The sequence below is a fragment of the Pristis pectinata genome, chromosome 23, assembly GCF_009764475.1.
Source record: "Pristis pectinata isolate sPriPec2 chromosome 23, sPriPec2.1.pri, whole genome shotgun sequence".
NCBI lineage: Eukaryota > Metazoa > Chordata > Chondrichthyes > Rhinopristiformes > Pristidae > Pristis > Pristis pectinata.
This window is the reverse complement of record NC_067427.1, coordinates 12,862,686-13,144,549: the sequence shown is the minus strand read 5'-3', so window position 1 is coordinate 13,144,549 and position 281,864 is coordinate 12,862,686. Positions and strand designations below refer to the sequence as shown.

General features: G+C 43.4%; 2 protein-coding genes across 7 annotated transcripts; both read left to right on the top strand.

Moving 5' to 3' along the window:
* Positions 1-672: 672 nt before the first annotated feature.
* On the top strand, positions 673-102,746 carry LOC127582049 (adenylate kinase isoenzyme 1-like). 5 transcript variants are annotated; one of them, XM_052037005.1, is made up of 14 exons: positions 673-1,168; positions 17,226-17,412; positions 22,432-22,593; positions 28,037-28,209; positions 29,352-29,465; positions 32,326-32,517; positions 40,414-40,498; positions 55,750-55,826; positions 77,887-77,926; positions 83,280-83,315; positions 86,230-86,393; positions 87,502-87,618; positions 98,715-98,906; positions 100,161-102,746. In XM_052037005.1, exons 1-14 carry the CDS (start codon positions 1,025-1,027, stop codon positions 100,227-100,229), a joined length of 1,752 nt encoding a protein of 583 aa, XP_051892965.1. In that variant the 5' UTR covers positions 673-1,024; the 3' UTR covers positions 100,230-102,746. The 5 variants fall into 5 exon arrangements, with proteins under 5 accessions (XP_051892965.1, XP_051892967.1, XP_051892969.1 ...); XM_052037007.1 differs by lacking the exons at positions 673-1,168; positions 17,226-17,412; positions 22,432-22,593; ... (3 more) ...; positions 40,414-40,498; positions 55,750-55,826 and adding an exon at positions 68,335-68,415; XM_052037009.1 differs by lacking the exons at positions 673-1,168; positions 17,226-17,412; positions 22,432-22,593; ... (3 more) ...; positions 40,414-40,498; positions 55,750-55,826 and adding an exon at positions 77,566-77,637.
* Positions 102,747-130,086: 27,340 nt separating this feature from the next.
* Positions 130,087-236,430, top strand: ass1 (argininosuccinate synthase 1). Of its 2 annotated transcripts, none has more exons than XM_052036901.1 (15): positions 130,087-130,224; positions 134,758-134,870; positions 143,947-144,015; positions 145,561-145,749; positions 150,292-150,348; positions 152,084-152,158; positions 167,988-168,058; positions 168,364-168,394; positions 183,471-183,561; positions 188,069-188,153; positions 193,334-193,398; positions 218,730-218,861; positions 227,603-227,759; positions 234,591-234,635; positions 236,231-236,430. In XM_052036901.1, exons 2-15 carry the CDS (start codon positions 134,763-134,765, stop codon positions 236,298-236,300), a joined length of 1,245 nt encoding a protein of 414 aa, XP_051892861.1. In that variant the 5' UTR covers positions 130,087-130,224; positions 134,758-134,762; the 3' UTR covers positions 236,301-236,430. The 2 variants fall into 2 exon arrangements, with proteins under 2 accessions (XP_051892861.1, XP_051892860.1); XM_052036900.1 differs by having other exon boundaries at positions 234,591-234,655; positions 236,252-236,430.
* Positions 236,431-281,864: the final 45,434 nt, after the last annotated feature.

Genomic DNA, 281,864 nt, shown 5'->3' with positions numbered 1-281,864 from the left:
ACTGGTGGTGGTGGGTGAATGAAATAATAAAACGCCACCCGTTCTCCCCCAGTATTTGAGCTCCCGTGGACTGGGGCTGTGTACCTGTACTCCCGTGGAATGGGGCTGTGTATCTGTGCTCCTGTAGACTGGGGCTGTGTATCTGTACAGCAGAACACAAACTGTAGGAGCAAGAGAAGGACCTGGGTAAAAGCATTTCTTATAAACACCCTCTCCAGGTGAGTGGGTGCATTTTACTCCCCGCCCAGCTGCGGGCATTTCATTTTGCTCTGCCCCCACAGATTAGTGGAGCCATGTTTTTTTTTGCCTCAGCCCCGGGGGGAATGAAGTGCCTGATCAACTGAGGCATTTTATTTACCCCACCCTAGATGGTCAGGCATTCCGTTCCCCACCCCGAGCTCAGGAGGAATTTTGTTTCACTATCAGGATAAGGAATGCATTTTATTCTCACTCTCTTGCTCCCAGCCAATATTTTATTCACTCCATCTCCAGGCATTTTACATCCGCAGTCACCCCATGAATGAATGTAATTTCAGACTCCACCCCTCCGGTCTGGTGAAGGCCATTGTCAATATTGATTTCAGGTTGGACGGAAACGCGGCGGGCGTTTGGACCCCGCGCGGCGAGAGGGAGGCACGCACGGCACAAGGCGCCTCACTCACTGAGCTCACCGACTACTGGGACCATAACAACAAACATGCGGGCGGTTGTACGTGCCTTTAACTCTTAATGACGGATGCAGAGGAAAAGGAGGAGGGAGAAGGAAGGGAGGGAGGGACAAAACACCCAGGTAAAGTCGCAGCTTCTCCAGTTGCAGAACGCTGGGAGAAACCTGCAGAAACTAGTCGGAGTCCTTGGGATTTACGAAGATGTTTGATTCGACAGCCGTGTTTTCCTGATCCGAGTTTTTTTGTTATTGTGTTCGAGATAAAGCTCCGAGTCGATTTCATTCAAGGATCCTCGCCAACAACAAAATAAACATTTGAGACTTTGATGCTGCATTGCATATACTTGGACAGACTGCATGCAAGACGGGAGTGCGAGCGGCAGCCACGCTGACCCGTGTCACTTTCACTGGGCAGTTTCAGGGCTCAGTCACCTGGCCGAGATGAACTCCGGGGATGCCAAAGATTACCTCTACAAGCGGGAGATACCTCTGCTGTTCGAGGTAAGATTATGGCTGGAAGGTCAGGAGAGGGGGCGCGGAGGCTGGAGTCTTTATTTACTTTAATGTGGAGAAGTCTCTGATTTAAACGATACAATTTCTTTTTTTTAATGCACAATTATCGGGACTATTTTTAACTGTCTCAAAAGGCCCATGAGGGCCAACGTGCTTTGGAGAGATTGCGCTCCAGAATGTGGAGCAAGTGACTATCGGGGGCTTTGATAGTTTGTGCGCCAAGGGATGTTGTTGTTCTGTTTGGGATTTTTTAACCCTTTGCAGTATTGCGTTATCTTTTGCACTGTAAACTATGGTCTCCTCTCATCGTCGTAGTTTTGGGACTGTTCTTAATTAGGCTGCTGATTTGAATGGCCGGACAGTGCTGAACCTTCCCCCATTTTGGAACTCTTCCTGTACAAGAGAAATTGGTTCTTTTCTAAGTGTAATAATCCAGTTTGGGATTTGTTCTGTCAAAATATGTCCTGACACGTTTAGCCAATCTACACCAGAATCTTGGATAGTTCTATGGTTTTGAACTGAATACCTTTGTCTTTATCAGCACAGAATGACACAGCAGAGAGAGAGAGAGAGGCCATTTGAGCCATCTGTCCTGTGCTAACTCTTTGAAAGGGCTTTCCAGTTCATCCCACAAACCCGGTATATCTGCGGGATCTTTTTTGCCTTTCAGATTGAATGTTTCCATCAACCCTTTCAGACCACAGCGACCCACCGAATGAAAGAAAGTTCCCCCTCCCAGAGACCAGTTATCTTAACCTGGTGTTGACTGATCACTGAAGCTCCTGGCAGTGGTTTCAGTCGCTCCTCCAAACCACTCGTGATTGTGATCATTTCTATTAATTTTACCATCGACTAAGGAGAAAAATCTCACTCGACTGAATCACCTTTTGTGCTGATATGAATTTATTTATAAAATTGTGAATGCATTTATTTGGAAAAAATCCCAATATGCAAAGCTGATACTCCCTCGTCTTATAAATCTAATACGCGGGGAGGCTGGAAGTTTAGCATGTAATTAAATACCTTGCGACATTTTGCTTCTTTAAATGGAAAGTGTTGTTAGCTTTCCCAGAGCAATTCAAACAAGGCAATGCAATGGGTAGGGACCCACTAATTGATGTGAGATGGTTTATATCTGGTCACCCCCGTGGCATAAAAGATGTGGTGTATGAAGTCATGGCGATCATTTCCAGGTTGCTCTGTGAAACTTTCGAGGGCATCACCTCAAAAGCAATGAGAAGTAAAACGTGCGTTTCTTTTAAGTGTCCTGAGAGTTGCACAGTGACAGGAAGTTGAGGCTGATTCGTGGAGTGACACTATGGATAAGACAATTGGAGCTGGAAGTTTTGAGGATCTAGTGGCTCCAGGGTAGATAACCAATGGTGAAACTCCATTTAGAATATCTTGTCCCTTTTGTCAGGGAGGTCAGATTGTGTACTTTAGAACAGGAACAAGTGGTTCCTCCTCACTGGAAGTTCTGGAGTTCCCATTAATTATTATCTGGCTGATTGCACTGAGTACGTGTAATTACGTATGTCCTTCAACAGTTACAATGGAAAAGCGGGTGTGTTACAAGGCAGTCAGAAAGTGCAGCTTTCAATCCGATGTTCTTCAATTGCAAGGATAGTCCTTCAGTTTTAGTTGTTAAATCAATCATTGTGATTTGTGTATTAAAATGAAGAAAAGCCTTGAGTTGAAATTAAGAATTGGAGTGTAAAATTTTAATTTCCTAGTTGCAGTAATGGAGCCTGGTTGAGATTGCATAAAACTTAAATCCTTACACAAAAACATGCAGATAAAAGGCACAAAATCTTTTGAGGAAATGCAACAAATTTCACTAGCTTCAGATAAAGGGGCCTTAGAAGGCATAGAGAGAGTTGGAGTGCTTATGTGAGAGTGAGGGAGTGCAGAGTGTGGGAGAACGTGTGTGAAAGTGAGGAAGTGTAAGGGAGAGAGAGTATGTGTGAGAGGGAGAAAAAGTCAAGGTGTACGTGTGTGGGTGCATGTGTGAGATAGGGTGTGCTTGTGTGTGAACGGGAGAGAGGGTGAGTATTTGTTGGACAGAGTCCATGCAGTGGAAGTGTGTGCATGCATCAGGGTGTGTGAGAGAGGGCATGAGAGAATGTACATGAGAGGGAGAGTGCTTACAAGAGAGGGAGAAAGTGTGTGCATATGTATGTGAGAGGGAGAATGTAAAAAATGTGTAAAAGAGGCTGCGATTGTAAGGGAGAGAGAAGGTGAGCATGCGTGTGTGAAGAAGAGTGCATGAGAGAGCAAGAAAGTTTGCATATGTGTGTCTGTGATAGGTGTGTGTGTGATAGGGAGAGGATGAACGTGTGTGAGAGTGTGTGTGCATGTCTGAGAGTACACGTGTGAGTATGTATGTGCCAGTATGTATGTGAGAGAGTGCATATGTGTGAGTGCATGCATGTGATAAGAGTTCATCTGTGACAGGGAGGGGGTGTGCATGTATGTGTGTGAGAGACAGAATGTATGTTGTTGGGGTACAGAGAGAAAGCGAGCAGATGTATTGGGTGAGAGCTCTGTGGTGACATTGTCCATCCTGTGAAGGAGTTCACCCAATATCTGGCCACATAGGAAATAGCCAAGCAAGATACCAGGTCAGAACTGCATGTGCCCATTGAATTCTTTCAGCAGATATAATATTTTTCTAAATTATATGAAGAGGAACTTAAAAACAAAAAGGGAAATTAAAAAAAAGAGGTGGAAATATCAGTTAACAGATTCAGGAAATGCTAATAAAGTGCGTATGATGTTGTAATGTATTGTTTTAATAACACCATGTATAATTGCAACAGCATTTTGGGGTGAATAGCTGTGTTTTTTGCAGCTTCACACTAGTAGCCAGTCTGGTGTGTCATGAATGTTTCCATCCGCAGCAGTTCATAATGAATCATATTGTCCTTCCTGTGGATTGGTGATTTGTAGTTTAAGGCTCAAGGAAGTCTACCTATTCTCTGAGGCAAATGCAAATGGAACAAGATCCTTAGAGCCCCTTCCAGCACTGAGCTCTGCTGAGCTAAACAGGTGTGAATTCAGAGTGTGAATTTTCCTGTTCCTTAGGCAGACATTCAGGATGAAATACTTGAATTTAAGTAGTGCCTTCCACGTGTGTCCTGATCGTGCAAGCACCTGGGGAGTGCAGCAGCTGTAATTACACGAGCAAGTGCAGCAGTCATCTGCACAGGCCACTGCTCCACAAGCACAATGCCTGTCGAAGGGGGAGGCATCAGCCAGGACTCTGGGGGAACCTTCCTCTGCTCTTCCATTTAAAGCTGGATGATGCTTAGAGTTACCCAGAGCCACGAAATATCACTTCAAGGACAGTAACACTTGCTATCACAAACTCTCCAACATTCTGTAACTTTACAGAATGTTAGAAAATGCTTTACCTCAACTCAAGTGAATATTTCTGAACGCTGTATTTTGTTGAAGAATATTCGTTGTGGCTATCCCTCGGGGTCGAGGATGATGGTCTTCATTTCATTGATCTATTTATGGGCTCTCAAGTGGCTTATGAGTCCAAAAGTATTCACCGCTTTCATGCCGGTTCTTGACTAGGAGCTCCCAGCCATGACATTGCCTGCTCCCGTCGCCCTCCCCCGATCGCCAAAAGACTTGAGGAGTAGCCCACAGAGCGAAGATGCCCGTGCGTGTATTTGTTTAACGTGTACTTGATGTTGCATTACAAAAAGCACACGATACTTCACAAATCAACCAACTGATTCCAATGGCATGGAAACCACGACGATTGGAGCTGATGGATTTGTTGCAGCCTTCATCCGCCTTCACAGCCGTTGAGTTCAAAATAACTTCATCCGCCTGTTCCACCGTTGAGGTCTTGGTTGGATTGTTCTTTGTCAGGGACCTCACCACCATGGGCTCCAGATGGCATCGCTGTCGGGATCTCAGGACCACACAAGCTTCTCCACCATGACACGGTGACAATCCACGGAGAAGTGAAGAATATTCATTATTTTAATCATAGGCCTTATTTAAGAACTTTCTCTATTGCACTCCATCCTTGTTACAGGCTTTCTTGTAATCCTTAAAATTCTTCTACAAGGTGCTTTGTATGTTAAGAACCCTCTAAAATAATAACAATGACCATCCTGTATAACAGGATGCTGAGAAATCAGAGAAATTAAATTTTAAAACTCCTGTCTGTCTTAAGCAGCTTTCATTGAGGTTTTAATTAAGCTGAGTAAGTACTGTTGAAGCATGGTCTCTGTTATCCAGTTGGTTAGGGCAGAGCATTATAGGTGGCACAGAGGCACAGCTGCTCCACACTCCATCGATATGAGTTCAATCCTGACTTCTGGTGCTGTCTATGTGAATTTTACACACTCTGAGTGCATGAATTTTCCCCAGATGCTCTGGTTTCCTCCCACATCCCAATTGACCACTAACATGTCACGGGGGAGTGGGTGGGAATGTGAGGAGAGTAAAATGAGTTCATGTGGGATAAGTGTAAATGGATGCTTGATGGTTGGTGTGAACTGAAAGGCGAATTTCCTTGCTGCATGACTCAGACTCCCCGAGGAAGGCCCCACTAATCTGATTACCTGATTAATTGTGCTGGTTGAGGATAAATATTAATCAAGAGATCTACTCCCTTTTGGAAAAAGTACCCTGGGATATTTTACTAACACCCAAGAGAGCAAACGGTTTATCCTGGCATTCAAAAACCAGCTTCTTAGACAGTGCAGCACACCTGTGGTGTTGCGCATTTGTTGGACTGAGCTCACAATGGGAATGCTGCTCACCGAGCTATGGTTAGCACCAGGCAATTCACATGTGCATTGACCTAGTTATGGAAATTGTGATCACAGTGAGTACCCACTAGTCAGGTATGTAAAGCCTCACACCTTGAGAGACAGGATTATTGCTGCTCGGTATTGACAGGGTTAAAAATAGAAGCAATTTTTATGATTTGTCATCACCAAGGCAGCTTGCAAAGAAAATGGTGGTGCTTTTACTAACCTGGTTCTAATAGGCATGGGGTTAAGTCCTACTGCACAGTGGACCTGCATGTGGATTTATGGCTATTAGAATCCTAGAAAATTTATAACAGAGGCCGTTCAGCCCATCGTACAGTTAAAAAAGCTATCCAGCCTACTTCTACTTTCTAGCGCTACATGGCTATTACCAAGACTGGAGGGCTTGAGTTATAAGGAGAAACTGTATAGGCTGTGGCTCTTTTCCCTGGAGTGTAGGAGGCTGAGGGGTGACCTTACAGAGGTGCATAAAATTATGAGAGGCATCGATAAGGTGAATGGTCACAGTCTTTTTCCCGGGGTAGGGGAGTCTAAAACTAGAAGGTGTGTATTTAAGGTGAGAGGGGAAAGATTTAAAGGGGACCTGAGGGGCAACTTTTTCACACAGGGTGGTGGGTATCTGGAACAAGCTGCCAGAAACATTGGTAGACGTGGGTACAATTACAACATCTAAAAGACACTTGGACAGGTACAGTGACAGGAAGGGTTTAGGGAAATTATAGGCCAAACACAGGCAAATGGGACTAGCTCAGGTAGAAAACTTGGTTGGCATGGGATGAGTTGGGCTGAAGGGCCTGTTTCCATGACTTTCCAGGTGCTTGCAAGCCACAGCTCTTCAAGTCCACACCCAAGTACTTTTTAAATGAGGGTTTGTCCTTCTATCACTGTCTCAGACGGGGTGTTTCCAGACCCCACCGCCTTCTGGGTGAAAAGTTTTTCCTCATCTCTCCTTTAATCCGTTCCTCTTCTAATGGAGAAGGGATATTCCTACTTACTTTATCTAGGCCTCTCAAAATATTACGCATCGCAACTAAATCCTCCCTCTGCCCTTTTCGTTCTGAAGAAAACAACACCAGCCCATCCAATCTTTCCTCATAGCTAAAATGTTGCAATCCTGGCAACATCCTCATAAATCTCCTCTGCACCCTTTCCAATGCAATCTGTCATAATGTGATGGCCAGAACTGTTTACGTGTCTATCTAGCGTTACATAGAGTTCCAGCATAATTTTTCTGCTCTTACACTCTTTGCCTTGGCTAATGAAGGAAAACATTCCATTTGTCTGCTGAACCACTTAATTAACCTGTCCTGATACCCTGAAGGATCCTTCCACACCTCTCGGTATCGTTCCATTTATTGTGTATTCCCTTGTCTAGTTACACCTCCCTCAATGCGGGGGCTCGCTCCTATAATGGTACAAACCATGATCCTGAAAGAAAACACTCCAAACGTTTTTAATGTACAAAGTTCCAGTGATGACAGAGCTGGTTGATGCACCATGGTGCAGTAGGGGATGGACATTAAATGCCAGCAGTTTCTGCATCCCAGTGTAGATCAAACTAACTAGGTAGTAGGCAGGGCTTGGGTTAACCTTCAGCCAAAGTTCAGCAGGGTAGGGATTCACCAACCACTTTTATGCTCTAAACACATTTCTGAGATAAACAAGCATCTGTAAGCTCGGAACACCTTTAGCATGTACAATAGGGGACATTTCTAACCCTGCATTCCCATGGTGTTGCTCTCGATTTTTTTTTCTCTTTCGTTTTGTCATCGTGATTTTCATTTCTCTGCTCTGCATTCCGCCTGACACTCCCAGCAACCTCCCAATCCCTGCAGCAACCTCCCAATCCCTGCAGCAACCTAAACGTCCCCACACTTCTGTTGCTGACCCTTTCTGATCCCTCATGGGTAAGCCTCCAGCTTCCCTCTGTTCTAGTGCAAGTGTTCTCACAAGGGCCCTTTGAGGTAACTGAACCCTCAGAGAAACAGCAGGGGTGGGTCTTGCAGCCCCTCGTCTGCTCTGCTGTCCATTCAGGTCCTGATTCAGCCAATACCTCTTCTAAATTTCTGCCTGATCCCTATCTTGTTTGATTTACTTAATGTTCAAAAATTTAGCAGTCTCAGCTTTGAATAAACTCAGTGACTGACCATCCACTGGAGATAACCCACTGAGTGAAACAATTTCCTCTCGTCTCATTTCTAATGGCTAAACCCTTCTCCCGTGGCTGGGCCTCCTAGATCTGGATTCTCCACCTCAAGAAAACAGGATCTATTCTGTCAAAGTCTCTCTGAATCAGTTGAATCTTCACCACCTCTCATTCTTCCAAACTCCATTGAGTAAAGAGCTCTCTCAATCTCCCATCAAACTAGGAATTAATACAGTGAGCCTGTGTCACGCTGCCTCCTTGGGTCTGGACTCCCAGTGCAAACTCGCCAAACCCATGTACAAGTGCACCAATGCCTCCATAATCTTGCACTCCTGCTGCCCTGTTATAAAGACCAGCCTACTTACTTAGTGTACTAATTTCTTGCTGTAGCTGCATGGTAACTTCCTGCAGCTCATGAACAAGCACGCCAAGGCACTTATCCTTCTGTTCAATCTGCTCCACTAAGGTCTATTTGTAGGCCAGGATGTTTCCTTGGCAGAAATCTCTGCCCCTGTTTTGAGTAAGAAGTGGTGACTGAATCATCTCAGAAAGTAATGGAATATTTTTGGAGAGCATTTGGACAGATGGTGTATTCTCTTCAGTGCTGAGGAGACAGAAGCAGTAATTGAGGAGATTGACGATAATATTCCTTGCCCAGCAGGACTCGATAAGCTAATACTTTATTTTGTTTCTTTGTGAGTTATACCCATTTATGTTCCTCCACTGTTGAATGTTGACTGTGTTATTTGTCACAGACAAATCAAATGAGTGACTGGTGAGCTCTGTGAGTCAAGAAGAGGCCCTTTACTGCAAAGGTTGGTGGGCTATCAAAGCAGAGCTGATCCCCGTCCTCGATCAATATCCATTCATGTGGTGGGGGGTTACTGCTACCCCACTGACTCAATGCTGCTGGTTCGTACAGTCCAGTCATACTCTGTAACCAATAAGGAGAGCCCACATCTGAAGCACCGTGACTGTAGCTGTTTATTTAGTGTCCATCCAATGCAGACCCCGCAAACAACGCCTTCTAGCACCCTCCACAACCTTATAACATTCCAAAGTGCTTTATGGCCAATGGAATATGCACTCTGAAGCAAAATTACATCTGTTATTAAGGAACTATAGCAATTGAGACCAAATAGGCTAATGGTAAAGCTGTTGTTTCAGGGAAAAATATTGATCAGGACACCAGAGCAAACCCTTGTGCTGGCATTCAAAATACTTTCACAGGGTTTTTCTCGTCCTCCTGAAAGGACAGTTGGAGCCTCACAGCTAGCATTGTCTCCCTCACCTGATTCGCCACGGCCGGTCTAAGCTGTGGGATCCTTTGTAGCAGGGGCCACTATCTGTGTCCATCCATGGAGGCAGGGCAGGCCACGAGTGGCAACCAGGTCCCAGGTGATGGAGCCTGAGGCTCTGCCCCTAGCAATGCCCTGACGACCTTTGGCAGCACAGGTTATCAAAAGATGGGTTAAACGATTTAAGTAATTACAAAATAAAAAATTATTTTAGAAGTAATTGCAAGTAAAATAATAAATTTGGTTAAAATACAATAAGCTTTTGCAAATTAATCAAAAGCATAAATTCAAAGTGAATAAAGTAAACAAAGTATTTAACTTGACAAAAAACAAATTTCTGGAGGAAACTCAGCGGGTCAAGCAACATATGTGGGGGGTGGGGGTAGGGATTGGACGCAGGGTCTTGACCAGAAATATTGACAATTCCTTCCCCCGTAGATGCTGCTTGACCAGCTGAATTATCCCAGCAGTTTGTCTTTTGCTTCAGATTCCAGCACCTGCAGTCTCTTGTGTCTCCATTTAACCTAACTGTGTCTTTCTAATGAGAGTCGATGACCCATTTCAAATGAACAGGGTAGCCACTTCAGATATGAGATGGATGCAAAGTGCATCGACTGCCTCAGCTCAGCAGATTTTGGAACTACCAGTGAACTTCGTGGCACGTCCACTGGCAATGCCAGTGGGGAACAAGGCGGTCAGAGGTATTGGCACCTGACCTCCAGCAAGTCGAAGGTGCACTGAGCATTTAAATGCTGGGTGTGGAGTGTTTCCCCATCTCCAACACAGCTTGAACTGCCCCATTGTCTCATGACAGCACTTTTGATGTTGCAGTTCTCCCACAATACTGCACTAGGAATATTACTCCAAACTGGTACTGGATTGGACCTTTATGCTTCTGACTTTGAACATAGGGACCTAGGAGTACAAGTACATAGTTCCCTGAAAGTGGCGTCACAGGTGGACAGGGTGTTGAAGAAGGCGTTTGGCACGCTGGCCTTCATCAGTCAGGGCATTGAGTGTAGAAGCTGGGATGTTATGTTGCAGTTGTACGAGTTGCTGGTGAGCTGCACTTGGAGTAAGGTGTAGAGTTCTGTTTACCCTGTAATAGCAAAGATGTAATTAAGCTGGAAAGAATGCAGAAAAGATTTATGGGAATACTGCCAGGACTCGAGGGTTATAGGGAGAGGTTGGACAGGCTCGGGCTTTATTCCTTGGAGCACAGGAGACTGGGGGGTGATCATGTCGAGGTGTATAAAATTATGCGGGGCATTAGATAGGGTGAATACATACTGTATTTTTTCCAAGGGAAAGGGAATCAAAAACTAGAGGGCATAGGTTTGTGAGAGGGGAAAGATTTAAAAGGGACAACTTCACCTAGAGGGTATTGGTATTGGTTTATTATTGTCACTTGTACTGAGGTACAGTGGAAAAACTTGTCTCGCATACCGATCGTACAGGTCAATTCATTACACAGTGCAGTTACGTTGAGTTAGTACAGAGTGCACGACATTGAGTTAGTACAGGGTGCTGTGTATGTGAAATAAGCTGTCAGAGGAAGTCGTTGAGGCAGCTATGATAACAAAACTTTTAAGAGACGTGGATAGGAAAGGTTTAAAGGCAAATGGGACTAGCTTAGATGGGAATCTTGGTCAGCTTGGATGAGTTGGGCCAAAGCAGGTATTTTCGTGTTGTATGAGAGCCACAGTTTGCACTGGGATGAAAGCCACAAGACAACCAGCTCGTCTGGTTTCCCGTGGATGCCCGTCACCCTTCAGCAACAAACAAAACCACGCATCAACCCCATACCCTCTGTGTTTGGGTTTAAACAAAACCTTTTCAAGGAATGGTTTATATTTGCATTTAATTTGCATTGAATGATGAGACAGCAAGTTCAAGGAGCTGCGGGAGCGATATCCACTGGATTTTCAGAAGGTGTTTGAGGATGTCCCGTCCAAAAGGCTGGTTGGCAAAGATAGAATGGAATTTTTCTCCTCCTTAGGGAGGCCCGTGGGATTGGGAATAACATACGAGGGGTTTGGATGAGGTAGACTGCAGAAATCTTTTCCCTCGTCAGAGGTGAATGAAACTAGAGGGTGTAGATCTTAGGGTAAGAGGTTTAAGAGGGGATTTGAGGGGACTCTTTTTCACCCAGAGGATGGCGAGTAAGCGGAATGCATTGCAGGAGAGTGGTGGAAGCAGAATCATCAACAGCTTTTAAGAGGTATCTAGACGAGCACTTGGATCGCCTATGCATTGAAGGCTACTGGCCAAGTGCTAGATGATGGGGGTAATATGGGTGGGTGCTTACTGGTTGGCATAGTCATGGTGGGCCAAATGGCCTGCTTCCATGCTCTATGACTCTATGAATTGCTTCCACGTCATTCTTACAAGTTTTGAAGTGACTGATTGTAGAGCAAAGGGACCTAGGAGTACAAGTACCTGGTCCCCTGAAAGTAGTGTTGCAAGTTGATGGGATGGCGAAGGAGGGTTTGGCACCCTGGCCTTTGTCAGTCAGGGCATTGGGTGTAGAAGTTGGGATGTTTTGTTGCAGTTGTACAAGTTGTTGGTGAGGCCACACTTAGAGTATTGTGTTTGGAAAGATACCATGTGGCCCATCCTTCCACATACGACTGGGTTGACAATGACTTGGAAATCAATCTTCCATTACGAAGCACTTTCTGCATACTGCAGCTCGACCACTAAGGTTTGAGTGAGGTTGGTTCTGGAGTGCAGGCTTTGTTGGAGGAACAGATTGCCATGGTCCTCTCCAGCAGGAACTAAAGGGTCACCAGCACTGTGGAGAGGCAAGGCAGAAAACAGGGAATAGTGATGGAGTTGTTTTATAGACTGGAGGACAGGACAGGCTTTGGCTGCACATTGCATTAAAGTTGGCCTCTTTTTTTTATATATATTCATTCAAGGGTTGTGAGCTTTGCAGGCTGAGCCAGCATTTAATTGCCTGTCCTTAGTTGCCCTTGAGAAGGTGGTGGTGAGCTGCTTTCTTGAACCCCTGCAGTTCTTGAGGTGTGGGTATCCCCACTATGCTGTTAGGGAGGGATTTCCAGGACTTTGACCCAGTGACAGTGAAGGAACGGCGATATATTTCCAAGTCGGAATGCTGTGTGGCTATGTAAGGATGATGCGCAAACTTGTGAATATTTTAAGGGCAGCACAGTGGTGAGGCTGGTAGTTACTTCCTCGCAGCACAAGAGAACCAGGTTCAATCCTGACCTTGGGTGCTGGCTGTGTGGAGTTGGCATTTTCTCCCTGTGACCATGTGGTGTTCCTCCAGGCGCTCTGGTTTCTTCCCACGTCTCAAAAACGTGCAGGTTGGTGGGTTAATTGGCCACTGTAAATTATGTTGCACCTTTAGGTGAGTGGTAGACTCTGGGGGCAGTTGATGGAAATGTGAGGAGAATGAACAATGGGATTAGTGTAAATGGGTGGTTGATGGTCAGTGTGGACCCAATGACCTGCTACTGTGCTCTGTGGCACTGATTTAATAAGTGGCAGATTTAATCCAGAGAACGGTAGTGTAGCGGTTAACGTAACACTATCACAGCACCAGCGACCTGGGTTCAATTCCGGCCGCTGTCTATAAGGAGTTTGTACGTTCTCCCTGTGACTGCTTGCGTTTCCTCCGGGTGCTCCGGTTTCCTCCCACATTCCAAAGACATACGGGTTAGGAAGTTGTAGGCATGCTATGTTGGCACCAGAAGCATGGTGACACTTGCAGGCTGCCCCCAGAATACTCTACGCAAAGATGCAGCCCACTGTGTATTTCGATGTACATGTGACTATTAAATCTTAAGAAGCATGAAAAGATACACTTTTGGCATAAAGAATATGAACAATGTCCAGAGGCACAGTTGTGAAGTGTATGCAAGGAAAAGAGGACCTGGGTGTATACGTGCATAAGTCTTTGAAAGTGGCAGAGTGAGTTGAGTCAGCGATTAGTAAACCTGGAGTTCATGAATAGAAGCAGACAGTACAAAAAAAAGGAAGCTCTGTTGAACCTGTATAAAGCACTGGTTAGACCACAATGGGAATATTGTGTCCAACTCTGGATGTGAAGCTCCAAGGGCGGATAACAATAGAGTAACTGGAACTGATTCAGGGACGTAAGGTTTTAATTATAAATTAACATTCAAGGAGCTGGTTCTGTTTTTCCATGGAGTAAAGGAACAAATTTGAAGAGCAGAATTGACAACGGTGCACAAGAACATTACATGATAGGACAGGGAAGCTGTTCCTGTCAACAGGTGGTTTAAAGACCACGGGACACAGATTTAATATTTTGGGGCAGAGAATCCAAGGGAATGTGAGGGAAAACATTTCTAAGCAAAGAGTAGTTACGATCTGAAATTCACTGCCTATAAGAGTAGTGAGTCAATCAAGACTTTCAAAAGATGGACACGAGGAAAACCTAATGTAGCCATGTAGGGAAAGAGCAGAAAAATAGGACTGAGAGAATTAGTCTTCCAGAAGATAGCATGGACTTAGTGGGGTGAATGGGCTGTTTCTGTACAACAACAATTGTCTGATTTCTGTTCCTAGCTTCAACAGGTGTGATTCATTCAGGCCTGGGACTGAATTGCTTGAGCAGTCTGGATGGGGTAGGCCAACCCTTCAACACTTGTTTCAGACTAACACTCAGGACTTTGGTGCTGCACTGGCAGATCTTCTGGATGCTTTTGTATTAATAACCCAACACACTATTAATTCACATTTTCCTAGATAATATACAGTAATAAATATTACAGTGAATCTGGTGTGTATAAAGGGAACATAGGAAACATTATCTGGTGAGCCAGCTGCTGAACCATTGGGTTTGCTGAATATTGGATGGTGGATTATTGGAGTTTTACTTGGGATTTTTAGTGCAAAAAAAAAGTCAAAATATCAACATAGTGAGAGCAGAGCCTTTTGGCAGATCATTCATGAGCCTGCTCTTGTGGTCTCTGCGTAGATAATGTGAGTTTACCAGGTAGGTAATTGAGGTTTGACTATGAAGTATTCAACTGTGAATCAAGTCACTAAGAGTTTTCAGTGAACACCTCATTTTGCTCTCCCAATGCATTTGCAAAACTTCAGGTGATTCCAAAAGTTCAAATTTGTATCACTGCTGCCCTGGACCAAAGAAAAACATTTGTATAATCTTCACCACCTGCCCCTTGCCCATCGAACAGCCAGTGTTGGAAACTCTCGCTCTTCTGCTCCTGATGTGCTTTCCTCTGTTGAATGAGTCCTAACACTTCAAGGTTTACTTCCCACTTAACACTGCAGGATTCGGCTGGCTGCTAACTCCTTGTAGACTAATTCAGCTTTCAATTAACTAGTTTACTAATTACAACATTGTTACAGCATCTGTTGGTTTTATAAAACCAGGCTCTCCGTCCTTGTATAAGAGCATCATTGCAGTGTTTAGATCACCGAGATAATAAAAGAAGCCAACACTTACCTAACAGAAATTTACACACTGCACAACCCTTGCTGTATGCACACGTTGACATACATACCCCACTACATATGTGGACCCTAATACACAGACCTGGAGAGTGCACACATACTCTGATAGATATACACTGTGATACTCACACACGGACTTACACCAAAGCACAAGGTATGTATACCCAAGATGCATGCATACGTACGTGCAGGTACACGCTGTGAAATGGGCAGCCATGTGTTCAGTGCCATGCATTGGGGTTTGAGGCCATGATGTGTCTGTACTATGGGAGCTGGTTTCTTCTTGGTACAATGAATATTAAAACCATTCATTATGAATGAATCTACTGGAACTCGGAGACAGAGTAAAGCTCCTCTCTAGCCATCATGTTGTGTCCCTAAAGGACCAGTAGGAATGGTGTGGGGTGGTGTTGAGCAGATCGGGCTCCATCAGAGACAGTTTCCTGTGCTCATTCTATGGGTCAAGAGTAGAAAAGTCCTGGAAATGTAGGGAACAGGTCTCCATTCAGAAACCTTGGTGAAAATTTACCTTACTCGCGGGGCAGAAGAGAGAGTACAAGGAAGCAGGCTGTTCAACCCAGCTAGTCTCTGATGGTGCTTGTGGAGAAATCATGTGAGAAAGCAGGTTATCCTGTGCCAGTGTGGTTCAGGAGGTGATGCTTCTTGCTACAAGGCACAGCTAACTGACAAAGGCTTTCTTCCAGAGAAACATCTGCACTCTGTCCGTAACCGCGATCTGCATCTCCCCATTGCCAGTCACTTCAACTCCCCCTCCCACACTATCACAGATATGACAGTCCTTGGCCTCCTCCACTGCCAGGAGAATTCCAAGTGCAAACTGGAGGAACAGCACCTCATTTCCGTCTTGAAACCTTGCAGCCTAACGGCATGAACATTGAATTCTCCCACTTTAAGTAATCCCCACCTCCACACCCCCCCCCCCCCCCCCCCACCACCACCCTGGTGCTTCTCTTCTTCCCTTTCCTAGCCTATCTCTTTTTTTTCTCTACCCCTTTCCCCCGGTGGATCTGCTCTCCCCTCCTCCCCCGCACCTGCCTATCACTATCTCTTACCTGCATCTACCTATCACCGCCTTGTGCCCACCCCGCCTCCCCTCTTTTGTCCACCTATCACTGCTCTGCTTTTCCCTCCTATATATTGGGCTTCCCCTTTCCCTATCTTCCGTCCTGAAGGAGGGTCCTGACCCGAGACGATGACCACCTGCTTTTTCCACAGATGCTGCCTGGCCTGCTGAGTTCCTCCAGCGTCATTGTGTTTTTCATCAAAGCCTTTCTTCTAGCCTATTTGTAGGGTAGCTTGCTGTTTGCAGGCCATGAATCTGTCACTTAACTCCTTTGTTAATCAGTATCCTCCGCACCCTCTAACCCAATATCTAATAAATCTGTCAGCAGTACTTTTGGGCCATGTAACAGGTCACAATGCAATCAGATCTCAGCAAAGTGCTTAATTCACATCAGCGGTACATCTGTAAGAGGTCCTTCCCCATTCCCTGAATGTTAGCCCAGAACCATAAGCAACAACCGAAATACTGCAGATGTTGGATATCTGAAATAAAATCAGAGAATGCTGGAAATATTCGACCGGTCTGGCAACATCTGTAGAGAGAGAAACAGTTGACGATTCAGATCATAAGATCATGAACCTGAAACATTACCTCTGTTTCTTTCTCCACAGATGCTGCCTGACCTGCAGAGTTCTTCCAGCATCCACTGTTTTTGTTAGATTAGGGCAGGGTGTAGCACTGTGAGCTGGTGGGGTTTTTAGTTCCCTCCTGTTATCATTTGTGACATGAGAGTTAAATGTGGTCAGCAGTTTACAGATGAAATCTGGGACTTCCCTGGTCTCCAGGAAGTTACAGTTACCCACGGTGTTCAGAGGGGAGCTCGGAATAGCCCTTCACAAACTGACCAAAGAATTAGAGATGCAAGGAAGGGAGAATATGTTGATGTAGTGTTGATACGTTCATCAGTGCATTACCTGAGAAGGTGCTGGAAGTAGATCCACTAATAACCAACCAAACAAAAGGAGCTGGGAAGTGTGGGTTAATTAGAAAGCTCCAAGTATAAATGTGATGGGCCAAACAACCTCCTTCTGTAAAAGATTGCAACATCGGGAAGCAGCAGCCTCTTTGGTCTTGGAGGTTAAAGTCTTCCCTCTATCAATGTGCAAAAGTTGCTGGGCTCTAAAGAGAGCAGTGCCGGAAGGATTCAAAGTGGATGAAGAATTAAACTGTATTAGTTCTAATCCATTTATATGTGTCTCAGTTTTCAGTTGAACAATGCAGGATGTTTACTTTTGCTTTCTGCCCATAGAGCATGTTGACAGGACTGATGTACTATCGGCCTGAAGACCCAATAGAATATCTGGAGGGATGTTTGCAGAGAGTTCGGGAGCTCGGAGGCCCAGAGAAAGTGAAATGGGACACCTTCATCTCACAAGAACGTCGACCATTACCCCCCATCAATGGCGGGCAAGGAAAGAAGCCAATATTTCGTACAGGTGAATGAGCAAAATGGTTACCCTTCAGCTGTAACTAAGGGGATGGAGCTGAGTCTGCTTTGGAAGGGCTGGTGTTGATAGTTTGAATAGAAAGGAGAGTGACAGGGCAGGGGTGGGGGCAACATGTGGATGAACCGGACCCAATCCAACCTACCCAAACCGTTTAGAACTGGTTAAAGACCCAGCCCTTCTGAAAGTGCCTTTTATTTCTTGGTTGGAAAAGGAGGGTGTCATCAAGTCACACAGAGTGGAAATGGGCCCTTCAGCCCATCGAGTCCTTGCCAACTATCACAGGCCCACTTAGACTAATCCTAAACGAATCCCTTTACCCACATTCCTATCAACTCTCTCCAGAATTCACCACTTACTTTCACATTAGGGGCAATTTGCAGTGGCCAATAGAGCTAACAACCTACACATCTTTGGGATGTGGGAGGAAACCAAAAGACCTGGGGTGTAAAAAAAACCCACACGGATGCATGGAAACCATCCACACGGGCAGCACCAAAGGTCAGCATTGAACCTGGGTGACTGGAGCCTGGAGGCAGCAACTCTGCTGCTGGGTGGGAGGGGAGGAACAGTGAGACTTGTGTCAGTCATGCCAACTTCACAAGAGTGACGCCGCATCTGCTGCGGACTTGGCTCACTCCCCTTGGTTACATTGTGCTTGGCTTCATGAACAAAGGAGCTAATCAAATTGGAGACGCCGCACTTTCTTGAAGTCAGCAGGCAAAAGCCTTGCCATTTCAAAAGCTCACATTACTGTGGATGGAAGGCTGACTGGTGGACAGGAAACGGAGCGCAGCCATTAGTGGGTAGTTGCTGCTTGGCAAAATGTAATGAGTCGAGTGCCACAGGATGGGCGCTGGTGTCTCAACTTCTTTCAGTTTGGATGCACACACAGAAGGTACTATTTCCTACTAAGGTAGGAAAGTAGGTATGTATGAGGCTTCAAAGGGGTAAAGGATGGTTCCCTTTCGAAAGGATAAGACTCCTGTCTCCTCACTCCCCTTCTCCTCTTACTGGCCACCTCACCTATCCACTCCGTCCTGATGCAGGGTTTGGACCCGAAATGTCGACAGTTCCTTCTTCACCACACCCCCCCCCCCCCACCCCCCCCCCCCCCCCCCCACCCCCCCCCCCCCCCCCCCCCCCCCCCCCCCCCCCCCCCCCCCCCCCCCCCCCCCCCCCCCCCCCCCCCCACAAAACAGATGCTGCTTGACCCGCTGAGTTCCTCCAGTGGATTGTTTGTTGCATAAAGGAAGGTTCAGTGAATGGACTAAGATCTGGCAAATGGACTATAATGTGCGCAATTGCCCATTTTGGCTGGAAAAATAAAGGAAGCATTTTATTTAAATGATGAGAGACTGCAGAGGTCTGACACGCAGAGGGGTCTGGGTGTCCTGGTGCCTGACTGGCGAAAAGGCTAGTGTGCAGGTAAAAGAAATAATTGGGGAAACCAATAGGATGTTGTGTTTATTGCTAGGGAATTGACTGCGATAGTAGGGAAGTTGTTCTTCAGTTGTGTAGGGCATTGGTGAGACCACATCTGGAGTTCTCTGCACAGTATTGATCTCCTTACTTAAGGAAGGAATAAACTGCGTTGGAAGTAGTTCAGAGAAATTAAATGGAACTAATACCTGGAATGGGTGGGTTGTCTTTCAGGGAAGGTTGGGGGGGTTGGTCTTGTATCCATTGGAGTTTAAAACTGTTCAAGGGGATTCTACTGAAACATATAATATCCTGATGGGTCTCCCCAGATGTAACATTTCCCCAGGGTGCTGTTGCTTCCTCTGATCCTGCCACCCCAGATATTTCCCTGTCTGTATTTACCCAGGTGTTGTCTACCGTTGGTGCATTCCCTATCTATAGACACGGTCTCGATGAATTGGCTGTGAAACAGGACCAGTGGTAAGAAACAGGAAGCTATCCGTGAAAGGAGAAGTCGAACTAAACTGCAATTTGTGATGTCGTTGGCTTTGATCTAAAGACAGAACCTGTTACTGGTAACAGTTTGTTTTTGGCAACGTTTTGTGACTAATCTTGCCATTGGTGAGTTGCCGGAACTCGAGGGTGGTTGATGTCCAACCACAAATGAGTTCAGCTGGTGAGTGATTCCATATAAAAGCTGACGTTTTGAACGGCCTGATGTTAAAATGGTCTTGGGGTCCTTACTCAGGGTCTGATGGGTGCACTGCATCTGTGGTAGGGTAAGGAGGAAATGGGATCTCAGTCACTGCTGTGCTTCTGACGTTTGATTCCATTGTTTCCCCACTGTGGCTACAATGTGTGCCTCCTACAACATGTCTGCAATTGCTCTCCTAGGCTGTTATGACAGCACCTCCCAACCCTTCCACCTCAACCACCAAGAAGGACAAGGGCTTTGGATGCAGGGGAACACCACCACTTCTGGTTCCCCTCCATGTCGCGTAGCACCCTGACGTGGAGATGTATAACATCTGGTCCATTTCCCTCCATAGATGCTGCCTGACCTGCTGAGTTCCTCCAGCACTTCTTGTGTTGCTCCAGATTCCAGCATCTGCAGTCTCTTGTGTCTCCATATCACTATTCCTTCATCATTACTGGGTCTAAAGTCTGGAACTTCCTGCCCGGAAGGACTGCAAGAAGGCAGCTCACCACCACGTTCTTGAGAACGATTGGTGGTGAGCTATAAAGGCCGCACAGAATGAATGAAATAAATTGTATGTCCTCTTCAGCATTGTACTTAGGACTGTGCAGAGGGAGTCTTACTGGTAACAGATTTTTTTTTGGCAACGTTTTATGATTAATCTTGCCACTAGTGAATGCTGGAACCTGCAGTGCATCTGAGTAGACGGTTAAAAATAATGATCTGATGGAAATACATGGTCAGTCAACCCCTGAAAACACTGAGAAGCGCATTTAACAATTGGCTGGGGCTTTTTTTGTGTCTGAAGTGTTCTATTTTTGTTTCCCATCTTCCTGACCACAGGCTTCTTGTCTTTCCCTGCACTTGGTCTCACATGTTTGAGGCAGAGTCCAGAGGGGAGCAGATGTCCCATGCCACTGTGCTGCTAACCTTCACAATGAAACCAAAGTGTCAACAAGCCCTTCCTCCCAGAAACCTCCCCTCTTGAATCTGAAGTTTGCAGGTGCCGCTCAAAAGCATTGAATTCATCGACTGCTCTGTGCAGTGCTGATCACGCGTGATTAATCCTATCACTGAATTCCTTTTAAAAGGTGTCTGGGGCTGGAGATTATAATTGCAGACACACAGATTATTTCTGAATGTTGCTGATCAGAGTTGAATATTTGTAATATCAGACACCCTCTGGATGGAGGCAGATTATTTTTTTGGGTGCCTACCTCTTTTATAAAGTTTTAGATAAAAGAGAAATTGAAACAAATCCATTTAAATGTCTAATTTTGGAGTTCAATGGTTCATTTATTTATACAGACAGTTGCCTGGACAAATGTTCTGTTCAGCCAGGGTTGTTGCAAATCTATCAGGCTGATTTAAACAATTAACTTCCTTTTAAATTACCCATGTCACTCTGTTGTTTACAGAGGGGAATTGTGACGATCTCAAGCTGATCGTTGTAAGCTGATAATATTGAGTTCTTTCCAGACTGTCTACCTTTTACTATTAGCAATCAGAAATTTACAGTGCAAGATAAAGATTTAAATCTGGAACTGTTTCAGCTTCTAGTTAGGCCTATCTTTGTTAAAAGTCCACAGTCCCACCAAGGATGTCTCTTCAACAAGTACAGTAGTGTATTGGTTAGCGCGACGCTATTACAGCGCCAGCGATCAGGGTTCAATTCCCATTGCTGCCTGTAAGGAGTTTGTACGTTCCCCCCGTGTCTGCGTGGGTTTCCTCCAGGTGCTCCAGTTTCCTCCCATGTTCTATAAGATGTACAGGTAGGTTAACGTGGGTTTAAATGGGTGGCGTGGACTTGTTAGGCCGGAGGGGCCTGTTACCGTGCTGTATAAATAAAGTATTAAAAACATTTTAAAAAAAATTTAAAAAAAGCTTTGACCTGCAGGTTACGGTAAACTTTAACTGAGAGTTTTTCCAAAGGTTTAGTGGCAAATCTACTCTCCTAAATAAATTTTGGTTTGTTTGATTTGTTCGATCCTCGGATTGTTCAATTGGCGTAACAGTTAGGTGGCTGCAGTTAATCTTGTGCCTTAGCCCTGTGGAGGAAAATTATCTCCCTGCTGATATTTCTAGGCTGATATATTGGTAATAGTCATGTGACTGGAATATTGGTGGGATGCCAGTAATGGCAGAACATTTTGTGTGAGAGCAAGTGATTCCTCCAGGAAAGGGCAAGGACGAAAGACATGTTTATGGTGGGTTTGTTACGTGAGCAGGGAGTAAGCGGACTGGGCTTATGCTCTTTGGAGTTTAGAAGAAGGATGGTGATCTCACTGAAATGTACAAACTCTCATGGACTTAAAAGGGTAGATGCAGGGTTGATGTTTCCCTTGGCTGGAGTGTCTAGTTCTAGAGGTCATAGCCTCAAAATAATGGGTCAGCATTCAGGACAAAGATGAGAAGAAATTTCTTCACCAGACAGTAAGGAATCTTTGGAATCCTCTACCAAAGAGGGATGTGGAGGCTGAGTTGTCGTGTATGTTCAAAATGGAGATCAATAGATCTTTAGATATTAACGGAAGCAAGGGATGTAGGGTCAGTGCAGGAAAGTGACACTGAGGTAGAAGATTGGCCGTGATCTTATTGAACAGCAGAACAGGCGTGAAGGGCCGAGTGGCCAATTGCTGCTTCTATTTCTTGTGTTCTGATTCCTGAATCTGATTGAGGTACCACTATTTCAATCCAATCGACCTCAACTGGTCACAGGATCCCAGGGAAATGTGAAACAAACACTGAAAATGTTGGGTTCACCCAACACATCAGGCAGTATCTGCAGAGACAGAGTTAATAATGGTAGCCAGCGAAATGAATGGGATTTAATGTTTGAAGCACTTTAGACTTGGACTGCACTTTACTAATTAGCCTTTGCTTCTGTTAAGAGCTGGGAGTGGCTCCCCATCGCCGCTATGATCGTCTGCCTCCAATCCAAGCCCAATTTTCAATCGAGAGTGACTCGGATATGACAGAATCATCAGGGCTGATTCAAGAATATGAGGTCTTCGACCCAAGCAAACCAAGGCCCTGCATTATTTTTGTTATTGGTAAGTCTCTGCTTTCCTCCAACGTTGGCTTATTACTGGTTAGAACAAACACTATTTACATTCCACCTTTAACATGAAGCGCCTGGGGTCATTCGTGCTGTTTTAAAAAAAAATGGAGGTTGAGGTATTAGGACAGATGGACAAAGGTCCAGTGAAGGTGTTTGATTCAACGCTAAATAATGCTACTATTTTTCCACTGACTGTAAAATTGCCCAACACTAATATAGTATGGTCAATGCATTGTGTTGGTTATATATTGCAGGTTCCTGTTAACTACCTTATCATAGAGTGTGCTCTCTAAATGTTGTAATAGTTGTGGCTCAGTAGTAACCCTCTTGCTTGAGCCAGTTCTGAGTCAAGGTTGATGAAGAGAGTGCTCTGCTATCTGTGGCCCTGTGTTTAAAGTAAAAGGTGAAGTCAGTGCCCTGTCTGCCTACTCGAGTGGATGTAACAGATCTTGTGAAACTGTTCTGAAGTAAACCAGGAGACTTCACTTTGTGTTCCAATCTTTCTCTGCTCCTTGCCCACTGCCCCAAATGGGTGAGAGCACAGGATCATGTTACTGGGAGGGGATGAGTTTTTCATGGAAGAGTGAGAGGGAATGGAGCCCACTACCTTGGGGAGCAGTTGAAGAGAATAGTAGGGATGCATTCAGATCTGGCTGCAATGAAGTTGATTTGGTTGCTGGCTCAGGCTGGGAACCAAGGAAAGCCATTCAGCCCTCTGTGCCTGATCAGAGGGATCACACCCGCACCCATAATCCATCCACCCAGTGAGGTTACATGTCTAAGTACCCATGGCTAACAATAATTTATCAACCTTTGATTTAGAGTTATTCATTGGGTGAGCATTGCTGCCCTTCATGGGAGAGAGTTGGTTGGAAATTGGTTCTTAATGAAGTTTCATCATGTGGCGTACTACAGAGACGGCAAGGGAAGGGTCCCAGACCTGAAACATTAACTGTTTCTTGTTCCATAGATGCCGCCCGACCTGCTGAGTGTTTCCAGCATGTTTTGTTTTGACTACAGAGTTGGCAAGTCTACTCTACAATCCCATGTGAAGAAAGGTTTCCTCACTTGGCCCCTGATGGGCTTGGCTCTGATTAGAAATTAGTGGTGACAAAGGAGGCCATTCAATCCATTGCCTTGTCCTGGACTTTTCCAGCAATGGGGAAACATTCCTGCTTATCATCCGACCAATACCTTTCAAAATCCAGAGAAAACCTCGCTCAAGTCACCCTTTACCTTTTGATGTTCCACAAGAAGCAAACTTGCTTTCTGTAATCTGGCGCCGTCATCTAACGTGGAGTCCAAATGCCCCTCCCTCCTTCCAAGGCCCCGTGAAAGGTGAAGTGACCAGTGGAGTTGGGTCAAGACCCAAAGCAGGGCTTGGGCTGGAGGGCAAGGTGAGCAGCAACTGCATATAGAAGGGTGGGAGACGAGCTTTGGGGAATGCTGAGACAGAGTGGAACCGCTGCAAGATGTGACAATGTTGACCACTTGGATGGAGCAACAGACGGGCAAAATGTTTTGATACGAGTGGGTGTCCATTACTTTGTTGTTTTGAGAGTAGCAGGAAGGGCTTTCGACAGACACGCTTACAGTAAAGAGGAGTCTAGGCTTATTTTCCTGGGATCACTCAAGCTGCAAACAAATCAGTATTGAGTGGTCTGAATTCGCTTGTCATGCATTCTGTTTTAATTATTTTACTTAAAGGGTGTCTCAATACTGGACTTGGCACACAAGCCTTGAGAATAAAGAGCCCATGAAATTATTCCAGGAGAAGAAAGCTGATTTGTTTACTAATATTAAAATATTGTCAATTAAGGGGATTTACTAATATTAGCATCACACGCTCCAGACACTATGATTACACAGGATGTAATGAGTTGCAGGATCTCAGCACTACAGTAGATGGGAACAGGTGGCACTAATAAGCAAATTGCCTGCCAAATGTAGATTATTTAAATAGCCTCTTTCCAGTGTGAATTGACTGGTGTGGCAGCTCCCTAAACTTTGTCTCAACAAACATGTCGTGCGCTGCGGAGGTGGTGACTGCATCCCGAGGTGGCCATCTGTCAACGTGGATCAAGTCCCAGTGGGTAGTTGGAGGCCGGCATGGACATGATGGGCTGAAGGGCCTCTTCCTGTGTTGTATGCCTCGATGAGTAAATGTGCTGTCTGAACACTGTTTCTCCACTGCAGTGTTGCTGATCCACCATCATCTGCCAAGACCCTGAAATCTGGATTTCCCTCCCTTTGCCTGTCTCTCTCTTTTAAGATGCTCCTTATAGAGAACATCTTTGACCAAGTTTTTACCCATCAGCCCCAAAGTTGTCTTACATGGCTCAGTCATCTTTTTTGTTTGATAATTGAGCTGTGAAGTGCCTGGAGGCATTCTTACAATGTTAAACGTGCTTATAAATAAAATTTGTTGTTGATAAATTTTCACTTGGGATGGATAACCGCATCTTCCTTTTACAATTTTTCTCACCTTATTTCGTTTTAGTTAAAATGTTTACTTCAAAGGTTAAAGTCCAAGACCCTTCCAAAAATGGGAAGGCAATGAGAGGGAAAATGGGCAGGTCAAGGTGTGGTTTGAGATCTGAAACCTGGGGTTCCATTTTCCCTCTAGTCCAGGGTCTAAGTGAGGGATGGTCATGTGATCAGCTTGGAGACAGATGGGCTGTCAATGGTGCCACACTTCAGTTAAGCTGAGGTGTAATTCTGCCCCAGTTGATTGAAGTAGTATCAGAAATCAACAGCGAGACTTGGTACCCCACTATTCTCTCAGAAGTTCCTGATACAGTGAAACTCCTGGAAAACTAAGCCACAATTTTAACGACGCTCCCTCCACCCCAACCCAGTTGCATTTCTGCACCCCTTCCCCACAGGAAATGGTCAGGGCTCAACACACATGCCTTGCTTAAAGCTCATGGTTTTCTGGAGTTGGGATGTCATGGGCCCAGAAACCCTGCTCCTGCCTTGTTTGAGAGGATAGACCAGGGGTGATGGGGTTTGCCTTTAGTTTAAGGTCGACCTTTACCACAAGCTTCACACCGCGGCTCCTTGTGTTTCATCATCAGGTATTACCATCCTCTCCTGCTGTCTGTAACTCCTTGCACCACAGGTGCTAGTTGCGACTAGCAACCATCCCCCTGCCCCCACTTCCCAGTGCCTTGTTCACATGGGGTGATCATACGTTGGGATGGAAGGAGAAATTGGCTGTGATATCTCAAGAGACATGGTGGATCTGAACAGTCAACTTAAGATTTAAAGTATAATTTAAAAAATGGAGCTCAATTTCCTCTTTCTCCTATAATCTATAGATGTTTACAAACCCAAGATTGACGTCAGCTTAACCACCTCTTCCCGATTTTATTTATCTTCTGCCCTGTGACCTTGGTACAGACTCCCCACCTAGCTTCTCCATTTGTGTGGTCAGTTTTTGGGCTGTTAGACTTAGAACAGGGCATGGAGCAGGCTCCTGGGGAATGGAAGAGCATGGGGAAGGGGGGAGCATGGTGGAGAGGATGAAGAAGGAGGGGGGAGCAGGGCATAGGGAGAGGTAGGTGAGGGATGGGTTTTAGTTGGTCTTGGATGTTGACTGAAAGAAAGATTTGCTTCCTTTAATATATATCCAGACTGAGGAATAGATTGTTCAAAATGACTGTAGTTTTTTCATCTCAAATATCTGCTCAGCATTTTAAAAAGAAACTCACATTGATATAGCACCCTTCACATCCTCAGTGGTTTACAGCTGTTTTTTTTCACTGTTGCCATGCAGGAAGTGGCTGCATGTCCAAGGGCAGTGGGTGCATGGCAACCCCACCAGCTCAGAGTCCTGTCTGAAACAGACAGAATCCCTTCGTCCTGGTGCTACCCACCCTCGCAGATTGTCCCTGACGGACCTGCAGACAGCCGAGAGCAGCCCAGGCGTTAAAGCTCTGTGTTGGTGTCTGCGAGGCCACAGGCACCCGCGCTGCAGCTTCCAGCAGCCTGGAGGAAGCTGCACTGGACTGCAGCGGGTTCGAGGGGGTTGGACTGTCCTGTCCGATGTGAGTGCAGGTGCAGCAGTACCATTGCACCAGAGTGGAGGTGATCCTCCCCTTCTAACACTGGGGCACGAGGTGTGGGTGGGACAGATGCTCCATTGGAAGCTCACAGGAGAGCAGGCAGTGTGAACATGGGGGAGAGATGGCCCCTTCCCCCAAGGGAGACCTAAAATTGTGGCATCAAGCCAGTGCCTAATTCTCACTGGCTGGGGGCTCGGCTCAGCCTGGGTGTTGGTTACAAGTGGATCGTTAATGCGATGCACTGCAGATCTGACAGCCGTACTCTTCCATCATCACTGGGTTTGACTCCCTACCCAACCCTGCTGTGGGCAATCTAATGCACTAAAGATTAAGAAGAAGCCTGCCACCACAGTGGTGCAGCAAGTAGAGCCACTGCCTCACACCTCCAGCGACCTGGGTTCGATCCTGACCTCTGCTGCAGTTTGATGTTCTCCCTGTGACTGCATGGGTTTCCCCCCGGGGGCTCCAGTTTGCTCCCAAATCCCAAAGACGTGCGGGGTTGGTAGGTCAGTTGGCTGCTGTAAGTTGCCTCTAAGTGTGCAGGTAAGTGGTAGAATCTGGGGGGAATTGAGGGGAGTGTGGGGTGAGACTACTATGAATGGATGCTTGACTGTTAGTCAAAGTCGAGTTTATTGTCACGTGCACAAGTACATGTGTGCACAGGTGCAATGAAAAACTTACTTGCAGCAGCATCACAGGCACATAGCTTCAGATACAACATTCACAAGAAAAACATAAATTATACAATAAAGAACAAAAAAAAGTCCGTTGTAATACAAAGTGATCAAAGATGGTTAGCATATGAAGGACCTGTTTCTGTGCTGTGTGATTCTAAACTCTATGAACTTTCTCAAAATGTCATCCCACCAACACCTGTATCCCCAGAACTGATGGTGTTAAAGGTGGAAGCTGTGGTCCTCTTCTCCTCGACCTTGCCCTACACAGAGCATATCTCTGCAGGGTTTGGTGTTGGTGGACAGGCACGGTAAGCGTAGCGGTTAGTATAACTATTTACAGCACCAGCGACCTGGGTTCGATTCCGGCAGCTGTCTGTAAGGAGTTTGTACGTTCTCCCCATGTCTGTGTGGGTTTCCTCCAGGTGCTTCGGTTTCCTCCCACATTCCAAAGACATACGGCTTATGCTATGTTGGCACCAGAAGTGTGGCGACACTTACACTTGCCCAGAACACTGTATGCAAAAGATGCATTTCACTGTGTGTTTTGATGTATATGTGACTAATAAAGATATATCATCTGACCTGATGATCCGTGGCCAGTATTCATTGTTTGCCACTTTGTTCCTCACTCGTTTCAATCTCTCCTTCCACCCCCCACCACCACCCCCCCCCCCCCCACTTCCTTCTGCAGGTGGCCCTGGGAGCGGAAAGGGCACGCAGAGTGCCAAGATGGCCCAGCGTTATGGATTTGAGTCTGTTTCGGTGGGAGAGATCTTGCGTCGACAGATGCTGCACCGCGCCACCAGCGATTGCAAGTGGGAGCTCATCGCGCAGATCATCGCCAATGGGGAGCTGGCACCTCCGGTAAGGAGCCCGTTAGGCAGCCATGTACATACAGGGCTGTGATACTTCATGGCCATCCAAACAGGCCAGGGGGGGGACCTCTTGGTTAGGGTCTCTGCGCAGAAGCAGTGGACAGTAGAACACTCCCTCAGAGCTGCACTTGAGTGTGAGGCTTGCCCCAAGGGATGAGGATCTGCTCGTTGATTCACTGCCCCTGCCCCGGAGGGTGAAGGTCAAGCCCACTGTCACTGCTTCTGTGCCTGGCTGTGGATCTGTTTGCTGTCACTGCCCCTGTCCTAGATGGTGAAGATGATGCATACTGTCACTGTCTCCGGATGAGGGTCTGCCCACTCCCAGAAGAGGGTTTTCCCCACAGAATTATTGGCCCCCCCCCCCCCCCCAATGTGAGGGTACTGCCCACAGAATCACTGCCCCGTCACAGATGGTGTAGATCATGTCCACGGTCACTGCCCCTGGGTGAGAGTTTGCCCACTGACCTCTTCCAGGGTGAGGGTACTGCCACTGCCCTTGGGTGTGAGGGTACCACCCTCAGAGTTATTGCCAACATCATGACCTTAGCCAAGTCGAATTTGTTCCCCATCTGCGTGATATTTTCACTTTGTCTACCAGCACTGAACTTCCTCTATAACTGCAACACTACATTCTGCATTTTATTTTCTTTTTACTACTTCACTGTAATTGTGTATGACGTGATCTGTCTGTCTGGCACGCAAAACAAAAGATCTTCACTAGCAGCAAACAATCTGTTGGAAGGACTCGGCGGGTCGAACAGCAACTGTGGAAGGAAAGGAATCATCGACGTCTTGGGTTGAAACCCTGCATCAGGATTTGCAGTTCCCTTTCCCCCCAACCTTCCCACCCCCACAGATGCTGCTCGACCTGCTGAGTTCCTCCAGCAGATTTATTTATTGCTCCAGATTCCAGCATCTACAGTCTCTTGTGTCTCCAAAAGCTTTTCACTGTATCTCAGTGCGTGTGACAATAATGTCACGATACCGGTATTTCACCCCTCCTTCCCACGCAACACACTGTTCTGAGCTTGACCTATGAACCTGATGGGTCAGTTCTGCTTATAACCTTGCTGCTTATAATCTTAAGAAATGTATCAAGCTCTCTAAAATGTGCCCCTTTGGGTCTCTCAGGAAACGGCTATTGAGGAGCTGAAGCACCAGTTCATGAAGCACCCGGATGCAAAAGGTTTTATCGTGGATGGTTTTCCCAAGGAGATCAGCCAGGCCTTCACATTTGAAGAACAGGTGGGGCTCTCAGTGCATTTCTCTGCCGCTTCCCTCGCACCCAATCCCCATTGCAGGGAGATGTACCACCAGGGAGCTCGGGATGAGATGTCACTCTGCTCAACCTGGCCTGAGCAGTGCTGCTGGAGCATCTCCCTGATGACCTGTACTGAACCAATGTCACACAGGCCATGGTGACGTTATCAAAAGGAGGGAGACAGTGATAATTGAGGTCCTTGTTCCCAGAGGTTCAGGATTCAGGAGGCCAGAATAGATGTGATATGTGTTTAAAACAAAACTTCAGCTCAGTACAGCACAGGAACAGCCCTTCGGCCCACAATGTTTTGCTAAATCGACGGACAAAGTAGGAACGGATAATGGAGCAATAACAGTTCTGTGTGGGAGTGAAGGCCCCTGGGAACCTTAGCTCCATATTTGATAAAGGGGCAGCAGAAAACTGGGAGGAATGGGCACATGTATCTTGGGGGAGCGGTGAGGGGGTGTTCTGTGGGGCCTTCTGATGATGTGGTAGGAACATGGGAGAGCCACTCGCCCATTGCTGCCCGTTGAGCTCCAGTGCTCAGTGAGCAGAGGCAGGTATTTGGGATGATGAACTGATTTGATGGAGTAAAGGGAGGGAAAATCTGTTACCTGTGGTTGGAGCAAAGGGTTGCAGTTTAAAACGAGAGGAAAGCTCTTCAGGAAACAATTCTTCAAGCTGCTGAAATCTGGAACACCCACTGCTGATGCTGGGTTTTCATCAAAAATCTCAGGACAGACATTGAGAGACATGAGGTGGACTTAATATACAGATCAGCCAGCAATTTATTTTAAATTTATAACTTTCTATGACTTTATCAAACCGATAGCTGTGGTGAAACTAAACAAGAGAAACATTGCCCCCTGATTCTCCCACTTGGTTTGGACCTTGATCTCGGGTAGACCACTGCAAATTTCCTCTTGAGTGAAACGCTTCCCCATCAGGGCTGGGAAAAGTTGTCTCATCCTGTTGTTGTGTATCCCTGAGGTCTGTCACTCTATCAGTGGCTTCCCGAGTTCTGGAATTCTCTCCCTACATTCTTCCCTCCTTTTAAGAAGCTCCTTAAAAACTTCTTCCTCTTTGAACAAGTCTTTGGTCATCTGCCCTAAAACTTTCTGATGTGGCTCCATGTCAAGTTTGGTGTGATGATCATTCCTATGGGTGCCTTGGGATTTTTTTTATTGCATTATACAAAGTGTTGCTATAGATTTTCTATCCTTGAATGGATTGGGAGGAAACCCCCAAGTAATGATTTTCCAGATATCACCCCCAGTGACCACGGCACACTCTCCCCTGATCCATTCTTTGCCTTTCGTGTTCATCAGACTGAGGGTGTCAGTGCTGGAGAACAGAATCTGTTCTTGCCTTTGGTACTTGGTACCTGCACTGAGCTCCTCTCCTTCCTCACGTGTAGAGCAGGCAACACAATGCAGCACTCTGCTCCAAACTGAACTTTGCCAGGAATGCCGCTGCTCCCAAAACTCAGCTGTGCCGAGTCCTGTTCCTCTCTCTCCTGTCCCAGCTGACACTGGTTATCACTTTAAAATTTAAAATAACCATCCTTGTCCTCCAACCCCTTGGCCCACCCTGCTTCACAGCCTCCTCCAACCTTGCAGTCTACCTCTGGTTGTCTGTCTCCTGTACCTGGTGCTGATGATGGCTATAGAGGCACCTTGAAGCCTTTTGCTGAGCCTTTCCCTTTCCCCACTGTAGTAACCTTTTCTTCCCTTCTTCCCTGCTCTCCATCACAGGAAATTCGATGGCACTCGCTATGTTTAAGTACCTGAGGGATGGCTGGGCCCAGTTTGGGGAAGTGCTGTTGCTTTGGCCAATTATTACCCACTCAGCTGACGGTCAGTGCAGTTGTACTATGTGGAATATCAGGCAGAGGTTTGTGGGACAATGATGTGATTTCTGCTGTTTAACATTCCTACCCATCGATTTCATACCCGAGTTACTTCTCCCAGTCTGCTTTAAATGGAGCATGAGAAGAGCACCCTCCTCCCCACCCCGCACCTCCATCCCTCCTCCCCACAACACTGCACTGGGGGGCGGTGGGGGGGGGATCCTCCCCTATTTCCCGTCAGTAATCCAGAGGCCCCTCACCATCAAAGCTGAGTTTGTTGTCATACGCACAAGTATCTGTGCGCACAGATGCAATGGAAAAACTCACTTGCAGCAGCATCACAAGCACATAGCATCAGATAAGCAGCATTCACAAGAAAAACATAAATTATGCACAATTTTTACAAGAAAGAACCCAGTTAGAACACAAAAATACCAAGTCCATTTTAGTGCAAAGTGATCCAAGTCGTCGTCATGTTGCTAGACTGTAGTGATTGGGGTTGTGCCGGCTGGTCCAAGAACCGAAGGTGATGCGTGTTGTGGATTCGAGCTCGTACAAATCCATTGGGTTACAGTGAGATGTTCAGCCTGTCAGTGGGGGCTGGATTTGAAGCTAGCAGGGTTGGTCCCATTCATCTGCTGACATCAATACATGGGAACCGAAGAACAAGCTTGGTCTTGTATGCCATTAAGTGTGAAAACTAACTCTCTTTCCTTATACACGTCTTAACTCTTGCTGCCTTGTGATTATTTCTACGACCTTGCTGTTCTTCCTCAAGAACATCAAGGTCGTAGAAATAATCACAAGGCAGCAAGAGTTAAGACGGGCATAAGGAACGAGAGTTAGTGCGATGAAAAACTTGCTTGCAGCAGTATCACAGGCATAGAGCATCATATAAGCAGCATTCACAAGAAAAACATAAATTATGCACAATTTTTACAAGAAAACACAAGAAGTCGAAAGTTGTTCCCTTTCTGTTCACGGCTTGATTACAGATTGGCTCTCCGGACTTGGTGCTTCTCCTGGCTGCTCCAATCACCCGGTTGCGGCAGCGGCTGGAGAGACGAGCTGTGCAGCAAGGTCGGCTAGACGACAACAATCATGCCATCGGCGCCAGGGTCGAGACCTTCAAACAGAACATCAACCTGATTGTGAAGTACTACCAGGAAAAGGAGCTCATTGTTCGGGTAAGGTCGCCATGGGTAACTGCACACAACGTGTTGAGGTCTTTGCATTTCTTTATTGAGTGTTTGCCTGTTGTTTTTCCATTCCATGTTAAATATTTATTCATAACCAGCACTCCCTATAAGGATCAACTCATTTAAGGTCAGTAACTGTTGGGAAATATTTCTGTGTTTTGACATTTTAGTGATACTCTTGTTTCTGAGGGTGTTTAAAATCTCACTCCAGGGTGTTGGGTATAGAGTCAAAACTAACACTTGGATGCATTGCCGAGGGAGCTGTCATCTTTCATTGAATCGGGGCCGAATTTGGCTTAAACAAAAGCGCAAAATGCTGGAGCAAAAACTGGTGATGCTGGAAATACTCAGCCGGTCAGGCAGCATCCATGGAGAGAGAAGCAGTGTGAAGGGTTCAGTTCTGATGCAGTGTCATTGACCTGAAATGTTAACTCTGCTTCTCTCTCTGCTGAGGCTGCCTGACCTGGGTATTCCCAGCATCGCCTGCCTTTGTTCCACCATCTGCAGTGTTTGCTTTCCCTCTGCCCTCTCGGTTGGATGGAAGTAATGCAGTGAAGGTCTGACGGGTCAGTCTTGGTGACCTGGCCAACTTTCACGCTTCAGCAAACAGATTATCTGGGTCATTATTACACTGCTCTCTGATCCTTAGGGAATGCAAATTGACTGTAAACTGGTGTCCTGCACATTACAAAGGTGACAAGATTTTATTGGTTGTAAAGATAAAGGAGTGCCCTTAATTCAAGAAAGAAACTGTAAGAGATTTGTAAGAAACTGTAAGAGATCTGCTGGAGATTCGCAGTGGGTCGAGCAGCACCTGTGGTAGGAAAGGAATTGTCAACATTTCCGGTTGAAAGCCCTGCATCAGGACCCGCTGTTATGGAGAATAAGTGGGGGTAGAATGGGACTGATTAGATTGCTCTGAAAGCTGGCATAGACTTGCCGTCTCAAATTGCCTCCTTCTATGTCATAAGGAAATATGGCTAAAATGAGGGTGTTCCTGGAACCTCCCTGTGTGTTTGCCCACAAACCCTGCCCTGAGATTGATGGCCTTGTAAGGGAGAGAGTTTGTTTATTAGGTATTTTGGAAGATTCCACAAAAGGCGTGGATCTCAACACCTGCTCTTTACAGGAGGTATGATAGACTCCAGCAGGACCCCTGTGCAAGTTTTGGGGGTATGCAGTTTAAGGTCAAGCGTAAGTCTACGTTGTGCCTTGAGGAGATGGTGCTTAAGTCGGCTTCTTAGCACAAAGCAGCAGTTCAGTGGTATTGTGCTCTCTGCAGAAAATGCCAGGCTCTTCAGCCTTTAATGGGCCACATCAAGTTGTGATGTAAAAATATCGTGAAACGGGACTTGTCATTTCTTCACACTGCAGGCGATGCATGGAAGTGTTCCCTTCAGCAGCAGCATCACAGTCACTGCTCTTTCTTCTGAAGTTCTTTCTAGTTGTCTAATCCCACTTTCCCTATAACTACCCTTCCTGTTTCTCCGTTCCTGATTCCTGATGGCTCTGTGCTTTTTGTATGAACTTCCCTCCCTTGTTCGGGCTGGGCTTCCTTCATGCTGTACACACTCCCTACATCCTTGCTCTGTTGGTGAAGGCCGGACTTTAAAGCACGGAGCTCCACCCTTGCACCGTCTTCCGTTGCCCCTACAATCTTCAGTCTTATAAGAAGAAGATCAGAAGATGCCAGAAGCAGCCCGTGGACAGGAAAGATAAACATATTAGATGTGGAGGCAAGATAAAAATCCAGGCACGAGGTTCCCCAACCGCAAGAAAGAACACAATTAGAACAAACAAAAACAAAGTCCATTGTAGTGCAAAGTGGCCATAGTGTTGCTATACTGGGGTAGTGATTAGGGTTGTGCAGGTTGGTTCAGGAACCGAATGGTTGAAGGGAAGTAGCTGTTCTTGAACCTGGTGGTGTGGGACTTCAGGCTTCTGTACCTCCTGCCCGATGGTAGTTGCGAGAAGATGGCATGGCCCAGATGGTGGGGATCTTTGACAGATGTTGCCTTCTTGAGGCAGCACCTGATATAGATACTACCGATGGTGAGGAGGGAGGTGCCCGTGATGTATTGGGCTGAATCCAATGGTCTTTGGAACTTCTTGCGTTCGTGCACATTCGAATTGCCGTACCAGACGATGGTGAAAGCAGTCAGGATGCTTTGAACAGCACATCTGCAGAAGCTCGTTGGAGTGTTCAGTGACATGCTGAAGCTCCTTAACTTTCTAAGAAAGTGCATTCCTTGTGATTTGCATTTATGTCCTGGGCCCGGGACAGATCATCTGATATGTTAACGTGCAGGAATTTAAAGCTGCTGACCCTCTCCACCGCCAACCCACCAATGTAGAATTTCAGCTGCACTGTTACTTGAATCCTATTTTTCGAAGTCATGCTACAACCATTGCAGACCTCTCTGCTAAGAAAAATGCTATCAGAAGGATTCATTACAAAGCAGCTAAATTTTCTGGATTAGTGTCCAGAAGGGGGATTTAAATTCCAGTAATGAAATAAAACAGGATATCTCAGTACGGTGACCCTGGTTATTATTAGTGAGCATAGCAGGAACAATTAGAAGTGGGCAATAAATTCTGTGCTGGCCAGGGATGCACACATCACGTGAAGAAATGAAAAGAGAATTCAGTTCCAAGCCAAGTCCACCCCACGGGCAGGCGGGGGGCCTACATTATTGCAGTTTGCAAGCTTAGCAAAATACCAGAAGCGGCTGTGATCTGTGTATTAAATCAACAGGGTGTGACACTGGATATGGGGAGGCATGGGGTGAACAATGGTTTTGATTCGCCCATCATAAAAACTTGAGGAGGATGTTTAGATCCATTGTGCTGATCCTAGCTCCCTCTGTACAGTTAAAACTTCAGGCTGATTATTATTCATCGGGTTTAGCACAAGGAAATTTCTAAAATCTCCAGTGCAGCTTTCTTCAAGGATTTTTCTTTGAACTTGCCTGTATCTTCTAAGCTTCAATTCTGCCTCTGCTCTCTCCATTCTCCCTCCTAGAAAATACCTCAAATGAAACGAGCAGTCCTCTTTTACCCATGGAATGAATGCATTCAAATACAGGAATCTGCATGATTCCGGGCTACGATTTCCAGGAGAAACCATGACATTTCTAAGAGAACACTGCTGATATCTGCCAGAGGCACAGATGTAGAATTTGTATACCAGGGACAACGGGGACTATGTTAACTCCTCTAGAACTACAGACCAGCAAGGCACAGCACCTTCAGAGAAAGGCAAGTATTAGCAAGAAATTGAAGGCTCAAAATTGACAAGAATTGGAACAACTGGAGAAATGGCTTCAGGCTTTTATTATCTGCAAAATGGTGGAGGTGAACAGATCGAACAAAGGCAAACTCTACAACACAAGCCCTCCTCTCATGGACATTTTATTTCCAATCTTCAGTCAGATGTCTAAATGAATCATCCAATTAACATATCATACAGCAACAGCCCAGCTAGAAACCTTTTTGTCTCACCTACTCTCCTTTAGCCTCGAGAGGAATCACTCACTCTTAATGATTGGACGTAGGTTGCCAGGGGAGAAGAGGTTTGGAGAATTTTTTTTTTCTTGCAAGCCAGGAATTAGTTAGCTGTTTTAACTGAGAAATTGGAATCAAATTGTAGTCACAGAAAAGCAAACAGGGTCTTATGGACTGTCTCCATGTGTGCTAGTTGACTGGCTCACCAGTCACATTCTGCAGAGGGACAGGTCTTTAGAAGGCTATGGAGCACTACTGTGAAGACTAAGACACTTAAATCCTCTTCAATGAGTAGTGCCATGGGATCTTTTTATTTATTCATTCACTGGATGTGGACTTCATTGGCATTGTCAACATTTATTGTCCATCCCTAATTGTTCTTAGACTGAGGAGATGGTTCAGAATCAACCACATTGGTTGGTCTGGGATCACATGTAGGCCAGAATGAGTAAGGACGACGTATCTCCTCCTCATAAGGAGAAACAGATGGGTTTTTACATGGTTTCTGTGACCAAGGCATGCTTCCCATTAAATTGCAGGTTTTTATGTTTATTTATTTTCTTGAATATAAATGTCCCAGTCACCATCGTTGGATCGACAGTCTGGACTTTTGGTTGTTGGTCTGGTACATTAATCACAACAGCACCGTACCCTGTTTACGCCCATCTGAGGGGGCTGATAAGGCTGGGGTTTGGTATCTCGTCCAACAAAACAGCATCTCTGATAGGGCAGCACTCACTGGAGCGGGACTTGAACCACCACCTGACCTGACCAGAGGCAAGGACATCATTCATTCAGGCAAGGTTGACTGCTGTGGAAGAGGACGAGTTCTGGTTCCACTTCTTCAGCCAGAGCCAGGTCATAACCTTGGCACCACTTACCGCAGTAACACCGGGGAAACTTGGCACAGGGTGTCCGGAGTGTGAGCAGCGTTTGGAACATGCATGTACATGGTGGAAATTCATCCCTCTACACGTGATGGGCAGCCCCTGGACTTTCAAGTAAATAATTCAGGCCTGAAATCCCTTAATGTTTCAGGCTTCTCTGGAGGAGGTGCAGTTGTCGACAGATTACTCCCAATTTGATCCCAATTTGATGTTATAAGACAGAAACAGATCCTGTATCCAGGAGTTGGAGTGGAATTTCACGGATTATTTTATCTCTCCGCGGAGTTGCTGATTACAACTGAAGTGTTCAAGTGCCCACTTTCACCATGTCGGTTGGGATAGGCTCAATGGCACTAGTTCTGTTAACCGTTTTAATTAGATATAATTAGACAATCTTCACAAGACACCTTCAGGATTGGTTGGCGTGAAGAAACAAAGTTTTGTATGTTAGAAATGAGTGTCCAATTCAGAAGAAATGTAATGTACTGGATGCATTAAGTTTCTTTCATAAATTCCCATCCTGAAGCCTCCTCTCTATACCCCCAGTTGTTGCAAACCATTCAAACTTTAATATCACCGTTTAAACAGTGAGTCACTCCATAAAATCCCTGCCCCGTGTAATTCTGTTTACATGGTTCCCCCATGCTGTTGACATTTGGTGACTGTCACACCAAACTATGCTGTAACAGCTGGTTTTATGATATCATTTGCAGTGGAGTTTTGAGAAATCTGATGTTGTTTGTGTATATGAGTCTCGGATTTCATTTGGTTTTACCAATAAAAGGATTAAGGAGATTTATCCATTTAAGAATAGCTCCTTTCATTTAAGCAGGTGGACCTGATGATACTGGGGACACTTGGATGGTGTGAGAGGGACTATCGGATCAGTAACCCATTTTACATCCTTCCTGATCATCAGTTTTAAAGTGTAAATTGGATTGATAGAGCCCCTTTTACACTATTAACCAAAGCTGAAATCACCCTGATTGTCATTAAAATAAAGGTTTCTGCTGTTAATCGTGCATTGGAGGGCTCTAGGTGTCTGAACAAAAGTCTCGAGTGTGTGGAATGTGCTGCTAGACCGATCACACCAGAAATAAAGTGAAGTCCAAGTGGTGAAACGAGGTCATGTTAACATCAGCAGTCTGTTGCTGCTCTGATGTGAATGATATGAAGGAGCATGGTGTAGATCAACACTCACTTGGCCACTATATGTCTTAGTCATTCAGTGTTGGGGGAATTGAGATTTCTCCAGGGCAGGTTTGCCATCCACCGGCATTCTTTCTCCCCGTCTCACCGCCCAGAGTTCATGGGGTCAGTCGGAGATCATCCAATTAAAATAATGTAATGAAGCAAGCTGAATGGACATTAAGTCTGCTACTTCAGGGGATTATCTGGCACCTGCTTCCCTCCAGTGTCCCCACCGTTGGGACCACTCCTCCACCTTGGCAGAAGTGGCGCCTGGTTCTGTTCTTCCAAAGGAAGAGCCTATACAACAGCAGAGATAACCGGATTTAACAGATTTTCCTTTAAGGGCTATTGAGTTCTCATTTAAATTTGTGCAGGGTTTGTTCCTCCCACTTAGTGTCACAGAGACGAGAATTGGACGAAGTGCCACAGTGCCAGTGGGAGAGACAAGAGTCTGCCTACTGAGTCCTCTTGCAAACAAAAGAGGGCTGATTGTAATGTGATTTTTGTCTGCGGTGGACAGATTGTTTTCTGCAGTGTGTAATCTAATGAGGCTGAATTCACACACGGCATGGAGCTCACACTGCTTCCTTCAGAAATGCACAAACCTTACACAGCAACCCCACTGGGGAGCGCGTGGCAACCCCACTGGGGGAGATTGGCAAAGTTCAAGCTTGGCATCAGTGGCCAGGCTACTGAAGTGTGCCAGTAACATCACTTTACTGTGGTTGAGAGAAGACGGTCAGGGCAATCGCTAGCTCAACTGGAGCGAAAAAACGAACTGCTGGAGGAACTCAGTGGGTCAAGCAGTATCTGTTGGGGGTAGGGTGGGAGTTGGGGGCGGGGGGGGGAGGAAGTGTCAACGTTTTCTGTGGAGACCCTGCATCAGATTGAGAATGAAAATGGAAGTATACAGGGGGAGGGGTGAGATTGGCCAGTAGGTGATAGGTAGACCGAGGAGGGGTGAAGGATGACAGGCAGATGCAGGAGAGGGGTGGAGTTAGGTAACAGAGGTAGGTGGGTAATGGGTGGAAGCAGACAAGGGGGAGAAAAGGGCCCCAGATTCCAGCATCTGTAGTCACTTGTGTCTCCAACTAGCTGGACTGTGTGATTTTTTTTGAAGGACATGAAATTCCAGGTCAATTTTCCCTACAAGTCCGTCGACCCTGTTTCTCTCCACAGACTCTGCCTCACCTGCTGTGCACTCTCTGCCTAGCTTGCTTTGTGCACCCGTTTGTTTGTTGGTTTCTCCTGCGGGCAGGTTGTTGTTGTCGTCTGCCTGCATTATCTGTGGAACGCATGGTCTCCACCTCCCTGCATGGAGCAGCACATTTGTGGTCAACTCTGCTTTGACACTTTACCATCTCCTCCAAGCAGCTGCAAACATGGGATGAAATCGTACAGTGGGGGAGAGGTGCAGATGCTGGGGCGGGGAGGTGCATGAGGAAGAGAGAGAGCCGAGATCACCTCTCATCACTTGTTGAGAAGTTCCGACAAAATTATTTTAAACTGGATGACTATTGCCTTGTGTGGAGCGATGAGGTGATGAGACCCAGGCATCCTGACTCTGCAACTGTCTCTCACTATCCCATCCATGCCCCACACACCACCTCCCAGGACTTGGCAAAGCTCAAGAGACAAGCCCTTCTGACGGGGCAGAGCCAGTTTCTTGCAATTAATGAGTCCTGAGGCCGATTCTCACACCTGCTGCCGGCTTCCAACTTCTCCCTTGAGCTCATTAACTGGGAATCAAAAATGTATGCCCTTGTTGTATTCTGGCCTGAGAGGGTTGGAAGGCCCTTCAAGTTGGCAGGCTTGTTTCAACCATCACTAAGACTTGCATATTTTCAAGTTTCCAGTAGAGGACAGTAGAGAGCAGTGGGAAGCACAAACCCCAGCTTGCTCTCATCCCCTGATCTGGCACTTGTTCTGCTCAAGTCAATCACTTGGCCAAGTGGCTGGATTCGGGGTTCAGGCCAGGAACGTTGGTTGATTTGATTTGGTACAGCACCATATCCAACTTTGCCTTCCTCCAAAGATTCGCAGGCTTTCCCATTGCATGTTCCCTCAGCCCAATCCTTTCCTCTGTTTAAGAAGCTGCTAAAATGCATGCATTAACTGTCTCAAACCTTTTGCCAATTGTCCTAATATCTTGTTGGATGTCAATTGTACATCTTATTGCACTCCTGTGAAAAGCGCTGTATGAATAGTAGTTATTATTTTGAGACACCCAGTTAGGGTGGGCAGTGACTTCGTGCAGTGTGGAAGATTTATTTTTCCTTTCTTATTTCCCATTGTATTCCAGTTGGATGCTGATCGTGAAGAGGATGAAATATTCAATGATATCAATGCTGTGGTTGTGGAGAGACTGTTCTCGACAGGAAGATACGGTAAGATGTGTTTTGGGAAAGTACTGTGACCTCCCTCTGATCTGCAACACAGGAAGTTCTAAGGATGTAACACACCAAACAGGAAGGGATTCTTGGAAGCAATTCCCTCATCAGCAGATACTCCTTTTACAAGGACGGATTGGTTGTTTTCCCTGAGACAACTTGTTGACTTTCTTACAATTGTTCTAGTTTCACTCCCTGATCCGTGATTAAAATTCAGCTAAGATGCACGGTCTTTTGGGATGAGAGGAGACTTATAAATACCAGCACAGGCTAGTCAGAGTAATGGCCTGGTTCCAACAGGCAATGCTGGAAACTCTCAGCAGGTCGGGCAGCATCTGTAGAGGGAGAAACAGACTTAGTGTATCGTACCAGACTCATTTTCTGTGTTTTCAGATTTCCAGCATCTGAATTTTTTGATTTTCTTGCCCTGTTTGATATGTTTAGGACAGAGAGCTAGGGAGGGTGCTAACCGAGGTTTATGAGGCTGGGATCTCACTGTAGCAGCAAGCATGTCACAGACCATGACCATCATTGTGAATAGGTTGGGTAAGAGGTGGGAGAAATGGAGGATGAAGATCAAGGGAACCTCAAGCCCTATGCAGGGAATTATTGCCGTCACCTACCGGTTGGGCCAAGTGACTTTTGCACATGTCACTACATAATTCTGCTTTCCTAACTCTTCCCCATGAGGAACGAGCTTCATAAAGTGGCAGTCTCAGAGCCCCACTTCACTGCTTATGCACTTCATTATATTTGCAATGATAAGATCATCAAGCTACAGAAATGGAAATTTAGACCAGCACTGGGATTTGTCATTTAAATATTCTGAAATGAGAGGACTATGCAAGGTAGCAGACAGTGTGAGGGGAATTATCCCAGTCCCCGTGCTGAATATATTATCATACAAGAGCCTGTTGAATAATACATTCATTTCACACGCTTATCTTCTATAAGTGGTACAAGATTTGAATACTGTTAGATCTGGTATGCTAGTAACTCCCATTTACTGTGACCCATCTGTGAGTGAGAGTGAGATGTATTTATATCAGATTTATGCTCCATTTTGTTCCTTAGTAATTGGATAATTGATAATGTTCCCTCAGCAGCGTTAGTTGACAGTGGATGCGTCTCCTGCAGGACTAAGCAGTCTGTCTCGCCCCTCTAAATGACCAGGCAGGTGTCCCGCCTGATGGAGTTTAACATGGAATCTACTGGAGAGTGAGATCCGTTGAATTGTTAAGCGAGCATTCTCTGTGAACCCATCAGCAGGGACTGTTTAAAGTGGAACCGGTTCCAGCTGTTTGTCAGACTGGGACTTCCACAGACAGGCGAACAGCTCTCCTGCCTCTACTCCGACTCTTACCTGAGGCCGAGCCTTCTACTGCCAGCTGATTGGCAAGACCCAGGCCAGTCCATTTCCAATGGTAACTGTAGGCCCCACCCCAGAATTTAAGGCCTGGCCCAGGCTGTCAAAGGGATTGAGTATTTGTAACTGTTGCTAACATCCCGAAGCGCTCAAAATCCATTAAAACTATTATTTTAGAAAAGAAATTAAGTAATGTATTACTAGAAAACATTTTTTTGAAAGTTAATGTATTGTAAATCAGCCTAATTATATCAAAGGGGGAAGGAAATTATCCTCACGTTGACCCATCTCTCTGCTGTGCTGCTTCCCACTGAAGTGAGCGGGTCTCCGGGTTAACCCAGCACGGGATCAGCAGCAGGTCTCTCGGCCAGTGTGCCAGGAAACCTACAGCGGTTTCTGCTGCCTTGCTGACTTGGAGAGCACGGGGCAGCTCACAGAGTCATACAGGCCCTTCAGCCTACTGAGTCCATGCAGGCCATTCACTGCCCATTTACATGGATCCCATTTAAAGAAAATATATAACACCCCCTCCCCCCACCCCCAACATTCCCCTTAACTCCACCCAGATTTATTGTGACCAATTAGCTGACCAACCTGTGTGTCTTTGGGATGTGGGAGGAAGTCGGAGCACCCGGGGAAATCTCACGTTATGCATCTCTGCACCATCAGCACTGGAGGTCAAGTCTGAACCCTGGGGACCTTGCTGGAGCTGTGAGGCAGCAGTTCGACTTACCGAGCCCGTGCCACTCCAGAGATGTTCCGAGGATTTTGATCAGCCAGGACCAGGATTTCAGGCAGGGAGAGTCCTGAATCCCTGCCCAGTTAAGTAGGGAAAAGCCAGCAATTCCAGGTGGTAGGTGGTTTTTCAGGCTAGAGATTTGATTTTAAAAGAAAAACCTCCATGAACATTCCTTAGCACCAGGCTGCAGGGTGGGGATACTCTGGTCAATAGCTCCCCAAAATGGGTGTGAGCATTAAGAGTCGAGCTTAACCCATCGATCGCACTGCTGACTTTGTGCTGCCTTCATCCTGACTGCTGTTGATTGGCTGAGTACATCCAGTGTCGCGAGGGACCACTGGTTAAATGGGATGGGGGCTGTGGCTGGAGCAGAGAGCAAATCTGACCTGGGCAATGGCAAAGAATGAGACAGGTTGGCAGAGAACAAGCTCCAAGGTTTTGGGACACTGTTCTGGAGGCTTTGAGTGGAGGTGGTAAAAAGGAAGAGTTGTTTTGTGTACACTAAGGCCCAGGAGGCCCTCTGAGCACCTGGTCAGCAGGCAGTGGGAGCAGACGGCCATGTACATCAATGCTGGGACAACCGGGTTATTGTGCAACAAGAAGCTCGATGACCTGACAAGTGTGGCCAAAGTCAGTGAAGGCAGAGATAGCCAGTTACATCTGGTCATCCATCTCGGGCACAGCTTATGTCCTCACCATCACTCACAAGTTGCACACAAAGCGCTGGAGGAACTCAGCGGGTCAGGCAGCATCCGAGGAGGGAAATGGACAGTCGACGTTCTGGATCTGGAAGAGACTCTACCCGAAACGTTGGCCGTCCTTTTCCTCCACAGATGCTGCCTGACCTGCTGCGTTGATCCAGATTCCAGCATTTGCAGTCTCTTGTGTCTCCAAAACAAGTTGTATCAGTCAAGACTCAGACCTAATGTAGACGTGCTTCAGCCTGCTCTCCCACATATGGCACTGCTTTTAACCTCCTCTCACTGCCTGCAGATGATGCCAGCAATTCAACCATGGCAGCATGTTAGTCCATCAGAGACACTAGAACGTTAGCATTGTTCACTCCTGTCGATATAGTACAATTTGTCACATGCAGTGATTATCCAATTACATATCTGCAAGGAGTGGTTCGAGCTTACTGGGGAATGCACAAATAGGCACATTTTATTCTTGGCAACCGCTCTTTGGAAAGACAAGCCCCAGGGATTTTGAAAGACGAGCTTTACTGAAAAGACTAAATATAAGAATATAAAGAATAATAAAATGACTAGTGCACTCTGGGACAAAAGCAAAATGCCGCACTTGCTGAAAATCTGAAATAAAAGGGGCTGGAAGTATTTGGAAGGTCAGGCAGCAACTGTGGAGAAAGAAATAGTTAATGTTTCAGGTTGACGACCTTTCATTGGCCTATAGGACTTTGAACTTTCATAAACAGTACAGGGGCCATGATGAATCTATTCAAATTGTTGCTATTGGAATACTTCGTCATTTTGGGACCCCCTTTTAAGTCAAAAACGTCCTTTAAGAGTACGTAGAGTCGGCTCACCAGGATTGGCGGCAAGCACTTGGTAATTGGATTCAGGTTGCCTAATTAGGAAATTCTGGGATCCCTGCTTCTGCTGGATATCCGGGGACTTTAGAGTGCCTGTATGTGTAGAGATCGAGTGGGGAACACGGGAGATTTGCGTTCACTAACCTGGCCTTTAGATTCACCTTGCCCACTTCCCGAATCTCTCTTCCCCCCCCCCCACCTTCCCGCCGCATTGTTGAATGCATGAAACAGACCATGGTCCAAAATCCCTTCCACTTTAAATGTTTTCTGGCCTTTTCTTTGACCACTCTCTCCATGGCCTTCGGTACTCCTGGCCCTGTGCTTCTCCTTCCTGTCACGACCTTCAGATGCTTCTCACCTGATCCCGGCTAGTCACGTCCCAAGGCTCCCTCCTTCACTCTGACCAGTTACACCTTTCCTAGCAACAGGAAGGTCAGGTCTGTGATTGGTTGGGTGGTATTGGACACACGTTGAACTGGGACGTAGGTCTGGTGAATCAAGTGATTGGTTGGGATGGGATGTTAGAGACTCTAACAATGGGAAAGTTGTGGGGGGCATGTGTGGAATGAATCTGGTCCTAATTTTAATATGTTCAAAAATATTTGAGACACTTTTTAAATTCCCACTTGCTCTAGATGATTGACAGGGAATCCTCATTGACTTTTCTGCCTTATGTCCTTCTTGAGGCCATTCCCAGCCTAGGAAAGGACACTGCTAAGAAAACTTTGAGGTTTTCTTCGTCAATCTCCCGTGAAAAGAAGGAAGGGATGTCACTGGTGTGCACAAGGGCTGGTCACGTGGTCTCCCTGCGAAATGGGGTTGGCCAGGAGCTCAGCAGGCCTGTCACTGGACAGCGAGCAGCGCACGTCATGGACACAAACTAGCGGGAACTCCTGGGCAGATGACCAGTTGGACATCCCAGCTCATTAAATGCCTTCACAAAGCTCACAAAGTGTTTTGCAATAGAAAGAATTTCTAGCACGGATTATTTGCCAATGAGAATTGAGCAAAGAACAGAAATTGTAGTTTGAATTATTGGGGGACAGGAGCAATTGATTTAAAATTATTGATATAAAAATCATGACTGAAACTCCTCATCCATTGAAATCCACATCAGTCAAATGTAAAGAAATTCAGAGCATAATTTCAGAGTTGAGCACTATTTATCTTGTATAGATAGATCTTGTATATCTTAGCCACTCCATTGCAAAGCTGCTGGTTATTTTTGCCTGGAGACTCTTCCTGGAAGCTTTTAATTAGATAGTTAATTCTGCTGTTTTTTTTAAAAAAAGTCCTCTTCTTTCTGCACTTAATAAATCAAGGAATCCGCTTACCTGCAAGTTAACAATAAACAAAGAAATGCTCTCAGCAGATTGAAAAGCGACAATTCCTTATGAGTTAACTGGAAATTTTTGGAGATTGCCAGAAAGGAAGAATTGGCCATAAGCTCCAGTTTTACTATACAAAGTATCACGCACATCAACAGTACAATGATATCTGCCTAGGGACTTGAAGATTGTCCAAATGTAGGTCCTGGCACCAAGCCCAGAGATCTGAGGCAGTCTGTCTTATTTGAGTTTGGAATCCTCTTTGGCTGTTTGGCATTCTGAGGCTCATTCAGCACGCAAGAAGGCCACTTGGCCTGTTGTTCCCATGCTGGCTCTTAGTAAGAACTTTCTAATTAATCCTGCTCACCTTTTCTTTCCTCCAGCCCTGCAAATGTCTCGCCGTGAAGTACCCAACCAATTCCCTTTTGAATGTGACTACTGACCCCGCTTCCAACACCCAGTCGGAAATAAATCCAAAATCACAACCCGAGGCAATGCAAAGTTTCTCATTTCCCATTTAATTCCTTGGCTCAGTCACCTCTGATCGTTGACAGTAGAATAAAAACAGAAGAATGCCGGAAATATTCAGCAGGGCAGGCGACGTCAGTGGAGAGAGAAAAACAGTGAACGTTTCAGGTCAGAGACCTTTGTCCAGACCTGAGATTATGGGTGACGGGCCATGAAGAGGGGTGTGTGCCTGTGTACTCTGATGGGACATTCAGCGAAGTACCCAGCCTAATCTGCCAGCTGATTTTTGTTCAGTTACTGTTGGATGGTGTCATTAGGAAAGTAGAATGTGAGCCTCAGTGAGTTGGGCAGCCTTTATCTAACTGGTGCTGCATTTCAGAGGAGGGATTATCTTTTTGCATTGCTCCTGGTTTCATGTGTTGGATTCTATATTAAGGGATGTTCACGTCTTTGATGCCCGGAACCCCTGCCATGGTTACTGGGAGCACTTGGGTATATTGACATTATGTTTGGTCTCTCATTCACTCCTGCCTGAGTCCGAGTCCCCTGCCCCTGGTGAACACAGTGAAGCTATTCCATTCCATTTCATGGCCCACGGGGAAAGAATTATCCCTGATATTGGAAGCCTGATCAAGGAAGAAATATGTTCCGGTTCTGATCTCACTGTCCCAGGTAGCACCTTACAGCAGTGAAGTATTTTTCTAAGTGCAGTCACTGTTACATTGTAAGAAGTGTAGCAGTCAATTTGTGCACAGGAAGATGCCACAAATAGCAGCGTGTCAAAGGCATGTTAATCACTTTCAGAAACGTTGATTAATATTTGGTCCTGGGGAATATAGTCCTGCTCTTCACTGAGTAATGTTATCAGGTTGTTTGTATCTCTCTGAGAGAGTAGATTATTGGGAATCTACTTCTGGGTAGGACAGGAGACATTTGGCTTTGTTTCAGAAATTGTGATGGACTAAAATGTGCTGAGTGACTGACTTGCCCACAATTAGTGTGCAGTTGGAGCATGGACCCCTGTGTGTCCTGGTATCGTGTGCATGATTCATTGACTGGTTGCCCCAATAGAGCCGTGGGACATTGATAGAGTTCTTTGAAGAAACACTATGTGCTGCGGATATTGGGGAAACCAGTGAATGTACTGTATTGAAATTTCCAGAAGGCATTTGATAAGATGCTGCATCGAAGGTTATTGGGGAAAAGAAACATTGATGGTTTTGGAGGCAACATCTTAATCTGGATAGAATGTTGGCTGGTGAACAGGAACCAGAGTGTACGCATAAATGGTTCTTTTATTTTTGGTTGGCAAGAAGTGATGGGTGCTTTATCCCAGGGATCAGTGCTGAAGTCTCAGCTTTTTACAATTTACATAAAAGACTTTGGGTGAAAGTGCCAAATATGGTTGCTAAATTTGCCAATGACACAAAGATAGATACGGATGTAAATTGTGAAGAGATTATAAGAGATATTGATAGGGTAAGTGAGTGGGCAAAGACCTGCAGATAGAATATAAGGTGGGAAGGTATGAAATTGTCCATTTTGGCAGGAAAAATTAAGAAAGGAGTATTTTATCTAAATGATGAGAGACTGCAGAGCTGTGAGGTGCAGAGGGATCCAGCTGCTCTAGTGAATGATTCCCCAATGGCTAGTATGCAGGTACTGCAAGTAATTAGCAAAACTGACAAAATGTCCTTGTTTATTGCCGAGGGAATTGAATACAAAAGTAGAGAGGTTATGCTTTAATTATGGAGGGCACTGGTGAGACTGCTTTCTAAGCTATTGTGGTCTCCTCATTTAAGGAGGGATGTTAATGTATAGGAAGCAGAAGGTTTACTAGACCAGTACCTGGGAAAAGTGGGTTGCCTTGTGAAGAAACATTGGAGAGGCTGGGCTATTGTACGCTGGAGTTTAGAAGAATGGGATGGGACTTGATTGATACAAATAAGATTCTGCATGGTCTTGACCGGGAGGATACGAGAAGGATGTTTCCTCTTGAGGGAAAATTAGAATTTTTTTTTCTCTCAGGGTTGTGAATGTTTGAAAATTTCTTCTTTGAGAGGTTGTGGAAGCAGAGTCTTTAAATATTTTTAAGACAGAAGGAGATGGATATTTGATTAGCAAGGGAGTGAAAGGTCACCACATAGGAATGCTGAATTGAGATTACATCTGGATCAGCTACGATCTAATTCAATGGTGGCAGAGGCTTAAAATGCTGAATGACCTAATCCTGCTCCCAATCAATATGTTTACATGGGACCTAATTCATCCAAGCACTTAAATGTTGATGATGGGGGGGAAGCATCAGTTGGCAAACGGACAAGTTCACGTGAAGCTCTGATTATCTGTACTAGCTTCTGTCATCATCAGTGGTTACACTCTGCTCCTGAGTAAGATGGTTGTGGGTCAAAGCTACAAGTCAGAGACTTGAGTGCCTCAGTGCAGTGCTGAGCTCCCAGAGGAGCTGTATTTTGAACTGAACATCAGACTGTCATCCTGCCTTGACTAAAGTTTGGATCCCCTCTCAGGGCTCTAAGTTGCCCGTTGGTGAGATCAATACTACTCCTAGAGCCCCTTCTGAATTGCATAACTTCCCCTGGCCCTGCCATCCTCCAACGCTGGCCCCTTGCTCATCCCTGTATCCACTAGGCCACCATTAGTGGCTGTGCCTTTAGCTCCAAGGCCCAAGCTCTGGAATTCCCTCCCAAAGCCTCTCCTCTTTTCCAATGCCTCTTTTAAAACTTACGTTTTAGACCGGGTTTCTGGCCCCTGCCCTATGAACCCTGCATGCTGCTCAGTGTCATTCCATTTCCCAGCGCTTCGTGGAGCAGCTTGGGACATGTTGCTGTATCAGTGCAAGTTATAGAGTTACTCAGCACAGAAACAGGCCCTTCGGCCTAACTGGTCTGTGCTGACCAAGATTCCCATCTAAGCTAGTCCCATTGGTCCATATCCCTCTAAACCTTTCCTACCCATGTATCTGCCCAAGTGCCTTTTAAATGTTATTAATGTACCTGCCTTAATCATTTCCCTGACTGCACACGTCGCTCTATACAAAGACCAAGGAAGTTAAAATCGCCAGGGCTACTGATTTTGACTTTTACTGACCCCCATCTTTCTCCTTGGTTACTTACAAGTAAGAAGTGTGGGTAAAGTTGTGTATTTCATCCACTGGTCACAACTGAGCAGAGGCATAGAATGGAACTGGAGGTAGGGGAACAATGTGACTCTTATTTTCTGTGTGGATTCTGTATATAAAGTGCATGGGAGGGGCACTCTAATCAATTTGTTGGCTCTAAGTGCAGCAAGTGCGTGGTTACCATAGCAGGAACTGACATCAGCCCCTCGGTGGAAGGGTTCTTTACAGCCAAGACAATGACCCCGAGCCACATTTATGTTTTTTTTATTGCAGCTCTCCACAACCTTGCCTGAAAGCAGGAGGGAGCAGGGATCTGGGAGAACAGTGTTCAGTAGCATCAAATGTAGGGCAATGGACCTGATTCATTGATTTTTTGAAATTTCCATCACCGTTGAACCCTCTTAACCTGTCACTGACCTTGAAGACCTTGAGGTAAATGCCCAAATCGAAGAGAGGGTGAGAGGTTGGCAGGGGCAGGGACCATGGGGCTCCAGCCCTTGGTCTCGTGTCCGGTTCAGAAGTAGCCAGCTCTCTCTGGTCCAAAGGTTTTATCATCGTGCAGAAAGAGTTGTTGAGGATCATTTGAATTTTGCGGGATATCAGACCAGTTGTCCCTCACAGATCCCTCCCAATATGTCCATACTTCTTGCTCGCTATATTGGTTCCATCCTTGTGCCAGCTCTGCGCAAGGCCATTGTAGAGAGCCCCCCATTGCCAGCCCCATGGAAAGTAGAACTGGAGTCCCACCCCTTCGTTGGCCCCACTTAAAACTGTAACCCAGCCAGCTGAGGTCTGGCATCTACTGAAAGATGCTGCTGTTAATTTTTATTGGAACCACCCGATCCCGAAATGATTGAACTTTACCAAATTCAGACGCACACTCAATTAATTCGAAACCACCTTGAACGATGTTGGTCCTGATGCAGGGTTTTGACCCGAAACGTTGACTATTCCTTTCCTGCTACAGGTGCTGCTCGACCCACTGAATTCCTCCAGAAGATTTTTGTTGTTCCAGATTCCAGCATCCGCACTTTTATTTCACTAAGGTGTATGGGTATTTTCCACTGGGGGGGCGACCTTGGCCCAATTCAAAGTTGGGTGTGTTCCCATAGTTAGAGTTTGTCACAGCACCATTTTTACACTAGGCCTGCTCTGCATCCACTGATTGTCCTGTCAATGATGGAGGCGGAATTGACATCAGTGGGCCTGCTATGTAACATTTCACATCGGAGTTGACTGAGGGAAAGGGTCTTCCTCAGTGGGAGTCTTTTCGGGCGGGATGGTGGAGGGGGACGGGGAGATTTTTTTTACCTTTTTGGAAATTCTGGATGTGAAAATGTGTGCACAGTCCACAGCTGCTGCCTCTTTCTGTTTAATATGTTTTCCTGCCAGAGGTTTTGTATATCTGAGGAGATGTGTTTTGTTGCACTGCTCAGGATTCCTGGGCATCCCAAAGTGTTTTACAGCCAGCCACGTACTTTTGGAGCTTGGGGGTGTTTTACAGTCAGCCTTTGGAACTTGACACTGTTGCAGGGCTGGAAATGCAGCAGCGGTTTGCACACAGCGAGCTCCCATAACCTGTGGGTGGAGAGCAAAGTTATTGTCCTGCCCCATCTTCACATAGTGGAGGGATCTTTTATGGGGACTTAGTTTAGGTCTCATCTGAAGGTCAGCACTGTGGTACAGTGCTACTGCCTTGGTACTGTCCTGGGGTAACTGCAGTGACTGGGCTTACCACTAACTACCATGTTCTATGACTTTGCTGGACACTGGCTTCAGTTTGGACACTGGCTTCCAACCCAGACTGTTGGGTCAGAAGTCTCATCCTTCTGCTGATTGTTGGGTCCCAGTGAAAGCTGGTCCTGAGGCCGATCTTGGTGAACTCCACTCTGCTCCCACCAGGCCCGGCATAACTGTGACAAAAGGTGTTTCACTCACCAGGTAGTTGTTTTTTTTTATTCATTCATTTCTTGGATCTGGGTGTCACTGGCAAAGCTGACATTTATTGCCCATCCCAAACTACCCTTGAGGTGGTGGTGCTGAGCAGCCTTCCTGTACCTCTGAAGGTCCTCCCACAGTGCTGTTGGGGAGGGAGTGCCAGGATTTAGACCCAGCCATGATGTCAGAACAGAAATGTATTTCCGGCTCTCAAACTGTACAACTTGGAAGGGAAGCTGCAGGTGGTGGTGTTCCCCTGTGGTTGCTGCTTTCTCCATCGTGGTCAGGTCTGGAGTCAACTGACTCTCACCAACTGTGCAGCCAGCATAATCGAAGACCCCACCTGCCCGGGTCATTCTCTCTTCTATCCTCTTCCATCGGGTAGAAGATACAGGAGCCTGAGGGCACATACCACCGGACTTAAGGACAGCTTCTACCCCACTGTGATAAGACTATTGAACGGTTCCCTTATACAATGAGATGGACTATGACCTCATGATCTACCTTGTTGTGACCTTGCTCCTTATTGCACTGCACTTTCTCTGTAGCTGTGACACTTTACTCTGTACTGTTATTGTTTTTACCTGTACTACATCAATGGACTCTGTATTACTCAATGTAACTGCACTGTGTAATGAATTGACCTGTACGATCAGTATGCAAGACAAGTTTTCCACTGTACCTCGGTACAAGTGACAATAATAAACCAATACCAAATGGCCCTGGCAAAACACAAATTGAGCATCATTGAGCAGGTTATTGGTAAGTAAGTGCCACTTGATACCGCTGTTGATGACAGCTTCCATCACTTTGCAGATGATTGGCGGTAGACTAATTGGGGGGTGTTTAGCTGGATAGGACAGTTTCCCGCACAGGTAGATGTCAGTGTTGTAACTGTACTAAAACAGCTTAGCTAGAATTCTGGAGTGTGAGTCTTCTGTGCTACAGCTGAGATGATGTCTGTATCCAGTACTCTGAGACATTTCCTGATATTACGTGGCTTGTATGATGGTGGGAATCTCAGAAAGATGAGAGATGGATCATCCATTGGGCACTTGCTGAACATGACCGAGGAAGCTTCAACCTTGTCTTCAGCACAAAGCCGCCTTTGCGGGATTTGAACTCACGTCTCTAAACTTTTCATCTAGGTCTCTGGTCCAAGAACTAAACTACCACTCAACCCACTCGGTAGTAATCCTCCCAGTAAAATGTCAGCACTATTTGCAAAAGTGTGATACCACAGAGCAAAGCTTCAATATCTCATTCCTAAATGTAACACTTTATTCTCCATTCTGTTATTGTTTTCCCTTGTGGTCCCTCAATGTAATGAAGTGATCTGTATGGATGGCATGCAAAACAAAGTTTTTCACTGTACCTCAGTACATGTGACAATAAAAGTACTGACTGTTTCAGAATTCAGCTCCTTTAAAAGAAATCTAGTAAAGCTTATGGTTTTTACCTATATTTTGTTAGTAGTTCTAATTTTTGGAAGCTGTAAAAAAGAGAAGAGAAAGAAAATGTGAAGAGGAGATTCACAGAGACAGTTACAGAAGATTCCAGCAAGATAATTTTTGAAATTCATTGCCACAGACGGCTGTGGAGGCCAAGTCATTGGGTATACTTAAAGCGGAGGTTGATAGATTCTTGATTAGTGAGGCTGTCAAAGGTTACGGGGAGAAGGCAGGAGAATGGGGTCGAGAGGGAAAAATAAATCAGCCATGATCGAATCTGCTCTGCCATTCGATGGGCTGAATGGCCTAATTCTGCTCCTATGTCTCATGGTCTTAAACCAATTTATCCCAACTGGATGAGGTGGGGGGAAGCAGCAGCTGTGTATCAGCAGAGGGAGCTCTCGTGCATCTGTTCCCAATGGGACTTCAGCCTCATTCTCCCCACACATGGAATAAGCAGGATGCAAGGGGCAGGGGAGTACATAAATAACACGGCAAATTAATCTCCCAAGATAGCATCAAGAACTAGACATGTCCAAATGTGCTCTAACGTGTACTGGACAAAGACTTCAGAGACGAGGCTATCGGTTGCAAGTTTATAGTTAATGCATTGCTGACAATCTTTTAAAATCAGCCTCTTCATCCAGGCACGGTTGAAAGCTGGTGGAGTAATTGCATCTTGTAGTGCAGGAAGTTAGTGCACGGCAAGCTCCCAATACAGCAATGCGATGATGAACGGTGTATTTGATTTAGTCATGTTATTAGAGTCATGGAGTCATTGAGCCATACAGCACAGAAAACAGGCCCTTCAGCCCAACTTGTCCATGCTGATCAAGTTGCCTAACTGAGCTAGTCCCATTTGCCTGCACTTGGCCCACTTCCCTTTACACCTTTCCTATCCATGTACCTGTCCAAATGTCATCTAAATGTTGTAAATGTACCCACCTCTGCCACTTCCTCTGGCAGCTCGTTCCACATACCCACCACCCTCTGGGAAAACTTGCCCCTCGGGTCCCTTTTAAATCTTTCCCCTCTCACTCTAAACCTATGCCCTCTAGTTAGACTCCCCCTACGCTGGGGAACTGTGACCATCCACTTTATCTACTCTGCTCATGATTTTATTAACTTCTATAAGGTCACCCCTCAGCCTCCTACACTCCAGGGAAAACAGTCCTTGTAACTCAAACCCTCTAGTCCCAGCAACATCCTTGTGAATCTATTTTGTACCCTTTCTAGTTTTTTTTTATATAGATATTTTTACTTCTGATGTAGAAGGAGACTATTCAGCCCATCAAGTCTGTGCGGATTCTGAACAATCCCATTCCCCATTTATTTTCCCATAATCCACTCTCTCATGTCCTTTAAGAACCCTCTGATTCTGTCACCAGCCACCCACACCAGAGGTAAGTTACGGTGGCTAACAGCACATCTTTTGCTCATCATTGGATAAATAATATCTAGGACATTGGTGGAGAGGGGAGCAAGGGAGAATACAAGATAATTCTCTGGAACCTTTTATGGTCACCTGAGATGACAGAAGGAGTCTTGGTTAAATGTGGAGCGGAGTGGGAGAGACGTTTAAAGTTACAAATAGCACAGAGCAGGTGAGAGCACAGAAGGCTTTGGATCAGGATTGGAATCCAAGTACAAACTGTGATTAAATAAGGTTGTTGGAAGGCAAGTGCAGTTAGCCACATGGGGAGATGGTGTAGTGCTGGTAACTGAGCCCTGGTCTAAACAGGGGCATGTACAATATTTAATATTCCTGGGTATGAAGTATTCGGTAAAGATAGGGAAGGATGAAAATGGAGGAGAGATTCCAGCCTTAATTATCGAAAATACCAGAGAGGGAGTGAATCGGTACAACATTGGGATTACTGGCATACATCCTTTGGTGCTACTAACGTTCCACAGTGTGACAGGCGTGTGTGTGTGAATCGATTGTGTTAGTGAAAGCCTTGTCAGGGGCACAGTGATCACCTGCTGGGAGGGTGCAGGGCAGGGAGATCCCAGTGTCAGACCTGCCTGCCCATTGGAGCTCAGTTCTCCAGCCCACATCCTCACTTAGCCATCGATCCCTGAGAGTTCAGCAGCAGGAAGGAACCCACCCCATCCCCCATTCGAGCAGCAATACTTTCAGGAGGGCTCCTCCAGTATCTACAGATGAGTTGCTGGTTGACTTCTGATGTAAGTTGCTTCAATTCACAGGTGTTTGGTGTACAACTCCATGAGGGATTGGGTTATCTGCTCACATTGGGAGGATTCTACCTAAAGTGGGTGGATTCAGAGCTTTTCTCCTTGCAATGCAACACGTCTGGGCAAGGATGCAGCACACACACAAGGACTGGATTGTTATCAGGATGTTACCGAATGTGGAGATGGGCTTGTGAGATTGTTCAGTGTCCTTTAATTCAACATCATTCATGGATTAACTTGGAAACCCATTTTGTTTTTCTTTCTGTAGTCTTTTACCTGGATTAAATTTCATCTTTTTTTTTAAATTAACTTCAGCGTTTTCCTCTTTGACCACCTGTAAATCTTCTTTGAGCTTATATGTTCTAATCAATCCTTGCAGTTGGAAGAGTTAAGGTCCCAACACTCGTTGCTGGGGCCCTTCACTTCCCCTCACTCCCAGACTTCATGCTGAGATTGGATCTGTGAGGACGTGCCAATGGATGCAGCCCAGGCGCACACACTGCTCTTCTCACTTGGGATCAACTGTTGGTCTTTAACGTTCAGTGCAAGGCTGGGACCAATTGTTGGGGGTGCCTGTTCCTGCATCTCCCACCTGCTCCCCACCCACCACTCACCACGTGGTTCCTGTTCTATTTTAGGATGAGAAAGATTTAAAAGAGACCCGAGGGGCGGCAGCTTCACATAGAGGGTGGTGTGCATATGGAACGAGCTGCTGGAGAATGTAGTTGAGGCGGGTGCAATAACAACATTTAAAGGGCATTTGGATAAGTACATGGATAGGAGGGGGTTAGAGGGTAATGGGCCAAAAAAGGGGGGGCAAATGGGACGAGTTTACTTGAGCACCTTGGTCAGCATGGACAAGTTGGGCTGAAGGGCCTGTTTCTTTGCTGTGTTGCTCTGGGTCTCTGTGACTAGTTTCTTGGGACCTCCTGTCATCAGGTGTACCTCTGCCCCAGCCTAACTCCAAGCATTCACCACAACTCCTTTGCAGGAATGGGCTGGACTTTCAATGTTCACCTTATTCTAATATTCAGCAGTGGTTTCAGTTCATTTTCTTTTTGTTCCCTTCAGAGGCAGCTGCTGAGGAGACGCTACAGCTTACCGACAAGGCCACGAGACTACAGGATAGGCCGGAGCCACTTGTTCAGGTGAACGACAGCTTGTATTCCTGGGCTGCCTTGCATAACCAATCCCCTTGCTTGTTGAGAGTCACATGCTCACCCCTTGGCTAACCCTTCCTTCCATTTCGACCCTGCTGAGTGACAGGACAAGAGCTTGGGTGGCATGAATGTTACAGTATGAACCCTGTAGGCTGCTTATTAAAATAAACCTTCCACAGAAAGAGCAAGAAAGACATTCCCAGGAATCCATGTTGTTTGCCCACTAGTGAAATATTTTGAAAGTGTAGTCAGTCTTGTGATGTAGGACTGGTAGAAGGTAACCTGCACACAGCAATCTCCCTCATGCCCACAGAATGGAAAGACTGCATTTAGGTAGTGCTGTTTACTGCATTGCAAAGTGCTGTGCAGCCAATGAAGTGCTTTCAATGTGGAGTCACTGTAAGTAGGCAGCCATCTGCACACAGTGAGCTCCCACCAGTAACATTGTGATAGTGACTCGGTACAGTCAAACTCCGTTAATCCGCCACGCTCAGGACTTTGGTGCCGAACTGGCAGGTTTTCCAGACTATTGGATTTATTCCAGCTAATACTTCAACATACTTTTAATACACTGTTTTTAGATGTTACGTGGGTGTACAATAAATGATCTGGCAAACCTGGTAATCGCAAAGGGAGCGCGGTGAGCAGAACCCAGTGATTTCCAACCGAGCAAGGAGACGAGCTCTTGGTGTGTGGAATGTGGGAATTCCAAATCCCGGAGTGCTGGTGGGGGGAAGGGGGGGTGGGTCGGTTGGGGCGAGGGTAGGGTAGGGTCCTGGAGTGTTGGTGGGGGGATGGCAGGGGTGGGACCCTGGGTCCCTGAGTGCCGGGGGTAGGGTGGGTCACCGGGTGCTATATGGGGGGAGGAGGGTGGGATCCCGGGTTCCAGAGTGCCAGGGGGATGTTGGGACCCAGGGTCCCTGGGGGGAGGGTGGGAACCCGGGTGCCAGAGGGAGGGTGGGACCCTGGGTGCCAGGGGAAGCACGGACGTCAGTACTTACCCAGTGGCCAAACTGATAGGAATTCCAAACAATCAGATGGTGGATTATTGAAGTCTGACTGTATTTTGTCAGGTAATTGAGAGTGGCCGTTGGCCAGGAATGGCTTCCCTGAGAGAGTGCCTTGGCAACTTTTACCTCCCTCTTACAGAATAGGCAGCGGCTCCGTTTAGTACACAAACCAGCACCTCCATCAGAGCCTACTCAGTAATTCACTGCAGTGTCAGTGTCTCTCGAGTGGGTCTTGAACCCACAAGCTTCAGACTGGATAGAAAGAGTGCAGCCAGCTGAAGTATCCCGGGGAGGTGGGTCACGTTGTACCACGGGTTGAAGTGAGTCCGTGTGCAGGCAGTGATCAGGCCATCGGCTGGCAGGTATGAGCCGTGGGTGGGTGCTGGTGGCTGTGCAGCTGGCCTCTTTCAGCTGCCCTGGTGTTGTCCTTGAGAACAGGTACAGGTCGAGAGCGATTCCCGATGGAAAATCTATCTTTGAACCAACCAAAAACGCGGTGCCTTGACCTGGCCAAAGCCCAAGACCGGGAAGGAGCAGGGTTAAGACACATGCCTGTAGACTGCAGACACACACGGCTGTTTCGTCCAATGCCAGACCAGCGTAAGTGGCAGAAAATTCAAACCATATCAAACTGTGGGGACGGTCCCCACAGCTGCGTGCTGGCAGGTGAGCACTCTGAGGCCGGTGTAGTTTGCTTGTAGGGCCAAGGAGTAGGTCATTTATGGTCACAGCACTTTATTCTGCTTCAGAGCACATAGTATCTACACAGAGAGTAGAATGAAGTCTTCACATAGTTACAGATTTAGCACCAATTGTGAGCTTTGGAGACTCCAGCTGCATTCCTTCAGTGGACTCTAGATCCACGGTCAGATAGACGTTATGGTCGGCATGGGCAAGTTGGGCCGAAGGGCCTGTTTCCATGCTGCATGACTCTGGATTTGGCCACTCTGCTTCCTTTTTATTAACAGAGCAGTTGACAGAGACTTGGTCCAAGAAATACTCAGCCGATCGAGCAGCATCTGTGGAGCAGGAAACAGAGTTAATGTTTCAGTTCGATGACTTTCCACCAGTTCTGATGAAGGGCCATTGTGCTGAAAGGTTCCCTCTCCATGATGCTGCCCGACTGGCTGAGTGTTTCCACTGTTCTTTGGTTCTGGATTTCCAGCATCTGCAGTTTTTTGGATTTGACAGATACAGACCTCCCTGTTTACTCTTTCCAGTGACATGGTCACACAGCACTAGTTGCTGGACCCAACACATTGTACCCAGTTACCATTTTATACAGAGTTTCCTCTTTGTCTCCCTCATTAACTCATGCAGGCTCACATGTTCAAAGACCCAATGGGGAACTGAAGAGGGAGATAACTGATCTTAATTCCCCAAGGCCACCCTTTCTTTAAATTCTTTGAACCAACTTTGTGCCCATTTACTGCTGGGCTTTGTCACCTGTTCCATATTGTGTGTCTTCTCTCTGGAGATTGCAGAAACATTTGACTTGCATTTATTCTTTCACTTTTTCGTGTGTTCAGTGACAGCTATCAGTCTCCAGACAACCAGGTGGCTGGGAATAAAACATCCTTTTATTTGAGTGGACTCCGTGATTCGCTTTCAATTTCCCAGACTCAAGTGTGTATTTCCCTGGGAGCAGCAAGCTCCGAGCCCGTCACTGCATCGAGCACTCCATCACCAGAGTGATCTGTGGGAAATGATCTGGGGCAATGGCCATCCACTTTGTAATGCGCACAATGTCAGGTTGCTGACTATCCATCTGAGGAGGTTTTCGTGAGTAAGATAACACAGTAGTGCAGCTAATAGAGACATTGCCTCACAGCCCCAGTGACCTGGGTTTGATGCTGACTTCGGGTACTGTCTGTGTGGAGTTTGCATGTTCACCCTGTAAATGGTGAGGGTTTGCTTCGGAAGCTCTAGTTTTTCCCCAAGTCCCAAAGATGTGCGGGTTGGTAGGTTATTGCTTCTGGTATAAGCACAGGTTGTGCTGTAAATTGCCTCTAGTGTGTAGGTGGAATTGGTTTATTATTGTTACTTGTACCGAGGTACAGTGAAAAGCTTGCCTTGCATACTGGTCATACAGTTCAATTCATTGCACAGTTCTTTGAGATAGTACAAGGTAAAACAATACAGAATGCAGAATAAAGTGTCACGGTTACAGAGAAAGTTCAGTGCAGGCAGACAATAACGTGCAAGGTCATAACGAGGTAGATTGTGAGGTCAAGAGTCCATTTTATCGTACTAGGGAACCGTTCAATAGTCTTATAACAGCGGGATAGAAGCTGTCCTTCAGCCTGTTGGTACGTGCTTTCAGGCTTTTGTATCTTCTACCTGATGGGAGAGGGGAGCAGGGAGAATGTCCTGGATGGGTGGGGTCTTTGATTATGCTGGCTGCTTTACCGAGGCAGTGAGAAGTGTAGTCAGAGTCTATGGAGGGGCAGCTGATTTCCGTGATGTGCTGAGCTGTGTCCACAACTCTCTACAGTTTCTTGTGGTCGCGGGCAGACCAGTTGCTGTACAAGTCGTGATGCATCCGGATAGGATGCTTTCTATGGTGCATCGATAAAAGTTGGTGAGTGTTAAGGGGGACATGCCAAATTTCTTTAGCCTCCTGAGGAAGTAGAGGCGCTGATGAGTCTTCTTGACTGTGGCATCTACATGGTTGGACCAGGACAGGCTATTGGTGATGTTCACTACGAGGAACTTGAAGGTCTAAACCTTCTCGACCTCAGCACCATTGATGTAGACAGGTGGATGTGCACCGCCCCCTTTCCTGAAGTCGATGACCAGCTGTTTTGTTTTGCTAACATTGAGGGAAAGGTTGTTGTCATGATGCCATGTCACTAAGCTCTCTATCTCCTTCCTGTACCCCAACTCATCTTTATTTGAGATGCAGCCCACTATGGTGGTATCATCTGCAAACTCGTAGATGGCGTTAGAGCAGAATATGGCCACGCAGTTATGCGTGTAGAGGGAGCAGAGTAGTTGGTTGATAGAATCCAGGGAGGAGTTGATGGGAATGTGAGGAGAATAAAAATGGGATTAGTTTAAGTGGGTAGTTGATGGTCAGTACAGACTTGGTGGACTGAATGGCCTGCTTCCTCACTGTATGACTCTATGACAGCATCCTACACCCTCAGCCTGGGGTGGTGATAGGTCCAATAGTAGTGCCCTACAACCCCAGCCATTCAAACCTTCTCCCAATCTATGAATAATAAACAGAAGGATGCCTCAGATTGGATGACGAGTGCCTGGCCTCCAATATTCTGGTGATATTTTTCCCTCTTCTCCCAATCTATGAATAATAAACAGAAGGATGCCTCAGATTGGATGATGAGTGCCTGGCCACCAATATTCTGGTGATATTTTTCCCTCAGTCAATATTATTAAATAAGTTTACCTGGTCACGATCATCCTGCTGTTGTTGGAGCCTGCCATGAACAAATTGGTTGCTCCTTTTCCATTGTTGCCAGCACTGCAACTTGCTTCGGGTGCCCTAAGGTGGTGACTGGTCCAGTAGAGGTGCAAGCCTTTCTTTCTGAAGGTCTTTGGTGCCTCTTGGTGATATCTGAAGTTGGGGGCGGCGGGGATTGAACTGGCATCACATGCTGCTGTGTGAACTGGTGGTCAGCTGGCCTTCAGCTCTCTGGTTGTGCTTTGAGATATTAGTTGCGACTCATCGAACCTGTGGTAAATTAGCTGGGCCACCTGCTGCCTTCATTAGTTAATGATTTATGAAGTAATGTGATAGGATTGCACCAGCCCTGAGCCTAAAGGAATGCATGCACTTTATTCAGGATCTAAAACTCATGGTCTCCAACCTTACTCCAGAAATAGAAGACTATAAATGTCAGATGGATGCATTCACCAAGGTGGAGAAAATCACATTTTAATAACCTTCCCTGGTTATATTTTGCACTTGTCAACTTGGCCTCCCATTATCGATGGAGCAACTTTCATTGACACTGAGCTGGTCAATGGTCAGTTGCTTGTGTTAGATTCCCCGAGGGCTCAACAGGTTGAACCATTGAGTGTCTGAGCTATGTGGCCCGAGATAGTTCCAAGGCTGAGTGTTTATTTGCTCCTTTGTGCTGGGTAGCTGATGGTTACCCAGGCTGTGATACCTACAGTTCATAGAACTGGATTAATTAGTGGGGCATTGGATATAGCTCCTGCTCCAAATGTGCCTGGTGGTTAGAGAAGGCATTGGGTTTGACTTTGATGCTCCCAAGCGTGGTGATGCCAATGTTTGAAGGTCACCCAGTTGAGGACGGGTACTGAACAGGCACAGAGATTGTTCCATCCCAGAGTGACGCCAAGGCAAAGGATCAGGTTTTATCAGGACCTGGATGATTTGTACCTTGGCTTTCTTATTCAAGAGCTTCAGCACTTTGTTTTATATTGTTAAATGATCTCACTCGGCCATTACTTGTGAAGGGTGCAACTAGTGTTACCCAACTGCTATTCAGATTGCTTTGTGATTGAGAGAGAAATAGGGTAAACCTCTGGCGTCCTTGGGATGTGGTGCAGATTTTCTGGACAATTGGATGTTATTCCTATGAATACCCAAATACACTTTTATCTCACTTTATTAAACTACTGTATAACATATTTTAAAACTTTCCAGAGAAATTTCCAGTGAACCTGGTGAGGTTAAAGGGAGTAGAAAATATTCTTCACTGCGGATCCCGGCTCTGACCACAAACCCACCCATGTTCCCGACCCCAACTCTGGCCCCAGCTGTTTCCAGACCCCAGCTCGAGCTGCACATCTGCGTGTATTCTAGACCACACTGGCTCGCACTCCAGACCAATGTGCGAGCTGGATGCTGAACCATCAGCATTTACGAACAATCAGTTTGCTGGATGTTGGAGTTGTAATGGAGGTTCTGTGTGTAATGGGCTGGGTTTATGGCATCTTTTACATTGGTGAGAGATTGTTGTGGTAACTTGGATACTAAACCACCAAAATTAAATTGTGTGAGCTCAACCTCTGAGTTTCACAACACAGCAACTTGCATTTAATCTGGCACTGTTCAGATTAGATTAGTTTATTGTCATATACACCAGGATGCAATGAAATTCCTTACTTGCATGAGCTCACAGAGTAAAGAGTATACATGGTAATAATAAATACAACAATAACTACAATGATGAGTGCAAAACAGCAGAATGGTGCAAAGATTGTGGTGCAATCTGAAGCAGTGCAAAATAAGATACTAATGTGACAACAGCAGAATACTGAGAGAGGTAGAGGTAAGAGTCTGAGAATGTGGCAGCATCAGTGAGAAGGGAGTGTGAAAGAATGATTGGTTCAGAAGGTTGTTAGAAGTGGGGAAGAAGCTGTTCTCGAGTCTGGATGTCTGGGCTTTCAAGGTGCTGTATCTTCTCCCAGAAGGTAGAAAAGGGAGTGGCCCAGGTGTCAGGGTGTTCAGGGAGGTGGAGAAAAGCATCTGCATTTTCATAGCACGGTGCAGAAAAGGCTCAAGTTGCCTCAGATACGGCATTCCAAAGGCAAATACAGCAGATGAAGGAAATTTGAAATAAAACAGAAAATGCTAGAATTAGCCAGCAGGTCAGGCAGCACATGTGGAGTGAGAAACAACAGAGTTAATGCTTCATGTCTTTCATCAGAACCATGGGACAGCTTTAATGAAGCAGCTGTCCATATTGTGCAGGTTTACAATGGATACTCCGATGGCCAAATATTCTTGCATGAACTTATTCTTGCAAGCAGACCCCCTGCCCCGTGAGTTAGCTGCCAACGTCCACTGTTGAGGTTCCGGTGTGACCAGTCAGATAAAGTCTGTGGGACCAACCCCTGCAGGAGTCCGAGCCTTTAGAAAAAGAGAGCAAACTGCCAGAAGTGGAAAGATCTGAACTGCCAAGTGCTCCTGTTAGTTTCTCGTCCATCTCTGTACTCGGGACACCCACTGATTAAGCCTACCGCCCTGTGGCATTGGATGCTAGAGTCAGCACACCTCCCTGGGCTTTGTACCAACTTAACTGCCGTCATGTGGATAGGTGTGGCAGCTGGAAGACGAGTGTACAAGTCTTCATTTGTAAATATCCATACAGTGCACTAGAACACCAAGAAGTTCCCCCTCTTTTGAAGCCTGGGGAAAGTTCCCTTGTGGGCCTGGTTGCAAAAAGCAACACTGCTCCAACACTGCCGATTCCACCACGCCACCCCCCTCCTTCCCCCTCCACCCCCCCCCCCAAGTTCGCTCCTGAAGAGCAGCTATCTCGGATGAAGCGATGGAGGGCAGTCTAGGCCTGGAGAATGAAACCCCAGCGTCGATTACCTCCGCACAGTGAACGGAGGTCGGTGGATCAGGTTGGAGAATGTTTTGGGGCGGAGTTCGGAGTGTAACAACATCAGCACTGGTAGAACGGAGGGGAGGGAGGAGTGTAGATGCAGCACACTGGAGTCAATGTAACTGGGTGCAATCCAAGGCTGGAGGTCGAGCAGAACAGCCAGGCAGAAGAAAACAAACCTGTCGGTCTTTGCACTGGGTGAAGGTGAATGACAGACAACAGGCCAGGAATCGACATGGGATATGTAGCAAGTCACAGAGCTTTGATGTTTGCATACTTCGGGAGGCTGGTGTGTCGAAGGTCGAGCCCTTGGGTGTTGAAACCGCCGATCACTGGGAGTTAACTAGGAGTGGGGAAGTGGGAGCCTCTCCATTGGACTCCCTCGGCGCTTTGTAGAATTTAATTTTGAAACTGCTGGGAACACTCAGCAGGTCGGGCAGCATTTGTAGAAGGAGAAACAGTCAGCATTTCAGCTCGGACACCCTTCATCAGGGTTCAAAAAAGAGCAAAAAAAATAGTTTTGTTTTGATGTTGTGGAGAAGATGGTGAGAGGGATGGACAGGCATATTTGGGATAGGGTGACGACGGTGTTAGTTTGAAGCATTTTGGTAAGAGGAGAAGGCTGTCTGTTGTTGACATCCAAAATGCAATTTCCTTTATTCAGAAAAAGCCGTGTGGAACCAGCCTTATAAGTCATGGCCACCAACACTGTGATTCATCCTTAAGCATGTAGCGATGCACACCAAGCCGCGGAACTTTCTGTTCATATCATGCATTAAACCTTAATTTGGTGATTATATAAAGGTATGGAGTATAATAATACTTGCCTTTGAGGTTTGGTTGCTATGCAGCTGAATGCTAATTAGTCCTTTGTGTCTTTAGCATATTCCTATTTCAAATGCATCACTCACCACCTCTCCTGAAATAAGTCCTGCTCACTTATTATCCTTCCTCTTATTTAATTTTCTCTGGCTTCTAAGCTCCCAGTTTAGCAGATCCTTGCATGGATTCCTCGGATAATTTCCCACTCTGTTTCTGCCAGTATCCTCTGCTGCCCAGGTTCAGATTCCAGCCTCAGTCCCCTGCTTCCCAGTCCCATGACCTACTTTGAACCTTCCAATGCCCCAACACCACTGTCTAACACCCCCCGCCCCCCCCACCCCCCCCCCCCCAGCCCTGGCGCATTACCCTGAATGTTCTGCACCACAGCCCCGTGCCTGTCTAACTGTCCGTTCAAAGGATGGGGACTTTGCCAGCATTTAATTACCCATCCCCAGTTGCCCTTGAGAAGGTGGTGGTGAGCTGCTGCCTTGAACCGCTGCAGTCCTTGAGATGTGGGTATCCCTGCTATGCTGATAGGGAGAGAGTTCCTGGATTTTGACCCGGTGACGGTGAAGGAACGGTGATATATTTCCAAGTCAGGATGGTGTGTGGCCGGGAGGGCAACTTCCAGGTGTTCCCGTGCTTTTGCTACCCTCGTCCTTGCAGGTAGTGGTCATGGGTTCGGAGGGTGCTCTCTAAGGAGTTGCTGCCATTTTCCCCCTACCCCAGTTACAAGTCACACGCGTAATGTCACTTATTTTGGTGTAAAAAGACACAAAGCTGACCAATTTAGCACTTAGCTGGTTTGCACCTAATTTGCATAGATATTGATCTTGCTAAATTTGTTTGGCCTGGTGTTTAGCCAGACCACCACTGCCCCACTCCAGATAATGCCGGACATCCTTTTTTAGTGGCCCTCAAGTCACAGGAAATGCAGATTATTTTGGTGAAGCCTGGGGCCTACTTAAGCTGCCACGGCCCTCATGGGACAGGTCTGTGGTAGTGGTCCCACCTTGTTAGTGCAGAACTGGTGCAGCGGATGGTCGGCCCAGGACATGCAATGCTCCATGGGTCTGCAGCAGGGATTCTCCAACTTGGCAGTGGCAGTGGAGCAAGACAGGGATGACGTGAAAGGGGAATCAGCTCGGAGTGCAGCTCCTCCTCACTCCATCCGTAACCGTGAGACATTTTGTGTCCCATTGGCCAGGACCGCTCCCGTGCAGTTGCCAGTGGAACAGACGTCACCGGGGCCATCACTGACTCCCAAGGCCCAGAGGACACTGGCAATCAGAGCAAGGATCTGAGCAGCCTCTCCCTCTGAACCACGGGCAAAGGGACAAAAGGAGAAGAGCAAAGATTCATTGCCTGGCTGTATTTCATGGTGAGCAACTCACCTGGGCAAGATGAACATTCTTCCTTTCTGCTTGCCCTTCTTCAAGTTGCTGGGTAGCATGTGACCTTTTCTCTTGTGATCATTAGCAAGGTGTGACTTGACTGGGTAATGGGGGCAAAGGAAGGGAGGTGAGGAGAAGCTGGGAAGGATGCTGAGGTAAAGAAGCTGAAGACACTGTGACTTTGGCAGTTGCTGATAGAGCCTGGTACCTGGTCCCACCTGATTCCAGTAGGCTGCCAAGATTTGGCAAACCCTGAGACTGACACCAAAATGTCAAAATTACCAGAAGCTTGAAATTAGAAGGTGTAAGTGCTGGGAGTCTGCATGGGTCAACAAGCCTGCGAAATATAAAGTTAAAGTCCACCACCTGTACTTTCCCCACGCCTGAAATTGTTGGTCTGGATGCAGAGATCCTTCATGTTTCCTGGGCTGAAATATCCAGGATTCCACTGCCAAGGCCTGATTAGTGGCATTTAATATCTTTTAAATAATGAAGCAAATAAGTTAAACACATTTACATTTATAATCCTTCTTATTTAAAAAAAACAAACAAAAATTAGCCAAAAGCACCCCAAAAGGCTTGCATGTAATTGAGCATCACCACCTTATGGGAGACTCTAAACCTGCTGAGGTCCTGGTTGAGGAAGCACCAGCTGTCTCCACACCCAGTGTGCCAGGCATAGCCTCCATCTATCCGCAGGCGCCCTTTCTCCTGTAACACTGAGGTAATGACAGTGAGTCCTTGCCTCACAGCTCCAGTTACCACAGGCTCAATCCCGACCTCTGGTGCTGTGTGTATGGAGTCTGCACGTTCTCCCTGTGACTGTGTGGGTTTCCCTTGGGTGCTCTGGTTCCCTCCCACGTCCCAAAGATGTGCAGGTTTGTAAGTTAATTGGCCACTGGAAATTATCCCGTGTGTGTAGGTGAGTGGTAGAATCTGGGGGGAATTGATGAGAAAGTTGTGAGAATAAAATGGGGTTGGTGTAGAACTAGTGTAAAATGGTCAGCTCAGACTTGATGGGCAGAAGGGCCTGTTCCTGTGTTCAGTGACTGAGTCTACAACTCCTGCTGGTGTTTCTCACCACCACCTGTGTCAAGTCGAGTTTATGGTCATGTGCACTAGTACGGTGAGGTACAGGTACAATGAAAAGCCTACTTGCAGCAGCATCACAGGCACGTAGGTACAGACAACATACAGGATATAAATTATACATAAATTATACAAAAAAAGACTGCAAAAACAAGACCTTGGTGCAAAAATAGACATAATCAGAGACAAGTCCATGGTAGTGCAAGAGGTGGTCTGTAGTGCTCTGTTGCTGAGGTAGGGTTAGGGTTGTGCAGGTCAGTTCAAGAACCTGATGGTTGTAGGAAAGTAACTATTCCTGAACCTGGTGGTGTGGTGCTTCAGGCCTCTGTACCTCCTGCCTGACAGTGGCAGCAAGAAGAAGGTATGGCCCGATGGTGGTTATCCTCAATAATAGATGCTGCCTTCTTGAGGCAGCGCCTCCTATAGATGCTGTTATTGATGGGGATGACTGTGCCTGTGTTGGACCAGGACATGTCCATAACTCTCTGCAGCCTCTTGCATTCCTGTGCATTGGAATTGCCATACCAGACCGTGATGTAACCAGTCAGGATACTTTCAACAGTGCATCTGCAGAAGCTTGTTAGAGTGTTTGGTGACATGACAAATCTCCTTAAGCTTCTTAGAGGCACTGTCGAGCCTTCTTCATGTTTGCATCCATGTGCTGGGCATGGGGTGTTCCTACTGGTGCTGGTTGCCTTTAGTCTGCATCACAACAGCACAGGGGAAGTGTCCCCCTGAGTTCAGGTGTCCAAACCCCCAGAGTCACCCAAGTCACCCTGACCCTCAACAAAACCTTTCACGCAGCGGGTGGGAAAGTGGCTGTGAGCTCCCTGCACTGGCTGGCACACTTCCTGGTCAGGCCTTTCTCTGCCTTGATTGCCGTTGAGGTGTCGGCCTGCTTTCACCAGCCGGTCCTGGGAGACTCATGGACATGACTGTTAAAGTGCAAACTGTTTTTACTTTAATCTTAAAATTTACAAGTATAGAGTGCAATACATTCATATGTCACTGTTCACTGTGCAGGGCAGATCCACGTGAGTTACAGTCTATCAGCTAGACATCAATTTTCCTTCCACACACATTCCACGGTAGTGTAGCGGTTAACATAACGCTATTACAGTACCAGCAACCCGGGTTCAATTCCGGCCGCTGTCTGTAAGGAGTTTGTACGTCCTCCCCATGTCTGTGTGGGTTTCCTGTGGGTGCTCCAGTTTCCTCCCACATTCCAGAGACGTATGGTTTAGGAAGTTGTGGGCATGCTATGTTGGCGCCGGAAGCGTGGCGACACTTGCGGGCTGCCCCCAGAACACTCAACGCAAAGATGCATTTCACTGTGTTTCGATGTACGTGTGACTAACAAAGATATCTTATCCACGAGCAGTGTTTTTACACGGGTCACAGCCCCTCATTGCAATGGCGGGACAGCCCTAAACTGTGGCCTTTACCCGTGAGGACTTTGGGTGGCCGCACCAGTGTGCTCCTCTGCACATAGTCCTGGGCCATGGAATGTGCCTGTCTGCAACATTTGGTCACACACAGCTCCTCACACTGGAAGACCATCAAAAATCGGGCTTTTAAACTGCAAGCTGCTGCTGAGGCTGTAGTTAGCAGCAGAACATTGCCGCTGAATGCCTGCTCTGCTACACAGTGCCACACCCTGAAATGTGGGAAGCAGTGGTTTAGAGCAGCTTTCCTGTTTTGCTATTTTCCCTGGGTTTTACTGCCTGTCAGGCAAATCTACTTGTAAACCCACATGCTCCTCCTGCACATTAAAATTCTGGCCTAGCTTACAATTAGCCTGTTCTGGCATGCCCAGCCCCACCACAGGAGGATATATATAGACCAGGGCGATATTGCAGAAGCCACTTGTATCTGAAGCCCTGTGTGCTGCGTGACTCTCGGCAGAAGACACGTTCACATTTAAAAACCATTCTAGGTAAGTATTACTCTCCTTTTTTTCCTGCTGAATGCAAGGGGCGGTCAAATAATCGTGCCCGGTCCTTTAGAGTTGAGGTGTTTAAAAGTAAGCCTCCCAAACAGGAGGAGGACTGCAAACTTTAAGCCTTATTCATTCGTCATGTTTCATCAGCTGCAATTGACACCCAAGGGATAATCAAGCCTGACTTGAGAAACAAATTTGTCTCTCATACTGCCTGGAGTGCATGGTAGACAAGCTTTCAGTGTATTAGTTATTCGTCTTTAAAAGCATTAGAGTGGTCTTTAGTATCAGACTCGATTCCTGCAGTGCCTTGTCTCCGGTTACACACTGTAATGTGCCCCATCTGATGTGAAGTGTATGATCTCGGAGGTGAGCAGGGCTCGGACTTGTGCAGAGAGGTGCGAGGGATGTGAGCAACAGGCTTCAGACAGGAGAGCAGAACATTGTCACTGGCAGGTCCTAGCTTCCACAGAGCACAGCTTTCCTTGGAGTTCTTCTCCCCGTTTGGTTGTTTTGGAGGGAAATGTCTTTTACTCCTGCTAACGAGTGTCAGGCGATGTGTCGGGAATCCTGGGAGAGATGAGTTAGTCCCTTCAAGTCCCTCAGACTGTGCCCTTGCAGGAGGTGACTTGACGTGTTTAATGATTTGCTTTCCCTGCACCAGCCATATCATCTTATCACAGCACAAGGGCGCTTTTGAAATCCATTCAGTGTCTTTATCTTAATCATACGTGCCAGAGGGTTAACCCAATGCGTTAGCTCCATCTGGACGGGAGATAATTCAGCTCCTTTATACTGCCACCCTCAAACTTTTCTCAGCTCGAGTCCCCTCATCGCAGTCCAACCCACTCGCCAGAAGTTGTCCTGATTCAACCCTCCACTGCCCCTCCCCCAACAATCCTCCACTGCCCCTCCCTCCCCAATAACCGTCCACTGCCCCTCCCTCCACTGCCCCTTCCCCCAACAACCCTCCATTAATCCCCTCCCCATAATCTTCCACCACCATTGCTCCCGTCAACCATCTACCACAATCTTGTCCCAGTAACCCTCCATTGCCCTCTCCCCAGTCACCTTCCACTGTCCTCTGCCCCTCAATCCTTCACTTCTCCTTCCTTAACCAACCTCCCCTACTTACCTCCAGTAACCGCTCCCCAATATACTCCCAATCCGTCACCCTCAGCCCAGACCTCCCAAAGCCTGCACCACCCATTTGCCTCCACCAATCCTATCCCCACAGCCTTCCCCAACACATTTGCACCCTCTCCCATACTCCCTCTCCTGTGCTCCTTCCTACACCCCTCCCCATACCACCTTCCTGCCATTTCCCCAAGCATCCAAGCACCCACAACAATGCCTCCTGACCCCTCACCCAACAACCTTCCCGTCCCTCCCTTACATCGGCCCACCTCCCGTATGTGACTCCCAGCAGATAGGTGTAACTATCAAAGCAGCCAGAGCAGAGATGAGATCATGTTTTTAGACTAGAGATGTTCTGATCTGGTGTGTACAAGAACCAGCTTGACTTTGTTTGTTGCCCAAGTTTGAGGTTGTGAATTCAAGTCCTTTCCTGTGATTGTAACACACAATAATGGAGACAGTCCCCTAGGCCTATACTGGCTCCTCAAGAGATGAGTGTCCTGCTACCCTGCTCTTTCTGCGAAGCATTACACACTTACCCCCAGCCTTTTGAATTTATTAGTTAATTCTCCTCCCGCAGTTCATTCAACAAACACATTCTGGTCATTGGTAATTGGTTTATTATTGTCACATGTACTGAGGTACAGTGAAAAATTTGGTTTTGCATGCCATCATACAGATCATTTCACCACATCAATACATTGAGGTAGTACAAGGGAAAGGCAGTAACAGAATGCGGAATATTGTGTTACAGTTACAGAGAAAGTGCAGTGCAGGCAGACAATAAGGTGCAAGGTCATACTGAGGTAGATTGTGAGGTGAAGAATCCATCTCATCAGCCTGGGGGGCCGTTCAATAGTCTTATAACAATGGGATAGAAGCTGTCCTTGAGCCTGGTGGTACGTGCTTTCAGGCTTTTGTATCTTCTGTCTGATGGGAGGGCGGAGAAGAGAGAGTGTGTCCAGGGTTGGTGGGGTCTCTGATTAAGTTGGCTGCTTTACCGAGGCAGCAAGAAGTATAGACAGAGTCCATGGAGGGGAGGCTGGTTTCTGTGATGTGCTGAGCTGTGTCCACAACTCTCTGCAGTTTCTTGCCGTCTCGGGCAGAGTAGTTGCCATACCAAGGTGTGATGCACCCAGATAGGACGCTTTCTATGGTGCATCTATAAAAATTGGTGAGGGTCAATGAGGAAGTAGAGGCGCTGGTGAGCTTTCTTGGCCATGGTGTCTATGTGGTTGGATGAGGACAGGCTATTGGGAATGTTTATACCTAGGAACATTCTGGTGACAACAATTTAAGAAACAACATTTGGCGTCCTCTGCACATTTTGTCACTTATCATAAAATGTTTCCCTGGACGCTTCAGTTGAAAGCTCAGGCAGTGTCACATTGTTAGATTAGATATATTAACCACAGCTGTCTGTTCAAGTGATTATGAGGCAGGAAGTCAGATACTGAGAATGTGTCAGAGTGGGCCTGACTAAAAGTTGATTTCCTAGAGGGTTTTAAAGTCATGAGGGCTGAGAAATGGGATGTCACACCTCCTCAAATTATGCAAGCTGCCATTTCCTTGCGTTGTTAAATGTGTGACAAAGATACAAAAGAAGAAGTGAGGAAAATTTCTTCACACAAAGTTTAAGTTGAATGAAGCATTCTTCAAGGGAAAATTGAATAGATAGTTGAAACAGAGTAAGATAGAGGGCTGAAGGGAGTGGTGGAATTAGACTTGGATTGCTTCAGTAAAGAGCAGGGTGAAGCTAATGGACTGCTGGGCTGTGCATTTGTATCAGTTACTAGGAGGATGTTCTACATCTGATGGTATGTTGAATAGTAGCTTAGTGGTTAGGTTACTGGTCTAGAAATCGAGAGGCCTGGCCTAAAGATCAGCTGACATGTGTTCGATTCTAACATTGGCAGATGTTGACTTTAAATAGTTTTTTTCCCTTCCAGGTTTGTTTACAGTAGGGGTGAGTGCAAAGCCATCTGGTTCACCAATCTGTCGGCCTTTTTGGCTCCATGTGCCACACCCCTGAAAGCCTATCGGCATCCATCAAAGGCCTCGTTAACCATTCTTAAATGTCTCTAATTATCAGAGATTTTTGAAGACTTCAAATAGATTTAAATTTTTTAGTTCATTTTAAAATGCTTTAAATTACCAAGACTTTATTAAAACATAAACTATAGAATAATAAATAAACCACTTACTGGTACTAACCTTGTTAAACAAGCTCAACCACATGATTCAAATGAATGGGGTTGTGCCATTTACATCAGCCAGGCCTGGGTTAATGCACAGGGATCAGGTACGAAGTGCATCCATTCCCTCGGCATGGGACTTTTTGGCGATTCAGCCTGGACTTGCTGTCAAGTCCAGCACCAAGCAGCAGGTCAGACAAACCAGCTTCTTCTGTTTTATCTCTGACTTCCATGTTATGCTGCACAAGCAGGAGACGCGGGAGCGAGCTGACCCATACACTGCTGGTAGCTGGCTGTGTAACTGCACTCCAGGCCATTGTGCCAAGATCTGCTCTATGCAGGTGTATACACACACACACACACACACACACCCTAGTAACACATCGCCAACTCCACCCCCCCTCCCCCCCCCACCGCAGTTCCTGACAGACACAAGCACACAGTGGCCAAGTTGGGAGAGGTGTCTGACTGAATACAGACCAGCTCCGGTTCCAATTTCAGTCTCTGGTGCTGGGTAGCAACCGCAGCTTCTCCACAGAGAGGGGGAGGGGGAGTGGGAATGCCCGGGGTGGGGGCTATTCTCATCAGTTCCCGGGGCCTACAGCAGGTGAGCAACAGCATTACAAAACCAACACAAGCAAGAAGAGGCCATTCAGCCTTTCAGACCTGCTCCCCCATTCAGTAAGATTACAAACGGTGCTCTGCACCCTCAGTCTATGCACAGCTATTGTTCTCACCTGGATCCAAGTCTCCATAGCTCTGAGTAAAGATGCCTCTCCTGTCCCCAATCCTTATTCTGATGCAGGGTTCCAACCCGAAACGTCGACAATTCCTTTCCCCCCAACAGACGCTGCTTGACCTGTGACGTCCTCCAGCGGGTGGTTTGTTGCTTATTCTGATGCTGTTCCCCTGGATATGAAACTCTCTGGTCTGGGATAACAGCCCCTGTCAAGATCTCAAAGAGTTTATTAGGAGTTTCTCCTGTCCCCTCACCAACCTGCCCAATGAATCTCGATCAGAGTGCGGGAGGGGACAGGAAAGCTCCCTCACGGTGCAGACATTGGGAGAACAGGGGTCAATGCTGGCAGATCGGACACTTGCGTCCTTGAGTGGTAGCTGCTGACGCCACTGTGATGGAGCCAGAGCAGCCCGGGATCGTCCACACGGAAATGTCAGGATTTAACCCCCCCCCTCCCCCCCTGTAACTGACCCAAGAGTTGTTTTTGAGGGATTTCCCAATCACACACCACTGTTGGAATCCTCACAGACTTCAGCAAGGAAATATGAAACTCTGCAGATTTCCCAACAAATCTGGCGCAAAACCGACCACTGACTCTGCACTAGGCCAGACCTGTGGTGATTCCCAGCCTACGTGTTGGCTGGGAGTCACCCAACTGCACTGGGAGAGCGTTTTCACCCCATCGCTCCAGCAGTTCAAGAAGGCAGCTCACCACCAACTTTACAGAGGTTGTTGATAAATGCAGGCCTTGCCAAAGGAGCCCATTTGCCTGAATGAATGAAAAACAAGGCAGGAGGGGGCGATAACTCGAAGGTAAAGATGTCAGATAATCAGCAGCATAGGTGGGGGGAAAGGAGAGAATTTCCTTGCAGGCGGCTTGTTGAATGATCTGAAATATGCCGAAGAAAGGGGGCAGTGGAAGCAGGTTCAGCTGTGCCTTTCAAAGGGAGTTGGATGTAGAAAAGGAAAATTCTACAGGACTAAGGGGAAAAAGCAGAGATGTAGCAGCAAAGGACTGACATGGTCCTGGTGGGCTGAATGGCCTCCTGCTGTGAACAGGTAGAGGATGTGTGTGTGCATTACAAATCAGAGAGCGGCCCGTTTTTCTGTTCAGCCAGATTTTTGTCCCTGAATATGAAGAACGTGGATAATGATTCCCTTCCCTAGGTGGCAGGTTCCCACATGGACAGATCGGGGTTCCCCAGGGGATGTCGGGAAGTTGCCACTACTGTTACATAGCTTCTGATGCCTGGTTGGACTTTACCAATTCAACTAAAGCTCCATTTGGGCTCTTGACCTTTGAGCAAACAGCTGGGCCTAGGAAGGACTAAAGATAGCTTGAATCCCCTCTGTCAGGGAGGGGGCAGGGTCTGTGGGTGATGAAACAGTATCAAATGCAACATGCTAGTTGTCAGGTGTTTCTGAAGCAGTCCGTCCCCTTGCTTTGAAGAAGCTGCAAAAAAGAAAATCAAGTGAGAGCTATGTGTGGATCAGCAGACATAGTGTATCTGTGCAGAAGCAGAGCAGGGGAACCTGAGGACAGGGCTGCTGGAGGTGTGAGAGAGAGCAGAATATCTGCAACCCTGTTCATCTGAAAGGTGACCCGCCACCCTGCATCAAGTCTGATCACACCAGTTGGCTGACTCTGTCACTCCGGAGTCGTTTTAAGACACAGACACACAGATAGCTTTCAGTAACTGGAGGGTGACCCCTGCAGCTGGTCACTTTATGCCAGTTTAAGCTTCAGGATGAAGGACTGGAATCCTAATCCATACCTCTTGCTCTCCCTTTATTGCTCTGAAGTGAAACGGCTCAGGGCAAGTTTCCTTTGAGTGGAATATCTCCTGTGACAACTGATCAGCAAACCCCTGGCATTCAGGATAAGAAAATACGAGCGAATTGAGAGAGTTGTGTTCACATTTGCTGTCCCTGGATCTTTGTTGGACACCAGCCAAACCAGGGCAGGGGTTAGCAAATGCTGAAGGTGGCCAACAACTGAGCAATTCCATGGGTGGCAGCAAAGGGGAGAAGTAATTCACATGGGACACTCCCAAACATCCATGCACGATCTTTGCTGTTGTTTCTAGTGGCTGCTGACCCCACTCCACAGTGACTTTCACAAGAGACCCAGAGTAATTTCCTGGTGGTTGGGAGTCGGTGAATAAAGCAAATGAGGCAATTGGGTTGCTAAAAGAGGAAGGAAGAAGAACAGCTTCTGGCTCCATCCACACTAATTTAGATGCTTCAGTTTCCCCCTCTCCCTCTTCCCCATCCCTCCCTCTCCCTCCCTCCCTCTCCCTCTTCCCCATCCCTCCCTCCCTCTTCCCCATCCCTCCCTCCCTCTTCCTCATCCCTCCCTCCCTCTCCCTCATCCCTCCCTCTCCCTCTTCCCCACCCCCTCTTCCTCTCCCTCCCTCCCTCTCCCTCTTCCCCATCCCTCTCTTCCTCTCCCTCCCTCCCTCTCCCTCTACCTATTTGCTTCCCTGGCTGTCTCCTGATCTTTCCTAATTCACTTTCCTTTTCATTCTTTCCATCTTTATCTTTCTCAATCACACATTCTCTTTATCTTTATCACTTCCTCTTTTTCTTCCTCACTCTTCCCAAGTATCTGCCGTCAGCTTCCACCTCAAAACACTGCTCCTGGAGTTCATCCTTTCTCCCTCACAGAGCTGGTCCAGCTGGGAATCTCACGTCCTGGCTGCTACACAGCCACCCCCCTCCTCTCCAATTGTTCCTCAGAGTTTCCTCCTTTCCCAGACTGCTAGATCCTGCTCCCGCCCCCATCCCAGCTCCAAACTCCTACCCTACACCACCCTGTACCTTCCCTTCTCCCCCCACCTCAGCTCGTCCCCAACCATTGCTGCATAAGAGAAGACCCCACAATTGTCATCTCCCCTGGTCTCTGTGGGATCATGTATTGATACAGCATGGAAACAGGCCTTTTGTCACACTGAGTCTGTACCAACCATTAAACACCCATTTACACTAATCCCAGTTTTTTACATATGAATTCACACATCTTTGAGATATGGAAGGAAACCAGTGCTCCTTGAAGAAACCTACACTGTCACAGAGGGAGCATGCAGACTCCACACAGATAACACCAGAGGTCAGAATTGAATCCAGGTTGCTGGAACTGTGAGGCAACTAGCTGTGCTGTGGTCGTGATGAAGCAAAGTGCCCTCAAATCACTTAAATTTACTTTGAACCCATGACCCATTATGATCGCCGGCTCTGGACAGACATATTTGATCACATGACCTCCCATCCACACCTACTAGAAGGACAATATCCTCTCAAACCTGATTGAATGGTTCCTGACGGTCTCTTTCCAATATTTTTGAAACTAAAAAATTAAAGCAATTGAGAAAAAAAACACCAATTTTTATCTAATGCCTCTATAGTATTTTTCCTGTATTGCTCAGAATGTGGCCCAGGAGTTTAATCTTCAATGACTCGTGCACATTCCTTGTCATACCATTCTCTGCATTTTCTTTTCCCTTAACATTATCAGGGAACCACAGGGGGTACATCAGAGGGAAGCCACTCAATGCATCACTCTTGTGGTCGCTTCTCTGCTCTCTATAACTAAAACCTGAGCTCAGGCTAAGTTTCACTTGAAAGAAGGATTGTGTGTATAAAGCACCTGCCTTCTCTCCTGCTGAACATCCCAGAGCACTTTACAACCAGTGAAGTAGTTTTTGAAGTGACGTCTCTGTGGTGGTATGGGATCAAGGCAAGCTCCCACAAGCAGCAAGGTGTTATTGACCAGCTCGCTCTGTGGAAATTCAATCTCAGTTTTAATTCAGTGTCATACAATAAAAAAAATCTCATTTTCCTTCTGGAATGAAAACACTATAATGACAGTTTCTGGGTGGTTTGTGCTTTTGGAAAATTCCTTCAGGTGCTTCCTGTCCTCATATCTGGCTCGATTATTGTTGGAGGTAATGGATACATTTTTGAAAGACCAGGGGAATTGAGGGCTATGGGTCAATGGTATAGAAGAGGAGATGAGAACTGGGGCAGATCTGCTGTGATCATATTGAATGATGGGACGGGTGTAAGGGGCCGAATGGCCTTCTCTTGTTCCGTCCCCCTTGTGATTTGGGTGTGGGGAATGACATTATTTCCTGCGCAATGCTCCTTTTGGAGTGCTTCAGGGATTTTGGACTACATTGAGCTGGGTATGCCTGCCATTGAACCAACAACCATGATGAGTATTTCCACCCCGCTTTGGTGCCATTCCCGTGCACCGTGATGGAGTTTCTAACCAATAAAGGGACAGCATTTGTTGTTCCCTTAAATAACCTGCTCAGTGCACAACGGCGCAGAACTGCTGCCTCACAGCTCCAACCACCCGGGGTCAGCCCTGACCTCCAAAGTTGACTGTGTGTTTGCACGTTCTCCCTGTGACCCCATGGGATTCCTCTGGGTGCTCCGGTTTCCTGCCACCTCCGAAAGGTGTGTCAGTTGGTTAGTTGGCCGGCTGTAAATTGTCCCTGAAGAGCAGGTGAACGGTAGAATCTGGGGATGGGGTGGATGAGAATGTGGGGAGAACAAAATGGGATTAGTGTCGGATTAGTTCAATGGGGGCGTGACGGTTGGCAGTGATTCAATGGGCTGAAGGGCGTTTCCATTCTGTATGGCTCCGATGTGTTTTTATGATGTTGATGGGAGATAGTTTGGCCGAGGAGAGACTCAGACACCTCACCCTCCTGCAAAGTGTTGCCGTGGGATCCTTGAGCGGGTAGATAAGGCCAGGGTTTAACCCTTCACCTGAAGGCGCGTCAGAAGCCCCTCTTGGTGCCACACTCAAGTGTCGCCCTAGGGTTTTGCACACAGGTCTCTGCTGTGGGGACTTGAACCAATAACCTCCTGGTTAGGAGGAGGAGAGTGCTCCCTGAGTTGTGGCATGGGGAAGATTGAAAGAGAATATCTAGGATGGGTGACCTCCCTCATAAAGATATGAGGAATGATGGAAGGAAGGAGGCGGTGGGGTTCCAGCGGGAAGCTGGACAAGAGGAATGCTTCACTTGAGAGGGAGATGGCTCCCAAGATGCACTGCTGGGATGCTGCACATGCTCAGTGAGCGCCCAGCTCTGCAGCAGTGAGGCCCGTCAACACACCGGGAGCTGGAGTTGAGCTCTGGCAAGTGGCCGAGGAGGGTTGTCGGGGACAACACTTGCGAGTTGCCGATTCCGTCTTTTCAGTGCTGTAGAGTAGTGCTTTGAACATCTAGGCATGCTGTTGCTTGCATGTGTTAGCACAGGCTGCTTCACGCCTCCCCCCCCCCCCCCCCCCCCCCCCCCACACAATTCAGATTTCATGAAAAGAAAAGCTCCTGATTTCTAGAAGAGGGAAAGACAATTAACCCCATTTTGTTTTCTTCTGTTCTAGTCTGAGGGACCTTTGGCCACAGAAGATTTCACAATGTCAGGTAATGACTCCGTCTCTTTAATGCGGGAGTGAAAGATTAACTGGCAGAAACTTATTGTCTTGAGTGGGTTACAGCTGTTGCCTCTGATCCAGGCTCCTTCTGCAGAATGATTTGGATTGCTGCTGAAGGATTGTCCCCTGCTGCTGAGACACAGCCAGCGACTGCAGCTCAATGGAGCTGCAGCCAGTTGGCTGTTGTTCGGGTGTGTGGGTTGTGTGTGTGTGTGTGTGTGTGTGTGTGTGTGTGTGTGTGTGCGCACGCGCACAGAGGTCATCGACTGTGGAGTGGGGAGGGGGAGGGGTAAACATTACTCCCAATTCCTGTCCCACATGATCCCGCTTCCACACACTTACACTTCTCGTCTGGTCTGGCTCCATCGGGAGATGGAGCCCTGGCCGATGATTAACCCTTTATGGCCCAAGTCTGCTTTAGGAAAGATGCCATTAAGCTGGAAAGAATGCAGAGGAGATTTACAAGGATGTTGCCAGGACTTGAGGGACTGAGTTATGGAGAGAGGTTGGGGAGGTTTATTCATTGGAGTGTGGGAGAATGAGGGGCAATATTATAGAGGCGTATAAAATCATAAGGAGCATAGGTAGGAGGAATGTGCAAAGTCTTTTTCCCAAGCTTGAGGAATCAAGAACTAGAGGACACGTGGTTAGGGTGAGGGGAAGGATTTAATAGGAACTTGAGGGGCAACTTTTTCACCCCAGAGAGTGGTCCGTATATGGAATGAGCTGCCAGAGGAAGTGGTTGAGGCAGGTACATTAACAATATTTAAAAGACACATGGACAGGAAAGGTTTAGAGGGAAATGGGCCAAATGCAGGCAAATGGGATTAGCTTAGATAAGGACCCTGGTTGGCTGGGACCAGTTGGGCTGAAGGGCCTGTTTCCGTGCTGTCTGACTCTTAAGTCATAGTCTGAGGTCAGCCAAGTGGATTGCATGTTCACTTTGCGAAAGGTTCTGTAAAGACTGGATACCCATCCTCTCCACCTCAATGGACTTGTCCCAGTGTGTGAATGGGTGTGAAACTTTGTTTGACAATGCTTCGGTTTAATCATTCTAAAAGAACTGTGTAAACGTGATTGGTCAATATTGGTGTCTCCAGTGGATTCAGAAAGAAGTAAGTTTCCAGGGGCACAACACCTGATGGAACTAAAAAGTGGAGCCTCAGGGGGCGGTTTGGTTCTCCCACTCCCCCAGGATTACCCCGAGTACGTAGGATCCTTGTTGGAGACACTCACACTCCTCCTGCTGTGTTGTGGCAGTTCGGGGAACTTTCCTACTGAGAGCACAGAACCTGCCCCCCCATCCCAGAGAGAAGGCAGAGCAGTGGGTCAGGAGGGGAGAGGCAGAGCTGTGCCTAATCACCCCTCACTTCTGGATCTGCCCAAACAGATTAAGGGAAACATCTGCCCTGTGGTGTAGGAGGTCGCAGATGCAGACCAGATGCTGAGAATTGGCTCTGAAGTGACTGCAGTCTGAGTCTGCAGGGTGGTATATGTGTTTGTGTCTATGTGTGTTTGTGTGCACATGCGCGCGTGCATGTGTGTGTGTGTTTGTGTGTGGGGGGGGGGGGAATGATTTGGGATCCCTTTTAAATGAAACGTTGGAAGTGTATGATTGGAGGGGGCTGCAGGAGATGGGGGTGGGGTGGGGTGGGAGGTGGGGAGTTATCATGCAGCCTCCGGGAACTCACCCAGCTAGAGGCAAGCCCAATGTGTGCTGGCTCATGTATGTGATGTAACAGCCTTTAAATTCAAGCAATCCATGCCTGATTGGTTAAGCCCAAGCCCTATGCAGTATTGGGCCTGATTGTCATCCAACCAGCAAGCTCATGTCCCCAGAAAGCCCACGGGAGAGGTCCTGCAAATCACCAGGTATGGTCATTCTGAGATTAAACTTTAAATAAACTGACCTGATGGAGTGGTTGTTGTCAGTGACATAATGACATCCTTGTGTGATCCCTGCAGGCGCTCTGCGCCCTGTAGCCAGTACGTCATAAAGTTGCACACATCCTCAGCGCTATCAGTGCAGTTGCTTTGTATAACCTGACTATGAAGTATCTGTCAAAGATATGAAACCACAGATCACCTGCACCTCAAACATTAACTGTGGGAGAGTCCCAGGCTTTCATTCACTGTCAAAGTTTTCTCCAAAGTTACTGTACAGTAATCGATTGCAGTCAATCACATCTGGGTACACCATAAACTACACACACAGCAGCATTCACAGGGGTGTCAGACTGTGGTATTCCCCACCACACCCCATCCCCACCCAAGGGTGTGCCTCTGGCTCTCGTGCGGTTACACAGGCACTGACACTCCTGCTGTACTTGGGCTGAAAGCCCATCATTGTGGGTGTTGGGTGGTGGTGGTGGGGTTGGTGCAGCCCCAGTATGGGAGTGGTACTGAGGTTAAAGGTCAGTGTTGGGTTCGAGGGCCCCGCAGGACCTGCAGCCCACCAAGTCCTTGCTGACCATCAATCACCCGTCTGCACTCATTCTCCACCAATCCCATTGTATTCTCCCCACATTCCCATTAACTCCCCCCCCACCCCTGCCCGGGATTCCACCACTGCCACTGCATGCTCCGAGCCGGTAGGTGTCCCAGTCCAGGTCAGGCTGTCCCAGAGGTGCCCAGTTACTGGCCCAGGACAACACGGTCTCTCTCCCTGCAATGGCCCACACAGTGCGGTATGGAACTCCTCCTGCCACCATCTCCCCCCACTGGTTTTCCCCAGCCTCCTCTCCACTGCTCTCCCCCCCACTCCCATCAACCATCCTGCCTCTACTGTCCTACCCCTGCTGTCCTCACCCTTACCCTCACTGGGCATCCAATCCCCCCCCTGCCCCCCCCATCCACACCTACCATCCTGCCCTCCGCCTCACCCCTCTAACTATCCACCTCTCCAACTATCCATTCCCCACCATCCTGTCCCCCTTTCTCACCCACTATCCAACACCCCCACTATCTATTGTCTGCCGTCCTGGTCCCTCTGTTCCCTCTTGCCCCACCATCCCATCAACATAGCCGTCCTCCACACCACCTAACTGCGCCACGCCGCTGTGACCTCCTCTCTTTCCTCCACCCTCGACCCACTCCCAAATTCGATCCCTGCACAATCTTCGCCTTCAGTATTGAGGGGTGATCGAAGAGGAAAGTCCATAAGACATAGGAGCAGAATTAGGCCTTTCAGCCCATTGAGTCTGCTCCACTATTCGATCATGGCTGATTTATTTTTCCCTCTCAACCTCATTCTCCTGCCTTCTCCCCATGACCTTTGATGCCCTCACTAATCAAGAACCTATCAACCTCCACTTTAAATATCCCCAATGACTTGGCCTCCACAGCCGTCTGTGGAAATGAGTTCCACAGATTCACCACCCTCTGGCTAAAGAAATTCCTCCTCATCTCTATTGTAAAGGGACATCCTTCTATTCTGAGGCTGTGCCCTCTGGTCCTAGACTCTCCCACTACTGGGAACATCCTCTCCACGCCCAGTCTATCCAGGTCTTTCAATACTTGGTAGATTTTAATGAGATCCCCGCTCCAGCGAGTACAGGCCCAGAGCCATCAAACGCTCCTCACATTAACCCTTTCATCCCTGGGATCATTCCTCTCGTGCCCTGTGGGAGCCTGTTCATGGAGTGGAGTCACAGCCTGGGGCTCTGCACAAAGCGCCAGCCTTGCATCGGACTCGTTGCAAATGATTGAATTGTACAGCATGGACACAGCCCTTCCCCGCATTGAATCCACACTAACCATCACGCACCTTTTTACACTGATCCCATTGTATTCTGCCCACATTCCCATCGATTTGGCCCAGATTCTACCACTCAGTACACACTAGGAACAATTCACTGTGATCAATTAACCTACTGACCTGCACGCCTGTAGGACGTGGGAGGAAATCGGAGCACCCGGAGCAAACCCACACATTCCCAGGGAGGTCATACAAACTCCACCAGATGGCACAGGAGGTCAGCAGCAGACCCAAGCTGCTGGAGCTGGGAGGCAGAGGCTGTACTCACTTTGCCATTTATGCTGCCTGCCCATATCTGGAAATGACACTTAAAGTCCCCCAGCACCTCTATAGGTGAGTCAGTGAGCCTTCCACCCAGCTTCCCTCCCTCAACTAACACCCCACCAACCAGATGGCAACTGTGGGATGTTGCTGTGCACACAATGCGCGTTGTGTTCCCCCTACTCCAAAGGAGGCAGCTGGTGTCCGAACGTGCAGAATTCAAAGAATGTCTGAGGTTCTCGCCAGAGTTCTGACAAAGCAGAACTTAAAGGCAAGCTGCTTCTTCAAAACATGTCGCCGCACTCACTGGAGGTTAATGGCTTTCCAGCCCTTGTTAATGTGTTACCAGGTGAGCCAGTGCTGTTAAAGTTATTGATCTGAGGAAACAATGGGTCTGAATGTCAGGAGATTTTAATGGTTAACCAAGCCCAACTTCCTGTAGACTTTGTGGCTGGCTCCTTTCCTGCAAGACTGAATCTCTCTTATTTTCCCTTTTCCATTTTATTGCCCCCTTCTCAGTGTGTCTTGTAATGAACCAATTGTCATTCCCCTCCCAGCTGCCACCCCCCCCCCCACCCCACCACCAAGACTTTTTCTGCCTGTTAGTTAGGGTGGCGTTGAAGGGAGCAGCCAGAACAGGGAATGGAATTCCAATACTTAGTGGTTCAGCCTCAACTTCCGGCCAAATACTGAGACTAGCAACTGTAGCCATGGAAACGCATGATTCAACAGTGGCTGCTTACAGGCAAAACAGTTTCACTGATTAAAGGGGAAGGATATGTGCATGCCAGCTGTCCCCCAGTAGGTCCATCAAAAAGAAGCGTAAAAGATGGGTGTCAACTGCTCCTCGAGCTCCTCGACAAAAGTGCAGAGCATTGCCTCAACCGGTAAGGAGGAGAGGGTGAGACAGCTCAGAAGGATGAACCCACCCTGACCTAAGTTAGGGAGGGTTGCCACGATAGCCATCTCCGGTTTATCTCAGCCACAGGGACTGCGGGAGGGCAGGCTTTATAACCTCCTTACCAAGGGAGGATACGCTGCCTTAAAAGCTGCATGGGAGAAGGTTAATTGGAACATTACTCCCAGTTAAACTGTGACTGTAAGACAAGACGTTATCTTAGGCAGGATGTCAGGAGATTCCTTCCTGCATAGTGTGATGAAGGGTTTCTGGGACTTCCAGGAACAAAAGGCAACCAGGAATTTTCAGGAAGCTGTGGTTTCTTTTGGGGGTCTGAATCAGAATGAACTGGGATCTGAGATTTGTACTTTAACACTACAAGGAGTTCCGAAGAGTGAGTTTGACTGTCTCTGTTTAACCCCGCAGACAAGCTGAAGGGATGCAAGATTATCTTTGTTGTCGGTGAGTGCACAGCTTATTTATTGTTGGCAAATCGGTGTCATTACTGGTGACTGGATTGTTGTGAACACCCACTTAGTTCTTCCCCAGCATATGTGACTCCAGCCCTACCAATGTGGTGGATCTCAGCTCCCTCCTGAAGTGGCTTGACTCAACCCAGGGGCAGCCAGGAGTGGGCAGTAAATGCCGGCCTGGCCAGTGTTGTTGATGTTCTGTGGAAAAAGGAGTTAACTCACACCTGTGGTAAAGTGAGCCAACGGGTGTGATGTGGAGCCACAATTGCTCATGCGAGCTGCACACCGCCTGTGTCTCTGAACAGGACAAGGAGGAGATGCTACGTGGTTTTCAGGGTTGGGGATGCAGTGTTGTTCCTACACAGGGGGAGCACTGTACTGTTGGCCGCTGTCCACCCCCGCTAAAGCACTGTGTGTTGCTCCCCCCCCGTCACTGTAAGCATGTCACAACACAGCCCCTCTGTGTACATACTCCCGCCCTCTCTCACTTCATTGACCCTCCCATTTGCAGCTTGTTAGGGTATGAGTCCCATAAGAAGACGAGAGTTAGAAGCAGGAGTCCATTCCGACCTCCGTGCTGCCTCCAACGTTCAGTGGGATCACAGCCGATCTTTTACCTCAGCACCACTTTCCTGTGTTAGCCCCCCGTATCCCTTAATCACTGTCAGAATGTAGCTCTGCTCGCTCTGCATCATACCATGTGGCCACTGCTACTGTACACCCCTCAATGTGTTTGTGGCCCCTCCTCAACTAGGATAAAATGTGGGAGGAGCCCCTCCCAAAGTGAGTATGACATTGCGAATCCACCCCCAGTGAATGTGACTCCGTAAACCTTCCCCCAGTGAGTGTGTACGGCACAGCACCTCCCTCACTGAGCATAATGCAGTCGAGCCTGCAGCTTTCCCCGCCTCTCTTTGCCAAGTGGAGCACCTCTGACAGTGCATCTCCCACTGCTCCTTGCACCTTGCAGTACTCCGCCAGTAACACACTTGTAACTGCACAGGGCTCCCTCAGTACCATCACTCAGACAGAGCAGTGATCCTTCGCTCTGGCCCCTCAGACAGTGCAATGCACCCCGGTACAGCTGCTCAGAGAATGCAGTGCTCCCTTGGACAGTGCAGCACTCTCTTATTACCGCCCTTCATACAGAGCACCAAGGACTCACTATCACCCCTTGGGCTGTACACTGCTCCCTTAGTATGTTGGACAGTGTATTGTTCACGCACGCAGAACTGTGCCTTGGAGTGTGCAATGCTCCTGTGGCACGGCCCCTCAGACATTGCAGTACTCCCTCAGTGCTGTCCCTCGGACAGTGCAGCACTCCCTCAGTGCTGCCCCTCGGACATTGCAGCACTCCCTCAGTGCTCCACCTCAGACAGTGCAGCACTCCCTCAGTGCTGCCCCTCGGACAGTGCAGCACTCCCTCAGTGCTGCCCCTCGGACAGTGCAGCACTCCCTCAGTGCTGCCCCTCGGACAGTGCAGCACTCCCTCAGTGTTGCCCCTCGGACAGTGCAGCACTCCCTCAGTGCTCACCTTCGGACAGTGCAGCACTCCCTCAGTGCTCCCCCTTGGACAGTGCAGATTTCGAAACATATTACTGGTCCTTCCTCACCATTGGGTCTAAATCCTGGAACTCCCTCCACAACAGCACTGTTGGAGAATCTTCACTGGAAGGACTGTCTCTCACCACCAGCATCGCAAGGACAATGAGGGATGGGCAATAACTGCTGGCCTTGCAGAGACATCCATTTCTCAGAAGCCAAAGAAAGACAATCACAGATTCCCATCTCCCTGTCTCCTGAACTCCAGTTTTTCTGGTCTCAACCCCATCTTTTCTGTTGTGAATTTTCCCACTTGCTCTCCTTTCCATCACCATGAATCCCCAACATCCAGGGAGACTTTCGGCACTCAGAGGCTGTGGCTATAGCTGCCTCTTTGAGCTCATTTTGTTGCTCTGTTAGGTTCAGCTGCCTGACCTTTTAAAGCATCGGTACATCTTTCGGATGCTTGAATTTTGTCTCGCATTACACCCCTCCCTTCCCTCTCCTCCTCCCTCCAGAAGGTATCTAATTCCCTGCTGTATCCAGTTTCACGAGGAACCCCTGCTCCAGCTCCCATTCTCGGGATCCAGGTGTTGCAAGGACAGAATTTACTGCCCATTCCTTGGTGCCCATTGAGGTGGTCGGAGTGTTGTAGGCAAAGCTTCCTTGCAGTCCTTTGGGTGAATGTACTCCTGAGTTGCCAGGAATTCCGGGATTTGGAATCAGCAGGGACAAAGAAACAGCAGCGTTATTCCAAGTCAGGATGGTGTGGGGGAGATGTACTCATGCAATTCCTGCCCTTGACCTTATCAGAATCAGGTTTATTATCATTGACTTAGATGACGTGAAGTTTGTTTTGTGGCAGCGGTACAATGCAAAGACATCAAGTTACTATAAATTACAAAACTAAATAAGTAGTGCAAAAAAAAAAGGAATAACAAGGTAACGTTCACCGGTTCACGGACAGTTTAGATATCTGATGGCGGAGGGGAAGAAGCTGTTTCTGAATCATTGAGTGTGGGGCTTCAGATTCCTGTACCTCCTCATGTGAGCCCTAATAGTGATAGTGGCCAGTAGACTGGCCATCACAGTCATGACTGGTCCTGTCTACATGTGGAGTGCCACTGTTTGTACATATCTATGTTCTGTGCATGCCAGGGGAACTCATAACCACTACCTGAGGAAGGGCAAATAGGCTGTGGGTAAGCAGCAGTATATAAAATACAGGGTTCTAAAGGATGTGTTTGTTATCATCTCCAAACGTATCCGTAACTACAACATAGGCTCAGGTTTGTGGTGTTCCTGGGGCTGTCCTGGTGTTGTCTTGGTAATTATGGTGTCTGGTTTCACCCTGTCACTAGGAGGGCCTGGCTCTGGTAAAGGCACTCAGTGTGAGAAGGTCGTGCAGAAATACGGTTACACTCACCTGTCCACTGGAGACCTGCTGAGGGCAGAGGTCAGCTCTGGCTCAGAAAGGGGGAAGACTCTCCATGCCATCATGGAGAAGGGGGAGCTGGTCCCTCTGGTAAGTTCACCCACACTGAGAATCTCTTGTTAAAACATGTCGTCTCCCCTGGTATAAAGCCCCACCCTGTAACAGCACAGAGAATAATATTCCTTTGTGGTTGGAACAGTTTTCTGGAAAATATATGTGAGTGGTTCGAGCCATTGCTGGGGACAGGTTAATATCCTTCATTTTCATTTATGACCTCCTATCTATTTTCTACCCCTAAGCCTAGGATTCAGAGACTCAGTCATCTGTTTCCCAAAGGCCAGTAGTGTCTGGCGCTGAGAGCAGCTTGTCTTTGCTCTGTGTCTATTTTTGTGTGATTCTGGCCTTTCGAATCTCACAGCACAGAAGGAGAGCATTTAGGTAGCTCTTTGAAGAATCTATGCAATTGGTCCACTTATCTTTCTCCCCATCTTCCCACAAATTACTTTTCTCCAAGTATATAACCACCTACTTTCTGAAGGTTCCTATTGAACCTGTTCCCACTCACTGCATAAGCAAAATTCTCATTTCTCTGGATATTTTTGGTAATTATATCTCTGTCCACTGATCCTCTGCCAGAACCACAGAATTATAACAGGTCTGTCATTGTTGCCATGTTAAGTTCTCTGCAAAACTGCACCTGGCAATCCCTTAATGGCAAGGTCTCTGTCATGCTCTGTCTACCTCAGTATAGATTATCAGTTTCTTTATCCCAAAAGAGATACAAAACCAGTGACTGCTGCAACAAAGTCCACACTTCCTTCAGATCTCTTCAGGATCACAAAGGCCCCAATGTATAAATTCAAAAGACAAACTTTGGGATTGAAATTTGTCCTCAATTCAAACTAAAGAAAGTCCTAAACATTCATTGTCCTCCATGTCATTGACTTCAATGGAACTAAGTTTCAGAAACTACAGCACACCATTATATTGCACCGTCAGTGCTCAGGATATCCTTCACTGCACTGCTGCTCAGTCACACATCCATCTATGCATTACACTGCCCCTAAACTGGCTCCTGCATAGTGGTAACACTCCCTCCATCGAGCCCTGCATTTGCAAGCTTGCTGGTCTGGCTTTTGTTACATTTCTTGTTGATGCTTCGCACTGACTACCCTCTCCACCTGGTCCCTTTCCACAGGAAACTGTGCTGGAAATGCTGAAAGATGCTATGATTGCCAAAGCAGATGTCTCGAAGGGCTTCTTGATCGACGGCTACCCTCGGGAGGTGAAGCAGGGAGAAGAATTCGAGAAGAAGGTACAGGGTCTGTGTTGGAGGGGAAATGGGAGGGTGGGATGAGGTGAAATGATTGGCACATCGGTTTCTTCTTTGAATCTGAACAGTCCTATGCCTCTGTTTCCAAGGGGAACAGAGGAGGTATCCCAGTGTCCTGGACAATGTTATCCCTTAACCAACGTGTCCACCTTCTCTGCTCCTGAAGACTAACCTTTCTTCCCCAGTTCTGATGAAGGGTCTTGGACACGAAACCTTTACTGTTCCTTTCTCCACAGTTACTGCCTGACCTGCTGAGTGTCTCAGGCAATTTTTGAAATAACTGGAGCAGTTTGTCTGGTTATTATCGCATTGGTGCTAGTGGGAACTTGCGGTGTTCGAATTGGTTGTCACATTTCTTACTCTGACTACACTTCAAAATTGCCTCATTGGATGTAAAGCATTTTGCAATGTTGTGAGGTTGTGTGGAAGGTGCCATAGAAATGCAGTTCTTTCTGTCTGTTTTTGCATGGCCGGAGGTTGAATTACCCAGGTGTAATTAGTGATGAGAGGTCAGGGATCACTTCACTGTGACCCCTGCCAGATATTTTTGTTCCTTCCATTCTCCTGGACATTTTCCGTGGCTGGGATCAGGATTGATTGTGACAGCTGCAATCAGTGCTTAGGCTCAGCCATTAAGACTGCCACTGTTAAACCTGAGTGGGGTACATGGCAAGGGGAGAGTTTAAAAAATTGGTGCTATCAGAGATAATAAGGTGTCTGATTATTCTGAGAATCATAGAATTGTTATGGCACAGAAGGAGGTCATCTTGCCAATCAGCACCATACTGGCTCCATTTGAGTAATCCCATCAGTTCCATTCCCCCACTCTTTCCCCACAGCTCTGCCAATAACCCTCTCCCTTCTGACAGCATTGATCCACTCCACCCCCACAAGCAGAGTCTTTACAGCGCCAGCGACCTGGGTTCAATTCTGGCCACTGTCTGTAAGGAGTTTGTACGTTCTCCCCGCGTCTGCATGGGTTTCCTCTGGGTGCTCCGGTTTCCTCCTACATTCCAAAGAAATCCAGGTTAGGAAGTTGTGGGCATGATATGTTGGCGTCGGAAGCGTGGCGACACTTGCGGGCTGCCCCCAGAACACTCTACGTAAAGATGCATTTCACTGTGTGTTTCGATGTATATGTGACTAATAAAGATATCTATATCTCATCCGTAATCTGTTTGAGAGTTTCCTCTTGTCTCCTTCGCCCTAAACTTTAAATCTGTCCCCTGCTCCTTGAACTATCCACTAATGGGAGTAGCCTTGCCCTATTTACTGTATTTACACCACCGCAATGTTGCAAACCTGTAACAAATCTCTCAACTTTTCTTGTTGGATAACCCCTGCTTCCTCAATCTAACCTTGCACTCAAAATCCTTCATAGCACATAGAACATCACAACGCAGAAACAGGCCCTTCAGCCCACGATTTCTGTGCCGATCATGATGCCAAATTAAACTAAACCTGTCTGCCTGCACATGACCCATATCCCTCTGCTCCCTGGATATTCAGGTGCCTGTCTAAGTACCTCTCAAATGCCACTATCATGTCTGCTTCCACCCCTTCCTACCCAAAAAACAAATCTCTGGTAAAGATATCTTTACACAGCTATGCTAATATTTCAGCTAGAGTCATCTTGTCGGAGTTTTTTTGCACTTAATAACCAAAGTCACAAGGAATTATTAACTCTGTTATTAATCAGTCTATCTGTGTATACTTATCAGTAAAATTGCCTTGTTGATGGGTGGGGGCTTGAGGAGGTGATTTAATGTGTCTGGTAATGTTTCTTCAGCATTAATTTTGCACAGTCCTCAGGGATGTTAGTTTCTGCGGTGAACGTTAAGCATGCTACGTGGCCAGTTCATTTTGGCTTGTTCAGACGTTGGGTGAGATTATTCAAGCATCAACTAAAAAAAGTTCAGCCGCCTCATTGTGCACCTCTGCTGATTTTCATTTCCATTGAGGCCACACAAAAAATAAAGAGGGATGTGCAACACTGACAGGATTGGTATCGTTCAGGATTGAAATCCTTTCACTGCAACCCTCCACCAACCTGTCCAAACCTCGATCTCACTCTGTAGCCACAGTGCACACATCAGGACACCAAACAGCAAGTGAAGTCCAACATTTTCCAATACACACTCCCAGTAAATCATTTAAACAACTGTAACCAAAGGACAAGAGCCTCTGGAACTTCCCATTAATTTACCTCATCCAATACAATGGGAACCAAAAATCACAAGACAGGATTTAGGTAAAAAGGGGTAGGAGGCTGTTTTGGGTTGAGCTTAGCCTAAATGTAAAATGTTAACCCTCCTTTACACTGTTCCTTAACACTGACAGACCTGGTGTATGGAATCACAGGAAGGAGCCCAGTCTGGCTGTGCCAGCTTTTTAAAAAGCAGTGATGCTTGGTGACACACTCACCCTGTACTTGGCCATTATCTCTAAGCTCTTCACTCCTCAAGACCTTGTCCATTTGCCAGGTTCCATTTTAAAATTCGGGCTCCTGTGACGACGTCCTGGATTTTAAGTTCAGCAGCAAGGTGACAGGACTTGCCACATACTTGAACAAAGCCACCTGCAAAGATTGCACTATTGTGTGCAGTTCTGGTCACCAAGTTACAGGAAAGATGTGGAGGCTTTGGAGAGGGTGCAGAAGAGGTTCACCAGGACGTTGCCTGGATTAGAAAGTAATAGTTATAAGGAGAGGTTGCACAAACTTGGATTGTTCTCTCTGGAGCGTTGGAGGCTGAGAGGCGACCTGATAGAAGTTTATGAAATTATGAGAGAGATAGATAGGATAGATGGTCAGAGGCTTTTTCCCAAGGTAGAAAGGTCAAATATTTAAGGTGAGAGGGGGAAACACAGAGAGTGGTGGGTGCCTGGAAGGTGCTGCTGGGGGAAGTGGTGGAAGCGAATACAATAACAACATTTATGAGGCATTTAGACAGGTACATAAACAGGCAGATGATGGAGGGACATGGACCACGTGCAGGCAGATTAGTTTAAATTGACATCATGGTCAGCACAGACGTCATGGGCCGAAGGGCCTGTTCCTGTGCTGTGCTGTTCTGTGTTCTACGTTTAATGCTTTCCCAGCATAGGCTGTGATCAGGCATCGGTTCAGGGGATCCTGGCATCCATTAAATGTGATATCTAGCTGGCTATCAGCCAATCACACTAAAGAATTCTCACAGACTGAAAATATAAGGAAGCAAGATTCACAACTTTTAACATAGGACAGAGTATTGAATAAAGATTGAGATTCTGCAAAGGAGTGTGTAATGAAGCAAATGGATTCTGCAATGAAGCAAAATTGTGGCTTTATTATTCAGCTCCAAATCTGCCGGAGGACAGATTCAGAACAGAATCCATTCACGCCCTGTTCACTTACGCTCAAGTAAGTAATCAAGGAGTGGTCTTCCACTGATTTTCTCAGACCACTGCTGTTTGTTTGATATTGCCACCAACAGTGGGTGTGAGAGGTTTTGAGCACCTGTGTTGTTTGGGTGCAGTTCAGAATGAGGACTTTCACCCAGACTCTTGCCAGGGCTGATGTAGGAGCTGATTGTGTGGCTATGGTTGAGTGAGTGGCACTCTTGCCTATGAGAGAGAAGGTTGTGTGTTTAAGTCCCTCTCCACAGACTTGATTATAAATTCCACGTTGGTGCTCATGTGCAGTATGGAGGGACTACTGCACTCTCATAGGTAATGTCTTAACTGAGATGTTAAACTACTGACTACTCAGGTGGAATCCAAAGGTCCTTTGTTACTACCTCAAGATCTTTCCTGTGTCCGGGTCAATATTCCTCTCTGTGAAAATATCACTGAAGTAAACAGATCACATTGTGATTATTGGGAGCTTGCTGTGCACAAATTACCTGCTGTGTTCCTCCAATACAACAGTGACCACACTTCAGATATACATCATTGGGTGTAAAGCAATTTGAGGTGTGGTGAGTACATTAGCGGCACCATAGAAATCCAACATCTATTACTCCCAGAAACACTTATTTCTTTAAAGGAGAAAGTAGAGGAAGGTTCAGGTCTGCAGCGAGAAAGTGGAGTAATAGGAATCATTTTGGATTGTTCTGTCAATGAGTTGGCACATTGACTGAGCCTCCACTGCCCTCCAGGTGAGAGGATTGGAAAGGTTGTTGTTGGGGGTGGGTCTGTTGCTGGGGGTGGAGCTGTTGTTATGGGTGGAACTGTTGCTGGGGGTGGGTCTGATTTTAGAGTTTGAGCTGTTGTTATGGGTGGAGCTGTTGCCAGGGGTGGGTCTGATTTTAGGGGTGGAGCTGTTGTTATGGCTGGAGCTGTTGCCGGGGGTGGGTCTGATTTTAGGGGTGAAGCTGTTGTTATGGGTGGGGCTGTTGCTGGGGGTGGGTCTGATTTCAGGGGTGGAGCTGTTGTTATGGGTGGGGCTGTTGCTGGGGGTGGGTCTGATTTTAGGGGTGGAGCTGTTGTTATGGGTGGGGTCATTGCTGGGGGTGGGTCTGATTCTAGGGGTGGAGCTGTTGCTGGGGGTGGGTCTGATTTTAGGGGTGGAGCTGTTATGGGTGGGGTCATTGCTGGGGGTGGGTCTGATTCTAGGGGTGGAGCTGTTGCTGGGGGTGGGTCTGATTTTAGGGGTGGAGCTGTTGTTATGGGTGGGGTTGTTATGGGTGGGGCTGTTGCTGGGGGTGGGTCTGATTTTAGGGGTGGAGCTGTTGTTATGGGTGGGGCTGTTGCTGGGGGTGGGTCTGATTCTGGGGTGGAGCTGTTTTTGGTAGTGTGGTTAATGTTGGGGGTGGGGCTGTTGTTGGGAGTGTGGTTAATGTTGAGGGTGGAGCTGTTGTTGGGGGTGGGGTTAGTGTTGGGAGTAGGGCTGTTGTTGGAAGTATGGTTGATGTTGGGGGTGGGACTGTTGTTGGAAGCGTGGTTGATGTTTGGGGTGGGGTTGCTGGGGGTGGGGTTCTTTGGAGTGTGGCTGTTGTTGGGGATGGGGCTGTTGTTGGGAGTGTGGATAATATTGGGGGTGGGGCTGTTGTTAGGAGTATGGTTGATGTTGGGAGTGGGGCTGTTAGGGATGGGGTAGTTGTTGGGGTGGGATTAATGCAGATGGGGTTGTCATTGAAAGAGTTGTTGGGGTGAGGTTGTTGGGAGAAGAGTTGTTGGGGAGGGGTTGTTGGAATGGGATTGTTGTGGCTGGGAGAGGAGTTGTTGGGAGTGAGGTTGTTGTTGAGGGTGGAGTTGTTGTGGCTGGGGTTGTTGGGGGTTGTTAGGAGTGAGATTGTTGGGAGTGGGGTTGTTATGGTTGGGGGTTGTTGGGGGTGAGATTGTTGGGAGTGGGGTTGTTATGGTTGGGGGTTGTTGGGGGTGACATTGTTGGGAGTGGGGTTGTTATGGCTGGGGTTATTGTTGGGGGCTGTTGTTGGGAGAGGGGTTGTTGGGAGTGGGATTGTTGGGGGTGAGGCTGTTGTTGGGAGAGGGGTTGTGAGTAGGATTGATGGGGGTGAGGTTGTCATTGGGAGTGGAGTTATTGTTGGGAATGGGGTTGTTGGGAGTGGGGCTGTTGTTGGGAGTGGGATTGATGGGGGTGAGGTTGTTGGGGTAGGCAAGTTTTATTCAGGTGGGTTTGACAATAGAGAAGAGGCAGGGCAGGGCAAGTCCATTCATTAGGAGGGGAACTGAGTTTGTTTACACTACCGGAGATGTCCTCAGTGCGAGGGAGACGGTGGGACCTCACCTCTGTTCTCAGGAGGAGATGGGGGAAGGCCGGGTTGGCAGAATTCCTGCCAGTGCTAGAGGGATGGTTAGAGCCTGGAGTTTTGTTCCATTCGTTGGACGGAAGGTGTGAGGTGCGTAGTCATTCTTTGGAATAAGCAGCAACCTTTAATACTCCAGCACAGGATGAAGCAGATTAGGGTCTCCAGACATTCATGAACCAGGACCTCAGTGTAGTAAGCTCATCTGGGGAACTACATGCAGTTGAATCATGGATCCATGGATCTGACCACTCCGTCAACTACACCGACCAGAAAGTTCCCAGCATTAACCATAATGTCTGCAGCTGGAGCCTGCAGTTATCCCTGTTCTGGTGGGAGGAAGTTAACTAATCCAGATTTCTCTTGGAAGCAGGAATGGGCTGGATTTGGACATAACTCTGTGCCCTCGGGGTCCATACTTATCTCAGCTCTAGTGGCTCTATCAATGCCGCTGATGAAGCCAGTGAGCCAGACTTCCCTTCTTGGGCACTGTCCACAGTAGGAGGGTCTACACCTGTGGGAAGTAGGAAAGAATGTGATGCTTCACTGCCTTGTATATTTATGTATAATTTATATTCTGTGTGTTGTCTGTACATATATGCCTGGGATGCTGCTGCAAGCAAGTTTTGTCATTGTACCTGTACGTCGTGATACTTGTGCACGTGACAATAAACTTGACTTGACTTGGATTCTACAGGATTTCTCCAGCAGCAGATCAGTAGACAACTCCCCTCTCGAGCTGTTTATGTTCCCTCCCTCAGTGATTCCCTTCATCTCTGGGCTAAAGTTAAGGGAGGAGATAGGGGGAACCCTCACTGTTTCTGCTGTCAATGAATATCAGAAACATCGCAGATACTGGAAATCTGTGGGAAGTGAAACAAGAGTTCACATTTCACGTCTTCAAGCTGAGCATCTCCAGTACTTTCTGTTTCATTCTGTCTTTTACCGCCAAGACTCTAAGTTGGGTTGGGTAGTGGAGGGAGACCCTGAGCCTTGAGAAGGGATGATAGAAAGATTTATGGGGAGTGTCCTCTCTCGGAGCAGGGATTGTTGTTAAGTGTATTCCTGAAGGGTTTTATTAGTTTCAATGCTACAGGGATGCCTCTGGTATTAACTGCCCCACAACATCTATCAGAGGTGGTTGCTGTAAGCATTCACTGGGTCCCCCCTATTTTGTTACTTAACTTTAGCCCAGAGATGAAGGGAATCCCCAAGGGATGCAACATATACAGCTTGAGAGGGGAGTTGCCTATCAATCCACCTCTGGAGAAATCCTGTGGAATCCAAGTCAAGTTTATTGTCATGTGCACAAGTATAGTGAGGTACAGGTAGATTAAAAACTTGCTCGCAGGAGCATCACAGGCATGTAGGTACAGACAATACACAGAATATAAATTATACAAGGCAGTGAAGAGAGAGAGAGAAAAGACTTTGTAAAAACAAGACAGTGCAAAGAGAAAAGGACACAATCAGAGATATGTCCACGGTAGTGCAAGAGGTGGTCCGTAGTGTTCCGTTGCTGAGGTAGGGTTAGGGTTGTGCAGGTCGGTTCAAGGATGGGATGGTTGAAGGGAAGTAGCTGTTCCTGAACCTGGCAGTTTGGGAATTCAGGCTTCTGTACCTCCTGCCCGACGGTGGCAGCAAAAAGAGCGCATGACCCGGATGGTGGGGATCCTTGATGATGGATGCCACCTCCTTGAGGCAGCACCTACTGTAGATGCTGTCCTTGGTGGGGAGGGCTGTGCCCGTGATGGACCGGTCTACGTCAACTACTCTCTGCAACCTCTTGTGTTCCTGTTCATTGGAATTACCATCCCAGGCCATGATGCAACCGGTCAGGATACTTCCAACAATGCATCTGCAGTTTATTGGAGTGTTGACCTTGCACTGAATGTACAGCAGAGCCAGTGCCATCTCCAATTCCCTGCAAGCCTCTTCCAACTCTGAACCTTTGGCATATTCTCCATAATAAAATCAGAAAATGCTGGAGATATTCAGCAGGTCAGGCTGTATCTGAGGGAAGAGATTTCCAACATCTGCAGTTTTTTTTTAAGACATTAGCATATCGTCTAACTCTCACTCCCACTGGTGGGTCGAATGTTTCCCCTTGTGCCTCCGCTGCTTCTTGCGATTGTGATTTTCACTGTTTTGCCAGAATCAGAGTGAAGACATTTCTCCTGAATTCCCAGGATTTATTTTTTTAGCAAATGGTATCTACCTGCTAACTTTGGATCCTCCACTGCTATTTCATTTCAGCAGTCTCTTGCAGCAAGGAGGATTGAGAGGAGACTTAGAGATGCACAAAATAACGACTAGTTTAGAAAATGTAAATAGAGCGAAGATAGTTCAAAGCCAAGGGAGCTTAACATCATTGATGTGGGGTTGCTAGTTCCACTAACTCCACTGTGCAAAATCAGAAACCATGGTCTTAAGATAAAGGGTCAGCCATTCAGGCCAAATAAGGAGAAATTCTCCCCTCACCCCCCCCACCCCCCACCCAACCCCCCCACACATAACAGAGACAGGTTTCCTTTGTCTTCCCTTATTCCTGTGGCTCCCTTCCCCTGTCTTGATGACCTGCCCATCTCCTCCCCTCCGTCCGTTATTCCGTGCAGCTGCGGAGTGCTACCCGATGTTTATAGATATGAAAATTGGACTTTACTGTTGCTTCCTGTTGGACTTAATGCTGGAAGGAGTGCAGAAAAAAACTTGTGAGAATGTTGCCAGGACTCGAGGGACTGAGCTACAGAGAAAGGTTGAGCAGGCTAGGACTTCGTTCATTGGAGTGTAGGAGAATGAGGAGTGACCGTTTAGATGTATTTAAGATCACGAGGGCATAGATAGGATGAATGCACTCAGTGTTTTTCCCAGAGCAGAGAAATCGAGAACTGGAGGGCATAGGTTTGAGGTGAGAGGGGAGAGATTTAATAGGAACCCAAGGGGCAACTTTTTCATCAAGATGGTGGTCTGGTTATGGAATAAGCTGCCAGAGGAAGTGGTTGAGGCGGGTACATTAACTACATTTAAAGGACACCTGGACAAGTAAATGGATAGGAAAGGTTTAGAGGGATATGGGTCAAACACAGGCAAATGAGACTAGCTTAGATGAGCACCTTGGTCGACATGAACTGGTTGGGCCGAAGGGCCTGTTTCAGCACTCCTACAGGGTTCCTTCTTCAGCCTCTCAGCTTATTACATCACCCCCCTACCTCTCCCACCCACCCACCTTCCCCCCCCCCCCCACCTTCCGCCTATCACCTGAACTCATCCATCCCCTGCCTGCGTGTGCTCCTCCCCTCCCCCTCCCCCCACCTCCTTATCCTGGCTTCTGCCCTCTTCCTTTCTAGTCCTGATGAAGGATCTCGGCCCGAAACATCAACTGTCCATTTCCCTCCATGGATGCTGCCTGACCCACTGAGTTCCTCCAGCTGTATTGCTCCAGATTCCAGCAGCTGCAGAATTTATTGTGTCTCCACTGAGCAGGGCTGTGGAGCTCAGACACTGAGTATATTCAAGACGTTGATGGATTCTTGGATATTAGGAGAACAGAGGAACAAGGGGTTCGTGCGGGAAAATGACACTAAGGTAAAAGGTAGTGATGATCTCATAGACCGCCAGGGCCAAGTGACCTACTCGATCGCCATTTCTAAAGTTCTTGTTTAAAATTTGCGGTGAAAGCATACAGATGTGAGGATTTGGAATTCGCTGGGAAAAGAATCAAGCAGGGCTCTTTCCAAGAGGAATTGCACAAGCACACAAGGAAGAATAATTTGCAGGGCTGTGGGGAAATGGGGTTGACGGGATTGCTCTACTGGAAGCCAGACAGATTCAGTGGGCTGAATAGCCTTTTCTGTGCTGTAAAAAAAATCGACAATTCAACGTTCAGACCCTTCCTCCTTGTTATGAAGTGGCTCCAGTCATTATTGCCAGGTTACAGAGCCCTTGGAACAGGAGCCCTCTATGCTGGTCAATAAGTGCACAATTATTTAGGCTGTTTTGTAACAAATTAGTGTTCCAGTTTTCTTCTGATGCATTTACTGAAGTGAATCGAGTAAATTGAGATTAGTCTCAATAGGCTTTTGGCAAAAGATGAAGGGGAATTGCAAGCCATTTCTTTTCAATAACTCTTGTGCAAAAGCAGCTTAAGAGGCAGAATAATAGAGTAGCACCAAAAGTTACGAATGACTCTTGCATCCAGCTGCGATAACTATTTCACTTTCACTGCTAGAATGTGATTATGTAGTTCCTTAACAACTACAGGGTCAAAGCTACTTACCTCATAGTTAAAATAGTGATGACACAATATCTTGATGGCTGCTGGTTGAAGGTACCTTCCTGTGTATTTATTGGTTCATTATTGTCACTTGTACCGAGGTCTTACAGGTACAATGAATACAGATCAATTCATTACACAGTGCAATTACATGGGGTTAGTACAGAGTGTATTGAGGTGTTCACAGCAGCTAGAGTGTCCACAGTTTCTGCTTAATTGGATAATAAGCAGTAGTTGATGTGCTTAAGTAACCTTAGCCGAACTAGCGAGGGGCAAGTGCATTCAACCAGGGTTCCTGCTCCTGGTTGTTATCTCCCTCTAGTGGCAAATAAGTGCAGGTGGAAATCAGATGAGGACGAGAGACGACAGAGACTGCAGATGCTGGAATCTGGAGCAAATACAAACTGCTGGAGGAACTCAGCGGGTCGAGCAGCATCTGTGGAGGGAAGGGAATTGTCGACAGCTGGGGCCAAGACCCTGCATCAGGGCGAGTTGTCTGCAGCAACCTTCCTGCTTAAGTAGTTACTTTGAAAAGTAGGGGCGAAAATGTGGAGGTGGGATGGGTGTTGGTGCAGCTGAAAGAGGCAACAAGGGCGGCTGGTGTGGGAAATGGAAGTAAACCAATTGGTGCAGTGCGGAATGAGGTGAGGGTTGAGGCCAGTTGTAGGGACAGGGAAGAAGGAGTATCACACAATGACTGTCTTATGCAGTACCTGAGCTGGCCAGTGTAAGATGATTTGTAGCTGTCCAGGGACTGTTTGATGGGCCAGTGCTGAACTAGCTTCACTCTTTATTCAGTATGTGCTGTAGCTGCTGTGGGAGTGATCTGTGACACAGGTATGGAAGGTGGCAATGTTTCCACCTTAACACTAAGGGATGTCAAAGTCACTAAATAAATGAAGTGGACTAGGCTTTACAGAGCCAATTTGCCCTTCAGATGTATTCTGTAGATTTCAAACCAGACAAACATGGGACGAGAGGAATGAGATTTTGGACGTGTACTTTAATAGAAGTGCGTCATCTGATTGGTTGCTTATCTGCTTTCCCCAACTCTGCAGATTGGACCTCCTACCTTGCTCTTGTATATTGATGCTGGGAAAGAAACAATGGTCAAACGCCTCCTGGAGCGCGGTAAAACCAGTGGGCGCGCTGATGACAACGAGGAAACCATCACAAAACGTCTGGAGACGTATTACAAAGCAACGGAGCCTGTCATCAACCACTATCAAAGCAGGAACATCATCAAGAAGGTGAGGCCCAGAACAGCAGCAATGCTGCTTCCAGATTAGCCAGAGAACAACACACTGATCACAGCATTTCCCAGCTCCGTGTAGTTGATTACAAGGCTTGGCGAGTCAGTATATTGTGTGCTTTAGTAGCCAAATTAAGGGGACACTTGGGTAAACTCTGGGCATCTGGAGACGGGGTTGGGTTATCCAAAAACAGAGGGGCAACCACTCCAACTACCACTGACCATCTGAAGGAGGTAGGTGAAACAGCACCACCAAGCCAATTGGCTGCTGTCCTGCCCTTGGATGTGTACACACACCTTGTTTGATTGGGAAGGAGGGAACATCATGCAGAGAGCACGGTTTGACCCAGAGCCGGACACAGGGTAAGGGACCCACTGTTGTGTGGGTCCAGAGGGGTAAGACACAGGGTCAAAGTCAATGTCGAGTTTCTTGTCACATGCACAAGTACACGTATGTACAGGTGCAATGAAAAACTTACTTGCAGCAGCATCACAGGCACATAGCATCAGATAAGCAGTATTCACAAGAAAAACATAACTTAAACATAAACATAATTTTTACAAGAAATAACACAATTGGAGCAAAACAACAAAGTCCATCGTAGTGCAAAGTGGTCATCGTGTTGCTCCACTGATATATGTTTTACGTCAGAGATCATGATTCTCTGAACTCCCTTTGTGAAACCAACTCTGTAATGGTTTCAGGTTGATGGGAGGCAACCATGTCAGGGACACTTGGGCCCTATTTCCAAAAGGAATTCCAGATGCTCCCAGTGGAGCTGTTGGTAAAATCAGTGCCCACTCTCATAAAGACAAAACAAAATAGTGAAGCCATTTCTAAGATGAGCTGGCAGACCTCGACTCAGTGACACACTGGGGCAGATACCATTAACGGTTCTTCCATTAGACTCATTAAAAATTAGAAATGTCACCCAGCTACCTGTTGCTGTTCATTTTCCAACTAGGCAGCATGTATTTGTGGTTGTTGAGAGAGGTTTGGAGTGACTCAGGGACCTTCCAGTTGTCACCTCGAGCTCACACATCAGGAGGGACTGGGTCTGATGTTAAGGAGTGCCACCTATGGAGCCTACAGGTACTTCAGGAAGGTACAGACACCCTCCAGGAGAGGGGAGGGGGCATGGTGGGCTGGGGTTTTTAGTAGTAACAGGGGATTGCATTGCCTGCAAATTAAAAGAAGGATTTCTCAACTTCCTCAATTACTGACTGCTTTTCTTCCTCTCCAACACATTAGATAAACGCAGAGGGCACAGTGGATGAAGTCTTTGCTCAAGTTGCAGCTGCCCTTGATGCGTTAAAGTGATTGGAAGACTAAAGTGTTACAACAATACCCCTCCTCTCCCCTTGCTCCCTAACAAAGCCTTTATCCCCTGGTTTAATTTTCAACCAATCATGGACAAATGTTAAAAAGAGAGAAGCATTATTGGTTAAGGTGGCTGGCAATCCAAGAACTTTTCATCTGAGAAGTTGTTTGGACCCATTTCTGCATCGTATGCTGTCACTATCAGTGTTTGGGGTCACTGGGTATCCAATGAAATTGTATCACCAACACCAGGCTGTGGAACACCATCTGTTGAATAGAACGGGGCTTAGCACCATCTGATGTCAAGATGAACCCACCACAATGAGCAACAATCCAATCCCAGATCTCATTGCTTTGCATTCCAACGTCCTACATTGAGCCAGAAGAGAAATGAGTCCAAATGTGTCACAGGTATTTTTATGAAACTGATAGTTTATCTGTCAAGAAGTATTAACAAAAAAATATCATCACCAGCCATCATTTGGCCTCTCCAACCCAAGCAAGACAGGATGCTGTGGGATTGAGGTCACTTTTGGGTATCTTCTGTAATTGATGTTATTTTTGGCTCATTAGGAAGCTGTGATTTCTAAGCCAGGAATGCACTTATAATTTAGTGTAAAACTGGCTGAGAATGAAAAACTGATCTCTTTTCTTCATCGGCAGTGAATAAAAGCTTTGCACAAATTAGCTTTCATATGAGCTCTGGATCTGGCAGCTACCAGCGAAGGCTTTTTAGTGCGTTAGCTACGATGGGGTAAAAATTCAACCTCTGTCACTTGTGATAACCTTGTGACTTGTAACGTGTGTGTGATGTACTCTGCTTCCAAAATTAACGTCAGTGAACTGCATTTCGGAACCAGGGTGCTTGACACATGAACCACAATATCAAAGGTTTAGCACATACAGAGAAGGAAGTCCCGCCCCTTGTATCCTTACAATTAACTTGACATTTACCATACAAAACGTTCTCAAACACCTAGGATGGTTTTGATTGGAATATTTAACCCAAATAGTGTTAACCATTTGGACACAATGTGCCTTGTGTCTTTTCTATTTCCATTTATTTTAATTTCAGTATGTATATTTATTTCATCTGACAGTCCTATCCTCTTAAAAGATCACTCTCCTAACACTCCCATTCTTCCCTTCAGATGGGAGAAATTGCCCCTTAACAAACTGATGGGTTTTCATTGGTTAAAGGTTGATTTTATGTATGAGACACCCAGATAATCCATACCTATGAACCAAAGACAAATGCCCAATCAGGCTAATCAGTGATCAGTTAAAATATGAGGGGACTTTGCTGAGACGGCCTGTCCCAGAGCCCAAGACCAGCCAGACAATTCAAAGTTGACTTAGGAAACAAAGGAACAGAGGTTGGCTGTTCAGCCCCCCGTAACCTGTTCCACCATTCAGTAAAAATCTCTATCTTATTGCCATCCACCTGCCTTGGCTCCATATTCTGTCCTATTCTTGTGACTTTCATGTGAAGTTCCACAGTAAGTTCCACACTGTCCCAGTTAAAATACAAATCCCCTCAACTTTAACAAAAGAGACCTCTCTCCAGCTTTTGTGAGTTTGTACTTATAGTCAGTATTCTACAGATGATCATCCTTCCTGTCTTCCCAGATCTGTACTCCTCACGACCACTCCTGTCTGTTACTCCACTGAAGATTCAAAGTTAGCGCTCATTTTAAAAAAATAACCAAAATCTTGACTTTATAATGGTGACTTGTATTAGTAACCTGCCTGCGAAATTCTGGGGCTAGCTATTATGAAATCCAGTTGCAGTTTATCACTACCTGTGATAGCATGCTCTCAGAATCAGTTTCAGGAAACAAAACCTGACAGCCTTATTGAAGAGTGGGCACAGTGTCTCAGAGCGTTGTGGTCTGCATAATCTTTTACATAGAAGAGTTGTATCTGTTACAGTATTTGCAGTCTTGATATGTCTTTGCCATGTGAATTCCTGGGGACATTTGACAGCTGCAGTCTCCTAACTAGCATCACCTTCTCTCTGTTTACTCTTGAAGTGGATGCATATTTGTACATTTCTTGTGCAGTATTTTAATGAACAAGTTGGTGAAGGTGGGGGAGGGAAGGGTTCTTAGTTTCTGATCAAAATTAAACACAATGTTTATTTTCCAGTAACATGCTGTATGCTGTTGATAAACGAAGATTTTGCTCTTTTTGTACAAATTTTCTTTGTATTCATTCAATCTCCAACTAATGCCCTTGTTATAGTTGTTAAGAACTTCACAATAGCCCATCAATGTGTTTGTTGATCACCAATATTACACATGTATCCAAAGCAATGATGATTCATAAAAGTTGTAGCCAACTGTAGATACTCGATATATTTTAGCTGTCTCTTTCTGTTGACAACCAAATCAGCAATATTGTTCTTTTAAAGCTGTCGCAAACCTAAACTTGTACCAGTATTTATTGGAGCCTCAACTGATGGGTGGATTGGAGGAGGTGACTGAATGTAAATTTAATAAAACAGAACTGACCTCAGTGTTGTGTTGAATGAAGTTTCTCTGTAATGACTTGTCATGTTTGGCTTTTGTTCAGTGTTAGCAAAGCTGCTCCCTATTTGCATCAATGCACCTTGGTGACAAATAGAAACTACAAAAGGAAGCTTGTCCGGGGACCCCGAGGCCAAAAGAACTCGGCATGTCACGTCATGAGTGCCAACCTAAATGCATCTCTTCAAATTCTTTGAAGCTTCAGGGATAGTGGGACAAATCTTCCAACTGGGCACTAGATTTATGTTTTGGACAGAAGGCACAGTGGGTGAAGTCTGCACTCAAATTCCGGCTGCCCTCAAGGCTTTACACTGATTTCAGACAGGAATGTTACAATACTCTCTTCCTTTGCTCTCTCTCACAAAGCCTTTGTCCTGATTTGATTTTCAGTCAATTATATTCAGTGTTATTAAGAAAGAAGCATTGTTGATTAAGTTGATAGATGCTAGAAATCCAAGAACTTTTCACCTGAGGAGTTACATAGATCCATTTCTGCATTGTGCGCTGCCATTGGTAACCTATGCAATTGTATCGCTAACCTGGGCTGTGGAACATCATCTCTTAATTCTTTCAACAGCTACCTCTGAGAGTATCCAGCCTTTTCTGTTTTTATTGGGGAGAACTTCCTGGTCTTCTAAATACTGCTTTAAATCTATGTAAAGGAGCAAGCAGGCCCAATTGAACAACATATCCAAAAGACAGCACTTCTGGAGTAGGAATTGCATCCATGGTTTTTTGAGTCAGACACAAATGTTAGCAACGGAGACAGTGGAAAATGGATTTCACAAACCGAAAAGAAAGTAGTGTCAGTCCTTGTACTTGAAGAACATAGTAGGTTTCTACTTGGTTGGTTTATGAAACCAACAGGTTGCCACAGATTCACAAAGGTAATTACAGCATTTTATTAAGAAAATGCCCTTTGGTTGAGGGGAGTAGCATCAGCAGCTGGTTTGAATGTTTGTTCTTACTGTTGTTGCAGCAACCTTCCAACTCTCAGCCACTTGACTAAAACGGTATTCTGGTCTTGTAACTCACTGTTGTTTGTGAAGCAGGACTTTGGGCAAATTGACTTTTCCTGTATTACAACATGTAAATACACAACAGAGGCAGAATGAGGAAGATCTGAGCCAGTGAATCACTGCTAAGGCCTGGTGTCATGTCTAGACACGTCCTATATCTGACCCCACCCAGTGAGGAAGATTTATGAATTCCCGGAATTGCGACAGGTGCTGAATGAATATGAGTCTTCCCTTTCCTTATGCAGCTCATTTTGCCAGCACCAGTTTGGGCAATCACTGTGTTCTAGGCCACTGTTGGTCCTGTAGATTGGAGGGTAGCAAATGTAATCCCAAGATTATAAAATGGAGGAAGAGAGGAAATAGAGAATGATAGGCCAGTTAGTGTCACATCAGTACTAGGGAGTTAAGAGCCACTAAATCATAGAGTCAGACATATAGCACAAAAAAAAGGCACTTCAACCTACCTTGTCCATTCACCCATCTATTCAACAGGATTATACAGAGTCAACATGGATTTATGAATGGAAAATTGTGTTTGACAAACCTACTGAAGTATTTTGAGAATGTATTTGGCAGAATAGATAAGGTAGAATGAATAAATGTGGTGAATTTACAATTTCGAAAGGCCTTTCACAAGATCCTACTTAATAGGTGAATGTGCAAAACTAAAGCACGTGAGTTTGGGGGTAACATGAACCCCAGCTTAACAACAAAGAAACAGAAGGGGAATATTGGGACTTTCTTGGGATGGAGGGCAATGACTAGTGGAATACCACAAGGATTAGTGCTCGGGTTACAGCTATTCACTACATATGTCAAAGATTTTGATCATGGAACCAAATGTAATATTTCAAAGTTTTCCAACAATGCAAATTTGCATGGGAGTTTTGAGGAGGATTTTCAAAGAGATATATACAAGTTGAGTGAGTGGGCAAATGCATGGCAGGTGCAGTGTAATGTGGGTCTCTGTGAAGCTCTCCACTTCAGCAGGAAAGGCAGGATATTGAAGTGGTGATAGATCAGGAAATGTCGATGTGCAAAGGCATTTGGTGTTCTTAGAGTCACAGAGTCATACAGTCACATGTCCTACAGTATGGAAACATGCCCTTCGGTCTAACTTGTCCATGCTGATCAAGATAAGGTTAAGATCTTAAGATATCTTTATTAGTTACGTGCACATCGAAACACACAGTGAAATGCATCTTTCTGCGTAGTGTTCTGGGGGCAGCCCACAAGTGTCGCCACACTTCTGGCGCCAGCATAGCATGCCCACAACTTCTTAACCCATACGTCTCTGGAATGTGGGAGGAAACCAGAGCACCCAGAGGAAACCCACGCAGACAGGGGAGAACGTACAAACTCCTTACAGATAGTGGCCAGATTTGAACCTAGGTTGCTGGCGCTGTAGATGCCCACCTAAGCTAATCCCATTTGTTCGTGTTTGACCCATATCCCTCTAAACCTTTCCTATCCATGTACCTGTCCAAATGTCTTTTAAATATTATTATTGTACCTGCCTCAACGACCAGTCACTGAAAGCAAATATGTAGATGCAGCAAGCAGTTAAGAAGGCAAATGGTATGTTGGCCTTCATTGCAAGAAGTTTTGAGTACAGGGTCAAGGATGTCACACTACAATTTTACGAGTCCTTTCTGAAACAACTCCTGGAATACAAAGTGCTGTTTTGTTCTCCTGATCTAAGGAAGTATATACTTGCCATAGAGGGAGTGCAACATAGGTTCCTGGTTGACCCCTGAGATGGGACTGTCGTATGAGGTGAAATTGGGTCAACCAGGCCTGTGTTCACCAGAGTTTGGAAGAATGAGAGATCTCACTAAAACATACAAACTTCTGACAGGGTTCAACAGGCTGGATGCCGTTATTTCCCTGGCTGGGTAGTCTGGAACCGGAAGTCACAAACATTTAAGATAGAGTCAAGGAAAGGTTGGTGAACCCGTGAAATTCTCTAACACAGAAGACTGTGGAGTCTGAGCCACCGAATGTGTTTAAGAAGGAAACAGATTTTTAAACAGAAAAGTATCAAGGAGTGTGGGGAGAGAGATGGAATATGATACTGAGATACAGAATCAGTGTAATTGTATGAATAGGGGTTGAGGGGCAAGCGAGCTCAAAGGACTGGATGGCCTAATCCTGTCACTATTTTTCTATATTTCTATGTTTGCCAGACAACAGACTCTGTAACAGAATCTGGAGAAATAGCTGGCACAGCAAGTAGAGCTGCTACCTCACAATTCCAGAGACCTGGGTTCAATCCTGACCTCAGGTGCTATCTGGGTGGAGCTTGCATGTCCTCCCTGTGACCACGTGGACTTCCTCAGGGTGTCCCTGCCGGTAACAGTCACAGATGCCATTTTGCTGACTCATCATCACTTACTGGAAATGACAAAGCCCCAACAAACCATAGAGAAGCTAGAAGAGGAAATGAAAATTAATCCCAATCATACCGAATATAACTATGTATAATATAATTCCAATCAGTTTCTCAAAGCCAACAGCAACTATTTAAAAATGTCAACGTCGGAAATGAGATGAAGAAAATACCTAATTTTTATTCATTTTTATCTGTTTCTTAATTAATATCCTTGGATCCCCCAAGTCCTGAAATTCTATCCAATCTGACCTGAGACTGCCACTCCTTTCTCAGTAATCTAAATTAGCTGCCAGGAAGAACACAAGTAGAGCCTGTTCAACTCCCCTGCGTTAACCCATTCTTTCCTTGTGACCTAATAGCTCTCCACACAGAATCTGGTAAATCGTAAGCATTGTTTTCCTTCCCCCTTTTACGTATATTCCCAGTTTCCTCTACTGCACTATGAAGGCTGTGCCTTCTGTCTTGAGTTCTTTCTCTAAATCACTCTATCTCTCTTTACCTCTCCTCTTCTAGGGTGTTAACTTCTGGTCATTAGTCCCATTGTCTCCTCAACTGTGCTTCATGGTTTCTCTAGTGACATGTATATTGAAGATGCCACATCAGTCAAAGTTGTTGAGAACTCTATAAAAGCTGGGAAAACTAAGAGACCCCTGATCCATTGGCATCGAATGGAAGCAGACAGCTGCACAGTACTAAGCCAATGTTGCATTGTCAGAGGTTCCATCTTGCAAATAAGACATTAAACAAGGCTACTGTGCAGTTGCATGTAAATGATTCCATGGCAGTACTTTGAAAAAGAGCAGGGAAATTCTCCAAGAATCTTAGCCAACGTCACTAAACAGATTATACAACTGACTGCCATTTATAGGACCATGCAGTACACAAACTAGCTACTATTTTTACCCACAAACAGCAACGCTCAGACCCTAAATATAATTCAGTCGCTCTTAAGTGCTTTGGGATATCCTGAGGCGGAGACTGTCACTTTAGAAATGCAAGTTCCTTCTTTCATAGGTGTCAGAGGACTCCACAGGTCTGTCAAAGGTGAACTGTGGAGGAAGCAGCCAAGGTTAAAATTGCCAACTATTCCCAGGTGTTGAATTGAGGTGAGTCTCTCTGTGTTGTAAATTTGAACTCTTACAAGTTTGTGAGCACGGATTTCAATGTTGTCAACATGTCAGAGAGGAGGAGGAAAATGTAACTCAGAAGGAACTTGATAATCATGTTCAGAGGAAGATCAACCATTCTAGAGACACAAGCGACTGCAGATGCAGTCTCCATTCCAGTGTTGACCAACTGGAGATAAAAGAAATTCTATTTCCTTATGTCTAATTTTTAAGGATTTTGGAGTGTGTTCTCTAACACAAAGTCCTGTTTCACTCCTATTAGCTGTATGGGGGAGATCATGCTGCAGTTATGTGAAAAATTTAGGTTAGGCTGATAATAAAGCTTAACATCAAGGATTCCAACAAGAAAGAGATTTAATAATATTCAAATCCCTAATATGTTTTACAGTACTCCTGCCAATTACACCATATGACCTCAAAGGGTAAAGTGGACCACTTCTCATATCCTAGTATGGATATGGGCCAAATGCAGGCAATGGGACTATCTCAGCTAGGCATCTTGGTTGGCATGCACTTGGTGGGCCGAAGGGCTTGTTTCTGTGCTGTGTGACTCTACGACTCTATAAGCCACCTTTTGGTGAAGGCAACATCAATGAAGAAATTCACCATTGCCTTCAGTACGCTGGCACTGTCATTGACCAAGTGAGAAAAAGATGTTCAAAGAGCAAAACTTTAGACATGGTACAAAACATAATCTACCAGGCAGTAGCAATCACTGCCCTTCTGTATGTTTCTGAGACCTGGATTACCTACAGTAGACATCTCATGCGACTGGAAAATTACTGTCAACGATGCCTCCGTAAAATCCTCCAAGTTCAGTGGGAAGGTAAGTGAATCAATATCAGCATCTTCCCTCAGGCCTATGTCCCCAGTGTTGAGTGTCTAGTTACATTGGGTAGGCCATCTCACACCAAATTCCAGAAACAGACACTCGATTCCGAGTTTTGTCATGGGGAGATTAGCAAACAGACAGAGAAAAAGCCTCATTGAAAAAAATGTAATATCTCCACTGATTCAAGTTCAAGTTTATTTTGTCATAGCCATGCATATACAGGGTATAAATACCATGCAAATTAGCTTTTCGCAGTAGCAGCACTGTATATTAAAAGATGAGGACAAGCATAGGTTAACATAACTTAATAAATTAACATAGATTATACATAATTTTGGGAGTCCCTGGCCCATCTTCGCTCAAAGAAGAGAAGGAGCATTCAGGATGGGTACTGAGACCCTCGAGGCCATGCATCAGGAGCACATGGAAGCCCAGTGTAAATCATAGAAGGAGCACACCTTCTCACAAGCTACCCAACCACTCAAATACCTGCTTCCCTTCTGTGGTAACGTCTACAGTTCTCACAATGGCTTCAGTAGTCACCTCTGAACCCAGCAAACTAGAGTGAATGCAAGTCGTCCCTGATCCTGAGGGACTCCTAAAAAGACGAAAAAGACGACCTCAAAGCCCAATGGATCCTTCATTAGGATATTTTCTGTTCCAATATGATTCATTTAATTAGTTGCTACAATGATTTATTGATTAATATGTTATTCAAGTTTAATGCGTTCTGCTGCTTCAGGGATAATTGGTTCTTTGAGTATCTATCATTTTTCCTGACTGTACACTTAAAAAAATGCTTAAATGACCACAAAGAGCTTTGGGGTGTTGCAAATTGGATTTGTAAAGTGTTATAGAACTGTGAGTCTGTTTTGTTATTGGAACTGAGTTTGCATATGGCACTCTGCCTCTGCTAACACTGACAAACTGATAGCGGGTGAACTCATTGTATCTCTGCTCAGTTTCCTCTGCATTTTTGGTCTTAACCTGTGAGGTTAGGTGGAGGAAGTGTTGCAGAGGTACGTGATCAGCCATGGATACGTGAATAGACTTGAGAGCCTTCTACTGAAGCACTCAGACTTGTATTCATGTACATAAAGCAGAGTATGGAAAGGTTTTGATTTGAATGTACTTTTAATTGTGCTGAGTATGTTCAGAAAGATCTCTCAGAGTAAGTTAATATTTTTTTTAATGTAAACTTTGAGTTCCCAGCTAGAGGCTATCCAATCTTTAACTAGTGCCCAATCATCAGCTATCCAATCATTGGGTAGACCCATTGATGCTTGTTGTGAGCAGCCAGCTTCAGTTAGCACATCTGGAGTGGGACAAGCCATTCCTGGAGTCCAGGCACAGTTCCCTATGATTGGTCCATTTTCTTTTACTTGGCTGAAACTTTCCTCACATTCGAGCCTTGCTTCATTGGGTTCAATAAGTACAATCTAAAACTGCACAGTTTGAGCAGAAGAAGCTGGACACCTGTGAGAACTCTACCTCCAATCACCTTTTATACACCCTGCCTGATGTTCACTTGTATTGATGTACATAGTCCTGAATGTATGCTGGGAGAGACAGCTAGCAAAACAAATCCTTGCAAACCCAACTGAAGAGAATCTCCCCTTCCATGTGATCTGGAAGGTGGAAGCCTGAGACTGGGACTATTGTTCATTATTTTTTACCATTGTCTGCAATGTGTTCATTGATTGAATTTGTCATTGTAACTTGCAGGTCAATTTTCATTATTGTCCTACTGATCCAGCACAACGTCTGCACTGCGTTTGGGATAATTACAGTGTTATAGTTGGTCTCAGTTTTCACAGTAGAGGATGGGGGTCTCACACACACACACACACACACACACACACACACACACAAGCACGCATGTCAGCTCCCATTAGCAACAGCATTTTGATAAAACTCCTCAACTGTATCTCTGTCCTTGATACAAACATCCTTGGTTCCATCCCACAGCTAATTATCCAGTGCAAACTTACCACTATCCTGAACCGATAAGAAATCAAAAGCACCATATGTCGAATGAAAAACGACGATACAGTAAACCTCCAATGATCCTCTGTCTGACCATTCAGAAATCCCAATGGTTCAGCATCTTGCTGACAGGTGACGCCTGTCACCCTCCCTGGAACCTCACCTGCTCTCTGGTTCCCACAGTCCCTTTCCACCCTCTTGGGCTCAGTTCCTGCATTCCCTTCCCACTTTCTGGGGCCCTGGTTCCCACGATCCCATTTCAACATACCTAGTTTATGTGAAAACTATAATACTGTGTAATATAGAAGAAGGAGTGAATTAAAAGTGTTTTGGAGTATTAATTGAAATAATATTCAGCACTTTTTCTTTCACCTCTCTCCTTCTCAATATCTGGGCACTTGCACTCCTTCTAATCTGGTGCTCCCAATGCCATCTCCCCTACACTAGAGAAAGCAAATGTTGATTGGATGACTGCTTTGCAGAGCACCTGCATTCAATCCATAGAGCAACCCTCGTGACAAATTCACAACCCGATCTCCCATACTCGGGAAGAGGAGGACCTGCCGGAGGACATGAATGCCTCCATAAATGTGACCATCCTCCAGAAAGGAGACAAATCCAACTGCAACAATGGCAGAGGGGTCTCCCTATTGTCTGCCACAGGGGAAGTCACCTCACGAGCCCTCCTCAATGCAAAGCATCTCTTTGACCTTGAAGAAGCCTTTGACTTTGTCTTTCAAGAGGAATTATGAAATATCTTAAATTTGGCTGCCAGCGGAAGTTTGTTTCCATCGTAACTTTGCTACAGAAGGGCAGCCAAATAGTGACCTTAATCAACAAGCCCACAATGGACACATTCTTTTGCTCTTTTCCAATTCAGAATATGTCCTTTCTCCAACCTGCATTTACACATTGGATCCTTAATCTGAATTAAGGATCTGAATAGTTCATTTACCTCATTATGGCCTTGCACCTTAATGTCTGCCTGCACTCCACTTTCTCTGTAACTGTAACACTTTATTCTGCATTATTGTTTTTCCTTGTACAACCTCAATGCACTGTTGTAATGAAATGATCTGTATGGATGGCACGCAAAACAAGCTTTTCACTGTACTTCGAAATAATTGACAATAGTAAACCAATTCCAATTCCAATTCCAATTCCAATTAGTTTCCTTGTGAATTTTCCAATAATTTTAATGCTTTAAAGGCTCCTTTCCAGGTAGACCTTTCATCGAAACGGACTGGAACACATTATTATTACCGGAATGCATTATTATGACATACTTAGGAAGCTGATTTCAGTTTTACTGCAGAAATGCCCTGGTTTAGTATGATTGGGTTACCGACTTATCAAAATCCAAATAGAACATTCGTATTTTGAATCATACCATTGGTTTATCTTAGCTCCTGCTGTTTATTTGCTGTTTTGCTCTGTCAGGTCACTAAAAATGAAAAGCTAATTGCATTATACATAGTTTGTCATTTGCAATGTTTGCACATGTGATAAAGTTGAAGTGTTGATAGGGTCACACGGTTCTCACATTTAGAAATATATATTTATTTAGATTGGGCTTTGTACCTATGGGTAATGCATAAAGAAGGTTGAATACAGTTGTAGCTTGGTTTGTAATCAGCTGTGAGATTATCTGTAGTGTTTTGCTTCATAAAGATCAGCAGAGATATGTGGTCCAAATCTGAGATCATCATTGCCAAAATGGGCAGTGTTATTGGATAGAGAGGAGGAAGAGGTTGCACCCTCACCTGGAATGTAGTTGTGATGGTTACAAGGGGATTTTTTTTCTGTAGGCAGCTTTATACTTGCTGCCAAACACATTTTTGATAAGATACTGTATCTTTATTAGTCACATGTACATTGAAACACACAGTGAAATGCATCTTTTGCGTAGACTGTTCTGGGGGCAGTCCACAAGTGTTGCTTCCAGCGCTAACATAGCATGACCACAACTTCCTGACCTGTACGTCTTTGGAAAGTGGGAGGAAATCGGAGCACCCAGAGGAAACCCAAGCAGACACAGGGAGAACGTACAAACTCCTTACAGACAGCGGCCGAAATTGAACCCTGGTCGCTGGCGCTGTAATAGCGTTACGCTAACCGCTACACTAGCATGCCTGCCCCCATTTTACACTGTACCTTGCAGGCAAATTATTTTTTCTGTTCTTTTCTGGCATTGAAACAATCCAACAGACTTCTCTAACTTTCACAAATGCCCTTATAAATATTTGCAAAGTATTCTATCTGGGCACAGAGCATCTGAGCCAAATCTAGTCCTGGGCTCAGCTGTGACTGACTCACACCTTTACTTTCCACAAGGAAGAGGAGACATTTGCTGATATATGCCTTTCGCTTCCTTCCCTAGGCCGCGGATGTGAAGGATCTAGAATTCTAACATTACACTATCTCTACATCTCCCCCAGCTGAGATCACCCAACCCAGTCTGCACGGAAGAAAGAGACTGAAACCTTTATCAGTCTTACTACTTCATTGAAGCTCCTTTGAGGAAGCTTTAGTGATGTTGGTCAAAGGATAAGCATGGTTAGTAAGTTTGCAGATGACACTAAAGCAGGTGGTGTCGTTGACAGTGAAGATGGTTCTCAGGATTTACAGAGGGATCTTGATCAGCTGGGTAAGTGGGCCGAGGAATGGCAAATTTAATGGAGTTTAATTCGGATAAGTGCAAGGTGTTGCATTTGGAAAGACAAATGAGGGTAGGACTTTCACAGTGAACGGTAGGGAGCTGGGGAGTGTTGTGGAACAGAGGGACCTAGGAGTACAAGTACATGGTTCCCTGAAAGCGGCATTGCAGGTAGACAAGGTAGTGAAGAAAGCTTTTGGCATCAGTCAGGGTTTTGAGTATAGAAGTTAGTATGTTATGTTGCAGTTCTACAAGATATTGTTGAGGCCACATTTGGAATATTATGTTCAGTTTTGGTCATCCTGCAAGAGGAAAGATACCATGAAGCTGGAAAGATTGCAGAGGAGATTTACGAGGATGTTGCAGGACTCAGGGAACTGAGTTATGGAAGGAGGTTGAGCAGATTGGGGCTTTTTCATTGGAGTGTAGGAGACTGAGGGGTGATCTTATAGAGGTGTATAAAATCAAAGGGTCGTAGATAGGGTCAATGTGCAGTCTTTTTCTCAGGGCTGGGGAACAAAGAATGAAGAGGGTATAGGTTTAAGGTGAGAGGGGGGAGATTTAATAGGAACCTGAGGGAAAACTTTTTCACCCAGAGGGTGGTCAGTATATGGAATGAGCTGCCAGAGGAAGTGATTGAGGCAGGTACATTAATAACATTTGAAAGGTACTTGGACAGGTATATGGATAGGAACGGTTTAGAGGGAGATGGGCCAAATATGGGCAAATGGGACTGGCTTAGATGGGAATCTTGGTCAGCACAGACCAGTTGAGCTGAAGGGCCTGTTTCCATGCTGTGTGATTCGATGACTTTATTGGTCAAGCTACCAGGAAGAGTGGAGGTGGAACCTGAATTTAACTAAAGAACAGCACCTCGGGCAGTGCTGCATCCCTCAGTATTGCACAGATAGTGTTCAGTCTGGGATATGTTGTTCACTTCTGGAGTGGGGCATGAACCAACAATGTTCTGACTTAGAGGCAAGTACACCATCCAACAGGGCCACCATTGGCTGGATGTGATTGCATAGGAACATGGTCTATTATTGATTAAATTAACGCTATACTGAGAGAGTGCTGCACTGTTGGAGCTGCAGTACTTCTGACACAACACACACCTTGTGTTTGCCCCCACACAGAATCCCCACTGCTGCACTAGTCCTGGCCGACCCAGGGGTCCAAGGGAACTTGAGGTCCTGTCACAGTGGCCATCCTGCAGAGTCCTGCGAAGAGACATTTAAAACTATCAAAATAGCTATATCTAATTAAGATAAAAAATATCTTTTTTAACTGTTAAAACAGAATTAACTGATATAAAGTAATTAAAAACATCGATATTAATTAAAATAAGAAAAACAAAGCACACACCTTTACCTTTTCCATGCAGGTCCATGGCCCTTTAACTGCTTCATTAGATATGAGGTGTATCCAGAGCATCATCTCAGCCCCACTGAGTGCAGCAACAGTGCAGCAGGTCTGATGCGCCAGTGTCTGACCACTGAGATACTCCATACTTTCATGCTGCAGGGTGCAGACCCCCTTTGAGCCAAAGTCCTACCTGCCCTCTCAGTAAGTCAATATAAAAAAAGTGCCACAGCATTATATGAAAAAGGTGAAGCAGTTCTCCCAATGCCCTAGCCACCATTTATCTTTCAACCAAAAACAGATTAATTGGTCACTCTCAGATCTGTGAATTGGACCTTGTCTTCCACACAATTATTGGTATTTCTGATGTTAAAACCAGCCAGCAGCTAGGAGAGGAGGGGAGGCTGGGATGGGGTGGGAGGAATTGTGAGAGAAAAAAAGAGGGAAGAAAGTGAGTGAACAGAAGACAGCTGAGAAGGAAGAGAGGGACTTACGGAGGCAGTTCGGGAAAGGGAAAGGGGACAGACGGAGGAACTGGGGGTAAAGAAAGGGGGTGGGGGGCTCTGTGTGTGTGTGTGTGTGTGTGTGTGTGTGTGTGTGTGTGTGTGTGTGTGTGTGTGTGTGTGTGTGTGCCCATGTACATGTGTGTGCTAAGTGTGTGCATCAGAGCCAGATCTCCAGCTGTCTTGTGCCTCCTTGCGATTGGCCCAAGACCTTGCTCTGTCATGTCTGTCTGATGACCTGCTTCCACTCCACAGAACTCCCATGGGGCTGCCTGAGAAGATGAAGATCACAACAGCAACAGCAGTTCCAAAACATACTTCAGTAATCATAATTGTTATTATACAAGAGGCCATCCAGCCCATCAATTCTATGCCAGCTCCCACTAGAGCAATTCGTCAGTCCCATCCCACTGCTCTTTTCCCATAGTCCTGCAGATTGCTCTCTCTCTCTAGTGCCCATCTAGTTCCCTTTGGGAAGTTTTGACTGATTCTGTTTGCACTCTCACAGGCAGTGAATTCCAGATCCTGAAAAATCTCTGAATAACAAAGTTTTCCTTCACATCCTTCTTGCATCCTTTGCTGAGAATGTTATATTGGTGCGCAGGTCCTTGAATCATCTGCTAATGGGAACAGCTTCTCTCTATTTACCCAGTGTAAACCCACCATGATTTTGTAGAGGTCCATCAAATTTCCCTTCAACCTCCATTGCTCCAAGAAGAACAACTCCAACTTTTCTGACCTACCCTTATATCCCTCATCTGGAAAAGTCTCCTCTTTACCCTCTCTACAACCCTCACACCCTTTGTAAAGTCTGAAGACCCGAAATAGATGCAATACTTCAGTTGTGGCTGCATTAGTATCTTATACAGTTTCAACATTTTGCGGCCTTGGTCTCCATTTATGTAGCCGATCTCATGAACCCAGTGAGGAATCAGTGGAATTGTACCCAGAAAGGACTCAGTTGCTTCAATAGGATAATTTTAGTAGTAAGTTGGTAGATTTGTTTATTATTGTCACATGTACTGAGGCACAGTGAAAAATTTTGTCTTGCATACCATCCATACAGATCATTTCATCACATCAGTACATTGAGGTAGAACAAAGGATAAGCAATAACAGAATACAGAATAAAGTGTTACAGTTACAGAGAAAGTGCAGTGCGGGCAGACAATAAGGTACTACCATGACTAGGTAGATTATGAGGTCAAGAGTCCATCTTATCGTAAAAGGGGACTATTTAATAGTCTTATAATGGTGGGATAGTAAATGCCTGCGTGTACAGTGCTTAAGTGATTTCAGATGCAGGACGATTAATTATTCTAAACATCCTTGATGTGCCAGACTTGGTTGAGGGTTGGGGGATATCCTCCGGTAAAGAAATGAGTGAATACTGAAGAGAATAACATTTACCTAGTGATAAGTACATCTGCAGGTAAAAAGAGGAGAAAAACTTATTTAATATTCTGACAAGAAGTTGAATCCACTTTAACTAATGATCAGTAGTTGCACAACAGGCAGTAGATTTGATTAGCCAACATCACCATGAATTGGTTATCACAGTTTCCTTATACTGCCTCTCTCATTTGCTTTGAACTATGCTCAACCAGTTATAGCTTATTTATGGACCATCTATAATTACCGATGAGTGTACTGCTTGGCCACTGCTGCTATTAGCAATTTACTGAACGTGACATTTTTGATAAGATGCTACCTATATTGTCTTCTTTCTTAAGCAGTCGAATGTGTGGAAACACAGTTTCCAACCACTTGGAGAAATAACTTCTTTCCACTCCAAATTCCAAGATGTTGGTGGCTGCGGTTTGTCTCTGAATGTCTGCTCTAGATAGTCTAAGTGTTTGGTCCTTTTTTAAAAGCATTTTCTCTTCATTGTTCTCCTGCCCTGGCCCAAAGTCCAGCTCCTGTTAGATATCATCCCCAGCAGCTCCTTTGCACCTTACCCTAGCGAATGCTTATTGTGTGTGAATCTGGAAAGTCGACATCAGCACTAGCAGACCAGGCTTCATGGGAGAATTCCTAATGGTCGCATAAGCGTACTTTCCAATAAAGATTACTTGGCATAAATGTGAAGGAATATCCTGATCAAACTGATTTTTTTTTTACATCTCTCACATTACTAACCTATTGGCCAAATATAATGCTCTCACTTGGGCACAGATGAGGGATTAAAGCTGGAACTCTTCTGATGAGTATAGTTAATTATTACCTGACTGCATGAACTTATTAATTGGGTTTGCACTCCTAAGATGATTCAGAGCAAATACTATACAGTGTACACTTTTCCAAAATGGTCAGTGATGGGATCATGAAGGTTGTAATGACTAAGTGCTCCTTGGATGCAAAGGTGTAGATTTTATAAGTGAACGGTGGCAGAGGGATCAGCAGTCAGGCCCCCAATGCAGTGACGTGGAAGGTCGTACAGTGGCTCAAGGATGACCCGTGCACAATTCAAGATCTTTGAGAAAGATTTATGATGAGAGAAGAAGTGAGTTCAAGTTCAAAAAATATCCGAGCACGGAAAATAACTTCCAAGAAAAATATTGGAAAACCTGTACCTGTAGTGAGCAGAATTAACAGAGGGGAATCTGCAGATGAATTGTATTTGGATTTCCAAAAGGCATTTAACAAGATGCCACATAAAAGTCTGGTGCACAGCAGAAGAGCTCACGGTTTTGAGTATTGCCATGGAATGAAGATTGATTATCACAAAGGAGTCAGAAAGTCAGAATAAATGGGTCTTTTGCAGGCTGGAGGATGTAACAAGTGGAGTACTCAAGGATTATTCATTATCTATATTGATGACTTGCAGGAGGGGGCAGAGTGTAAGGTATCCAAGTTCGCTGATGATACAGAAATGGGTGGGAGGGCGTGCTTTGCTGAGGATATTTAGATTCTAAAAGAGGACATAGAAAAGTTAAGTGAGTGGGTGAAAACTTGAGAAGCAGAGTTTAATGTACAAAAATGTGAGGTCACAAGCTTCAGCAAGAGGAATTAAAAATCCCCAATATAAATGAGGAGGGATTGCAAATGAATGGAGTGCAAACAGATCTAGCTGTTCTTTTGTATGAATCTTAAAACATTGACAGGCAGGTACATCAAGTAGATAGGAAGACAAATGGCATCTTAAGATGAGAGATCTTTATTAGGCACATGTACGTCAAAGCACACAGTGAAATGCACCTTTGTGTAGAGTGTTCTGGGGGCAGCCCACAAGTGTCACCATGCTTCCGGCGCCAACATAGCATTCCTAACCCGTACGTCTTTGGAATGTGGGAGGAAACCAGAGCACCCGGAGGAAACCCACACAGTCACGGGGAGAACGTACAACTCCTTACAGACAGTGGCGGGAATTGAACCCGGGTTGCTGGAGCTGTAATAGTGTTATGCTAACCATTACATTGCAAAGGGGTTGGAACTGAGAAATTGAGATGTGTTGTTACAATGGTACAGGTTATTAGTGAGACACACCTGGAGTATTGTGTACAGTTCTGGTCCCCTTATTTAAGAAAAGATATACTAGCAATGGAGGCAGTCCGGAAGGAATTGACTAAGCTAATTCCAGAGATGAGAGGGTTTGTCCTATTACAATGACTAAAAAAGTTGGATCTTTTTTCCTTGGTGTTTTGGAGAATAAAGGCTGATCTTATTGAAACATATAAGATCCTAAGAGGCAATAAGGGTAGATGTTGAGATGTTTCCACTAGTGGGAGAGTCTTGGACAAGGGAAAATGAGTCAGTCATTTATAACTGAGATATGTAGGAATTTCTTCTCACAAAGTGTAATGAATCTCTGGAATTCTGCACCCCTGGGTTGCGAAGGCTAGACTGGTAGAGATATTTAAGGAAGAGGTAAATTAATTTTTGAAAGGTTGGGGAAATCAGGGCTATGGGAAGCTGACACAGAGAGTTGAGGCCTGGGACAGATCAGCCATGATCATATAGAATGGTGGGGCAGTCTGGAGAAGCTAGGTGGCATATTCCTACTCCTATTTTCTTGTGTTCCAGTGTCTTCCTGGATTATTTTCTAGGTAATCCTTTTTTTATAAATAGGAACATAAAAGTCAAATAAGCACATAACTGTTTATTTGGTATTTTGTTCAGGAATTAGAATAAGCTGAAAGTCTAATAGCTGAAATTTGCAATAAAGCTGTATGGAAAAAGTACTTGCTTATCCAGCAGACTGCTGATTAGCTAGTTGTATACCGATGGTAATAAGTTACTATTTAACATAGATAGGGTATAAAGATTAAAATTTTATGGAAAGCTAAGTCATTGGGTAAAGTAAACAACATCTAAGGTCAGTTGAATTTCGATCTTTGGCTCTGGGGACAAGAATTTAACTTAACATATTCTGCAAAATGTTTTGTTTCTTCGATACATGCAGAACTATGCTATCCACCAGCTCAGAGAATCTTATATCTGTCTTTCTTCTTTTTTTCCAAGAGAAAGCATAGGTAAGATATCTACACTATATCTATATTGGGTTGGAAATAAATGCCCTTTCAAAACAGCAAGGAATTATTATCCCAAAGCATTTAAAAAAAGAAATGGATAAATATTTGTGAAAGAAAATTTAGAAAGTTATATAAATATTCTAAACTACATTTAAAATTATAAAATTAAGAGAATTCAGAAAGCTAGTCCAAGCACAATAGCTATTTGCAGAGTAAATTTCTAATATGCTGCCACAGTCATCATGTTCCATTTTTATTATCATTGTTATTATAGGTATAGGCTCAGTCAGTAGTACACTGGCTTCTGGATCAGAATGACGCAGATGAAAGTCCCACACGATGGAGTGCAGAATTTAGGCTTACAATACCCAGAAATTAGAGCATGGAACTCCTAAAGTATGTATCCGGTTCCATCCTTGAGTAGCTTTCTCATTTGTCTGTAAGGGGAGAGACATGGCTATGACCAAAATATATAAATATTTCAGATCGAACTGGAAAAAGAAATTGGCATAAAACTGGAAGACAAAAATGCAACAGGAACTAATGCAGAAGAGTGGTACCTGAGATGAGGTTGAAGATGAAATAAGTGCACAGCACTGTGGACAACTAATAAAATTGGTAAATTGGTCTATTATTGTCGCATGTACTGAGGTACAGTGGAAAATTTGTCACATACCGTTCATACAGATCAATTCATTACACAGTGCATTGAGGTAATGTAAAACAATAACAGGATGCAGAGTAAAGTGTTACAGTTACAGAGAAAGTGCAATGCAGGTAGACAATAAGGTGCAAGGTCATAACGAGGTAGATTGTGAGGTTAAGGGTCCATCTTATCGTACTAGGGAACCGTTCAATAGTCTTATAACAGCGAGATAGAAGCTACCCTTGAGCCTGGTGGTACGTGCTTTCAGGCTTTTGTTTCTTCTGTCCAATGGGAGAGGGGAGAAGAGAGAATGTCCAGGGTGGGTGGGGGTCTTTGATTACGTTGCCTGCTTTACCGAGGCGGCGAGAAACGTAGACAGAGTCCATGGAGGGGAGGCTGGTTTCCGTGACGTGCTGAGCTGTGTCCACAACTCTCTGCAGTTTCTTACGGTCCCGGGCAGAGCAGTTGCCGTACCGAGCTGTGATGCATCCAGATAGGATGCTTCCTACGATGCATCGATAAAAGTTGGTGAGGGTCGACGGGGACATGCCAACTTTCTTTCGCCTCCTGAGGAAGTAGAAAGGAGATTGCCCACCATGGTCTATGACTCTATGCTGTTACTTAAGGTCCTTCCTTGTGCCACCTGCCTTCTCTTAAAAGATGCCAGAGGAGTGATGGCAATGATGGGCATTTTGATTCTCAATCCATACGTTCAACATCTCCTACTTCTCCTCCATCATCCAAACCTACCCGATGTGATGTCACAGCAAGAGCCAACAGATGCTGAAGAACTGAAGATGCTGAAGATGCAACGAGAACCAACAGATGCTGAAGTTCATGCTGCATCACTTTTTTGTTTCATGGATGGTAGCGATGGTTGACTGTGCCACGCCAAATACCCAGGCAATAACGGATGTCTTCTCTCCTTGAACCTTCCTTTTCACAACATCCCACCTCAGCTGCAATATCACGGCTTTTCTTTTCTTCACTGAGACAGATGGTGAAGCTGATACTGGGCTCCAAGACTCCACGCTTATGGGGTTGCAAAACTTCATAAGAATGCTGCTTAGCATTTGAGGCTGGTGCATGTGGAACACTGATATCTCGAAGCTAATGCTCTGAGATCAGAATCAGAATCAGTTGTATTATCACTGACATATGTTGTGAAACTTGTTGTTTTGTGGCAGCAGTACAGCACAAAGACATAACATTACTATAAATTGCAAAATAAATAAATAGTGCATAAAAGGAATAATGAAGTAGTGTTCATGGGTTCATGGATCGTTCAGAAATCTGATGGCGGAGGGGAAGAAGCTGTTCCTGAATCGCTGAGTGTGGGTCTTCAGGCTCCTGTACCTCCTCCCTGATGGTAGTAACGAGAAGAGGATGGTGAGGGTCCTTAGTGATTGATGCTGGCTTCTTGAGGCACCAGCTCTTGAAGATCTCCTCGATGGTGGGGAGGGTTGTGTCCGTGATGGAGCTGGCTGAGTCTACAACCCTCCGCAACCTCTTGCGATCCTGTGCATTGGAGCCTCCATACCAGGCGGTGATGCAACCAGTCAGGACGCTCTCCATGATACATAAGTAGAAATAGACAAGTGTCTTTGGTGACATACCAAATCTCCTCAAACCCCTAATGAAGTAGAGCCACTGGCGTGCCTTCTTCGTGGTGGGTGAGGAACAGCGTACGTTGCAGGAGTGGGTATTGCATGAGATGTAAGATGCATTCTCTGTCCATTCATCAAGCAACAAATTAAACTAAATAAAACTCTTCAATTTAGCAAAGGTTCATTGAGTAAGTGTTCTTTAACAGAGGGAGAGATGTACAAAGGAAAATCCAAAACAAATGCCCCAAGGAACTTAACAAGCATGTTATAAAATAAAAATTGAGGCTGAGCCATATAAATACCATTAGGTCAGATGACCCAAAGCTACGTGAAAGAAGTGGGTTCTAAGGAGCATCTTAAAGGCAGAAAGAGTTTGTCCAGATTATTTCAGGGGAAGAGACTTAACAGCCAAAAGCATAGCCATCAGTCGTGGGATGATTGAGTCAGAAGTAATCAGGAGAACAGAGCAGCACAGAGATTTCCAAGGGTGACAGGGCTGAAGGATTATGGTGATAGGGAGATGTGAGACCCTGAAAAGATGGGTGAAAATTGCAAAATCAAGATATTGCATAACTGGAAGGTAACTCAGGTCAGTAAACAGTGGGGTGATGGATGCATGGGACTTGGGCAGCAAAGATTTTGATGACTTCAGGTTTACAGAGTCTATAGACCCTGGGAATAGAAGAGTTCTTGGAATTCTCTAACACAGGGAGCTGTGGATAATATGTCACTAAATATATTCAGGACAGAGATAGGAAGATTGTTGGACTATAGGGAAATCAGGCAGGAAAGTAGAATTGTGGTCAAATGCCAGATCAGCCTTGGCTGAGCAGGTTTGAGGGTCAGTATGGCCTACTCCTACTCCTATTTCTTATGTAACAAAGAGATGGATGTGGGGTTAGCGGTTGATGAGCTGAGGCATGATCAGAGTTGGATGATGTTACAGAGATGGATATAGGCATTCTCAGTGGGTTCATAGGGTTCATAGAACATAGAACATAGAACGCTACAGCATGGTGCAGGCCCTTCGGCCCACAATGTTGTGCCAACATTTTATCCTGCTCTAAGATCTGTCTAACCCTTCCCTCCCACATAGCCCCCTATTTTTCTATCATTCATGTGTCTATCTAAGAGTCTCTTAAATGTCCCTAATGTATCTGCCCCCACGACCTCTGCAGGCAGCGCGTTCCACGCACTCACCACTCTCTGTGTAAAAAACTTACCCCTGACATCCCCTCTATACCTTCCTCCAGTCACCTTAAAATTATATCCCCTCCTGTTAGCCATTGTCACACTGGGAAAAAGTCTCTGACTGTCCACTCGATCTATGCCTCTTATCATCTGCAAAATGCAAAACTAAGGTTGCAAATTATCAGGTTCTATAGCCTGGCAGAAGAAAATTAAAAGCACTTACCTTTAATTTTTACTAACATGTTAATAAATCCCCAATCCATTACAAATATGGTGATATTTTTGCAGACATAGATTATTCATTAGAGAAGATGATTGAACTAGAAGACAACAAACACCAGCATCAGATGGACTATGTCCAAATATTCTGAGGGAAATAGGAGTGAAAATAGAAAAAAAAACTGAAGCAATTATATTTGGAGGTTCCACTATGTGTGGTTCTGCACCTTATCATGGTCAGACTGTACATTTCTGATTGTAAAAACCTGAAATGTAAATTTCTATGATAATTTTTATTAATTTTATGGGATGTGGATGTCACTGCTTATTGCTCATCTCTACAAGCTCTTGAGAAGGTGGAAGTGAATCACCTTCTTGAACCATTGCAGTCTGATTCTCTGATCAATAACATACAGGTGTTTCGTTTTCCCATCAGGATAATGTACTCTGCCTCCTATTTTGGAGAATAGGACCTTTTTCAAGAAGAAGTCTCAACAATGAATTAGTTAAATATCTGTGGTAGGGAAACATTTTGGGATACTAAACTTATAGACAAAATTACTAGGTATCTAAATAAAGGGAAAATAACTAAAAGCAGCCAGCAAGGATTTCAGAAAAGACAATTATGCTTAAAATGCATGACCTGGCTTTTTTCTGGGAGATGATTGCTATATTGGGTAGGGAAAAGTGTCCTGTGTTCATGGACATTTAGAAAGTATAATACAAGGAAGAAACTGGAAAATATTAAGCAAAGGGTAATAAATTGCACTTAAGGCTGATCTGCAGGGAGAAAGCATAGAATGGGTGTTATTAATTTCTCAGACAAAAATGGATTAATGTGTCCTCGTGGTTCTGTTCATTGCACACATCCAGAAATTAGATGTAGGACCAGAGGGAATGGAACCCAAATATTTATTCAGTGCTGAAATAGGAGGCAGAGTACATCATTCTGATGGGAAAAGGAAGCACCTGTATTTCATAGATCAGTACAGCACAGGAACAGGCCCTTCGGCCCAACCTGTTGTGCCCAGTTAAAGCTAATGACACCACATCCCTTCTGCCTGCAAATGGTCCAAATCCCTCCATTCTCTAAATATTCGTGTGCCTGTCGAAGATCTTCTTAAACACCTCTGTCGGATCTGCCTCCACCACCACCCCTGGCAGCGCATTCCAGGTACCTACCACTCCATGTAAATAAAACTTGCCCCCACCCCCACATCTCTTTGAACTTTTCCCCTCTCACCTTAAACGCATTCCCTCTTAACATTTTGATGTTGTCAAGTTTAAAACAGTAAAATATGATTCCACCTGTAGCCAAAAGAGCTAAGTGTAGCCTGATCAGGTTCCCTGTGATATAAATAAAGTAGTTTTTACTCTCTGTGCATTTCAGTGTTGTTCTGTGGATGGCCAGATATATGTTATTGATCAGAGAATCAGACTGCAGTGGCTCAAGAAGGTGATTCACCACTGCCTTCTCAAGGGCTCATTGAGATGGACAATAAACGGTGACACACACATCCCTTAAAATTAATAAAAGACTATTACAGAAATTTACAGTTCAAATGGAAGTCATTCAGACCATTATAAGCTTGCTGATAAGAAAAGAACAGGGAAAGAAAAGACCTGGATGGGAAAGGGGGAAAGTAAAATAACGTGGATACCTGAGGCAGGTACCAGGACAGAAATAATGCACATTGAAACAGCTGGTCCCAGTTTATTTGGATGAAGATTTTAGCCAGGCCTCAGCTCTCCCAGTTTGGGCATATATACAGTATCCCCATCCCTGACATCATATTCAATCCTTAAGATTTATGACATTGAAATCTTGAAACATTTTAATCATTCAGAACACTGTAGTTTTGAGCACCACACATTGAGGAAGATACTGAAGCAAAAGTTGGGTAGAACATCACTGTGATGTTGAATCAATGAGGAAAAAGAATGGGATTCTTTTATGTGAAATTGAAGAACAGAGGATATCGGTAAGTTTTGGTAAAGTCCAGATGAAGGGTCACAACCTAAAACACCGACTGTCCATTTCCCTCCACAGATGCTGCCTGACCTGCTGAGTTCCTCCAGCAGCTCGTTTTTTGCTCCAGGTTCCAGCATCTGCGGTTTCTTGTGTCTCTATTAGTAAGTTTCTCCACATTCATGTATTAGGAAGTGATTTGATGAAGATTTTAATTTTTGGAGGGGTGGGAAAAAAAACAGAAACAAAATTACCTAGAAACTCATCTCTGGCCAGAGCATTAAACGTGCCCTATACTGGTATCAGCACAATGTGCACTGTTTTATGGAATACATTTTAGAGGCAGAGTACAATGCACTGACTATGTGAAGCATTTAACACTACCAATCAAGGCAAATTTCTAAGCACTTGGAGTATAGGTGCCATTCTGGTCACCCCAGTACAGGAAGGATGTGGAGGCTTTGGAAAGGGTGCAGAAGAGGTTTACCAGGATGCTGCCTGGATTAGAAGGTATGAGCTATAAGGAGAGGTTGAACAAACTTGTGTTCTTTTGTCTGGAGGGGTTCTCTCAAGGGGGAAACCTGATAGAAGTTTATAAAATTATGAGGGGCATATACAGGGTAGACAGTCAGAATCTTTATCCCAGGGTAGAAACGTCAAGTACTAGAGGTGGTTAACGTAACGTTATTACAGCGCCAGCGACCTGGGTTCAATTCCAACCGTTGTCTGTAAGGAGTTTGTACGTTCTCCCCTTGTCCGTGTGAGTTTCCTCCGGGCGCTCCGGTTTCCTCCCACATTCCAAAGACGTACAGGTTAGGAAGTTGTGGGCATGCTATGTTAGCACCGGAAGCGTGGCGAAATTTGCAGGCTGTCCCCAGCACACTCTATGCAAAAGATGCCTTTCACTGTGTGTTTCTATGTACATGTGACCAATAAAGATATCTATCTATCTACATACGTTTAAGGAGAGAGGTAGAAAGTTTAAAGGTGATGTGCAGGGCAAGTGTTTTGTACAGAGAGTGGTGGATGCCTGGAACAGGCTGCCAGGGGTAGTGGTGGAAGCAGATGTGATTGTGGTGTTTAAGAGGCTGTGAGATAGACACATGAATATGCAGGGAATGGAGTGATAGGGGTCATCTACAGGTAGAAGAGATTCAGTTCAATTCAATATTGGGCTTGGCACAAACATTATGGGCCGAAGAGCCTGTTCCTGTGCTGTACTGTTCTATCTTCCATGGTGTAATAGTATTCTGTGACTGAGGGACCTTATATTAGGAGACGTTACTAAAAAAATGAAACACTTGCACTTATATAATGCCTCCTAAAGGCCCTTCAGGAGATTTTAGTGAACTACTTTGAAATAGGAAATAAAATGTCAAATAAAGAGATTTAAGACAGAGTTTGGGAGATATCTTATGGAGTGGTGAAATTATGGAATTCAGTTGTAATTAAAGTGAAGACCACAGCAGTATTTAAGAATAAGTTAGATAATTGAAGGAAAAGGGATGTAGGAACTGGACAGGCACATTAGATTAGGATTCCTAAAGATAACCACTGCAAATGTTTGTAGCTTCACTAGTGTTCTATATTAATGAGCCTTGGTAAGCAACAGTATTTACAGAATTTAGCAATGTCGGTACTCAGTTACGACATTATTTGGGAAAGATATTGTGAAATGCAATGGTGTAAGAGCAGAAGGATCTGCCCTTATGAGATTGCCATTCAATTGTGACAAAATATGTTTGAACAATGTATCTTTTGTGGACTTGATGAGGGAGATTTATCTATCTTGTCTCTTATAGAAAATCATATTGTATGAGGCTTCTTAAATTAACAATCATTCCTGCAAATGTTCAAAAATGCCAAGCAAAAAACTTGTATTACCTCAACCTACTGATGTGATGAAATGATCTGTATGGATGGCATGCACAACAAAGTTTTTCACTGTGCCTCAGTATATGTGACAATAATAAACCAGCTACCAATTTATGAAAAGTTAGTGCAATCCCTAAAGTGCATATTTTGTTTCTCAATCTGTGGAACACATGAAACTTAAACTGTACTGTTCTTATTTTGGGAGAAAGAAACACACAGATACATGAAACTGTGAAGAGGATAATACAAGATTGATGTGATGCACCACCACAGAAATCTGAGGATATCCTTCCTTGGAGTGTTATTCTATTAAAAATAATTTATTTTAGACCATCTTATGTTACAATTGATAGAGTTCCAATCTAAACCAAAAAAAGAGCAGAGTGACATTTGAATTTGCAACAAAAGGACCATACCCTCACTTTTCCATCATTCTATAACCAAGCCCCTAACCTTGCCCCAGCTCAGAACCACCCCCCTTCGTCATACCCAGCTTATGTATACTGTATGCTGTTTCCTCATTCTTTCACGGAAACACTTTCCTCTCCTGTGAGCTGCTGGATTGCATTAATAACCATCTGTCCCATTTGCTCTAAACCAGCCTGACATCTTTTGCTTTCCCCATCAATTCAAACTGATATTCTTCTTTAACCTGTCATTATTCTTCAGTTAACCGTAGCACTCCCTTTCTTGTTCAACTGCAATTGTTATCCTTATGTTTTTATTTTGCCCTGAGCAACACTTCCTGGTTTAGCCCTTACACAGTTCCCTGGGATATTCCAGGGTTTAACTCCTGGTAATATTCCTACAAATAGTAAACAGGAAGAGATGGAAAACTATATTTGAGGGCTTGGGTTTTGCCACAGCTAGAGTTTACTGTATCAGAGTTAATTTGTTCCCATGGGGCTTAAAAAGAAAGCATGGATATCTGTACAAAAGTTGTAGTGAAGCTGGAGCCCATACAGAATTACTAAGTTTGACAAATGATGAGTTAAGTATTTCGATGTACTTCCTCTTCCCCTCATTAGGGTCATTGCCACCATTGAAATGTTGCTTGAAGTGATTTTCATCTACAACATGCGACACCGAAAATCTTCTCTATTTGTGTCACACACAAGGCGAACACTGAAAGGAAAGGGACGTAATTCACACCGATTCTTGTCAGCAAACACTGAACTGCTGATGGTTGATATGTGCATGTGTGAAGCCCAGACCCGTCAAGGGTGAAATGGTGCCAGTTTTATTGTGAACAAAATGGAGGGCAGAGGGGGTGGGGCAGGATGGGGAAGAGTTCGAGCAGAGCAATTTCTTTCTGTCTTATTATTCTCATTGAAAATGATAAGGCACATCTCCAACTTACACTGTGCTGGTTTCACAATTAGTGGGAATATTTTTCCATTGACAAGTTCTTCCCTTTTCACTTATCTGACTTTAGTAATGTTAGACTACCTCCACCATTACCAAACTTCTGCTTGGATCTTTCCTCTTAAAACCTGAGTGAACAAATTAATTGGGCAATGGTGAACTTTGAGTGAAGCACTTTTAATATAGGTGTTTCAGTATTTCCTGATGGTATTATTACAGCAGCAACCTTGTTGGGAATCCCCAGCAGCATCATATGTAACCAAGAAAACTGTTGTGTCACTGCACTGATTTGAAATTGACTTGAAACTGACTTCATTTTATGACATTTTATAAGGTGCCTTATTATTATTTCTCTTGGTTGGAACTTCCACTCAGAACACACTTTTGATATTGATAAGCAGAGTGCTTTGCACTGCTTGCCCATATTGTGAACTTTGGAACATATCCAAGAGTATAGCATCAGCACAGAAGGAAGCCATTCAATCCTTTTAGCCCACATTGGATCACTAAAAATGAGCATTCTCTGGCTTTTTTACCCTGTAATACAGTCTTCTTTGAGTTTTTATCCTATTTGAAAGCAGTGATTGCATCTGCTTCCACTACTTTTTCAGGTAGTGAATTTCAGATCTGGACTATTTGCTCCACGAGGAAGTGTTTCCTCATGTCACCCTTCTGGTTCATTTTCCATTGTCCTTAAATCTGTGTCCTCTGGTTCATGACACTTCTGCCAGTGGAAACAATTTTGTTTCTTTGGTCTCCAGAGCATACTAAACAGTAAGGAGAACAATCCCTGCTTCTACAATCTATTCATAAGGCTGTTCACAAGGTCATTCTACTAGTTTTTATCTGCATCCTGTCTAATGTTTTCCAATCAGAACAGGCGTAATGTTGTCCTCAAATTCATCGGTATCATTGTCAAAAATTCTGATTATTTACCTTCTTAACTTTTTTATGTGACTTTAGTGTCAAGTTTGATTTGCTAACCCTCCTGTAATATGTCTGGAACGTTTTGCTCTGAGGATGGTATTATATAAGTATGATGGTATGTTATCTGGTGAGGAAGAGGATTTGAGGGGTTGGGACATGACCTACTTGGCACAGAGTACCCAGCAAATGCTCTGCACATGTGCCTGTGACATTCTTGTGCTTGGTCTTGTTTAGTTTTTAAGCAGCCGTGGTCAAAATAAGGTCCAATGTCCTGGTGGTGACACTACTGTTGACATTCAGGCAAATGAATCAGATTTTGTTAATCAAAATTATTAAGGATATGGGCTAAAAATGTTAGATCACAAATCAGCTACTATCCCACTGAACTGCTGTTTGGTATATAGATTAACCATCTGGATTTGAATGTTGGAAGGATGAAACACCATGTCTCGAAGTTACAAACTCAGTGCTGGAAAAAGAGACTGGTGTTGGTCACTTCTTGATGCCTAGCACAGGCACAGTGGGCTGAAGGGCCTGTGTCCATGCTCATAACAGAAGGGAGGGACAATTCCAATGAGCCATACTTTTTTTCTTAAAACAAGTTATTGCTTCATTAACAGATTTTGTGTACTCAAGTTAATAGCTTCAACCTGTCTAATTTTGTTAGAGATATCATCTCCCAGTTCTACAACAAACAGAAAATGCTATAATCACTCAGGCAGCATCTGTGGCAAGAGAAACGGGGAAAATAGTGTCATAGAGTCAAACAACAGACTCTCTGGCCCATCATGTGCCAGCCATCAATTCCTATTTACCAGCACTTGGTGAATGGGAATTGATGGCTGGCATCCATATGACGCAGTCCTCTATCCCATGACAATTCAAGTGCTCCTCCAGGTACATTTTGTGAGAGTCTCTGCCTCCACCACCCAATGCCTCAGGTGGAGGACCTCAGGGGTCCCACATCCAGATGCTGCCAGACCTGTCGAGCACCCCTTGGGTCGGGAGACCGTTCAACACCCGGGCAGCACAGCTAGTGGGCGGGGCTTAGGAGACGCCGCGTGACGTCAGGACGCGGGGAGTGGGCGGGAGTCGGGGGGAGAGGACACCGCCCCTCTCCCCCGGCGTCCGCCAATCACGGCCCGCCGCCCCGCCTCCTTTCCACCTTGCTACATTGGTCCCCGCCCCCTGGGGGAGGGGCCGGTGTCCGCGCAGACTCAGAAGCGGCGCGAAGGGGCTGGTGGATTTAAAATAATCGTGAGTGGGATCGTGAAAGCAGAGCGGAGTGAGGACGCGGCGAGTCAGGACACAGGACACAGGTGAGGCTGACCCTCAGGTAGAGCTGGCGAGCCGCACGGCTGCCTGTCACCTCGACCTCTCTCCGATCCCCAGCCTTCTCCCCTTTCCCTGCTCACTCCATCGCGCTTTACTCAGACCGGTTGGGCTGCATTCCCCCCCCCCCCCCCACACACAAAAAAAGATAATCCCCTGACAAAGCCCGCGGGCAGCCAGTGTGCTTTCCCTCAGCTCGTTTGTAACCCTTGCAGAATTGTCCTTGCACTTGATTTTATTCTCTAACGGTGAAATAAAGAATACAAACAAGTGCAACCACAACTGTTGCAGGGTCTCGATCCGAAACGTTGAACTTCCCCTCCACCAATGGTGTTTGACCGGCTGAATTCCTCCAGTAGGTTGGTTTTGTTTTTGCTCCAAATAAGTTTTTCCTGTAGAAACTAAAACTGCCCCAGGTCCAGATGCAGATGATAACATTTGCTGCCGTGTGTTCTAAGTTGTCCCGAGCTCCTGTGGAGTGACATAATGACATCCTGTTGGTACATAGCAACCACATCCCACTGACTTTAAAGATTAACTCGTAAAATCTAATAGACTGTGGTGTCAACGAAATGAGTTTTTTTTGTTTCCAGGTTCTAATTCAGATTCCATTATGCAGCACAATCAGGACTGGGTTGGGGCCGTTAGGATAAACTTTTCCATAAACCAACTGTAATTTCAGTTCAGATGTACTGCAATGGGTTGAAAACACTTTGAGAAATCTGGATTCCAGACTTACAGTTAGTGTAGGCAGAAATGATACGAGCAATAATTGTGGTGATTGGAGAGAGATGGATTTGGGGAAAATGAGAAGTGAGAATTGCTCTAGTTGGACAGATTAAGATGTATCCAATAATCTTGATGGAGTGTTATAATACTTGTAATCAGTAGATTTCCCAAACTTCGGATATTTCAAAGAGATTTGCAATCGTTAAGGTATTTTTGTATTGTAGGAAAATTCCACAGTCAACTTGTGCACAGCAAGGTCCCACAAATGAATATCGATGTTGGTGCAGGAAGGGATTGTACTGTAGGAAAATTCCACAGTCAACTTGTGCACAGCAAGGTCCCACAAATGAATATCGATGTTGGTGGAGGAAGGAATGTTACTCAGGACATCAGGAAAACCTGAGTATTCTTTGGAAAGCACTTGGCATTTTTATTGCTCCAACAGGGCAGATGGACACATTCTAAAAATTGTGTAAACTAGCAAGGGTAACAACGGGTGCATTTACAGAGAGGCTGAATGAGTATGTGAGGGAGAAATGAATAGAAGGCTATGTTCATGGGTTTAGATGAATTGGTGAGGAAGGAAGGACAATTGCACTATAAAACTGGGCTAAATTGTATGGAAGATAACTGCCTGTAATTCAGTATTTCCCTTTCACTGCACTGAAGACTCTACCCTAGGTTGATGGTTCTCAGTTTACTTGCCATTACAGGCCATCCTCACAAGATTCCTGGATGCGTTTCACCTACGCAACTTAATCCTGGATGTCCATTTAAAAAGTGTTTTGTATCTATGATCCGACAGCAATATAAATCATTATTATGTAATACAGTGCAGTAGTGTCAAATCTCTGCGAAGCTCATTTTAAACGAGCAACCAAGTAGAAACGTATTAAAATCTGAGTTGGCATTTGATTAGTAGGAAATGTGGCAGTTGCCTCTGGGCTGTAGCTTGAGAACCATTGATCTAGATAATGCGATCAAGTATCTGGAGATGGGGGCAGAACGCATGCCTTTGCTTCTGTGCTGGGGCTAAGACCTGTACATTTAACCATTTTATGAACATTTTAAACTTTTAAAATCTGATTATTATCAGATTGCAAAAGAAGTGAAATTCATTATATCGGGCTTGCTGGATCCCCTGTTGGTTGATGTTATTAATTGTCTGCACTCATTGGGAACTATCCCCTATTCATTCAGTTCAACCATTTTCATAACTTTTCTCAAAAGCCTATCCTTTCAACTACTGCCCTATCTCCAACCTGGACTGTGAATGTTCTCTCTGCTGAAGGTAAGATGAGGGATTGCCTCCAGCTTTCACCTTTGCAGGGTGATCAGGGAACAGCTGGATTTTCGTAGGCTTAGGGAAACCTTGTGGCTGTAACAAGGCAAGCGCAGCTGTGCAGAGGGGCAAGTGCCCTTGCAGCTCTCCCTTGGCATCCCTGACCCCCCCTTCCCCCCCCCCCCCCCCCCCCCACTCTCCTGGCTTTGGGGATGGGACCTGCCTGTTCTGGGGTCTTCCCTATTCCTGGCATATATTCACATCATTGCCTTGAGTCCCTGCCACAGAACACCATATCCTAGCCACTGATAGCAACCCTTTTGGCAACTGTCTGGGGCTATATCGTCCTGTTCTATTGGGTGTCTGAGGAGACTTCCTTCCCATGTATCCATTGCCATCATCAAATCCGCCTACTTCCTCTTCAGTACCATGTCTTTGGTACCTGTTTTAGATTTGACTGTTCCAAAGCACTCCGAACTGGCTTCCTGTGTTTTAACTGTAACATTTTCAGTGATTTGTACAGCAAGAGAGCTGTGTTACTCTAAACACTTGGTCATACAGAACCCCACTGTCAATGTTCTAACTCTCCAAAGTCCATTCACCCATGTGGATCCTTGACAAGTAGTGTCTTGTTCTTACTTTAAATTTTCATCCTAGTTTTCAAAACTTCACAGCTCCTTGCTCCTCCTCCAAATCTCCATCCCCACATTCCTCAGAGATATCTGCACTCCTCAAATTCCAGCTTCTTCCTGATTTCTGTCATTCTGGCATCGGTGGTCATGCCTTCAGTTGTCAAGGTCCAATGTTTTGGAACTCCCTTTCTGTGCCTTTTTCCTCCCTTAAATTCCTTTATTTAAAAAAATCCGTGAACTAGTTTTTGGAAGTCATCTTGTTGGGTTCAGTTGGGTTCAGTTTTAAATTTTTAACTTGCTTCTGAGGCACCTTGAAATGCTATATGCAGTATAAAAACAAGTTATCTGGATATTGCTGTAACTTAACCCAAATCAAAGCACCCATTGTTGTGCCTGAAGAAACTTTGCACTGTTACGGTATGAAGCAACAGATAATTATATTGTGATGTAGTATAATTATACTGCAGGTTTAAAAGAACAAGTTAGGCAAGTGGAAAATAGTAGTAGGACTGAGAATAAATCATGTTGTATTGTAAAAAAAAAACCCAGAAATCTAAAGCTCTGTCACATTTAAAACATTTTCATTCCTGTCCTTAAACACCATGCACTGCTATCAGTATTTGCAAAGTACTAATTCTATAATATTAAATACCTTTTATTGTATGTAGTTGTATAGACATCTGCACTAAAAGTTAGACAATTCATTTGAAGACTCTAGACTTTTCCTTAATTGTGTTTTATAAACCAGGATATATTTTGGGGAATTTTGTATTGAATAAACAACTCTGTGAGACTAACCAATAGTGTTGACAACCAGTGCTGCCAGTCTTAAAAGCTTTCTTTGATAGTGCACTTAAGCAACTTGCCTTATTAGCCTAGATTTTCCAATCATTGTGGAGTGCTCCATTTTAAAGCACTGTAGCCATCAATTGTCTATGTATTAATTGGTATCATTTCTGTGCTAATATAATGTAGTGTTAGTTTCCAGCGGCAGATGTTTGAATGTTAGCCATTGAAGAATACATTTAGGACAGTTATTAATTATATGTAGCTTTATTCTGATAAAGGTACAATGAATTACAACAGTTATCATTGTGGCTTCAAACTTGATTGATTAAATGAAGCTGAACTCAATATCATTGCAACAGCTGCTTTAAGCTTGAGAAATGAAACTCAAAATCAGACTCTGAATATTACTAGGCTGAATATTTAAAAGCTTGGAATAAAATTATTCATGCAAGCCCATTCGTTTCATCATATATAGTCATTGCAGATGACATTTTTGTTCAGTTAATGTCTTGAGCCTCTCATTCCCAGATGTACTCAGTGAAATCTTTGTTTTGATAATTAGTGAAACTAAAAGGATTTTTGCAATTTTAGAATTCACTTGTCAGAGTGAATCAGCGTAAGCATTCCATTCACAAACACTAATTATCGTCTTTTCAGCCACAAGAATAATTTTGTACAATAAAGTGGCATGGTCGTCATGGTTATTCTGTTCTTAAATAATAGTTTGATCTGATTTTTGTATTGTCAGCTGTTAGGATAAATATGCTAATTTATAACCTATTTTCTGTAAATCTTAAAACTATGGATATTTCAGGTCAAAGATCCTTCATCAGAACTTGAAATGTTATCTGTTTCTCTTCCCACAGATGCTACCTGAGCTGCTGAGTATTTCTAGCATTTTCTGTTTTTATTCCAGCATCTCCAGTTCTTTTGATTTTGATATTTCAAGTTTGATTTCATCCGTTAAACGGAATAGAAAGGTTTCCTTACAAAACGCTGAGAAAACTTTGATTTATATTTTGCATTTCCTTGGACAATTGTACCAGTATCCAATAGCCTGTTTTTGTTTTCTCCCCTAATTTCTTAAGGCACAATGTCTCAGTCAAAAGGCACCGTGGTTCTTGCCTACAGTGGTGGTTTGGACACCTCATGTATTCTGGTCTGGTTGAAGGAACAAGGATATGAAATTATCGCGTATCTGGTAAGAATAATTTGAGTTTAGCTGTTAGTTTACTATTGCGAGCATTAATCTCCGTTCACTGAATGTTATTAAAATGTTAAATGAAAAATAAATTTTATATTGGGCTAGAAATTCTACTGTATAACACAAAACAGGATGCAATGAAGTGTCTGAATACAAATGTTAACTGGGATTGACAACATCATGTGTTCCTGGCATGTTTTGGAAAATCACATTAGTCTTCTGTGTAAGAGCACATGCTGGTAGCTGTTGGGTGTACATGGTGACTTCAGTTGGTGTGAAATGTTTCACTGAGACATGGACTCCATTTTTCATTGATTAATTACATTTTTGTCTTCAGTACAGATCCTGTTTTTTTTTAAAAATAATTTCGCTTCCATTTGTTCAATGTCTCACCAAACTACAAAACTAACAATGTAATGCTCCGTGAATATTGCCCCCAACTGCTTGGATGAAGTCCTGCAGTGAGCCCTAGTACACACAACCCTGTGCTTCAGGCAAGTTTACTCCCCACTGAGCCAAACTAATGACTCACTTAAACAAGGGGGTGTAGAGTCAGAGTAATACAGCACGGAAAGAGGCCCTTCGGTCCAACTCGTCCATGCCTACCAAGATGCCCATCTAAGTGTAAGGAATTAGTGCATAGCAAGCTCCCAATAGCAACAATGTGATGATGAACAATTAATTTGTTTTAGTCATGTTGTCATAAGGTCATGCGTTCATAGAGCCAAACAGCACAGAAAACAGACGCCTCAGCCCAACTCATCCATGCTGACCAAGTTGCCTAACTGAACTAATCCCATTTGCCCATGCTTGGCTCATATCCCTCTAAATCTTTCCCATCTATGTACCTGTCCAACGGTCTTTGAAATGTTGTTATTGTACCTGTCTCAACCACTTCTGCTGGCAGCTCATTCCATGTACCTACTACCATCTGTGTGATGGTTACCCCTCAGATCCCTTTTTGATCTCTCCCCTCTCACCTTTAAACCTATGCCCTTTAGTTTTTAATTACCATTCCTGGGGGGGATCAAAACCCTTGGGGGTGGGGGGGGTGGAAGAAGTAGTGGACAATTAATAATTAGCAGGAAGAGTTGTGTGAATTAAACTAAAAGTAGGTAAATCTGTAATACACGAGAATGTCTGTCTGTCTGATTTGGAGGTGATGGAACTTGAACAGATAGACCAGAAGCATGAAAGCTTTTAGACCTGGTGAGTCATTTCCAGTGGAGAGCAGAAGATCACAGGCTGAAATTCCTCTTGCAAAATGTCAATAAATGGGATAGAACATTTACTGAACATCAAATGACATATTTGACATCTTTGTGCATGGATTGTATGTGCACAAAAATTCCAGTATGTACAAGGTCTACAGGTATAGCCTTCTCCAAAGATCCAGATCTCCTTCAGTGAAAATAGTGGGACAGGCAGAGGAAGAGCCTATTGAACGATGCACAATGCTGTGGGCCTCTTTTGCAGTAGATGTTCAGAGGCCCTTTGACAGCCTGATTCAAGAGTTGTACAGCCAAATTTGACTTGTGGGCCATGGTTTGGGCATCCCCGAGTTAAACTAATTCCTTTTGGTGAAACTGTTTTATGAATCCCAGAACCACAACTTGCAGCATTCAGGATCCTGATGTAGGGTTTCGACTCGAAACGTTGACAATTCCTTTCCTCCCACAGATGCTGCTCGACCCGCTGAATTCTTCCAGCAGATTGCTTGTTGCTTCACAACTTGCTGTTGTAATTTTACTGTGTTTTTTTTTGTTTTTCCACAGGGTGCTTTTTAAAGATTATTTGGTTTCTCGTTCATTCCGCCTGTAACTTTCTGATTTAAGAACCATAGCCTATTTGGGGGAAAAAGGGCACTGCAATGTTGGCTTTTAAATCTACTGAGATTTGCACAGGGCAAGATTTAGTGCTTCTGCACTGCATAAGATCTCACAAACCACTAGTCAACAACTGTTCTCATTTTGCTCACTTCGCCACTTACCATATGAATGTTCTGCTTTGTATTTCGTTAGTTCTTCCTTCCTCTTGGAACCTGTTGATGCCTTGGTTCAGCTGGCATTGATGATTAAGGGGCTCCGGTCAACATTGCCAGAAGAGCTCTTGAGTGAAATACCAACTTGAGCTGAAGCTTTGAAGGAGAGCTAGAATTAGAAAAGGATAATCTTTAGCTTCTGTAATATTATCCGCTGGGAACAGATTTGCTTTCCAGCATAGTTTTTTTTGACGAAACTTCAGTTAAGTTTTGCCCTGTCTAGCTGCTTTGCTGCAGTGAATGAGCACTTGGCTTCTTGCTCTTTGTCTCTGCGAGGCAAATGTTGTGGCCACAGAATAACTATAACATTATTTGATGTTATAAAACAGAACGGTTCTGAAGATCAGTCTTAGACTTCTTTCAAATCACCCACCTATAATTTTGAGTTGAAACCCTGTGAATGCTTACTGTGCTAAGTCAATGCTTTAACTTGCTGTTTCTTCCTTGGAGAAGGGAAAAAGTCCATTTCAGCAATCAATCTGTTAATGTCTTTTCAGCCTGATTTATACTGGCAACAATAAGTGTAAGTGCAGGTAAGCTTTGGGATGCATGCAAATACAGAGCTCCCAAACTTGCAACATGGAACATAGAACAGTACAGCACAGAACAGGCACTTCAGCCCACAATGTTGTGCTGACATAGCCAATCCCTCCTACCTACAGAATGCCAATATCCCTCCATTTTCCTTTCATTCATGTGCCCATCCAAGCCCCTCTTAAAAGCCCCCAATGAATTTGCCTTCACCACCCTATCAGGCAACGTATTCCAGGCATCCACCGCTCTCTCAGTAAAAAAACTTACCCCTTGCGTCTCTTCTGAACCTACCCCCTCTCACCTTAAGTGCATGCCCTCTGGTATTGGATCGCTCAATAATGCGAAAAAGATATTGCTTGTCCACCCTATCTATGCCTGTCATAATTTTATACACTTCCAACAGATCAGCCCACAGCCTCCGTCGCTCCAGAGAAAAGAGCCCAAGTTTGTCCGGCCTCTCCTGATAGCACATGCCCTCTAATGCAGGCAGCATCCCAGTAAACCTCCTCTGCACCCTCTCTAATGCCTCGACATCCTTCCAATAGTGAGGTGACCAGAATTGCATGCATTAATCTAAATGCAGCCTAACCAGAGTTCTATAGCGATCCATCGTAACTTCTTGACTTCTGTACTCAATACCTCGATTAATGAAAGCAAGAATGAGTTCAGCTGCAGTATTCCCAGCAGGAAAGATTCCACAGCCTGGGAATCTGCTCCCAAATCCTGTCGATGGGATTGTAGGGCTTTGGGGAAGGAAGATGAGAATATGATTACAACTTTTTATTCAGTTTAATATTCTTGTGATTGTTTTAAAAATTGGTATTTTTATTAAAATATTACTTGATTTTTAATCATCTTTAAACATTTTTGAATATCAGATATTCAGAAACATTGAATGACAGATGGCAAAGTAGGACAGAGGATTTTGGTGTCTCAATAGTTTTGGATAGAGCTTGTTCTGACCACACGTAACTCTGCTATGTTGCTGTAACACTTTATTCCGCATTCTCTTATTGCTTTTCCCTTCTACTACCTCAATGTGCTAATGTGATGAAATCATCTGTATAGATGGCTTGCAAAACTGTTTTTCACTGCACCTCAGTACATGTGGCAATAATAAATCAATTTACCAATTAAATCCCTGCTGCCACTTGAGGTTTTGCCATTTGGGTCCAGGATTGTCTAAACCAGCAAGATTGGTCAAGAGTAATCTTGAGTGAATGAGGAACATAGGCATTTTATTCCATTTGCGAAAATTCAGCCCAATATATAACACTTTATTTGCCACATGATACACGTTAAACCCACTGTTGTTCTTTATTGGTTGTCTTTAATCTCAAAGCGAGTAGTAGTTTTATGAATCGATTGTCCTGAAATGGAGCTTCGCTTACCAAGGCATTCTGTTTAGGCATCAAACGTTGCGGTGAACAGATGTGAGAAGATTTGATGTTCATTAGAGACATAGAGCATGGAAACAGGCCATTTGGCCCACCATGACAGCACTGACCAGTGGGCACCCGTCCATATTAATCCCATCTCCTGGCACTTGGCCCACAGCCTTCTTTGCCTGGGCGACTAAGTGCTCGACTAGACCCTTGTTAAATGCTGTTGGCTGCTCTGCCTCCAGCCCTCTCTCAGGCAGTGCATTCCAGGTACTTGCTGCTCACTGGGTGATACAGGCCCCCCTTTTATGTCCATCAATGCTAATGGAACCAGAAACCATTGGTCATTGAGCCTAAGATTCTCATGTTATTTTCTACCTCAGTGCAATAATTGACATTTTTTCTATACTGTTGTTGTGTAAGACATTCTCAGAAGATGTTATGAAACTATGGTTTACAGTATTGAGTGTACTAATGTTTAATTTCAGTGGATTCTTCCTGTTCATGTTGCCAAGGTCTCTCATACTTTTATACACTAAAACTTAAACTTTCCCAGTCTTGTTACAAAGAAATCAACCACTGCCTAACCAATCTCTCCTCACAAACAAGCTTTTCCATCGGTCCTCACCTTAAACCTCCTGAATTCACTCACCCCATTCCCACCCTCCTTTTAAACTCATCAGGTTTTGTTTCCCACCCTCCCTTAACTTGCCTGGTTCACTGCAAGATGTATTAAACTACTGTGAAACAACTGGGGGGGTAGGGTGGGGAAGGTGAATTAAAAACATTTTTGGTGTATTAATAGGAGTAATTTGCAATTATCTGGAATATGTGTCAGTCTGACATCACCGAAGTCCAGAGGGTGACGGCTATTGGAGTTTAACCTTCCTGCTGTGTGGTGGCCAGAACTTTATGCACAACTCTAGCTGTGGCCCAACTTGCATACAATTCCAATCTCGCCTTTCTGCTCTTCCATTCCATGCCCAACCAATAAAGGAACCCATTTGCTGCCTCGACCGTCTTGGATAAACTCTGTTAGACCATTGTATTCTTCCACAGTTCTCAGTATCCCGCCATTTTGTGTATTCTGTACCTCGATGCATTTCCTCACAATTCCTCTCTGTATAGAATTCCATTTGTCACTTTTTTTCTGTGTCTGCCTGAAGTCTACAACATTCTCCTTAATTATCAACCAAATGACCATTTTGTATCATTACAAAGGTCTTAATCCTGGATTTCAGTCCAAGTAATTGATTATGTACATCCAAAAACAAAACCAAGTGAGCCTCCAGACACCTGCTTCCTGCCTTAGGATCTAATTTGCCACTTTCCTCAGCTCCTGTGGAACTTCTACTTTTCTGACTTTCCAGACCATATCTGGTAAACGCAACAGAATTCCTTCCCCCTCACGATATTTGTTGAACCAGATGGATTTTTACAACAATATGCTGGGTTCGTGGTTACTGTTAAAAGTAATGACATATCCTTGAAATGTAATTAACTGAATTTAAATTCCCTAGTGTTCATTGTGGAACTCCAATTCTCATGTCTGGGTGATTAGTCCAGGCCTCTGGATTGTATCCACTGTACAGTCAATTGTCAGTGCATTAATATGTTAATACCCACACCATCTAATAGCATCTCACTTGGATAACAAAGTACAGAAGAAGCTATGATAATGCACACCATTAAAAATAATGCTTGTTGTGATTTTCCAATTATTTCAAACCGTACAAAGGGCTGGGAAAAAGAAATTAAACTGCATTGTTAAACAAACGTTCTGATTCAGTTGTACTTGGTGTAAATTAAGGCAATTTGACAGCTGCCGACATTGTTCTGTTAGTACAACAGTGGCTGAAAACAGTAATACATATTCAGACTGTGATACAAATGAATCGTGATAATGTAGTGGCGATATGATTATAAATTGAGAATTGATCAGCCCACTCTAACTTTCTATTCATTCAAGCTGTTTTACTCCCACTCTTGCTCAAGTCTTTTGTATTCACAGGCAAGCACCTCAGTGCGATGAAATGTAATCATACTGAATAATAACTAATTATATCCAACCACATACATGTGTAGACACAAGAGACTGCAGATTTATATAGCCTGTCTTTGCTCTGGTCTTGTTAGGGCATCTGTAGAAATTCCTCAGGACTGAGGAATATTCCTGTCAGAATCCTTATTTGGTCATTTATTTCACCAAAAAATCAACTGTATTTTCCCTGGCATCTTCATTCGGAAATATTCCCGTCTCTTCAACGTCTTGTTAAACCTACAAATATACTGTAAATCTGATTTTATTCATATTAATTCTGATTGCTGAGTGACTGTGGGTGACCCTGGATGAACAGCTGGGCCTTACTGGATCTGCAGCTGCCCCTTGGGTTTTGTGGTGGGAGCTGCTGCCGGTGACCTAAAGGAATAGGCCCTGGCACTAACGTAAGTGTCCAGGAAGGGTTTCAGGTGGAAGAGAGGCTGAGTGAGAAGGCCGACAGCCCAGGATTGGGCAGGTCCTCCCTTTACTCGTGACCTCTGGAGGAGCATTAATGTCCAGCCTGACCAACAGCAAAACACCAAATTTAAAACAAAAAGAAAAATCCAACATTCTGTACTCTGCTGGGCCCAGAATCTATTTCTTCTTGGCCTCTGTGTGGGAGGGAAACTTTGTGGTTATAGAACTGCACAAATTCATCATTGTCACTTTGCATATTAAAAGTTCTCTGCTGGCTTTGGGTTCTTGCTGCCTTCAATGTCAAGTGGCAGTGGGTCAGATCGAGGCAGATATCCTTGGAGTAAATCTTCCAGTGTATTTTAGCTGCTTCCATGACCTCTCTTCCCCCCCCCCCCCCCCCCCCAATGGTAGATTTAATTTCCCACACGGTGCACAAGTTTGGATGGGCACGGTGACAACTGTGGTTGTGTTATTTCTATTATTCATGAGGTTTCAAAGTGTGCCAAACTTCAGGCAATTCCAGCACTGCTCCCTCTACCAGTGCAATTTAAAGTGTCCTCAATGAAGGGCAGGTATCCTGTGGTGGGAGTCATTTAATTTTATTTACATATCCTGCTTCCCTGCCCCCCACAACTCTTTCCCCCCCCCCCCCCCCCCCCCCCGCCACCATCACTCAACCCCAGGACTTCACCAGTTTGCCTAAACCAGCTCTGCCCTGCTGCATCACGTGGAGATTGGGCCTCACCTCCGGCAACACCAATTCATTAAGCAGCGGTGGTCTTGTCCCTGCCAAATGCAAAATTGCTCTTAGTATATTGTGCAGTGACTAATTAATTAGCCCCTGCGGGCACCGGTGAATTCCTGGCTGATTTTGTTTCTGCACCTAAGAAGTGCTTGACTAGCAGACAGGATATCATTCCCCCTTCTACTCATCTTATCTCAAACTCTTCTGCAATGGGCAGAAAGAACCCCTGGTGCATTTCCCCCTTTAAACCACACAGCGAGAACATCTAAAGGGCAGCAGTATTCACGTATTGCTTTCCAATAATCAGTAAGTACAGAAATGTTTCTTGTAGGACTTGTCAAACTGTGTGAACTTTATACCTTCTAAAAGAATTTTTGTTTTTAAAATGTATGTGACAGTCCATAAAATATATTTGAGTCAGAAATCATTTAATCTGTCAGTGATACAACGGAATTGTTGAGGATGATTCTTGGAGCCATTTGCATCAAATCATCAAATGCTCTGTGAAGCTAGAGTGCCCCCTGGTGAACAACCACCTTTCTGCAGGTTCAGTGATTGAGCGTCTGTGTCTACCAACCTGGCAACGTTGGAAGATGTTAATTTAAAGTTTTAAAGAACATTTGTTGGTCTTTATATAAATAGTTACAAAATGGATTTTCAGAGTTTTAAGTGCCAAATCCAGATTTCCATCCATTCTTAAAATTATTTCTGAGATTGAGAAATTGCCAAAGGAAAGAATTTACTTGATGGGGGAATTTAATGGAAATGGGGAAAGATTTGGCATGGCTGTTAGTTTTTCATCTTATTCCAGAAAATTTTGTGAAATTGAGGTAAGAGGGTGGAGCAAGGAAATTATGCTTCTTAAAATTTGTAAATACTGGAAAAAAATTTAGTTCATTCTAAGTGAATTACTTTTTATTTACCCTACAACATTTCTCAACACTGCTCCAGAAAGAGATGGTTGCATTTCTGTAGCACCCTTCAGGTCTCTTTAAAGAAACACAAAGTGTCTGGCTGTTGGAGTGCGGACACTGATAGGCGGGCAGCCAGTTTAAGCATAACTGCTCTGTCAAGCGGCAGCGTGAATAGGTTTAGTGGTGCTGAGTGAGAGATAAATCTCGGCCAGAAAACTGGGGTTAACTCCCTTGCTCTCAAACAGTGCTATTGTGATGGCTTGTGTCCACTTGACAGCAGAGACTATTTAATGGAGACACGAGAGACTGCAGATGCTGGAATCTGGAGCAACACACACAAAATGCTGGAGGAACTCAGCAGGTCAGACAGCATCTATTGAGGGAAATAAACAGTTGGCGTTTCGGGTCAAGACCCTTCATCAGGACTGGGCCAGTCCTGATGAAGGGTCTCGACCCAAAATGTCGACTGTTTATTTCCCTCAATAGATGCTGTCTGACCTGCTGAGTTCCTCCAGCATTTTATGTGAGAGACTATATAATGTCCATCTGAAAGGTGGCACCTCAGTCGTGCATTGTATTAATGCATTTATGAAGGTGCATCAAGACTGGGGAATGGACAGTCAGTGGCAAGTTACTGAGAAGCGTAGAAGAACGAAGGGACCTTGGAGTATAGGTCCACAATCCTGAAAGATAATAGGTGGTTTTAAAGAACAGCACATGGGGTGTTTTCTTTTATTAGCCCAGGCATACAATCAGACCCCAGGGAGTATTGAGGAAGAGAGTGACCTTGATGTACGAGTCCAAGGACCACTGAAGGTGGCAGGTAAAGTGGTGAAGAAGGCATGTTGGATTCTTGTCTTCATTAGCTTGAGCACAGAATATAAGAGTAGGGAGGTTATGGTTCAACGTAATGAAATATTGGTTAAGTCACAGCTGAGTACTTTGTGCGGTTCTGATTCTTGAAGCAAAATGAATAATTCTCTCTTCCATCACTAACAGGCTGACGTTGGACAGGATGAAGACTTTGAAGCAGCTCGAAAGAAGGCGCAGTCTTTGGGAGCCAAGAAGGTAAAGTAATGTTGTGCTGTGGTCCAAAGTAATTCAATAGACTCTTATCTGCTCTAGCTTGATAGTTCAAGTACATCAGTTCTGATGAAGGGGACTGGACATGAAACGTTCACTGGTTCTATCTCCATAGTTGCTGCCTCACCTGCTGAGTGCGTCCAGTATTTTGTGTTTTTATTTCAGATTTCCAACATCTGCAGCTTTTTGATTTTCTTTAAGCTCCAGCATTCACCCTCTAATCCTCTTTCATCTCTTTCCTTTTTAACCCTTTTTACTCCTTAATCCTCGCCCTCCTTGAGTGTACACTTTCCCTTGTTTGTCTGTGTCAAATTCTGCTTGATAATTACTCATGTAGAGCAACTCGGGGTGTTTCACTGTGCTGAAGGTTGCAAGTTGTTGACTTTGTTATTTCAACAACAATTTTTATTTTCAGCACCTTTTAGCAAACTAAATTGTCTACAGCACCTCGAGCAACATCTGACAGCAAGCCACGAAGAGGGATTTAGACAGATGGAGCGATAGGTTTTAAGGGGAGAGAGAGGTAGAAAACTTTAGGGAGGGAATTCCAGACTTTGGGATGTGCTGGGCATGATGGATGTGGATGAACAAGAGGCCACAATTGGAGGAGCACAGAGGTTATAGGGCTGGAGGACTTAGCAGAAGAAGCAAATGGAAAACCGAGGAGACATTTGAAAATGGGTAAGAATTTTAATTAAGATATTGCTGAACCAGAATTCAGTGTTGGTCAATGAGCACAAGAGTGATAGGACACTGGGGCTTGGTGTGAACAGCAGTAAGTTGGCAGAGGGTGGGATGAGGGAATTTAGCCAAGGGAACTTTGGAATGATCAGGTGCAGAAGCAAGAGGGTCATGATGAGGGTTTCGGCAATAAGTGAAGTAAGATAGAGGTGGAGTCAGGCAGTGTGGATGGTGGATAGTCTGGATCTTGTTCAATATAAGCAGGTAGGAGTTGATAGCTAGTGGCCAGAATTTATGATGAGCACTGAGAAAATGGCTTTGGTCATTAGAGTATTGGAGGGAATGTCTACTCATCAATTGTTGATGTTAGATGAGCAATTTGACAGTTTAGAAATATGGGAGATGTTAATGGAGGTGGTGATGCAGTAGAATTTGGTGCCATTGGTGAAACTGAGACAGTTTTTGAAAGCCATTACACGGGTCCAGCATCACAATGGGGTGAAGAATCAATCCTTGGGAGGGCACCAGAGATAATGGTGCAGGAAGATGATTGCACACTCTCTCAGAAAGGAGTGTCAGCTTTTTGAAGGACAGACATTGGTATATCTTAACTCTGGATGTTGTCACAAATTTAAGAGTGGGTCCTTTGCCTGTTTTTCCTTCATTCTACTGAAGGAATAACTGAAGTACTACCATAACGCAATGTTGGGGGGAGAAAAGTTGAGACATATGCTTGATATGTTAATAAGGCAGGATATGTGTTTAGGCCATGGAAAATCTATGTAATACTTCTTTGGCTTTTTGTTTAGAATCATGTATAAAATGATGCCCATTGTGCTTTTGCTCCAGGTTTTTATTGAAGATCTGCGGAAGGAGTTTGTAGAAGAGTTCATCTGGCCTTGGGTGCAGTCAGGCGCCGTGTATGAGGATAGATACTTCCTCGGAACATCACTGGCTAGACCCTGTATTGCTAGGGGTCAGGTCAAGATTGCAAAGCAAGAGAAAGCTCAGTTTGTGTCCCATGGAGCTACAGGAAAGGTATGTTAACGGCAACTTGATTTGAAATAGTTAATCTTTGTCCCCACAGAAATAAGATGCAGTTTTACAAGAACCGATAGGGCTAGTTACTTTGTACCTAATAGATGAATGCCACTTGCTAAGAAATTATTGGCTGTGCCCGGGGCACTAAACCAGTTTTCTAAGGAATGTCTATAATGTGGATTCCCCACATTCTTAAGTTCATCAAATTTGAAACTGTGCATTTGGCTTTTGGACTGGCGTGGGTTCAATGGAGCTGTGAGACGGCTGCACTGCCCATGGAGCAAGGCTGATGCCTACCTGCAAATGCTGAGTCCACGCACAATATCTGCAGCCTGAAGTCATCATTCTAGTCTTTAGTGACTCCTGATAAATTTGCTCTGGAGTTTAAGCTGGCCATTCACAATCTATATCAAGAGCTTGCACCACTAAAAATAGTATAAGCAATACAAAAACAAGATTTAAATGAAATCAGCATTTGATATTTTCAAACCTTTTGTATAATTCAGTACAACAAAAGCATGTTAATAGTACATGTATTTATTTTAAACCTGTCATCTGACCTTCTTTAAATAGGTGTTATGCTAAATAATTGCAGCATAATGTTGCCCAAAATGTACAGTTTTAGTAATTGTTTTGATGTGCAGTTCAGCTGTTTATATATAATTAAGGCTAGATAATGATACTGCTCTGAGCCCACTGGTTTTGGGGATGTTTCTCATTTCCGTTCTCCAGGGCATGTGATGTGGTACATGTACTGGAGAGGCAGAATTTACTTTCTCCCTAAGTCAAAAGTCAAGTTTATTGTCATATGCACAAGTACACATATGTACAGGTACAATGAAAAACTTACTTGCAGTAGCATCACAGGCACATAGCATCAGATATCTTTATTAGTCACATGTACATCGAAACACACAGTGAAATACATCTTTTTTTTCTGGGGGCAGCCCGCAAGTGTCGCCACACTTCTGGCACCAACGTAGCATGCCCACAACTACCTAACCTGTATGTCTTTGGAATGTGGGAGGAAACCGGAACACTCAGAAGAAACCCACACAGACACGGGGAGAACGTACAAACTCCCTACGTACAGCGGCCGGAATTGAACCTGGGTTGCTGGCGCTGTAATAGTGTAACGCTAACCACTACACTACCAATCTATGAAGCAACATTCACACGAGAAACATAAATCAAACATAACAAATGAATAAATGAACAATTGAATAATAAAGCCCAATTAAATGTCAGTTCAGCAATCATCTCATCTGGTAGGTTTCCATGAGATTCCCCCCCAACCCCATCTTTTTGCATTGGGCAATGAAATTGTTAAAGTGATCTTGTCCGCGATGGCAACCACCATTGAACTTGTTACAATAGAGAGACACTGGGTGTGCAGAGATGTGCAGCCAAACGGAGTGGAAGTCAGCAGCTTCCATCACATTCAACAGGAGCTGATGGGAGACAGTGGTATCTGGATGGCGTGTCGATACATGCAGCAGCGGCCGCTGGCCCCCAGCAATGCCGGCTCTTGTCGCGCTGCCCAAGGTGCACACCTTAGCCCTACTTGGCGCTGAGCAGTTGCACTGCTCACCCGTCGCAGGCAGCTCTGCGCATTGTCATGGTGCCTCGCTCCACACTGAGCCATGGAGCGATGAGACTGCTGGTGCAGCACCAGCAGAGGGCAGCAGTTTGCACCAGCTTCCCAAAACAGCAGCACTCAGCTCAAGTGGATAAAGTTAGAGGGGTGTGTGAACCTGTGAGTGTTCAAACTGAAGGATCAAGAATGCTATAACAAACTAGCGGTAAACTGGGTACTTTTTCAAATTTTGGGATTTGGAAACAGTGACAAGTCAGATATTAACCATCCTTAATTGTTCTGAGGCTACTAAAATTCAGCCAGGCATGTGAAGGGGTCAGTCACATCCAGTCCAGGTCATGTAATCTGCATTTATTTTTCCCAGGAGCAGCCTGGCACTCCCCAGTGTCCAAGGACCACAAATGGGTTCAGTGGGAACTGTCTCAATCAGTTGGGCTTGAAATAGGTTGAAGAAAAGAGGAGAGAAGTGGAGTGTTCCAATTTAGTGGAGAGGTAATTGGAGATGATTAGTACAGGAGCAAAAAAAAGGCAAGAGAAGAGGTGGCAAGCTGCTACATGGAGGCTCTTAGTCTTTGAAGTTAAGAAATTCATAAGGTCCTGAACAAATTAAAAAGGAGGACAGGAAATGGGGGTAAAGAGACAATGGAGCACAGCTTGTTTTAACAGAGAGTGCCACGCCCACTGCGTGCACTGTTCAGGGAGTGTGGACTTTAGATGGAGAACAATAGAGAGTCGGGGGACGATCATGTTTCAAGTATTTACTTGTTTAAGTAAGCCTTATTTTTTAGATTTTGTTATCTTTCAATTGCAGTGGTAATCCAGCAGCCTGAAAGTCTTCCAGTTAATTAGGTAACCAGCTAGATTTGGTTAACTAAAATTGTTGTCAGCTGGCTTAGAACTTGCGGTGCCTGGGAACATAAATCTCTGTGTTCTGCTGAAGCTCATGGTGTGCAGTGTCTCCGGAGTGTGGACTTGGTGAGAGGGACCTGTGAAACACAAGCAAAGATGTAGCTTTATACTTAAAAGAAATGAATAATTTCAACCAAGGTGGGCATGACCCGTCGGTGCTGATTTGACACCCGCAGTATGTGGGAGCTGATGGAAATGGTTGCAGTGCTTCCTACTTCAGGAACTTCAGCTCGGAGTTGATGAGCTGGACCCCAAGACCCAGACTCGAGGGCTGATCCTTTGGAAGTGTATAAAATTATGAGGGGCATAAATAAGGTGGACAAGCAATATCTTTTTCCCATTATTGAGAGATCCAATACCAGAGGGCATGCATTTAAGGTTTGGGGGGGGGGGGGTTAGGTTCAGAATGGACGTGAGGGGTACATTTTTTAATCAGAGAACAGTGGATGCTTACAATGCGTGGCCTGATAGGGTGGTGGAGGTAAATTCATTGGGGGCTTTTAAGAGGGGCTTGGATGGGCACATGAATGAGAGGAAAATAGAGGGATATGGGCATTCTGTAGGTAGGAGGGAATAGCTATGTCTGCACAACATTGTGGGCCGAAGGGCCTGTTCCGTGCTGTACTGTTCTACGGTGTAACCAGGAGAAGGAAAATTAAATTGGCACCCTTCCCAGAGGCAAATCTAGGGCAGGAGGAACAGGAAGTGTAAGCACAGGTGAGGAAGGTGTGGGGATCCAGGAAATGGCGTTGAAGGAGCCTCAGCACTTGCACTCATCCAATGGATACAGGACTTCTGCAGCCTGTGCAGACAAATAGAGAAGGATGAGCAAACTGACCACGGCGCCAAGGTACAGGAGCCATTTAAGGTGGGAGGGGGTGGGTGGAAAGGATTGTAGTTGAGATGGGGATCAGTACGGTTGAGGGATGGATGTTGTTCTCTGCAGCTGTGAGCATCCATACCAAAGGTTGTTTCGTCTGTCCAGGGAAGGGAGGAGATGGGAGACACGAGACTACAGATGCTCACAGAATTTGGTTCCTCTTCACCCTCCTTTCCTATCAGATTCCATTATCTGCAGCACTTCAGAGCCTCCATTTATCACCTCAGAGCCTCTGTCACCGTCTCCACCCTTCCTTCCCCTACCTGACTCTACCTGCCAACCAACCCCTCCTCACCTGGATCCAACTCTTGTCCTACCCCTCCCCCTCACCTCCTTTATACTGGCTATCTCCCCTCAACTCCTTCAATCCAGATGGAGGGTTTTGACCCAAAACGTCGACCATCCAGTTCCTTGCCTGACCCTCTGAGTTCCTCCAGCAGCTCTTTTTTTTGCCAGGGTTAAGGACACCTCCTCAGAGTTGCAGTGGGAGGGTCATAAGCCATGAGGGGATATACGTAGGACTAAGAATGTGGTCCTACTGAGAGAGTATGAGTAGCTAGAGTTCAGATTAAAAACCATAATTACAGAGGTTAGTGGTCTCTGGATTACCATCTGAGTCACATGCAATTGTATACGCATATGCATAATAAAATCAGGGAGTTGAATGCATGCTCAAAGGTTAATGTGGAGGAAAATTACCAGGACATCAATGAGCATCAAGGTGCTATTTTCTACATGCTTCATATTTTCTTTGTTGCAAATTATCATTTGTATATTTTGGTCAAATGCTTTGGTTGGATGTATTAAAGTTGCTGACATCACTTTCTCCGTGTACAAAAGAACCTAGACTTCTGGGGGTGATCAGTGAGTTAACCCTTAATGACATAGTGATGTTTCTCTGCGCACCCTTTTAATGGACACCATGGATCGATTTACAATAAGAGCGTTACCATCTGCATTTAAGAAAAATAAAGTGAGGTTAGGGTTGACAAATCATTAAGTGTTTATCCAAATTCACAACAGTGATTCCTAGTCTAACATTTTACTTCTACAGTAAATAACTGGAGGAGCTGTTTGGAAATGGACAGTGCTCACTGAAGGAGTGTGAATTTGTGGCTTTCAATGTATTTAACTTTACTCATTTGCTTTTCAGGGAAACGATCAGGTCCGGTTTGAACTGACTTGCTATGCACTGTATCCTGAAGTTAAGGTGAGAACTTGTTTGCATATATATATCGCATCACACTTTCTGTAGTTATACCGGAGTCAAATGTTTCCAGAATAATTTGAAATTGCATCTAACAATAATGACAGAAAAGATTGACCATGCAACATAGACCAAATGGCATATGAAAGGGAAAAAGGTGAACAACAGGCTGACTGGGGCCCTTGTTACTATTAAAGCTGAAGAACTGTCGTTTTTTTAAATGCTGACTGCTTTGGTGTGGATTTGTAAAAATTATTTTTGTTGGAATCAAATGTCCTGCTTTTTTATCAAGGCAGAACAGGGTACTTTGTGGAAGTGCCATCTCTGTGTGCTGGTGCCTGGCATTTATATTTAAAAGGAGCTTTTTTTTAGATGGGCAGTCTTGTAGACCTGGGATTGGAGTATTAGAGGACTTGGTTTGACTTTAGAAAGTGAAGAGCATACCTTGTCTTAGTTCTCCTTCTTTTGTTGAGAAGGAGTTGAGAACTTTTTCGTTCCACCTTAAAAAGAATAATTTTAAACAATAGAGCCTGACACAAAACAAATTTTGAGATCTACTAACAAGATAGATTCATATGTCTGATTCAGCATGTGATGAGCTCTGCTTGTAGTTTAGCTAATCCTGTTGCTCTATCAATGTTAATTTAAAAGGGGTGGATAATCCCACTTTGAACATCAAAGCTAATAATTTAATAATTGCTCAAAGATCTTATAATGGGCAAATGGTTTATGGGAAATCTTTTCGTCATTTTAGTTGACCAGATGCCATATTTTCTTCAAAGTTCAAGATACCTAAAAAAAAAAGCACATCTCTGCTGTAATGATAATCCCAAGATGATAGGTCAAGGTAAATGATGCAAGGTATCATCAAAGCAGATAAATAATATGAAAGTAATAATGAGCTGATGCCAGTCTTAGATTGAAAATTGTGCAAAAGGAAGGAGAAACTGAATGAATAGTACTGTTTATTAAAAACAACTTTGTACATAAAATTGTTGCTGTACCTAAAACAGGTACACTTAACTAAATTCAAAGTATTTTCTTCATTATTAAAAGGAGGTTGAAGTATTTTTTTTACTTGGAGTAAAGGGTGAATAATGAAAAGGTGGATTTTTGGAATCCTTTTGGAAAAGTTAGTGGCCTAGGAATTTTGATGAACTCTAATGGATATGCCAGATGGTTGTAGGAGAAGCACCAATGACCATTTAGGTTGTGGGCCAAGAGCAACAAGACATCAGGCGCTGCTTAAAATAAGTATTTTCTTTGTGGAAAAAGTGGAAATATAGTGTCTTGGAGATGGGGTGCCTGGAGGCAATGGCACTCGGTGGGGTTCCACCAGTACTGTGCAGTCCAAATCTGGTTGTTCACTGTGGCCATTCCAATTCCTCCTCCAATGTTCAAAGAGGTTTGTGTGGCAGTGATGCAGCTGAATTCTGCATCACTCCAGAAATCACCTGGAAATGGTGATTTACGTGTTTCCCTCTGTGTTAAGTACTTGCATAAATCCAGAGGATGCTTTCATCGTCTAACTATTCTTGCAAAATTGCTATGTTCTTTTCTTGAGAGCTTTTCCAAAGGAGGTCAGAAAAATACCTGCAAAATTTAACATCTGTGGTCAACTTCCTTTTCACGGAGAAAGTTTTCAGGGTTGTTTGGTGAATTCAAAAACTCTTACTTTGCAAATTTGCAGTTATCGAGTTTGTTTGATTCCTTTGGTATCTTGTTCTTTTAATCACAGATCATCTCCCCGTGGAGGTTACCAGAGTTCTATAATCGTTTCTTGGGACGCCAGGAGTTGATAGCATATGCAAAGGTTTGTTGGAACGTTCAAAGTTAAATAATTTTTCTAAAATTGGATTACAGATAGATTTCAAACAAATTAAAGGCAACCTCAGTCTTGCTGTCCTAACATTGGCCTAATTCTAATACTTCCTATGTGTAATTGGTGCTTTATGGAAGTTAGCAGTGCCGTTCTTGACACACTCATGTTAAATGGCTTTTAGGAATTTAATCTAGATTTAAAACATTCAGTAAATGTTGGTCAAGTTGTAGTTGGTGTGTTCTAAACACCAGACTCCCTCAACTTGGCAGTTTCACTTGGAGAGATCAGAATCTTGCCTCGTGTGGAAGAATCCAAATGTCACACGGGCACAGCAGATGTAGCTGTGTGTTTTTGGCACATTTACCGAGAGCTGTGCTTTACATGCATGACAACCAACAGGTATGGACCGGTATTTAAAGCAAAATCTCGGAACATTTTGCAGGAGATCCTTGTTCCTAATGAGCACATACCATTCAAATGCCAACACTACCCAATTTAGAGGAAATATAATGCCTTGAATTTACATTGTATGTTGGAAGTCACTTGCAATGTATTCTTATCATGTGTATAGAATAGAGGGTACTTGTGAGTAATTTATAAATCTGTAATATAGTGCTGAAGCTAAAAGCTTCACTGAAATTATTTATCAGCTTGGAATCCAAAGGTCACAGGGCCAGCATCCTGGGATAAATTCCCTCTGCTGACGCTCTCAAAGTTTGACACAAAAGAAATTGTGGGAATTATCGGCAGCAAAAAATAAATAGCTGGAAGAACTCAGCAGGTCAGGCAGCATCTATGGAGGGAAATGGACAGTCAACGTTTCAGGTTGAGATCCTTCATCTGGGCTGAAAGAAAGAAGGGAGGTAGCTAGTATAAAGAGTGAAGGGGGCTGGGGTGAGGTTAGGGTTGGCGTAAGAGGAACTAAGTTGATTGGGAGGAGAGAGGAAAGGGATAGAGGGGGAGCAGGGTACTTGAAATTGGAAAACTCAGTGTTCATACCATCGAGCTGTAGACTACACAGGCAGATTCTTCTAGCTTGCAGTCTGAAGCAACTTGTTGACTTCATTTAAAGTTCATTTCCTTTAAATAAAGTGAACAGCTGGGACAAAGTTGAGTGCCCAGGTTGCTTGGGCACCCAGCTGCCCCAGGAAGCCAGAGACACTAGCTAAGTAACATACAGAATAGGTGCCTTGAATTTACATTGTATGTTGGAAGTCACTTGCAATGTATTCTTATCATGTGTATAGAATACTTAGACCTGGGAATTACACATCTGTGATTTTGCAACACTTCTTGGGAAGGAAAGGTTTGGTAGGTCTAAGGAACAGCATGTGCTTGAATAAAGGGGTGTAACTGGCACTAAATGAGTGCGGGTGTCACTGGGCACAAATTTGGCTTCATTGCACTGAAGTCAGTGATGGGTACAAATGCCAATTAATACTCGTGCTAATGACCAACAGCAGATTTCTCTGCCTTTTGCTTTTTAATTTCCATTAACGCTGCAAAGAATAGAAATGGCTATTGTAAAGAAACAACATTTTGAAATACAACTCTACATCTTGATTGATAAAAGGGGTTAAAGGAGCCTGCAAGTGCCGGAAACCTGAACTAAAAGCATGAAGTGCTAAATGCACAGCACATCACCGGCAGGTCAACAAAAAGGCAAGTTCAAGCTTTAGATGCAGGTCTTCCATCAGAACACACCTGAAATGTTCAGCTGGCTTTTCTGTCTACAGCTATTACCTGACCTTCTTTTGAGTGATTATTGGGCTTTTAGGGAAGTTGTACAAATCTCAGACCATTTGGCTACCAGCCTTGCACCATCATTCCTTAGGTTAAAAACAGCTGGGCAATTTGTATTACACAAATATAAAACTTTTTTTAAAACAGTAATTTAAAGCTATGCTATCAGCAGCTCTTGCTTTATAATATGACTAGGAACTTGCAGAACTCCTTTGGGTGGGATCTGGGCGGTATGGATGGGGAAGGTGAAAATACGATTTTGCCAAATTTGACAGGAAAGTTTTTACACCATTTACATTCCATCTCGGGTTGTTTATTCTAGTTTGGAAGAAGTGAATAAAATCATAAATTAAAATCAAATAATTGCAAAAATGTCAATGCCTAGCAGTTTCAATTAAAGTTAGTTGTTGAATATTGGTCAAATAAGCCTTTTGGATGCTATGATTTGGTGTACCAACTTGAGGGAATTGGAAATGCAAGGGAGTCGTAGTTGTAGTTTTAAGCTGCCATAGGTCGATTGTTAATTTGGTGCTCTTGGCTTCTGATGTGTGGCTGTACCAAGGTAAATTGCCAATTTCACTAAAGTTGGTTGCTAGCAAGATCTTCTGATTAGCAAGATTCTCCAGGTCCTAGCTTTAAATTATGGAGTTACCACCAACTGTGCATCAAAAACTGGCAGTACAGTGATAGAATTGTCACTGCATAGAAGGAGGTTATTCAGTCCACAGACTTCACACCCGACCTTTCCATTCATTCCCCTTTCCTGGCTATTTTTCCATAGTCCTACAATGATCTTCCCTTGGGTGCAAATCCAGTGCTTTCCCAAAAAACCTAATAACAGTTTCTACCATCCAAGCAATTATTGAATCTCAGATCATTGTGTGCAGATAAATTGATTTTCATGTTTGTCTTTTACCCATAATTTTGAATCTGTTCGGTAGTCCTCAAACCATCCACAAATGGGATTAGCTGCTCTCCATTTAAGTTACTGCATGAAGGGAGTCATAAATCCAAACATGGGTAGCACAGTGGTGCAGCTGTTAAAGCTGCTATTTCACAGCTCCAGTGACCTGGGTTCAATTCTGACCTGAGTGCTGTCTCTGTGGAGTTTGCATGTGTTATCTTTGACAGCACGGATTTAATCTGGGTATTCTGTTTTCCTCCCAACGTAGGATAATTGTCCACTGTAAATTGCAACTAATGGAGGTGGGTGGTACAATTGATGGGAATGTGAGGAGAATAGGTTACAGGGGAAAAATAGTGGGGGATAGAATTGTCCTGTGAGCTGGTATGGATTTGGGTGGCCAAGTGGCTTCCTCTTGTATCATAAAGAAATATGATGTGGGTATGTATAGCTTCACACTTTGGATTCAGTAACTCTCCAAAGTACTGTGTCTCATGTCAGAAATACATGGGTCAGTCAGGATACATAACACAAAAGGCAGGCTGCAATCATTTTGTTCTTCTAGCATTTGTTTTTGTGCCATAATGATTTGATAAGTTATCTTTATTGGTCACATGTACATCGAAACACACAGTGAAATACATCTTTTGTGTAGTGTTCTGGGGGCAGCCCGCGAGTGTCGCCACGCTTCCGGTGCCAACATAGCATGCCCACAACTTCCTAACCTGTACATCTTTAGAATATGGGAGGAAACTGGAGCACCTGAAGGAAACCCACACAGACACGGGGAGAATGTACAAACTCCTTACAGACAGTGGCCAGAATTGAACCCGGTTGCTGGCACTGTAAAGCTTTACGCTAACCACTACACTACCACTTTTTCCCTTGTTATTTCATCTCTGATATTATCTGCAATTGCAAATATGTTACTGTGTCCATTGAAACCTGTATCAGTCTAATCAAAATCAAATATTTAAATCTGAGAAAATTGCATTGGAACTATATTGTAGAATAGCTGTATATGGATTCATTTCAAGTATTGTAGCCAAGACCTACCTGAATTAGTACTTTTATCCCACTAAATCGGCTCCATTGGTACAAACTTAAATGCAGTGAACCTATTGATTGTAACTCTGTCCTCCCAGGCTGGTAGACTTCTGCACCATTAATAGAATTGCCAAGGTATTCTCAGTGCAAACATTAGAAAGCCCTCTTTATGCAGAGATGCCTCAGTGGCTCTAGAGATGTCTGTTTAATGTATCCAAAGACGTATGGGTTAGCAACTTGTGGGCGTGCTCTGTCGGCACCAGAAGCGTGGCGATGCTTGCGGGCTGCCCCCCAGAACACTCGATGTACATGTGACTAATAAAGATATCTTATTTTACAAATCTAAATTAATTGTCATGACTTACAATGCCAAGCTACTGTTTCAACATTTTTAACAACTTCCTTTGGTGCTAATTGAGCTAGTGTGTAAATAATCAACTTGCTTGTTTAGTCTAATAGTTTATTCTTTAAAACATTAACAAATAACCATCAAAATTGTCACCATACACCCATGGTTTACACAAGAGACAATCCTTTACTGGTGTTAAAATACTGCAAAGCTAACATGTTTGCAGTAACGGTTGAGAACCACAAGAGGACAGACAAGGCTTTTGAGAGAACATGAAACTTGTATTGGTTTATTATTGTCACTTGTACCGAGGTACAGTGAAAAGCTTGTCTTACAAACCGATCGTACAGGTCAATTCGTTACACAGTGCAGTTACATCGAGTTAGTACAAAGTGCATTGATGTAGTACAGGTAAAAACAGTAACAGCACAGAGTAAAGTGTCACAGCCACAGAGAAAGTGCAGTGCAATAAGGTGCAAGGTCACAACAAGGTAGATCGTGAGGTCATAGCCCATCTCATTGTATAAGGGAACCATTCACACGAAAAGACTTGGGAAGAGTCAGTGGTGTGATTTCCTTCCACTGCAGATTAAGTTCCTATAATCACGACTTAAATCATCAGTAATCATGTCAAATAACACAACCACATTATTCTTGATGCTATTGCATAAAATCATGGGTAGAAATGTCAACAGTGAAGTTCTTGGCTTGGTTCAAGTGACAGTAAACAGCTCTTGTAGATGATAATATTTGAATTCATCAATATTTTCTCATACTCCTGTGTTATTTCTTTATGCTGGGGAAACCATTCAGTACCATCCACGGGTCCAGCAGCCTGCTGTGATTTTATATGTTATTGGTTCATGTCTTTGTATTTGCATTCAGCTAAAAACATACTAACACACTTAGCCGGTTCTATTGTCACCAAAGGCAATGGACTATAAGCTACACAGTTAAACGGGTCCCTGTAGTCTCGATTAAGAGGACTGGGATGGAGCCAGCAATTTTCTTTTTGTCACTTCAGAAAGATATCATGACTGCCCTGTTGGTTTATTGGTTTGCTGACCTTCTTGTATCCATGATCCAAAAGAAAACACTTTGGGGGGGAAAATCATTTAATGTAATGTTTATCTAACAAAAATCTCAATTTAACCTAATATCCTCTACCTCTTAACTTTTACAAATTTAATTTTGTTATTAGTGATTGGTTACTACAAATCCATAAATTAGTGGTCACTGAGTTACAGAAATTTAGTAATTTTCCTGTCTTTTCTTGCTTCCACATATGAAACAATTATAAACATGGTCTACATTTTAATTGTGCGCAATAACTGCCTCTTGATTAGGAAAAGACTTTACCTAAATGTGATTTGTGCTCTTATCAAATTTTAACATCCCATGGCAAATATTCTACTGAAGGGCGAAACCTTCAGCTCCTTACAACTTGATTAGCAATTGCAGTAACTAACATTGCACACAGAATGTTTTCATTTACAATAACTTTGCATTTTTATTTTTTATTCTAAATTTGACGTCCCTCTCCCTCCACCTATTTAAAGTATCCAATAAAATCTGTTTAATTTCCTCCAACTGAATATTGGGAAGACTGAAGCATTTGTCTTCACCGTTCCCTCCACAAACTTTATTCCCTTTACCAGCAACCTTTCTTTCTTGGTCATTTGCCTCAGGCTAAACTAGACTGGTCGCAACCTTGGTCATATTTGACCCTGTGATGACCTTCTGACCACATAGCTGCTCCATCACAAGGCCACCTGCTTCCATTTCAGTAACATCACCCATCTCTGTCTCAGCTCGTCTGCTATTGAAACTCTCATCCATGCCTTTGCTGCCTCTATACTTGACTATTGCATTGCTTACTGGGCTGGCTGACATTTTCCATTTTCCATAAACTAGGAAGTCTTCCAAAATTCTGTTTCCTAACTCGTCCCAATCCCATTCATCCAACATTCCTGTACCCGCTGGCCAACGTTGACTGCCAGTCCAGCAAAATTCTAATCCATGTTTTCAAATTCTCCATGTCCTTGCCCCTCTTTCTGTAACCACTGCAGCCTGTAATGATCTGGTCTCTCATTCTGGCCTTGGGCATCCCTGATTTTATTTGTTCCACTAGGCCCTGGACTTTGAAGTCCCCCACCAAATATCTCAACGTCCCTCCATCAAAAGATGCTCCTGAAAATGTACTACTTTGACCACACTTTGGGTCAGCCGACCCAGTGTCTCCTTCTGTGGCTTGGAGTTCGTTGTTTTGATTTTTTGGTTTTTTTTTTACAAAGTTTACTGTTTTAAACAACTATAAAATGCATGTTGTTTTGTGATTTGTTTTGTAACTAATATTTGGAATGTAACAAATATAGAATATTTAATTTCTCAGTCTGTGCTGATGGAAACTACTGATGGGGTGCACTTGAATGTCTTGGCTGTGAAGTTCAAGCAATAGAAAGCAACTTCATGGCTGTAATTTCAGTTGATTAGTATAAAATGTTCATGCTTTGGTTCTCTTGTTTAGCAGTTGTAGCCTTCAATTTGTGTATTTCATTGTAGACATTCCTGGGTATTCCTCCACCCCATGCCAGTATAAAACTGTATGAGATCTGTGATTTGATTATAGCTTATAATTCACTCTGAAGTATACATTATTGTATGTACTATTTTGATTATATTAGTTGTAATTGCTTTTCAATATTCATTACTCCATTTCTTAACACCCTTAATAAATACTATTTATTTTAACTTTGCAAAATTTTCAAGCTCTTGAGGCTTTAATAATAGTGATGTGTTTTGCAGTTAGGAAGTGAAATATTTAGTTTCTTTCAGCTAGTTGCAAGGATTTTGCTTTGAATTTCTACCGTTGAATCTTTGTAAATTAGTTGAGACAAATAAACTGGTTGACATAGTTGCAAATGCCAAGGACAAGTCATGCTGAGTTAGACGAAGAATGAACATTATTGATAAGAAATGATGTAACATCTGGTTTGTATGGTTAATGCAGTTTGAGTTCAAGTTTATTAAAAAGAGAGATGGTTAACTAAGCTGAAGTGGTGGATAATATATTGCCAGTGCATCCAAAAGAAGAATCCTAATGTGAGTGTAGAGCACCAAGTTCACGGAGTTGAGGTGAATAAATCAGAAGTAATGGGAATATTTTTCTCACAATTTGTGATTGGCTGAAATTTTGCACTACTTTTCTGCTAGTTCAAAAGATCTGGTTTTTGGCTAATTCTTATCTTGTGCTGTTTTCGTTTGAATTATTAAATAGTTCTGGTTTTTTTTGTGTAACGTTATTGATTGTGGACCATGTGTCATCAGATTGTTGACAGCAAGCTTCTGGGGGGTGGGCATTAGCAGCTGATTAATAACATTCAAAGGAATGAGAGCTGTAAGGGAATCAGCTGTAAAAAGCTAGATAGAATCTAAATTTAAGATAATGAATATTGATACATGAGAAAGGATCGAATGAGAAGGTTGGTTCAATCAAATCCACTTCTTTTATGTACATGTATCAGTATTCCCACCTAGAGTACTTCAGTGACATACTGACTTGAACTTCAGAATCAAAAGAGTTGTTGCACTCAAGATTTAAATTATAAGTCCAGTTTGAATAAACTTGGCTTGTTTTCCTAGAGTATGAATGATTGTGGGGTGATCTATCAAGGTGTTTAAAAGATAAAAGTATCAGATGAGCTAGTAAAAACTATTTAATCGTATCAGTTGGTGGAAGACAGAACAAAAGGGCAAACTTGTAATTAGGGATTGGTTATTGAAATGAGACAAGAACGTAAAAGAATAGAAGAAATTTGGAATACTTTTCCTCAGACTGTAGATGCTAGGTCAAGTGACGCTCTTAAAACTGAGATTGGTAGATTTGTGTTGAGTACGGGCATAGAAGATACAGAGCAAAGGTGAAAAAATGGGCTTAAGGTATAGATCTGCCATGATATAATTCAGCAGTAGAAATAGCCTTGGAGCTGTTCCTATAAAATCTGCCCCAGCTGTTTAATCTCAGAGGAAAGGTGTAGCTAACCTCCACACAACATTTTGAAAGTAAGTTGACTAAATCCCAAACCACTATCCATCCTTGTAACCTCTGTTAAACTCAGATATTTTCTTGGATTCTGTGATGTTGCTTGGTGCTAGTTTCTTCTGTACAGAGCGTGGCGATCAACCCAAGACCAACGGGACCCAACTATGTAGTTGTGTCTTCTTTGGAAAAATGTTATTAGTCCTCCGGATTGAGCTAGCCAGGCTCTTTGTCAACGAGTGTACTAAAGTTCAGGACTTCATATAAATTAACGCACTGCTGTAGAAATATTCACTATTACATTTTAGTGGGGGCTGTATGAAGGCCCTGCAGTGCTGGGTTGAGTGGACTGAGTGACTAGGCCATGGTTCTGGGTGGCAATGGTGAGTTAAACCTTCAGGCCCAGGTCCATCTCAGATTGGCCATGGGTTTTAATTTTCTACCTGAGCAGAAGTCTGTTGCTGTGTTTCCAAATGCTGGTCAAGCTTTGTAAGTCACTCAATAAATAAGAAGTGGATTGAGATATCCTACCTTTAAGTAAAGTCAGTATAAGGCAAATATATTGATCTTTAAAAAATCAGCTGAGGTTTCTACTCCTGATTGCTGAAAATATAAGGTGTTAATTGTTGATATTGAGTCTGGCTATGATTTTTATTTTTTATTTTCTATTTTCTTACATGGTGGGCAAATGGTCACTATTCCCTGGGTCAGCCAAAGCAATAATGCTGGCAGGTTTGATTATGAAAACCATAACTCAATATGATCATGCAGTTGGACATAAGTTCTGTTTATGATGTGGCTTGCAGAAGTACATATTGAAACCAATGTGTAGCCTCCAACAGGAGTCACTAGAATATACTGTGATCAAGATTCTGAGTTAATTCTCTTCTTTTCCCTTGGTGGATTTAGACTCTGATTAGCTGTTTCTTCAAAAACTGACCTTGGGGGCAATTATTCTGTAAAATCTCTGCTCTGTATTAAGGAAGAATCAATGAACATTTAATTCTTCCCATGTTTTCAAGGAATCAAAGTACTCTTCAAAATTTGCATTTGGGTGTTTAGGAATTATGAAAAATCACTATCCATTTTCTAATATATAAATACACTTAGAGTAGAAAATTAATAGCTGTGTATGTGATTTAAATAATTATTGCTTGACTCAACTGCCAGAAATGTGGTTTGATGTGCCACTACACTATTTACTTTCTTATTTGCTAAAGATGTCATGATGTTATGACATTTTAAATTATACTGTATGTTTTTCTTTTCTATCTAGTTATCGAATAGTTGTAGGTGATATTGCAGAAGATATGGCAGTGAATTATTTTGGTTGCTCTACGCAAGTGCTGAAGAGGGAATCTCATCGGCATTAGTACTTCATTATTCCTTTACTTGGCATAGAATGGGGGTAACGTTCTGAATAAAGAATGGGTAATTGTCCCCAATATCTATTTGAAAGTTGTGGGTATATTCATTGACTTCTGGATTGAAAATCACAAGGAGCACCCCTGATTCCCAACCTGGGGATTTGATCCCCATTCCAAATATGGTTATAGGGTTGGTAATGAAGTAGATGAACAAATGCCTGTGTGATGTTTGGGTTACCAACAACTTATAGATGATCAGTTTGCAAGAGGAAAGAGTTGAGGCTGTACTCTTCTTGCATTTTAGGCTAGAAAGTTCCGTTCAATATGCGGATTACTGTACATTGGAAAAAAAAGCATCGTAAGTGCTTGCCTGCGGCGATATGACATAAAGTCATAATACCCTTGAAGATAATAAGATTTAGACTTGGATTACACAGGACTCGTGTTAGTACCAAATTTGAAGGCAGAATACAAGGTTAATGGCAGGACTCTTAGCACTGTGGAGGAACAGAGGGATCTTGGGGTCCAGGTCCATAGATCCCTCAAGGTCGCCGCGCAGGTTGATAGGGTTGTTAAGAAGGCGTATGTGGTGTGTTGGCCTTCATTAGTCGGGGTATTGAGGTCAAGAGCATTGAGGTAATATTGCAGCTCTATAGAACTCTGGTTAGACCACACTTGGAGTGTTGTGTTCAGTTCTGGTCGCCTCATTATGGGAAGGATGTGGAAGCTTTAGATAGGGTGCAGAGGAGATTTATCAGGATGCTGCCTGGATTGGAGACCATGTCTTATGAGGATAGGTTGAGCGAGCTAGGGCTTTTCTTTTTGGAGAGAAGGAGGATGAGAGGCGACTTGATAGAGGTGTACAAGATGATAAGAGGCATAGATGAGTGGACAGTCAGAAACTTTTTCCTAGGACCAGCAGAGGTTGTGGGGACAGATACATTAAGGACATTTAAGAGACTCTTAGATAGACACATGAATGAAAGAGAAATGGAGGGCTATGTGGGATGGAAGGGTTAGATAGATCTTAGAGCAGGATAAAATGTTGGCACAACATTGTGAGCCGAAGGGCCTGCACTGCGCTGTTATTTTCTATGTTCTGTGTTTTATGTATAGTGAACAACTTGCATAGCCCTTTGATAGACTTGCACTGCCTGTAGATGTTCTTTGGGCCTTTGCACAACAAGTTGCTGTCAGCTGAGCATCCATAAGGAACAGAACCCTACACCTGACATCGAAGATCTGTGTAAACAATGCAAGTAATTGTACTTCTTTAAGCATTCATATAAAAAATGAGCAAAGTCTAGACCAATCTGTTAGATTTTAAAATACCAAATTACATGTTGAATCGAAGGAGGAGGGATGGACTGACTTGAAAGATGAGAGGCAAAAGAAATAATTTTTTATTTAAAAAAAAACAAAATTTATGAAAACTGGAATTAAACAGCATATTTATAAATGTTAATCTGCTGTGCCAGGGAGAATGTGTTTCCAGCATTTTCTGTATTGACTTCATCCATACAATAATGAATGTATTCTGTCGAACTAGGCAAATAGTATGCAAGAAAGTTGCTAAATGCTAGTAGTTTAAGTTTTAACAACACTGTCAAAATGCTCACATCGTTTCAAAACAAACATTCAAACGTAGAATTTGCATTTCTTTAGTGTCTCTCCATGATACCACAATACATTTGGCTATGATAAATTATACTCGAGTGTATACTGGAGTACAGAGCAATGGTAACTTTTATAGTGGTTAAAGTTACAGAAATCAAAGCCAGAGGTTTGGAGAAGTGAGTAAGAATCCTACTATGACAGCCAGGAAATTTAAATTCCAGATATATTTAACTTTTCACAAAACTGAAAGCCACTTTCAATGCAATAATCACAGATTGTTGTAAACACCTGACTGATTCCTTTCTGTCCTTCAGGGAAGATAATCTGCTGCCTTCACCCAGGATGTCCCGTATGTAACTCCAGCCCACCAGTAGGGATGATTCATGATTTTGCCTCCTTAGTGCAGGATAATAAATGCAGTTTTACTAGCGACGTCCACACCCTGTGAACAAAAACAAAGACAAATCTCAGAAACCAAATTTGATTTAATTTGGGGATATAAATTCTGTTTCCATTTATAAAATCATGGCATTTCCTATTACTCAATTCTGATTTATATTTTTGTTCCTATTGAAATGTTAAATGCTCATGCAGTGTATAGTCAGGTCACAACAGTCTCCTCTCTGTTATAAAGCAAAAGAAAATAAATATCACAAGAAATAGGGGCTGGTATTTTAAATAAGCAAAAGAAGGTGTAAGTAAGTAGTAACTGTCTTTGCCCCAGACTGTGTCTATACGGGATCTGAGACCACCTCTTTGGGGCTGCACCCTGTGCTAATGATAACAGCCCATTGAAGCTAAAAGGCATTCAATGAAAAAACAACCTCTTGAAACCTAATGAACCATTCAGTGGCTTGGTTGCTCAAGCATTAACAATTGCTCCATCTTCTTGTGACATGAGGAAGACACTTTGTAACAGTGGGTAACCTGTTGACACCACTCAGGGCTGATACAAAACTGCTTGGGGGGAGGAGGAGGTGGAGGGGTGGGGGCGCGAAGGAGGTGAAATCAGGCCAGGTAAATGCATCAAGTAAATAGCTGCTAATTAACATTTATTGTTGCAGAACAATAATACACAACTGCATTTGTCTCACTACAACTCATTAACAACTCATTAGCCATTAATGGCTTTATCTTTCATGTTTATTCTAGAACAGATCTATAGGATATTACTGACAGCTGCAGTTTATTATAGGAGTGAGTTCATGACTGCAAACGACCCATAACAGCAAGTGAGTTATACAGTCTTTCAAACTCAGGAGACCCACTGAAGCTTGAATCACAAGGCACTCTGATGTTCCTGTGGTGCTAGCGGTACCATCGACTTTGTTGTGATTGAACCTTCCAACCAGTCATCCAATCTGTGTTCTGCCAGTGAAGATCCATATTTTATGAGTCTCCTACATTTGGACATCCCAGGTTAAATTTATCTGCACTAGACATCCAACCGACTCCAAACATAAAAACTGAGAGGTGATGCACAGAAGCTGTTGTGTCTACTCTTTCAGTGTTTCCTTTACTGGGCTACCAGTTTTGGTAATGTTCAGCAAAGATCAGCTATTTCTTCGGGGCGAAAGATGTACTAGGTGCAGTACAGCCACCAGGCTGCTCTTGAACAACTCCTGATGCCCATTTTGGATTCAGTGTAACAGGCTAGCATTAACTAGTTGGGGTAAATTATTGAGTCATATACACCTCAGAAATGAGCCCTGTGTCCATCACAGTGCTTGAGGAGAACGGGCATGAGCTAGAACAAAAGGACCTTTTTAAAAAAAACAAATTGGCATTTTGAGCTAGATCCTGATATCTTTATTATATAGCTTTCATTTTATTTTAATGATGTAGTACCAGAGATGATCACTGCTACAGGGCATTTTTTTTACTTCTTTTAGTTCAGATTGAGATAAAGTGGCTTTGTCATTTTTATTGTTGTGCAAATTCCACTTCAGGATGCAGAGAGCTTTGGCAGTGACATCTTTCTCCTCTGATCTGAACTAAAATGCTATATAAAAGTGCCCATAGCTGAGATGATAAATGAGTGTTTTCAATTTAAAGTGTACATGTGTAGGAGGAGGGAATCACTTTTCTGCTGTGAATGTACCTTTTAAAGGCAGAATTTTTCCTCTCTCAGAGCAGCTTATTATTTGGACTATGTTTGTCCAAGATTGGTCTATTTCTTTATGTTGCTGTAACATCTCTGCCTATAGTAATATGGGCATCCTAAACTCAAAAATAATCAAGACTCGTGGTGAATTGATAGTGGAATATGGAGAGGCATGATGTGTACTTGACGGCCCATCTTTGAACAAAGTCTAGAGCAGCTAATTTCCTACAGCAGAAATATTCTGCAGGTCAACAGTTGCAAATGTCATCCTTGTGCTAGTCAACATGGCTGTTGCAGCCTTTGGTATTTTTGAGATGATACATTTTTCTCTCATTGGAGATACAGATCCCTCATCATTCCAGACAGTGAGAACCTTGCTCACTGATGCAGAAGATTTGGACAATATAGTTGCTAGAAATTCATCCAGGGCAATAAGGCTGATCAATTGCAATTAGTGCCTTGTGCTCTGCTTCTGAAACTTGTTCAACTACATTAACGGTCGATTTGGAATAAATTTCAAAGCAATAGTAGTTTTCCCACAGTGCCAAGTATGGTAACTTCAATGACCATTCTTGCCTCGAACCTTCTCACATTTGTTGCTAAATCTGATGCTTTCACCATTACCTAAAATAGCTGTAGATTCCATGAACTGATAAGATCCGCAGCTTGAGCTGCGAATTAATTTCGAATCCCATATTGGCTTGAGGCAGAAATCATAAGTATCTGGATAAATTTGAAATTTAGATTCACTCAGAACTGAAGTATGGATTTTTATCCCACTCTGGAATTTTGAATCTTGCACTGAAATCCAGAAATTTAAAATTTGAAATGGGGCCTGAAATTTAAATACTTAAAATTTTTCAAAAAATGTCAGCTTTAAGTGGATATGGAATTCAAACTTGATTTTCCTTTTCAAAGCAATTTGCATCTCAAAGTGTTTGAGCAGTAAAGTTTAGTTTAAAATTCTAGGATATTAAGAAGAGGCAATGTTGATAAATTTTATTTTAAAATGAAATTGTTTAACTCTGAAAATACAGAAAGAAAGTAACTTTTTCACTTTGTTTCAGGCTAATGAATAGTATCTTTATCTTTGGAGGAGTGTTTGAGTTTTGCTCATCTTTGGAGCTTGTTTTCATGTGAAAGATTCCACTCTGCAGCTTTTTCTGACTGTCTCAGTAGCTGCTGGCATTTCTGCAAGACTGAGTTTTAGTAGCTGATGCCACTGGTCACCAGGGGTACTGTTCTGCAGTGCTGATTAGAGATAATTGTGCCTAGGGTAATGAATTACTTAATAATGTTTGTTATCTGTGCTTCAGTTTATTGTGTGTGATCTGAAGCAAGAGTCCCACTGTGGGAGATTGGGACATTGTATTGAAACCCAGGAATAGGTTCTCTGGTACATCACATCTTCATCCTTTTTCCCCTTTTTCTTAACTTCCCCCTTCCCAAACATCCTTGTAAACAGATGTGGATTGTCTCTTGAGGACTTGACAATTCTTATCCTTGCATTGTGTAAAATAAACTATTAGAAAGTACCTGAACTACGAATTAATTGAATTTCCACTTCAGTCCATTAAGTTCTCCTGTGTAATCTTTTATTCACTATTTGGAGCTTGTCTATAATTTGGTAATCACTTCTTGCAAATTTGTACCCAGAACAACCCTGAACCTTGAAGGAAAGTTGAAAAGCAATGTTTGACTTTTAAAGTGGGACTTAATTTGACACTAGAAATGGCACCTGCCAAGTAGTGAGTCAAAATCATAAGATATATCTTCATTAGTCACATGTACATCGAAACACACAGTGAAATGCATCTTTCTGCATAGTGTTCTGGGGGCAGTCCGCAAGTGTGGCCACACTTCCGGTGCCAACATAGCATGTCCACAACTTCCTGACCAATTACTGGCCACATATACAATATTGTAAGCCATGAAGTTCAGACTGTTGGAGTTTTGTAGGATGATGCCTACACAAGTCCAACCTACACAAATATCAAACTTCACTGCATTTCTACAATAAGAAATTCAGTAGGAACTTCACTCTGGAGGCTGGCTACAACTTGCAGCTTAACTGATGGAGTTGATGCCAACGGTAGAAAGTCAAATCAAGTTGAGTTTATTGTCATATGCACAAGTATGTATATGCACAATGCAATGAAAAATTTGTTAGCAATATAGTTGCAATTAAGGCAAAGTTCCAAGTTTATAAGAGGGAAAGGTGCAGAATGCAATTGATGAGTTGGGTGAAGTAGGTTTGTATGGATCATGAGTATTTCCACAGATAATTTCACTTTGAATTATATCCTGTGCCTTACATACTGTGGAGTAATACTTATTGAGGTCTGGGCTTGTAGACACCAAATGCTCTCTAACCTGAATGACAGCAAGGAATGATAAATGATGTTGAATAAAAAAAAACTGGAACAAAACCTAATGATGCCCTTTAATTATACCCATTCAATAAATGATTTGGGGTCAACAAGATATTGTAATACTTATGTGCTTTTTAAAGACAAATCTGAACTTCTGTTTCTTAATATGAGCAGTTACTTAATACTTCTGCCACTTAAGGCAGTGAGAAACTTAGTTGTGAGCCACGGTCCATAGCACATGCCAGCTTATGATTTCCTGAATTCTGTTTGCATTATAGGAGCATGACATTCCCATTCCTGTCACTCCCAAAAACCCTTGGAGTATGGATTCTAACATCATGCACATCAGGTGAGTGAATAATGTTGGAACCCAACAGCTGATCCATGTGGTTTTAGAAAGAGAAAATACAATTTTGAGTGTGGATCCTTTGCCATGAGTTGCCTGATGATTGAACTCCAAATAAAATACAGAAGTTTACATTTCAATTGCCGACAGTCATGTATTGCAGTATTTTGTGTTCTTTCCAGAACTTTAATATTTTAGTTTTAACCACTACTAAGTAAATTATTGTTTTGAATATTTGCAATCATAATATATTCTCTTACATGGTAAATTTTATTCTTACTGTTTACTTTGATTTTGTTTTCCCACAGCTATGAGTCTGGGATCTTGGAAAACCCCAAGGTAATATTTCATGACCTTGAAATACTCTCAAATATGCCATTAAGCTTATAAAGTGTTATGTGTATGACCCATAATTTGAAATTTCATGGGGGTAGGGGGTGAAATGGCAAGGCCAAGCCCTGGTAGCATTATCATCTGTGTTTTAAAGCTTTTTATTGCTGCTAAGATCAATGGGGAGGGAAACATTCTGTGTGACATTGTACAATACAATGTCACATCCAAACAATAAAGAAGCAATTAGACAGATGAGCCACATTCACAGAGGAGCGCTTCAAAGTTGCCAGCTTGCAGCAGTGGTTTCTCTCATTGTGAAATGTAGGGTCTTGTTTGATCGAAGGTCATGAACTAATACAATTTTCGAAGCAGTAGCATCCAATAGGCTGGCTTTTCCACTGCCATTAGCCATTTTCATGTCTACACTGCGGGCTTTTATCTGTTTTTACTATCATGTTTACTCATTTATATTAGATAGTGGGTGGGTAAGCTGCTGATGGGTTTTGTATAATCTAGAGGGAAATGTATTTTGCAGTAATGAAACTTTGCTTGAAAAATTTACAAGGTTAAAACTGTCATCAAATGATGTAACATGTTGACTTCTGATTATTAAACATTTAAGGAAAGGTTTTTACATCCCTATCTGTGTGTGGTAGCACATGGACCTATGTGGTAACACTTTAAAAATAAACAAGAAAGCGCATGCTTTAAGGTGTGTTTATGTTGCTGCAAAGAGTCTGTAAGTGTATCTTTGGGTTGAGCTGATGGTACTAAGCACAAGACTGAAGCTTGAATGGTTTAATGTCATCCCAACCTTGAGAGGTTTTATTGCTTTGAAACAAACAAGTGTGCAATACTGTCAAATGTAGGAACAATTTCCCTACATGTAACAAAAGAAAATTCTGCAACTTAAATAACCACTGCACCATCCTTATAGAAAGCTATGTTTTTTCACTTCCAACCTACTTAGCTAGTGACAATTGACATGTTACTTTTGTGGATCTGATTTAAAAAGTTAGCATCAATTTTACTTTTGCTGATATAATAGCATGTAATGTGAAAGAATTCTGACTGCAGTATTGTGAAATTCCACCCAGTGATGGTGGTGCATGAATTCCTTTGTCATCTATTTTAATGGAAGCATCAAGCCCCTAATGGATTTACGAATGCTTTTATTATAGTTCAATTGCTTTAACTCAATGTGTAGACTATTGGATTCCTAGACCAGAATTCTGTTGCTTATCACTTTAGTTGATAATTTTTTTGAACCTTCTGTACAGAAGAAGACCTCCCCGTACCCCCCTCCTCACCCTTCCCAACACAAACAGCTAAGTTAGTTCAATCTAAAAGATCCCACATCCATGCCTCATTATCTTGCAGCAGAAGAGATTTACTGCTAGCTTTGGAATTTCTGGCATACATTAAGGATCCAAAAATCAGCCAGCATTTATGCTTCTGATGTCTGCCTTTGGTACTGGTGCATGTATAACTATGCTGGATCTGGATTGGGATCAGCTATGATACCCAAAGTAGTCTACAGACAATTATCACTGAAGGCAAATAGCTACATTGATGTACCTGTCATCCTAAAGTGGTGTCAAAACTTTCTGGGGAAAATGACAGTATAATTGAACTACTTTCTTCAGTTGAGGGCCTTGGGTATTGCTGTGACAATATCTGCCCAGAAACCTGAGGTGGGAAAACTGTTTTCTCAATCTTGATGTTAGCTTATTTGGTTGTTCTGTTGAAAATGCAGATTTGCTGTCTGAGATATTACCCCACAGAGAAGATGACCATTTTGCATCGTTACATCAAGAGGTGTAAATTATTTGTATCACATTTAAGTGAGCACAAAGTAACAAACACCACAGCACAGAAACTGACCACTTGACCCAATGTTATCGGTGATATTTATGATCCACACTCGTCACCTCTCATCCCTCTGGCTAATCCTTTCGTCATATTTTTCTATCCCTATTTTCGTCATATGCTCATCTAATTCCCTCACAAGGTGCATCTCTGCTGTTGGTCTTATCTACCATGGAACTGAGTTGCACATTCCTCCTGCTCTTTGGCTGAAAGTGAAATGGCAAAATGCAACTCCAACCTGTCTCACATGCCTGCATGACCATGTTTTATGACAGAGACCATCAGGGGACCCGTGGACCAGTGGAGTAGTTAATCGACTTAAAATCGGGTTCCCACAGAACAATTAAGAACATGATTTGAAAGGGAGCATTCACCAAGGGCTAGGAAACAGAATATACTGCACATTATTTAATGTCAGGCAGCATCTGTGGAGAGAAAAACTGTTGATGTTTTAGATCAGTGGCATTTTATCAGAACATTTCTAATGGAGAGTCTGAAATGGTATCTCTTTCTCTCTCGACAGATGCAGCCTGACTTGTAGAATTTGTTTTGTTTTCAGTTTTCCAGTGTCTGCCGTATTTTGATTTTGTAAATCTGCGGTGAAATGGAAGTGGAGCTACCAACCCTTTGAGCAATTAATTATTGGGTAGTTGGATTGATTTTGTGTTCGGACATGGAACTGTATAGTTGGGACATCCTGAATGTTATAAAATGTTGACCTTCTGGCTTCATCAGTATATTTGACGCAAGCTGATGCTCCACAGACTGTTCACCAGTTTCAACCTACCTCTGATAACCACTGGAATGAGGAACTAGAGTGACCCAAAGAATACAGCTCCTCCCGCCCTGTCTCTTGCAAGGACGCGATCCCTTTTTCTCAATTTCTCTGGCTTCGCCGCATCTGCTCCCATGATGAGGCTTTCCACTCCAGGGCATCCGAGATGTCCAACTTCTTTTCTAACCGGGGGTCCCCCCGACTGTGGTTGGGAGAGCTCACAGCCGTATCTCTGCCATTTCCCGCACCTTTCTCTCACCCCCCACCCCTCCCAGACCCAACAGGGATCGGGTGCCCCTTGTCCTCACATTTCATCCTTCCAGCCTATGTAACCAACACATCATCTCCAACGGGACCCCACCACCAAGCATATCTTCCCTTCCCCACCCCTTTCTGCCTCCCCTGCAAAAAAAATATCATGATGGATAATCATGGCTCCACAGTAACTTCAGTTGAAAGTTTTCACAATTTAGTTCTGATGAGAACAGCCAAGAATTTTTTTTGAGTGAACTAATCACTGCTGCCTGCTCCAAGCTATGGAAACTGGTTTCTGAAGGGCTGACGCTGGTTGAGCCCTTAATGTGTATTTCATTGGAACACCTACTGTAAGTGGTGTTTAGCAGTGGGGCCACTGGTTATACAGATTGGGTACAGGATAATTTGCTGCTAAATTGATGTGTTTTACACCAAAACTGCACCTAGTTTATATCTCAATGTGAAGCAAACTGTAACAAGAGTTTGGTCACTTGTGGCTCAGTTCCTGTTAGTCTCAATTTGAGATCAGCAAGTCATTTAAATTTGTCCTACTAGAAAAATTAAAAATTTGTGTAAATTTCGGAGTTGTGCATTCTAATTTTATATAGTTTCAGTGTATTTTTAACTTTCTAAAATCTTGGTCTGATCTAAGCTGCTTGTTTACTGCTGGTTGAAAACAGCACAACAACTAAAAGTAGAAAAACGCAGTCCTGAGGAACTTCCCAAGAATTGAAAACAATGTTGGGTTGACTTTTTTTTAATTAAATGCATTTGACGGTTACACATTTGAATGAGTTATAATTAATAGCTAATCATACATATCTGATAAGTACAAATTGACACAATTATCCTACTGTTTAATTGGAGAAATTGCTGTATTTGCTGCTAGTGTCTGTTTCAAGATTTAGTTGTTCAGTGACATTTATTGGAATGAAGGCATACAATTAAATTGTTTATATTTTTATCAACACAGCTGTAATTGACTTTAAGAACCAGAGTTTTAAAGATTTTTTTTAATACAAACTTCTTTGATCTGACCAATTTGCTTTGCAGTGGAACTCTAGGCATGCCCAGAAGGCTAATAGTGGGGAGTGGTGGTGGTGGGTGAGGGGAATCTATTCTGAATGTGTGCAGTGGCGCAACAAGAACATTTGGCTACAGAGAATTGAAAGCAGATGGTATAACCATTTTCTGCTTTTGTGAGGCCGATTGAAGGGCAATGAGGCAGCTAATGCAGAAAAAGATAGAAATTTACTTGCTTTAACTTCATGCAGCACCCTGAAAGACTTCATTCAGGCCAAGCTCAACAATATCAAGCGATTGAATAAATGTTATCAGCATCGATAGCTCTACATGATGGTTTAGTTCACGGCCCATTTGCCTCCAATTTCTTCTCTTCACTCCTTTCTGGGTCGACTTTCTTCAGATTCTCTGAGGCTGACATTGCAGACTGGCCTCCTACAGTGAGGGCTAAATGGAACGCAGTGATACAGTGTACAAAACGATTTGTTTTTCTGAGCTACAGCAAGTGGAACACCGAGCAATCAAGGAAAGCTGATCGAGCAGCAGTATATTTTCATTTTAAGAAGTAGCTGAGGTCAGATTAAAATGAGGGACAATCTGAATCCTTCTTTCAATGTTTGGTAAAGAGGAAAAAATAATTTAAGTAAACTTTCTATATGCAGGAAGAGACTGGTTATTGAGTTTAAATAAAATGTATATAGAGTGAGTTTAATATGCTTCAAATCAATATCTTTCAATCATTACTCTTAATTTGTTTATCTTGATTCGGTACATGGTAGCATTAACCCTAGAGTTACTGGTGAGGATTATTGTGTAATGTTCTTAAAATAACAGAGCTTGGAGCATCAACTGCCTCGAGTGAGTCCGTAAAGAAAATTATTTTTCCATGGCTTTATTGCCAGTCTGTGTGTTTTTAAACATAAGAAGGATTACATAACAATTTTATTTGCAACATCCTGCTACCATCTGTAAAACAGTAAATAATATGATGGAAATCGCAACATGGTCTGAAGGATTCAAATTAACTTCGAGAAATTTGAATTCTTTGAGTAAGATAAAAATGCTTCTCTTAGTCTCTGACCCATTATATTGCTACACTGACATATTGCTTAGTGGTTGCGATAACTGCCTTTCTCCTTCTGTATTTTATTGTTCACTGTCTGTCTTGTACCAACACGTCAGGCAAACCAATCACAGCACTGAACACAAATGCAGTATTTTTATAACTGTTTAAAATTGTCACAAATTGAAATGGAAAAGTGCCTCCAGTACTAAAATTTACAACTCCATTTACAAGGTGAAATGATATCTACTGTTAGAGCACCAGAGCAGAGTTTTACAGTTGAACAATACCTTTTGGGACATAAAAGTCAAAAGAAGATCTGAAATTAAAATCATCACCTTAATTTATCAACATGATTAAAGTAGATTGGGTCTCATTTGATGAAGTGATCCAGAGTATATTGACACATAGCTCTGAACCGGTTATTTGACAATCCTCAGGTAATCATCCAGGAAAGTTGAGAAAAGAGGGAGAAGAATCCTATTATTGAATCCAAAGTGCATCTGCTTTCCTGCTTTGTGCTGTAGTTGCATTCCTAGCCTGGTTCTTGTTGATGCTTCTCCTTTTAACTTCAGTTCATTTTTCAGCATGTGGATGTCACAGGCAAAGCCAGTATTTACTGCCCATTCCTACCTGCCCTTGAGAATATGGTTCTGAACCATCACCCTGAGCTGCTGCTGCCTTTCTGGTAAAGGTATACCTACAATGCTAATGCATAGGGAGTCACAGGATTCGGACTGAACAGTGATGAAGGAACAGTGATTACATTTCCAAGACCAGATGAGTATGACTTCAAGGGGAAGCTTCAGGAGGTGATCTTCTCATGTCCTCCTTGGCGGTAGAGGTCATAGATTTGGGAGATGTTGTTGGAGCAGCCAGAGTGAATAATGATGTTACATTTTGCTGGTGGTAAACAGTGCAGCATTGTACACTAGTGGTGGAGGGAATGAATGTTCAGGGTGGTGGATGGGGTGCCAGTCAAGCAGGCTACTTCGTCTTGGCTGTTGTTAAGCTGTTGTGATGTTAATGGAGCTGCATTCATCGCACTCCTGACTTGTGTCCTGTAGATTGTAGAAAGAACCTCTGCGTGTGCTTGTGAATTTCACCTTGCAGAGTCAGGAGTTAGAGCGAGATTTGGAGCAGGAGCTTTGAAAAGAGGTGAGTCTCTGTGCTTGTGAGTTTCATTTTGCAAGAGTCTAAAAGAGGCACATTTGCAAATTGTTACCAGCTGATTGGCTAATTAACAGCAGTGAATAAAGCAACGAACGTGGAGCTATGACATGGTGACCATTACAGAGACTTAGCTGTCACAAGGGCAGGAATGGCTGCTGGATATTCTGGGGTTTAAATGTTTCAAAAGGGACAGGTAAAAGAGGTGGGGGAGTGGCTTTGCTGATCAGGGACAGTATCACAGCTGTAGAAAGGGAGGACATTCTGGAGGGATCGTCTACTGAGTCAGTGTGGGTGGAAGTCAGAAACAGGAAGGGAGCGATCATTCTATTGGGTGTATTCTCCAGACCTCCCAATAGCAGCAGAGACACTAAGGAGCAGATCGGGAGGCAGATTTTGGGAAGGTGCAAAAATAACAGGGTTGTTGTCATGGGTGATTTCAACTTCCCTAATATTGATTGGCACCTCCTTAGTGTAAAGGGGATAGGTAGGGCAGAGTTTGTTTAGAGTGTCCAGGAAGGATTCCTGACACAGTATGTGGACAGGCCAACTAGAGGAGAGGCCAAACTGGACGTGGTACTAGGCAATGAGCCTGATCAGGTTTCAGATCTCTCTGTGGAAGAACATTTTGGAGATAGTGACCTTAACTCCTTGAACTTTATCATGGCCTTGGAGAGGGATAGGAGTAGACGATATGGGAAAGTATTTAATTGGGGGAGGTGGAAATATGATGCTATTAGGCAGGAACTTGGGAGGGTAAATTGGGAACAGATGTTCTTGGGGAAGTGCACAGTGGAAATTTGGAGGTTGTTTTAGGGAGTAGTTGCATGGGGTTCTGGATAGGCTTGTCCCATTGAGGCAGGGTAAGGATGGTAGAGTGAATGAACCATCGTTGACAAGAAAGAAGCTTATCTAAGGTTTAGAAAGCAAGGATCAGACAGGGCTCTGGAGAGTTACAAGCTAGCCAGGAGGGAACTTAAGAATGGATTTAGGAGAGCTAGAAGGGGGCATGAGGACGCCTTGGCGAGTAGGATTCAGGAAAATCGCAAGGTGTTCTACACATATGCGAAGAGTAGGAAGGTGACTAGAGTGAGGGTAGGGCCGATCAGGGATAAAAGAGGAAACGTGTCTGGACTCAGAAGAGGTAAGGGAGGATCTTAATGAATACTTTGCTTCAGTATTCCCCAGTGAGAGAGACCTTGACATTTGTGAGGATGGCGTACAACAGGCTGATACGCTAGGGCGTGTCAATGTGAGGAAAGAGGATGTGCTGGAACTTTTGAAAAACATTAGGATAGGTAAATCACTGGGGCCGGATGGGATATATCCAAGGTTATTACGGGAAGCGAGGGAAGAGATTGCTGCACCTTTGGCGATTATCTTTGTGTCCTCACTGGGCACAGGAGTAGTGCCAAATGATTGGAGGGTGTCAAATGTTGTTCCTTTGTTCAAGAAAGGAGGTAGGGATAACCCTGGGAATTGCAGACCAGTGAGTCTTACTTCATTGGTGGGCAAATTACTGGAGAAGATTCTTAGAGACAGGATTTATGGGCATTTGGAGAAGCATAGGCTGATTAGGGACAGTCAGCATAGCTTTGTGAGGGGCAGGTCGTGCCTCACGAGCCTGATTGAATTCTTTGAGGATGTGGCAAAGCACATTGATGAAGGTAGAGTAGTGGATGTGGTGTACGTAGATTTTAGTAAGGCATTTGATAAGGTTCTTCATGGAAGGTTCATTCAGAAAGTCAGGCATGGGATCCTGGGAAACTTGGCTGTATGGATTCAGAATTGGCTCACCCATAGAAGACAGAGGGTGGTGGTAGATGGAGCATATTCTGACTGGAGGTTGGTAACCAGTGGTGTTCTGCAGGGATCTGTTCTGGGACCCCTGCTCCTTGTGATTTTTATAAATGACTTGGATGAGGATGTGGAAGGGTGGGTTAGTAAGTTTGCTGATGACACGAAGGTTGGTGGTGTTGTGGATAGTGTAGAAGGTTGCTGTAGGTTACAACAGAACATTGATAGATGCAGACCTGGGCTGAGAAGTAAGTGTGAAGTAATGCACTTTGGAAGATCGAATTTGAAGACAGAATACAAGGTTAATGGCAGGACTCTTAGCAGTGTGGAGGAACAGAGGGATCTTGGGGTCCAGGTCCATAGATCCCTCAAGGTTGCCGCACAGGTTGATAAGGTTTTAAGAAGGCGAATGGTGTGTTGGGTATTGAGTTCAAGAGCTGCGAGGTAATGTTGCAACTCTATAAAATTCTGGTTAGACCACACTTGGAGTATTCTGTTCAGTTCTGGTTGCCTCATTATGGGAAGGATGCGGAAGCTTTAGTGAGGGTGCAGAGGAGATTTAACAGGATGCTGCCTGGATTGGAGAGCATGTCTTAAAATGAGGATAGGTTGAGTGAGCTGGGGCTTTTGTCTTTGGAGAGAAGGAGGATGAGAGGTGACTTGATAGAGGTGCACAAGATGATAAGAGGCATAGATCAAGTGGACAATCCGAGGGCGAAAATGGCTAACACATAGGGGGCATAATTTTAAGGTGATTGGAGGAAGGTATAGAGGGGGGCTGTCAGAGGTAAGTTTTTTTACACAGAGTGGTGGGTGTGTGGAACGCACTGCCAGCAGAGGTGGTGGAGGCAGATACATTAGGAACATTTAAGAGACTCTTAGATAGACACATGAATGATAGAAAATGGAGGGCTATGCGGGAGGAAAGTGTTAGATAGATCTTAGGGCAGGATAAAATGTCGGCACAACATTGCAGACCAAAGGGCCTGTACTGTGCAGTAATGTTCTATGTTCTGAAGACTTTTGAGTGCTAGGAAGTGAGTCTCTTGCCATAGAATACCCAGCCTCAGACCTGGTCTTGTACCCATAGTATGTATGTGGCAGGCTTTGTTGAATTTCTGGTCAGTGGTGACGTCAGGTCATTGATGGTGGGGGAATCAGAGATGATAATGTCTTTGGAAGTCAAAGTAGATTGTTAGAATCTTGTGTTACAGATGGTGATTGCCTGGCACTTTTGTGGTGTGAATGTTACTTGCCTCTTATTAACCTATGCAAGAATGTTGTATGGGTTTTATTGTACACAGCCATGGACTGCTTCATTTTGAGGATTTGCAAACTGAACTGAACCTTATGGTTCAATGGGGTAAAATTCATTGAAGCAGCTGAAAATGGTTGTGTTTAGGGCAGTGTCCTGCGGCTGTTATGATTGATCTTCAAGAACCACGAGTACTTTGTGTGAGATGTGGGTCCCCTTGATGCCCATCAGATTTACCAGGATTCTTTGATGCCACACAGCCAAATGCTGCCATCAAAGATGAGGGCAGTGATTAAGTCAACCGGAGCAGACCATTATGATTCCTGCAGAAGGTTGCCCCCTATTCTCTGATGATCATCTTGGCCTTGGAGTTCACCCTTATTCAGTTGTACCAAATGTGCCAAATAACTAAACCAGACCTTGGAAGTTGAGAAGAAGGCTTCCGTATTAATATAGTATGTTTAACGATACTGACTGGAGATGAATTGCTGTGCTTCTTTGTTGTTTGTCCGTGGTCAAGAGTGACTCAGAATTCAGTATAACATTTAGGTTTTCAGAGTATTAGATGTCCCTCCAAATTAATAGAGATTAGAGTTTATTTGCAGCTGTGCTGGATTGTGTTAACTATGAAGCTTCATATCAGAATAAACTAAAATATTAAAAAAAAAAGGCATGAATGGTTTTATCTAAGGCACCATACCAATTGTAGTTTCAGCAGGTGGTTCCTCATAATTAATTGGCCAGACAACAGAAGAAATCCTGATATCTGGCCACTTAGCGCAAAGAGCTTTGCGTTCATTATATATAAAATGTGGGGCAAGAGGCTGAACCAAAAATTGTATCCACCCAGGCTTCACAGGGAGGCATCCTCTACACAACACTTTCTGCGGGAGCAAAATCAAGTTAGTCATAACACTGAAGACCACATATACAAAATCCGACAGGTTCCTGGAATGGTCTCATGGTGGAAGTCGGGGACATCTTCACTGTCTGCATCCTTGCAGGTTCTCTGCCACATTTGATACTTGATTGCTCCCTGCTGCATAAGTCAACAATAGCTCTAAAATGGGAACCTTCCTTTTTTTTGACAAATGCAACTTCTGCATTCTCACGCGGAAGGGGAATTTAGCTGCACTTCAATGGTTCCAAAGGTGCAGGCGCTCTTCATTTCATCGTTCATCTTGGAAGTTTCAATGAAAATACATAAAATTTGTAGCATCCTGAATTTAGAATGAGGGCAAGACCATTTTGTTCAGATCAAGACTACAGCTACCAGCTAATAAATTAAAGTGCATTTAAAAAGTCATAAGCCTAGAAATTACATTGCATTATGCAGAATTTTTATGTATTTTTTTAAATCAACCCAATTGCTATACACTGTCAAGGGAGTTCACTTAATAAAACTGGATGTGCGTCCTCTGCAGATGTCAACATGAATACTGAGGTTGCTGGGTGTGTGCAGTGCTCGTTTTGACATCACTTAAGTAACTGCTCTGTTCATAGGCGATTACAAATAGAGCATGGCTTTCATGTTGAGACCAATTGTAGCAGAGAAACGGACATCAACCTTCTAGTCATGCAAAAGGCCCAGTCTTAGCAGGTCTATTCCCATGGAGGTAGCACCCAAATTTGCCTCCATTTCCTGCAACCAATATCCCAGTCTGGCAGCTTTACTCAAAAGTGATATTAGCTTTTAGACACATTATAGTTCCTAGGCCAGGATATCTAGCTTGGTTTGCCACTCACTCATAAGGAAGTATCTGACCTCCACATAGCAGTGTGGTAGGAAGAGAAACTTTTTGGTTATTGATGATCAACATTTATCACTAATGTTTTACAAATTTGTGTAAATGTCAACACCAGGCTTTACAAAATTGCTCTGATCCATTGGCTTCCCAAAGAGTACTAGTTTAGAACTTTTATTGTTGGACTATTTTATTTTCACAACTTGGAAACCAGTTCCTCCAATTTTATGTCCCATTACTTGTGATGTGATACAATTTTAATGTGTTGTGGCCATCTTCGGCTCTGAATTGCACATCTGAAGTGAGAGAACAGTTTTGTTCTCTTATTTAATGTACACATAAGAATTCTTCATGAGTTGTAGCAAAAGAAAGAGCAGGGAAATAAGGTTGTGAACCTAATCCAATTGTTTAATTTTCCATATGACTATTAGAAGACAAATTAAGACCTTCTTTTAAAATCAAAAACTGCCTGTCCCTTGACGTCACAACTGGTCTTGTCTTCACATTATGTGAGTGAATTGATGATTGTATTCTGCTAATATATTTTCCCCTAAATTTTAAGACATATCCTTTTTGAATGCTGTATGGCATACTGATTGTAGAAATCTGACATTTTAGGTAGAGTGTTTCTAAGAGGTAAATTCCTGATCACACCACAGGAAATCTCTGACTGATCTACAAAGCATCTTGCTGCATACAGTCCCTCCCCAGCTTATACATGCCCAACTTCCATGTAGCCTGTACATACGAAAGGGCATTTGGGAGACCAGTGGGATGGATTTGCCAGCTGCTGTGGGGCTGCAGGCATCTTCTGCCATCCAAGCATTTGGTTCACAGCTGCATTTCCGACTTGCAAACTGCGCGGGTTACGAACAGTTCACAGGAACAGAACCCTGCTGTAACCTGGGGAATGACCGGTAGTTGCGCGAGTAGATTTGGGTAGAGAAATGTTTTAAAGATCTTTCCCAATTTTTAAAAAATATAAGCTCAACATTACAGAGTCATATTTACTATTTAACAACTTCTACAGTCCAACCACCCCCAGCAGCTGCTTGATGACTTCCTTTGCTAAATAAATGAAATTAATTGAGCTAGCAGTCCAGTGTTGAAGATCAACAGACATGGATTTTGTTAAGGATTGCTGCATTATTTTGTCAACCTATTTTAAATATTTGAACAGTTTTCTTTTAAATACAAACTTTTTGAAGGATGAAGGATATTTTTGGGTGTTACACTAATTTGCAAAGTAAATTGGTTTTCTGCCAATTACCTTGTGTTGCTTAATTACTTACCTTGTCCCTCATTATATTCACATTATTGCAAATAAAAAGACATTTTAAGATTTGCTGCCAGTGTTTGATGCAACTTATAAATGGGATTCTTCCCGTGTAGCCAGGCTATCTTTAAAAGAAAAGATCCATCCCCATACCATGACTGATGCTGCCACTATCTTAAATAAAGCATTCCATCTATTGACACAGAATTGTTCTCTAAATGGCTTCATCTTAAGCTCTCCTATCACAGGCACATAAAATGCCCATTTTTTTTAATAAACTGTGGTGGTCAGACATCTGCCAAGGTCATATATCTGCAATGGTTTTCATTCAATACCAAATCAACTCAAATTTTATATCAACTGCAGGCTTTGCTTCTTGCTTGACTAGCTATTCTAAACCTGCTTTGACTCCAGCTGAGCACATGTCAAAGGATGAGATGAAATCAACTTGAGAGGAATTAAAGCCATGATTTTTCTAACCTTTTAATATTGTCACAGTGTTACCAATTTCAAAGTATTTTTATATATAAACCTATATATACATTGATAAAAAGCTTAAGGTAGCTTTTTATTTTTGTACTGTCACTACAAGTACAGAGAGAGTGAAAGTTCTGTGAACCAACATTTTTGGGCCATCAGTTTTTTTCAAAAGATATTTTAATTGCTTGAAATATCCAGTGCATGAAATTACAGTTTGCATTAAATCCTATTATTTTTTTGTTGCCGAAAAAGATAGAGAAGTTGTAGCAAACTGAGAAATATTGCAACAATTGTCTCTCCGCCTACACAAAAAAACATGTACATGCTTTAATTTGTAAAGAGCTATTGTAGATAGAGCAGAATTTATAGTAAGTGCTGAGTTTGATTGACGCATTACTACGCTGCCACCTTCTGCGGTTCCTATCTGTGTTTCAGCTGCCATGGTTGGAGATGAGTACTGGCTGTCCCCGGGTTAAGAATGCCAATTTATGGGCACCCCCTATGTATGAAGGAGCTCGCATAGTATTATTAAATTAAAATGTCTGACAAACCTACATACCTTCATCCCTATGAACAGCAGAACTAGTTTCCCCCTCTCTCTCCACTTTTAGTAATTGTCTTTCTTATCAGTCTTATGTGCTTTTGATGCTGTTCATTAAAATACTGTGGAGTTATGGTTACCACATTGAGTGATTCTTGTTTTTGTGTATTTTCTGATTTATGGACATCTGTTTAAAAACACAACTTGTTTGTTACCCGAGACCGTTTGTACAGCTCAACTATCACAGTACACAGACGTAATATTCTCGATTTTGATCTGCATTTTATAACAGGTAGTCTAAGAACACATCAGTGTTTGTTTTAACAAAAAACAAAGATGCCCCTGCTTTCATTCACATTTTATTTTGTAGCAACTGTGGGTTTTATATTTACTTTCATATTTGCTAGAATGTGCATTTCTACTGGGAAAAACAAATGTTCGTTACCAGGTAACATAGCAGTAATCCAATCAATCGATAAATGTGTGTTCCCAGCATTCCCTCCCCAGTTTCTGTAAAGGTACAGAATTTTTTCCCTTAAGCTTCCTAGATTGGAATGCTCGAGGCTATCAACTTTGCTAAAACTTTGCCGGGGCTGTTTTCTAAAATCCATCCCTGAAAAGGGAGGAAAATCTCTGTGTGTTTTATTTTCTCCACTCTTGCTGGTTTTCAACCTTTTTTTCTCTCCACCTCGCCTGCTTTCTCTCCTCCACCACCCGACCTCCCCCCCCCCCCCCCCCATTTCTTCTCTTGGCCTCTCCCCTCCCCAGCCCAGAACTCCTCCCTTGCAGTTCACTACCACCATTGGCTTTTGCTTATTTTCTCCATGTGAGGGAACCTGCAGAATCAGCTTATTCTTCCTCCGCAACAGCAAGCTTGAAATTCTTTAGCTTGTATCCTGTATCTCACTATTCTATGACACAGCATGTAGGTCTCAGAACAGCATTAGAAGAGACTGTGATGCTTGGAGAATGAATTGACAAGTAAAAACATATCTTTTTTTTTAAAAAAAGCTTTTTTTCCCTTTTTGCATTATTGCTTTTGTTTTGAACCCAACATGCATCACAAGGCTGATAAATGGTGAGCATACAGTGGAAGCTTCATGTAGGTAAACCTGAGTTATCACAAGGTTCAAATGCGTAGTCATCTGGTGTTCCATAGGTCGCTGCTTCGGTCTTTGAAACCCTTTGAGTGTGAAGGCAGCTACCTGTGCAAGTTCCAATTTTTTTTAGTCCCTTTTTAGAACAGCATGATAAATGATTAGGTTTCTGCTCAGATTTTCACAAAATAGTTACTTCAAAATGGTTGGAATATTCCCATTAAATTGTAAACTAAATTGAAAAATTTCAAAGGTGTTTTCTCACAAGCTGAGATTCGTTCTACTTAGGCAGTGCCCTGACTCTGGAACTGAAATAAAATATTCAGTACAAACTCACTGATGGGAACCTATGTTTCAACTTTTTTTTTAAAGAGGGCAAGGTAAAGCTGCAAGTATATTGCAAAAGTCAGAGGACAGGGGTAGAAGCTATTTCAAGAAATAATGAGCATGATTGTTTTTTTTTCCATTTGAAATTGGCCATCAGAATGTAGATTCTCCTATGTTGGGGAACAGAATTTTTTTCAGCTTTTTGTTATGTTGCTGCACATTGAATAAACTACAAAGGTTAACATCATGTTGGGGAAAATAAACGCAAGGAGCCGATCTTCCTTTCTCGAAATGGTCTAACTACCTCCTAATATCAGAGTACAGAATGGCGATTTTGGAAGCCTGACAGTGTATGAATATGCTATCAAAATACTCCATCAAAAGTTGTTTTTTTTTACTAACATGACAGAACCACGCACCAGATGGTATGCTTACGATGACAGTTGACCCGGTGAAGTCTACAAACACCCCTGACAAACTGGAGATTGAATTCAAACGAGGTAAAGGATTATTTTTTCCCATTTTAATATGGAGGATGGGGCGTGGAGGGAAAGATATATAAAAGTAGCATACAGTATGACCATAATAAGTTTCCAAACTACAAGATTCAAAATAACCAATGATATCTCATTTGCTGAAAAATTAACTAACATAAGAGTCTGGGTACTTACTTGTTTGGTTTGTCACTCACAACTTTGGACTTGCACTGCCATGTTTTTATGTCCATTTAACATTAATTGCAGTAGAAATTTGCATTTGTATAACATTATAATTATTGGACATTGTACTCCAGCTGGGACCTAATCAGTGATTTATGACTACATGAAATAACCATTGCTTTTCTACTTTGTGTTAGTGTTTATAAACCCATATGCTTTTTTTTCACCAGTTCTGTCATTTTGTCTTAAACTTAACATTAGGTTCCTACTAAGTCTTTCTGTACCTCTTTAAGACTGCATCCTTTAGTTCATATTATTTAATTCAATATTTAGTCCTCTCATTCCAAAATTTTTCACTTATCATTTTACTGCCTTAAATCTCATCTGCCATTTATAATTTCCCCAGTCTGTGTTCTCATGAAGGCTAACATTGTTTTTGCCACTTTGGAATTTTACATTATTTGCAAACTTTGAAATAATGCTCCATATCCCAAAGTCTAGGTCATTTAAAAAAAAGTACATTAGTGTTAATCCTGTTAGCTGATGGACCTCATTGTATACTTAATGGATTTCAATTTTTCTAAACAATCTATTATAAAGCTATTTATCAAAAGCCTTTCACCACATCAAATACACAGCCCTCTCCCATCAGCCGGCTATTATTTCATTGAAAAGCTTAATCAAGCTTGGCAGATTCTACAGATCCACATTGGCTGTCATTCATTAACCAAGTGGCATATATATTAACATTAATACCACTGCTACCGAGCTGTAGTTACTAGATTTGCCTTTCAGTTTTTGAGTGCAACGTTTTTCACTTTTCAGTCCTTTGGCACCAATCCCGTATCAAGTGAGGATTGAAAGTTTGTCATTTGAGCCTCTGTTATTTCCATCCTTCACTTCCCTCAACAAGGGAGGGTGCATTCCGTCAGTTCCTCATTATTTTTCGACTTATTAAACTATTGTTTCTACTCCATTTTTTCTCTGTTGTTTCTCTCCTAACCTCTCTGAAGACTTTCATTTGTGATTAGCAGCATTCTCACTGTGAAGACTGATGGAAATGTTCATTGAGGAGCTCAACTCTGCCCTTAGGGGGTTCTAAGTCAGCCAGACCATTCCTTTGACTCTACTTTTACCCTACATTTATAAAAGGACTTTAGTGTTCCTTTGCAGTTAGACTGCACTTAAGAGTAGTGCGTACACTTCTGGTCACCACACCACAGGAAGGATGAGGCATCAATAGAGAGGGTGCAGATTCACCAGGATGTTGCCTGGAATGGAGGGGTTAGTTATAAAGAGAGATTAGGTTGGGTTTATTCTTACTGGAACTTAGGAGGCTGAGGTGTGACCTTATGGAGGTTTATAAGATTATGAGGGGCACAAGATAGGATCGATAGTCAGAAGCTTTTTCCCTGGACAGAGGAGTCTAAAACTAGAGGGCACAGGTTTAGGTGCAAGGGGAAACATTTAAAGGAGATCTAAGGGTTAAGTTTTTCTACACAGGGTGGTGAATATCTGAAATGAGCTGCCAGAGGATGTGTTGGAGGATGATACAATTACAATGTTTAAAAGGTGTTTGAACAGGTACTTAGATAGGAAAGGTGTAGAGGGATACGGGCCTAATGTGGGCAAATGGGATTAGGGAAGATAGGCATCACAGTTGTCATAGACGTGGTGGGCTGATAGGGCCTGTTTCTGTGCTCTGTTTCTATGATTCTACATCACTCATCAATGTTTTCTCTTGCCCCTCATTTACCACCTAGGCAATGTGCTGCATCTTCCTTTCCATCTGAATCTCTACTGTATTGTCAGCCTGATATTTATCATAAACAGCCTCGCTGTTTCACTTTAATCTCAATTGCTATAACCATCTAGGGTACCCTTCTTTTCCTCCTCATGGGACAGTACCAGATCTCCCTTCTCGGTGATCAGTTTTTATCCAATTTGCCAATCTTTGTTTTCAAGCCAAGTGGGTTAGGTCTTTCTCATCCTATGATACTTTGCCTGCTGTGTTATTCTGGTGCTATCTGGTAGCCCTCATAATAGTTAACCAACGATAAGACTCTCTGTGTAATCTTAGCGGTAAGCTTGCAACTATCCAGTTTCTTCAGAGTTGCAATATTGGTGAACTCAGAGCTGTACTACTTGGTGTACTGTATAATAAGAGGGTTTTGTATCGTTCTGATCTACATAATGCCGGGTTTTTAATCATCTTTATTGAGCTGCGAGTGAGTGCTGAATGGCTTTCGTCATCATTGTAACAAAGTTTAAATTTTCATTGTCCCTGAGCCATAAAATGTAGAGGTAGGAATACACATCGTGGCCCTTTGAGGCAGTTCTGCCAAATCCGGTGCTCTGCTGGAAATCCTCGTTCCCACCTGATTCCCATAATACTTGAATTTCGTAAGTGTCCAAAAATCTGTCAGTATCAGCCTTGAATAAACTGAATGAGCATCCACGGCCCCTAGAGTAAAGCATTATAATGATTCATAACCATCTGTGTAAGGAAACTTCTCATCTCGTCCTTAAATGACGGACATCTGATCCTGCAACAGTGTATCCTATCTCCAGCTTCTCAAGCCAGAAGAAATGGCCTTTTCAGTATCTACCCTGTCAGTCCGTATCAGAATCTTGAATCTTTCAATGAGAAAACCTCTCATTCTTCACTCAACCATTCATAGGACAACCCTTTCATCCCTGGAATCAATCAATTCGGGTAAACTGCACTGACCATCTGCAGTTGCTTTAATTATCATTTATAGAGGTGTCTTTTGATATATATGAAGTATGCAAGCTCCTTGCAGACTTTTCTTATGTCCTGATTATTCCTTATTTCACTTCACAAATTAGAATAAACTTCAGTACAGAGATGATAGATTGAACTGTTTTATCGTGCCCTTTAACTCTAGATCTCCGGTGAGTCTCTGTCCCTGGGTGTTGAACTCCCAATCATTGTCCCAGTGTTTCCACACAAGCTTGAGGATTGTGGTCTTGTCCTGAGTTGAGTTTCTCATGGTTGCTCCAGATACTTCCTAAACTGCCTGTTATTTCCCAGATGCTTCCACGTAGAATCCAAGGTCCTGTCCTCGCTTGGGCTGGAGTAGCTCCACATAGATGTTCTAGTCCAGGTGTAAAGCTGCTAATGCTTCAACAAGGCCTTTTTTAGTTGTAACATTGTCTACCTACACATTGATACAGTGTGCACTCTTTAAGTTGTAGGGGCCACATTATCATTAGGTATACTTGAATCTAAAAACGATTAATTCCTGATGTTAATTGAATATTATGTGATGATTTGACTGTTGATATGAAATAAAAATGGAAACAGATCTTGAAAGTGTTACATTATTAAACCTTCCCTTTAACACTGCTTTTTATTGTGTTTTTATTTCAGAGAAGCAATGCAGTGCTTTTCTACAGCACTATTATGTTAACACCTTTTGTGTCTGGGAATGGATGCACCAAAATCTAATACATTTTAATGGCTGTAGTGGACTAAGCCCCCCTGCTATAACTATTCATCTAAGAGTTAATTTATTTGAAGTTTTAATCTAATTATTAACTATTTTTCAGACTTAAGTAGCATTATGGACAACAGGATGACTATGTTGGTGCTCGCGAGGATGAGTGGAAGACAATGGCACAGGCTCAAAAATTTGCCGGGGTTTAGTAATCATTAATGTGGAGCTTACATTTTGTGGAGAAAAGGCTAAAAAGGCTATTTTACTCTGATTGGCAACTGATTGCTGTGCTAAATGCTAATAAGGTAGACAGATGGATGTGAAGGAGATTAGAGACTGGCTTTCTGCTTCTCCCCCTTCCACACCCCCAACTGCTTCCTGTTTCATTTATTGCTCATTTCGTGCAGCTATTAAGAAGGCCAATGACATCTCCTTTTTTTTGCCTGTTTTGGGCAATGATTAATTCATGGGGTTATTCCCCTTGATGGACTACTACAGACATTCACCTTTGTAGGGCAGGATAATGTGGAGCATGTGTGCATGCCGACCGTGCACTGTGCGCTCCCCTCCATTTATCAGCCTGAAAAAGCCCATTCTATTCGCTCATTTGTCCAGCCTGCATGAGGTACTGGTGGGACAGAAGGTGCTGAGGCATACACAATGCTGAAGTGTGAAATTTAATTAGTAAAGGGCCTGGCCATGATTTCACGGCCAAAAAAAGAAAGGAGTTTTTTTTTGTCTCAATACAGCTTCCTCAGCCAAGGCTCACTGAGTTCTTAGTTACTAGGGTATATTCATAGTTCATATATGTCAGCCCTATTTAATGCACCATCCATGAAGTTAGAGAACCTATGCCTTAAGATGCTTTCTTTTTTGCTCTGTTGCAGGTGTTCCTGTCAAGGTCACCAACCTGGGCGATAAGACCACTTACAGCTCAGCCCTTGAACTGTTCATGTACCTCAATGCAATTGGGTAAGAGAATTACAAATGTTTTTAATGTAGAAGTACAGAGCAATTTTTTTCCTTTTGCTTACTACAGTACATGGGAATGTAAACCAGCCTTTTGTGTGAGCAGATCTCCAGAAAAACTGTTAAAATGCTTAATTAAGTTGCAGGAATTAATCTTGGAAATACAATTATAAATATTCCATTCCAATTAAATCCTATTACATGCATGTAAAATCAAACTGGATGTATCAGTAATTTATGTGGTAAGTATGACGTTCCTGGCAGAGGTTCTCATGACTCAAACGCAGAGAGAGAATCTGAAAAGTTGGAGATTGCTTGCACCTTCGCAGAGAAAGGGACGAGATGTGGGAGGGGGAGTTGAGTGTGGGAACAGGGCACGCTGGCCAACACCGAGGCAGGGGGTAACTTGGACAAAGTGGAGAGGGGGAAATTAAAGTGGGGGGGGGGGGTGCGCAGCAATATACTATAGGCTAGTCCATGACACTTAGCAAAGACAACTGTGTCAGTGTTGAAGGAGTGATTCACTGTGTGTGTGTGTGTGTGTGTGTGTGTGTGTGTCTAGGGGGATTTTGTACCGATCTTGGGTAGTTTTAAATATCCTATGCGGGAAACTCTCAATATTTAGGTTCTCTGTTGGAACTGGATTGCAGCAGTTGATTTATCTGACTAGCCATGCGACCACTGACACTGACTCAGTGGCTCAATTGATTTGTTTTGGCCTGATAATAACAGCACAGGTGTGGAAGATGTTCCATTACCATTGGTATTTGTACATAGGTCCTGCAAATCCATTGCATCTTGACAGCCTCCTGCCATAATTAAGATAGCAAGGCAGCTAGATCCCTGCCTGTTTCCAGATTTTCTTTGTAGGGGGCAGAAGATCCACCCGTCCTTTACAGGGTACAGTTAGGAGGGGGCTTCTGGCACAGCAGCTCCTCCAACCTGACCTTCAGTACCTAGGGAAGAGAGGTGATGTCCCAGCTGCCAGGTGAGAGGAAGTACATCCCAAAGGCAATGTCCTGAGATAGACAGCTGGCCTGATTTCTGCAGCATTGTTGTGTTTTTGTTGTGTTTATCTTGGGAGAGAGGCTGGAAACCACAAGTTCCAGCAAGAGGCTGCAAGCAAGGGCCATCCTGTTGGTTCACTACAGGCAATAATATTACCCAGGTACTAACGTTACTCAGCTGCAACATGAATACTAAGAACTTCATCCTGAAAGGTACATTGGGTACTTGAAAACACAAAGAGCAGGTACGGTACAAATTCATTAAACTGATACGAGAATTTAAAGGGTTAAGCCATGGAGATTGTTGCATAGATTTGATTGTATTCACCTGAATTTGGAATGTTTGGGCATGACCAAAGTTAGGTTTGTAAAGTGGCAAAGGGATTTGACAAAATAAGTGAAAAGAAGCTGCCTCTGAGGGGGAATCCAGAATGAGGGAACGTAATCTCAAAATTAAAGTCAGACTATTTAGATGTGTATTCAGGAACCACCTTTTTAAAACAAGGTAGTGGTAATCTCTCCTCAGAAAGGCAATGGATGCTGAGTTAATTGAAAAGAGATTGACAGAGTTTTGTCAGGTCAGGGTATTGATTAGAGTTGAGGTAGATAATGGCCGTTATCTAATTGAATGGTGGAACATACCCAAGGGGCTGAAAGGAGCAACAGTGAGCCATGGATAGTGCAATTAACCTCTATTGCTTTCTTATGGAAGGGTGAAAAGTCAGCCAGAATCCCAGCCCTTAATTATTGTCCTACAAGAAAGACCATGAGTGTGGGCAGTAGGGATCTATATTGAAGTTCCATACAATCAAATGTTTGCTGACATTCACTATCTAGGCTTACACATCTGGGCAAAATGTCAATTAAAGGACAGGAGTCAAAGTAAAATACCCCACTGTAAATAACAGATGATGGGAAGAGAGGAATGTCAAGAAACGTGATCATCTAACATTTAGTTTTCATTGTTACGTGACTGAAAATTGACTTTAGCCAGAGTGAAATGATCCCAGAGTCTTAGCGTCACAGAGAGACATTGAAACTTAGCCCACTATCCACGCTGACCATCAACGACCCATTTACATTAAGTCTACACTAATCCCATTTTATTCTCCCTACGTTCTCATAGACTCCTCCATTTACCTACACACCAGGAGCAATTTACAGTGGCCAATTATCCTACCAACATGCACATGTTTGGGATGTGAGAGGAAACCAGAGAACCTGGAGGAAACCCATGCGGTCACAGTGAGAATGTGCAAACTCCACACCAACAGCACCCGAGGTCAGGATTGAACCCAGGTCTCTGGTGCTGTGAGGCAGCAGCTCTACCAGCTGCACCACTGTATTGCTCAACCCCTTTCCAGAGTTATTTGCATTACTCCAGATATTTGACTGGGCACTTCCAGGAGTCAAAAAACAAACTGCTGGAGGAACTCAGCGGGTCAGGCAGCATCTGTGGAGGGAAATGGACAGTTGACGTTTCAAGTCGAGAGCCTTCTCAACCCAAAACATCACCTGTCTATCTCCCTCCACAGATGCTGCCTGACCCACTGAGTTCCTTGAGAAGTTTGTTCCTTTTGCTCCAGATTCCAGCATCTGCAGTCTCTTGTGTCTTCACTTCCAGGAATCATTCACCCTTGCACATCCGACACAATCACCACATTCATTACACCACACATGACACCATCTCTGGGACGAGTAGTCTTTTATACCATTGTGCTGGATTGGGACCTCTTAACATACATCCCATTCCCTAAGATTGCTGTCGATCCTTGGAATGACCTCTCTCTTTTTCCTTCCCCCGCCCCATTTCAAATCCTTCCCTGCTCTCCTTACCACCATCACCATCCTCAATGAACCTGGCTACTTATCTGATTACCACGCCCTGGCTCCAATTCTCCTTGCAAACCCGCCCCCCACCCCCCCGCACTTACCTAAATTAACAATTCTCATCTCCTCCTCCACCACTACCCCCAGACCCCGATCTTTGGTCTCAGGCCACTGACCCTCTAACCCCACAAAGATGCAACTTCAACATCAACAACGTGCCAGGTTCCTGGGCCTTGGACACTGTGAAATTGCAGATGGGGCTCAAGGATGGAGAACGGTCATTGGTGCCTCAGTTAGGTGCACTATAATTTCTGGCATCACCACAACAAGCACAGTGAGGTGCAGTAAAGTACACAAAGTAATCATTGTTTTATTCAAAAGAATATCAAGTAAATGCCACAGACACCTCCCTGTTTCCCTGAGCATTAATGCTTTCACAGTGCTATTAATGAGTTGTATCTTCATCTTTTCATTTCTTGCATTTGCCTTGTTGTGGACAGAAACCACTGTCAGGTAAGTGCTTTGCTCATCTTTAAATTATTTTCACAATCCCAGTCCCTCCATCAACGCCACCCCATTGTAACTCCCAATGATCCAATCTCCCAAACACTGACCACTTAATCCCATTATCTGATGAGGGCCCCAGTGGAGGCCCAATCTCCAACCCCACAGCCCCCCATGTTCCATTGTGATCCTACACCCCTTTCTATGGTCCTCAGCTGATTGTCTGTCCAATAGGTCTTTCCCTTTCCGCCCCCCAATGGATCCAAGCACAGGCTCTGACTGATCACAGCACAAGGCCAATGTCCACTGCAAACGGCCACCAGCCGATCCTTCTCCAGGCGCGAATGAAAGTGGGTAGTGCTCTTTCAGTTGAGTTCAAGGTCTGGTTTTTGGTAGCAGGTCTGTAAAGTGGATCCCTCTTGTAGTGCCCTTTCAGGTGCTCTAGAATTTCTCGACTGTTACTCTTTTCTTTGTCTTCTATTATTGTGCTTAATGTGGTAATATCAGAACAGGTATGAATCAGTGAAGTTTCCATCACAAAAAGTGCTTAGGGCCCATTTATATGCTTTAAATACAATTGAATAATGAAAAAAAATAGTCATCATGTAGAGAGTCCAGAATGGTATCAGTGGGATGATTATAAATATCCCAATGTTTGAGTTTCACAAATGTAGACCAATAGGAGATCTCTTCTGTCTGATATGTTGAATTTTACAGATTGTCTATTTCATACAAAATCACAAATGAAAAATAATTTTAAATTAGTATTTATATTTTTCACAAATAGTGATTTGAAATTCAGACAGTGTCCATTTGAAACTGATGTGATTTAATGTAGGCTCAGTCTTTTGAAGGATAAAAGGCCTGGGAAAGGGTTTATGCAGTGTTAAATAAAACAAGCATCAACTCTGAGTTTTGTTTAGATAGAAGTTTATTGTTTTGTTTTGTTCATGAAAGAATGCGTGACATAGCAATTATGTGTTGTATTGGGACAAAATGCTGCAATGATATAAAACTGTGCTTTATCCCCTTTTAAACTGTTATTTAAAAGATCGGGCAAAATGACTTCACACGCACAATGAGACTTGCATGAATACAGCTGTGATGTTAAAAAGGTTTATTTTTTTTAAAAAAAATCTTGTCTCCTGGTTACTGTCACTTTTAATTGTCAACTTCCTCGGTTGCCATTCTTCGTAAAAAGCCACTTTAAGTGCTGTGTGTTTGCAAGATGAAAGCAGGATTTGCATTGCAATGAGTTTTTATGTGATGCTGAATAGACATGTATAAATGAGATTGGATTTACTGTATTTTTTTTCCTCGAGCCTACTGTGATGTCCTGAGTGCCTGCCTATAGCTGGCTGGACTGTGAGAATTCTGCATGGATTTTTGTCTATGTGTACCCTGAATGTGGCAGCCCTGGAGGTCTTCTTCCGGATTTAATCAGCTGCTCCTCATACTGCACAGCTCCAGCAGCATGCTGTCGACCTGGAGAATTGCCTCTTTGTGCACCACTCGACGTCTCCCTTCAAAGTGTGTGAAAAGATCAGTCTCATTTTATTCTAATCTGACTTCAGTCCTATTCAGGACCCGACAAAGTGCCAGGCTGTGTGCCTTGGAATTGTGCAGCCGAACTAAAAAATTTTGACATCCTTTAATGAGGCAGAATGTTCATTGTGTGAGTTTATCTCACTGTCTCTCAGTTGACTGGCCCTTTTTAACCTCAACCATATTAATGTCTACATCACTTGAGCCTATTAGTTAATGCCCTGTTGTACCTTTATGGGGGTGATTCACCCGTCTGAAAAGGAAACTGAACTATGCCATTCATCTTTTTTTTTCCAGGAGTAAGCATGGGGTTGGACGGATAGACATCGTAGAGAATCGCTTCATTGGCATGAAATCACGCGGTAAGGGACTTCTGATGCATTTGATTTAATGTTTTTTAAATCTGTTTTGATGCTGTATTCTCCATACAAGTCAAGTATATATGTCAACCTCGCCTGACAGGGTTTATCTGCCTGCCTCATTCAGAGATCAATGAATTGATCTTCAAATGGTTCCACATCTACCTGCAGGCTTGTATTTTCTGGGAAATCATGTCTGGGCAATCCAAAGGAAATGTCATGGAATAAGGAGTTCTGGGTTTCAGAATGCACTGCATATTTCCAGAATCATTCTTTCAGGAAATGCGTTTGTTCTGCTTCTTTTGGAAACTTGGATCACTTTTATTAGATTATATTGTTATTTCAGAGTGGTTGAATATAGGAAAAAGGCCTTGAAATTAAAGCAAATTTTGTATGATATATAGGTAAACACTCATTAACCAGTTGTGAGTGGTAATTTATTTTTGGAGTTAAGGAATGTGGTCGTAGTGCTGGACTGGTAATTCAGAGGTCTGGACCAGTGATGTGATAACATGACTTAGAATCTCACCAACAGATGTGGAGAACTTGTGTTTGGTTAATTAAATAACCAGTAACAAAAAAAATTATCATCACCTAATGACGATCTTGAAACGATCATATTGACATAAAAATCTGCCCAGTTAATTAATGTCCTTTGGGAAGGAAATATGCTGTCATTAACAGGTCTGGCCAGGATGTTTTCAGACCTACAGCCCTCTAACTTCCCTGAGGAAGCCAGACTACTGTATGAACACATAATTTGGATTTCCTCTTTTTTCGTTCCCCTCCCATTGTAAGAATTTGACTGAATCTCGTTGGGATAGACAACATGAGCTATTTAAATATGGACCAATTTGCTTCCTTGTTTTAAACTCTGGGAGATTAATCTACTCCCAGATGAGCTTTGGAGTTCATCTGGGAGTAGATTAAAGGCTATTTTAAGAACAACAATACATAAACTGTTGTCAACTAATGTCTGGCCTGAAATGTATTAGGAGGAGCTGGTATCAGGTAAAAGTAACATTCACTTCAGAACTTTTATGTGTTACATCATGGAACAGCCTTGCAAAAGTCATCAGCACAGTATGAGGGAAATGGCACTAAGTATTGAACAAAAGGTGCATGGCCTACTTGTGTTCGGATAAGAGAAAGGGGGGAAAAACTGCAGATGTTGGAACACTGAAATAAAAGCAGAAAATCCTGGAAATGCTCGGTAGGTCAGGCAGTAACTATGGAAAGCAAAACAGAGTTAACATCTCGGGTCAGAGATCCTTTGTCAGTTGTTTATGCATTCAGGAAGTAATTGCTGAAGTTAAACAGTCAAAGTATAGAATAGATGAGGAAATATTAGATTCATGTAGATTTCCTAACTAATCAAGGGGTCGGAGTGCAAAAGTAATGGATTTTGCTGCAATTTAATGAGCTTTGATGAGGCCACACTTGAAATTCAGTTTTGGTCAGTGTATTTGAAGGAGAAATCTGATTGGAGGAATTGCAGTATAAATTAATTTGATTCTTTATTGAGAATAAGCAGTGAGATTGATCTGTGATTAGAGTTTGGTAGATTATAAGGTGATCCTACTGAAATATGAAGATTTTGAAAGGGTTGACAAGTTAGATCTGAAATGCTTTTTTTGAGGGCGTTGTCACAGGATAATCAGTCGATTTATTTTAAACAACTGACTTGAGAAAATTCTTTACTTAGAGAATCATAAATCCTAGGAATCCACTACTTCCACAAATTTTGAGTAAATTCAAAGTTGATATCGAAATTTAAACTGTGAGATATGGGATTGAACAGTAGAGGGGATCTGAAGAGCATGAGTGTTAATGTATAGCTGAGTAGGCTAAGTAGTTGTAGGTATTGCTTGTGTTCTTAAATGACCCAAAAGAGACACATTCTACACAGGTTCAGCAAAACTCTGACAATCCGGCATCTGACTGTTCAGAAATCCTGCTGGTTCAGCATCTGGCTCATTCATTAGGCATCCAGAATGCAAGTGGGATATGTGTCTGGAGCCAGGGTCCAGACTGTGGGATGGTGTGTGGCGAAGCTGGGGTCTACAATACCTAGGGTCATGAATGTGGGGAGGCTTGCAGCCAAAACCTGGGTCCGGAGAGCTTGTACATTTCCCACTACCTTTAACTTCACTGAGTTCTCTGGAAAAATTATTAGACAACTGTGTAACATGGAAATACATAGGAGAAGCATCCAATAGCCCAGAAAATCTGCTAGTCCAGCACTACTAAGGTACCGAAGGTGCCAGATTATTGGAGTTTTACTGCAGTAACATGCATCTTCCAAACATTCTATATCTCACTGCCATGCAGTTGCCAAGGTGGAATCATTCAGTTCCCAGATTGTAGGTTCACCAGGCTCCGCAGCAGGATTTGATAATTACCCCCATTTTAGCATGTCTTTGGAAATAATACCAGAAATAGGAGCAGGAATAGGACATCTGGTCCTTGAAGACTGCTCCATCATTCCTCAGGATCGTGGCTGATTTTCTATCTCAGTGGCATTTTCCTGCGCCGTGCCCATATCCCTGGATTCCCTTAATATCCAGGTCTATTGATCTCTGTTTCGAATGAACTCCATGAGTAAGTTTCCACAGTCCTCTGGGGTAAAGAATTCCACTGACAACTCTTTCACTTTCACACTCAACACCTTCAAATGCTGATCCCAGCCCTATACCTTGATAGGACTTGATACCACTGGGGTGTTTGATTTAGACCTTCAGAAGTCTGCTGCCCATGTCCCAGAATGCAGCAGTATCCCAGTGCATCCTGGGTAACTTTAGTTCCCAGTTATCAATGGCTTGATTTTAAAGTTTTCAAAGTTGAGAAGATGTACAAGGCTATAAAGAAAAATATTAAATATGGGAAATAATCAGACTGTGAGAGGAAGGATAGACAGTATAAATCTAAGAGTAAATCAGCACACTAGCTTAGAGACTATATTAATAATAATTAAAGGACAAAGTTAAAGCCCTGTATCTGAAACAAAAGGGATGACCTGATGGCCATTACAGAGATATGGCTGTAGGTTGACAAGTTGGGACCTGAAGATTGAGGTATTATTGACATTTAGCAAGAACAGGAAGCAAGGAAAAGGTGGAAGAGTTGCTCTGTTAATTAATAAACTAGCAAGTTAGGGTAAGGGCTTGGTCAGTCGAGGTGCAGCGGCAGATGTATAAGGGGAATCTTTCAGAACACACAGAATGGATGCATTCCAACAAAAAGAAAAAAAGGGTCCGCCATCTGTGATTAACTAAAAAAGTTAAAGATATTATCAGACTTAAAGTAAAAGCATATAATTGCACAAAGACAGGTGGCAAGTCAGAAAATTGGACAGAATATAAAAATCAATAAAGAGTTACTGAAAGCTTAATAAGGAAAGAAAAATTAAGCATGAGATAAAGCTGACCAGGAATGTAAAAACTGTGAGAGTTTCTATAGATCGTCAGAAAGAGTTAACAGTTGAGTACTGGTCCAATTGTAAGCGAGTCTGGGAAATTAATAATAGAAAGTAAGGAGATAATGGGTGAATGAAACATGTATTTTGCATTGGTCTTCACTATAGAGGATGCAAGTAACGTGTCTGAGATAGCTGTAAATGGGAATTGGAAGGGAGGGAAGGAAGGAACTCTGGAAAATTATAATCACCAGGTAAGTGGTACTGAGCAGATTGTTGGAGCTATGTGCTGATAATTCTCTGGGTTTTCTCCGAGTTTCATCTTTGGGTCTTGAAAGAAATGGTCAGTGAGAGAATTGTTGTATTCCTTTATTGAAAAAGGGATGGAGACAAAGCAGGAAACTAGAGTCCAGCTGGCTTAACAATTGTCATAGTGAAATACTAAATACTATTATTGAAGACATTATTGCAGGTCACAGAAGGTAATTGGCAGAGTGAGCATGGTTTCATGAAAAGGAAATAAAGTTTGACAAATTTATTTGAGGAAGTAACATGTGCTGTGGTTAAAGGGGAGCTGGTGGATGCACTAAGATTTCCAGATGGCATTTGATAAGGAGCTGCAGAAAATAAAAGCTCATTATGAAGGAAACAACATTTTGGATAGAAGATTGGCTAGAAAATAAGAAACAGAGCAGGCATAAATGGGTCAGTCCTTGGTGTAACAATTGGTGCACTCCACCAATCTGGCTATTTGATCATCTCTGAATTTAGTCAGTCCAAATCCAGCAGCCATATATTTTGCTGCCAAGGCCCTAAACTCTGGGATTCCTTCCTCAAGCATCTCTGCCTCTGTCCCTTTCTTTTAATTTGAACTATAGGAAAGATGTGATTGTGCTGGAGAGGATACAAAAGAGTCTTATGAAGGTATTGCTTGGACTGGAAAACTGTAGCCATGAGGAAAAGGTGGGATAAGTTGTGGTGCTTTTGTTTTGGAATAGAGGAGACTGAAGGGAGATTTAGTTGAGATGCATAAACTTGAGGTTCTGGTTGTTTCCCTTGGCAAAGGGGTTAAAAACAAGGAGGCATAGATGTGAAATAATTGGTAGAAAGAGGGAGATGAGAAAAAGGTTTTCATCTAGAGGGTGGCAAGGTCTGGAACTTAGTGTTTGAACAGGTTGTAGAGACAATAACCCTCATCACATTGAAGGAGTATTTGCATGCATTCTTGAAAGGCCTGTACCTGCAAGGCTACAGAGTGCACGCTGGAAGTCGGATTAAGCTGGAGAACACTTGTTTTTAACTGGCACAATGGGTCAAATGGCCAACATGTGTTATAGGTTTGCCATGTTTCTGTGACTCTCTATCTAGGTGCCGAAGCTTTTGGTTATCTGACCTAACAAATTAAGTGGCTAGGTGTCTAATTTGTTTGGTAATGCCCCAGTGAAGGACCTTGGGACATTTTGCTATGGTAAAGACAAGTTGTTATACTATCACAGGGCACTCACTGAAAGTAATGCACCTCTATTAGCTGCAGTGCTCAACATTGTGAGGCAATTGTCCTTCAAGTTGTTTGTTACCTTTTTAAATATAATTGTGAAATTATGCTGAACTTAATAAAGAGGACTTCCTTCAAGTTGCACAACAAACAGAATGGGGAATTCTTTTTGTTGGACTAGATAATTAAACAAGAGCAGCTGATTATACTTCTGGGCTCTGAGTATTAATTAATTTAACTAGTAATCAGTGCTAAACAGAAATCAATAACATCTGTGAAAACCATAATTAACTGTCTCTCAAAGCTTCCTAAAACCTAATGGGATAATTTACATCCCTTGGTAAGTGCATTAATTGTATACCAAACAGTGAAGCATTTTGTAAACCCAATCTGTTATCATTGGAGAAAAATAAAATCTTTTGGTTTGAAACAAAATAGGAAGGGGTTAGCCAACTAAAGGAACAGATTTGGAAGCAGTCTTGGCAATGAGCCATGAGAAATAAAGTCGACTTAGTAAAGAAAAGTCAGTACTGATCTCTTGAAGAGACCAAAGTGATTCTGTGTTGTTTTTTGTATGTGAACTAACAGAGGGTTGATGAGGGCAATACGGTTGATGTTGTGTACAGGGACTTGCAAAAGGTGTTCAATTAAATGTTAACCATAGAACCATACAGCACAAAACAGGCCCTTCAGCCCACCATGTTGTGCCGTCCATCAAACCACCCTCACACTATCTAACCCTTTCCTCCTGCATATCCCTCTATCTCACATTCCTCCATATGCCTATCCAACAAACCCTTGAACCTGTCCAATGTATCTGCCTCCACCCCCACCCCAGGCAGTGCATTCCATGCACCAACCACTCTCTGGGTGAAAAACCTCCCCCTGACATCTCCCCTGAACCTCCCACCCATAACCTTAAAGCCATGCCCTCTTGTCTTGAGCATTGGTGCCCTGGGAAGAAGGCGCTGACTGTCTACTCTATCTATTCCTCTCAATATTTTATATACCTCTATCATGTCTCCCCTCATCCTCCTCCTTTTCAGTGAATAAAGCCCTAGCACCTTAAGCCTCTCCTCATATTCCATACGCTCTAATCCAGGCAGCATCCTGGTAAATGTCCTCTGCACCCTCTCCAACGCCTCCACATCCTTCCTACAATGCGGCGACCAGAACTGAACACAGAATCGAGAATCGTGTGGAATAAAAGCAACTGGTGGGAGCACAAGTATAAAATTGGCAGGTTCAGGATGCTGATTGCTCTTGGTCTGCAGGAAGATGTATAATGGTGTTGCCAAGGGTCTGCACTTGAGCCAATTCCTTTCTTGCTGCATATTATAGATTTAGATTTGGATGTACAGAGCACCATTTAAAATGTGGAGATACTCGTAAACCTTGGATGTGCAGTGAAGAGTGAGGAAGATTTGAGTTGGATTCCCAGAAGATGTAGATGGACTGGTGGGATGGGTGGGCTCTGCCAAATGAAATTTAATGCAGAGAACTGCAAAGTGATGCATTTTTGTCAGAAGAACAAAGACAGGCAATAGAGTGAGTACTGAGTAAAGAGGAAACTATTATGCTGGCTTCACTTAAATGGGGCTGGAACATGTGAATTGAATAAGGAGGTAGGTAAGGCGTTAAACTAGATAGAATGAGGTAGGCTTTTGGTGAGTGGAAATTTAAAAAATGAGAAAGGACCAAGTGATAGTGCAAGGATAGCAAAATGAGTGATGAAAAAAATAAAAGCTGATTATATGAAAGGACCCACTATCCACAACGAAGGTAGAGAACTGATGGCACAAATGGAAAGAAATAGCTACGAACTAATTGTTGCTGCAGAGTTGTGATTGCAAAATGATCAGGGCACTGAAGGCAATTGAAGCAAGGATCACAGTTGAATTTCTTTGGGTGGAGCTAAGATGATCAAGGGACAGAAAACCTTTGTGGGAGTTGTCTATATGCCCAAACAGTACTCTTAATGCAGGACATACTTGTATCAGGGAGTGGGAAATGCATGTAATGAAGGAAATACAATAATCATGAGGGATTATACAAATAAAAGGGGTGAACCAAGTCAGCAATAATAGTATTTAGCAGATAGCGATTTTAGATTAGTATAATGACAAAGAATTAATTAATAATATTATAGTTGCAGTGTCTTTAATGATCAATACGTGATAGAATCGCATTCAATTTTAATGTAAAAATTCTATCTGAGGTCAGGGATTTAAATCTAAACAAAGCAAACCACAAAGGTATGAGATGGCTATGATAGATTAGGAACTTGCATTAAAAGGTATAACAGTAAATAGACAAAAGGAAAGGGAAAATTGAATTTGTGACTAATGTGGAAAAAAAACATGAAAGCTTCAATAGAAGTGTAAAATGGAAAATCTGAGCAGAAGAGCACTGTTACAAGGACCAATGCAGGGCTGATGAACAGCACCTCATCTTCCATCTGGGCACATTGCAGCCTTCTGGACTTAGTATTGATAACTACAACTTCAACTGACTTGATTTCTGCCTGTGTCAGTCATCCATCAGAGATATTGGCTCAATTTATTTTTTCTCCTTTTTTTTCCCCCTCTGGAAATGGAGGACATCCCCAGTCTGACCTGCTGGGCATATCTTCCTGCCCTGCTTTTCACAACTACTGTCTTTTATCTGTATTCTCACTCTCTAACTGCTCCTATTTATTCATTGATCAGGTAGCCTTGTTTACAATTTATCCCTATGGCCACCCTGGTTTTACTGTATCAGAGACATCCCTCTCCCGTACCCTACTGCTGCTTAAAAAGCTTCTTTTGTCTCCTTCCCAGTTATCAAAGAGTCATGAAGCATAGAAACAGGCCCTTCAGCCCAATTCGTCTATGCCGACCAAGATGCCCAAACTAAGCTAGTCCCATTTAGCCCATATCTCTCTAAACCTTTGCTATCTGTGTACTTGTCCAAATGTCTCTTAAATGATGTTAGTGTACCTGCCTCAACCACTCCCTCTGGCAGCTCATTCCATATATGGAACACCCTCTGGGTGAAAAAGTTGACCCTTCTGACAAAGGCTCTTTGACCTGAAATATCAAACTTTTATATTCTGGAAGAATGTGAATAGCTTAGAGGGTGTAGGAAAGATTTAGTAGGATGGATCTGTGGAGGAAGGACTCTGGTTGCTTGAAGGTTCAGAGGTGATTTGATAAAAGTTTTCCAAATTGTCAGGGATCTCGACAAAATGAATAAGGTGCTATTTCCATTGACTGAAGGGCAAAGAGCCAGAGGGGGCAGATTTAAAGAACCAGGGGTGATATGAAGCAAAACTTTCAAGCAGCAAGAATTTGTGATCTAGAATTCACTTCCTGAAAGGGTGTTAGAAGCAGATTTAATTCTAGTTTGCAAATAATAATTGGAAAGATGCTCGGGGGAGGAAAACAAAACAGGATTTGGAAGAAGCTGCTGAATGGGATGGTTGGTTCTCTCTTGCAGAGTTAATGTATTAATGATTCTATGAGAAAACCAATTGGAAGGTAGCATTGTAAGGGCTTATATTACTAGACAAAGCCAGAGATTAATAACAGCAGGAAGAAAGAGCAGATAAATTTGGAAGTAGACTTTGGGCAATAATAAAATAAAAATTCAAATTATAAGAGGAAGAGAAGATTGAAAATAAGTTTGTTTTGTGATGATCATAAATAACATGTAGCACCAATAAATGATGTGCTAAAGAAGCAGATAACATTTTCAGAACAGTGTATTTGAGAGGATATGTGTGTTCAATATATTTGCAGTTGAGGATATGGAGGAAGTTTCATATCTCTGACCATCCAGTGTAGCATTAAATTTTAGAGTTTGATTTAAAAAAAAAATCCTGATCTCGAGTTAACTTATCTCCATCGATTTTTAAACAGGGACTGTACCTGGTCTTAGTTTGGAGGTAATGTGCTCGGACACCTGCTCCTGGAAGCACGTACATATGGATAGACAGGGCATCTCTGTCCCATCCCAAATGGCTAGGTGCAGACAGGAATCTGGCATGATGTTCATTGAACTGTCCTCTAGCCAGAAGTTGGCTTCAGGTGAGGAATGATAGGTGTAAGATTTTCAGGCAAAGCAACATCTAAAACTGTAGAAATATTTTCGGATTTCACTAAATTACCACACACGTATTTCCACGGAGACTTAACTATTGACTATTTTGTTCAGTATCACGACTGCCTGTGTTGCTAAATAATCTGTACAGACCAATGTCACAGTAAAATGATTTCTTGTCCTGTACAGAGGCTGATCGGATCACTAGTAATTTGACCTCCAGTTGACCATATTAGAAGCCATTTAGAATTTGCTGCTATTGATGGTAGTACTTGACATTTTAGTGATTTCCTTGTACACATTCTTAGTTTATTGCTGACTTTAATGTTGTGCAAACTGCAGATATAAATCTGTGGGCTGTAAAATGCACAAGTATCCATTTAGGCAGGAACTTCAGGAAAGATTGAGAAGTCCAGGTGAAGCTGTTGACAGCATGCCTTTGTTAGTGGCTAATGTGGGGTTTGTGTAAACAGTCCCATTTAAGCCTCGTTCCAGATTGTTTGCCTATTCACAACTGAATAACAATGTCATAAATGAGCTTCTATGTTCTGTGTCTGTTTATTAACATTTTAATCACCTATGCTTTTGTTTACACAGGCATGACATTTAGAACAGATATTTTGTATTCTTTTTTTTGTGTACTTTCTGCCTATTCTCGCCTTGGTTAGAAGAAAGGAAATTGCGAACGGATCCAAAAATTAGTATTAACACCTCAAGCTGTAGAATTCTTTCATTGTGCGCCAGTCAAACAAAAGCCCTAATTAAAAGGCTCTGTGCCTGCACCTCATTTTAAAACTTGATGCATCACATCATATATAATAGATCAATGAATACATTGTACCTACATTATCAAAGAGCGGCTGGGCCTATTCTTGATATTGTTAATTGATAAATGCAAGATTTATATAGAGAGAGATTCTGTTGTTCTGCTGGAAATAATAGTCACTTGTTTCAAATCTGTAACAAGTGCTATTTTAAGTCCATTATGATCAGCAGAAAATAAGTACCACATATTTTCAGAAGATAACAGTTGCAGGTCATGGTAAAAATGCGCAGAATTAAATCACTGACTTCTGTAATTTCCTGCACTGTGCAAGCCACATTAAATTATTTGAAATCACTTTGATAAAAGGCCATTGACCTGAAACGTTAACTTAATTAAAATATTCCTTTCCTGCATTCAAGGTCTAATGCATTCTGTGAACAAAATAGACAAGTTTTCTGGAATGACTAGCTAAAGTAGAATTCTGTTCCACATCCTTCTTTTCTCTTTCCCCCTCCCCCCCCCCCCCTCCCCTTTTTTCCAAGCAGGTCACAAAACCTGAAATAGGTGCAGAACCAGGTTGTTTGGCCCTTTGACCTTCTACCCCATCTTCATCTTCCTGAATCATCCTCAAATTACTTGATTCATCCAAAAGTCTATCAGTCTTTGTCTTGAATATACTCTGTAACTGAACACTCAAAGCCCCCTGCAAAGGACATTCTAAAGATTCGCGGGAGTTTGAGTGAAGAAATTCCTCCTTGTCTTTCTTTTTCTGTGACCAATATTAATTCTAGATTCTCAGTGAGGGCAAAAATCCTCCTGGCATCTACTCTGTCAGATCCCTTTTGAATTTCCATACTTCAATGTGATCGCCTCTTTCCTCTGAACTCTAGGGACTATAGGTTTGTCTATTTAACCTCTCCTCATAGAACAGTTCTCTCATCCAGCAATCTAGTGTTCCATGTTGTGCTGCTCAAAAGCAAGTAGACCACAATAGTGCTAGGTGTGGTCTTGCCAAGACACTATATAATTGCAGTGTCTTTAAATTTGTATGCCAATCCATTTTATAATTAAGGTTCATATTCTATTTGTTTCTGTAATTCTTTTGCTATACCTACATTAGATTTCTGAGATTTTATATACAAGGGCACCCTGGTTCCTCTTGAATACCAACATTTACCAGTCTATGAACATCTTAAGCATTGCTTTTCTATTTTTCCTACCTAAATAGGTAACTTCACATTAAAATCCACTGGCTACTCTTGCCTACTCATTTAACTGGTATTAAGATCAGCATTAAAAAGGAACAGAACTCAATAACCAGATAAATGAATCCTCATAATTCCTTTGCCTCCTGGTACTGCAAAGCTTGTTGGATCCTCTTGTGCTGTGGATCCTTTTGTACTGTATTTGCCTTTCTAGATTCTACAGCAACAAGATAACCAGCACCTTTCCATTTACAAATGCAGTTCATGTTTTCTCTTGATATAGAAGGAAACCCATTGGGCCCATAGGGTCCAGGCCTGCTCTCGGAGCATTAGTTCCCATTTCCTAATTTCCCTGTAACCTGTTTTCTCTTACATGTCAATCAACTCCCCCTCCCGATTCTTCTCCTGCCTCCCTCTTACACTGGGAGGTAATTTGCAGCAATCAATTAATCTTTCCAATAAGTCTTTGGGATGTGGAGGGGAAATTTCTGCACTTATAGGGAGGACGTGCAAGATCACCTCACAAAGGTCAGGATTGAACACTGGTCACTGGAGCTGTACGGCAGCAGTAATAACCGCTGTGCCACCATGCCATCATGGTTTATAAACATTATTTCTGATTGGCACAGACAATATTTTCTCAAAATATAATGCTGAGTGGGCTTAAACTACTGAAAGTTTAGGCCAGCTTTGCTGTAAAGCTCCTTTTATATTGTTGTCATTTTAAATAAATAACATTTTTTGCTGCAATGTTATCAGGTCCTCATTGCTTCCTAAACTAAGGGAACAACCAATGGATTAACAATTCAGGAGAGTAGCAACCAATAAATCAATCTTTAGAGCAGGCATAGAGAATCTACATTTGTGGGAAAGAGCTAAACTAGAGTCCAGCAATAAAAGAGTTAGTCACCAAGAAACAAATAGGAAATTAGAAATAAAATTCTGTATTCAGAGGGCATGCAGAAACAAACAGAATATATGAATGGAAGGAGATTCATAAACTTGCAACGGAGAAGGACTAGAAAAGTATGGTTGATGCCATGGGCTAGGAGACCAACCAGGCTTTATCCTCAACCAATATAAGTAAAACAGATTTATCTGGTTACTTTTCTCTGTACTCTTTGTAAGGTGTTTGTTGTGCAGTTGGCAGCTGAGTTACAATACAAGAGTGACCGCGGCCAACAAAATACAAGTTGAGATGTAAAGTGTTTTGGGACACTTTAGAGGATGTAAAAGTCTCTAAATTGACAGAGTGGATCCCTTTGTAATAACTTCATCCAGGCAAAGCATGATGTGTTAATGGACATCACATTTTGAATTTTCAAGAAATCTAAGTGTTATGTGTATTGAGAAGGAATCCTGTCAAAATCAGGTTATTCTAGGAGCAAGGGTGAAGATTGATTCTGAACTATCCCATCACCAGATAAATATTAAGGAGTGACTTCTAATCTTCCCATGCCCAAGAGGACAAATATGATGATTTAAAAACAATAATACTATGTAAAATAAAAGAGCTACTTTAAATCTGCATTGTACCACTCCAGTATATGAAGGCTTACAAAACCACCCAGGTTACTCTAATTTTTCTTAATGCTTAGACAATGATTAGTTTATAATATGAAGTATAACCTAGAAAAGTATGTGATGTAGAAAGGTAAACAAATAAAACAAAATGTCTTTATTAACGACAGATGCACATTTCCCAAGTGAACTCGTGCTGTCTTGTACCTACAGCTGAAGTGCTGTCACTATTCTTCTGAGTTCTTGTAAATACGAGAGAGCAAAAGATCCTTGAAATGTCAGACTTCATTTCATCTACGAGCCAGATAAGCAGTTTGCCAACACTTTGCCTTTGCAGCCCTGTATTCAGAGTCAGATTTGTATCCACAACCTTTTAGTATCAAGCCCCTGTCAAAGCAAAATGTTCCTCCATCCTGATGCCTACTGCTGACCAGGAACTGGAACTGTAAAAGCATAACATTTAGCATTATTGCGGTATTTAACTTCATTCTGCTATACTTGATTTAACACTTCAGTTCAGATATCATAGAAATTATAGCACAGAAGGAGGCCATTGTGCCTCTGCCAGTGCTATCTCTTCAAATTGGAGCCGTCTGCTCTAATTCCATGTCTCCATCGTTTTGTGCACCCTCATATTCATCCTTTGCAAATATTTGTGAAAATGTTCTTTTATATAATCCAGTTTTTGTTTCTGCAACCACTTGTGGTAAAGAATTCTATGTTCTAATAATCTTCTTAAATGTGAAACTATTTCTGCTTTCCCTGCTCCATTCTTCCAGTTCATGTCGCCTTATTAATAATTTGCAAAATACCGATAAGAGTTTGACTATTTTCTCTTGTAAAACCTCTCTTAATTTTGAAAACCTCATAATTTTTTTTCTCCTTCCTTTGTTCACTTTCACTGGGGGGAAAAATGCCTGTTTGTTAAAATAATTATATTTTGAATTACTTGTAATGTTTCCTGTATAATTTTCACTGCTTTAATGCCCATATAATGGGGTAGCTAGGGTTGCAGTTTGGCTTCAACAATATTCTGTTCAAGTGCAACATCACGTCATTGCTTTTAAATCCATTACCTCTTTGTTTATAATGTAGTACCCCACTTGATGTGTTTATAGATTTCTCAGCTGCACTTGTAAAATAACTTTGCATCTTTTGCTTATATATTCTTCTATTTCTAAATCATACCAATTTGGATATAAGCCCTTTATTGTCTTTATAGAACAACTAAAGCTTATTACCTTTTTCTCCGTCGAACCGAATCTGCCAACTCTCTGCCTTTTCTATGATCTGATTTTTCACCCATAATTATTTTTCCACAGTATTTTGATTTGTCCTTTGTTCTTTCAAATAGTGCCATTGGATCTTTTACATCCACCTGTCAGTTTAAAGTCGTATCTGAAAGATGGCAACTACTGCTGTAAATCCACCCTAGCATTGCAGCCAAAGTTTTTTGTCCTCAAGTCTCCGGAGAGGGACAGAGTGGAATACCTTTCCATTTTGTACTCATCTGAGCTTAGCACCTGCATCAAAAGTAGCAATGCAGAGTTGTCAGCTGCATTTCCTTCATGATGTACCTTGGTCGTAGCATCTTCTCTCCTGGGATTGTTGCACAGGTGTGTACATGTGTGGTTTTCCATTTCTACTGATTACTTCTCTTGGGGCAAGGGAAGTTGATATTCCAATCAGTTTCTTGTTTAAAATCTGTGGATTTTTGGTATCAAGTGTTTCACTGTTTAGAAATCAAATAATCTGATTTTCTCAATACCGGAAAGCCCCACAATCACGTGCAGCTCATGAGCAATAATTAGAGTGCAAACCAGGTAATGAATAAGCAGTAATTGGGAAAAGTAGCATGCGGCTGATGCTGAAGCGCAGAAGGAACAAGAGAGTAAACGGCAGGAAAATTCGCCACTCATAGGTGAAGAAATTTGAGGAAAGAGGGGAAGACCTTTGGAGGCTAGAGTTAAAAGAAGAAGCTTCCTCCTTGTATTTCCAAGAAAAGTGCAATGATTTCTAGAAGACCGCTTGCATAAGTTGGAACGTTATTTGAATCGTGTATGAATTAGTGCTTCAGAGTTTAAAACTTCTTTTTGGTAGAAAATAGTAGTAGAGGTTTTGTAGCTGGGCTGGCAGAAAATTGTGCATGGATTGCAGCATCATTTGGCACGCGTGAGTTGTACTTGATGGCTGATGACACTGAAAGTCGAAGCAGCCTCTCCAGGACTGTACCTGGGTGGTGCTGCACTGTCAGAGGTGCTGTCTTTGGAATAAAAGAGAAACCATGGCCACACCTTTTCTCTCAGCGGGATGTAAAAAAAACCCACAACACTATTGGGAAGGAAGAATGGGAGAGACTGATGTCCTGGCCAATACTGTTCCTTTAATCAACATCACTGAATAGTTTACAGAACCATTTGCTATATCCAGACGTTTCACCACTTGTAAAGAAAAGAATGTGAAAAGTGCTTATATAAATGCACATCTTTTTCAGTTACAATTCAGTTGTTTGAACTGCTTTTAATTATTATACATAAAAATAGAAGTTTAGATAATATATGCACCTCTGCAATGTGATCATTGTCCAAAATAGGAAATGCCCTACCAGAGAGCAAACTTGGCACAGTTGTTGGTGTGCTGTCATGTTTACATCATACTGCTTAAGATAACGCATATTCATCCACGAACCAAACCTTATTGGAATTTGGAAAAAAAATCCTCACCAAAGTTAAGGTACTGACATTTTAATTTTCAGTGGTATATTAAGTAAGACGTACAAATATTGGGCTTTTTGTTGAAGATCCTGTAACACAGGCAGATTAGTTCTTGCATCTGTGAATCAAATTCTCTTTCTGACTAATGAGTCCCCTGTTTTTTCTCCCCTGTGCAAAAACTGAATTGTTTGAAACTAACAGCTTACTAGTAGCTCTGGTCTCTTGCTGTATCCTCGCTCAACAGGAAAACATCAGGGACCTGCAGTGCATCAAGTCTGCAATAAAGCTGAGTGCCTATCAGCATGAAGTGAACAGATTATTTGACTTGGTTCTGACAAGCAATTACTTAATTTTTACACGTGTCATCCTCTGTTTCCTGATGGAATACAAGAATTCACTGTCTTTAGACAGAAATGCAGGAAGATTACTAGCTTCCAAAGCTGCCTTACTCTTTTTTTTCCATCCACCAATAAGACAAATGTCAGAATCACTCAATACAATGGGAGAGAAAGCAACATTTTAATAAAATAGTCATTGTTTATGCTCTGTTGACAGGCAGATGTGATGAATGTGATGGAAACTGCCTAAAACAATTGCTGCTAACCCATTGCAATTGACAGAATTAAAGATAAATAGGAATTAAAGAAAATAAAAGAAAATTGTAAGTAAAATAAACTCACTAGTAAAGAGAGAGCAAATAACGGTGGGAACAAGTGCTGGGATTTTCTAGTGTTTGCCTTCAATTTCTTTCCATTCCCTCCAGACTCATGCAATCGCTCTGCTAAATCAGCCTGTCCTCAGTGTAAATAGATTTTAAGAACTCCACTACTGCAACCTAAATTATCTCTTGTCTTTGATGTACCTCTTATCCATTTGCTTTCAGTTTCACATATCTATAGTGATTGAGTTTAAAAGCTTTACATGTATGTGATGAAAAGCCAGGTAAAAAGATCCTGTTAAATCTCCTCCCCCTCCCCATTCATTTGATAATTCATAGAGTCATAGAGCAATATAGCATGGATACAGGCCCTTCGGCCCAACAAGTCCATGCTGAACACAGTGCCCACCCATCTAGTCCCAATTTCCTGCGTTCAGCCCATATCCCTCTAAGCCCCGCCCCTACATGTACCTATCCAAGTGCTAAATTTTCACTTAATAGTTTAGGCTGTATAAAAGTAGGAAACATTGACTAATAAACTATCCTGCCCAAATGATTTGATTACAAAATGAATTACTGCTTTTAATTGTACACGGAGTTAGCGGTGCTCCTGCCTGAAGCATTGGTTCAAGCTCCACCCCAGGTCCTGAGCTCAAAAATCTAGACTGACTTCTCATTGTTATGCTGGGGAAGTCCTACACAGTAGTGGTTGGCATCTTTCAAATGGGACGTTAAAATGTCCTGTCAGGTGGGTGTATTTAAAAGAAGATCTTGTATGTTGGTATACTATCCCAGAAATATCCCTCAAGTAAAATCAGACAAATTATCAGGCCATTGTTGTTTGTTGGAGCCTGCAATATACAATTTAACCAACACTATACCTGCTTAACCACAGTGACTATACTGCAGAAGTACTTTTTTAGTTGCAGTACTTTTAGACAAGGTGAGATGAGAATGTGAAATGTGCTATAGAAATACACATCTTTTGAAATTATGGTATTATACAACCAAATTAGGGAGGCATTCCTTTAAAAAAGATGTTTTGGATTTGGAGATCAAAGATGGGACAGGTTATAATGTTTTAGAATTTGTTGTGATGGTCGTTGGTGAGGTAGATGAAAAAATGAAAGAGAGTTTTCAGTTTTCATCATTCTGTGTCTGCTTTAAGCATTTTTTTGGTCATGTGTAATACAGTGTGGCTCGGTAAAAGGTCCAAGTTCTTGCTGCAAGTCGCAGTTCTTTTGTGCCGATGTAAATTTACTTTGCTTGGAAGTATTTTTGTGATGTCTTTGAGTGAATCCAACAGTTAGGCATTAATTTATGTTTGATGATGTGTAGTTCTATAACATGGATCAGCTGGGGTGGGAGTGGGGTGTAAAATCGGCCTAACTTCAATTGAAGTTAGACACTTTGCCTCCAGAGATCGGAGCACATAAAAAATCTATTGGGCTTCTCTATCACAGTACAGAGGTGATGCTACATTACTACATATTTAGTTAAGTGGATGGCCTGTTTGCTTTATCAAAGGAGCACAAAAGAATCTAGCACTGTTTTAACAAAGCACAAGGCAGGTATCCCTGGTGTATCGGCCAGCATTTCACTCTCAATCAAAAGTACAAAAACAGATTTTCTAGTTGTGTTATATTTTCAGTTTGAGAGAGCTTGCTCTGCACAGTTTGGGTGCCATCTTTCCTGCATTACAACAGTAACTGTTGAAAGCGTATGTCATTGGGTGTTGTGCATTTTGGATTTGTCCTGCGGTCAGGAAAGATGCTACATAAATGCAAGCATGTTTTACAGCCAACAAAATAGAGGTCTTAATGCCCATTCAGTGTCCTCTATCCATCATCCATTTCAAATTTACATTCCCTCAATCATTTAATTCCTGCTGGAACAAATGTTGAGTTTTTCACCTGAATCACCATGCTCTAAAGGACTATTTTTTTAAAAAGGTGATTGCTAAATATGTGACAGAAGCCGAAAAGGAAGGCCATCATGGTGGTGAGGAAAGGGCTCCCAATGCTCTGTCCCTCTCCCACTCCACACAGTGGCAAGTGCCAATTTTGCTTACGTGTGATTAACTGCCCTGAGTCATTGGCATTGCTGTGAGAATCCTTTATGAAATGAGTTTGGGCTGTGTCACTACAAGTACTTCTACATACTGTTCCATGTTACAAATCAGCTTATTGGCACTAAATTGCCAGTCTTCCAAAGGTACTGATCTATTTTGTGAGAACAGGTTGTCAGAATTCACTGTCTGACAGAGAATAAGGTTTAGATGAAGAGGTTTGCATTCTCCGGGAATGATTTCCTTTCAATGCTTTTAGTCATGAAATAATAAACAAATGTACAAAGGGTCGGGTTAAATTTTACTGTATATAAAATCTTGCTTTCACAGTGGATGAAAAAAGAATTTTAAATAGAACTTATTTTAAATTTTATTTGAAACCTGTGATCATCAAAGGATGAAACTGTTACATAGCATTCTACAAGTCACCATCTTTTAATTGTATATTTTTGTGTTGTAGTCAGTCTTCAATGATCTGTGCTTCAGAACCATGAAGCATTACCTTGCATGCCTCTCACATAATGGCCTGAAAATGTTGGCCTCTCTGCCATGTTGGTTACTACAAAACTGCTCCCATTCTATTAAGCTAACATTTTTTCTATTATATGGAAGCTTTCAATCCCCATGAGATCTCTGCTTGAAAGGACATTGCAGTTATGCAGTAAGTTACAATTCTAAGTAATAGCAGGGAAGGATCCAGTTTTCATTGTTGAATGAATCACCATAATGTTCCACAATAAATGAGGTTCACTCACTGTTCTGTCAAATTGAACTTAAGACTGAGGTTCCTTCATACCATTGGTTGTAGGATATGACTCAGTTTTAAACTTTTTCATGTAGGTTAACACGAGCATCATTTCAATCCTGATAAATATTTAAAAGTAGATAGATAAATTGAAAAGTTGAACCTGATACCATGATATTTTTAATTTAAGAAACATTATTTATAATACCAATACAGCTCAATTTGAATTCAAATTCCGTAGGATTTGGTTACTATTAGCATATGGATTATTGCCACATTTCAATTTTATTTATATAAATTGGGATTTTAGTACCTCAACAGAAAACACTGAAATTGTGAATAGATCAGACTTCAGTAATTGTATAAAGGATGTGTTCTGCTTATAGTAGATGAATATAGAAAATGTTTTTATAAAAGAGAACTTCCACTTATTTTAATTTTTTTTTCCATTCACATCACCTGGATCGTTTCCAGGGTGGAATTGTCCCTCTTATACTCCTCCTTTGCCAGACAGATAACTGTTGTATATTTAGAAAGTCGACCACTTCGGCCCAGATATCATCACGTACACGTCTAGTCCCAAATTGATGTGGAAGCCCCAGCTGCATTCCTGGTGGCCACATGAAGTAGGCATTAGTTCCCATTGAATGTGTAAATGAGGAGAGAATTCTTGATTTAGGACCCACAGTGAAAATTGACTTGCCATAATGTGGTAGGAACAGAACACCTGAATTTGGGAATGCCTATTCTACAAGTGGCCAAACCATTGTCTAGAAAGGATTCTTGTTTCCTTTCAACTTTTTGGAAATGTAAATATAATACACCCAGCAGCTTCCCATCATACCCTCTGCTTGCTACATTTCCCTTCATAAAATCATGTTGTCCATAACCATTCATGTTATGCTTTTCCTTATAAATGGATTCCAACATTTTCCTCACAATTGAGGTGGGGTAACTGGCCGCACTTCCTGTGTTCTCGCCCTCCTTTTTTGGGAGTGGTGTTATATTTGGTGTTTTTAATGTGCTGGAGCTTTTCCAGAACTAGGGAATTTTTGGAAGATGACCACCTTCCTTAATTTCTTAGTTAGGCACAAATGGATTACTTCTCCCGTGGAGTTTTAATTTCTCAATGAGTTATCTATTTTTGAGAATTTAAATATCTGTTGATCTGTTCTTTAAATATCTGTTGAATATCTCTAACCTACTTTTTAATTAGATTCCTCTGCTGATCTTTAGAATGTAAAATATCCAGTGCTTTAGCATGGTGCTAACGCTTGTGACTTTGACCAATCAGAGGCTTGATGAGTCGCGGGTAAACACTACAGGATTAAAATATACCTTGTTTGTTTATAGTTCAGTGGGTTAATATGATGGTGACCTTGAGTTAATCTGGCTCTATTTTAAAGGATTTTACTCTGAATTTTAATCCACTATTTACATATTAACTAAAAATGGCATCTTGAAACTTGATCTGAGACTAGTTAAAATCATAACTAAAAAGTGTAAATAGAAAACTTAATTACTAATTCAATAAATTAAAACAGAAATGGCAGGATAGTTCTGTGTTGCAGCTACAGTTTGTGGAAGCTGATGGAAATCACTGTGATCCACAGTGACCATATCTGCAGTAAGTGTCTGAAGCGCAAACTTTAGCGCATCAATTCCCAGTCAAAGTTGCAAGACTTGGACTGTAATGGACCAGGGAGGGGTTGTACACATTTCCAATGGGACAATAAGATCAGAGAGTTGAACGCATGGTTCAAAGGCTAGTGTGGGAGAAATAAATTAATTGGGAACTGGCTCCAGTAGTGGAGAAAAAAAGTTCTTTAATTAGAATGGGCTTCACTTGGATTCATTTATGACACATTAAGCAACTAGCAATGTGGATAAGGCTTGAAACTAAGTATTAGGAAGTAGGGCTCTGAAGAGGGTGAGAAAGTCAAAGAGTAGGGCAGCAAAATGAGAAATGGTAACCAGGTATCAGGAAAGAGTGCCTCCAAGTAAAATAAGTAATAATGGTAAAATGACAAAGTTTAAGGTCCTTTATCCGAATGAATTCGATAATTCTAACAAGATAGGCAGCATAATGGCGCAACTAGAAATAACTGAGTACCGCATAATATACATTGAGGAGAAATAGTCAGTGATTAGGGTGGGGAATTAACTATTCCAGTTCTCTAACTTTTCTAAAATGGAAAAGGGTAAGAGGTAGCTTTGATAATATAGGATGAGATGAAGGCAGGAGAGAGAAAAGAGCTGAGCTCAAAAAAATCAAGAAGTAGAATCCATTTGAGTGGAGCTTAAAACAGAGGGCAAGAAACATTAGTGGTATTGTAGGGCATAGGAAAGTCAGAAAATAATTTTACAAGTAACATGTAATTCGGGTGATACAGTAATCATGAGGGACTTCTATAATTTGGTCTCAGGCAAATTAAATTAGAGTAATACAGTGGTGGGCAAATTCATGAGCTGTATCTACATCAGTGTGTTGGGAACAGCAGTTTTAAATTTAATATTGTGAAATGGCAAAGGTCATTAAAAATCTAGTACTCAATGGGACAGTGATCATAAAGTAGAATTTTATATTAAAATCGAAATTGATTTTTCTTATATCTAAAAGGTGGGTCTTGAATCTAAACAAAGCAAACTATGTAAGTATAAAGTGTGAGTTGGTAATGGTAGATTGGGATGCTACATTACGGTACAACAATAGGAAGGCAATGACTAACATTTGAATATTTAGTACATGGTTTATGATTAAGTGTATATCCCTGCAGAGGAGATTCACCAGGATGTTGCCTGGTTTTGAGGACTTTAGTTAAGGGAAGAGATTGGATAGGCTGGGCTTGTTTTCCCTGGAGGGAAGGAAGCTGAGGGGTGGCCTGTTGGAGGTATACAAATGTATGAGAAACTTGGGGTAGATAGATTCTTTTCTCCCATGGTGGGGGTATCAAAAACAAGAGGGCATGGGTTTAAGATGAGATGAAGGAGTTTTAAAGAGGATGTGAGGGGAAAGTTGTTCTGCACAGAATGGTTGATATCTGGAAATTGCTGCCAGAGGTGGTGGTGCAATCAGATGTAGTCACTATGTTTAAGAGGCATTTAGACAGGCACTTGAATAGGCAAGGATGGAAGGATACAGAGCTAATATGGGCAATTGGGAATCGTGTAGATGGACAAAATGGTCAGCATGGACATAGTGAGTTGAAGGGCCTGTTTCTATGTTGTATGACTCTATGATATATCCCTTTTAAGGCACAAGAATAGCAACAGAAAAGTAATCCAAATAAACAATGGCTAAAGGAAAACATGATGACGCTGGAGGAACTCAGCAGGCCAGGCAGCATCCGTGGAGAAAAGCAGGTGGTCAACATTTCAGTCAGGACCCTTCTTCAGGACTGAAGATAGGAAAAGGGGAAGCCCGATATATAGGAGGGAAAAGCAGAGCAGTGATAGGTGGACAAAAGGAGGGAGGTGGGGTGGGCACAAGGTGGTGATGGTTAGATGCAGGTAAGAGATAGTGATAGGCAGGTGCTGGGAAGGAGGGGAGAGCAGATCCACCTGCGGATGGGTCAGAGGTAAGGAGAGAAAGGGTTAAAACAAAAGGATGTAGAGTAGGAAAGGGAAGAAGAGAAGAAGCATGGTGGGGGGGGGGGGGTGGAGGGGTTTTACTCAAAGTGGAAGAATTTGATGTTCATGCCATTAGGCTGCAAGGTTCCAAGACGGAAAATGAGGTGTTGTTTCCCCCAGTTGCTCTTGGAATTCTCCTGGCAGTGGAGGAGGCCGAGGACTGACATATCTATGATAGTGAGGGAGGGGGAGTTGAAGTGACTGGTAATGGGGAGATGCAGATCGCGGTTATGGACAGAGTGCAGGTGTTCTGTGAAGTGGTCACCTAGTCTGCGTTTGGTCTCACCAATGTAGAGGAGGCCACGCTTGACTAAGGGAGTTAAAGATGGCAAAAACACAAAATGCTGAAAATACTCGAAAGGATAGGCAATATTTCAGGAAAAAGAAACAATTAATGTTTCAGGTCAATGACTTTTCATTAGTAAATTTAATAAGTTTCATTGGATTTCATTTAGAAATTAAACTTGTTTTCACAGATGCTGCCTGACCTGCTGAGTATTTCTAGCATTTTCTGTTTATTTCTTAAGCAGCATCTGTTTCTTTTTGTTGCTTGAAGTCTGTTATACTGGATCAAAGGAAAAGGCCTGTAGTAATGTTGCAGTAACCCTGAAGTTTGGGAAGTTTTCAGAACTTGCCAAAGGACGACCAAAGCATTGATGAGGGAAGAGCAATCTAGTGAGAAGCCTGAAAACAGACTGTGTTTTAAAACATCAATTGTAAAGAGGAAACGATTAGCAAAAGGTAACGGGTCTTTTGCAGACTGAGACAATGTAAGTTCTATTAGGAATAGGGAAGTTAATTATTTTGTGTTTGGCTTTATGGAAGAAGACCTAAGACCATCCCAAAATAGTGGAGAACTACAGGTCTACAGTGAAAGAAATTAGTATTAGTGTGGGAGTGGGGGAAGAAATATTGGGGTAATTAAATCCCAAGAAAGCCAGTAATTCCCAGGATCTGAAGATGTCCATCCCAAGGTTTTGAAGGAAGTGGCCATAGCGATGGTGCTAGACTGACTGTCATCTTCTAAAATTCCATAGGTTCTGGAAGGGTATCCACAGACAGGAAGCAAATGTAACCCCACTATTTCAGAAAGCAGGATGGAAAATAATATGGAACTGTAGATCTGTTAACTCAGTGTACAGAGTAGGGAAAACATTAGAATCTATCATTAAGGTCGTGGCAACAGTAAATAATAATAGGATTTGATAGGGATTTATGAAAGTGAAATCATGTTTGGCAAATCCGTTCAAGTTTTTTGAGGTTGTAAACTGGTTTAAAGGACAAGGGGCAGCTAGTGGGATGTATGGTGGATTTGGATTTTCGGAAAGTGTGCAATGAGGTGCCAATAAGAGATGATTAAACAGATTTAGAACACTTGGGATTGGGGATAATTTACTAGGAAGAATCTGTTAACAGGTAGGAAAAAGAGGAGGAATAAATATGTCATTTCAGGTTGAAACTTGTGACTCGAGGGATACCACAGGGATCGGTTCTGAGGGTGCTGAAGGGCTTCTGGGGAATATCTTGGTGAATGGGTGGGGATATGGTGGCTGGAGCATTAAATGGTAGAATGAGCAGTCATCATTGGCAAAAAGCAGTGTTTCTTTTAAATGGTGAGAGTTTGCAACGATTTGAGTGTAAGAGTGAAAATAACATACTGAATTTGTGTAGGGTTTTGATGAGATTGCACCTGGAATATAATATACAGGTCTGTCTTCCGACCTAAGGAAGCATATGGATGTAATAGTGGGAGTGTGACAAAATGTTCTCTGGATAGATTCCTGGGATGTCCCTTCAGGGATTGAGCAGACTGGGTGCATATTCTCAGGAATTTAGACGAATAAGAGGCGATCTGATTAAAACACCTGAAATTCTCATGGGGCTTGACAGGGTTGATGCAGGGATGATTATTCCCCTGGCTAGGGTATGTAGATCCAGGGATCACTATGTCAAAATAAGGGATCAGCCATTGGATCAGGGATGAAAATAAATTTCTTCAATCGAAGATTAGTGAACCTTCCAAATTCTTTACCCAACAGGGCTATGGCAGCTCAGTCGTTCAGTATATTCGCGGCAGAGGTGGGTAGGTCTTTGGATGTTAAGGGAAGCCAGGGATATTGGGTTAGCTCAGTGAAGTAACACTGACAAGGAAGGCCAGCCATGATCTGAATGACTGACCGAGCAGGAAAAAGGAGCTGAATGGTTTAGTTGTGCTTCTATTTATTTTGTTCATATTAATGTATGTGGAGCATCAACCTGTTAGTTAGAAAACTTAAAACCCAAAAAGAAAATGAAGCTTCAGTGTAAATGTACTGAAGTATCAAAAGCATCTTCCACAGGTTAACATGTTGATTTCTGAAATCTGTACTAACTTTCATGTTAAATGTATCAAAATGGAAATTGATTGCAGCTGTGTTGCTGAAGAAAATGTGCACTTTTACACCTGAAAAATATTTAAGCATACTTGAGGACTAAGGTGGTTAAATAAACTGTATTGTCACGACAAGCCATAGCAAAAGATAAATCTGCTTGTTTTTGCTTTTCTTTTTAACAATTTCTCTCTCTTTATCCACTGCCAACTGCAAAAGCTGGGAAGCAGCTCGGAGCTGTATTTTACAAACCTAATCAGATTTTTCCAAATGCTTTCCCTTTGAGCGGATGAAGAGGAGATCCAGCACTGAGGACTTGGTGACAGCTTAATTTTCACAGCTGAGTTTCTCTCTGCTCACTGGCAGTTGTTTAATTACAGGCTTTCAGGGAGGCCATTGGGCACACATTGAGGGGAATCAGTGCTTAAACCCTGTCATTTAGTCAGAATGAGTGCAGATAGAACAAGGAATCTGAAAATTTTCACTGCAAGGTGTGAAGTGGACTGCGTGAGTCCCAGTGAGCACATAATGACAGATGCCTTTTAGAGCAAGCTGGGACTGAATGGTGCCCAACTCTATTTCTGTCAGAAAAGTGATTATTTTTGTCACTCAACAATAATTTTTTTGTGCTGTTTTTCTTTTTCTTTCTTCTCTCGGTAAATGGTTAGGTATCTATGAGACCCCAGGTGGGACAATTCTGTATCACGCTCATACGGACATTGAGACCTTCACCATGGACAAGGAAGTGAGGAAAATCAAGCGGGATCTGGCAGTGAAGTTTTCGGAGCAGCTGTACAATGGTAAGCAAGGAAAACAGTAGAAAATCATTGTTTTTAAGAGTTGGAATGCTGTTCAGTTTATCCGTGCTCAAGGTGAAAGTTGCCCTCTTCTTGTTAAACCTTACCAGCTATGTACATGGCCTGAAAAACTTGGATCAAAATCCAGAGGAGAGACTAATGTGGCTGCTCCTAAAACAAAACAAAGGAAATAGAATTATTAGTATTTGCCCAAGGTTTGTCTTTGCATATACTCCAAAATTCACAGGTTTTGCTTTGTTGGGAGAAACTAAAACATGCACATGGTGTACACATGTGCTAGGAGGGGGAGGTATAGTCATAAAGTCGTACAGCATGGAAACAGGCCCTTCGGCCCAACTGGTCCATGCTGACCAAGTTACCCATCTAAGCTAGTCCCATTTGGCCCATACCCCTCTAAACCTTTCTTATCCATGTCCCTGCCTAAGTACATTTTAAATGTTGTTTATGTACCTGCCTTAACCACTTCCTCTGGCAGTTCATTCCATATACAGATCATCCTCCAGGAGAAAAAGTTACCCCTCAAGTTCCTACTAAATCTCTTCCCTCTCGCTTTAAACCTATGCCCTCTAATTCTTGATTCCCCAACCCTGGGGAAAAAGACCGTGCACATTGACCCTATCTATGCCCCTCATGAGCAAATTGGAAATGTGTCACTTTCACTCAAACTACTGATTTAAAGTCCAGGGGCATAAGTGGAAGGATGTCACTTCACGCAAGTGAGAATCTGGTTTGTGCCAAAGCACCGACGATAGGTAGCCAACCTGAAAATGACCCCTTTGTCCCCACTTACTGCTTCCTATGAGTTACACAGCGCTCTGTCCATGTTAATGTTATCTCCAATGCTAAAACCTCTTATCTGGTGAAGTAGTCTTCTGAATGGCACCATGTTGAATACCCAAACATATGACATCTGCTGGTGCTCTCTCTACCCACTCTGACTAATACTTCCTCAAAGAACGCTAACACATTTATCCAATGTGATTTCCCTGTCCTGAAGTCATGTTGTCTCTGTGTGATCCACTTCCCACAGTTCATTTATTTAATTCCTTTTTTTTTGTGTAATCTGGGCACGGCCATCCCAACCCTAACTGCCCTTGAAATGAGCAACTTGCTGGGCCATTTCAGAGGGCATTTAAGAATCAACCACATTCGTTGGATCGGGTGGCAGATTTAATCCCCTGAAGACCAGTAACAAACCAGATGGATTTTACAACAACCTGGTAATTTTGTGGTCATTATTCATTCAGTGACCACCATGAGCACTTCCAAAGTATTCCTGCAAACCTAACCCTTCTAGATGGTAGAAGTTATTGTAAGAGAGTAGGCCCATCCATTATCTACCACAGAATCTATTGGAAATAGGATATTAGCTTCATTTTATCCAAAATTTCATTTATAGAGTCAACTGTTGTGGGTTTGATTTATGGAGTTATTGAGTGAAATTTATTACACTGCCAATTCTAAAGGGAAGTGGATGGATAGTTTTCGTTCACAGAACTTTCATCTTTTCTATTCAAGAGGCTTTGCTTTTTAATTTTATTTCACACATTGTCTTGCCAGCCCATTCCCAGTCCTTTCCTAAAATTGTTGCAAGGATCTATTCCTATGTGCTCTGCAGTAGCTCGCCCAGTGGCTCCCCTTCATGAGCGAGCCTTGTAAGACCATAAGGCAAAGGACCAGAAGTCAGCCACTCGGCCCATCGAGTCTGCTCCGCCATTCTATCATGAGCTGATCCATTCTCCCATTTAGCCCCACTCCCCCGCTTCTCACCATAACCTTTGATGCCCTGGCTATTCAGATACCTATCAATCTCTGCCTTAAATACACCCAATGACTTAGTCGCCGTGGCAACAAATTCCACACATCATATAGTGAATGTAGACAAGTTATTCAGTCATGAAGGGCTTCACAGCTGAGCCCTTGTCAAAAGTTGCTACATATTTGCTTTCCATTCAGATTCACTTTGAATAGTGATTGGGGACAGATACCTTACCTAATTTTACAGTTTTTAACCTTCCCTTACCTCAAAGCAAGAATCAATTGCAGAGTCCTGACTTGAGCATTATATCAGCAACTAACTCATGAAATACCAGATATTCAGTTTGCAGATCCTGTGTCCTGATGCAGGGTTTTGAAACCCACACTCACCGATGCTGCTTGACCCGCTGAGTTCCTCCAACAGATCATTTGTGCTCCAGATTCCAGTATCTGCAGTCTCTTTGTCTTCAGTTTGCAAATGCTTTTCTATCTTTGCAGTTTGTTGGCCTTTAGTCACCGAAACCACTTGGGGAACATCTCTCTCAACATCCTGCATTCCGTGAATTATCTTGATTCAAGAGGACAGGCATTTAACAGTTCACAGGCTTCAGTCAATTCTCCTGCATCTATTTAATATTTGTTCAAGAATGTTGTTAATTTCAGTCAGGAAGCACCTTGTGTCAGCGCTGCACTTCAGCAGTTCAAAATTCATTGAAGAGTCTGTGAGATGTGATGATGGGAGAAAAATGCTTCTGAGGGTCACGTTTTGGAAAAGCAATAAATTGATCAAAAATATCTTGCAACGGGCAGAGGAGATGCCTCTATAAGGAAAATCTCTCTAATTGTTACAACTGGCCTCCTGCTCTAAGGATTATTTGCTTTTGTCAATGGTCCCTGTTGAAGTGAATATTTGAAACAGATTTAAACTAGTAAATCCTTCTCTTAGGGTCCAGCCCAGGTGTTTAATCCTATTGTCTTTTTTTTAAGAGAGCTTGGAGTTGATAGGATTTATTTTATTAAGGTTTGGATGTTGGTTACAAAGAAATAGCACAAACCTTGGAAGAGGAAGGTGAGATCAATGATAGAAATTACTTGGGACTGGAGATGAAAGAAATGTAATCCGTGCACCTGTAAATATCCTACCTCCCACACTTTTTTTTAATCACTGAAGTGATTGTCCTACTGCAGAGAGCTGCTGCTGAGCCACGTTCTAGCTGAGGAAAGACTAATCATATAGAAAATCACCTTGCTTTAAGACTGTTTATAATGTCATGATATCCTAGCATCAGGGAGAGACTGTTCTGCTCCTGGCCTGTCTTGCTTTGGAGAGTTACTATTTTCATAACTTACACTACGTACTCACTTGTTTGAGTGTTACTAAAGCATTGTCACGATTATAGAGATTTTAGTTCTCATTTTTAAATTGCTAAGTTCTGATTTAGAATTTTCAAAACTAGTTTATTTTTATCTATCACGCATTCTGTCCTCATCTTTTTACATGGAGAAATAAATTTAAATAATTTATTGTGTCCTCTTAGAACTGAGAGAATAGAATACAATCCCATTTTGAATTTTGTCAGCAAAGCCTGATGCTGAAGTAAAGAATCCCTTACTCTTGCCCGTCCTCTCAAAATTAGAATTGCACCCCTGCATCTGAGTTTTTCCCCTTTCAGAGGAATTGCAAATTTTTAATCAGATTCTAGGTCTGCTCCACTGAACCTAGAGTTTTATATTTACTTGGGTTTCAATAGCACTGAACTCGCTGTTGTTCTGGGAAAGGGAAAAGCCGCTGGAAGGAAAAGGTTATGCCATAATTCCTAAAGGTTAAGTGGGTGATTGAAAGATTTGAGAGGTTAGTCGAGTGGCAGCCCCGCATACCTTTATTATCTAAAAAACACTAAATACCTAATTGCTTTTCTTCATTAGTAACAGCAGACTTGACAAGAATGATGTTTTCAGGTGTGGAGTGGATGGGTTAATGTTACACCTCTGTAACTACTTTGTCAGAGACCTGTTTTTCATAGGAGCTGTTGCGTTATACTAAGGGTCATAAAACATGTGAATACCACAGCAGATGATTTTGTATTTTATTAATGTCAGCTGAAATTTTAGGAATACTTCGTTGAGGCTGTAACAACACTCATCATTGTGACAGGATCAACATGAAACAAGCTTAGAGCTCTCAAGTGGTAGGATGTCAGTCTCAGTTGCCCTCCCTTTGTTGAATTCCCTTGGTGCAAGGCACAATGGACTGGAAACATTGTCATTTTGCCTCTGGGCCTAGAATTTGAATAATGCTAGACTGATGATGATAAAGTCTGGATTTGAAAGCTGTAAAGGTCTTAAGTGAAATGAGTTAAGGCAGTCTTGGCTTGTTTCTCATCAAGTGAGTCTCTAAGACTCATAGATTGTCACTGAGTTGTCAATCGTCAGAATTCACAAGATGCAAGAAATACCAGTGAAGTAAAGCATGTTGGCCCAGGTATTTTATTGTTGTGTGCAATGTTTGTCTGTGCTGCACCATTGAATTTCTATAAAATAAGAACATAAGACAAAGGAGCAGAAGTCAGCCATTCGGCCCATCGAGTCTGCTCCGCCATTCTATCATGAGCTGATCCATTCTCCCATTTAGCCCCACTCCCCGCCTTCTCACCATAACCTTTGATGCCCTGGCTACTCAGATACCTATCAATCTCTGCCTTAAATACACCCAATGACTTTGCCTCCACAGCCACCTGTGGTGACAAATTCCACAGATTCACCACTCTCTGGCTAAAGAAATTTGTCTGCATACTTGTTACTCTCCAAATACTTGTTATTGAATAAAATTTGGAACTTTGTGTGTGAATCATGAAGTTCACAATTTTCCTTCCGAATTTCCCGTGCATCTGACGTGCTCGTGACAGACAGTGACATCTAGCAACAGAACGTGGCTCCAGATGCCACTCCCGTGATTTTCACTTGCACGTGAGTGCCACATGATGGCTTGTGAAGTAGCAGATCTTCCCAACACTTGCTGCCTGTTCTTCCCTAACTGGAAACTAGCTTCAGTTGGGTTTATTTTAACTTAAAAACTTGCCCCTCATGATGATTGTTCCTTGGACCACCCAGTGTGACCTGGAACCCTCCACACCCCCATGCCACAAAGTCCCTGACTTTATTGTTCCCTAACATCCACTTCACTGTTACAGAATTTATTTTTGCAGTGGTTGGTCGTGCTGCACACCACTAAATGCCAAAAGAATCTCAAGACAGCTGCTTGTGTTAAATGTAAGTTGTGTCTGTGGGATACAGTAGGTGGGGTCATTCCCTGTAAACCAGGACAGGCAATGCTAATGCATGAACCAAAAACGTAAATTTTTCCATTTGCAGCATAAACAACTCTTAAGTCAGTCAGCACTTCGAATGTTACCTGCAGTACAGGTTGTTACACTACAGGAAGGATGTGGTAATATTAGAGAGAGTGCAGAAGAGATTCACAAGAATGATGCCTGGAACAAAGAGCTGTAATTATAAAGATAGGATGGGTTTATTCTCACTGGAACGTAGGAGTCTGAGGGGTGACCTTATAGAGGTTTATAAAATTATGAGGGGCATAGATAGGTTGCGTAGTCAGAATCTTTTTCCTAATGCAGGGGAGTCTAAAACTAGAGAGTATAGGTCAAATGTAAGAGGGGAGAAATTTAAAGGTGATCTAAGGCACAGAGGGTGGTGAATATCTGGATTGAGCTACCAGAAGAGGTGGTGGAGGCTGATACAATTACAATGTTCAAAAGGTGTTTGGACAGATACTTGGATAGGAAAAGCATAGAACGATTTGGGCCTGATGTGGGCAAAAGGGATTAGCACAGACAGGCATCATAGTCGGCATGAATGGGGTGTGTCAAAGGAGCCTGTTTCTGTGCTGTATAATTCTTTGAACTTGATTCAAACTACAAGTTTGAAATGCAGATCTTTTTAACCTAAAGATAGACTTACCTTTCAATATCAGCAGAAACATTTCTCTGTTACAGATGCATTTTAGTTTCAAATAAAATATACACAGGGCACTGTTAATCTGTTCATCATCTTTATGGGAACTGCATCAACAGCAACAGTCCTGACTTGGGATAAAGTGAATTTTGTGTGATTCTCTGATATTACTAGAAGCAAATACATTGTCTCTGTCTTCAGGAAGCTGAGTTGGAAGGATGCCTTGATGAGCCCATCTTTGGATTCCTGAGGTGATGAAACTGTCCTACGAGGAGAGTTTGAGTAGATTAGGTTTAGGTTCCATTGAGATTAGATGAATTTGAAGTGATCTCATTGAATATTTCATTCTCAAGGGACTCAACAGCTTAGAATTTGGTGGGTGTTTCCCCGCCGCTTGAAGTTCTAGGACTAGGGTGTCAGAATTTGTGCCTACCATTTATGACTGAGATGAAAAATGACTTCACTAAAAGTTGTGAATCTACATAATTCTACACACTAGAGGGCTGTAGTAACTAAGTTGCTGAGTATTGAATTGGAGAGCAATTTGGATACTAAGAGATTAGAGGGATATGCTGATTGTACTGGAGAGTGGGATTGTGGTAGAAGGTCACCAATGATCCCATTGAGGGTAGAGGAGAACTTAAAGACCAAGTAATCTACTCCTGTTCCTGTTTTTTCATTGTGTGTGCATGTCAGACAAATAGACAGATGTGCCAGTGATAGCTTGTTGTTAACAGAGAGAGAAGGGGACAGAAAAACAGGAGGAACTGGAGACTATCAGCTCTTTTGAGCTCCAATTAGCAATGTTATTTGGAACGAGGCTACTGGTGAACATCAACAAAAACGTGTAGGTTTGCAAAATGAAACATATGGACCTTTGATTTCAATCTTGATAAGTACTAGGTCAGGTCTTGGCTATTCAGTTAGATTTACTAGAAGGTCTGAGGAGTCTCTCGTGGGACAGTTCGACAAGCTATCAGGAGGCCACGCCAAGCCCAGAAGAAAATAGGTTCAGCTGTTCATTCACAGCTCAAAAGCCTGCAGGATGAATTTGAACTGCCCTCTGTGACTTCATTGTCAGGGTTGGTGGAGCTGTACAAAGTTGAAAGAAGCCATTTTTCAGTCCGTCCTTTCTTTGAGAGGCCCTCTCTTGCAATGATTTCGGTGATTCCCAGTAGATTTGTGAAATTGTCATGTGGTGTCCTTTTGTTTTAAATGTTAAACACCAACCCTTTCCCGGAGAAAAAGGTTATCATTGATTCATTGATACAAACCTTTGCAGATAATAGAAAGTTTTGCATATAGCTTTTACAAATAGCCAAATCCAGCAGTAATATCAAGTTATACGTAGGGATTTTTAGTCCAAATTCAGTGAATGTATTCCAGTTTATTAGTAAATGAGACCTGTTTGGAGTATTTTAAGTGCAAGTACAGATGAACCATTGAGATTATTTATTGTAGAGAACAGCTGGAGAATCTATTGGTAAAAATAGTTTTGTTGGTCAGGTGACAATGCATTGTGGTGTAGGTGGTAGTGCACATCGCAGAAAAGAGAGAATTTTATTGAGGAGATACCCTGAGGGGTGAGGCACTGGGGTTAGTGCATACTGCTGTGCCTAGCTGTGGATTAGTACTTAATAAATTATGCAGCCTGGGTCTTAAGAGTTGTCAAACTTGCCCATGTTTAATTCTTTATCCATTGACAGGTTGTCTTTCTCTTTAGAGTTTTCAAGTCAGCTCTTAAAAAATCATTTAATCAAGCTTGGATATTCCAACTAAACCCTGTGGGTTTCCAGTTATGTTAAACTGTATATGTGCCTACCAGAAGTACCAAATTAAAAAAAAAACTATAGGGGATAGCATGGCCATGTGTCGGTGTTTCAGTACCCCAGTTGTGGTAGCTTTATCACCAATATTTTTATGACCAGAGTTACGGAGTGACATCTCCTGGTAATGGTAGGAAGATGCACTCTGCCAGAGTCACTGCTGAGCAATGCTGCATTAAACCTTTTCAATATTAATGTTTGAAGCTCTGCAATACTGTGCTTCAACATACAAACATGCTGCAATGAGTATCGAAGAACAGTATAAAACAAAAATGACCGATTAAAACATTCTTTACCTGTTTTGCTCCATTTTCCTTTTCCTCTGTCTTTTCTCTCTTGTGTGCAGATGACCCATTATGAAGAAAAAGATCAAGGTGGTTCTCTAGAATAAATAAAGAGATAAGAAAGGAAGTGGCCCAGTTCTGGCCCCTATAAAGGAAGTGAAAGAACTCCGTCAAGTGTATAACTTTAGTAAATTAGAATCACTACCCTATTCCCATTTCTGATCACTTTTTTTTAAAAACTAGATATTAGATAATAACTGCTTCAACATTCCTAAATTTAGCTTTGGAGCAGTTCATGTGTGGTTATGTTTTGGGGAAAAAGAGTATGATTACTGTTTACCTTTATGTGGTAGAAGGTAGGGAGAAAGTAAAGAGGTTTTTATTCACAATGATTCATATTGCAGTAGGTCGGGGCAGTGAAAATTACCTGTATGTGTAATTCTATTGACCATGCATTTGCTCTGTTCGCCTACTGTTCAGGCATGAGGACCGAAGAGGAAAATAGACCCTAATGTATTTAAAAGCCATGAATACAATCTTTCAAAAATTAACTACTAAGTCACATAAGCATCCTTGTGTTTGAAATCGTAGGTTGCTGAATTATTCAGAATGTCGACTGCAGCCTCACTTCATCACAAATGCATGCAAATTCTCTCATCATTTTGCAGTACAGTCCAGATACAATAGCTTAATCAAGGCTAATTGTTTGCTTTGTCAGTGTTCTATGCATTTTTGGGGTTCAACTGGTGTATACTATGAACTGCATGTTTATTATATTTATGGCTTATGATCTTTCCTGAACTTGCTCATTGAAATTAGTACTTTTTAATCATTTCCAAGTTCTGCTCAATGCATATTTGAAAATTATTCCTTGATTTGATAGGATTTTGGAACAGCCCTGAGTGTGCTTTTGTCCGTCATTGCATCAACAAATCACAGGACAATGTTGAAGGGAAAGTTCAACTGTCTGTGTTTAAGGGACAAGTTTACATCCTTGGTCGGGAATCACCTACTTCTCTGTACAACGAAAAACTTGTCAGGTAGGTAACATCACAATCTATGATTGATTTGCAATACTGTTTGAGCAGCATGGAAAATTCAGTGCTATAAATTCCAATCATAAGATCTGCATGGATGAATAAGGTTCTTTAACCATTTGGTCTCCTGATTTCAAAATACCAACCATACATGTCCATAGTACAGCATCTAGCATTTTTTTCAGAATAAATTCAGCTTTTGGGTCTGACTTGCAATTCATTGCAACCCATTTTGGCTATTGCCATTAATGACTTAGATTAATGACCAAAATCTCCAATTTGAAGGTGCAGTCAATGTAAGAAACCAGGAAATTAAAGAGGAATGGTGCAGTTAGGATCAGCTTTGTATCTAATAGTAGGATTAGTTAAAAATTAAATCAGTATAAATCCTTTGCTGCCCAGAAATATAGAACAGGAGCTCCTGCTTTATAAATTTGTCCTAAATTGTCCACCCTGAACCATTCATTCTCTGAAGGAAGAGTCACATCCAGAATTTAAGTTTAAACAGAATTGCACTGATTTTTTTTCTGGCACAATGGAAGGAACAGTATTATTAAAAACTAACAACTGGCATTTGCTTCAACATTTACGCCATAAGAAGCATTTGGGAAAGGTGGGATATATTCGAGCATCAGCAGACAAATCAAAAAATTGTGTAACTTGAGTCTGAATTCTGCACTGTACTCCTGAGGTGTGTCCAATTTACCCAAACTGACTTGCTCCCTTCAATTACCTCTAATTTCCATGTTATACATGCTTTCTATAGCTGCATAGGCCCATTCAAATATTGTGCAAAGAACTAAACTTAAGAAGAAATAACTATTCATAGTGCAGTTAATGTTCGTTAATGTAAGATTTATGTTGACATGGTTTAGAATATCACCCTGAGACTTTTGGGTGAAATAACATCAGTCACTTATCCAAGTATAAAAGATACATAAATATAGGTACTAAGGGCAAAGAAAGTGTACATTTTTTTCCTGATATTGAGTTTGATGTCTTTTAAATGTCAAGTATAAAGAGATGATGCATTATTGTTTATAGAGTGAGATTAGTTATTGACTGTCTCGATGCCCAGAAAACAATACTAACTTCTATTTACTTGCTTCTGATGCATGTTATGTGTTATAATCTTTATTGATTTCAATCCACCAATTACAGCTACAAAAAAAAATCAACAATAACACATACTGATCAATAGCCCCATGGTACCATTCAGATCAATACAAATCTATGTAAAGTTTCTTGCAATCCAGTCAAAAGCAATAAAATGTGTTCCTTTATTCTTGTTTTATTTGAATAAGTAAACATTATTACTCAAGCAGCGTTAACATTGTATTGTGCTACACATGCAGTTTATTTTTTTATTGTCAAAAGCTACTTTTAAGATTGTAAAGACATTGAAACGTTTTCATTCCTGAGAAAGAAAGGTGTCGGGTAGGATAAATACCACAGCTGATTTTCTCTTTTATAGCCAAATGTGTACAGAGTAACCCTTAATAATCCCCTTCTTTGTGGCTTATAGTCACAGAAGGAGCTAAATGATAAAGTAAAAGTAATCAGGAGCACTTATTCACTGTCAGTTCCAAAGCGATTTCTCTTTCAGTTTCTACATCATTGCCTTTAAAATGTTTGAATGATGATGGAATCATACTAATAAGAGAATAGCAGTAAGCAGTACAGGAGGCTGGAAGTGACTGGTCACAGTAGGTATAAAGTAATGTAATATATATGGCATACAGCCCACTCGATTGCACAAAAATAAAAGCATGGATTTCTGGAAAGACATCCAGCACCATTGTAAATTCTTCCAAATTGCTTGTTTTTTTTAGTTCTTGCAAATAATTCATCAGTTGCAACACGGAACGATAACTGCTGTGATGTTTTGAAACCAATATGGAGAGAAATGAAGAAAGCGGACATTTAAAAACAGTTAAAACAGAAGTGGCTTTAAAGAATTATTTAAGGGAATTTATCACAATTTGCCTTTGGGCATCCTAGTCACAGCACCTGCAGCTGAGAGGTAGGCAGGCATGGCAGATGATCTTCCCCCAGCCACTACTCAGAATTGCTGCTAAGTACCGTACAAGTAAAGTGATTTCTGCAACTGTCCTCACTGAAGAGAAATTCAGAGAGATGGGACTTGGTTTGTTGTCTCTCCATAAAGCAAAAAGAAGGGATTACTTGCAGTTACATCACGCCTTTCATGATGTTGGGCAATTTCAGTGGTTTACAGTGCTTTTGAATGTAGGAAGCACACTGGTTTATGCACTGTGGTACATTGTTGCTGTAGATCCTCACAGTGGCTCAATCCCAGCCATCTGAAAATGCAATAAGAATGTAATGTAAGAAATATTAGGGACAAAGTTGAGCAACTTTTTAGAGCAAGGTGATGTTTTTATGTGCACCTACTGTCTAGAATGATATAGGTAGCAATATTGCTGTTGGTACATTCTGGCTCATTACAAGGGCACTGATCGTCATCCAAGGTTTATGTCAGATTTTAACACCCAGGTTGGCAGTAACCAGGAGGGTCAGTAAAATGAAGATAGTCCTCACAAACCAAGTCATGCTTTTTTTTTTTTGAGGACTGCAGCAAGGTACATTTATATATTTCTAAATGTATGTAGCAGGCTCCAATAACATGAATGGGACTTGATCTGCAGTTTTTGTTGGAGATCTTGTAGCTTCCCTCTCGCACCTACACATAAATTGTTGGGTAGAGATTGAGAGCTATGAGAAGCTCGAGTAACTTCCGAGGTTGTTCTTTGGGGATCTCCCCCCACATGCAACCCACAAGTGCAGCTAGAACATCCTTGCAGAAGGTATCAGGCATAACCATGGATGAGCTGCCTGTTTATGAGTCCATGCTCACAGTGCCTTCTCTCCTTTAACACAGGGGCCCTCATTTTAATAAGGTAGTGAGGATGTGTTTTACAGTGCAATGTTACTCAGGAACGCACCAAATCTTGTATGGTCCTGATATTGCTGGTATGGGGTTGATCTCCAACAGTACAGTAATCTTCAGAAAACTTGAAGTGAGAAAGTAGCATGGCAAATATTAAAATATCTTTTGCTTCCTTTGATGTGGATTCCGTCTTGTTATAATGTGCTTGGTCCTTAACAGTACTGTATACAATTTTGAAAAGCCCTTTGTCATACTAGGTAGTATGTCAGAAAAGCGATGAAACTTTGGGTAAATGTCCATTTCAGCACTAGTGGTGGTGAAAGCTCAGATTAAACAGCAATTATTCCACCACTGATAGACAAGACTAAGTTTGTAGTGTCACTCATGAGGCAGAGAGCAAGATGTTTGGGGATTGCCTATGGGGCTTGGATCAACAGCAGACATTGTCAGTCTCATTTTCAGCATGGATTTTTAGACGGAAAGAAATGTGAAATGGGCTGACTTTGGTTATTTTTTCCTCATCACCCATTCCAGGGACTCTGCCGGCTGCAGCATCCCTTCCCATTGCGGCTACTGCTTCACAAACTGGGTATCGAGCCTGAGACCTTCTGGTCTCTATGCCTTAGTGTTCCACTGGACTGTGGTCTTGTCCACTAGACCAATGTATTTAATGATTTGCTCTTCCACTTGTTCCAGATTGATCCTCTATTTCTGTATTAAATGGACTGTTGTCCACAAAATCCGCCCCCTTCCCATCCAGCTTTGTTCTGGATATGTGGGAGAAAACGGCGGGGCCCATTAATTGTTTACCTCTGATTGTCCTAACAAGATGGATTGCCTCTTTGATATCCAGCCTTTAAAATTGGGGCCATCTCCCTCAAATAATTTCTCTTAAAACAAAATATTGTTTCTTGATTCACCATCACCAAATGCCAAATCCCAATCCACTGTTCCAGCACTGGATGTATCTGCAGCTAGCAGAGCGCTGAGGCAGTTCCGGTGCCTGTCTTGTACCAGGAGCCACCTGTAAATGCCCAGGCGGGTGTCCATGGGGGGATTTGGGCTACATCCTGTTAAACATCCAAGTAATTGCTGTTAACTACACTTAAACCCCCTCAAAAACCCATGGTTTCTGACACAGTGCCAACCATGTGATCCGGTTTAACAAATACAATACCCTGTCAGATTCTCAATACATTTACTTGGCCAGGTTGCCTTGAAAATTCTCATCATCCTTGACGTTGTCAGATTATAACTGACAATAAAAGCTGCCTTTGATAAATGTTCTCTAATTGTTAAGTTCCCACTCTATGGAAGCATTAAGTGCAGCCTACATACATTGGATCAACAAAATAAATAATAACTTGGCTTTTAATTTAAAAAAAATAAAATCCTGGTGGTTTAACTGAGAGATTTCATTTATTAGCCCTCAGTGTCAAAGAATAAAAGAAAATCAAATTTGTTGAACAAAAGTTGTCCATTGAAAAGTCAATATGTTGTGGTTTTTTTAGACTTGCTTTCTAACAGACTATAATAAAGTCTGAGGAGTAAAATTAAAGTGTTGCATGTTTCATGGACATGTTGTTGTCAATGTGCATTATACTTGAACCATTTATTGATCCTGATTTATCTGTTGAAGCATTTGACCCTACATTTAGCACGGGTAGAACAGATTGATGTATTAGTGTAAGCAAAACCTTGGATTCAAATACTATTTAGCAAACAGCAGCTACCATAGAGGTACAGGTGCCCTCGGGAATTACCTCACCAGCAATTTGTGCATATGGTAGTTATGGTAAGAGAAATTGAAAACTGTAGTTTTTTTTTTGAAATAAATATTAACACTTATTAGATGAGGTATTGTGTTTTCAAATACATCGCAAAAGGTTCTTTCAGCTTAATGAGGTTTGCTGAGTGAATAACAAGTATCATTTATTACTGAAATGGCATCAATTTTACAAAAAAATGTATAATATGCTTTTACTGAGACAATTGAAATTTGGTAAGTACTTAATAGTTTTGGCAGTTGCTTTGTGTTTTAACAGTGGGGTGATTTTTTTTTTCTTTTTGGTTCAAAGTTGTTATACAGAAAAAAAGTGCTGGTTCCAATTTCATTGCATAGTGAAAGGAACACGTTGTCATATTCTGCTGCATCTTCTCCTTCACAGACAAGGCCATCTTTAACCATTCCTTGTACCCTCACCTCTCACCTCATCCTACCCTTCCAACCATATTTCTTTTTCTGGGAAGCCGCTGGGAAGTTAACACTGCCCATGTCACTTACAACGAGCAAAAAACAAATTGCTGGAAGAACTCAGCGGGTCAGGCAGCGTCTGTGGAGGTAAAGGGATTGTCCATGTTTTGGGTCGACACCCTGCATCAGGACAGAGTTATCCCAGCAGTTTGATTTTTTTTTGCTCCAGATTTCCAGCATCTGCAGCCTCTTTTGTCTCCTCACTTACTGTTTTGTAGTTTCTACTGCCGAGCTTCTGTCACAATATTTCAGCGCCTTAAATTGCTATAGAATTCTGTTGCCTGTGCCTTAGATGCCCTTGCCCCCAGTAAAACATTCATTATCTCATGTTCAAAGAGTGCAGACCTGAACAAATCTGGCATACAACGAGCCTAGCTAATCATCACTAGATCTGACTGCTTCTAAATCCCATCCAACTTCCATCCTCTATATACATCAGTTCATCCCAAACATTCCTGCCTGCACCTCATTCCACTCGTGTCCCATTCACCTGTCACCTTGACTATTGAGTCTCCAAAGCGTCCAGTTTAAAATTCCCATCTTCTCTGTTCAACTATCTTTAGCAGCCCAGTTCTCCCTCTTCCTGCTATCTCCTCTGACTCAACAACACACTTGTCCCTCTACTATGTACACCCAGTGTCTCCTCGCATTTATCCTCCTCAATTTGCATGAATATTGATGAATTTATCTTCAGCTGTTTAACACGAGGCAATTTATCCTCTTGAGTCCATTAAATTAAATCAAATTTATGACGCACATCGACTCCATTTGCCCCAACCCTTCCGCAGCTCTCACCACCCCCCGCCCTTCTGCTCGCCTGTCCCCAAGTCATTTCCTTGTCTACCAAAAGCTATTGATCTCTGTCCAATCCAGAATCCTCGGCTTTTTCAGAGATGGAAATTCCAGATTCCTACCAACCTTTGTGTGGAAAAATGTCTCTCTATTTTCACCTCTAAATAGCTTAGTTTAAGTTTATTCCTTCATGTTCTGGATTTGGTTTCCTCTTGGAACCCCTTTTAACTTTATTTATACAGCACGGTAACAGGCCGTTCTGGCCCAACGAGCTTGCACCGCCCAATTGCACCCATGTTAACCACCTACCACTCTCCTACCACCTTGCAAATTCTTTCCCTTCAGATACTTACTCCATTCTGAGTGCTACAATTAAGCCTGTTTCCACCACTACCCTGGAAGGGCACTCCAGACCCTAACCACATTGTGTAAAATAACCTTACCAAAAGCCATTTGGCCACTCTTGGAGAGCATCCATTGTCACCTCTCCACCCATTAAGCAAGTGTCCATTTTATAAACCTACGCCCCTCTATTGTACTCTGGGGTTATCTCTGCATTAAAACCTTTGTACGATTGCAAGTTTTTGTCCTTGCTTGGTGTACCATCTCAATGGTGCAACGGGTGTCAAAGTGTGGAGCGATCGGAGATACAAACTTCTCTTCAGCTCTTCTGTGTTCGACATGTGGTTCTCCAGCATCCTCCAATACCTCAAATGAACTTGGCACAGTGATCAAACTTCTTATGATAGATATTTTAAGATAGACCTCACCACTAATACTTTTGCGGTATTATTTGAAAATCTGATGAGCATTGTGAAGGAACATTATTTTGCAATTATGAGCATAGTGAGGGTCACTGACTTTACCTTTTTCTCTCTAGCATGAACGTGCAGGGGGATTATGACCCAACTGATGCAGGTGGATTATTAAGATCTGTTCCTTAAGGTGAGTGAATCTTGTACCCTAGGTGTTCAAAGGTTGTTATGCTATTGACATGGGTATGTCATTTATAGAGTAACTCCAGTCATGATGTGAAATGTTGAACAACTTAACTCTCAAACCTTAGCTGTAGTCAAAATGCACTTCTTGTTTCTCTTTATCTTCTGTTTGTGTGCCTACGCCACTGACTAGTCCCAGGGACAGGATTCAGTCAGATCATAACCGGCCACGTGGAGAGAGCAAGTGCAGGCCCTAACTGCATCTCCCTCTAAGTTATTTTTCTCCCTTGAACAAAGTGCCCACTTCTGTATCAGCAATGAGCTAGAAACCAGCATATTTATAAATCTCATGTACAATCACATTTTCTCTCATTCTCGTATCTTAACTAATTTGTTACAATTAATTAACAACGTTTGGAATGTAATTACTCTAGATGAAAATTTATGAACTGAAAACCCAACTTTACATTATAATTGCGAAAGTCCTCTCCATGAAAGTGGCCCAGATCTTGCACAAATTTGCTGGCAGTTTGCAAGAACTGTCCATAGTAACCACCACAGCCCTGAAAACTCTCATGACTCCTACGCATATGCAGAAATCCCACACTTCCACATAGCCGATCACCAGAGACTTCCCCCGTGTGCTCCTTTGTTGGACTCCATCAGGAGCCCAGCACTGAGGCATAAGCTTCTGTGGTTTCCCAACACTTAAGCTATGAACCTGCACCAGGATAAACTGGTATTGTTCACTGACCCAATCATTAGAATGGAGAAGAACTTCTGCAAGGGAGAAGGGTATATATTGGGTAACTTTATTATTGAATTGAGCTAAATAAAATGCATTTAATTGTTTTAAATATTTCTTGTTTATATTATATTTTTAAAATAAATTTTAAAAGTATCTTTCATTTTTACCAAAGCTTGGATGTTTTTGAAAATGTAGATTTTTGGCAAATTCCACAGTCGGTTCAGCCTAGCCTAACCAGTTCTCAAACTATTTCAATAGAGAATCACAATTGGACATCCCAGGGTCTCTCTGAACAGGTGGGAGTAAGGGTAGTAGAGGAAGTTCACTCCACAGGACTTGCTCAAAGTAGGACTGCGATTGGCAGGCAGTGACTGGCAAGAATAAATGGGCTCACTGCTCAACAGGTTTTGGCCAATCGTTTTCCAAATCAGAAAAGCTGTGCAACCTTGCTTGTATACAGCACATCCACATCTCAGAAAGAACAGAGATGGAACCTGACAGGCACCTGCGTAGAATTAATGGGAGAGTTTTGAAGGTACGATAAAAACAGGAAAATGCTAGAAATACTCAGCAGGTCAAGCAGCATCTAGGAAAGAGAAACAGCTTATGTCTCAGGTGAAAGACCTTTTGTCAGGTTTTTTTTTCTCTCTTCAAGGATGCTGCCTGACCTACTGAGTGTTTCCAGCATTTACTGTTTTTATTTCAGACTTCCAGCATCTGTAGTATTTTTATTTTCATTTGAAGGGACAAAAAATGGATTTTTATTAAATTTAGTGTTGAACAAGTTCTCTGCATTTTTTGACATTTCCCCATTTTATTACAAATGGCTAAATATCCTAATCTGTTTTTAAACAGGTTGAAAGAATACCATCGACTCCAAAGCTCAGAAGTATCAAAATCATGAATGAATTCTGGCACCGGCTTTCTAGAATGCATTTTAATATACAAATTGTAAAACAGTTTGGTGAAAGTGCAAGTTCCATGTATGTTGCTGGTTTCATTTTAAATAAAGTGAATAATCTTGAACACACAAACACCTCAGCTGACATTTTCTCTGCTCTTTCCCTTCAGATGGAGGATAGAGTCTTAACTTTCAAGACATTAGATTGTTACTTTTCTTTTAATATGCAGATTATTTTGCTTGCTTTTATGAAAAATCTCAATAAAATATTAAGACCCATAGTATGGTTACCATGAAAGGAATAAGGGAAAGGGCTGGACAAACCAAAGGAGTTAGATGATGCAAGGCTTTGTTTTTAAAAGCTGAGGAAATAAAGGTGAGGAAGTCTACCATTTTGTAGTCTTGGAAAAGATTCCATTGGTGGAGAAGATGCAGTGAATCTTGAGCACAAATGCCTGTGTTAAGGTTGCTTTAATTTGTTTCAGCATTCACAGCTGATCCACACCTCAGTTCCATTTAATTCCAAGTCCCTTGATACCTGTGTCCAACAGAGATTTTTCAACTTCACCTAAAAATTGCCCTAGTGTCCAGTCTTTTAAAGGAGTGAATTCAGAGTTCCTGTGTGTTCTGTGTAAAAATACTTCCTAACTTCAGTTCTACATCTCCCAGCTCTAATTTTAATAATATGCCCTTTTTGTTCTATATTCTCCCACCAAAGGAAATGGTTCCTCTCTATTTAAACTATCAAATCATTTAACTATCTCTCCTCAATTTTCCAGGAAAGGCAAGCTAAGGTGATGAGGCTGAGACTCGTAATTTACCCCATCAGCACTACCATCACTCCTGTGAAGCTGCCCTCCACCTTTCTCTAGGTCCTCACTGGTTCCATTTGCGTTTCTTTTTTGGGCCAGTGATCGTGGCCGCAGACATCTAAATCATTTGGTTCCCCCACAGTTCCTAACCTCACACCATTAGGCAGGAATTCTGCTGATCCAGAACACATGATATCGCACTTCCCTGCCACAGTGGCTTTTGCTGCCACTGTTTGTCCATTCATTTAATCTGTTTACGATTCTTTATCCTGCTCCCAACCACAAGACGTGCTGTCTTACTGGGCCATATTGTTTGGGTGTGGCCAACATCTCCAGAGGTAACACTCAGCCAGCAGTCCTGAATTAAGTCCTGGGATTGCACAGGCCCTCTGTAAGTTGCTGCATTCTGTCGCTTGTTGTACAATGCTCTGTCTCTGGCTTTGGTTCCTGCCCAAGGTGGCCAGAACTTCAGCAGTGCACCACCTAAGGCCCAGTTGCCACTGAGGCCTTACCAAGGCCCAGTTGCAGAATGCAGAAGCCCAGTGAAATATGGCATGGGAAGGGTGTGGACAGTGTAAGTATTTATATAAGTGTTCTGTCTCTAATCTCAGCCCTTATTCACTTCTGTTGGTCTGCTATAGTTGCTTTCTTTAAATTTGCCACGAATAAAAGTCAGTGAGTTTAAACTGGGTGATTCTGGGGTCTGTTTTGTTGGTGCTGGGTGGCCTAATGGGCAAACACCTTCATCAATCAGATGGTTGGTGCAAATCCCAGGTCCGTGACACTAATCCGAATTCCCCATCAAATTGGCGCACACCGGCAGCAATCCAGTATACTGATTCCTGACTGTGGTCCCAAGCCCTCAAAACAATTCTGAACCGTTGATCACAACCTTGAGACCATGATCGATATACTGACCCCTGAGATCGTAATGAATTTACTTAAACCCCAATAACAGTCTGGAGTTTCTGATCACTGACCGCAATCCTGAGTCCCACATCAACCTACTCAACCAGCCCCGATCAACTAACAGTCCTGTGCCTTTGTTCAATATACTGACTCCCAACAACTATCCTGACAACCCCTGAAACCAATATCAAGTCTGTAAACACTGTGCTAAAACTCAACATATCAGGAGCAATATTGACCATACCATCGCGCCCCCTCCCCCACCCCCCCCCCCCCCCGAACAACTTCTGAACTCCAAATCAAAATCACCTCTGTTAGCAATCCTGAGCTCTCTACCATTTTCTGTTTACCGGTTCTCTGCAGCTCAGCTACAATGTTTGTCCCCCTGAGGGGTATCCTGAGCTGCTTGAGCCTCTCATCTGATTCTACCTCTTCCCCTGGTACCATCTCCGATGGTGAAATCTGAGGCCTTGTACCCTGGGCCCCACAGTGTTTGAGCAGAGGACCAATGTAAAGCAGGGGAGGGGTGCAAGGAGGGTGCTGCTCAGGGCAAGTTTTACAAATGTTTGATCAAAAGCATGTTTTCCACTGAGGGTGAAATTAATTTATGTATCCAGCTCAGCCCTGCATAGGGCAGGCACACCAGCCACAATAACAATCAATTGCCACCTCAATAAAAAAAACCTGATGCCCTGTAACAACATCTTCATTCTGCATCCTCTCTGTCTTTGAAGTGATTACATGAGACGTTTGAGTTGATGGACAATTTTTCACTGATGCTCCCTCCCCCTGTCATACCTGTGTAGTGCCTCCCCAAACGAAGTTTATCTGATTCTTTCCAATCCCCAAAGACAGATCATGTCCTTGTAGGAGTTGGGACATGTAAACTGATACTGAACAGAACCTATTCCAACCCAACTTCCATTAGATTTACTCTGTGGCTTCTTGAACAACCAGCATGGTAGACTAGGTTTGGGTCACTCAGTTGACTGGGGAGAGGGAAAGAAGGGGATTTGTAGGGCTCGGACTATTGTGTTGCCTTCTGTTTCAGCTTCCTACGAAGCATTGTACGGTTGACTGTTTACCTATTGCTTGCACTTGGTATACATGGTACTTTTAAGTTTCCTCTAGTCAAGAATACTCCAAATGACACCTAATCCTGTCAGGTTTGATATCACTGATGTGTAGCAATTGATGTGAATGCAGCTCTGGGATCTTTGAGTTGTAGAAAAGAGGAAAAACAGTGTGGCCAAGCTGCAGGGAAGCGAAGGACAAATCAGAGTCTGAAGTTTGTCTTCAAATACGAAATACTGAAGTTTAAAGCCAAGTTTCAAATTAACTTTTGAAGTTCAATAATGATAAAGCAGCATGTGGTATACCAAAATGGAAAAAAAAACTTGATTGGATCCATTTGACGGAACCATGTATCTTTTGAAGCAAGTTAGTGTGACCCCAATTTCTATAGTGTTCGGAAATCAGCAAGGAGAAGGTCAAGCAAGATAGCCCGAGGCCAGGAGAGCCTAGAAATAATCATTTATTGACCACTGCTCTATTTGGAAAGGCTTAACCCACCAGTTGCCACGCGGTGGAGAGATACTGAAGTGCGACGGCCTTGTCAGGCTGTTAGGGCCTCCTGCAGGTCAACAAGATCAATATCTAATCTACTGAGTCTTGTAGTGGAAGTGATGATCAATTCCAGCCTTTTAATGACTCCTCTCATGAAGCATGGTAATCTCTATCAGATACAGTGTACCCCGGCAGTACTTCTTTGGATGACAAGTGATTTACCTCCTGCAGACACTGCTTTTTCTGATGTCTGTCTCAAACATCCTAGAAGGAAAGGTATGCCCGGACTCCTCACTATTGAACAACCACACTTGTCCCAGAATTTTCTTCTTTTCCATGTAACATCTCACACTTACAGAAGTAAGGATCACTGGTTTAATATCTTACGCTGCCAAGTTCCCAACCTTCATTATAAATAAAAGACAAACTTTACATTTATGTGGCACCTTTCATGGCCTTTGTGTTTCCAGAATCATTTTGCAGCCACCGAGTGCTTTGGATTGCTGTTGTCATTGTAGGAAACATGACACCCAATGTTAACCATACTTGGGCCATGCAGAGGTTCCGGACATCCAGTGTAGAGTGGTCTTTAGGAAACTTGACAGCTGATTACCAGGAATTCAAGAAGAAGGTGGAGGGATCCTCTCACATGTAAGACCACAAGAAAAGATTGGGCATCAAATTCCAGCAGTAATAATTTTAATTGTACACATGGCCCAGAATTGTTGCAAGCTAAGTATTATTTTGCATTTTGAACAGGAAGGATGCCGAAGCTTTGGAAAGTCTGCAGAAAGAGGTTTACCAGGATGCTGCCTGGATTAGAGGGCATAGGCTATAAGGAGATGTTGGACAAATTATGTTGTTTTCTCTGGAGCGTGGCTGAGGGGAGACCTGATAGAAGTTTATAAAATTATGAGAGGCACAGATAATGTAGACAGTCAGAATCTTTTTCGCAGGGGAAAAATGTCAAATACTAGAGAAGATGCATTTAAGGTGAGAGGGGTCAATTTAAAGGAGATGTGCAGGGTAAGTTTTTTACACAGAGTGGTGGGTACCTGGAACGGGCTGCCAGGGGTGGTGGTGGAAGCAGATACAATCATGCATTTAAGAAGCTGTTGGACAGGCACATGACTCTGCAGGGAATGGAGGATATGGATCATGTGCAGGCAGAAGGGATTTAGTTTAATTCAACATCATGGTCGGCACAAACATCATGGGCCTGTTCCTGTGCTGTACTGTTCTATGCTCTTAACTGGCAACATGAAGCGTTACATAATTTGCAAAGCTCTGTCAGGACTGTTCAGTGGCGACTTATAATTAAAACAAAATCCCATCATGGAATAAAGTTCCTATTTCCAAACCAGCTGGAAAAACTATCTGGAATGCGATTCTGTAAGTAGCAAGTGCTTTTATCCTTTCATCCAGAAATCAGTTGAATAATGACATATGCAAGGCTTTACATTGTAAATCTGGTCACCTGAGGCATGTCACTGAACACAGATGTGATTTGCTGAGTTCAGAAATCATGCCCTTTGTTCATGTGGACTCAGGTGGCTCCCATTTTCTTCATTTAATTGATGGTAAATAACGTTTTGGCTTTTTGGTTGGTCAAGGCAGCAGAGAAAATCACAATTCCAGGATGTCTGAAAACATCTTGTAGCCAATGAGGTAAAGGTGAAATGTGGGAAAGTCGACCTGCGCTGTAATAAAGCAAACAGTAGCAGAACCAAGGAGTGTAAGTTCTGTGCTCAGTTCTGGTCACCTCACTACAGGAAAGATGTGGAAGCCATAGAGAGGGTGCAGAGGAGATTTACAAGGATGCTGCCTGGGATGCGGAGCATGCCTTATGAAAGCAGGTTGAGGGAACTCGGCCTTTTCTCCTTGGAGAGACGGAGGGTGGGGGGGACCTGATAGAGGTGTATAAGATGATGAGAGGTATTGATAGGGTAGATAGTCAGAGGCTTTTCCCCAGGGCTGAATTGGTGGCCACAAGAGGACATAGGTTTAAGGTACTGGGGAGTAGATATAGAGGAGATGTCAGGTGTAAGTTTTTTACTCAGAGAGTGGTGAGTGCGTGGAATGGGCTGCTGGCAACAGTGGTGGAGGTGGATACGATAGGGTCTTTCAAGAGACTGTTAGGTACATGGAGCTGAGTAAAATAGAGGGCTATGGGTAAGCCTAGTAATTTCTAGGGTAGGGACATGTTCGGCACAGCTTTGTGGGCCGAAGGGCCTGAATTGTGCTGTAATTGTTCTATGTTCTATGTATAAAAAGTTCTTTATTGTTTAACGCTAGCGGGAGTAGGGGTACATGGAGGAGCAAACTTACACGAGCAGGTGGCTCAAGCTGTTTACCAGTAGAGAGGGAGTAAGCCTTTGTTCACCAGGGCTCTCTTCCCATTGTCTTCTACAAATGTACCAATGCAGGGAATGTGGCAGCAGTTTGTGCCTTGCACAGAACCACGGACAGCAGTGTGATGAATGATCAGATCATTTACTGCAGGGTGAATACGTAAAACAAGGAGAGTTCCTCTACTATGTTTTCAGAAAAAGGCGACGGTGCCTTTTAGGCCTGTCTGAGAGGGTAGGCAGGGATGTGGATTAACATCTCATCCAAAAACTAGCACCTCTGACAGTCCAGCATCCCCTCAGTGGTGCAGTGACATGTTGAACTAGATTTTGCACTCAGTCTCTGGAGAGACTTGAACCAACAGTATAAGGACGTGGGTGACAGCTGAACCCGATGCCCAAGATAGTTCAGACATCCGATGACTACTAGATATTTCCTGAATGATGTAGATGCCACAGTTTCTTCTTGCATATAATAACTTACAAAATCTGTACAGTTAAGGCACATGTATTTTCCCACCATTTACATAATACACATTTTTTCCCTCCAAGCAGGTACAATCTATTTCTCTTGCCTAAGTGACAATCAGTATTTCGAAGCGACAGCCACCATCTAACACTTTCAAGTTGGCACAAGCAAATGAACTTGTGCTACATTTACAACAGTGTAGCACACAGTATAAAGCACAATACAGTCTGTGTTAAGTGGTATGTAGCACACAGTGCTTAACAACATGGAGCACACTCCAGCCTTGGTGAAGTGCAAAGAGGGTCCATTTCTCATGTGTTCCACGTGGTGGTCTGTACGCTCCACATGCCAACCTCGAATCACAGAATTATACAGCACGGGAACAGGCCCGTCGACTCACTCGTCCATGCTCAGAAAGACCAAGGTGCCTTCCTGAACTAGTCCCATTTGCCTGCATTTGGCCCATATCCCTTGTCTTTTAAATGTTGTAACTGTACCTACTTCTACAGTTTGCTCTGGCAGCTTGTTCCATATACCCACCACCCTCTGTGTGAAAAACTTGCCCCTCAGGTCCCCTTTAAATCCTTCCCCTCTCACCTAAACCTATGCCCTTTAGTTTAGACTCCCCTACCTTGGGAAAAAGACTGTGTGACCATCCACCTTATCTATGCCCTTCATGATTTTATAAACCTGTATGCAGTCACCTGTCAGCCTCCTCCACTCCAGGGAAAACAGTCCCAACCTCACCGGTCTCTCCTCATAACTCAATCCCTCCAGTGTCAGCATCATCCTTGGGAAACTTTACTGCACCTTCTCCAGCTTAATCGCTTCCTTCCTACAATATAGGAGCAGAACTGCACACAATGTTCCCGCTGCAGTCTCACCAGTGCCCTACAACAGCTGTAACATGATGTTGCAACTCATTGCCTCGTCTGATGAAGGCAAAAATGACTTATGCCCTCTTCACCCCCTTGTCTACCTTTGTTGCCACTTTCAGTGAACCATGTACTTGTACCCCTCAGTCACCCTCTTCTATCCCACTCTCCAGGGCCCTGTCATTTACTGTGTAAGCGCTTTCCTAGTTTAACTTCCCAAACTGCATTTTTAGGTCCTAGCCTGCATGTAAAACATCCATTGTTGTGTACCATATGGACAAACTTTGACCTTCAGGATAAGTCATGTTGTTTTGAAGACGGGACCTCATTTAAGCACAAACAAACTGCAACCAATAGACATCGCAAAGTAAGTTTCTGGATGCGGGCTGTCCCAGTATTGGTGCGGCCCAGTAGGAAGATGAATCCTTGTTGGGGGTGATGGGAGGGGTCAAAGAGGAGTGGCTGGTGAATGCACAGAGCGTTACAATGATTCGGCAAAGTGCAGATCAGATTCTGGGGCACGGAGAAGAATTCCTTCTCTTCCAGGCTCCGCAAAAACAGTTCAAAAGCCACAGTACATGGATTCACCTGCTGTGCTGCCAGTCAGCACGTGACCTACAAAGTTATTCTTAAGATGACACTCAGGGTCACATGGGCATCATCAGAAACTCCTTTCTCTTGTTAACAGGTACCTCAATGTATCAGCCAACCAATGGAAGACACATTTAATGATCAGAACCAATACTGCCATCTCTTAAGATGGCCTGAGTGTGTCCAGGCACCATGTGTCTTAATTCCAGCCGTGCAGGGGACTTCCTGGAGGTCATGTCAATAATGCAACAAATTACATCTTCATTGAATTCCACCAATACAAGTCCATTTCTTGTCATTGCAACTACAGTCTCATTAATGACATCAACTGGTGTCAATGTGGACCTTAGTAACAATTGGACAGAGAGTGTCTACCTTGTTAACCTCACACTGGCCATTAAATTTAAGTTCCTCTGCACACTGCAGCTTGCAAAGAAGTTTTATGGCATCAGGATTTTTGTAACTCATTGGAAAAGAATATTGCATCTGAGAAAAGTATTGTATTGATGTCTTACCTATCACCACTTGGTCACAGGGAGACTGTTTTAATTAGAAAATAACCATGCCGTTCCCTGTTCTATCTGTTTTTGTAACTTATCTTCATTGTGGATCGACTGGTAACATTATATTTTCCCTGATATACTGACTGAAGCTTAGACCCTATTTAACCTGGATCAGAGAGCTGAGAAAAAAAGCTCACCCTGAGGCTACAGATAGTCGAGACTGATATGGTAATGCAAACTGAAAAAATCAGAAAACAAAACAAGAGTCTAAAAGAGCAGTCCCATATGGTCATAAAGTAATGGTCAGTGACCTGCTGCCCACTGGAGCACTTGCTTTTCCAAGGAGGGCCAGTTTAAAGGACTGAATTAAACAATACAAAAAGGGAAAGGTGAATTAGTTGCAGTCATGTTTGAGGGCCGCGGGGAGGGGAGCGACAGGTGACTGCTGTGGCCTCTCGAAACCCAACACCACTGGCTATTCACATCCCTGTGCTGTCCCCTGATATGGAAGCCACGAAGAACAGATTTAGGATAATAACACTGTGGTGACCTCTGTAACCCTGTGGCTGAAAATTGTCATGTTTGGTCAGGGTAGTATCAAGCTGCAGGACCTCAGGGAGAACCTTTCTCAGGTAGTAAGCTGAATACCTGACCGAGTGGTCAGCCTTGAAATGCACAATAACAAAGCTTAACTGATCTTCCCAGGGTGAGCAACCTGCTCAGACCTAACTGCTAAGATTATTTTCAATCAAAACTCTCATCCCCTTTCCTACCCCCCAATCTTAAATGCTTAAAGTTGCAGTGACTGGGAGATAATCTTAAAATTAGACTCGGCCACTCAGGAGAGAATTTAGGCAACACTTTCACAACATAAGGTTGGAGAACTCTTGTTCAGAAAAGCAGAAGTTGCAAACTCAGTTGCTGTCTTAATCTGAGATCGGCAGTGAGCCAAGAGTATGAAGGGAAGCACGATACATTGCAGGCAAGATCTCATTAAATACCTGAACAGGTTCAAGAGTCTCAGTGGCCTGTTCCAATGTTTCCTTTTGCACCAATGCCCTATAACTCATTCGTCAATGGATTCATTTGGCCTTTCCTGTAGGTGCTGCCTCTAGAGGTGCCCAGAGGTACTGTGCCAAAGAAGTCAACCTTCAGTAATGACTGAAGACAAGGAACAGAATTTGGCTCCAGCAAGCCTCTCGTTACCAGGTGTAGAAAGAGGGAAAATGCCGAGGTGCCATCCCAAATTGGACCAATGAAAATGTCCCCCTCGCCATGGACAGGGGTTGTAGTTAGCTGCCCTCTCACCATTCCACTGCATTTAAGTGACCAAGGGGAAACTGACTTCCCGGATGTCCCACGACACTGTTGCTGATTCAGAGATCGGACATTACGACGTTGGTGCTTCTAAACAAGATGTAGCCCAGGAATACTGACCCTTTCAGTAAAGAAGATTGCTGAGCTTCAACCCTCTCCCGTGTCCCTACATCCAGTAGCTTTCATATAATTTGCAAATCTGTGCTTGGGGATTTTGCTTGAATGTTCTCCAGGACAGCAGGGTTCCTGCTCCTCTCCAGATATCTTTAACTCTCCATAACTCCCATCTGAAGTACAGGGATGAGCAAAAGGGCATCAGTTTTATACCTCAGTCAAGACCCAACTGTGCTACACAGGATTGACCAGCACTACACTGGCTTGTCAAGCTGTACCAGACACCTCAGCCCCCCAGTGAGATTACAACTCTCAGTTTTTGAATCCAAGCTGCGTGATACCAAGTGACACTTTAGCACCCTTCCCATCGATCTCAGCTCTCCTCCTTGCTGCCTCCTTCTCACATCCAGACTGATCCTTGAATTTTCCATGATAAACTGACAACATTCCACACGGTAATGTCCCACAAACAGCCATGTGATAATGACCTGATATTTTCTTTTGGAGTATTGGCTAGGGGATAAATATTGGGCAGAGCACATGGGAGATATTCCCCTTCCATGGAAAAATTGCCTGTGAGATAATTTTATATCCACCTGAAAGGGCAAATGGGCTCCCTGTTTAGAAGACACCACCTCCAACAGTGCAACATTCCCTCAGTGCTCCACTGGAGTGTCAGGTTATGTGGTCCAGTCACTGAAGTGAGACTTGAACCTTCAACCGCAGAGCTGAAAATGCCTCTGTACGTTATAACTAATTCCTCCCTCCCTTTGCCTTGTGTGAGGACACAGCGGACTGTGTCTGTGAGGAAAAGCTGTATATGGGATCTATTGTCAAATCCACTGCCTTATGATGGACCCTTATATTTAACCTTGTATAGATCCTTTTCAGAAGCAACAAAGCTCCTACAAAATGATTGATGCATTTAGACCTTACCTGAGTAATTAGAATGACATTCCAAAGGAAGACAAAGGGAGAAAGAGGATGGATCAAGAAAAACTGGGGAAGTAAACTGTTTCATTTTGATAATTTTACAAAGGTTTTAAAGGAAAATTCAGTTGAATGTCAAAAAACTTCAACATAACATCACGTAAGCCTAGACCTAGAGCTGTACTGAATACCTTTCAACAGAAAGAAATGTGTTAGACAAAGGGGTTAATGTTCATCTCTTTAAAGAGTCAGAATAGGCGACTGCTCTGTGTGAGAGTGCTGGCCTTGCCCTGAATGAAGCTTTTGTGAATTGTATATATTCTAATCGATTTCTGACTCCAATGGAAAGATCTCCTGCCATTAATGGAAGAATTGGACAATAACACTGTATTGATGACTTCTGCCTAAATAATATTTTTCAAAAAGGAACCTTTTAAGAATCTAAAACTTACTGCATTGGAAGTACATTCTTTTAAAAATTAAACTTTTCAGACAGACGACACAATAGGTTGCAGGCCATGCTAAACTTCATAGAATGATGTGCTTCAGCTAAATGTTTTAACCTTTTCCTCAATACAGTGCACAAGAAACTTTACAATACTCGTATCCTGGGCTAGAAAATAACATAGAGTCAACCTTGCTCTCTCTCAGACGCAGAAGGCTTCAGAATCATCTCCCTGTCCTTGCAGTGGTTTAGTGAATAAACAGTCATGTTGTTGGTTAGGTGGTAAAGCCACAAAGCAGGAAGATCCAGTAATCATCTCTGGCCTTATGGCAGAATTCCCAACACAAATGATGATCCCTAATTTAGAGTGAATAGCAAACTTTGCATTTATTATTTAAGAATGCATCCAAAGCATTTTTGTTTGAGGAATCCAGAATGTACATGCATTACAGAAGGAAGCACAGCCTGTACTTATTGCAACTAATGAGCCTTCAACGGCTGATACCGTGCAGGGTGTTGTGATGAGTTATATGGACTGGTGAAGTTTCAGGCAGGTCTCAGTTAACAGCAGGAACTCAGTAATTGGCTTCAATGCCCCCTGGACTAGAGAGGAGAACCTTCCAATTCTGAACATCTTCTTCAATGAGGATGTTTCCAAATCCCTTTGGAAAGTGATCACATCACCTTTCATTTCCCCTCCCAAATGGCAGTGTAAAGAACACACAACCTCATTCTGATGACGATTCTATGTCTACAGCCTCCTGTTACTGCTTCTCCATGTTCCAGACCTGGCACACACCGTCCATAGCTGCATTATAGCCAATACTTGCTCTGTTGAGCTGTCACGGGTAAGGTTACTGATGTTCACCAGCGGAGGAGCAAAGCTGCACCCACAGGCTGCACTAGAGAGAAAACTAAATCACAAATCCATAATAGATGAAGCTGAGTATGGAGAGAACGAGACAGAAGAACATAAATGATTTTTGTGTTTAAAGTATGAACGGGTAACCTAAGAAGAGGACAAAAGAGTGAAATACCAGTGGGATTATCATATCACAACGGGATTAATCAGATGGAAACTCTCTCAGCCTGACTCATTTGACGGACGCGTCGAGCTCTATACCGAGGCTGGTGATTCATTCCTTGTTTTGGCTATTACTGCAGCCTAACCACCAGCAGTATAATTACCATCATTACCAAAGTAGTAACTGGCAGGTTCCTGTGTGTCAGAATTACCTCTCTGGTAATTTCTTCTACTACAGCTGTCACCCTCCCAGGGTGATTTGTGATGAAATTGATGCTTGCCAGTGTCTGGGAAGAAGGCTGCTATTTCAGGCCTCCAAGATACTTCTCCCCCTGAGGCAGTCAGTGTGAATTGTTTTAATTTTTATTTTAAATCTATATTTTTTTCTTTGAAGGCCCTGACAACCCTGTTGTGATTTGACATGTTGCGTTGAATAGAGATTGTATCAAAGCAACTGAGTTTTTATTTCTTTTTCTCCCCAATGGCAGAACCACTGACTAAGGATGCACTTTAAAAGACTTTCCATAAAATAGTACCTTTGCACTCCAACAGTAGCTTTTCTGAAGATACTCAAACCATCTTAAAAGTCTTTCTTAACTACACCTGGGCAGAGCGAAGCATGGTTTCCAGATTTCTTCAGCAAGACCGTGAGTGTGCTTGTATCAACAGATTTGTCGCTTTTTTACTTTAATTGGGTGGAATGAAAAGTAATTTCTGGATTTACACACAAAGGCGCGGGGGAACTCAGAGGGTCAGGCAGCATCTATGGAGGGAAATCGGCAGTTGACGTTTCGGGTCAAGACCCTTCGTCTGGACTCAGATGGTCCAGATGAAGGGTCTTGACCCGATATGTCAACTGTCCATTTCCCTCCATTGATGCTGCCTGACCCTCCCAGTTCCCCAGCGCCTTTGTGCATTGCTCCAGATTTCCAGCATCTGCAATTTTTGGACTTACTTTATTTTCTGTGTCTTTGTGTGAGTGGCATTCGACTCTCTTTATTTCTCTTGTCTTGACCCACTTTCCTGCATCAAACACCAACACTGGGAGGGGGAGACGTGCGAGGATGCAGACGCTGGAACCTGGAGCAAAGACAAACTGCGAGAAGAACTCAGTGGGTCAAGCGGTCCTGATGCAGAGTCTTAACTTGGAACGACAACCATCCCTCTGCTTCCACCAATGCTGCCTGACCTGCTGAGTTCCTCCAACAGTTTGTTTTTACACTAAAAGGTGGATTAGCTGGTCATTCTTTCCACTGTAGTTCCTGAGGAACCTTGCTGTGTATAGGATTGCTTTGCGTGCTTACATTACAATAAATAACTCAATGATTGCAAAATGTTTGAAATTTTCTTTTTAATTATTCATTTTTAGGATCTGGGCATCACTGGCAAGGCCAGCATTTATGGTCCATCCCTATTTGCTCTTGCAAAGGTGGCCAGTCGTTCAAGAAGGTATCTCACCACCACTAATTCCAGAGGAAATCAGGGATGAACAATGAATGTTGGCCTTGCTCTGAAACTGAAGATACATTTCATATAAGAACGGCATTCTTTTATGTAGAATCATACCAAAAGTGATGCACAGAAATAGCCCCTATGACCCAACCAGTCAGTGTTGACCTGATCCCCAGCCTGAGATAAGCCACATCTGGAAGAGGCTTGAGGAAAACTAAAATTGGATTTGAGATGGTGATTCAACAAAGGGAGGATATAACGAGGAGAAGAAGTGTCCTGGAAGTAGCAAGGATGATTCTTTTAAAGAAGCAATTATTGTAGTGTATCTATTACAGAGGGTTCAATGTAGGTAGTTGTAAAAGTGGAAGACTTGCACTTTTATGGTGTGCACAATGTGCCAAGGTGTTCTACAGCCAACTTTTGAAGGACTGTTGTAAGGTTAGAAATGCGGCAGCTGATTTGCACACATCAAACCAACAATGATCAGATTACCTGTTTTGGTGATGTGGATTGAGGGGTAACTATTGGCTGGGATATAGCAGGATCTGAGAGAGCCAAAGTGCCTTGGTTCAATATGTCATTTGAAAGATGGTGCCTCTAGATTACGGCACTTCCTCAGTTCTGCACTGTGATAGATTTTTGTGCTCGAGTCTCTGGAGTAGCATTTTGTCCCTAACTTTCCAACATGAAGGAGGCAGTCGACACCGCTGGTTGTACGTGGTGAATGACAGCTGGTCTGGACGTTGGTGGCAGTCGCTGTCACTGCGTGTTACAGGGAGTGATGGTAAATGCTGGAAACACTCAGCAGGTCACAAACAGAGTCAATGTTTCAGGTCAAAGACCCTTCAGCAGGTCAGGGCCAGTTCTGACAAACTTTGATCTGAAATGGTAACTCTATTTCACTCTCCACAGATGCTGTCTGACCTGCTGTGTGTTTGTAGCATTTTCTGTTTTATTTCGGATTTCTAGTATATGTAATTTTTTGGAATTTCATATGCTGTGGGTGATGTTGTTGTAGCATTTTTGCCATCAATTACTATCCAGTATGTCTTTAAATACATACAGGATATGACAGTGGTGAAAAAGGATTACAACACACTGTGAATTGTAATGGGTGGGGGCGAGGCGCAGAGGTGTTAAAGTAAATGCTGTGTGTGTGTATGTGTGTGCGCGCACGTGTGAGTGTGTGTGTGCGTGCGAGTGTGTGTGTGTGCATGCAAGTGTGTGTGCATGCAAGTGTGTGTGTGCGTGCGAGTGTGTGTGTGCGTGCAAGTGTGTGTGCATGCGAGTGTGTGTGTGCATGCAAGTGTGCTGTGTGCTTGCAAGTGTGTGTGCAAGTGTGTGTATACGCATGCAAGTGTGTGTGTGTGCGTGCGAGTGTGTGTGTGTGCGAGTGTGTGCAAGTGTGTGTGCATGCGAGTGTGTGTGCATGCAAGTGTGTGTGCACGTGTGTGTACGTGTGTGTGTGCATGCAAGTGTGTGTGTGTGCAAGTGTGTGCATGCGAGTGTGTGTGTGCATGCAAGTGTGTGTGCGTGCAAGTGTGTGTGTATGTGTGTGCGTGTGTGTGCGTGTGTGTGCGTGTGAGTGTGTACGTGCGAGTGTGTGTGCGTGCGAGTGTGTGTGTGTGTTTGTGTGTGTGTGTGTGTGTGTGTGTGTAAAACAATACTTCACCCAGCTCCTCCCACACCCCCCTTCACTCTGTTTTGCCTAGTAAGAGAAGCAAATTGTTTGCAGACACTGAGGTTGCCAACTGGTTTAAAACAAAACGTACTCCACTGGGAGCTGAAAGACACCTTGGGGGGGAGATATTGATTGAGCTAAACTGAATTCTTTATAGCCTCAAAGGGCCATTGGGATAGTGCAGTTGTACTTAGGAAACAGTGGCCGTCTGCTTAAGGCCCTCTTGCCACTTTTTAAATATTGACTAGGATTGTCTCTGAGTTTGTTTTTAGAGAGCTGGTGAACTCATCTCCGAATGTTGATATTCCTCAAGAGATTTTGCCAAAGTGCTAAAGTGAGGGCAATAAAAATAAGGGCCCGGCTGTTGCTGATGACTCCTTGACCCTGTTAAGATGATGCTGGTTAAAGTACCAATAATGGAAAAACATAATTGAACAAGGAATTAAGGAGCCCCAGACTCAGTCATCAGCTGGGCAGCACACGTGATCGTATTATTTTATCAGGTTTCTCTGACTTTTCACATGCGAGGAAATCATGATTATCAAACATGATTTCTCTGAGAAAGGCAGCAGGGGCAGAACACAAGTGCATGACACAGTGGTGCAGCAGTTATGCTGCTGTCTCACAGGTCTGGGAACCTGTTTTTGATACTCACCTTGGGTGCTGTCTGTGTGGAGTTTGCAAGTTCGCCTCTTCCCCCTGTTCTTTGGTTTCTCCCACAACCCAAAAACATACTAGTGATTGACTGCTGTAGATTAACCCTTTCTGTTGGTTAAAGGCAAAACAAAAAATCAAAGAGGAGTTGCTGGGCATGCGTGAGAGGGAATAAATTGCAGGGATGCAGGAAATAAGGAGAGGGAGAATGGGATTTTTCATCTGGGAGCCAATGGACCAAATATTATCTGAGTTATTATGAATATCAGATAAAACTCCAAAACATTGACTTCATCACTCATAATAGAACAGTTGTTTCTATCAAAATGTATTGGTGCACAACACTAATCCAGTTGAATTATACTTAAAGCAAGATATTGAAAGCAGCAACAGAGAAGACATAAATCAGAAAGTAGCCATTAGCTCTTGTCCATGCTCGGATTAATTGAAGACCAATGAAACAAAAAGGAATAAATAAAGTTCAGTTAGTGACTGCAAGTCATAGAGTCATACGGCACAGAAACAGTCCATTCGGCCCAGCATGTTGATGCCGGCCACTGTATTTATCTATACCAGTCCCATTTACCCACATTACATTGCTAGCCTTCCATATCTTGGAGATTCAACTGCTTGTCTAGTTGCTTCTTGAATGTTGTGAGAATGCCATCTCCTTGGGCAGCGTACTGTGTGAAAAAATTCACTTCTCCACAAAGCGATGGAAGTACTGTCACTGACCAAAGCCCAGTTTGCCTTCCACTCAGCTCCAGGCTCCCTTTCATCCTTGGCTAAACACGGACACATGAGCTGAATTCAGTAGCTGAGGTCAAAATGACTGCCCTTGAATTCAGTATGTTGCTGAGTATGGTACCATACAGCCCTAGAAAATTGAAATCAATGGTTACCAGGAAGGAAACTCTCCTTAGGTTGGAGCAACACCCAACACAAAGGAGGATCGTTGTGGCCGTTGAATTTGTGGCTGTATCTCAGCCTAGGGCACCAGTGCCGGAGGCCCTTAAGGTATTCTCACCGACCCGCCCATGTTCTGCTGCTCCAGCAGTGATTTGCATCATATCAGAGGCGGAGATGTTTACTGACAGTGTTCACTTCCACTTGCATCTCTGCAGACAATAAAGCCATATGAGTCTGTGTTTGACAGGACCTGGGCAACATTCAGCCAGGTACTGATAAGTGGCAAATAACATTTAGACAAGATTTCTTTTTTAGTCACATGTACATCGAAACACACAGTGAAATGCATCTTTTTGCATAGAATGTTCAGGGGGCAGCCCGCAAGTGTCACCGCGCTTCTGACGCCACCATAGCACGCCCACAACTTCCTAACCCGTGCGTCTTTGGAATGTGGGAGGAAACCCGAGCACCCGGAGGAAACCCACACAGACACGGGGAGAACGCACAGACTCCTCACAGGCAGCGTCCGGAATTGAACCCGGGTTGCTGGCGCTGTAATAGCATTATGCTAACCGCTACACCACCGTGCCTGCCCACTTGCTCACACGAGTGCCAAGCAATGATCACCTCCAACAAGAGTGGGTCCAACCACTTCCCCTTGACAGCCATTGACATAACCGTCATCCAATTCCCCAGTTATCAATCATCAAACAAAAATTTAACACAGTCCATCATATCTTATATTTTCTTATGACATAGAAGGAGGCCATTCAACCCAGCAAGTCTATCCCAGCTCTCAGAGCTATCCCACTCCCCCAACCTATTTCTGAGGAACCTTTTCTCTTTCGCATGCTCTTCAACTACACCCTGATTTTCCTATCACGCCGCCCCCCCCCCCCCACACTTGGGGTAATTCACAGTGCATTCTGTTTTCCCTTTCTCCTTTTTCCCTTTTTCCGTTCCGTTTTGTGCTACCTCAATGTACTTATGTTTGGAATGATCTGTCTGGATGGCACGCAAACAAAAGCTTTTCACTGTATCTCAGTACACACAACAATAGTAAACCAATTACCAGCAGCCAATCGAACTGCTAACCAGCACACTTTTGGGATGTGGGAGAAAAATGGAGCACCCAGAGGAACGTAGTCCAAACAGTGACTCCTGCCGTCACCGGCTCAACGTGGCTGCAGCGTGCATGAGACATTATTGCACTTCAATAATTCACCAAGATTTCAACAGCACCTCCCAAACCCACAGCATCTGCTGCCCAGAAGGGCAAGGGCAGTAAGAACAAGGGAGGACCACCATTTCCAAATTTCACAAGATCACAAGACAAGGGAGCAGAAGCAGGTCATTCGGCCCATCGAGTCTGCTCCAAGGAAAAGGGAAAAAATGAGAAATGAGAAATGGCGGGGAGGAAGAAGGAAATAAAAACTATTCTTATCCCAATTTCTGGCCTTATCCCCATATCCCTTGATACCCCAACTATTTAGATATCTATCTATCTCTTCCTTGAACGCCACCAATGATCTGGCCTCCACTGCTGTACCTGGCAAGGAATTCCACAATTTAACCACCCTCTGGCTAAAGAAATTTCTGCTCATCTCTGTTTTGAAACTGTACCCTCTAATTCTAAGATTGTGTCCTCTGGTCCTGGACTCACCCACCAAGGGAAACAGCCTAGCCACATCCACTCTGTCCATTCCTTTCAACATTTTAAATGTTGCTATGAGGTCCCCTCTCATTCTCCTGTACTCCAGTGAGTACAGTCCAAGAGCCGACAAACGCTCATCATACGTAAGCCCTTTCATTCTGGGGATCATCCTCGTAAATCTCCTCTGAACCCTGTCACATTTGCTCCCAGTCACAGGCTGGCCAGGAAGTACATCACCGTCCTTTCATTGACATTGGGTCTAAGTTCTGGAACTCCCTTTCCAAAGGCACAGTCAATATCTACACCACAACTACCGCAGTCATTCAAGAAAGCCGCTCACCACCACTTCTAACGGATCGATAGGGATATCCAATAAATCAGAATCAGGCTTATTATCACTGACATATGTCGAAAAATTTGCTGTTTTGTGGCAGCAGTATAGTGCAAGACATAAAGACTTAAAAATTACTATAACTTACAAAAATAAATAGTGCAAAAGAGGAATAATGAGGTAGTATTCATGGGTTCATGGACCGTTCAGAAATCTGATGGCAGAGGGGAAGAAGCTGTTCCTGAAACATTGAGTGTGGGTCTTCAGGCTCCTGTACCTCCTCCCCGATGGTAGTAACGTGAAGAGGGCATGTCCCGGGTGGTGAGGGACCTTAATGATGGACACTGCTGCCTTCTTGAGGCACAGCCTCTTGAAGATGTCCTCGATGGTGGGGAGGGTTGTGCCCATGATGGAGCTGGCTGAGTCTACAACCCTCTGCAGCCTCTTGCAATCTTGCACATTGGAGCCTCCATACCAGGTGGTGGTGCAACAAGTCAGAACGCTCTCCACTGTACACCTACAGAAGTTTGCAAGAGTTTGCAAATGTTGGCCTTACCAAAGATGTCCAAATCCAAAAATGATTGAAAAGGTATTGGTATTGGTATTGGTTTATTATTGTCACTTGTACCGAGGTACAGTGAAAAACCTGTCTTGCATACTGATCGTACAGGTCAATTCATTACACAGTGCAGTTACATTGAGTTAGTACAGAATACATTACCCAGGGAGTAGCTGGGTTTGTCCAAACCCCAGCCTGTGGTTTGCCAACCCCTAGAGACACTGCAGGTACTCACCTTGATTACAAGGGCTTGTAAATGAAATAGGTCGTTGATGGTCAACCTGGACACAATGGGCCAAAGATCCTGTTTCTGCGTTCTGTGAATGACCCTATGACTATCACTACTCACTTTCATACTTCTTCCTCCATTTCAATGCCTCCAATCAAGTGACCAGGCAAATAATGTCCGCACTTGATCGCCTTCATCTGCACACCAGGGCCTGCTCGTGGTGGTAGCTTGAACTAAATGTGGACCAATAGAATCATTCATTTCATCTTCACCTCTGGCCCTCATGCCTCCACTATAATCACCTCACTGGACAATGAAAGCCACTCCTAACGTCCACTTTAATCAGATACCCCTCTGCCCTTTGGAAAACCAATAGGATCTGATATAACCCATGTTTTTGTTTTCATCCTACTTGACTCTATAGCTCTAGAAGTCAATGGAAAGATTACAAGTCCAGTAATCCAACCACACCAGTGGGAATCCCATCTGAGCCGTTAGAATGCAATTGCCTGCATGGGTTCACCTCGTGTGGTCACATCAAGTAGTTTATGAACACATGATCCAGGCAGAATTTAATTCAGTAGCTCGCTCTTTTGTTGAGATTAAGCAAAATGCTGGTCCTCCTGTTGGCAGGCTCTGCCTTCAGGGGATGGACAATCCAGACATCAGTCCCAGAGCCTCACTACAGTCCTAGGAACACACAAGCTCAGAGGTGTGTGTGTTACTAGAGTAACTCCCCTCTAAAGATACTTTGCCTGTCCAGTCCACAACTTCCCCACCTTGAGAACAGAGGGGCAGTGCCCAGGAACTCATGTCTCTCAACTCTAGGGATCGACATAAGATCCAAACAGAACTGTAAATTCCTCAGATAACACAGGACCTTCTGGAATTTCTCTGAAGCATCAAAATTGGCTGCTGCGTTTCCTACCTTGCAACCAACATTGCACTTCAATATTAGCAATAGGGATCAGAAAAGGATGCGAAAGGTGCAATACAAATGTAAGTATTTCTTTTCTTTGGATAGCAGTTGATCCTGCAAAGATGCAATATAAAATGAGCTGTTTTGGTTTCAAGTGCCAGTCCTGTTCTCAGTAAGGGTTCCCGCGGCAACAACCCCTCCCCCCCCAAAAAATAATGAAAAGTAAGATAAGATTTCTTTATTAGTCACATGTACATCGAAACACACAGTGAAATGCACCTTTTGCGTAGAGTGTTCTGGGGGCAGCCCACAAGTGTCGCCACACTTCCGGCGCCAACATAGCATGCCCACAACTTCCTAACCCGTATGTCTTTGGAATGTGGGAAGAAACCAGAGCACCCAGAGGAAACCCACGCAGACACGGGGAGAACGTACAAACTCCTTACAGACAGCGGCCGGAATTGAACCCAGGTCGCTGGCGCTGTAATAGCGTTACGCTAACTGCTACACTACAGAGGAGTATGACTGGAATTGGATCAGGTTTGGCCTGGCCTGCTTGCCCAGTGTGGGTGAGTTTGGCAGATGTGCGATTGAGGGTAAATGTTGTTAAAAGGGCTGTGAGAGGGAGAGTGAGAGAGAGAGAGAGAGAGAGAGAGAGAGAGAGAGAGAGGCTGAGAGTGAAGGGAGTGGATACGAATGGGCGATAGACTTGCCAGTCAAAAATTCTGGCGGTGAGCTGCCCAGGAAACCTTGGTGCTGTCTCCAGGTCACAGGCCTCACTAATATGAAGCTCAGGGCCCAGAAACGAGTGTGGTTCCTCCCCAGCTGCTCAGCACAAGGATTCATTTCCTGCTCCCAGTTCACACTGGGTCAGCTGAGCCTAACCAATTTCTCAGGCCCTGAAGGGCCAATTCTCCACTGTAACATGACAAGTACCAGCAATGCCTCTACTAAAAGATAATCTATAAATATTTTGTAAAATACTGCATTTCTTGATATTCCCTTTCATTTACTCATCTCCTTGGGACTCGGGTAGGACAGAAGGGGGCAAGGTTGTGATGTTTTCCAGACTTCAATAGCCTACTGACTTCCAATATCTTGGCTCAGGCATTTTGAAGGTAGAAAGAAGTAATAAAGACTTAGTGATGCCCTTCACAACTCTTTAAATACATCTCAAAGCGTTTCCTGGGCAATGAAGTCTACTAGAAGCTCCTGCAGTCCATGCTACAAGCTCACCATTAACCAGCAGCTCAAGAGAGCAAGAGGGAAAGTGGGATCATGGATTGTGCCAATCGTGAAAGTTTGTCACTGCTCAACCATTGTGGTATATCGGTGTATAAACAGTGCTAAGGTAAAGCCCTGCTCTGATCTCAAATCCACTAACTCAAGGACAGACACTGCAACTTACTGAGAAAAATAAGTCTGCAAAAACACAATTTGTACGAAGCTAAAATGATGTGCCTTAAGCGGTCTTTCAAAGTGTCAGCTAGACAATAGTGAACGCACCAGGTTTGCAGCTCGCCATTTCCACACAGCTGACATTCTTGCCAGTGAGAAGAAAGGAAACCATACACAGACTGCAAGCAATAGTTCTCTTCGTGGTGAGCAACATTCAGTGAATCTTCTCCCTTCACCATCCCCCCAACCACTCAACCCCTTCCTCTCTCTGAGCTTCGAGCAACAGATGAGCCTGCATGCTCCACTCAGAAAAGAATTGTTGCTTACAATAGTAGCAACACAATAATCCTGCTAAGGAGACTGGTACATCTTCTGCTAAATTGACACTGGTTGATGAAATACGTCCTCGCTAGGCACCCACTCAAGGACAGAAGTGGTCCATTTTAAAGGGATTGTTTCATTAATGCCACAACGAATGAATACATTTGTAGTCTCATAATATTCGAAACAGAACATTTATATCTTTTCTTTGTTGAATGAATGCTAATAATGATCAAAAAAATGTCCTGTGTATGTTTTGCATTTGTAACATACGGCTTCTGTTTAAACCTGCACTTCATATTGTATTGGAAAATAGTTGCATACATTTTAACAGGAACAATCCCCTTAAGAGAGGAAACATGCGGGGTGGTGGGGGAGGTAAAGAAGGGAAAGGAACTAACAATTCTAAGGCAGATATAAAGGCAGTTTGAGTACATTAACTCCCGGTAAAGCTTAGAAGACACACACAATAGGGGTGGGAGAAAATTAGTCACTTAATTGAACAACTGGTCAAAGCAAACTGCTATATTACTGGTCTGGAGGATTTCCTGTGTATATTGTGTTTTTAAGCATGCTCTTATTAATGGCTGGGTCGGGTCTTATTTTTACCTCTGAGACTTGCAGGGGGCAGATGGTCCCATCCATTTAAAATCATTAAAACCCCTCTGAGCAATTCTAAATCCTTCCCACCCCTCAACCCTCACCACTTCACTCCACCCTGTCCTAATGTGTGTGTGTGTGTGTGTGTGTGTGTGTGTGTGTGTGTGTGTGTGTGTGTGTGTGTGTGTGTGTGTGTGTGTGTGTAAATATGTGTTTGTGTGTAAATATGCCTATGTGTGTTTATGTTTTACATATCTGTGTGTCTGTATGTAAATATGTTTATGTGTGTGTTGTGTGCATCTGTGTGTCTGTATCTGTGTGTGTATATATGTCTGTGTGTATATATGTCTCTGTGTGTGTGTGTAAATATGTGTGTATATTAATATGTGTGTGTGTGTAAATATGTGTATGTGTGTTTGTATGTAACTCTGCATCTGTATGTAAATATCTTTGTGTGTGTGTGTGTGTGTGTGTGTGTGTCTGTATCTGTGTGTGTGTTTTAAACAAGATTCCTCCATGAAAGCAGCAGTCAAAAGTCTAATGAATTTACTAAATCAAAAATGTCTATTGTCTTAAGGAAGGGTTTAATGACACAATGGGATTAGCCTTTTTTCTTCTTCAGCCCCATTGAATATATGATGATGTCAATGCAGACCTATTAAAGCTTTATTATAAATCTTTTATGCCTGGATTTAAACAAAATAATCTGTTTTATTATGCTGTGGACAGGCTAAGTTTGGCAGCTTTTCTGATCCCTTCCTTACTTGTTTTCCTGCACACTCTTCTAAGTCAGTCGGTCTAGTGCCCCAGTGCTGCTGACACTGTCTGATCTCCTTGCACCTAATATGCAGCAATGATCTTCATAAAGCAATGTTGGAAAATAATTCCGCCAGCAGTGATGAGCAGACACTTCATGAATTTAATCTTTCTAATGGTATAAATGATAGGAAATCTGTCAAGTGACTTAATCGGTCCATTTTTGTATATTTACTTCACGTGACTCATCCTGAGAGAGATTGCAGGGAGGGCTATGAACAAGGTAGTGGTGTTGGTGTGTGGGGGGTTAGTGGGTTGTTAAAATTAGGTGGGAACATGCCAGAGTCCATTGCTGAGCCATATTCCAGCCCCACCTCAGATCCACCGTGGAGAGTAGATCCCAGGGAATGCCATCTCCTGTCTCAGCAGTGTGACTAACAGCTGCTGCCTCTAATCACTGAAGGTTTATCCCTTTGACCTTCACTGGTCAGGATTCTTTGGTAAATAATTCACACTGATGTGATTTCTTCCAATACAGAAAATCCTTCCAAAAAAATTCTTGTTTTGTTCTTTGTGTCAAACTCTTCCAAAAATTCCCAAAAAAACCTGAACTCACCCATCTTAAAAATCACTCCCATATGCAGGAAGACCTGTAGAGAGTGGAGAAACAGTGTTGTCTAATCCACATACTCTTTCACACCTCCAGCCTCCAGCCCAAGATCAAGCTGTTTGCTTTCCTGTCTCTCTTAATATTTTTGTTAAGTCCTGGCGCTGCTCAGAACCTGAAGCTCTTATTTCTCCAGAAGTACAAGTGAAGTACTCTTACAAACTCCTCCTCTTGAACAGTCTCACTGATGAAATTTAGAATCATCGGCGTGGAAAGTGGCCGTTGAGCTCACTGTGCCCAATGACTCCCACTCCCTGCTCTTTCCTATACTCCTACAAGTATATTTCTTTTCCAGTATATCTCTCTTTTCAAAGTTACTATTGAACCTGTTTTAACACTCTCCCCAGCAAAGCATTCCAGATTAAAACAATTCACCCAGTAAAACTAAAAATCCCTGTTTCATAATCAAAGACCCCACCCACCCCCAGACATTCTCTCTACTCCTCCCTCTCATCCGACAGAAGATACAAAAGCCTGAAAGCTCGTACCACCAGGCTCAAGGACAGCTTCTATCCCACTGTTATAAGACTATTGAATGGATCCCTATTACAATGAGATGGACTCTTCACCTCACAGTCTACCTTGTTGTGACCTTGCACCTTATTGTCTACCTGCACTGCACTTTCTCTGTAGCTGCGACACTTAACTCTGCATCCTGTACTGTTTTACCTTGTATTACCTCAATGTGCTGTGTAATTAATTGATCTGCGTGAATGGTATGTAAGATAAGTTTTTCACTGTACCTCGGTACACATGACAATAATAAACCAATTCCAATTCCAATTTCTCTTTGAATCTTTTAGCAAGTAATTGAATGCCTGATTCACTTTCTAGTACAAATAAATGTTTCTCCTTACTTACACAATCGAAACTCATCATTGTGAACACCTAGTTTAAATCTTCTCTTAACCATTTCCACTTGAAGGAAGGTGTCTGGTTTCTCAGACCTCTTCACGTTACAAAAGGCATGACATCCCTGATCCCATTCTGTCAGATCTCCTGGGTACAGAAGGTATTGCACCATTGCATCATCCTTTGCTGTTTCACGCTCTTCCCCAATTCCTCAAAGCCAAGCCCTTACCTGTACTTCTCTGCTCCACCTTCCATTAAGGGTCAGGGAATAGTAACCAGGTGTACATCGTGGCAACCTACAACATGACGTTCCTGCCTGTAAAGAAATCCAACATTCTGCTGCCTAACATGTACCAGGATCTGATCACCTATGCTCCTATGCTCACTGACCTATGTTGGCTCCTGATCTGAACAACTGCCTTGGTTCTGAACCCCTCACCATAGCCTTGTCCTCCCATGACCTCTGTGTTCCTCCAGTTCTGGCCTTTTGAGTGCTCCCAATTTTTATAGTTCCACCAATGACAACCAAGATTTCAAATGCTAAACTCCCTCCCGAAATCCTTTTGCCTCTCACTGCTTTTCTTTAAAAAAAAACTTCTTAAAACCTAAATCTTTGGCCAAGCTTTTGTTCATTCTCTTATGAGACTTGTTGTCAAACGTTGCTTGAAAACATTTCTCAGCATTTGTAGGTGGGTTTCTAAGTTAGAAATGTTATATAAATGAATGCTGTTGTTCTAAACTCAGGGACTTGGGATCTTGGAGATCTGTCTGCTTCAGAGTTACATTGAAGTGGTGTACTTGTCCAGTGTGACGTTGACAGACCTCTTTGGTCTACTTGTCATGATGAAGCTTTCAAACTAAATTGGAAAATTTCTCTGAAATAAAAACAGAAAATGCTGGAAATACTCCAGGTCAAGGAGCATGTGGAGAGTTAATGATCTGGGAGTGGGAAGAAGTGGCAGAGGTGGATTTTAAGAGCTCTGTGTCATTTTGATCCTTATGGTGTCAATAATTGCACTATACGGTATGGGCAAATATAGATTAAAATAAATGACAAGTCCTTATTGATCAAGACCAAATGTCTACTCTGTCCAGTCCCTAAGTGAGCAAACCTTGTGTGGCCTGGGTTCAAAGAGGCAACAGAGTTGACAGCTGGAAGGACATTGTGCTTCACCAACCATTATGCTTTATTATGACACAGGAGGAGTCCATTTGGCCCATCAGGTCCATACCAGGTGCCAACAGAGAACATAGAACATGGAACAGTACAACCCAGGGAACAGGCCTTTCAGCCCGCAATGTCACTGCTGACCATGATACCAATTTAGTCTACACATTTGCCTGATTTATATCCCTCAAACCCCAGCCTGTTCATATGCCTATCCAAATGCCTCTTAACCATTGTTAAGGTACCTGCTTCCACTACTTCCCTTGGCAGTGCACTCCCAGGTACCTACCACTCTCTGCATAAAAACTTGTCACATAAATCTTCAAACTTTCTCCTCGCCCCTTAAATCTACGCCTTTGTTTTTGTATTTGACATTTCAACCCAGGAAAAGTACTCTGACTGTGTACCCTATCTATGCCTCTCATACATTTTATATACTTCTAACTGGTTACCTCTCAGCCTCCAACAGTCTAGGGAAAACAATCCAAGCTTGTCCAACCTCTCCTTATAGCTCATACCTTCTAATCCAGGCAGCAACCTGGTGAGCCTCCTCTGCACCCCTCCAAAGCCTCCACATCCTTCCTGTAATGCAGCAACCAGAACTGCACACAATACTCCAAATGTGGCCTAATCAAAGATTTATACAGCTGCAACATGACTTCCTGACTTTTAAACTCAACGCCCTGACCGATAGAGGCAAGTATGCCGTATGCCTTCTTTACCGCCCTATCTACTTGTGTTGTCACTTTCAGGGAGCTATAGACTTGCATCCTAAGGTCCCTCTGTACATCAATGCTCCTAAGGATCCTACCATTTACTGTATACTTTCCTCTTACATTGAACCCCCCCCCTCCCCAAAGTGCAACACCTCACACTTGTCCGGATTAAAGTCCATTTGCCATTTCTCTGCCCCAGCCTTTCACAACTCTGCCAATTTTTGTGTCATCTGCAAACCTATTAATCAGTCCACCTACCTTTTGGTCCAAATCTCATTTATATATATATATATAATAGATCATAACCAACAGCAGTCCCAGCACTGATCTCTGTGGAACACCACTGGTCGTAGGCCTCCAGTCAGAATAACACCTCTCCACCACTACCCTCTGTCTTCTATGGCCAAACCAATTTTGAAAATTTTGAATCCAATCTACCAAGTCTCCATGGATCCCATGTGCCAACAAAAGTGATTCTATGTTGCATTCACCCTCTTGTTATTCCTCAGTAGCTCAGCAACTTATTCTCTCACTCATGACCATCAAATCTCCTTTGATTCTTTTGCTACGGTGGCCAATAAAACTCCCAGCACACCTCTGGGATGTGGGAGGGAACCAGAACATGGTCACAGGGAGAACATGCAGACTCCTCGCAGACAACACCTGGGGTCAGCATTGAACCTGGGTCAGAGGCAGCAGCACGAACACTATGCCGGCAAAGCGCCTCTTGCAAAAATCACTCCCTCTTCTCCCTGTACACAAGAGCTGGGATCCTCCCCAGAATGTATCAGGAAGGCATCAGAAAGGCTCAAAGCTCCTTGATACAAGAGAGAGCCGTGAGTACAGAGAGACAGGAAAGGTCCCAGCTCCTGGGTACTGAGAGAGGGAGAAGGGTCCCAGCTCCTGGGTGCTGAGAGAGGGGGAAGAGTCCCAGCTCCTAGGTACTAAGAGAGGGGAAAGTGTCCCAGATCCTGGGTACAGAGAGAGGGATGGGGTCCCATCTCCTGGGTACAGGGAGATGGTGAAACGTCCCAGCTCTTGGGTACAGGGAGAGGGTGAAAGGTCCCAGCTCTTGGGTACAGGGAGAGGGTGAAAGGTCCTAGCTCTTGGGTACAGGGAGAGGGGGAAGGTCCCAGCTTTGCTCATCTGAAAATAAAGTAATTATTGCAAACCTAAATATTAATTAGAAACTCTTTCTCCCCTAAACCCTGTATTGAGAGCATTCCCCCTCTCTCACTGTCCCCTGTACTGGGAGAATTCCCTCTCTCTCACTGTCCCCTGTACTGGGAGCATTCCCCCTCTCTCACTGTCCCCTGTACTGGGAGCATTCCCCCTCTCTCACTGTCCCCTGTACTGGGAGCATTCCCCTTCTCACCCTGTACCCTGGGCTGGGTGTCCCACTGCTCATCTACCCTCTCCGCCTGTGCGGCCAAGAACTGGATGCTGGTGGAGGATCTAACCAACAGATTACTGCCTTCTGAAAGAGGTGATCTGAAGAGGCAGGAAACATTTCCTCAACTCTGAATTTTAGATATCAAACTCTTGATATTTGCTTAGGACCTCTCTTGACTTTGCAGTCCAGAGCAGTGTCCTCTGGGTCTCCAGTTTAAGTAACACCAGGGGTAACATGTCAGATTATGGCACATGGGACATTGGTGTTGATATATTACTGTGTGGAGCAGTTCATTCCTGAATCTTTAACATCAAACAGTGTATTTATTCATAACTTTTGTTTTATTTATGTTCTGTGTTGATGTATTGGTTAGATCAATTGAATATATTAGTGCTGCACTAATTTTCTACCTTTGTACTGATCTGTTTTTTAATTGGGATCCCGAGAGGTTTACAATGTAAACACCGAAGCTGTGTCCTAGACCCCAGGCTCTCAGAATCTAAATTAAACCAATGCAGTTAAGCAACAGAAGATTTTTACAGTCATCAATCCCTTTAAAATAGAAATGGGTTGAAAACAGCTTTAAAATTGAACTCTTTAAGATGCAGAGAGAACAGAAACCTTTCTGTGACTTCTGCTCAGAAATCCTTCCTCCGACTGCTTCTTACAAATTGCTTTACAACCCTGGTTACACTTCAGCAACTTCAGGTAGTCAGAGGCTTTTTCCCAGGGCTGAAATGGTTGCCACAAGAGGATACAGGTTTAAGGTGCTGGGGAGTAGGTATAGAGGAGATGTCAGGAGTAAGTTTTTCACTCAGAGAGTGGTGAGTGTGTGGAATGGGCAGCTGGCAACGGTGGTGGAGGCGGATACGATAGGGTGTTTTAAGAAACTTTTGGATAGGTGCATGGAGCCGAGAAAAATAGAGGGCTATGGGTAAGCCTAGTAATTTCTAAGGTAGGAGGGACATGTTCGGCACAGCTTTGTGGGCCGAAGGGCCTGAATTGTGCTGTAGGTTTTCTATGTTCTAACTTCTCAGCAGTGTAAATTCATGCCCAGTAAAGGTCCATTTTCCAATTAATTCACAAGCAGCACAGCCTTGTTAAACTCTTAATTTTGGAGAATTTAATGCTTTCATTACATTGAAAGTTTTGTATTTGCACTGATAGGAAAATGTATTTAAATTTTAAAATATTCAAACCAAAAATCATTGGGGTGAAGCTGTTAGTTGTGTTCCCAGGGTGAATACTGACAGAGTTTCCAATCTGTTCCAAGTGGCGCTTGTAGCAATCTCATCACCAGAGGGCAGGTCCTCTGATCCCTGGACCTCTCTACTTAATTACTTGTATTACTGAGCTTAACAGTATGGTAGCTTTAAAAAGTGTTAACACCATTCTTCAACCACATCTCAGGTTAACCTGTTCGCAGCTGAGTTTTATTAATAAATATTTATTCCACTGTTTTCTTTGAGCATTTAGGAAATAAGCAACTATGTTACTTCCATGTGTGTAGTTAACCCATCTGTTGCATTTGTACAAACTGGTTTGGAAGTGTTTTACACTACAGGGGAAGGGTATTTGTTAGAAGGGGCTACAGCGAGGGGTCCATTATGGAAGGACATGGGGCTGCCTCGCTTTATGTGGTCACTGTTTGTACAAGGTCTGGAATGGACAGTGACAATTGTCCAAATTCCCTTTCCCAGACCCTGGCATTATCTCCCTAAGATTGATGGGCAGGCATACTGCAAGTAATGTTTCTCAGAGTGAAAGCATGTTTGCATGTACATACACTTCTTCACAGGCAGTGTCTTGTGGCTGAGGTTGTCTTTCTCCCACTGCAGTTATAGGGGTTCTGAGCCAGCCAATGAGGCACATACATTATCTGCAGATTCTGCTGTAGGTGGAGCAGGAGGTGTTTGACAGGAATGGGCAGGGGTTGTATTATTGTACTCTCCTTCCACTGCCTGCCCTTAAGCTACGCACACCCCCTTCAGCACAACTCAAAGTGCTTAGTGCCTTCCCAGACACTTCTTATTAGTTTGACTGGCCTTGAGCCAGACATTTCCATGAAACACTGTTATATTTCTTCAAGGTAATTTTTAAGATGCCCATGAAATGTTTTCTCTGTTCTCCTGGAAATTGCTTGGAGTAACCAAACTCAGAGTTGAATGCTTGCTTCGGGAGTCTGGTATCAGGCATTGGTAAAGGCAGTTGAGTGTGATTAGAGCTTTGATGCTGCTGATGTTGTCTAGGGAGAGGACACTAACAATGGGTGTCTGTCCTGCAGGCCAATCAGTTTAACTCTGGTTGTGGGTACATGTTTGGAATCCATTCTGAGGGAGAGCATAAAAGCTGTCATTTAATCTGGGACAGTCAACATGGATTCGTTAAAGGACGGTTCTGTGTGAACAACTTGATTATTTGAGAAGTGTTGGCAGGGTGTTTGATGGAATCTATGTGGATTTTTCAAGGCCTTTGATAAGATCCCACATGGCAGACTGTTCAGAAAAGTAAAAGCCTGAAGAGTCCAAGGGAGAGCGATAAAGTGGATCCAAAACTGGTCAGCGTCAGTTCGAATCCCACCATCGGCAAATCTTCATCCAAATTGAAAATCTAGAAATAAGAGCAAAGGTTGCCATAAATCTGTCAGATTGCTGGTCAAAATGTGACTGGTTTGCTAGGGGAGGCAACTTCCCAACCTAACCTGGTGTGGCTTAAGAATGTCTCCTGTCTCAGACCCATGAAGTGACCCAACAATAACAACAATAGCAAATTGTTTTCATAAAGCCTCTTTAACAGCGTAAAATGTCCCAAGGCACATCTTAAGATCATTAGCAAAGGATATCTGACACCAAGTCATGTAAGGGGATATTGGGACAGTTGGGCCAAGACTTGGTCAAAGGGGCAGATTATAAAGAGCATCTTAAAGGAGGGTAAAGAGAGATTCAGGGAGAGAATTCCAGAGGTTAGGATCTAGATAGCTGAGGATTCAGCCACCAGTGCTGGAGTGATTAAAACCAGTGCAACTGGGCAAAATTGGAGTAGTTCACAGACCTCACAGTGTTGTAGGGCTAGAGAACGTTATAGAATAGAGAGGGCAAGAGTCTGGAAGGAGGGGACTTTTAAAATGCAGATGAATGGAACTGTCAGAGGTGCCATTTATCAGGTGGGAAGTCAAACCACAGCCATTTCTGCCATCCCAGGGAGACGTAGAAGGTATCATGGAATTATTTCGAAGCAGGGCTGTAATCCCTGGTGTTCTGGTTGATGGCCATCCTTCACCCTCAGCATTACTAAAGCAGATGATCTTTCATTATCATATTGCTGTTTGTAGCAGCTTACTGTGCACTTGCTAGCTGCTGTTTTTCCTACATCACTTGTCATCAAGAGTACTGAATCAGTCCTGATGTGCCTTCCTACTGTGAGAGGTGTTATACAATGAGATGTGGGCAAGCATGCGGGGGTGGGGGGGGGGGGGGTTGAGAATAGGCAGCTCTGGCCCAGGTACCCACCCCCAAGTAATTATTAAGTGCGTTACAGACATGCACACATGCGAGTAAGTTATGTGGGTTTGTTTAAAATACCCCTGCAAAAGGTGTCTAAATTAAATTCCTTCCAATCCCTCTGGGGGTAATCCAGGGCTCGGAGGATCCCAGTTAAGGTGCACATACACCACACAGGCAGAATGCCTGGTCAGGAGAGAGTTAAACCCTTCTGCAATTTTAAAAGAAAGGAAAGGATTACAGTTGTTACTGGGAGCTGCCCATCTGTCACCTAGATAGCTCGGTAACTACTGACTAAACTGGCAAGGGATGTTCCCTGACATTAAAACTCCATTAGAACAATAGAAAAGGCCCAGAAAATGTCCCCTCCTGTCAAACCAGCCTCTCACTCACAAAAATATGTACTTGCAAGCTCTCACTGCGAGAGAAGTCAGACTGAAGCCTGTACTTACTTTCACTTCAGGATTCTGTGTCCTGTGCTTTCAAAGTAGGATTATTTTGGCAATTTATAAAACACATTGATAAGCTTTACATTTTCTTTTCCTTCACTGTGCCCAGCACACTCCTGCCTGAATTCAGACACCAAAATAGTCCCTGACTGATCATTCTACACAATTGTTAATCAATTGGCCGGTTGGAAGTGCTGGAATGTTTCGTTGGCCAAAGTGTTCTGATCACCAGCCACACACCCCACTTCTTCACCCCAACCACAACTCCCAGCACACAACCAGCCCATGACCTGGAACTCCCAGTGCAGTGAGTCCTAGCTGTCCAGCTGTGAGCTGGTGTGAGCATTGCTCAAGTGTGCTGGTGACCCTTTGCTGTGCAGATGTGCGTTGGTGTGTCCATGCTGTCCAGATGTGTTTTATCCAGATATTTTTCCTGATGACATTGCTGTTCAATGCGTGCAATTGTAGTGTTGCTGTCCAAATGTGCCGGTAAAATCCAGCTGTCAGAGTGTGCAGTAGGATGATGCTGTCAGAGTGTATGTTGTTGGGCTCTGCATGTCTAGGAGTGTGCTTTGGGATCTTGCAGTGCATATGTGTGCTGGTGGGACCTTTCTACTCAGGTATTTTCTGCAAGGACATTGTTGTCCAATTGTGTGCTGACAGTTTTTGCTGTTGAGGCATGGCTGGGACCTTGTTATCCACATGTGTGTCAGTGGGACCTTGCCGTACACATGCCTTCTGATGTTTTCCACATGTTTACCAGTGGGTTTTTTTTTGCTATCCTGTGTGTGCTGGTGAAGCTTCACTGCCCAGGTGTGTGCCAGTGAAACCTTGGTCCAGTTGCGCACCAGTTGAACTTTTCTATTCAGTGCCCACTTGAGACTTTGCTATCTAAATGTGTGTTTGATTAAAATACTCCAAAATGAGTGGTATGATTTAAATTCAAGTGGACGGTATTTGAAAATAAGAAAAATGGAGGGCTATTGGACTGGTTGGATAACTGTTTCAGAGGATATTCACTGGCATGATGGGCCAAATGGCCTCCTTTTTGTTGCATTGTTCTGCAATTAATGAAGTAACTGCTGCTAATGGTAGCACACAGTGACTGTGTGGTGTTCATCGTCATTGCCCACTCACCCTGGGACTGCCTCTGACTGTCACTTCTCAAGGAATGAGACTGGTGTATGGATTTGTCCATTGTAATGTCTGCTCCCTGCTTATGGAGCTGCCTTCACGGCCAAGCACAAGAGTTCCCTCTGATAGCCTCTCAGATAAATGCTGGCAGTGCCATAGACAAGGGCTGCGTCCTCTCGCCTGTGATGCTCCTTGTGGTTATGGCTCCCAGATGATGACTGATAGGACAAGACTGCCCATTGCCCCCCCCCCCAAAATGAAGGGAAAGAAAACTAAAGGCGGTGGGAAGCTTGCGTGATGAGTGAGGATACATGTTAAATGAAGAGGATGTTCTGATGCAGTTTTGGTTTAGATTAGGATCTCTGTCTCCGCCAGTGAATCAGATATTCGGCTGGTTCCAGAGCGGGGTTCGTTTCCCAGAATATTCTTTCATATTTTAGGTTTTAAATTCTACATGGGTTACGGAAGTCTCCACCTTCTGGGCCATACATGAAAAGTCAGATCTGCAATTAACCCATTCACTGCTGATCTGGGAGAGGCAGCGCTGAACGTCTGCAATCAGAATGTGCTCATTCACCAGCAGGGAACGTGTTTGTAGAATAAAGCAGAGTTCCGTTATGGTGGAGGAGACGGTATCAGAGGCATAGAGAAATGGAGTGAATGGGACAAGATTTCCGAGGCATCTTGGACAAAGTCCCCACAGGACAGAATAGAAACACTGGCTGTAAGGGAACTCTCCCTCGAGCCACTGATAATCAGACTGCGGTTCCAGGAGAGGATGGTGAACAATCTCATTGGAATCCTGGTATTAACCCTGCTGTGACCTTCTCTCCATGGATTATTTAATGATACAGTGCAGATATTTACGGATGTTGCTTTGCTTCAGTCAATGACAGATTGATGAATGGTTGGACTGGGCAAACTCTGCACGCAGCCTCGAAGAGGAGGTCACCACTGATGAAATGACAGACACACTGCTTGTCCAGACTGAAAATCAGCAGACAGTAAGTGTTGCCTGACTGTGGAGATGGGGACACCAACAAGGCAAGGCAGAGTCCACTTGATCAGCACCCTATCCACTCCCTCCACCATTGGTAGCATGGCTATTGTGGGCACTACTCCACAGGATGCACAGTGTGCTCAGTACCAGCTCATAACGTCTGCCACCTTCAGCATTTAGAGCTGCAAGATCAGTACCTACACTGGTAAAGTCTACTGCAGGGGTATCTTCGTTACATGGACTGGGGCATTTCATGACCAACAAATGCCACCTTCTCAAAGGTATCTAGAGAAGGACAATAAGTGCTGGCTTTGCCTCAGTAATTATCATCTCATTATCCAAACATGGGCAAGCAGACTGGACTGTCTTGCTCTGTGCAAACAGACAATTGCCACTTCTATCCTGAGTGGAAAAAACTACGGAAGTTTTCATAGCACCATAATCCCCACCCCACTGCCCCTACCCCCACCCCTCCATCCCCTGCATCACGGCACAAAAGGCATCAGAGAGTAACTGTACATAAGAGTTCCTGCCCGTGTGTACATGGGCCTGTTGTTGCTGAGTCTGCATGTCGCCTGTGTTTGTTTCTGTCTGTGCGTCTGTGAGTGTATGTGTATAAGTGAGTGTCTTTGCTTATCACTGTAACTCTGTGTGTGTGTGTGTGTGTGTGTGTGTGTGTGTGTGTGTGTGTGTGTGTGTGTGCACGCGCGCGCGTGTAGTGGTGGTGGGGTTTGAGCTCGTGTCAGTGAACAAAACAGTTAATTTAAGGCATGTATTTTTACAACATTCTTCATGACCTCAGGATATCCCAAGGTGCAGCCCAGCCAATGAAGTGCCTTTGAAGTGCAGTCACTGCTTTAATGCAGGATGATTGGTAAAAGATTCCAGAAGTTAACATAGACAGGACTGGAAAACAGATTCTGAAACTGGGTTTGTGATGTGCAAATTGCACACAAAATTCATGCTGTCGGCTCATTATCAGCATTTCAGAGAGCAGTTAGCACTCACAGTTGTTTATTACCCCAAAGTCAGCCCAGGACCCAGTGCCGTGAGTGGTCAGAGTGAGTTCTAACTGACCAAAGCCTGCCACTACTTAAAGAAGAGCTGCCTTTTGGCAGGAGATGATGGGGAAAGTAATTCCTTAGCTCTTTGTAACTTGCTGAACACGGAGAGGGGAATGAGGTTTTCAAAAGTTGCTCTGCAGACCTTGATCGACGAGGTGGAGAGTAGAGAGAATGTTCTAACCACAGCAGGCCAGTCAGATCATCACTCAGATGCGTTTTGGGCCGAGACCCTTCACCTGGACTCAAAGTCCTGATGAAGGATCGCGACCCGAAATGTCGACTGTTCATGTCCCTCCAAGAGATGCCGCCTGACCTGCTGAGTTCCTCCAGCATTTCATGTGTGTTGCTCCAGATCTCCTGCATCTGCAGTCTCTCTTGTGTCAAATCCAAAGAAGATAGATGCTGTGCTGGAAAAATGATCGCATTGGTCAATGTCAGCAAATACATCTTCAAAACCTTCTACAACCACTACCCTCACCCCAAACACTCACCGACCATCAAACTCTATCAGTCAGGGCTCAGCCCTCGGTTTCCTTTACTCCATCACACCTCCACTCACTTACTGCTCTTCCAAGCTTCACACCCACAACTCACAGCTTGCACACACTGTCCTCCATGGTGGGTGTAACATCCTGACACCCTGCAGCACCCTCACCACCATACACCTCTCTCTCTCTCTCTATCTCTGGAAGGACAAAGTGGTGAACAGTTGGTGCCAGCAGCAATAATCAGATGGGGAGCTTGAATACTGAGTGCCAGCCGTCACTGTAGCATTGAATCTAAGAAGGTGACGGTGTGCTCACACTTCATCCTCCTCCACTTCCTCCTATCCTGCTGTTCTTCCTGATTTACAAGCTGCAGATGGTGTAACAGCCGGTTCCATCCCTCCTTCACCAGAAGCCTACTCCTGTGCCCGTCTCCTGGAGGGAAGCCAATGGCAGCTTAGCAACACCCTGTCACTCAATCCAAGACTCAGAGATCTCAGCTCAGGTACAGGCACTCTGTGTGCTGTGGACTCCAGCCTAAAGCTGAGCTCTGCACCTGGTTGTACGCTGGGTTTGAGTGGTCTGCAGACAGATCCTAAACGCCAGCTGTCTAACAGATGAGGTCACACACACACTTTTGGCTGTTGAGAACTCTGCTGAGTGGTGTGAAGGGTCAACAGAGAAAAAGGACGATGGTTTTGCAGAAATCCCCAATGCATTAGCAGGCTTGCTTGGAGGTCAAGGCACAAGGGAGTGACCCAGCTCCAACCCAGGCATGGTTTTGCACAGGGCTTGAACTCTAATTTCCAGAATGGAAGTGGTGGCCATCTCCATTTCTACCCTTGTGGAGCCAGCCAGTGTGCAGCTTGCAATGGCCGATGCCTCAGCATCACTGTGGAATGAGTAGATCTCCTAGCCCCAGTGTTGCAGTGGGAACTCATGTACCTGGTGTGCAAGCTCAGACTACTGCCATCACGGTTGTAGATATCGGTGTCAAAAGGGGCTTTGAGCACATCACATTACTGCAGCAATCCATCCTCCCATGGATGCTGGGGCACTGCACTGGGAAAGTGACATTGGCTCTGTGGAGGGGCAACCTCTTGCTCCCTCTCAGGATCACTGATTTCTGCAGCCTGGACAGCTGGTGCTCACAGCCAGATGTTGCAGTCCACAGCTGGACTTCTCGGGCCAGAACTGCTCGAGGTCATCTCCCAATAGCTATTTCCATTGAAAGTCCACTGCCTGCAGATGGTGTGCTGGAACGTTCAGGTTGGCGCTGCGAACTTCGAGGCCCTTGCATCAGGATCACAAAGAAGCCCTGTGTTACCGATGGAGGGAACACACCATCGCAATCCGTCAGCCACCTCCTCCCCCACCTGTGGGAGAGGCTACATTGGCCTCATCAGTCACCTCAAAACCCACAAAGCCGGAGCAGAAGTAAGTCCTCCTCCATCCCACTGCCTAAGACTGGCAAAGCCACTTGGAAGACAAGAACTGAGGGCATTTAGTGGCTACTTGTTTGATTTTCATCAATGACTGCATGTCAGTCTATGGATTGGAAATGAGGATTTGATATTGGGTTTTGTTCTAACATCTTTAATATGTTTCTATATTCGAGTCCTCCCTGAGAGTCGAACATGGCGTTAGGTGAATTACTGAGCAGTGTAGGTCCAATTAACATTCTGCATTGGTTGATGTTACTGCATATTTTTGCCATTCCTGTGAGTGGCATGTGATTTCCCCTTTCGCAGTACAGTGGGGAGGACAGACAAATGCACAGAAATTACAAAGCAAGTTGGTGCTTATCGTTCCCAAAGATGGCTGAAATTTTCACCTTTGGCTTTGCAAATACCTTGACAAATCCTCTTTATTTTCTCTCCCTCTCTCTCGCTTACATTTACAAACATCGCAAGATGTGATTACAGCAGGAAACGAAGTTATCACTCTGTCAGGTGATATCCTAATGCTTGCACAAAAAGAACCAATTTACCTATTACACACTGGCTCAGCAAGACATGGCATAATCTTTACAGATTTGAAAGCTGACAGCTTTATGTTTAAAATGAAGTTGCTGTTGTCCAAAAAAAAAGCCAGAAAAATACGGGAAAACATCTGTGATTATCACCATGGAGATGGCCGTAATTGGGCTATTTGTTAAAAAAAAATGAAAAAAAGGAGAGAAAGAAACTATCAGCAGGCCCTCGCATAAAGAAACCTGAAACCTAAGAAGGACAAATTGAGCCTTGTGCTGACACTTCAGGCCCAGCAGGACATGAAATCACTTTTTTTTCCAATGCCCTTCCTGGTTTTGACAAGCTCAATTCAATTTCTGAACTGTCAAAACTGATTAAGATCTTTCAATTTCTCCAGCCCCTACCTCCCTGAGACAGATTTCCCTTTTTTTTATACATCAGAAATTTGTTTCTGGAAGTGTTTAAGGGCCTCGATTTCATGTCCTCTCCCTGAACAAGCAGCAGCTTATTGCCTGAACTGTCAGTCTCATATGCTAACCATTTTTGCAGCGTCTGAGAGGTTTGCACTTTCCCCGGCTTCTATATCAGATCAGTTTGAATGTTGCTGTTTCAGTGAAACCTTCGGTGTAAGACAGACGAGATCCTTTTAACCAACACTGGAGCAGCCTTTCCACCTGTGCTTAATATATAATGAAATGGTAAACCTGCTCATTAAGAAGAAGAGTTTAATTGCAACACACACAGTGCACAGGGGAAATCTCCCCCACTTAACTACAGCTCTCCAATGGCTCCATTTATTGAGGGGGTAAATAGTAGCAGGTCAGGTTAATAGCCCGGCTTCCTGCTGTAAACCGTGTCTGGGTAAATTCCCAATAAACCAATGACTGGGCTTGATTATGATGCTCTCATTGTTGAAGAGCAGTACACACTGCTTCGACTGTGGTGAATGGCTGCTTGGCTCAGGTACTGGAGGGTTCCTTGTGGAAACACACCCACGGAAGGAGCCATTCTCTTGGGAGGTGAAGGCAGGAGTAGAATTACAGGCCAGCGAGCATGACATCAGTAGTGGGTAAATTATTGGAAGGTGTTCTGAGAGATCGGATATACAAGTATTTGGACAGCCAAGGGCTGATTAAGGATAGTCAGCATGGCTTTGTGCATGGTAGGTCGTGTTTAACGAATCTCGTAAAGTTTTTCGAGGAGGTTACCAAGAAAGTAGATGAAGGAAAGGCTGTGGATGTTGTCTACATGGACTTTAGTAAGGCCTTTGACAAGGTCCCACATGGGAGGTTAGTTCAGAAGGTTCAGTCACTAGGTATCCATGGAAAGGTTGTAAACTGGATTCGAAATTGGCTGTGTGGGAGAAGACAGAGAGTGGTAGTGGATGATTGTTTCTCAAACTGGGGTCCTGTGACTAGTGGTGTGCCTCAGGGATCTGTGCTGGGGCCATTGTTGTTTGTTGTCTATATCAATGATCTAGATGATAATGTGGTAAATTGGATCAGCAAGTTTGCTGATGATTCTAAGATTGGAGGCATAGTGGACAGCGAGGAAGGCTTTCAAAGCTTGCAGAGGGATCTGAACTAACTGGAAGAATGGGCCAGAAAATGGCAGATGGAATTTAGTGCAGACAAGTGTGAGGTGTTGCATTTTGGAAGGACAAATCAAGGTAGGACATACACAGTAAATGGTAGGGCACTGAGGAGTGCAGAGGAACAAAGGGATCTTGGAGTTCAGATACATAATTCCCTGAAAGTGGCATCGCAGGTAAACAGGGTTATAAAGAAGGCTTTTGGCATCCTAGCATTCATAAATCAAAGTATTGAGTATAGGAGCTGGGATGTTATGGTGAGGTTGTATAAGACATTGGTGAGGCCAAATTTGGAGTATTGTGTGCATTTCTGGTCACCTAACTATAGGAAGGATATTTGTAAGATTGAAAGAGTGCAGAGGAGATTTACTAGAATGTTGCCGGGTCTTCAGGAGTTGAGCTACAGGGAAAGATTGAACAGGTTAGGACTTTATTCCTTGGAGCGAAGAAGAATGAGGGGAGATATGATAGAGGTTTATAAAATTATGAGGGGTAGAGACAGAGTTAATGTGAGTAGGCTCTTTCCTCCTTGATTAGGAGAGGACATGGCTTTAGGGTGAAAGGGGAAAGGTTTAGGCGGAACATTAAGGGGAACTTCTTCACTCAGGGAGTGGTGGGAGTATGGAATGGGCTGCCATCTGATGTAATAAATCCAGGCTCACTCTTGAGTTTTAAGAATAAATTGGATAGGTACATGGACAGGAGAGGTCTGGAGGGTTATGGACTGGATGCAGGTAAATGGGACTAGCGGAATAACGTTTCGGCACAGACTAGAAGGGCCGAATGGCCTGTTTTCTGTGCTGTAGTGTTCTATGGTTCTATGGTTCTGTCTGGGACCCATCAATAACCAATCTACCCCGTGCACGAGGTTCATCAAGAGAGATTGAAACCAGTTTATCACTTTCTCAAGAGAGTTTAACCTAAGTGATTCCTGGGATGGGAGGGGAGGTGAAATCTAGGGGACTGGGTCCATACTGCCTAAACTATGGTAGAATAACATGTGATCTCATTAAAACATGCAATATTTTTGCTGGCCATCACAGTGTACATTCCCTGGCTGGGGTGTTGAGAACCAGGGGCCACAGTCTCAAAATAAGGGACCCGTCATTCAGGGCTGGAATGAGAAGAAATTTCTTCACCCACTGGGTGACAAGTCTTTGGAATACCCTACCCAAGGGCTGTGGAGGCTCAGTCACTGAGGATATTCAAGGCGGAGATGAATAGATCTCGGGAATATAAAGGAATTTTGGGATATGGTGTCGATACAGGAAATGGCAATGAGGTAAAAGATCATCCATAGTGGCAAGCGTTTCTGTCCCCTCTAAGTCCTGATGCAGGGTCTCAGCACAAAACATCGATTTTGCCTCCACGGATGCTGCTTAACCCTCGAGTTCTTCCAGTGTTTGGCTTTTGTTCTAGATTCCAGCATCTGCAGTCTCATTAGTTTTCAAAAGATCACCCATGCTCCTATTGAACGGTAGAGCAGATGTGATGGGCTGAGTGCCTCCTCCTGCTTCCCTTTCTTGTAGCAGAGAAGGAGGTAGTGGCCCCCGTTATACCCAAGGCTAGTTCTCTGGAAAGAGTGCCTCTCCAATGAATCCTACTCCATTAGTCTCTCCCCATGGCCCACTGCCTGTTGACCAGTCCTTTCCAGATCATAACAATTCACCATGTCAGAAAAATCTCATCCCTGCTCTCGGCAAACGTCAATGTGATAGAAATTCATCTTTGGGACCAGTGAAAAGAGATGCAGTCGTATCTTTTCTCCCAGTGCTCGGTTCTTTTGAAGTCTAATGCACATTTTGAATGAGTGACCAAAGGCGAATTTCTACCCTAATGTCTTTGGAGGAGGAAGTGTGAAAACTGAAAACAGAGCTGCATAAAGATGAAATGAAAAGATGTTTTTGGTCCCATTGCATCCCTGGTTAAAACCCAGATACTGAATATGATGGATGACATGCAACACACAAGATGCTGGAGGAACCCAGTGGCTCAGGCAGCATCTGTGGAGGGAAATGACCAGCCGACATTTCGGGCTGCGACCCTTCATCTGGTCTGAAAGATGGAGGGGAGGTAGCCAGCAGAAAGAGGTGAGGGGAAAGGGTGGAGCAAAGGCTGGCAAGCGACAGGTGGATGCAGGTGAGGAGTTTACAGAGGTAGTGTGTGAGGCCCCGGAGGGATTTGTACATAAGGATTTAAACTTTAGAACTGAGCTGATGCTTGACTAGCGATCAATGTGCAGAGAGGTGAACAGAAAATTCTACCTTTGGTGTTTCCCATGCCATGGTCTGGCTGGATTCCTGCCTCTGCTCTTGACACAGTGAAGTCTGTTGCAAAGTGCATGAGGTTAGCTAACAATGATTGGGCCCTAACCTGGATGTATTGTCACCATGCTTCCCCCACCCATGGTCCCACCGCTGGGCATACAACACATTAGTCCTGCCTTTCTGTGTCCATTGAGATATCAATCAATCCAGTTGGATGATCGTTGACTGTAAGTCAAAGAGCCTTCTTGCCCTCCCAATCCCAATCAGATGAGGAGGGGATCTTGACCGGAAACGCCCACTGTCCATTTCTCTCCACTGATGCTGCCTGACCTGCTGAGTTCCTCCAGCATTATGTGTGTTGCTCCAGATTCCAGCATCTGCAGAATCTCTTGTGTCTCCATGATGGATAATGTGGTCTCCGAACCGCTCCAGGTACCCCATTCACTGGTTCTTGGAACAGCTTGGCCATATTGAGTCCATTTAGACTTCACTCCTTCTTAGAACACCCCTTTCAGGTTCATGTTTTAAAAGAACCTCAAGAAGCCAGGAAGGAGTTAAAGTCTGCGAAAGGAAAGGTTTGATATATTGCTTCAGGGCATCCCTCCATGGGAGAATGCATTACACAGGCACCTGGCAACTAAATAGCGCACAGCTGGTCAGAGTGCCTATAGGGTTACCTTTCTCTCAGCCCTTCAGCCTATCTTATTTAGATGTGCACATGTTAAGTGCTTAGAACCATCCCCCTCAAGAAAAGCACTGTTTGTATTTGTGAGTCTTCACTTAGTACTACTGGCTGCTTTGATCAGAGTTAAGGAGTTAATTCTCTTTTATCTGCTGACAATGTAACTGGTACCTACTGGGATCCAGAAATTTGATGCGATCTCATTTCCACTTCTGCCTTCCACTTTTAGGCAAAAGATATTAATAAAAATGCTCCTCATCTCGGGTTAAAGTTCCTTGACGACTCATTGAGATTATCCAGATTTAGGCCAGCAATGCAGATGGAAGGAGCCGAGTTTTGTCCCCTGGGTTAGTTGGGACAACTATGGGATGCCTCCATTGGCCTCAGGACCCTGGACAAGGAGGGAGTAAATTCCCAGAGGCTCCTGACTGATGCACAGTGACCCCTGCTGGAAAGATTGGATTCATGCATGTTGCATCAGGAACAAAACAGCCTCAGTATCAAGTCAATCCCAGTATCAAATCAGCCTCAGATTCGGTTGCGATGTACTGCTCCCAACACCTCCCACTGACCCTCGATGCACTCCTGGCCCCGTTAACAAACTCAGTGCCAAAACCCACAGGTACATTCATCCTAATCATTTGGGGAGATAGAGATGGGAGTCCTGTTGTGTGGATATGGAACCATTCCCTGCTCCAGAAAAGGTGGGGTGGAAAATATAGTCAAAGGTGGATCATACTTACACACACCTACAAGTGCCGAAGCTGAGATCAGTTTGACAAAGGACCGAGGATCAGAGTTTCCTGAGTTTAATCCCAACTGCGTGTGCACTGCTAACTGAGTTCCATAATGTGAGGGGTTACTGCAATTCCTTACTCTGCTGAAATAAAGAGATTAATGACTTGTTAAAACAGCACATAAAGGAATCTTCCCTAAGATCCTAACCAGGGAAATTAAATTCACTGGCCTGGTTAAGTTTAATCGGCACTGAGCAGAATATTTACCTGCCGAGCTCTTCTTGGGCAGATTTCAATGAACATGGCAGTATTTTGATCGTTCTGCTACTATGTTAACAGTTAGCTTTGATAACAACAACAACTTGCATTAATGTAGCTCTTTCAGCATTGCAAATACCCCAAGGTACTTCACTGGATTGCAACCAGCCATAGAAAAGACATCCAGTGACATTAGGACCTGTATTACTCAGTTAGATAAGTTTTAAGCCACATCTCCATGAACGAATTGCCAACTTATTCCCCACTCACCAGCTGCTTAAGTAGATGTGCAGCAGGCAGCAGATTAAAACAAGGCAAATGGATGGATGGAGTCAATCACAATATTATCCTGGCCATTCAATTTCTCTTTAAATTCCCTCCCCACATCGCTCTTCTCTTCTTTAAGATGCTCCCTGAAAGACAACTTTTGAAAGCTAGCTTTTATGTACCTTTTTCTTATCTGGCTCAGTATCAAATATTGTTTGACAAATAACCTGTCAAACATCTTACGATGTTCCACTGAGTTAAAAGTGGCTATATAAATGCAAGTTGTTGTGTGGTTGGGACAGCTTGTTTTTCACTTACTAATTCTGTTCTCCCTGCCTGCTCATTCTCTGAATATTTTGACTCTGGGGAGGACATTAAGTGTTGCTCTGTCCCCATCCCTATATTGTCTACTGTGAAATTCTTATATCTTATTCACCTTCAAGGCACCTGGCTTTTTCACTCCTGCTTTCAACTAAATCAAACTGTGTTTGTTAGTGTTAAGGGTCAGTGGGCCACATCCAAATATAGAAGTTGGGATGTTAAGTTGCAGTTGTATTGAGTGCAGAAGTTGGGATGTTATGTACAAGATGTTGGTGAGGCCACACTTGGAGTATTATGTTCAGTTTTGGTCACCCTACTATAGGAAAGATACCATTAAGCTGGAAAGAATGCAGAAAAAGTTTACAAGGACGTTGCCAGGACTCGAGGGACTGAATTATTGGGAGAGGTTGGGCAGGCTAGGACTTTGTTCCTTGGAAGGCAGGAGACTGAGGGGTGAGCTTATAGAGGCGTATAAAATCACGAGGGACATATAGGGAGAATGTACACAGTCTTTTTCCCAGGGTAGGGGAGTCTAAAACTAGGGGCATGGGCTTAAGGTGAGAGGGGAAAGATTTTAATAGGAACCTGAGGGGCAACTTTTTCACACAGAGGGTGGTGCGTATATGGAATGAGCTGCCAGAGGAAGCAGTTGAGGCAGGTACAAAACAACATTTTAAAAGATATTTGAACAAGTACATGGATAGGAAAGTTTTAGAGTGATATGGGCCAAACATGGGCAAATAGGATTATCTTAGATGGGCATCTTGTCCGGCATGGACGAGTTGGGCTGAAGGGCCTGTTTCTGTGTTTAGTCGATGAGTCTATGACCTTCCTTGGGCTGCACTGGGTTGCTGATCCAATAGGGTGTTGGTGGATTGAGTTCAGTGCTCTTTATCTGGAGTTGGGAGAGCAGGAGAAATGAGCCAATTACTTGCCCCTCGATGGCTCTCCTGACAGCAGCTTTCTGTCTTTCTCAGGGTACAAGAGAATGCTCAGAAATCTTTTCCTTCCACATGAAAAGCCATCCCTTCGCCCTTTCAGAAAGGGTACCTTCGGTTCTGCTGCACTGCCTCTGCACTGAGCTGAAGCAACAGCTTGAACACTGGAGTGACGCTTGAATCCATGACCTACAATTTCAAAATGGAGAGTGTTTCCACTTAGTGACCTGGAGTAGGAGAGGAAGAGGGTGGGAGTCGGAAAGATTGGAGAATATTCCTCCCTTAAGTTGCAACTTGTGAAGAGGTTGATGAAAAGAGTGACAAAGGACCAGTTGTCAGATGATGAAGGCATGGATTGGGTAGAAGGTCACAGGGAGAGGGAGAGCAAGTGAACCATAAATCACTGGTGGAAAATGGTTGCCATGGAAACATTTTTTAAAATGTATTCATTCAAAGGCTTGAATTTATTGCCCATCCCTTACTGCCCCCTGAATCAAGTGGCTGACCTGGCAACTTTGGAGGGCAGATGAGAGTCAGGCATATTAGTGGAGTCATATATAGACCGGACTAGGTAAAGATGACAGCTTCCTTCCCTGAAGGATATTTGTAAACCACATATGTTTTTTTATGACAATCTAGTAGCTTCACGATCCATTACAGTGTCTTGCTTTTTATTCCAGATTTATTGAACTATTCAAACTTAAATTCTCCAGCTGTCCTGGTGGGATTCAAACTATTT

Bases quoted from the DNA above. Each gene is read 5' to 3' on its own strand.
- LOC127582049 (XM_052037005.1), top strand. From the start codon at position 1,025: ATGCAAGACGGGAGTGCGAGCGGCAGCCACGCTGACCCGTGTCACTTT. The intron at 77,927-83,279 runs GTAATGACTCCG...TTAACCCCGCAG, and splicing joins AGAAGATTTCACAATGTCAG to ACAAGCTGAAGGGATGCAAG. The intron at 86,394-87,501 runs GTAAGTTCACCC...CCCTTTCCACAG, and splicing joins AGGGGGAGCTGGTCCCTCTG to GAAACTGTGCTGGAAATGCT.
- ass1 (XM_052036901.1), top strand. From the start codon at position 134,763: ATGTCTCAGTCAAAAGGCACCGTGGTTCTTGCCTACAGTGGTGGTTTG. The intron at 193,399-218,729 runs GTAAGGGACTTC...GTAAATGGTTAG, and splicing joins CATTGGCATGAAATCACGCG to GTATCTATGAGACCCCAGGT. The intron at 218,862-227,602 runs GTAAGCAAGGAA...TTGATTTGATAG, and splicing joins TTCGGAGCAGCTGTACAATG to GATTTTGGAACAGCCCTGAG.